Raw genomic sequence first — 288,358 nt, 5'->3', positions numbered from 1 at the left:
GCACTCAAATAGACTCTCACTGTAGTTACTAAGTAAACCAACAACAACAGCAAAGAGTAGGTAAGATGAACTGAATCCAGAAATGGGACAATTTAAGTTATTTCAGGCTGCAGTTATTTTAGAATACTTGAAATAATATTTTTCTGAATATCATAGAGTTTGCTCCTGTGTAAACATGCATGGAATTGCACACTACATTCTGCATTTCTGTTAAGTCTTTATGAGTAAACATGGTTGTACTAGAGTAGAGCACAGAGAACATAATTCCAAGGCTGTGATCTACACTGCAGAATTAATGCAGTTTGACACTCCTTTAACTGTCATGGCTCAATGCTATGGAATTCTGGGATGTGTAGTTTTGTGAGATATTTAACCTTCTCTGTCAGAGTAGAAACTAAAGACCCCAGGATTCCATAGGATGGAGCCATGACAGTTACAGTGGTGTCAGACTGCATTATTTCTGCAATGTGGCAGCAGCCCAAGTCTTCTTATAGGCCTCTTCTCATTTTATTGACACAAAACAGGAGCAGCTACAGTGCCCTCTAACACTTTCTCAGCCTTCAAGTAAACTATTGTCTCTTATCTCCGCTCATCTGTTAGGAGATTATCGCACTTCATTTTTCTGGGCACGTGGTGGGAATGGACTTGAACGGGTGAAAATGGTTGTTATTGTACAGCAAAATGCCATTGATGCCACCAGGAGACTACAAGCCGTCCCTCAGCTGCACTTAGCTCACCCATTTTGAAGTATGGAAGCTTTCCGTCCTTGCAAAATGGGTGGGCTAAGCATGGCTGGAGGGAGGGTGGCTTGTAGACTCCTGGTGGCATCAGCAGTGTTTTGCTGTGCGATAACACCCATTTTCATCCATTCAAGCCTGTTCCCAGCCTGTGCCCAGATGAAAAATTAACTGTGATAATCTCCTACTAAAATATATTATCATCAGAAGCTTGCAAGTCAGCAAGAAGTACGCCTGTTAGCTGTATGTGCTCCACAAGACAAATGTTCTCCATTGTTATCCAAAAGCAAAGCTCTTTCCTGAACCACAAAGCTAAAGGGCTTTCTGGCAATCCCATCACCATCACATCGTGTGACGACAGGGGAAAGACCCTTCTCAGAAGACTGTGGAATTCCCTCCACTCCTAGGTTCATTTAGACCCACCAACCCACCCCTTTCCAGTGGAAGATAGTGACTTTTTTTTATTTAGTCAGACTTTTGCTCTTAACCCATGTGGCAGAAGGGCTTTTAATGAGGCATGCTCTGCTTTTATCATTTGTTGTTGTTGTTTTTGTTGCATACTTTCAAGTCATTTGTGACTTACAGAGCCACTAAAGCAAACCTATTGGGGGCGGTTCTTGGCACGATTTGTCCAGAGCAAGTTTGCCATTGCCTTCCTCTGAGGTTGAGAAAGAACGACTTGTCCAAGGTCACCCAGTGGATTTCCATGGCTGCGCAGGGACTTGAACCCTAGTCTTCCAGTACCCTAGTTCAATGCTCAATGCCACACTAGCTCTCTTTTGCCCTTTTTATATGTGTATTAAATTGTTTCAACATTGTGCTTCTAAAATATTTTTTTATTTAATTGTTCTTTAAACTTTTCTATTAGTAAGATTTTATCTACATTTGTTTAGCCAGCATGGCCTATACAGTGCTACCTCGGGTTACGAAATTAATTCGTTCCGCGGCGCCGTTCGTAACCCGATACATTTCGCAACCCGAAAAGGCTTTCCGTTAGCGCTGGAAAGCCGCTAGCCGCGCTTCGCATTTAAATTTCGCGCCGAAATGAATTTCGTAACCCGAAAAATCTTTCGTTACCCGGAACAGTTTTTTCCAATCTAACTTTTTCGTACCCCGGAAATTTCGTAACGCGATCAATTCGTATCCCGGGGTACCACTGTATTTGGTTTGAGTGCTGCACTAGGACTATGGAAGACCTGTTTTTAAAATCCCAACTCAGACCTGGGAACCTGCTGGGTGACCTTGAGCAAGGTACACTTGTTGGCCAAACGCAAGGGTCCCAGAAGGCAAGCCACAATTAATATTCAATTAGGGAATTTTAGTAGCTCAACTGAAAGCAGTGAGAGGGCTTGGGCAACTGAGGAAGGGATTCACCCTGTGTATACTGCTTCCAGAAAATAGGACACCAGAGTGCAAGGTTCAAATCAGTTTTATTTATTAATCAGAAAGAAATCATTGCCCTCACAAACACTCTCTCTCACATACATATTTCAAGAACTAACAACATAAAAGGTGGTAGCAGATAGAGAATTAAAGGACAATACTATACTAATTCCAGAAGCAAAGCTCTAATCAAGGAGACATGATGAAGTGAAAGTGGCTCAGTAAACTGCCTGGAGATCGTGGCATGGCCAGCAAACCTAGGAGTCATGTGCAATACAGACAAAAAGGGTGTCTGACCTTTTGAGACCAAACAGACATGTTTATAATGCAAAACCTGTCCCAAGGCAGGATTAGAGTGGATCTTCCAGGAGAGAAGAATGGGAAAGGAAGTTGGCAATGATCAGACATCAATGCAAATGTCCCTGGACAAAGAAACATCACTCTCAGAGGAGGTACTCTTGGCTTTACTGTTTACTTGCAAATATGTTTTTCACTCTCAGTTGCTTCCATTGGTGAAAGTGTTATGCAGATTTCGATCTTGATCAATCTATCTGTCGCTATGTGCCTTTCAGCTTCCCCATGATGAGCATTTTGGATCTCAAAATATGGTCCCAAATCTCCTTATACGGCATGGCTGTTTCCTTGCCCTGAGACACATTTGCAACTAAAAGCCTCAAACAGGCCCTTTATATCAACTTAATATCAAAAAGGAGGCGAGGAGGTGAAAGGAGAATGGGTCTTGGGTAACACACTCTCTCAGCCTCATAGGGAAGCAAAAGCAAACCCTTTCTGAACAAATTTAAAGGAAACATCATTATAGGTCTACCTTAGGGTCACCATAGGTCAGAAAAGTTAAAAGCACACAGCACATACACATACTTTGTTTTAATTTGTTGCAAGCCATCTTAAGTCCTGTGCTGGGAGCAAGGTGGGAACTCAGTTAAATAATTAGTTAATGTCTGATGCCCTGGGTTGAATATGAAGAACTTACATAGCAACTCAATCCCTCCATGCCATGAACTTTCAAACTGATATTGCTTCTTCACCCAAGAGGAGAGCCATGTCCTTCTCTGTCCCAGTATAAAAGGTAGAGAAGGAAAAAAAAGAGAAATCTTGTGCTGCCCTTAATACAAATTGGTTTGTTTTAGAGGCAAATATGTGCTAGCCTGGAATATCAGTATGCAAAGGAATTTTGTAGCACCTTTAAGATTAGGGGGCTGCACATACAGCCCCAAAGGGGTAGCCTCCAGCCTAGTTGGATTGGGGGCGTGGCAACTTCATGTTGTGGCCCCGATCCAGCCTTTCCAGGGTGCAAAAAGGAGCCGCACAAAGTGGCTCCTTTTAGTGGCCAGGAAAGGCTGCAATAACCACGGTGGCATGGCTATGCAATGTTCCTTCGGCATTGCATAGTATGGACGCAGTGCTGGAGGAGTGCAGTGATGCTGCATGCTATGTGGAGTGACACGTGACATCACAGCACCCTGGGGGCGAAGTCGGAGTGTGCGTCATGAAGGTGCTATGCCCCAACTCCACCCCCATGTCGGCCCTAATTGCTGATCTGTATAGGACCTAACTGTGTGAAAGAATTTGTAGCATAAGCTTTTGTAGACTTGGGGGCTGTGCAAACAATCCCGAAGGGGTGGCCTCCTTCTGCTCCTTCTTTGGACAGAACAAGGCCGCAGCAACGTCATGTTGCAGCCCCAATTCAACCTTTCCAAGGTGTGAAAAGGAGCCATAGAAAGTGGCTCCTTTTAGTGGCCAGGAAAGGGTGCAATAGCTGCTGCGGCATGGCTATGCAGCGTTCCTTTGGCGCTGCATAGTATGGACGCAGCGCTGGAGGAGTGCAGTGATGCTGCACACTGTGTGGAGCAGTGTGCAGCATCACAGGACCCTGGGGGCGGAATCAGAGCATGCGTCGTGAGGACGCTATGCCCCAACTCCGTCCCCATGCCGGCACAATGTGCCAATCTGTATACAGATAAACTAGGTGAAAGAATTTGTAGACTTGGGTCTGTGCAAACCCATCTGCCCCTTCTTCAGCCAGATCAGGGCTGCTGCAACCACATGCCATGGCCTCGATCTGACCTTTCCAGGCTACAAAAAGGAGCCGCAAAAAGTGGTTCCTTTTTGTGCCCTGGAAAAAGCGTGATAGCCATGAGGAACACCATGACACCGCGCACCTTGTGGTGTGGCGCATGGTGTCACGGCACCCTGGGAGGAGCCAGAGCATGCGGTGTGGAGACGCTATGCCCTGACTCCACTCCCCAGCCAGCCTTTAAGACCAATGTGTACAGGCTCTTGGTCTACTTCCTCAGATGCCTGAGGAACTATTAGTATGCATCTGAGGAAGTAGACTAACTCTATGAAAACTTATGCTATAACATCTTTCACACAGTTAGTCTTAAAGATGCTACAAGATCCCTTTGCACGCTGGCTTGTTTTATGTGTGGCACACAGTGCGCTAAAGTGCCATGCTGGCACTGTACTAGGGTTAAGGGACCATGTGGGAACTGCATGGTCCCTAACCCTAGTATGACGCAGCGCCGTAACAATGCCGGTGCCCTGTGTATATGGGCGCCGTCATTGTGATATGATGGACGCATAGTGTCTGCACATCACACCATGTCTGCAATGTCATGAGTGTGCCATTGGCGCACTCGTGACGTCCGCCCTGTGGGGAAAAAAGAACCCACTTTTCACAGATTCTTTTTCCTCTGCAGGGAAGCCGCACAGTTTGGCGGCTGCAGTTTCCCTGCAGAGGAAAAACAGGCATCGGCAAGCCGCCCTTTTTGGGCGGTCTGTCCCGCACCTTAGTTGAATATTGTACTCCATCACTGCATCTGATGTCTTTGTGGTAGAAGCAAAAGCTTCACTCCAGTAGTCTTTACATGGCATGGATAATATAACAAAAACTCAATGAATTGATATTATGCAAAACAAGGAGGCAGAATTTCCCTCCCAGAATTTTACCACCTCTTATCCATCTGCCTGTTTATTTCATCTACAACAGGCTGCAAGAAAGGAATATACCTACTCCCACACCTGCCACTGATTTCTGAACTCTGAGGAATCCAGAGAAAGAGCAATAGCCTCACCCACATTAAATAAGATTCCACAAAATTGGTTGCCGCCAAGGTTCAGTTGCACATAATGGAACATTCATTAGACAAACAGGACAGTTGATCTGGCTTGTGCTAAGCTTAGAAAGAACCATAGAGCTATTACACATATGCTGTGTAATACCCATATGAACACTTCTCCTCTGAGAGCAGACAGATCTATGGCCTCTGACAATCTTGTAGCTAGCAGCTAGCAAGTAGAGTTCTCCATTCATTTTCTTTGCACTGTGAAAATGCAAGAAGACAAAGTCTGCCCCCTCAGAATTTACTCGGTCCCCTAAATGTCTCCCTCCTTCCAGTGCTGTCACTCTCATTCTTTGCTGGGATGTATCAACCTAATGTGGGTTGTTCCAGGTGATAAGCTCAGGGCAAGCATTCCTCTCAGCTCAGAGAAGGGGCAGCATTCTCTGCTTGCCAAAGACTAAATCAAGGGCACCATTCACATCCCTCTCCTGTCACACGTGACTGCCACCTCCATTGCCAGAACTCAATGTCAAACAGGACAAATAGCTGGCCAGGCACAATCCAGCTGTCACTGAGAGATAGGATTGCCACCCATCAGGATGTTTTTTAAAAGATAGCCTGACTAGTCTACTCTAATTCCCTTGCCTTTTGGAGCTGACTCTTAAAGGGGCAAATCCCCACAGCCCACATAAACGTGTCTTTGTTGGATTTTGTTTTGTTTTCAGCTAAAGTGCCTCCCCACCACCCAAAAACTCCAGTAGGCCCTGCTGTCTCAGGGCCTGCCTTTGGTGACTAATGTTGCCAGAGAGAAAACTGGAGAAGGCTTCTGGACCTTTAATAGTTGGTATAAGAGGGAATTTCAGCAGGTGTCATGGAGCTAAGTAGAAAGCAATACCTGCTGAAATTCCCTCTTCCTCACAACCATAAAAAGTACAGGAGGCATCTCTTGTTTTCACTCTGGCAAGTCTATTGGGGGCCTATCAAAAATCACAAGGCTTCACCACCTGCTTTCAACAGGAGAGTCCCTCCAGGCTCCATCTAGCTAACAGAAGTTAGTCTTTCAAGAGATGGCAACCCTTGATTCCTCTACCATTTTGTTTGTTTACCTGTTGGTAGGCTGGGCAGATTAGCTGACAGGGAATGTTGCTTTTCTTCTTTCACTCTCACAATGTTCCTTCCCAGATAGTTTGGCAACGCTGATCCTCAAGCTATACAGAAATATAAGGGAAAGTTATTTTAGGAATGTAAGTGATAATAATTTGGCCAAAGAAACACACTTGAGCAGCAGCCAAAAACTTTTGAGCAAGGACCAAAGACAAAAATGAGATGTTGGACTGGGTACCATTAAAACTGACTGCAGTTAATCCATTTCCCGTCCAGTGCAGACTAAGCTGGCCCAAGACATTTAGTCCTGCCTATTGAAAAGTACAAGAGGATGTTTCCCCTTTCCAGTGATGTCAGACAAAGCAAAGTGGCTGATGAATTTGACTGCCAGTAGGTCTTCCTTTGGGGCTTAGGACAGAACCCTTCACATGTATCCTCTGAAGAAGGTTCAACAGGATGTACCCCCATCTTGCAGAATATGTTCTCTTTTAATTTAGCAGCTGACAGTGCAAGCCAGGAGTTGCTTTCTTCCTTTTCTCAGTATTATGTTCAGATGCTTTCCACTGCTAGCTCTCTGCAATGCACAGAAAACTGCTCAGCATTTGCTGTCAATGAACCTTGTTTAGCTGGCATTTTGAACATGTCCAGTGATTGGGAGGATTGTTTTTCATGGATGACAACTCCCAGAATCCCCCAGTGAGTAGTCTGAAATAACATTTCCAAGCTCTGGATTTGTGTATTGAACCCACGCTGGTTTTTACAAGCTTGGTGTTATTAATGTGACAGGATTAGACCACTGAACCAAGAAGGGCCCCAAAACTGAATAGCAAATACTGTTTGCTGGACATGAGCATTTTGTATGTGGTGTGTGTGTGCCTCTGCGCACACACACCACAGTTTCAATATGAAGGGCAGTAGCTCAGTGGCAGAGAACAATGCAGAATATCTTGGGATCTTTGGCCTGGTACAGACTGCCGAAAAGAGACAGTCTGGGGCCAATTTTAGGGCTTGGGATTGTGGAGCAACCGCATGATCCCGAGCCCTAGTACATGGCAGCAGCACCATCATGGTGGCCTCTCATGACACAAGCACGGCACAGCATCCGGATATCGCAGCACCACACTTGTGTTATCGACACACGACAGTGCACCAATGGAGCAGTCATGGTGTCTGTCATGCGCAGCAAAAGTAATCCACTTTTAGCTACAGAGGGAGGCTGCACAGTTTGGCTACTGTGGCATCCCTCAGGAGGAAAAACGGGCACCTCCAGCCCACCCTTTTGGGGTGGTCTGTTGAGCCCCTCTGTTTAAAAGAATAGGGCAGCAGGCTGATGATGGAAAAAAACAAGTTTCTTTCCTAGAAAGCTACTGCAAATCAAAGTAGATGACACCGTACTAGATGGACAATAGACTGTCATGGCATAAGGCACAGGCTATTGTTTGTATGTAATGGTGAACAGCCCGGTATTGTGGTCCTTCCTGTTGATGACCTTCTTGTTGTTTCCTTGTTGAACCCCATGCCACACACCAGAAAGGAAAGAAGTTTGGAAAATGTAAAATTACTGCCAGTAACCCACTCCATTGTTTGCCCTCTTCCTCTTCCCCAGTCCTCGCCATTGGATGCTGGAGGATGAAGGAAGAGGAGCAGGTGCTGCCAGAGGAATCACTGCAGAACCTTAAATAGCCAAATAGCTAAAAGGGTATATACTGTAATCGTTTGCCCATGCTAGTAGGTTAATGGTGAGAAGCAGGAGTAAGATATTTGTGTAGAATAATGCATTCCCAGGATGATAGTGGCAAGTGGAAACAAACCATCACATGCCCCAGTCTGAAAGTAGTAGTATTGCGGGACTGTCTACAAATTGTATATGTTATCTGCCTTCAAGTCATTTCTGACATATGGCGAACCTAAGGCAAACCTGTCAGAGGGTTTTCTTGACAAGGTTTGTTCAGAGGAGGTTTGCCATTACCATCCTCTGAGACTGAGACACTGTGACTTGCCCAAGGTCACCCAGTGGATTTATGGCTTTATGTGGATTCAAACCCTGCTTTCCAGAGTCATAGTCCAGCACTCAAACCACTATGCCACACGGGCTCTCAGCCTACAGATTACCCTCCCTATAACTAACTAAAAGCTGAGATTCATGGGGAGAGACTGGTCCAGCCCAGTCTTCTTCCTCTTCCTGTATACGTATCTGTTTGAGAAACTATATATAGGTTTGTACTATGTGTACAATTGTGCTCAGTTTCTCTCTGGGGTATATATGCATAAGATACAAAGTCTCACATCTTTATTTCCTTCTTTCTTGTCTGTATTATGAGTGCATTATAGAGCCAAAGAGAATACAGTATATCTCTGTGTCTCAGGCTGCTGCCACATTTCACAATTAATAGTTTGACACCATTTTAACTGTCATGGCTCCATGCTATGGAATCACGGAATTTGTAGTTTGTTATGGCACCAGAGCTCTCCAACAGAGAAGACCAAATACCTCACAAAACTACAAATCCCAGAATTCAATAGAAATGAGCCTTGGCAGTTAAAGCAGTGTCAAACTGCATTAACTCTGGAGTGTAGATACAGTGTCTCTGTGTGTACAATTGTGTTTCTGTATACAAAATGAATAGTTTCTATATGATTAATCATACTGAATATATGTGATCTAATGTGTAGCAGCCTGTCTTTGAACTCACTTTCCCAGAGAATTGCATGGTGACATATAAATTATGAGTGCAGGACAGAAGAATAGTTGTTGGAATAGCAACAGCTCAGAAAAAGGAGGACATGAGAAGGTAAATATGTACAGTTTGTTCAAGATGGCCAGTTTCCTTCATTTTGCCTTAGGCGCCAACCGTTCAGGCAACAAAGCCATCAACCTGCTAGAAAATAATGATTAAGTGGGGTTTGGCCTGACAATAGCCCAGCTGGTTAAATATTTCCAGCAGCTCCAAGAACCACTGCAATGTTTAGCACCAAACACAAAACGGTTTGTAGCACTGGCTAGTTATGCAAACTCATGCCTCAAGTCCTTAGGGATCAATGAAATAATTTCTGGGCAGGTAACTTAATAGGTTTTCTTTTCTTTTTAATGGCAGCTTTTTTGTACATGCCAAAATTTAGCAGGAGAAGCAGGAAAGCAGTTTGTAATGTTTTGAGGACTGGGAGGGGGGGGGGGGAATTCTCCAAACACTGCTAAAAAGTAGGATGTTTCCAGCAGACATGGTGCCATTTTGGGAGTGGAAAGACTATTACAAATCAGATCACACACAGGTGATCAGAATGGTTGCTGGATTGTATAAAGAGGTCTGGTCAGTGCTACAGAGATCAGACCTACTTCCTACTTATTTTGTAGTCTTATAGAACTAGTCTCCTTCTGGACAGCACCCTACTTTTTCTAAATTTTGTCAAACAGAAACCTCCACAAAGTTTCTACACCCATTGTTGTTGTCGTTGTACACCTTCGATTAATTTCTGACTTCATGACAACACTGAAGCAAACCTATCATGGATTTTTCTTGGCAAGATTTGTTCAGAGATTAGCCATTGCCTTCTCCTGAGGGTGAGAGCATGTGACTTGTCCAATGTCACCCAGTGGGTCTCATGGCCCAGCAGGGGAATCAAACACTAGTCTCCAGTTGTAATCCAACACTCAAACCAATACACCACTCTGGCCCTCTTTCTACACCCATGGTTTAACAAAGGCCAGACCAATTGGAGGAATGCAGCGCTCTTAAATCCTAGTCAGTATATCCAGTGGTGAGGAATGCTGTGAGCTGCAGTCCAAAATCTGCAGGGCCACACTTTACCCACCCCTCTTCCAACCAGAGACCAACACCATTTGATATTCAGATACATATTGTACCCAGCATCTGGCATTCAGATGCTTATTGCTTTTGAACATGGAAGATCCACTTAGCTATCATGGCTTGTAGGAAGTGTTGTTCTGACTTACAACAACATCAAGGTGACTCTATCAAGGGGTTTTCTTGACAAGCAGGGATTTGAACCCTGCTTTCTCAGTCTTAGGTGAACACTCAAACCACTACACCCTGCTGGCTTTCTGTGGCTCAAATAGAAATTTGTAGAGCAAGGAAGGTGTGTTAGGAGTGGCACCCAAATATATCCTGCCTGCTTCCGCTCCTTTTCCAGCACCCCTTCCCTGCACAGTGGCAAATAGTGAGAAATGCCTTACTTGTCTGTAATGAGCAGACTTAAAAGAAAAAGATCAGGGCTGGAAAAATGAGTGGCAAGCCCTAATTGTCAGTTCACCCAGTTATCAGCAGTTTCACCTTCTTTTATCTTAGCATCTAGAAGCTATCATCACGTGTCTTCACATAAGCTGTTGTACAACCAGGACAACACAAGTCACTTCACAAATGGTCTCAGCATGTCTGATGTTAAGCAGTCTTATCAAGAGAAGCCTCGGGGCAGAGACCTAGCAAACCAAAAGGGACCCAAGAGAAATGCAGAACAGCATCAGGAATTTACCGGGAGGAATTTATGACTGTTACCAGCCTCTTAGGGAATGACTTCTTGACTTGGGAAATATCATTTCAGGCTTAGAGGTGTGGCTAGATTACCAAAACTTCATTTTGATTGTAGCGCAGAAAGGACCATTCCTATTATGTGAAGGAAGAAAACTTATCTCCAATCGATCTGTCCAAGGAAGCATGAGGCTCAGTAACTAAAGCTAATAAGGAAACCCTACATGCAGGTTTCCGCAAGCTAAGAGCTCCCTAGCCTATCTCAAGGAGAAAGAGAGGTCACAGAATTCCCACCAGCCAGACCAAGGCATTTCAGGTACTACATAATTCATTAGGCTTCAGTTTGCTAAGACTTCCATTTCCTGAATGGTAGAGAAACTGACAGGAAGGAAAAGATATCTGACCAAGATCTGCCCCACTGGCCCTTGTCATAACCTTTAGTGTCTACCTACCTACTTAAGGAAACATTCAGAAAACTTTGATGCTTTGGATGTCTTTTTAAAATAATGCCACGCTTCCTCAGAGACAATGATAATTTCACGTCTCCTGCTAAAATGCATTCAGCATAACAAACATTCTGGAGTGCACTATAAAGTATGTTTTTCAACATTTTTTTTCCAATTTGTGTAGTGTAAATATGCTCCAGCAAAACACGATATCAGTTTGATACCATTTTATCTGCCATGGCTAATCTTGTAAAATTCTGGGGTTGGTCATTTGATGATGTGGTTAGAAATCTATTCTAGAAACCTCTAGGATTGTAGTTCAGGGGAATGGATTAGAACTCTATAGAAGAGGAATCTAAGCACCCAACCATACTACAACTTCCAGGATCCCATAGGATGGAACCATAGCAATTAAACTGTGTAGTGTAGTTACATTCTTGGTTTTTATAAATCAGTGCTGTTTTCATATTTCCTGTCTATGAATGTGTATGTCTGGTTATTTTTAGGTGAACTATATAACACATTTCTGTTTGGGCTCACTTTGCAGGGCATGAATATCTGAGAATCATTTCAGTGCTGCCACAGAGGACACATTGTAGCTATTTTGGTGTTTTAGTTGTCACATCGTGGTTTATAGATTTTGCTGTTGTTGTGCATTTTAAGTATTTAGCTACCAGGATCTTTTTTGAGGAGAGACAGTACATAATGGTTACTTAAAACATAAATGTATTTGCATTAGAGTTGCAGGAAATGCAAATAAAAATAAAAATGCTTTTAGTGCCATGGTGAGACCTCTGAGATGAATGGCTCTTTCAGTCAAGTGACAAAATGCAGGTGATCCAGAAACATGGGAATAAGTGAAGATTTAATAAGAAGCAAACGAATGTCACTTTGTGTATATGTCCATTAATACCTAGAATCCTGGGATGCAGAAATTAAAAAACAAGCAACTGTACAGCCTGATGGAATCAATATTTATGCCCCAAGGAATAATTCCTGTCCACCTTAACATTTCAAGTCTTTTGTTGTAGTTGTGATTTGCTGTGCTAGAAACCCATGTGTCAGCCATGATGTCAGCGAGCCATCCAGTTCTGCTTGGGTTACCTGAACAGAAGGGGCAAGAGGGCACAAAGTTCATAGGACAGGCAAGAAACCAACATCCCAACCTTTAAGACTGATATGGTTGGGCAAACTTGGACTGCACAAGCCCACAAACCACCAAGATACCACGGATGGCAAAGACACAAAACTTGGTATTCTCAAATAGGTTGGATGACAATTCCCACCGTCCCTGGCCACTGGTTATGCTATATGGGAATTATGGGAAACATAGTCCAAAGCAGCTGCAAAACATCGCCTTACAAACCTGAAACATGGAAACCAAGTAGGCATTGGGAAAGGAGGTGGGTGGGCAAGAAAGATGCAGGACATAAGAAGCTGCCTTATATCAAGTCACACTACTAGTCTATCTAGCCTGGGATTGCTTACTTTGGCTGGCAGCAGCTCAGGCAGAGGGCTTTTACATCACCAACTGGTCCTTTTAGCTGGAGGTGGCAGGGATTGAATCTGAGATCTGCATGGAGAGCTTGTGTTCTCCCACAAAACCTTATTTGGTAGTTGAATGCGGTGTTACCACTTGCAACTTTCACCAATTAACTGATCTTTTAGCTGGAGGTGGCAGGGACTGAATATGAGATCTTTTGTATGGAAGGCTTGCGTTCTCCCACCAAATCTTATTTGGTAGTTGAATGTGGTGTTACAATTTACAACTTGCATGCTTCTTACCTTGCTGCCTTAAGGCAGGAAGTTGACTGGGATAGTTCTCCTTGATCTCTTCTAGCTTCTGGCTAGCATTATTTCTTCTGAGCTCAAGTGCCAGAAAATAAGCTCAGCTCAGCAGCACAGGTTGCACAGGAATCAGGGGAATGGTTTCTGCCATATCACCTGAGAAGAGTGGAATGGGATGGTAGGGGAGAAAAAAAGCTCATCCAAAAATTATAGTTACAGCTGGGATATTATTTCACACTGCAAGAAGGGCAACATTGTAGCCAATGGCTTACCTAACCAAGGTTTAACAAATAAATCAGGATCATGAACAGCAACATTGCTAATTTATACCATAGAGGCCAACCTGGCTGGAAACAAGATTGTAATATTCTATTCCTCGTCTTGAAAAGGATTCGTATTTTAAAGCAAAGGTTCTCAAATTTGAGGTCTTGGGACTGAATTCCCAGATCAACTATGTAAATAGCATAAACCAAGTGGATTAGTGAATTAGAAAATGGTCAAGAGGGGGAGACTGGGGGAAAAATGAACTTTTCGGAGGATCAGAATCGCTTTTGCAGCAAACAGAACAAAGCGTTTTGTGGTACCTCAATTTGTGATGGGATACGCTTTCACAGAAGTGGACTGTAGCTTTAAAAAGCTCATGAGATCATAGGTGGTGGTACAGAACCCTTATTGTCATCTTCTCATTCATCCCCCACTCTTCAACTTCAAACTCATTGAAGGAAATTGGAAAGCAAGAAATCCACAGCGACATTTAGGAAAAAATGGATTTAATTTGTCAGATAGCTCTGGGCTAAAAAAGCCACGTCCTAAGAGAACACGCTTCCTTCCCCCACCCCCACTTAAATAACACTTAGATTAAACACAGTCTCTTTCACTCTCGCTCTCTCACACACTTCTCCTTTTCTTCCTACCATTCACTCACAACCCTTATTTTAAAAAAAAACCAAAAAACAGAGAAAGATCATATCATACATCATTATCTGTATAAAGACTGTCTCACCCAAATGTTATGTGCACATACATACATACAGCAAAATCTAGAACTTCATTCTCAGCAAGGGTGGGCAGAAATCATAATTCAATGCAAGTCTTTATGACCTGCCATGGAGAGCATAAATTGGCCCTTCATATTCTGAGCACAAAGACACAGGGCAAACTCTACAGGTAGGAAATGGTCCTTCCCTCCCGTTGTAAATAGAGCCTGCTCAGATAGAGAGTTTAAGAGAAAAGGATGGCTCATCGGCCAAAGGCACTGAAGACACCAATCTCAGGGGCCTTGAGAGGACCATTGAAAAGGCATTGCTTGGAGTATGCAGTGCCTCCTCACTATTGTTATTCAAACTTTTTTCAGCTTGGGCCCTGCAACAGGAAAAAAACCACACTCTGGGGAGAAACACCACCTCTTTCCTCTCCAAAGCAAGGAGGATAAACAGTAGCACACTAGGATGCATATGCAGGATGCATAAAGACCATGCTCAGGACATAGCCCAGCAACTAGCACATAGAAGTGCTAGAAAATGTGATACCAGGGTGCCGCTAATGATAAAGAATCTGACTGACAGATCTACTGTGGCAGATATTTTGTGGGCCAGAGCCCCTTCATCAGATACAAAAGATGCCACCCTCAGTTGGCAGATGCATACATGGGTACAAGGCAGAGACTGGGGGATAAGGATTGTTTTTGTTATTACCAAGTGTGTTCAGAACTAGACAGTCCAGCAATGGATGACTGCATGTCACTTTACTATTCACAGTTCAAAAGATAGCAGATCCATTCAAAAGCAGAAAAGACTCAGAGTGGGTGTGACCTATTTCCAATGGGTAAGGAATAGACAAAGGCCACTAAACAGAGCTAGTAGCTTTCTGCACTGAGCTGACCATACTCAGTTGCTCTGGAGCCAAATTTTGAGAGAATCACATCTGCCAAAGAATCCCAATTCAGCTGCTTCACCTTTCAAAAGCGAAGCATGATAACATGGTGCACAGTTCTGCAATACACCTCGTCTCTTGCCCTGTCAGGGCCTCTGGCTTCATTCTACCTGTAATGGCATTACTCCCTCTCTTTCTCTTTACTCTCTCAACTTACATGCAGAGTTTAGGAGACTTACCTTTTGGAGTATAACTCCCAAAATACACACACACCCAGTTCACTGGCCAGAGGATTCTGGGAGCTGTAATCCAAAATGGAACGTTTCCTACATGCATAACCTGATGCTAATACTTCATGCACCTGACAAAGTAGATGTGACAGACAGAGGGGGGTGGGGACTGAAAAGGCTTCCTGTTGACCAGAAGCAGCTGTTCACCAAATAGCAAACATCATAGATCTCCCATAATTGCTAAACTGCATGGGAATTAGGGAATACCATTTGAATATTCAGGTACTATACATAATCTATTACTCCGTGCTTTACTCATCAGTTGTTGCCTCTTGGACGTTAATGGACAATATCAGATCAGACACCAGTAAACTGAAAATATAGAGCTGCATCTACACTACAGGAATAATGCAATTTGACACCACTTTAACTGGCATAGCTCAATGCTATGTAATTCTGGAATTTGTAGTTTTGTGAGATATGTAGCTTTTCCTGTTGGAGAGTTCTGGTACCATAACAAACAACAAATCCCAGAATTCCATACGATGGAGCTATGACAGTTAAAGCAGTGTCAAACTGCATTAATTATGCAGTGTGACTGCAGCCTAAGACCTCTGAGATGTTACCCAGAAAGTCAGTTCAAGCCACCCATACATCATCTTCTTCCAATAAGATTCAGAGTAATTATGAAGTCCAAGCATAAAAAGTCTGTATTGCTGCCTTAATTTGTGTTGTAGGATAAGCAGAGAAGACAAACAAAGAATCTGGGAGCAACATGTTATTGTGAAACTCCAGGGCTTGGTCCAAAGGCAGGAAGAAGACTATAGGAGAGCTGACCACAACTTAAGACTAGAGTCCCAGAAGTCTTTCTCTAAATGATAAGTCTCTTTTTCTGCAAGACCAGCATCCTTGTGGAACTCCATGTAACTTTCAGCTCTGAAGAACTTCTTTGTGAGATCTGGCAACAAGGTGGAAAAGAAGGTACTCCAAATTATCCACTGTGGTTTGGCTGTAACTTGTGCAAGATCATTACTTTACCAGAAAAGGCCTAATTTTGCAGCACAGGTGGGGGGAAGGAAGGTTGTAGGAGAAGGTGAAAAGCAAGAGTCACCATGGTCAATCAAAGGGTGTGGGGTTAAAAGAGGGGGCTCTAATGAACTGATTGGCTGTACTGGAGAGAGGGCACTAAAGAGAGCTTGATTGAAGCATCCAAGAAGAGTAGAAGTCTCACCATCAAGTATATACCAATAATCCCCCTCAATGGTGCATGTCAATGGAGTGATCCAAATTTTCTATAGCAGAAGTCAAACAGAGCACTTGGGTTACACATAAGAAAAGGAAGTCAAGCAAAGCACTTGGGTTAAGCATTATCTCAGCTTCCATGATGTCATCCCAAAGGCAAACTGAAACCGTGATGCTCTTTCACAAAGGCAGATTTTGCAATCCATCCTTGAAGAACTGGACCTGCTGACATCAAGGCTGAAGTTTCTACCATCTGCTCTTGCTGTATGGAGATGAAGCCTGAGGTAAAAGACAATATCAAGACATTTGGTTACTTACAGCAGGAAAGTTCTTTGCAGATCAACAAAGTAAAAGCAAGCGAGCATGAGAGCTTGTGAGATAGAGAGAGACGTTCTGTAGATCAGTTCCCTGTCTGCAGAGTGGATTTGAGCTCAGTAGGGCAGGAATGGACTGCACTAGTAGGCTGGGATCTGACTAACATTAGATCTCCAAGGGCTTCTGTCTTCCAGCAGTTTAAAAATTGCTAGTAAACTTGTGCATTAAAAAAAATTCTCTACAATGGTTCAATCTGTACTAATCACTTGCCTCTCAGCCTTGGTGTTGCCCACTGGTAAAATGTGAATCTTTTTTGGTTATCTTTGACCAGGTATGGTTCTGACATATAGTTTTACAGTTTGGTATTAAGAATCTCTGATCTGCAGTAATTCAGATGCAGGCTTATATCTGCAGGGGTATATGTACTAACTCCAGCTCCACCCACCACATGTTAGCATTTTGCATCTGGCTCCATTCCCCAGCCACCACGCATTCATCTCTAGCTGCTGGACCTGTGTTCTCATAAAAAGAGCATAAAAAGAGCCCTAAACCTGAAATCTTCCCACCATTGTAGCTGGGTACTAATACAGGTCAAGTCTCCCTTATCCAAAACACTTGAGACCAGAAGTGTTTTGGATTTTTGAATATTTGCATATACATAATGAGATATCTTGAAGATGAGACCCAAACTTAAACACAACCCTATTGTGATGTTTACACATGTACAGTCTGCCCTTCCCTTACACGGGGACAAAGGAAAAAACGCAGATGCCCAAGCCCCATTCAAATGAATGGGGCTTGTGCCCATGGAGGTGGGTGGCAGCACACAGGGCACACGCTGTGGGAGCACACACCATTGTTTCCTTCCGGCACGCGCCTCCCTCACTTCCATCGCGGCTTCCAGCGTATGCTGGAATGCGCGCTAAACACCCCCATGTATACCACAGGAGCACTGTATATATTTTATTCAGCCAAGCCTTTAAAACATAACATTTTTGAAGAACGCACTAGGAGGTGCTGCAATATATTAACAACTGTTTTTAAGAGCTTTTATCTTTTTCCAATTGCATGTTATTCTTTTATTGTGTGATTTGTTTTAATACTGTGATAATTTAATTCTATTTTAATGTTCTTTTTTATATGTTTTTAATTCTAGTATTCTTTTAAACTGTGAGCCTCTTTAAGACCCTATTTGGGGGGAAAGGAGGATATAATTAAATGATGACGATGATGATGATAAGGGCAGGGAAGGAGCTGCGAGTTTGAGTAGCAGTAGTTGGGACTAGTCTGAGATGAAATGCAGTTGCCTAGCACTCTACACACCTGTCCACCCTTTCCATCCTTCTGGGCCATTGCTTGCTTATTCTGTGAAATGTAGGCCTCCTCAGCACGCAGTGTGGAATTGGCACTGCCCATCACTTGGCTGTTAGCTGTGGCACGAGGGAGGATGACATCGTATGGGCCCTCAGACTGGAAGCAAAACAACAGCAATGAAAAATGAGCTAAACAGTTAGAACTGAAAATATAGTCAGTAAAGGAGACAAATGATTAGAGAGTTAAAAAAAAAACACCTAGCCAATGTATATCTCAAATACAAGGGATTTTTTTTTCAAAAGCCAAAATGTTGATCAGTCAGGAAAAAAACTTATTTAAAAAGACTTCCATTTTGGTGTCTAAAATATTTTCATCAAATTATGCCTAAATTCCTCAGTTTTAATATCTTTTCTACTATGCACAAATGTGAGTCTCATACAATAGATCTGAGGTGTGGACTGCATGGGAGAGAAAGGAACAGAGCAAGCATAAAGGAGACTGACACATTGCAAGGAGGAGGAGTTATCATTATTCTATTAACCATATATTTTGGTGCCTGAACAGAGTTACTCATAATCAGACAGAGGGCCCAAACAGATAGGCCAAAATAAAGCTGCTTCAGGTCACTTTGGAGGTATGCTGTTTATGCATGTGTCCTAAGAGGCCAAAAGCCTTGCCAAAGCCATGCTCCAGCCCTAAGAACTGGAGCGCAGCTTTGGCACAGTTTCTGGACTCCTAAGAAGCATGTGTCATTTAAACAGCATACCTTCAATGTGACCTGAAGCAGCTTTATTTTGGCCTGTCTGTTTGGGCCCAGAGAGCCATTTATTCCTTTACACTTGGGGCCTTTAGTGGAAGGGATGAACTCATTACATTTAGGTACATCTTAATTTCTACATTGTAAAATATCAAAACTTGAAAGAATAGCAGAAATACAGCAGGTGTTATGTTAAAGTTAACATATTGAGAAGTAATACATCGTTTAGAAGTCGTGACCATGCAGGCCAGAACTTAATATAGATATAAATAGTTCCATGTGTGTATATGTGCCTTGAAGTCACCTGTTAATTTATGGCAACCCCTTGAATTTCACAGAAAAAAAAATGCTTTTTCTTAAGCAAGGATTACTCAGAGGTGGTTCTGCCAGTTCCTTCTTCTGAAATATAGGCTATAGCACTTGGTATTCATTGATGATCTCCCATCCAACCAGGGCTGACCCTGCTTATCTTTGAAAATCAGACAGCATCTGGTATCTTTAGGATACTTAGTCCTAAAGAGCTGCTGGTCCCAAAAGGCAGGTGAGGGCTCCTCTAACTGATCACTTCTCCATGAAACAAGACAAAATTATATTAGAACACCTGTGAACAGGAAACTAGGTGTCAAAGAAATGAGCGATATATCATGTACGTTTATCAGTGAACTCAGAACTCTCTAAGTCAGAGGTTCTCAACCTGTGGGTTGTGACCCCTTTGGGGGTTGAACAACCCTTTCATAATCTGTAAACCAATTGCCCCAACAAGCTGGGTACTCATTTTGATGACCTATGAAAGGATGGAAGGCTGAGTGGACCTTGGATCCCTGCCTGGGATCGAACTCACAACCGTGTGGATGCAGTACTGGCATTTAACCACTGCAGCACCAGGGCTCCCTATGCATACTGTCCAAAGAGGGAGGTTTACCAAAATGAAAACTGGAGATGTATCCTGTAACTTTAGCAGTTGTATACTGGAGAGAATTTCAGCAGATGTTGCTTGTTATGAAGCCAGGTAACAAACAACACTTACTGAAATTCTCTCTTCTACACTGAAAGTGGAGGAGCCCTCTCCTGTTTTCACTCCAGTAACACTAGAGACAGTCTAGGGACCGGATTGGTTCCCAGACAGAAAGAAAGAAATCTACACTCAAAAGACCTGACATGAGACTGTAGATCTTCATCATCTGAATAATCATTGCCACTGTTGTGTCTTCCTGTATGGAAAGAACCAAGATTTAACCTTTCAGGCAAGCTTTCAATCCTCTGGCTAACAGAGAAGTTAAGGCCTCTACTGATGGATGGCTCAACGCCGCCCCTTTGAGGCCTGGATGGAGGCTGCGGCAACTAGACGTCGCAGCCTCCGGAAGCACCAAAAAGAACCCACTTCCCAGTAGGTTCTTTTTGCATCCCAGAAGGAGCGCCACAGGCATGATGATGCCGCTTCTGCAGAGCGCTGTTTGGGCACTGTGCCACCCATGTGTCATCAGGGCACGCCTGTGTGAAGAACAAGGTTTTGGAGCATGTGAACGCTCAGCCCTACCGCAGCCCTAACACACACGCAGGCCGGCATAAACTAACCGTCAAGCTTCTTAGTCTTCAGTTGGCTGGTACCCACTTCTCCAGCTAACAAAGCAAATCACTTGTCAGAAAATTATTTAGAAAGCCAGGTTTTAGTCAAGTTGGTTAAGAAAGGGCAGCAGCACCACACACTCACTTACAGGTCCTTTATGCATCAGAGCCATCTCTGTGGGTTGATACACACTCGTCAGTAGTTGCCCGTTGTATCCACTGTATGGGGACACAGGCTTTTTGGCTGAAAAGAGAGAAAAGCCACAGTATAATGACATTTTAAAGCAAGTCCTTGGGCACAGTTTGGAGACAAAGCTGGTATCTGAGATAGCACACATTAAGCTGCAGAATGAAAGAACTTCTGTCAAATGGCTTGTTACAGAGACAGAACAGTGGGTGTACAACTGTACAATGAAGCTACAACATGAAGCGAAAATCACATTTATTTCTTATCATGGCCTCTTGAAGCAGGTGTTCTCAAAGTGGCAACTGCTCAGGGAAAAATAAGCAAATAAGGCAAAAATTAATCTGAACACAACCTTTTTGAACAAGATTGCCCAACCTGGCCATTGGATCCCTCTGGACAGAAAGCTCTCAAAGACTTCTTGTTGGTCTTGAGCATTGGTTGAGCCACACAACACTTCTTAAATCTGGCTCATCTCTGACAGCTGCCTACAGTTCAGCTCATACAGACAGTTGGGGCTGTGCAGACTGCAGCTGCCTCCATTTTCCCCAGATCGGGGCCGCAGCAACCACACGCCGTGGCCCCGACCTGGCCTTTCCATGGCATGATAACCGCACTGCAGTGGCTTTAAGGAGCTCCTTTGGTGCTGTGCCATGTAAACGCAGTGCCAAAGGAGTGCTGTGACACTGCACGCCATGTGGAGTGGTATGCGGCATCATGCTGCCATGGGGGCAGAGTTGAGGTATGCATCGTATGGACGCCATGCCCCAACTCGTGCATGATGTTTCCATTTAAATTGGACATTATTGTTTTAACTATCTCACCAACTGTATCATTCCATTTGTCAATGCAAGATACAGCATAAGTAATGTAAATGCTTCAAATATTGTATTGTCTAGTGAACATCCAAGAACAAAATGTTTTTTTAAAGAAGGAAAGCAAACTTTTCACAGGTAGATATACTGATGATCACATGTGATAAAGGGATGAGGAATGGTGGGGATAGATGTGGCCCATAGAAATGCGAGGGACCCTAAGGTATACAAAGAAATCCTTCCCCATGAGCCCTTCCAAAAATGGTGAAGGCCAAAGTCTGGGCTTGTCTGCTTCAATCATGCTGCTGGCAAAGTTGGAAAGAGAAATCAATGTACCTGCAGGTGCAAGTCCACACAAATCCTTCCAGGAGTTGGATGTTGAGCTGATTTCCTTCAATGTGAGGCCTAAGGGCAGTCAGGTATGGGAAGGATGTTTTTAGAGAGACTGAAATCTCAGACATGTTTCCCCCAATACTTCATGCCTCAGGGTACACTTCTCCCAAGCAAACACATCAGGCTCAGAAAGCCTATTTAAAAGGTGAACTTTACAAATATAATACAATTTTAAAATAAAGGGGGGAAAGGGAAGAACATATGCAAGAAACATAAAAAAATGAAAAGCTGTAATATTTATAAAGATGTACATGAATACACCAAAGGAATGTGTGTGTACTCCTTCATGTTACATGTGCTGTTCAGTACATAATCATGCTTAGACAGATTTTTAAATTCATAGCAATGGTCCAAAACACACTGCAAAAATAATCCAGTCTGAGACAGCTTTAACTGCCCTGGCTCAATGGTAGGGAATTCTGTGAACGGTGGTTTTTTGAGGCATTCACCCTTCTCTGTCAGAGAGCTCTGGTGCCACAATAAACTTCAGTTCCCAGGAGTCCCTAGCCCAAAGCGTTCTCAAAGTGGATTATTTCTACAGTGTTTTGGACCAATATCTCCTGTTTGGACACTTGCAGGTCTGCCCCATGTATACTAACCCATTTCCTGATGCTTGAACAGCAGCCTGCCACTTTACACTTCAATATTTAACGTTCTCCTTTACACTGAAAAAAAGTGTAATTAAAAGCTTCACATGTTTTATTTTTGTTTGTTGTTTGCTGTTAAAGCATTAGGAGGAGAGATAATTGAAAAGCAAGCTAACATTAAATGACTGGATAAGAAACCATCATATATATGACCGGAATCCATTTCAGCTCTTTTTTAAAAAATATATACACACGAAGAAACTTTACTCTCTCATGGATAATTTTTATGACTGATTAAACTGTCAGATTTCCTCTCCATTATATATTACGCTTCGTTTCATATGCCACTAGGAGACAGCAAGGACCTTCACCTCTGATCACAGATAGCTCTACAAAGGAGAAGTGATTGCTATATTTCTTTCATGCTGCTTCTTACTGCTGGAAGCAAAGCAGAAAGCACCAGCTAATCAATGTATTCAAGTGAAGCAGACATCAGGAGCCTGCTGGGGCCTTTATTTTTTAAGCCAGCCATAAAACAAAGCCTTGTTTGTGGGCAACTACAGACAAAGTAGGTTTTAATGAGCAAGCTGTGCTCAGAGACCTTCCTTAAATCAGAGAGTCCTCCAGGGTTTATGGAACTCAAGAGGCAATGCTTCCTGTCACAAAATTCTAGCCAGCCATGTAGTCACACTCATGTGTTTTTAGCCACTCAGATTCCCTACAAAAAAAACTGTGAGTATATGGGTATATGAGAAATGGCAGCCATCTTAGTTAGTGTACTGTCATCTGCCTCAAACAAGTGGACTTTCACACTGCCAGTTTTTGCTTCTTTAACTGTGCTGTAATCCACTCTAGGCAACTCGGATGTATTCGTCACAGAAGGGTAACAAAAATAAAAATATTATTTTGGATTCCTGCAGCACTGCAATAGACATGCCTACACAAGTCCCCAGACGATTAAGATTTAAAAAACAAAAAGGAACAAGTTGGAGATTCTGTACCTGCTCCCTGGAGTAAAAGTAGACTGTGAACTTCTGCTGGGAACCCTAAAAATTGACATGAGATTCCCTCTCTCTTTTAGGACAAGATGGTACAAGATGGTTATAATATGACTGATGTACAGTGGACCCTTGTTATCTGCTGGAGTTTGGTTCCAAGATCCGCCGTGAATAACAAAATCTGTGTATGCTCAAGTCCCATTAAATACAATGGCATATCAAAATGGTGTCTCTTATGGAAGATGGAAAAATCAAGGCTTGATACTTGAAATTTATACTTTTTTGGAATATTTTCCAGCCGTGTATGCTTGAATCCGTACATAAAAAATCCATGGCGAGCCAACTGTATAAAAGATGCAGTTAAGACATTAACAGAGCAGGGAACATAGCTTGCCATGTAAGGCTTCAACGTTCAATATAATATAAAGTTGTGATTGCAAAAGATGAAGTAATGAACTAAAGGTAGCACTGCATGCAAAAGCTTTTTATGATGATGCTCAATGCCATAAGAATATGAACAACATGATATTTGTTATAGTACTATGTAACAATCCCATTGAGCACACTGTTATTTCCTTCCTAGGAAGGACTGCAGTTATACCTCTTTCAAAATCATACTTTCATTCATGGCAGCTTTGAAATGAAGCTGCAGAGCATTCTTACACTAGGATGGTATAAGGAATTGTGCCATACAAACTGATGGGTGAGATTTACACAGAGGAAAGAAAATCTGAAATTGCATTGTGAAACTATGCCAGAAAAAAAAAGATCCCACAGTCATCTTTATTTCACATGACTAGATCCCCAAGTTACCAAGCTATAAATGTTGATCATTCTCTGTTCAAAACTCCAGATAATATAGTCAAACCACAAAAGGTGGTCTGCTCATACAGCCAACTTTATGCCCACTTGTTCTGATACCTATCAAAAGGTCTTCTCAGGGATTTTAGTATTCACTTCTGAGAAACCATCCCTCTTGCCACTTCTCTTTCTCTGTTCTAAACATACTTATACTTTTCTTAACCCTTTGGAATTTCCCTTCCAAAAATGCCTTGATTTTTCCAACTTGCTTTCTCCATAATACCTGAATGGCATATTTCCAATTTCTATTCAGTCGTAAGCAACAAGTGCTCCCCAGTGTTGTTTCTTAGATAGAGAAAGCAAGCTGCTTCATTTTGACATTTAAAGTGAACTGTGAAGGCTTGTGAAACTTGAAGCAAAGTACCGAGGCCTGTTTGATGAGGAAGCAGAGAATGTCTAATCAGGTCCCTATATCCTTATGTTCTGAACTTCTGCATCCAGTACTACAGCACTCATAGCATATTGTTCAAAAGCAAGGTTTCTTACATATTCTCATGGGCTATCATTTAACCTAGGGTACAGCCTGTACAAACTTACTAGAGCCCAAGAGTGAACACAGAGGGACTTGCTTCTGAGTAAACGTGCATAGGGTTGAGTTGCCATTCTCCAGATTGTTTTTCATTTTCCTTTGCTTTAACAATATAAACGAGATTCCCATATTTGAGACTGTCTGTTTTTCTGGACCTTTAAAAGCAGGCAGCCATGGGGGAATAAAAGAAAAGCTTCACACAAAGCACATATACCCAGCGTATTCACCTCTTCAAAGGCACAGAAGGAGAGAAAATGTTAAAACCTGGAAAACCAACCCATCTACAAGACTGTCTCTGCGGAGGCATGCCTACAAGTACATATTCCTCTTCTAGATAATATGGGAAACTTACAATGGGCCAGTTTTACAATGACATTTAAAGGCATAAGCATGTTAGTCTGGAAAATCAGTATGCAAAGGGATCTTGTAGCAATTTTGAGACTAAGAGGCTGTGCAGACCACCCCTAAGGAGTGGCCAGCAACTGCCGCTGGCTGCGCCAGATTGGTACCGCAACAACTGCATGCTGCAGCCCTGATCTGGCCTTTCCAAATAGCAGCTCCTTTTTGCGCCCTGGAAAGGGTGATAGCTGCGGTGCCGCAGCTTTAAGGTGCTCCTTTTGCACTGTGTCATGTGGACGCAGAGCCAGAGAAGCACTTTGACACCATGTGGCGTGGCGCACAGTGTCATGTCAGGGCATGCATCATATGGATGCCATGCCATGACTCCACCCCCAGGCTGGCCTTATTGGCCAGTCTGCACAGCCCCTAACTGAAAGAAAGAAGCTGTAGCATGAGCTTTCATAGACTTCAATCTACTTCCTCAGATACATGCACCCAAGGAAGTATGCTCAAGTCAACTAAAGCTCATGCTACCAGTTTCTTTCTTCCATTTAGTCTCAAATGTGCTACAAGATCCCTTTGCACAATGACATTCATCGTGGGATTTATATGGAGTCTCTGGTCAACAGCAAACAGAGATAATATCAGTTGGAGAGTAAGCAGCACTGTGAATAGTGCAAGTAATGTCTCCTCCTTTCCCTAGGGAAAAACCTTCATTTTCTATACAGGCCCACATACCATACTTCATTTGGGTCTCATTTCCACTATGAAAAAAATCGCAACAGGAATTGAAGTAAATTACTTCAGTTCCCATTTGAAATTGATCCTGATCCTTATCAGATCAATTTCAAAGGGGAAAACGTGGGGCAAACAGAAATACCTTGACGTTTTCTGACACCACTTTCAAAGTGTTGTTTTTTGGGATGAATTGATCTATTCTAAAATAAATTGATTCATCCCAGGGGAAACCATAGGTGGATTTGCTTCCTCCACCAACCTTTTCCCCTCCTCCTCTTTCTCTCCTTCACTCCCTCTGCCGGCTGGCCTGCCTACCTGGCTGCTGGTGGCTTTGAGGGGCTTGACGGTGGCGGTGGCAGAGACTTTCAAGGCTCTGTGCTGGCCCTCTCCTCCTCCTCCTCCTCCTCCTCCTCCTCTTCCTCGGGATCCCAGCCGGATCCTTCTCTGCTGCCCGGCCTCCTTTCCCTACTCTGCCCTGGTAGGCCTACCTTAGGAGGAGGCCAGGTTGAAAGGAGAAAGCCAAGCCAGGAGGACGGGGGCCGGATCCTTCTCTGTTGCCCGCCACAGCTTGCCTCCGTCCTCCCTGTGGCAGTGGGTGGTAGCGGCTGCAGCAGTCGGGCTCATTGGACATGCCTCCGGCGTGCCTCTGTCCTCCAGGAGACGAGCCCCGACAGCCGCTGCCACTTCTGTCCTCCAGAGGGCTGCTCTGGAGGGCTGCTCCCGGGGCTGGCGGGCCCTCCGGCAGTGTTACTGCACTGCTGCCGCTTGCCCCATGCTGGCCAGCAGAGCAGCAGCACCGTCAGAAGGCCTTCCAGCCTCGGGAACAGTGGCGGCGGCACAGCAGCAGGCCAAGCAGGAATGAAGGGATAAAGGTAAGGAAGGAATGGGGATAGGTGGAAGGAAGCCCCGCCAGCACTGGGAAGCGGTAGCGGCTTTCCCCAGCAATGGGGGACCCAGGAGGAGGAGGAGGAAGGTGCGAGAAATTTTTTGAGGGGGGAATAGAATTGATCACAAAAGCACTCTATTGCAAAAGCCTTCCCTGGCACCTCCAGTGGGAACGACAAGTGTTCCCAACTACAAAAGCAGTTCTAAACAAGGTCCCTTTTCATAGTCTGAATGAGGGACCTTTTGGAATTGCTTTCCTTAGTGGAGCAGAGCAAGATTCCAATGCAGAGTTTTCCGCAAGTGGGAATGGGCCCTTGGAAGGGCTACAGAGACAGTCACAGAAAGATTCTGCATGAGCTACAATGGCAGATGTACGAATGAATCAAATTCAGAGTCCATTAATCGTATGTAATTTGGTCATTTCTAAAATTTATAAACCACCGTTCTGAACCCTCCAACATTTTACAAATGAAAACTGGGAAATATGTGGCCAAGCATCATCAAAGTGTGGTCAACACACCAAAAGTTATTAATCAGAAAGAACAGATAAGTTAAGAGATGTCTCACCACATTGCTTCGGCTGAACCTACTGGGAAGGGCAAAATTCCACCTCTACTCTTCTCACCACTGCTGAGCTAATTAAGAGGAAACTATATTTACACTTTGAACTACATTTGCAGCAGTTAAAGTAAGCTGAGGACAGTGGGCAGTAGAGAGAAAAACTAGACTATTTAAAAGTCAGATGAAAAATTGGAATGAAAGGATTAATCGAGACTGTCCCTGCAAAGCCGGGACAGTTGGAGGATAGGTTCTTTATCCACAAAGAATGCCAGAGCAGTTCATTTTATTTTAATTGTCGTTTCAGAAAGGATACTAACAATATTGTGGTACCACACTCTAAGACGGAAGAGCTGGACTACAACTCACATACTCCCCAGCTATTGTTCCTGCTGTCTGGTGAGCAATACATCTAAGAGCTTCAGGATGGGAAGTGATGCTCTAGAAGTAATACTAAGAATCTCCATGCATCTGAGGATGTAGACCAAAGGGCTGTGTACCCTCTCGGGGCGGAGTTGAGGCATGGCATTCATATGATGCAGGCCCCAGCTCCAACCCAAACCGGTGTGATGCCACATGCCGCACCACATGGCATGCAGCATCACAGCACTCCTATGGGGCTAGGTCCGCACGACGCAGTGCTGAAGGAGAGCCATAAAGGTGTGGTGCCACAAAAAGGAGTAGCTTTTGGCAGCTTTGTTTTGCACCTTGCAAAGGCCAGATCAGGGGTGCAGCATGCAGTTGCCGCAGCCCCGATCCAGTGCGGCTGAAGGCGGCTGCAGGCTGCTCCTTAGAGGCAGCCTGTACAGCCTCCAAGTCTACTAAAGCTTATGCTACAACTTCTTTCACACAGTTAGCCTTAAAGGTGCTACCAGATCCTTTTTTCCATAGGAGTAAGTTAGAGTCGCCAGAGCCTGGGCCCAAGTTTTCTTGGGTCATCTCCCTGCAGAAGACGCAGGTCCAGATTCTCCAGCTCAACTCTAGGCAAGAGAAAAGAACTAAATAGTGGATCAACACATTTACATAGTTAGCTTCCTTTTCCCCTCCTAGTTGTCGTAACTCCAGGGCTCACCGCCTGTTCTGCTCTGCACTAGACTGCTCTGGCTAGAAGCAAGTAGGCTACATTACACGTTCCTTATCCCTACTGCTTAAGTTAAATGAGAAGTAGCAATCCCCTCATGGCATCGTATTTTGGGAACAGCCCATTTGGCTAAGATTTCTATCTTCATTTCCAAAATGTAAATATGTTCTCTCTCTTTAATTTTGGAATTGCTCATTGAGGTCATATTCAGAGACCTTGTTTCTGTGTCTTCCAGCAAAAGCAATTAGGTTGGTGGGCAAAAAGGACAGTGTCTTTTTAATGGTGGCCGCATGCTTTTGTAACTGAACTGAAATATATTTGGCTCCTTTCAATTCAGGCCTTCAAGCAGACTCTAAAGTTGCATTTGTTTTGCTTTTTCTTAGTCACATATTGGTTACTGCAATTTTATGCTGGTTTTACATTGGCTGGATATATTTTTAACGTATCATTAACCTCAGTTTGTAACCTGAGTTGTTAATGTTATTGCTAAGTGTAATCACTAATTCTTTAATTACTGTCAGATTTTGTAGAGGTTTATGATCTGATATATTTATATAGACTTTTTTGGTTGGCTATTTTTTAAAATTACATTACTGTGCCAGCCAAGAACTCAAGATCTCTAGGTAGTTCATAAAATAGGAGCTAAAGATGTATTGTGATGTGAGATAGATATTGGAAGTTGCCATGAGAAAGCAGAGCCCTGAAATGTGGCCCAGTTAAATAAATAGGGTTTCAGCCCATTTCTATACATGTTTCCTCATAAAAAGGTTCCACTGAATTCAGTGCAACTTACTTCCATGTAAGTGTGCATACGACTGTAGTCATATGTCTTTATATTTCCATTCTGTGTACAGACTTTGAGTCAGACACCTTCTCTGCACAAAATTTACAACACTTGAATTCCAGGCCATTCAGCAGCTCAGATTTAGCAAAGCCGATCCAAATTTGCCAAGCAGCCAAGTTCCTACAAAGAGCTTTGCTTTGATCTCGCATTTCCAATTCTGAGTAAAGCTAATTAAATGAAGGTGAAACTGATCAGAACAGAGCCAAAGTCGGAAAATTCAGTTACAAAGGACAAATGTGTCTCATTATTCAGAGTAAAACACACAGCAGGTCTCTCTATGTCTAATATTAGACAGGTTTTTTCACTGCAAGGATGCCACAACAATATGAGATAGTGCCATTCATGTGCATACTACAGTACAGTATGTCTTCCCCCCTTCTCATGACTTGGGGCTGCTTTTCTTACTAGTTTATTGAGCCAGGGAACAGTGACGCAGGCAGGTAACAGGATTCAGCATTAGTGCATACCAGTGTTTCTCAAATGGTGGGGCAGGAACTGCAGGAGGACATGAAAGTTATTGGGGGGGAGACGAGATTTGGAGGCCCTGATACTCCCCCCCACCTTCCTCCTCTTCCCAAACTTTTTCTGTCCTGGAGGAGAAGAGAAAGGTGAGGAAGATGTTTGGAGTAGTCACTCCTGCCTGAGGGAGGATGGGGAGAGCAGGAAGCTCACTGGATTGTGGCCTCTTGGGGGGAAGGCATCCTGAGCCACCACTTCTTCTCTTCTTCTCTCACCCATCCCATCATTGTCCCAGTTCTCAGGATGAGATGCTACAGCCTTCACACATTCTTTCAAAGACTCTCAGTATCTCTCTTGGGGTGTGAATAACTTTCTGTCACACACTAATTCTTATACACATTCAGTAATGCACTTTTTTCTGACTCTCCCTCAGATATGTTCATTCACACATAATCTCCCATACAAATTCTCTCTCTCTCTCTCTCTCTCATGCACACGTGCACGCACACAGTCACACTCTTCATCTCTTTTTAACATATCTATCTATATATATATATACATATGTATATACACAAGAGCATGAATGTTTTTGTGTGACTGTGTGAGAGAAAGTAAATTAATATGTGTGTGAGTGAAAGAAAGAATGAAAGAGCATGACTGAGAGTGTGTACATACATGTAAGCACTGGCTTATGTGAGTGTGGCTATGTGAGAATCATATGTAAAATCAACATGTGTTGTAAAGTACTGAATTTATTTATTTATTTTTAATTCTAATGCGGATGGTGTTGTTTACTCATCCAAAGTTAAAATATACTTATCCAAAGTTAAAATGAATATACATGAATGTACAAATGAAAATACGCACACTAAACAAACAAACTATTTTTAGTCATATACTATGTCAAAGGGGGAGGGACAATGTCTGCATGTAGATGTAAAGGGGGTCATAAGGGTATAAAGTCTGAGAACGACTGGTGTATACCATAGTGTAGACAGTTGTTCCTGATTATTCCCAACTGCCTGAGCCGTATCCAGGATTTCTGGTTTACTTGTGGACTCTACAACACAATGCCAACCGTTTTTTAAATTGTTCATACACAAGATGGAAAAAGATTATGCTCCCCCCTCCATATGCAAAGCACAACTTAAAAAGACACCCCCATTCCCAATAGCATTGCTTCATATATAACAGTTTACCTGTAACACACACATGCATGAACCCCCATGAACAGCAGCCCCTCTAGAGCTAACAGCCAAAGCCTACCTGAAGAAGGTTCATCCATTGAGAAGGCCTTGTTTTCCACGAACATGCTCTGAGACTTTTGTTCCTTGAGAATCGTTTCATACCCCACTCCCCGGGTGGGGTAGACATCATCCTCATAGGCCTGCTCTGGCCCAGGCCTGATCACTTGAGAAATCTCAGGGATGATATAAAAGAAAACAAAAACACAGGCATTGGAAACAAGAGCAATCGCCAGTGTGGGGTCATCCCAAGCTGTGCCCCCTTCCTGTAGGTTGCCATAAACATACATAACAATCCACACTATCCAAATGGCCATGGAGAGTGAGGTGGTAAGGAGAATGAAAATTGCATGTTTCCTCCAGTGCTTGTAGCGGCCACACAAGACAGGCCAAGCAGCAACAAAGGCGGCAACTTGCAAGACCATAACGTAGATGAGAGCCATGACAAAGTCTTCATTGCTCACACTGCAGGGGTCCTTGGACTCATTGTCGCTCCTCACTACAGTGATAATGAGCCACTCAGCATTGATTATGACTTCCACCAAGACTAGGAGTAAAGCCATGCCAAAGGCAATCCATCCCCGTGGAGCATGATTTCGTCGGGAAAGGAAATTGAGGCTGACGGTATGGGCCACCAGACAAGAGAAGCATATTGCAAAAAGGACACCAAAAAGGAAGCGGCGTGAGGTGCATGTGGAAAAATCTTGCTTGACGACAAAGGCAAAGGTCAGGCAGAAGAGCCCAAAGGTGCCAAACAGAAAGAAGGCTTGAGTCCCTATCAAGCTTTTCTTCCGGTAGTCTTGGACAAAAGGCAGGCTGGCCACTAGGACAACGGTGAGGACAAAGCTGGTCACAACGCCAAAACTGGCCACTGCCTCCAACACAATGCCCCAAGCTATTGAGAGGTCACAGAGATTGTAGTAGATGGATTTCAAGTCCTTTCCACACCCTGGTGGTGGTGGTGGAGTCACCTGAGCCAAGCACACTTTGACAGGAAGGGCTAGGAGCCAAAGGCATGGCATTATTGTCCTGGGGGCAGCCACCATTGTTGGAAGGATGGGGAGTGTTCCTTCGTGCTTTTGGAAAGTACTAAACAAAATCAGAAAAGAGGAAAAAATGTTAGGATCCATAAAGCCAGAAATGACAAAGGTATAACTGCATTGCCTTATAACTATCACTTAACAAAGAATAATGCCACTGCTTTTGTCGTGCAATCATTTAGTCATTTTTTATGATTATGTGGGCATGGCTTTATTAAATGATTGTCCCATAATCCAAACCCTGGGCTCATGCTGCTTCATGCTCTGTTGCAGAGGCTGAAGTGACAACAAGGGAAACAAGAACTAAATGCACTCTAAATGAACTACAGGCCAGCAACCTGTAACATTCAGGGATATTTTAAAATGGCCAACAGTGCTTATTTTAGTTACTTTTGTAAAACAGGAAAGCATTCCTGTTACAGGAAAGCTGTATCTATAATGGTAACTAACCACAGGGTGGGGGTGGGGATTGGCTCTACAATTACCTTTTTTCAAAGGAACTAAAGAGGAACTTTCCATGCTTTGGTCTAGTGTGGAAGTGGCTGTGTGGCAGTTTCTTGCCATTCAAGAAAACAGAGCTCAGTAGGGTGAAGTGTGGTGAGGAAGAATATCCTACTAATCAGGCTTTCCACCCCAACCGCACTCGTGCTCTTAGGCATTTCCAAGATTGGCCATGGTTTCCCCAAGAGAGAATCTGTCACTACGCTGAGGTTGCTGGCTTTTGCCTGGCTGCCACTCAACACTTCTTGGTTCCCAGGCTCAGAGGATACCAGATGGCCTCCAAGCGAGGGGAACACTCTCACTCTCCCCCTCCATCTCTGTCTCACATGCCCTCCAAATCCGCTTGTTCTGAGGCCTGGATCAGGGGCTAGTCCCTGCTTCTAGGGATTGGGGTTTTAGACTTCAGCATGTGAGAGCTCATTTTTGTTTTCTGCTCCCACACACTTTATTTAGGAAGTCACCTCCCTCAACAAGCCATAAATGCAAGCTCTCACTCCTGAGCATGGATTGGATTACTTCTGCAAGTTTGGATTACCTATGCAACTACTGGCACTGGGGTACTTCAACTCCAAAACTCTGCAGTCCTCACATACCCGGAATGCAGCACATTCTGTGTTGTTATATGCATGTTCTCCAGTCCCAAGGAAAAGGCCAAGAAGAAGGCCTCCGTGGAGTTCAAACATTTCCCAAAAGAGCTTACTTGGCTGCTTCCCTTAAAATATTTCAGTCTTGTTTCCTTACCATTTCATTTGTTCTCTGAACTCTGCTGTCTTAGACTTAATATTTAACATCCTATTCATAGCAACCTTTCTACATACTAGTATAAGAATCTCAAACAGAAAACGCTGTAATGTTAAAGGACCAAAATGCATCAGTACCAGAATGTGACAGCTTTTCAAAGGGATATTACAGAAGCTCTTTTCACCTGTTTTGGAAAAGAATGCCAAAGTTGGGAAAGTTACTTTTTTGGCTGGGGGGATTCAGGGAGTTGCAGTCTAAAAAGGTAATTTCCCCAAGCTTGACTACTGTCAGCCCTTTCCACAAAGTCACTGTACACCTTGTCTACTAGACTATTTCCAAGTCATATACAGCTGGGCTAGTTATTATGGTATGGCATATTAGACTACCTGCTTGGAAATTGTTTTGTATCCCCTCAAAACTAAAGTGTTCTGGCTGGTGGAATATAAATGCATAAAGCTTTAGGGATGCTCAAGTGCTATCTTTTCAATAGAGATACAAGTCTAAATTGATCAGTTGCTCACTGTAGAAAGCTCACTAGTAGTTTCATTTATTTTTCACCTGGCTGGGTGTCAGCTCACATACCCCATTTCAGAACATATAGGCCAAGTAAAATTCTCCCCTGCACATATCAGCTGGATGGGGCATTTTCTTCATCCATGTGATTTTGCTCTCAATAATCTTACAGTTTAATAGAAAAACAACAAAACTCACAATTCATCTGTGAACACGGCAATTGCTTTTTAAAAAGTATTTGAAAACCAGGGGGGCACTGGCATCATGCATATGTCGATTAAAACATCTGACTCTATAACACATTTCAGAGTTCTGGAGAAAACGGCCCTATTCCAAGAGATGAATATTGTGTAGCTATGGGATTCACTCTTGGTTTATGTTAGCATAGGGTTGCCATAAGTCAGAACCTCCAAACCGAGACAAATGTAGGACAAATGTAGGGCCACATTTTCAAATGTAGGACATGTTTTTTTAAAATGGAGGACACATGAAAAATTTGATAATTTTTAAAAAATGTTACTATAAATGCATGTTTCTTCGGCTGCTCAAAATGGAGGACATTTTGGCATTATTCCTAGACAGATGGCAGAAATGTACTTCTCTTTCTGGCCAAATACCCCCCACCCCCGCCCAATTCTACAACTACAAGTCCCACTCCTAAGCAGGCATCGGATTTGAAAGACCACAGGCTCCCTCTTTTGCTACTGCAAACTACATTTCCCACTCCCAAGCCTTCTTAGCAATTCCCCCCTTCCTCCTTTTCCTTGCCCCCTCCAATCCCCCCAAAACCCCTCACCCCCTCTTTTTCCCCAGGTATGTCTCAACTTAGGGGGGATTTATGGGTCAGATCCCTTGCAAAGTCTTTTTTCTTTTGTAATGGGGGCAAAGCCTTGAGAAGCCCTGGACCCCTGAGAAGAAGAGGGGGGGGGCTTAGAGGTGGGGGTAAATAAGAGGGCTAGAGGCAGGGTTGCCATAAGTCAGAAAGGAGTTGGGCACACAACAACAACAATAACAACAGCAACAGCAGAGGAGGAAGGGGGAGTAGGAGAAAAAAGGGGAAGGAGAAAGAAGAAAAGGAGGAGAAAGAAGAAGAATAGGAACAAAGAGAAAAAGAAGATGAGGAGGGGGAAGAAAGGAAGAAAAAGGAGAGGAGGAAGAGCAGGGGAAGAAGAGGAGAAGAAAAAAACAGAATAACAAGAAGAGAAGGAGTGGAAAGAGAAAGAGAAAGAGAAAGAGAAAGAGAAAGAGGGGAAGAACAAAAAGCAGCTGGCCTGAGTGCAAAGCCCTCCCTGCTTGGAGTTGGAGCATGCCCAAATAAGGAAGCAGAGGGCTGGCTCCTTGAGGGCTGGCCAATAGGGGCAGGGCAGAGCAGCAGACCCCGCCCCCTGCTAGCTCCAGCCGCTGCTGCTGCTCCAGCCCTGCTGCTCAGCACTGTATGAAAGGGAGGCAGCAGCCCTGGGAGCCCTGAGTCAGGCAGCCACCCGGCAATGGGGGGAGGGTGGGGTGGGACACGCCCCCCAGGAGGCGGGAAAGTCCCGCCCACTGCCGTGAAATGGCAAGCCTATGTTAGCACAAACAGGCATAGATTGACCCAGAGTTACACTTCACTCTCAAAGGATCTAGTTTGACATTTGCTTTTGCTTTGTCCTTCCAAGAGATGAACACATCTCTTTTTATAGGAATGAGGGAAATGTAGCCCACAAGCCATATCTGGCCCCCAAGGCTATTTTTGAAGCCTACAAATACCCCAAGCACCCACATTTTTGCAGGATGGGGGTACAGTGGATGCCACAACCCTCAAAAAAGCCTTGGTGTGTCAATGAAGCTCTCATAGGCGGGATACAGACAGGCAAAAAGGGGTGTGTTCATGACGTCATGAAGGTATAGCCTTCAGATGGCCCTTACCTGAATGCCGCCATGAACACGCCGCCCGCACGCCCCAAGCGGGAAGAAGCGGCATTAAAAAGGTGCTGCTTTTCCCCGCTTCTTTTCTATATACTGCGCAGCTGCGCATCTCCGTCTATAAGCTGCTGCACCGGTACGCCAGAATTGTTACGCCGCTAATTTAAGTTGCCCATTTAAAAGCTCCGTGTCTGCTGCGTCGCATAATGAGTCGGGGTCCTGGAACATGCGCAGTTTGCACCGAGGCTCTAATTAGAGCGTCAGATGCCATGCAGATGTGGAAGCTGCAGCACAGCTGCACTCTATTTTAATGCTCGTAACCCTAACCCTAACCCTAATCCTAGAGCAACATGTACGCATGCGCTGCTAGAATTGGGGAAAGTTTGGAATTTAAAGTGAACCCCTACACACATTCCTGTGCCATTTTCACCTAACAATAAAAAACCCCTAAAACTGTAAATATTTACATATGTACAAGGGAGGTGATGGGGGATGGCAGGGGGACAGCGGTGGCAGCGGCGACAGCTGTGGCTGTGCATTGCAGATTCAGCAAGAGCGTGGGGACCAAAGGAGAGGAGGCATCCATGATGCTGGTGACACTACCAAAGTGCAAGCAGACAAGGATGCCAACACCAGCTGATCACCAGCTGGTAGGAGACCACCATTGTTCTTGGGCAGGGCGAGGGAAAAAGTTTAAAGGGGCCTGGGCGCTTTAAATGTGCACATAGGCTTTCTGCCGCCGGTGCTGAGCGCCGCAGCTGCGCAGCTGCGCATCCGCCAGCCGGCAAAAGAAAAAAAAAGCCCCGTTTTTGGCCGCCCGTGCAGAAGCTGCCTCTCTCTTTGCAGCGTCCTCCGAGGTGGCGGTTTGGAAACTCCGGGTCTGAAACGGCCCCAGGTGAGGCGTCTTCACTGCCCCCCATGTGGAAGCCCCATCTCCTGAGCCACGCCCCCGGGGCGGGCGGTCTGGAGGCTCCGTATTCAGCAGAATACACCTCCAAGACGTCTTCCCCTGCCCGTCTGTACCCCACCATAATATCCTCTCTAGAGGACAATTTTATCACCCTCCTAGTTGAAGAAAAGCTTTGAAGCTAGCTTGGAATATAAGGCAGTCTTACCCAACCTAGTGCCCACAAAATATGTTGGATTCCAACACTCACAGGTGATTAAGGATGCTGGGAGATATAGTCCAACACCTCTGAAGGCTGCCAAGTTGGGGAAGACAGCTTTAGGGCTCTCCACAGAATTACCAAGAAGCACACTGACCACAAAAACATCTGTGTGCAATGGTCCTCAGCCCACATTGAGGTATACACATACACATTATCTGGTTTAGTGCATGCATTGGGAGGTGGCATGTTTCTAGCCCCTCCTAATCTTGTGCTGAAAGTTATAACCCTGCCTGTGACCATCATGTCTCTTAGATGGAGCTAAACTAATCCAAGTTTGGTCAATGTCCAAACTCAGAAACCACTTGGAAACCCACGTAATATTCCCTGGAGTTCTACAGTGAAAATAGAAATGTACCAAATAAAAAATAGTTTGGTGAATTGCCCAGCTACTGCTGGCCCTTCTGTTCACAGATTGAGCACTTTCTGCCCTCCTCACGTGTACCAATAAACAGAATTGCATCAGCATGAACCAACGCTGCCTCCAACCATAGAAACCCCAGTGGGAGCTATTACAGAGAAGAAGCATTAGGGATTACTCATGTTAACATTACTGCTGACTCATTAGAAATGTACCCTAATGAAGTCTTTCAGACTATAGATGGTAAAACAGCTTAGCTTTCATCCTTTTCCCCTTAGTTCAACCCCAAGGCTGTTAGAAAAAGAAAGATTTGTTTAAGTTGGTTCTGAACTTCCAGGTCCTTATTTATACAGAGGTTCAAAACACAACTCAAGAAATAAATCAGCTTTAAATGGGGTAAGGGACATGTGAGCCACAGACTACATGTTGCCAACCTTGATTAGACAGCAATCGGGTTGCCATAAATCAACAGTTGACTTGAATGCACACACACACACGCAGAAATAAATTGTTGTTGCTGTGTGCCTTCAAGTCATTTCCAACTTATAGCAAGCCTATCATGGGGTTTTCTTGATCAGATTTGTTCAGACAAGATTTGCCGTGGTCTTGCCCTAAAGCTGAGAGTGTGTGACTCACCCAAGGTCACCCAGTGGGTTTCTTAGCTGAGCTGGAAATTAAAACTACTACGTCATGCTGGCTCCTACAGAAATAAATACAGAGCTGATATATTCAGAACGGTCCCTTGCCCCAAAGAGGTTTTTTTTATATATAGAGTGGGGGGGAAATAAAATGAAAGGACTTATGCAATCCACAATAATCTTTCAACTAACCCAAATCACACACCCACTAAGAGAGCAACCTGTCCAGAACAGCTTTGAATCGGGTATTTGCTTATCCTTGCAGTGATTCTGGATATTTGTTTTGGTTTAATCTAACCTGGCACAGTGTCTAGGGGTGCCAAGAGGCCAGCCCTAAAGCACACACTTTGCATGCAGAAAAGCTCAGCTCCAATTCCAGGGATTTCCAGTGGGAAAGAAAGAATGAGAAACATCCTGTGCTTGAGATCCTTTGCCAGCCAGACATGACAGCACTGAGTTAGGTGACTAAAAGAGTCTGACTCAGTGCCATAGGCGGTTTCACACACCTATGTTTTTCAGGAGCTTTATGCAAATAACATGTGTCATGGAGGAGGATATCTTGTAGGAGGGACACTCATGGAGGGCACCAAAACCAGATGCCCATGAGAAACTCCCACACTGATATATACTTTATATACTCATGTATAACTCTAGAAATTTTAATCAAAAAAGTGACCTCAAAAATCTGAGTCAACTTATCCATGGGTCAATGTAAGTATTGTATTTCAACCCTTCTTTATATAAAAAGGAACCATCCCCTAGTGAAAAGCAAGAGAGTAATCTGTCCTGGAAGCGCTGACTGCCCTCTGTTGTCTCATCAATCCAGCTTTTAATATGAGCACAAACAGTGATGCCTCCTGGAATTTTGTAAGTTCTTTGTGATTGTTTTCCTTTGCTTCATCCTTTACATCCTTTGTTACATGGCCCTAAATTTTACCCTCGACTTATACACAAATCATATCAAAATCTATAATTATGGCTCCAAAACCTGCCCTCAACTTATACATGAGGTCGACTTATAGTGAAGTATATATGGTAGTTTCTGTGACAGTTCACGAACTGTTTTTATGAGACATTTCTGTTTTATCTTCCCCATTCCTGTCCTGCTTATGCTGAGTGATATATATCACATATATTTCACACATCAAAGGCTTTGGTGGATCATTGCAATCACACACTTTAAGAGAACAAAACAAACATCCTACATAAACATCCAAGCCATGTTTTCTGCTGCCCTTTAGAAAAGGGGATCAGGAAAATGTAAGCAGGAAAACCATTGCATTGTTATAAACTCTAGGAGAACCCCCCCCCCCAAAAAAAAATTAGACTTCAGAGACCTGTCCTGTCCTGTCTGATTCACTCCTCTTCAGGAAGAAGGAAGCATTACTTAGGTAGTAGGAGGCTGTTACTGGAGCTGTCTCAAGAGATTTGGATGGCTTCAGCTTGAGAGTCTGGTGGGGGGAGGTTAAATTGCATAGAGGGAGGAGGAAGCAGTGAGCAACTATTTCTTTTGGCATGCCTGAAATACGAATGTCAGGGAATGGCTTAACAGCGCCTCTCAGATCCCAGCAACCTTTCTCAGCAGAGCTCCAAATTCTAATTCCAGGGCTACTTAGGAAACAGGGGCGGGGGGGGGGGATCCCATCCATGCCTGATTACTTACTTAGAAATGAGCACTACTGGGTTCAGCAGAGTCTACTCCCAAGTAAGTGTGCACAGCAGCATCTACCTATGAGTCCTCTTCCTATTGCAGGCCAGAGGTGAGCACAGAAATACAATGAGCCCTCCACATTTGCTGGGTTTAGGGGCACAGGACCTCCGTGAAAGTGGGAAAACCATGAATTAAAAAAACCTATTTTTTAAGAAGATGACCATGGAATTGCGCTGGAGGACCTACAAATGCCTGGAGAAGTGTTCTATCCAGAAATCTCTAGCTTCTTCAGTGTGACTTCTGCTGAATGTTGACCAAGTTTTTCTAGCATCAAGGTGGAAGAAGCAAATTCCTTCTTCTTTTTTTCACCCAGTTATCATAACGAAGTCAAGACTGAAACGAATCTAAAACTGCAAAACCGCACATTCTCACAGTCTGTCTGCCTTTCTTGGGTTAGGAAACTGTCTTGTTTCTTTGTTTGCACTAACGTATGAGGAATGCAGAAGCAGTTGTAAGGAGGGGGGAAGAGAACTACTCAACTAAAGCAGTGCATACCTCTGCCAATAGGCCAGCAGGACCAGGTGTGGGAGAACAGCAACCATAAGTCTACCATGTCCAGTGTTGAAAAATCACCTAGCTACAACAGGGGTTTATAGAGGTGAGGTTGTTGGAAGACACGAAAAGGCCTTTTACCACTGTTTGCCCCCCTCCCAAATTGTTTAACTTGGAAAATGATCATACCCGTTGCCAGCAGTTCAGAATCCCCATCTATCTAATGGTGTTCTATCTGCAGAGAAGGGGAAAGAAGATGAACATACTACAAGTCACCCAACAGGTGAACATCTGGCAACAATAAAGGAGTTGTTTCCCTTCCAGGAACCAGGATAAGAACTCAACCCAGGTAGGGTTGCCATAATTCTGGACCTCCAAACTGGGACAAATGTAGGACAAAAGTAGGACAAAATTTTCAAATGTAGGACACATTTTTAATAAAAAATGGAGGACACGCAAAAAAATTGATGATTTTTTAAAAAATGTTAATATAAATGCATGTTTCTTAGGCATGATCAAAATGGAGGACATTTTGGCATTGTTCCTAGACAGATGGCAGAAATGGACTTCCCTTTCTGGCTAACCTCCCCCCCCCCCATTCCAAACAGCATATTTGGGCATTGAAGAGGAGGAAGAGTGGAAAAGGCAGAGGAGGAGGAAGAGGAGAAGAAGAAGAGGAGGAGGAAGAAGGGGAGGAGGAGGAAGAAGGGGAAGAAGAGATGGAGAAGAAGAGGAGAGAAGAAGATGAAGAAGAGGAGGAAAAAGAGGAAGAAGGGGAGGAAGAAGGGGAGGAAGAGGAGGAGGAGGAGAAGAGATGGAGAAGAAGAGGAGGAGGAAGAAGATGAAGAAGAGGAGGAAAAGGAGGAAGAAGGAAGAGGAAGAAGGGGAGGAAGAAGGGGAGGAGGAGAAGAAGAGATGGAGAAGAAGAGGAGGAGAAAGAAGATGAAGAAGAGGAGGAAAGGGAGGAAGAAGGAAGAGGAAGAAGGGGAGGAAGAAGGGGAGGAAGAGGAGGAGGAGAAGAAGAGGAGGAGGAAGAAGATGAAGAAGAGGAAAAGGAGGAAGAAGGAAGAGGAAGAAGGGGAGGAAGAAGAGGAGGAGGAGGAGAGGAGGAAGAAGAAGAGGAGGAAAAAGATGAAGAAGAAGGGGAGGAAGAGGAGGAGGAAGAAGGGGAGGAAGAAAAGGAGGCAGAAGAAGAGGAGGAGGAGAAAGAGGAAAGGCTCTTTCCCCTGCCTGGCTGCCTCCGTCGCCAACGGAGGAAGCCAGGCAAGGGAATGGGGCCTCGCTGAAGCCAAGCCCCAAACCCCTGCCTGGCTGCCTCCGTCGCCGTTTTGCCCCCACCCCCGGGATTCCCCCCCCCCCAGAGACGGAGGCAGCCAGGCAGAGGTTTGGGGCTTGGCTTCAGCCGTCCTCCAAGCCCCAGTCAAGCCTGCAGGACTCGCTGGGGGGGGGAGTCCCGGGGGCGGGGCCAAACCGGGGGGGGCGGGACCGTGTGGACACGCCCCAAATCGGGAAAGTCCCGCCCCCAGGCGGGATATGGGAAGCCTAAACCCAGGAGTCTATTTCTCAGTGCCCAGGGTCACCAGATGCCCTAACCCCAAAAGAGGACAAGGCATCTCAAATGTAGATCATTCAAGAAAAATGGAGGGCATGACAAATAAAAGCTAAAAACACTCCTATAAGCTTCATAGTGATGCTCAAAATAGGGGACATTTTGGAATTCTTCCTGGACAGAAGCAAGAAATGTAGGACACATCCTGGGAAAGGAGGACGTCTGTTCACCCACTCAGTGCATTCTTATGACTTCACTCTACATTCACACTTTCTGGGGATCACACAACAGACCCAGTAATCCTTTCTCACAACACAATTGTAACACTATTATTCCTCTCAAACTGGCATGGCACCATCCTGTGGAATCTTGGGACTGGTAGTTTTGGGAGGGCCCTTCAGTCTTCTCAGTCAGAGAGCTTCTCCAGTGACTCTACAAAACCCAGTATCCCATGGGACTCGACCAGGGCAACTAAAATGGCACCGTGTGTGTGTGTCCACATGTGTCTTCATGTTGCCTGTTGACTTATGGCACCCCAATGGTTACCACTGGGTTTTCTTAGCCAAGGGAATGCTCAGAAGAGGTTTTGCCAGTTCCTTCCTCTCAAATACAGCCTACAGCACCTGGTACAGTGCTACTGAATGTGAAGTGTGAAAGACACTCAGATATATCCATTTATCTGTTGGATCACACTCGCACCACCACACTTGCAAGGTCTTGGTATGGCCCACGTAAGGTTATTCCATTTTATCTTTCCACAGCTGGCTCTGCTATTCAGCAGAATGAGGCAGCCACCACTGGCAACAGAGACCAAGGGTAAAATGGAAGTGAGAAAACAGAAGACGACCCGGTGTAGTTCTGAAGGGCCCAACAGCTGTAACACCCGCACTGCAGAATTAATCCAGGTTGACACCACTTTAACTGCCATGGTTCAGTACTATTGAGTTCTGGGGACTATAGTTCATTGCGGCACCAGAGCTGTCTGACAAAGAAGGCCAAATGTCTCACAAAACTACAGTTGACAAAATTCCACAGCATTGAGCTATGGCAGTTAAAGCTGCGTCAACCTAGATTATTTCTGCAGTGCGGATGCTGCCTCTGTCCCAGTGGTGATGTTGTAACAAGATTCTGATAACTAGATTACTTTAGCACATAGACTAGGAAGGGGCCACCATTTTATCTTTTAGCTCAGTAGAAAAAAATGGCTTGGGCCGGCCTTGGAACTTTGTAATAACTCTGACCAGCCAGAGAGCTCAGTGGTGGCATATATTTGGATCCAGTTGTTTTTCCATCCAAATTCAACATGATCCCACAATACATTCATAATCTACTGAAGTCTCAATCCCTGTTCCAGTGGTAAAGTTAACTGAACTTCAGACTGGATAATGCCCAGGCAGGGCAGGCAGAGACCAGCATACTTTTACTTTTCTATTCTACTGTCATTCCATTTCCATACTGGTTGCTCTTACTGGTTTCTCATGCTGGTTTACTATTTTCTCCCAGTATGCCTTATCACTACTACTGATTAGTTCCCACTATCCCACCTATTAGCACCAATTGGGCAGGTGGCAGGTCAGTTTAGCATGCATTTCTCAAATCCTCTATATTGTGTGCCAGTGTAGAGAGGCTGCTTCCTATTTTGCTTCATGAACTCCTAACCCAAAAATCACAGCGCCAATTCCTTCCCTTGTTTACTTACTGAACTCTAACACTGGGGACAGGGGCAATTTGCCCTTCTAAAAGATAATATTTCTTCCCTTCACTCATGTCCCAGGGTTGTTTATCTTCCCCTTGAAAGCCCCAAGTCCCCAAACCTCTTGAAGCCTCAACTGTCTTGCAAAGGTTTTTAATAGAAGAATCTGAAAGTCCAAACCCAGCACATGCCATTATGATTAATAATTTATTTACATCTTAGAGGATGCTATCAAATTCTACATGGCAGGCAGATTGGTAATATTGCAGGGTCCCAATTACAGTAAGCTGAACGTACACAAGTGTTGACTTATTAGGTTGCCATTGGTTCAATAAGTATATTTGAGCTGGGACCAGTCACTGGATTTTAGTTTAGAGGGCCTAAAGACCCTGAAATGGCCAGATCTTGGAAGCTAAGCATGGTCAGCCCTGGTGAGTAGTTGGATGAGAGATCACCAATGAATACTAGGTCCTATAGATTCTATTTCAGAGGAAGGAACTGGCCAAACCACCTCCAAGGATCCGTTGCCTAAGAAAACCCTGTGAAATTCATGGGGTCACCACAAATCACAGAGGACTTGAAGACACACACATTATTTAGTTTAAAAAGTGCTAGCCTTTGAGTTCAAGCAGAGGCTGGGGAAAATAAGAGAAATGGCAGGAGAGAGCTTGGGGAGGCTGCTTCTATTTGTGTTGGTCCCATTGGGTCCCACAGCCATTGCCTTTAACATGGGAAAGCCTCCCAAGGGGGCCAAGCAGAGAAGGGAGGCCACAAACTTTGGGGCCAACTATTGTTGCCCCAAGAGGGCCAAGCGTCAAATGTAGTGGCTTGAGCTATGACTCTGGAGACCAGAGTTCAAATCCCAGCTCAGCCCTGGAAACCCACTCTCTCAGCCTCAGAAGGCAGCCCTGGCAAACCCCCTTCTGGAGAAACTTCCCAAGGTTGCTGTTGTGTGCCTTCAAGCCTTAGGGCACCCCTGAGGGTTGCCTATCAAGGGGGCTTCCTTGGCCAGCTTGGTCCAGAGGGGGTTGCTGAGGCTGAGAGAGTGTGACCCCCCAGGGCCACCCACTGGGCGTCCAGGGATTGAAAGCCTGCTCCCTACAGAGCCTCCAACCAGGACCCCACCCTGAGCCCAAAAGGAGAGCAACTTCCAAGAGGGCCAAGGCAGTCCTCCCTCCCCACCCTGAGGGCTTTCTAGGGGGGATCAGAAACCTTGGGGGCCTCTCTTACCTGCTTCAGGGGGGCGGAGGGAGGGAGTTCCTTATGGCAGCAGCAGGAAGGCAGAGCGGTGCCACGCTGCTGGGGCCCAGGCTGAAGGGAATGGCTCTCTCCCGGGCAACACCTGGAGCCTCCCGCCCTTCCAGCAGCCAGATCCGAAAGTTGAGCCTCCGGGAGGCAAGGCAGTAAGGCAGGAAAGAGGCGGCGCTGGGGACGGAGGGGGAGAGGCTGAGCCTTGCCTGCCCTGCCCTCCTTGGGGCTCTCTGGGGAGCCTCGCCCTGGAGCATGCTTCTTCTGCCCCGGAGGCAGTGCTAAAGCTCCCGGCAGCAGGAGCCATGCTCAGGCAGCGCCCACCTTCTCCTGCACAACAAAACAAAAAAGGTCCTCCCTTTGGAGCAGCATGGGCTAGGCTTCTTTAGTCCTGCTCAAAATGGAGGACGATCAGGGCGGAGGGGGAATGGGGGTAACCCCAAGAAAAGCCAGGACACTCCCAGAAATGGCCATGCCTGCTTCAGAGCCATGCTCAGGATGGAGGACGTTCCAGGAGAAATGGAGGACGTGGCCCAAGCAAAGCTCAAGACCCTCCCCAGAAATGTCCAGGCAGGGCTTCTGAGTCCTACTCAGAATGGAGGACCTTTCGCCATCCCTCCCGGACAGGAGGCGAAAATGGAGGACGGGTCCAGAGAGGGGGGAGGGGCACGCCTTGGCATTTCTAGCAGAGTTTTGTCGTTTTGAGAACTGCCTTCCCTTGGGAGCATCAGCAAGGAGCATGCCTTGCCAGCCCTAGCAGTCTTTCTGCGCTTCCAGGGGGAAATGATGATCCACGTTTTTGTCCTTCATGTTTCCTTGGCTGTCCTCCATTTGGCAGGAGCCCCCTGGCCTTCGCGGGCGCCCAGCTGGCCTGCCTTTGGCCCAGGGCCACTCCGGACACATTTCTGCCTGGCTGCCCCCCCTCCTCCTCTGCCTCCTCCTCCGCAGGCGACGCCCCTTCCCTCTTCCTCCATTGCACTCAGGCGCCCAGGTGCAGCCAAGCTCCAACATCAGGCGGCGGCTGCTGCTGGAACCAGCTTTCTCCTTCTGCCTCCCCACTGAAGTGCTGGGCAGGCTAAGAAAACGCCTGAGCTGATGGCGAAGGCAGGCCAGGTGAGGCACACTCAGATGCTTTGCAGCAGCAGCAGCATCAAGAGAGGAATTCGCAGCATCGCCCCTAAACAAGGAGAGGGGCCCTATGCTCTCCTCTTCCAGCATGTGCCCAACATTTCTGCCTTCTGTCCAGTTCCAAAATGTTCTCCATTTTCAGCAGGACTAGAGCTGCATCCAGACTGCAGACATAATCCACTTTGAGACCGCTCTAACTGCCCAGGCTCAGTGCTAGGGAATCCTGGCAAAGGTAATTAAAGGTCTCACAAAACGATGGTTCCCAGAATCCCCTAGCATTGAGCCAGGGCAGTTAGAGCGGTCTCAAACTGGAAGATTTCTGCATTATGTTTTGCACCAATATCTCCCGTTTGGACACCTGCAGGTTTGCTCCATGGATACTAACCCATTTCCTGACGCTATACTGACTGGTGTGTTTTTAGTTGTTCTTTTGTCACGTCCTACATTTTACTTCACTGTCCTACGTTTTGCAGTGCCTTGTCCTCCTTTGCAGTCAGGGCACTGGGTTACCCTGAACAAGGACCGCTTGAAAACATATCCAGGTGTAGCTGTGTGTTAGCCATACAGCCAACGATAACTTCCAGAATAACATCTAGTATGATAGCATCCAAAATCCACAAATCAGAGATACCTTTATTGGGACAACCAAAAATGCATGATGCCAGCTTCCAAAGCTCCACTGGCTTCTTCATCAGTTTGTTGTTGTGTGCCTCCAAGTCATTTTTGCTTTATGGCAACCCTAAGGGGAACCTATCCTAGGGTTTTCTTGGCAAGTCTCTTCAGAAGGGGTTTGCCATTGCCATCCTCTGAGGCTGAGAGTGTGGGACTTGCCCAAGGTCGGATTTTATGCTCAATGGGGATTTGAAGCCTGGTCTCCAGAGTCGTAGTCCAGTACTCAAACCACTACACCACAATGGAAAGTAAAGATGTTAAAATCATACTGGAGAAATAAAAAATGAGAAATTTCCTTGATATTCTGAGGGGTCACTGCTCTGCAGAATTATAGAGCTATTATTCTATGGTTCTGTTTTATGAACTTCTGAGGTTTGCTGTTTGGTGAAGCACTGGAGCTCCCTGGCTGAAAATTCTAAATACATCTCCCTAAACTACAAGTCCCAATATTTTACAGGCTGAAACCATGGCCATTAAAGTAGAATAATAATACCATAATAACGTGAATACAAAAGATGAGCCACCAAAGACTGCTGATAAGTCACAAGCAAAAATCCCCATAAACTTAAGGACTCCTGTCCTCTTTATTAAAACCTGAGCTAAACCCTTGTTGAAGAGTGGGGCAGGAGGTAGGGAAGAAAATTGTATTTATCTATGGTTGGCTTTATCTTTTCACTGCCACCCAGGAGACATCTGTGACAAAACATTGGGGAAGGGGGTGCCAATCTCTTTCTGTGTCTGTACATCAAATCCTGTAAATCTGAAGGGTGTGGAGGGGGGAACCAGGCAACCCTTAACATGGCAATAGGATATGTAAGTAATTGGTTGTCTTTTTTAGAAAAAATCTAAGGGTACACCAACACTGTAGAGATAATGCAGTTTGATACCACTGTAAGTGCTGTAACTCCATCCTATGGATTTCTGGGATCTGTAGTTTTAAAAAGTCTTTAGCCTTCTCTGCAAAAGTGTGCTGGTGCCTCAAAAAACTATAAATCTCAAGAACCTGTATGATGGAGCCATGGCAGTTAAAATTGTATCAAACTGCATCATTTCTACAATGTAGATGCACCATTTACTGGGGAGGCTGGAGGGGCTATGAAAATATTGTTGAATGCTTGTGGGGAGGACTCACTAATCAGTGCTTCACATTGGTCCAAGAATGCTTCCAAACATGCATGACTATGTCTGTGGAGTCACCCTGCTTCATCCAAAGAGTTTTAAGCAAAGTGGGTACCCATACCCAGAGATCTTTGTCTTGTTTTCTCACCCTTGCGTCAATCTTTCTTCCTATCATAGAAATCCACTGAGGAGGAAAAAGACAGGGCAGTTGCACAATATCATTTGTTTGGTAGCATTGAAGGTTCTCCATTGGCAATCATCCTATGTCGCTTAGGTTGAGTTTTTGACAGACACGCACCCGAAGCTGTCTCAAAGTGCATAATAATCTGGCCCTCAATGTCTATGACTTCATCTAAAAAGAATCGAACAGACTCAAACCATACGCCTACCGAATCCACTACTCTATCCTCAGAGTGACCAACCAAGTATCTATGAGAAGCCCACAGGCAAGATACAAGTGCAGCTGCATCCTTCATTCACAATCCCTAGTAACTGATATTATTGCCTCTAATCCTGGAGCTAATATAGAGCCATCATGACTACTGATCATTGGTAACCTTTTCCTCCATGAATTTTCCTAACATCTCATTTTAAGCCATCACTACATTTTCTACTAGTGAATTCCACTTTTTAACTATGGATCTGTTTCAAATTTCCCACCATTCAAATCCTGTGGATGACCCTGAGTTCTAGGATCGCATACTTTCATACATTTATAACATGTCCCCTCTAACTTGCTTTTTTCTAAGCTGAACAAAGTTGAAACCTCCTCTTACAGAGAAGTTGATCCAACCCCTTTGGGTCATTTTGGTTGCCCAGCACCCTTTTAAAATCCTTTTATGTAACAATATCCTTTTTCTGGTGTAGTGATTAGAACTGTATATCTGATTCCAAATTTAGTGGCATTGTAGATTTCTATCAGGGTAGTATGTTATTGGCAGCTTTGTTTTCGGTTATTTTTCTAACTACTGTATACCTAACCTGGCATTTACCATAGCAGCATACACTGGGTCAAAATTTTAATCAAGATACTGCCTTCAGTCCGAACATCTGTCTTTTTGCTCAGTAATCACCAGCTGAGATTCTATCAATCTTTTATGAGAAGCTGGTTTAAAAAGAAAAAAAGGGGAAAAAAGGTCATCCCCAAATGCATCATTATGCTTACCAACATTAAATCTCATTTGCTATTTTAATGATGTTTTCCCTTATTAGGGAAATTATATTTCCAATATGTTTCTGTTCTAGCCTCCCTAAATAGGCTTTTTCAGGATACATGGATACCTTACAGCTCACCCCTAACTCAAGGTCATTTTCAAACAAGTTAAAAAGCAAAGGGTGCCAATACAGATCTTTGAGGGATATGACAGTTTACTTCATTTCATTGTACAGCTGATGGGTTAATTTTATTATGGGCTTTCTGTTCTTTAATCAGTTATCAATCCAGGACTTTTACCTCTTCTCTTAAGGCTACTAATTTTGCAGAGGAATCTTTGGTGAGGGACTTTAGCCAAAGACATTTGGAAGTCCAAGTAATCTTCTATCTCCTCTGTCCATATGTTTGTTGACTTTCTCTCAAAAACACTAAGACATTGATGAGATAGGATTCAGCAGGGCTTTCCCTTTTATATGCTGGATAATTTTATCTTTAATAATGCTTTCCACCCAGAACAGGCTAAACAGCCTGCAAGATGTTGTTATTGTTGCTGCTGTGTGCCTTCAAGTTGTTTCTGACTTATGGCAACCCTAAGGCAAAGCTATCATGGTGTTTTCTTGGAAAGATCTGTTCAGAGGAGGTTTGCCATTGCTGTCCCCTGAGGCTGAGTGCATGTGAGTTGCCCAGGGTCACCCAGTGGATTTCATGGCCCAGCAGTAATCAAACCCTGGTCTCCAGAATGGCAGACCAACACACAAAGCACACTGGCTCTCCCAGTAGTATCCCTCTAAGATACCTTTTCCAAAACTTAGTGTTATATTGTCTATTCTCCAGTCTTCTGGTATAAAAACTGATCATAAGGACATGCTACATATTTTTGTTAGAAAACCAAACATGTTGTCTGTGAGTTCAAGAAATGAAGGATAAATATAGTCTGGATCTGATTATTTGTTTTACAACGTAAGTGTTAAAACTTCATATCTTGGCATTATTTTTTGCTACTAGTTTACCTTTCAAAAAAGTATCAGTTCAAAGATTTCCTGGCCTTAAGACTGGTGGAAATGGTTCAAGAACTTTCCCTACTGTCTTCTTACATTCCTTTAGTATTCTTTAATTCCATTTTCATTCACTGTCATCACCTCTGAAAAACTATTTCCTAGCAGAATGCTCCTCCTCAATTAGCTTCAATGCCCCTTCAAGTATTACTTCCCTTTAGGGAGAGAAAACCTTTAAAAGCAGAGGAGAACTCTCTTTATGCATCTTCATTTGCCCCTAGCGGCTAGCAAACTTCTCTGAAACAGCCATCCTGACTTAAAGACGATAATTAGTGTAGAATTCAAAGACATAGCTGTGTTAATCTGGAAAATCAGTATGCAAAACGGATCTTGTAAAACCTTCCTCATGCACCTGAAGAAGTAGGCTCTAGCTGAGGAAAGCTCATGCTACCAATGTCTTTCTTTCAGTTAGTCTCAAAGGTGTTACAAGATCCCTTTGCATACCTTATATTAGATCAGGATGTAATTGTGAAGTTGGCTTTGTTCTCTGGTATGCAATAGTAAGCAATTAGATCAATGTTTCTCTGTGAAAAATTATATCATACATTGTGCTTCAGCTTCTGGGGGGAAGGGGTGTAGCTACACTTTACAGGAGAGCCAGCATGGTGTAATGGTTTGAGCCTAGGCCTATGATTTTGGAGATCAGAGTTTGAGTCCCTGTTCAGCCATGGAAACCCACTGGGTCACTTTGGGCGATTCATACTCTCTTAGCCCCAGAAAACCCCTTGATAGGTTCACCTTAGAGCAGCATTATCATATGTCAGAAACACAACCCTTTACATCACAAAGATGGAACGTCCTTCTACACACTTTGTTGGAACTACTACAGCATTGTACAAAGCACACAACTGATCAGGACTTGAACTTGCTTCTTGCTTCTTCTATCCATGAACCTGGTCCCCCAGTTAACCCTTATACTGTTTCTGTGGAAAGGTTGTGAATCATGATTGGCCCCTGTTGCATGTAGATGTATTTCCCCTAATGTATCTGAGAAGAAGAGTGACATCACAGATCCTTGTAAGCCAGAGACCGGTCTCAAAATATTTCAGGCGTAGGAATTATTCTGATGAAAAGCAATTAAGTTATACAAAACTAGATACTAGTGAAGATTGATAAACTATGTTGGATGCTTATTTGTAGCCATTTATTCACTCGATACTGTGATCATTACTACTGGCTCATGTATTTCAAATGAATAATTACGTGAACTGGATATCAAGCATGTCTATTTCTATGGTGCTCTTTTAGAAAGATATAATACATATTCATACACAGAGGCACACAGACACTAACATACATAGAAGCACACACACACACCTCTTTTTCTATGCAATTTCCTCTTAGTTTCTTCAAGCATGAGTTCTCTGTGCTTTAGTTCAGACTCCCAATGGGAACTTTTATTGAACTCTTGAGGATCCACAAAGCTCAGGAAAAATAGTGATAATCAAAGCTTCCAGTCCTGGTTTAACAGAATTAGCATCTTCATCATATGCTCAAAAGGCTTTGGTTTGTCTGACAAATATGGATGATAGTGAGTGAATAGATACACTGACAGGAGAATGTACATCTGGAAGAAAGCTATATATGCATGTCATCAGAATCCCTCAGCTTGGGAAATAAGACTTTCTTCTAATGAGGATGAACTTCAGCAAGCACTCAAAATCACAAATCACAATCTCCAAATCAAATTAGAAAAACTGTCACATTTAATTTAAATCAGCATTCTTAATTATTGTGCTTTCTGCGTGTATTTCTAGCTTTGCTGATATTATTCTTCCAATTTTGTACGTTCTAAGAGTTCTGCAAAGGTCTGATGACAGTAGAGGTGCAGACATGGCTTATTCCCTGCAGATGTATCCACACACACACACACACACACAGAGAGGATCTTGTGTAACTTGGTGCTCTTTTACTAGCTCCATCACTTTGGAATGCAATTATATACAGGCATACCTCAGTTAACAAGGCCCCTGACAAAGAAGCTCCTTTCTACAAAGTCTTTTTATGGCCACCCAGTCCCCCTTTTCCTTCTTGTTGTATATGGATTTTAGCAGTATCAGCATTGGGAAGGAGGGCTGGAGGAACACAGACTTTCCATGTTGGTTTGCAACAGTGTGCAGGATTCCACTTTAGCTGATCCTACTCTCTAAGATGTTTCTCATAAGGTTTGATTTCTAGACCTTTTATTGTCATGGTCTCAGTCTCCTTACTGTTGGAATCAGTGTATTGTAGTGGTGTGAGTGTTGGACTATGACTCTGGAGATCAAATTCTCCTGGACCATGGAAACCCACTGGGTAACCTTGAGCAAGTCACATTCTCTCAGCCCCCTCTGAACAAATCTTGCCAAGAAAACCTTGTGATAGGTTCAACCTAGTTGGAAATGATTTGAAGGCACATAACGACAACATCCTCCTGTAGACATGCTCCAGCTAGTCAATATCATTCTTGAACTGTAGTGCTCAGAACTTGAGGCACTATTCCAGGTGAGGTAGAACAGAGTGGTTCTATTGTTTCGCTCAATTTAAACACCATACTCTTATTGATCCAGCTTACCACTGCACTGGTCTTTTGGCTGCTGCATAACACTGTTGACTCATGGAAACAGATCTTATAGCACTTTTGAGACTGAGAGAAAGACTTGATCTACATCCTCAGGTGCATGAAATATTGGAGCCCATGTGACCTTTATAATGAGACTGAATGAATAGCCAAGTTTGGTGAGGAAGGGATAAGTCAGTTTTAACTGTGGTTGTTGAAGGACAAAAGGAGGAGGAAAAATGTTGCCCAATAACATCCAAAACAGTGATACCTTTATTGGGCTAACCAAAACGTATAAAATATATGTCACAAGCTTTCAAAATTACACTGGCTTCTTCATCAGGCAAAGGTGTTAAAAATAATACAGGAGGGGGAAAATTGACAGTGTTAGTCACAGGCCTGCATTTTGGCAATGGTGTTCTGAGTATGAAGGAATATCAATGTAGGCAGGCCACTTCTCCTTCTGGCCATAAGGTACTGGGAGACAAAGCATTTTAAAGTCCAAGAAATTAAAATTCCATTGTTGTTGTTGTTAACTGGCCTCAAGTTGACCTCAACTCATGGCAACCCTATGGATGAGATATCTCCAAAGACTTCCTGTCCGCCACCACTCTGCTCAGGTGCTGAAGCCCCAAGCCCATGGCCTCTCTGATTGAGTCTGGTATGCTGTCTTCCTCTCTTTCTACTGACCTCTACCTTTCCTAGCATTATTGTCTTTTCTAAAGATTCAAACCCTTTCATGATGGAGCAAAATTATGACAGCCTCACTTTAGTCATCCTGGCTAACAGCGTGGGCTTCTTCTGTTCTAGAACTTATTTTTTTGTCTTCTTGGCCATCCATTGCATCCTCAGCACTCTTTTCTAGCACCACATTTCAAATGAGTTGACTTTGTCTCTATGGCTTTCTTCTCTATCCACCTCTCACATCCGTACATAGTGATGAGGAATACAATGGCTTGGACGATTCTAACTTTAGGGTAGTATGTCTTTGCACTTTAGTGTCTTGTCTAGTTCTTTCATAGCTGCCCTTCCCATTCCTAATCTTCTTCTGATTTCTTGATTGCAGCCTCTGTTCTGATCAATGTTTGATCCAAGGTATAGGAACTCTTTGACTATTTCAATTTTTTTGTTGTCTGGGATGAATTCTCTTAGATCCTCCATGGTCATTGTTTTTGTTTTGTTTTGTTTGTTCAGCATTAATCTAATCTTTACACTTTCATCTTTGACGTTCTTCAGTATTTGCTCCAGGTTTCTGTTTGTTTCTGCTAGTAGTATTGTGTTTTTTGCATATCTTAGATTGTTAATGTCCCCCCCCCCATCTTCACTCCTCCTTCTTCAGAGCCTAAGTCTGCATGTTTTCTACATACAACCTGAATAGATAGAGTGATAATATGCAGGCTTAGTTGACTCCTTTGTCCATTAGTGTTTTCCATTAGCAAAACAAAAAGGTACTTCCTATGAAATCCAGGATGTCTCAATCTTTTGTGAGGCCACAAACCCTTTTACTAGGCAGTGTGTGTTATTTTACTTTGCTATATGGCAAACAGGCTACCCCCCCCCACATGTTTTCTGAATGTCACTGTTGACTCATACAAACAAAAATCCATCAGTGATACATTTAGTGGCCAACCGAAATGCACAATAAACTTGTTGCAAGGTTTGGAAGCCCCATGGACTTCTTCATCAGGCAAAATGTTACAAACCAAACGGGAGAGGAAGAAAAAAAACAGGGTACTTGGAGGACCACCTCTCCCCATACAGTCCGCCTCGCACTCTCAGATCGGGCGAAAAACATTTATTAAGAGTTCCTAAAGCAAGATATACTTCATCTCGGAGGGCATTTTCTATCTCAGCCCCACAGCTTTGGAACTCCCTGCCTGACGAGCTCTGCGTTGTCACCTCCCTAGATGTATTCAAGAGGAATTTGAAGACCTTCCTATTCCGCCAGGCTTTTCCCCATGTGCCTTAATGCTATCTGTTATCTCCCCTTGATGATGTATACTGATCAATCCAGCTATTTGTTATGGTTTTAATGTTTGTATGATAATTGGTTTTAGATGTTGTATAGTTTTTAATTGGTATGGGTGGGTGGTTTGCACATAGTGGGGGATATATGTTGTTTATAATTGTTGTTTGTTGTATTTTTTTTGTTGGAAACCGCTATGATCTACACAGGAATAGCGGTATATAAATAATAATAATAATAATAATAATTATTATTATTATTATTATTATTATTAATAGAGATGTTAGATTGCTTTCACTCCTGAGTAAAGATGATATGCTGGGGAGGATATCTTTTGCAAGCAGGCTCCTTCTACTTCTCTGACCATGCAGCAGCAATAGGGATATTAACAAAGTCCAGGAAATTTAAAGTCAATTTGCACCTCAACAGGAACCCCTCTATTGCAATCCAATATGTCTCCATTCCAGTGAGGTCACAGGCCTCTTTGTAGGCAGAGAACAATGGATTCCTCAAAAAGTCTCTATGTTTTTGAATCAGGAACATTTTGGTGGTGTAGAGGTAAAACATGTCAATTCAGTCCAAATACAAGGGGAAATGTTGTACCTTTGTTGAAGTTCCAGTCCACACGCTACTCTTCATGGTTCCCCTGTTGCAACTAAAATGCGTATCTCACAATACAGAAAACTGTTGATTGATGTTTATATTATGATCTAAGAAGAACAAGTAATAGAGAACACGTAAATACCCTGGCTTAAATACCCTAAAGCAGGGGTCGGCAACCCCCGGCCCATGGGCCGGATCCAGCCCGGCAAGGCGGCAAGACCAGCCCCAGCCTGGTCCTGCCGCTGATTGCTGCCGACACCAGGCAGCCACGGGCAGGGAAGGAAGGGAGGGCGGGGGTCATCCTCCTCCTTCCCAGCCTTCCCTTCCCGCGGCTGCCAGGCAGCCGCAAGGAGGGAAGGAAGGGGGAGGGGGAAGAGGAGGAGGAAGAGGAGGAGGAGGGAGGGAGGGAGGGAGGGAGAGGAGGAGGAGGGAGGAAGGAAGGAGGACAGAGGAGGAGGGAGGGAGGAAGGAGCAGGAGGAGGAGGAGGAAGAAGAAGAAGACTCTTTCTGAAGGTGAGACAGTGTGACTTTCCAAAGTGCATTTCTGTGTATTTTTGGTGCTTTTAATGCTAAAAGGTCTGCTTTAACAATGATAGTGATGATGATGATGATGGTGATGATGATGATGATGATATTGATATCAGCCAGCTTCTGAGGCCCAAATGTCCTCCATTTTGATCATGCCTATGAAACATGCATTTATATTAACATTTTTTAAAAAACATCAAATTTTTTTGCATGTCCTCCATTTAAAAAAATGTCCTACATTTGAAAATGTTGTCCTATATTTATTTATTTATTTGTTTGTTTGTTTGTTTGTTTGTCGGCTTCAGCCCCCCAGTTGTCTGAGGGACAGCAACCCGGTCCCTGGCTCAAAAAGGTTGCCTACCCCTGCCCTAAAGGCAACAGATCCGGTGTAATTTTGGAAGCAAGCAAGGTTAGCCCTGGTTAGTACTTGGATGGGAGACTGAAGACAAATACTACGTGCTGTAGGCAATATCTCAGAGGAAGGAATCAGCAAAACAAACTCTGAATATTCCTTGCCTAAGAAAATCCCATGAAATTCATGGGGTCACCATAAATCAACAGGCAACTTGAAGGCACACACACACCACAGCCATGTGTGCTTGCTACAACAGGCAAGATCAGCAGCAGTTGCAAAATGGAGATAATAAAGAAAGCAGGTGCTGGTGAAAAAAAGAAAAAATGAATACCCCTGGAGGTATTTCAGAAGAAGCTTTCACATAGTCTCTAGTAAATTCAAAATGTTTGTGGGTTTTAGTACTTAGGTAAGGTTGTTTTATTTCACATGTGCATTGTTTTGAATACAAAGACGCTTTACAGACCACCCAAAAAGGTCGGCCTGCTGGCGCCTCCGTTTCCGCCGCGGGGAAGCCTCAGCCTCCAAACGGCAAGGCTTCCCTATGGCCAAAAAAGAAGCCCCAAAAAGCGGCTTCTTTTGGTGGAGTGCTTATGATGCCACAAGGCGCCAATGGCGCACTTGCGGCATCATAAGTGAGCTGTGACGTGCGGACGCTAAATGTCCATGACGTCAAGATGGCGGCACCCATGTAGAATGGGTGCCGCCATTTTGTATGTGCTTGGCACGTACTAGGGCCTTTCTAACCCTAGTACGTGCTGAGCACGTACTTTTTGCCCATGCGGAACGTGCCCAAGTCTCCTAAAACATGTTCTTACTTTTTAAGGTGTAGGGATCTACAGTAACTCTGTTCTTTCCATGCTATTTCTGCTGGCGGTACCAAAGATTCTGTTAAAGAAATAATGTCCATGAACACATCTATTTTGTTGACCGAGGTACACCTGCATCTGCTGTAACTCACTTCCTGCACTCTGATATTAGTCTAAGCACCAGTCTAAGAAAGCACCATTTATTATCTGCACTCTTAATAACCCTAAAGATCAATCCCAAAGAAGTGTGTGACATGAAGTCTTCCTTTCAGAATATTAGAAACTAGATGGCTCAGCTTTTTTTTTTTAAATAACAACAACAGTAACACACAAGTATTACCTTGTGTAGACTTACTTGCTTACCTAAATCACACAGACCACTTTTTGCTGAGCATGCTTCTTATCCAACAATGCTCTTCTTGAAAGTGTAGCCAAAAGCCAATGAGCTGGGAGCTGGAAAAATGTCAGGTCAGCCAGGTCTGAACAGAAAGACATACAGGAAGGATTCTGCTAGAAAGAAGAAATGCTTTTATGTGCTGGCAGCCATGGAGGACTGGTATCTGATCACACATCACTATGGGCAGAAGCACCACTTTAAACATCCAAAGAACTCCTGATAGGTGTAGCATTCCAGAGAAGGGATTCTTAAATGGTGGGTTAAGAAGTGTGTGTCTTTATTTATGGGCTGATCTGCACATTGTTGGCTGAGGCTGCTGGGGAAAAAATCTATTTTATCTAAGGGTATAAAGTGCCAGCATGGTGTAGTGGTTTGAGCATTAGACAGTAACTCTGGAGACCAGAGTTCGAATCCCAGCTTTGTCATGTAAACCTACTGGGTAACCCTGGGCAAGTTACACTCTCTCAGCCTCAGAGGATGACAGTGACAAACCCTTTTTGAAGAAACTTGCCAAGAAAACCCCATGAGGGATGCTATAAATTGAAAATAACTCTGTATACTTAATCCTTCATAATGAAAGAGGAGGAACTAGTGTGGCATACAGGCTTGAGCATTGTATAACTCTGAAGACCAGGATTCAGATCACCACTCAGCCATGGAAACACACCAGGTGACCTTGAGCACGTCTCATTCTCTCAGCCTCGAGGTAGGCAAAGGCAAACCCCCTCTTGACAAATTTTGCCAAGAAAATCCTGTGATAGATTTGAAATGACTTGAAGGCACACAACAACAACAAATGGAAGTGGCTTGTTTGCATCACTGACAATTTTTTTTTAAATGCCATTGTGAATTGAATGTGTGCTAGCATCTCCATAGCCACTACCAACACAGGAGCCCTGCCAGAAAATAAAAGGCAGTAATTTGTACACATCATATACAGGAAGAGCAAAGATATACAATTGAGCACAAGAGCTAGAATTGAACAAGCTATTGTATTCCCTATTACCATGTATGGATGCGAGAGCTGGACAGTTAAAAAAGAAGATAGGAAGAAAATCAATGCATTTGAGATGTGGTGCTGGAAAAGCATGTTGAGGAACCCATGGACAGGCAAAAGGACAAACAAATGAGTCCTAGACCAGATCAAGCCAGAAATCTCTCTGGAAGCCAAGATGACAAAACTTCAGACACATCATGAGAAGGCATGACTCATTGGAAAAGACAATGATGCTAGAAAAAGTGGAGGGATGTAGAAAGAGAGGAAGGCTGCATGCTAGATGGATAGACTCTATTAAGGAGGTCTCAAGTATGTATTTACAGGAAGTAAGCAGAGCAGTGGAGGTTAGGGAGTCTTGGAGATGTCTCATCCATGTGGTCACCATGGGTCAAAATCCACTTGAGGGTGGTTAACAACAACAACTAATAACCATCCAAATGGGAGTTTTTGAAATCATCTATCAGCTTTGTTCAGGAGATGGGAAAGACAACTAGTTTTCTTAATAATTCCCAGTTCTGCCACCTTTCATGGTAATTTGTCTTTTGAAATGGCTGTTTACCATTTACAGCGCTTTATAAATAAAGGATGATAATAATAATAATAATAATAATAATAATAATAATAATAGCATCAGATGTGGAAAATCCAAGGAAGTTCAAGTTCTCTCCAATGTATCAATTCCTGTGCATTATTTGTAATTCTTACAGAAAATAATACCTATTTTCTTCCTAAATGGAGCAGAGTTTGGTTAAATTTCTTTCTGGATTATAACTCTCATAATCCCCCAACTGGCCATGTCACATAATGATATAAAGCACTTACTTCTAGTATCAGGAGGAGAAGGGCACAGTGGGAGCCTGTTCCCAACACAACACAACGCTTGCTAGGCTGACTATGCTCTCCTGTGTGTGCTCTCCATTTCTGCTTGCAGATGTCCTCAGAAGAGTGGTTAAGACAGAGTGGCCAATGTGGAATTCCCAAAGCCTGCTGTCCCACTTGCCATCAAAAATTTGTTCCCCCCCCCCCCCCTGTTTCTTCAAGTTGTTTCCAATTTATGGAGATCTTAAGGTAAACCTATCACAGGGTTTCCTTGGAAAGATTTGTTCAGATTGGTTTTGCTGTAGATGTTGTTTTCCAAAACTAGAATATATAAACAAAAATAGAAAATAGAAAACAGAAATATACTTCTAGCTACTTCATCATGCAGGTCCTGGAGTATCCCAGAAGCACAAAAGTTGGCTTCTGGATTCTTTCAGGCTGACAACTCCTGGGTTAAGGGCATGAGCTATGAGGAAAGAAGGTCCTATTTGAAATCTTAATCATGGACTCACAGGAAAGCCTAAGGCAAACTACCACCCTACACTTGTAAACAAGACATTACCTAGATGTGAGATTTACTGAAATAATGTTTGGTAAGCACGGGGATGGGAGTTAATATGGCACAGTGTTGGACTAGGACACTGGGAGACCAGGGTTAAAATCCCCTCTCCACTATGGAAACCCACTGGGTGACCTTAGGGAAGTTATATTCCCTTCACCTCAGAGGAAGGTGATGGCAAGCCCTCTCTGAATAAATCTTGTCAAGGAAAAAACACGTAAGTCAGAAAGGTCTTGAGGGCACGTAACAACAATCACTGGGTTGGAGGGTGGGACACTTTTCCTCAGAAATTTCATTTCCTCATAAATTCTTTCATCCACAGTACCTTCCACTACCTTCATACCCCAGTGCTTTCCTTTACATCAGGGGTGAGCAGAGTGCAGCTCTACAGATGTTGGACTGCAGTTCCTATCAGCACTAGCCAGCATAGCCAATAGTGAGGAATTCTAGGACAATCCAATAACCAGTCCAACAACCAGCAGCAATTGGTGGCTTTCATGTTTTTGGTGTGGTGAATCTGCTCCAGGTTCACTTTAAAGTTATTTGTGAACTTTGAAGGAGCTACCCAAGGTGCTGGACCTATTTGGGAGACAGGATTCACCAGCTTGTGGTTGAATGGTTTCAGCATTGGACTATGACTCTGGAGAGCAAGGTTTGAATCTCTACTTGGCCATGAAAACCCACTCGGTGACTTTGGGCAAGTCACACTCTCTCAGCCTCAGAGGGGGACAATGGCAAGCCCCCTCTGAAGAAACATGTCAAGAAAACCCTGTGATAGATTCACCTTAGGATTGTGATAAGTGAGCAATGACATGGAGGCAAACAGTTCTCTCTCACACACACACACCATTCACCACCTTGGATAGTTCATTTAATATTCAATCTAAATCAGAGAGCAGATACACTGTTGCAATTACATAGAAATAACATTTGGAGGGCCACCCCTACATTCATGGAGGAGTAGCAAATACAGATGCTCTTCATGATAAACCCAATAACTATTTCCCCAAGGAGGGTCCAAAAGTACAGATAGCTGGGCCAATTCATATCGCCAAACTACTTTCAGCAGTTACCTTATCCAGCAGGAACAGTTTTTTTCTAAACCAAGTGGCCATTCAAGACCAGGTCATCCCAAAATATACTAATGCTGGAAAAAACCCCTGTAATGCTTGGTGCTAGGCTGGTTGGAAACGATGATGATGATGATGATGATGATGATGATGATGATGATGATGATGATGATGGTTGTTGCTGCTTCTTATCTGTCTCTCTCCATGAATTGAGGTCGGGAACAACAACAGAGTAACTAATACACTACATCAGTTAAAAACACACATCAGTTTAAAAAACAAACAAGACACATACATAATAAAATATTCCAAATTTTAAAAAAATAATCATTTAAAATTTACCATTTAAAAAACATCTGGACAAGCCTAATGGAAGAGAATGGTCTTTAAAGCTGTTTTTAATCCAGACAGTATATTCAGCTGTCACATCTCTTTCAGCAGGTCATTCCACAGTCTAGGAGCGGCTGAAGAAAAAGTTATCTAGCAGACAATTGCAAACCTAGTCCTGGCTGACTGGAGCAAATGTCCCCTCTGAGGATGTGAGCGTACCAGGCGAATTGTATGGCAGGAGGCAATCCCATAGGTTTGCTGGATCCTTCGCTGGATCCAAACCAAGTAGGTCTTCAAGGGTAAATCATCTCTGCTAATCAAAAAGGCCCAGGACTTTGACCCTGGAAGCCTTGGTTCTACTTTGTCTTCTCCTCCTACCTTTCCTGCTGGACATAATATAATCAGCAGAAAAAATTATCTAATCTCCTGTCTATCTGCTATTTTGCCTTATACTGCATTTCTCCAATACAAGGCAGTCTGCTACAATACTGACTCCTGCTAGCTTTGAAGACTGCATGGCTTCAAAATGTTTTTATTTAAAAATGTAAGGTAGGCTTTCTTTTAAAATGCATTGCTGATGCAGCAAGTTAACAAAATGCATTTCACAACCTAAAGCAATCTAAAAATTTCCTGGAGTTGGGGAAGGGGCAGAGAGTGGACCTTTAGTGGGTCTTGCCACAGATAAGAACAGTGCATGTGAACTCGGAACACATAGGAGCTAATCATTTTGAGGGGGGCAGGGGAAGTACTGGACACTGCTATAGCCAAGTTGAAATTTCAGCCAGATCCTTCCCCTCTAGGTGCCTCATTCTCAAAATAGCAAAACTCATCTGAGTGGCTGACAGCAAGGGATAAGGCAGCTGACTTGAGAGACTGAGAGATCAGGGATCTAGTCCAAAGGGCAGCTATCGCTCATCTTGAGTTACTGGTGAAGCTAGATGCTGTCTGAAGGACAGACCAACATGACAGACACTAAAACAGGCTCACTTCTTCTTCCCAGGAATCTTGAGAACTTCTGTCGAATGCTTCTCATGCTTTCTGATTGGCAACTTTCCCCCTTATGTTCCAGTGCCATATTGGTGCCCATTGGCTACCACTGTTTCTTACTTTCCTGAAAACTCTCCATGGACCAATGGCTTGTGAACCAGTACTGGTCCATAGAGCAACACTTTGAGAAGCACTGTTGTAGTTCACAACAGTGGGGGGTATGAGGTGTTGTAGTCCAACAAGGTTCGGGAGGGGGGAGGAATTTCTCAACATGCCATCAAATGATAATAGCCATCATTTGGGGCAGGGACAGACCATTAAAATGAAATTAAAAAAACTATTTTCATAGGGTAGCTGGGGTCTTTGTCTTCCATATGGATGGTAATGAACAGCAGGATCCATTTCCTTCATTTCTGCGGTTAACCAAACGGACGGATATAACGATCTGCTGATGTCAGTAGGCTATTGCCTACAAAAGCTCCTGACCCAAGAGAATCAATTAAGGTAGCTTTGGACACATATTTCCAATGCTTGAAGCCACATTTTTCTATGCTTATAAGTCGAAAGATATTTCTGCTGAATTTAAAATGCCAGTAAAAGAGGTTTTTGTCTTACCCACTTTTGAGATTATGCTCATGCACAACAGGAGTATTTTCAGTAACCGCCTTGAGAGAGAGCCATTCAGAGGTATAGCTACAGGGGAGAGAGTAAAATAAGGGCGCTGCCCCCCTCAAGTAGGAATCCTGTCTCTTCACTGAAATTTCCCTTCAGTCCCCAATTTCTAATGGTGTAATAACTTAAAACATAAGATGAACATGTTGAAGTACAAAGACATAGTGTTAGTTTGGATCAGTATGCAAAAGGATCTTGTAGCACCTCTGAGACTAAGGCACGTTATAAACAGGCCTTTAATACGCCCTCATCACGTGCTAGGGGTTGGCCGAGGACCTAGTGTCCATACCGGCCTCACCCCAGCACGTGATGGGGGCATAAAGATGTGTATAGGGCACCGCCATCTTTACGTGCTGGACGTGTTGCGTCTGCACATGTTGCCCCGGAAATGACACCGCAAATGTGCCCCTTGCGCTTTGCGGCGCCTCTTCTGGGGCCTGAGAAGGAGCGTGATTTCCGCACTCCTTCTTGGCAGCGTCCAGGAGCCGTGCCGTTTAAAGGCTGCGGCTCCTGGATGGTGCAAGCGGCGGCAGCAGCACACCGCCGCAATCCGGCGGTCTGTACCGCACCTAATTGAAAGAAAGATGTTGGTTTAGAAATATATTTCAGGTGTCAAAAGAAAAGAAGTAGGCAATGTTACAAAGAGAAAACAAACACAGCAAATATAAGAGTTCCAGGTGTGGCCAATTTTTAACTCTTTGCAATGCTAGAAATCGAAGGCACTGAAGGAAAATTTCTTTTGAGGCAGCAGAAATCTTATTTGGGAGGCACGGGCTTAACATTGACCTGGCGTCCAGTAGCTATACCCCTGGATCCACTCAGAAGGATTCAGTGCAGAGGATGATGTGATGAAAATATGCTCCAGGATTCACTTTATGAAAAATTAATAAATCATTGACTTTTGCCTTGGAATAACATGTTGGTAATATGTATGTACGTGCACTGATATTTCCATAGGTCAAGATTCATCTCTGCTTCTAGTTTTCTAGAAATTACATATTGAATGGGGTGTGCAAGTATGTGTGCTGAAGGAAATGCATCTTGATGGTAGGACAAATGCTACGGCCCTACAAAATCTCCCATGTTGGAGCCAGTAGAAGAACACATCATATTGAATTTAATTTGCAAAAATATACTATAGTGTACTTATAGTTCCCCTAATTTTTCTGCGGCTGAAAGAAGAAAAACTCTCATTGCTCTTAAGTAGCTAAGTGACAGACTATTGCAAAGTAAATTAAGTGTAGAACAGCGTTTCCCAACCTGTGCTCCGTGGAGCCCTTAGGGCTCCACTAGTCAAAAAGGTTGGGAATCTGTGGTGTAGAAGGTACTTCAGCAATGCATTATGTGGAGAAATCAGGGAGAGACTCATGGAGCAAAAAGACTGGGGCATTAATTTTCAGTTACATGTTTCTCTTGAGGGGTTAAAACAGAGTTTGTAACACTTAATGGCCTCGTTGGATGAGGGATTTGCAGGGTTGTAGGACTGTGACTCTGAGAGCAGGATTTGATTCCCTACTCAGCCATGAAAACTCACTGGGTGGGCTTGGGTGAATCACATTCTCAGCCCCAGAAGCCCTCATGACAGGGTCGCCGTAAGTCAGAAATGACTTGAAGACACACAACAACAATAACAAAATAAAAAGTAAGCTTTACAAGCTGTTCACTAGAGGCATAGCACGACTCTGTTGCAATGTGTTTCCTTATATCTGCCTTCTTTGCCCAAGCTGGCCCATTCTACACTTTGCGCTAGAACACCTTCTGTGCTGAAGGTCTGCTGAAAGAAGTCTCCAACTAACTTGGCAGCAACTGAGTGTCCTTGAGCAACAACAACAGCCATGGGCTGCAGTTCCTGCCAGCAATAAATGCTGACCCATCAGAGAAGGCGACCAGGACACATGCTGTTTCCTTGAGATTATTTCTTTCCACAGCTCAGGTTTATTTACTAAGAGCCTGACCCTGGCTTGCACTTAATGCTTAACACATTGGCACTGGCCTGTAAATTCCAGGAGAGTTCCACAAATGCCATTACAGGCCTCCCACTATGGGCAAGAAGAGCAGCAAAAGGTCTCTGCATCCAGTTGGGCCCCCTCAGAATGGGAAAACATCTGAACGTAAACACACCCGATGCCCTTGCTTACAGTGCACAGATTAACCTATGAAAGGGCTATAAAACTGTTCTGTTCTGAATCAGGCTATGAGCCCTACTTCACTTCTTCTGAGTTGGAAAGAATCATTATCTGCAGCTAACTCTGTGTGAGAAGAATTGGGAACCTTTGCCCCTCAAGATGTTTTGGTCAAAAACTCCCATAATCCCTTGTCATGTGCACATGTCATTCAAGGATGGGGACTTTAAGGCCAAAAGATGCTCCATCCTCATTGCATAGTCTGTTCTAAATAGGAGCAACTGTCCAAGGCCTCAACTAGAAGGCTTTTGAACCTGCTATCAGACATTGTTCTAATATCACCTCAGATGTGATAAGAACTGGATGCAGACCTTTTTCATTGCTGTGAACTTTCATATATTGTACTAGAATCTCCTCCCCATTAGCTATGCTAGCTAGTTGCAGTCATTCCTGTAAGAAATCACTAGGGTTGACAGTTTAGAATCTCCCCAGGCCCTGATGTTTCCAGGCTAAAACATGAGACCTAGGGATGGATCCTTCTGATGTCAATAAGCCTTATGCAGTAACAACCAACACTGACGTTGCTCACAGATTGCCATCCACACACACATAGAAACAACATATTTACCTGTTTGGAAATTAAGACAGAATTCCTAGCTATGAAACTGTTACAAAATCAAGGTGAAATAAGGAGATCATTCGTTCTTTCTAACTTGGGGGAGACAAGATAAGGAAGATTTAAACTCGCCTCCTTGCTTTTAGTCAGAATGTGGATGCAGAGCAGAGTGGAGGGCGAGCCCTGATGCCACAGTGACTGTGAGAGAAAAAAGAGACTAAGAGGCTGTACAGACTGATGATAAACGCCGCCATCGGGGAGGAGTGTGGGGGGTGCGTGGTGACCACACGGCATGTGCCCTGACTCTGTCCCCATGCTGGCATGATGCCGCGCAGTGCACCGCATGGCAGGAGGCATCATGGTGCTCCCTTGGCGCTGTGTGTACATGCGCTGCACCAAAAAACCACAGCGCCAGCAGCTATAGTGCCCTTTTTGTGCCGTGGAAAGGCCAGATTGGGGTTGCACTGTGCAGCTGCCATGGCTTCAATCAGGCTAGGAAAGGGGCAGCAGCCCCCAAGTAAAAAGATAATCCATCTGGAAAGCCTTCAGAGGTTGCAGCAAGAAACCAATTAAACTTTGTAAATTGTATGAAGGTGCTGCTCTACTAGATGAGCTAGAGATTTTCACATAGCCCTTTCCTCTTTCCCAGAGCTGACCTATCCTCCCCCCCCCCCCAGAGATTTGCACACACATTTCTATCTTAGAGATGACACACAAAGAGTGTGTCTCAGGGGCAGGCCCTGAGAACTGGCAACCGTAAAGGTCACAGGGTATGACAGTGCCTTGGTAGTTCTCATATTCTGAAAGAACTTAACCAACATCTCAATTTTTATCAGATAAGCACAGGTAAGCCCTTTGTTGTTCAGAAAATCCAACCCAAGAGCAATGATTTATAACAGATTTCTCTAGGTAGTGGAATTGATTTAAAATAATTTTAAAATCCAACTGATCACATTTTCCAGGTCTTGGAAGAAATTTTAGTTGACTACCTAAAGTCCACCTTTCCCATCTCCACTCTGCTGTTATTGTTGTTAAGTGCATCAAGTGGACTTGACTCATGGCCACCCTGTGAATGAGAGACCTCCAAGTTGCCAGGGTATTAAGCCTAAGTGCCTGTGTTCCCCACCTGAAATGCTGCTACTGCTTTTAAGAAGCCCTGGTGATGCAGTAGTTAAATGTCTGTACTGCAATCACTCACTCAAAAACCATAAGGTTGCAAGTTCAATACCAGCGAAAGGGCTCAAGCTCGACTCAGGCTTTAATAGCAGGTTTTGTGTGACATTGTGTGAAATTGTTTTGCATAATTACGTGATTTTTCCAGGATATTCATGGAATATCATTTTGAAAGCATGATACAGTTTAAAAATACAATTTAAAAAACATGTTTTATGAGACAGTATAACAAATTGGTCAAGTGACTTTTTTCTGATAGACCACATAAGGCTTTTACAGCTGGGTGGCAAGAATAAATTCAGCAGGGAAAGTTTTCTACACAATTATGCTGCTTCTCACATGAAGCTGCTATACAGTTATAGTGATGGCTGATTCCCTCTGCAGCCACTCTCCATTCCCTCAGGATTATCACAGGACTTCATGGCTCTCCTGGTGTTGTGCTAGAGGGTTGTTTGGAATTCGTTTCTCCCTCCCCCCATGCTTTAAATAATATGTTAATGACCCATTTCCCACTATGATTCAATAACTAGTTTGAATGGGAATGTCTCATTCTGCTTCATTGTGAGAATGAATGAATAGTGGGCAGGGTCTGGGTATGATCTGGCTGTCCCTCCCTTGGGGATTCCCCAAGGAAATCTCTTGCAGGGACTCCAGAGTCCTCAGACTACTTCTGGTGCTTGAGTGAAGAGGACAAGACTTGCCAAGACAATAGCCATGTTTTCTGGTCTGTTTTCAATGTTTTACCCTCTTGAAACCCTTTTTTATTTTATTTTTTTGTAATTTTTTAATAGAAATGCTTTCCTGCGATAATACAATAATGGTGCAATCCTGATCTGTTAACCTTTTAAGTCCTTTTTCTTATGCCTTCACTGCCTAGCAATGTTTTCCAAATCAGTATTTCTCCTCTGCTTTCCTGTAATACCACACACCACAGTGTTACTACCACAGTGTTACTTGTTTCAAATAATATTCTAAAAATTATTATTAATGAAAAACATCTGAACACTGTGAAGTCCTACCACAATTATGACTTGATTTCAAAACTAATCATGACATAGGCAGTGGAGCAAACAAGGCAGTGCAAATGGTGTCATTGGTACTGAAAAAAGAAAACGGTGGAAATTATGATCTTTAAGCACAAATGTGGTGAGGGTGGGATACACAGTGTCAACATTCAGCTATCTTCATGAGTATGGGTGAAGTAGTTTTCAAACAGAGCAACAACTGTCTAGTGTGATAAAATAGATTAAACACAATAACCCTAAAAAGGATCAGGTATATAGTAGTATTTATACAGTAACTATAATTGTATAAGTGCACAAATATAAGACAAACTTTAGAACACTATAAATTGACCAGGTAATAGCATCATCAAATGGAACCTACAGTTTACCATGTGACTGTGTAATTATATGCATATGATCAATAATTCCACAATATTGACAGTTATCACACAACTAAACTGCATAAAGACCAGATAATAATATACACAAGACTCATATAGACAAAAATAAACAAGGATGATATAAAACCCAGATGGAATGATGAGATGTCTCTTCCTGAGATTTTAAGCAAGATGTGTTTAGCTGGTTGAGGTGTGTGGGTGCTGGGGTTTTCTCAGTGTGATAAATACACATGGCAATCTCAAGCCAAAAAAACCAGCCAAATTTCTGTTTGACCCACAGGTGGCAAAGGTATGGGAGCCCTGTTACAGAAGTAGTTGAGAGTGGTTTTTTTAAATGTAGTGGCTTCCTTTCTCTGGCATCATTCCTTGGATACCACCAAAAAATAAACAAATCACAATTCAGCATTCACTATTTTTTCTTACAGTTTCAGTCTTTTCATCCTTTCCTGCCAAGCCTCCTACAAAAGATCTCAGAAAGCTGATCAGGATTGGCCAAATGCCATGCAGTAAATTTAAGGATTGGAAGTCACACAGTTAATGGTAATATCCCAAGAATCCAAAAGCATGAATGCAACACTCTTTGCAAATTAAGTATTGCCAGGATGCTTGAGTTGGCTGCAAATAAATTGAACAATAGCTGTTCCACCAGTTCAAGTAAAGTGATCATATAGATACATCCTGAAAAAGGAAAGGAATTAGTCATTTTCCAACAGTGGGCATGTTTGCATGGAGAAAGGAACAGGCACAGTAAGGGAGCTTGAAAACAATTATGTTAAGGCAAGTCAGAAGGCCCAGCCTGCTACAGTTTTAGATAGTATAAATAAACCTTCCGAAATCTAGGTCTTGCAGGTGGGCTATACTACAGTTTTTGTTCTCGCCATCCAGCATGAAGATTGACCTTACTCAGTAGTCAGAGTGTAAGTTCGGGGAGGGGAAATTGGTAGCCTTCCAGATGTTGCTCAGCTGCATCTTGTCTCATCCTTCCTCCACAGCTATGCTGGCTAGGTCCAATGGGGATTGTAGTCCAGCACATCTGGAAGGCACTGGCTTGTGAAGAATGTTTTAAAAAACACCAAACCTACCTACCAGTTTTCCCCAAAGTTTTTTAGAGGTGTTTACCCTTTAAATATAGGGCAAGGACATATTTGTTTTTAAATTTTCACAATGGTTTATCTTTTACTGTCTTACTTTCAACAGGATGTTTCTTGGCTCTTGCAACCCAGCCAGGCACTGGCATCAATGGCTCCTGGCTCTCAAAGCTCTCTGTGGGAGAGGCTGTTGGAGGTGTCATGAGGCACATAAGAGGCTCTCTACCTAACCCTCTCATTGCTGCAATTGCATTTACCCCATGGCAAGAGGAGGAATGCTACCACCCACCCTGTTCTTCCTAGCCCTGGATAACAAAACTAAAGTAGGTAAACAAGTGGAAGCTATAACAGAGGGCTCTAGGATATCTCATTCCTCCTAACTAGAAAGCATACCTTCTAATACTTCACAGATTGGGACACATGTGGTTAAGCAACTTCAGAGTGTGGTCAAGATGTCAACGTTTATTAATGAGGAAGAACAGATAAGCTAGGAGTGGTTACAGCAATTTCCTTTGGCCTGAGCCTACTGGAAAGGGCAAGATTCTGCCCCTTTTCCTTCCCTCTTCTCCATGCAAACTATTTTTGAGCTGTGGTTTGGGTGCAAACTACTTTTGCACTTTGAACTTCTTTTGCATCAGTGGAAGTAAGCTGAGGACAAAAGGGGAAAGTGGGAGGAGGAAAGAGAAATAGAGGGTTAAATGGGATTGTCTGTGGCAAATTGAGACAGATGGAAGGTACGAGAAAGATTCTGTTCAGGATTCTTGACAACCATTAGTTATGTATTCCGCAAGGATATTATCAACTATAAGGAACTTAATCAAGGAAATTCACTACCCCAGAAGTGAGCAACTTGTGGTCTTCCAGATCTTATCAGACTGCAACTCCCATCAGTCCTAGCCTGCATGGCCAATGCTGAGGAGCAGTCTTTCAAACATATCAACAAGTTGCCCATCCTGGAGCTGCTTCTCCAATTTTTCTCCCCATTTCTCTTTCTCTGACATTCAATATTCTATAGCAACTGAGCATGCTCAATGCTCCTTGGACTGTTTTGGGTGGGGTGGTGGTGCATGCACACACACACCATACAGGCCAGTAAGTCTTGAGGATATGCCAACCATGCTGATACTTTGCTCTTCTTTCTCAGTGACTCCTTTTCTATCAGTGCTCACTAAGTTTGATTTTTAAAGGGACTAACACCCAGCAGCTGCCCTGGGTAACTCTTGGAAGTCAGGGCAGGGTGCCCCAGTTATAGTGCCTCAGAGAAGTAACTATTTTTTAGGATTGGAAACATCATGATCAATCACTGGGCAGGATGGTGACCTCCTCCTCCTTATAAAGAGACCACAGCACTTCTCTTTCCCCATACACATTATGCCATCATCCATATAAAAGGGCAGTGAAACCTACCCAGGAACAAGAAGATTTGTTTATTCCCTAATAAATCCTCTGCTTGGACAGGAACTTCTTTTATTAAAGGGCCTTCAGCAAGGAGGCGAGGAGATCATAACTATTCAAGTATGGCTCTTTGTACAGGGAAAGCTGACCTATTTACACAACCATGCATGGCTTCCTATCTACCCCGATCTCTATTATAGGAACTTTTCTCCAACTTTACCATATTTACTCTCTCAGTCCTTGAATGAGTTTGCGGTGTTAGTGTTAGCAAGCACTAGTTTCTCCTTGACTGCTAGCCATCAATCAACCTTGCTCCTGATTTTTTTTCACAAAAGGGCTTTGCCCTTGACACTGCAAGTATACAACAAGACAAAAACAGAAAGATCAGAAGTCCCATTTAGGGTCTCTTTCCTTTCCTTTCCAGCTCTCACAGCCAGCACTCCATTGGGAAGCAGAGTATCAACACAAAAACCATGCAGGCCCTCTCTTTCCATAAGTTCCCCAGGAGTAAAGAGAAACATGGTTTAATAGGGAATTAACAGTGGAAAGCCTGGTCTGGTTTGAAGGATTATTCAACCAGATTACAATAAGATTCTTAAATGGGGGAATTAAGCTTGGAAAGTGGGACAGACAATCCTGTTCTAACTGAACTGTCAAAGCACTTGCTTTGGGGTGTGGGGAGAAATGAAGGCAAGTAGACAGGCAGAATAGTTTTGAACAACTGCAAAACAGGGATTTTAAGAGTCTGAAGAGGCACCACACTTTGCTGTGTTTGGCATGCCTAAATTGTACAACCCACAGATTTGGGGGGGGGGGGAGGGGGATTAATATCAGTGGGCCAGGGAGGAGTTGAGGGCAGAGCTAATGCAACCTCTGTGTTTTTCGCTTAAGGTTGCATCTGATAAAGCCACCTCCTGCTAGGGTTGCCATTCCTCAGGACCTCCAAACCGGGAAAAATGTACGACAAAATTTTCAAATGTAGGACAAGTTTTTTGTGTGTCCTACCTTTGAATAGGAGCCTCGCTGAGGGGAGGCTTTCCTTCCTGGCCTGGGCCCCGGGCAGGCCCAAGCGGGGAGGGAATCCTCCCCTCAGGGAGGCTTTCCCTCCCGGCCTGGGCCCTGGGCCTCACCACGACAGCGGCGGGGGCGGGGCCCAAGCAGGGAGGGAATCCTCCCCTCAGGGAGGCTTTCCGGCCTGGGCCCTGGCCTCGCGGCGGGGGCGGAGCCCAAGTGGGGAGGGAATCCTCCCCTCAGCCCCGGGGCGGGGGCAATCCCAGGGGCGGGGGCAAACCGGGGCAGGACCATGCGGACCCGCCCTAAACCGGGAAAGTCCCGCCCCCAGGCGGGATATGGCAAGCCTACCTCCTGCCTTTGATGAAACCTCTCCCTGTTAAGAAAAAAATGTTCATGATACATGATAGTATATGGCATGTTAGCCTTTAAAATGCCACCTGATTTTGGAGGATGCAAATAACACCTTGTCATGAATGCTCCCATGATACCAAAACACAAAGGAGCAAATAAATGGCATATACAAGGGTAGATCTGTGTGAATTCAAGGGTACCCTTTTGTTTTGTTCCATGCTGAAACACGAACAAAGCTTTTCACATAAATATCCCTTGTAGTCCATCCCGTAGACCAGGATCTGGTTTGAACTGCCACTTCTAAGGATAAGAAGTCTTAGTCTCTTTAACTACAGCAACTACCATCATTCTCCACCATTGGCTATGCTGGCCAGGGCTCCTGGGAGTTGTAGTCCAATAATATTTGGAAGACCACATGTTCATCACCTCTGGGGTAGACCTGGGTGCTCCAAGCAGCCTTCTGTTTCCAGGTCTTTTGTCACTACAGTTGATCTGTGGCGGTGGTACAAAAACCAGCCACACATATAAACACGCAAGTGTCACCATCACATTTTCTATGCAGGCAGTGGCTTGTTTGCTGAACACAGTGGTAGAGATGGGGAGGGGGAGGCAGGATGTAAAAGCAAACAAAGACTCTAACAGATCAGCTTGCCTTTAACCAGTGATAGATTGCACAACAAGCACAAAGGCGGAAATTTACGAGGGTATTGGAAACGAAGCAGGCAACAGGTTCAAATAACAAATGGCATTGATGTTGCTACAAAAACACTTCCACAAAAGAACTCTAGCTATGTGCTGCTGGCCTTCTCAACGTCCCCATGGAAATGTGTTCCACAAGCAAAGATGCATTTATTTATAGCCTAGTTTCATCCAAAGGAAATACTAGGCATGTCACAAATGTTTAGGTTGGGCTGCATTTCAAGCCCTAATGATTTTAGAGGCAAAGATTTAAGCCTATTCTCTCCTGTGCAAACCAGCAGGACATCTAAAGTTGCTTAACTTTAGGCAGCTCATGCACTGCTTCTTACCTGGCCTGAGCCCAGAGACCCATGCCTAAATCAGGAAATGTCAGTGTTTGTACAGCTTTAGGTGCCATGCTGCTTAATACTAGATGTCTAGGGTAACAGTGGTGTGGAATATTCACTCTGCATATACTCAGAAACACTTTGCCCATAGCTAGGCTATATATATGTGTGTGTACGTGTGTGCACTTTCAGGTTGCCTGTTAATTTGTGGCAACCCCATGAATTTCACAGGGTTTTCTTAGGTAAGAAATACTGAGAGGTAGTATTGCCAGTTCCTTTTTCTGAAGTAGACCCTACTGTGTCTTGTATTCATTGGCACTCTCCTATCCAAGTACTAACCAGGGATGCCCTGCTGAGCTGTAGTTAACATTTATATTTGTTTTCATATAACCTTGGAAGGTGATTTAAATATTTACACAAGACCCTTTGTATTGGCAGGCTGGCCATCCATGGTTTTGAGTGCCCGCAGATCCTCATGCCTCATATTATTCAAGGGTGGCACATGCATACATGCACACTGATGTGTCTGTGTGCATGTCACTGCCATTAAATAAAATCGAGACAGCTGTCTGCATTTTTTGTCATCCAGGGGAGCAGAAATGAACCCCCACAGAAGAGAAGCGTCCACTGTTCATAGGCCAAAATGCATTGGGCTTGTATCAAAATAAAAAATGAAGGCTATCTACAGAGCTCTTGGGAACATCTCTCTCCCTTTTTTCTTTGGATTCCATTGCATGCTCTTCAGTATTTGTCTCTTCCGTAGTAAAAAAGAAAGAAACAAAGAAAAAAGCTCTTGAAAATACAAATGACATTAGCAGTGCAAGTCCTGTTTTTAAAAGCTGAGTCCAGAGGAGAGTACTGGCAGAAATTAAGGACTACTTAAGAACATCACCTGCCACAGATCATTATGACATATCTGTTTCAAGGCAGGAATAGGTATGAAACAGAAAATGTGTGTGCTACTAGCAGAGAGAGTTGCTTCTCCAAGGCCAGAAACCACAGTGGCAGCTGTCATGAGTGGGCACTTACTGAGGCCCAAATCTGAGTGACAAGGCAACAATAGCTATTCTTGAAGAGCAGGCATCTCCAGAGCACATAGTCAGTTCAAGCAGCTGGATAAGGGTGGGAGGGTGGCTTGTATCATATTCTATGCAAAGTGAGGCCCAAAACAACCCCAGATGCCAGAGACCAGCAACTGGCTTATCTAACATTTTTATTCTTCCCAAAGTAAATGAGCAACAGCAGCAAATGACTATACCACTTCAGGGGGCAGAGACAAAAATTTCCCATATATCAATAAATATATAAATAAAATAAACAGAACAGCATAGGCAGGTAGTGCCCAAGTGTAGGAAATGGATGCTAAAGGGGTCAGGGACAGATAAAGAGCCTTTGCCTGTAAATGTGCTTTCAAGTCACCTGTCCACTTATGGCGATCCCATGAATTTTATTGCAGCCTTTTAAATGGAACTGCCCAGAAACCAGATTTAGATTGCAGTCTTTACTAGAATGGAGCCTCAAGTGCCACTACTTAAAACTAGGCGTAAGTAAGGTGCTGTACAGACCAGTGCTTTGCGCCGGCCTGCACATGTACTAGCGTTGCCTCGGGGTGTCCTTTCCAGACGCCCCACAACCCTAGTACATTGTAATGGCGGCACCCTTTCTAGATGGGCACCGCCATTACGTCACAGCCACGCCGCCTCCAAATGGGGCGGCACGGACGTGACGTCTTGGCGCCGCTGAAGGACGCCTGTGGTGCCCTTTCAGCAGCGCCGGAAGGAGCTCCTAAATGGAGCTTCTTTGTTTGTGTCGCTGGCGCAGCCTCTACACAGCTGTGCCAGCAACACAAAGGAGAAAGGGGCATGAAGCCCCAAGGACACCCCTTTCCAGACCGCGGGGAAGCGGCCTTTTGCTGCTTCCCAGCAGTCTGGAAAAGCAGTGGATCGGGGCCTGAGGGCTGCCGCTGTGGCAGCTGAGGCCCAGATCCGTCAGGGAAAGGGGCAGGTGCAGGCCGCCCCAAAGGGGCGGTCTGTACACCGCCATTGTTACTTAATTTGAAAAGAATTATCCTACATGCTAAAATGTGACAGCTTCACCAAACACATTGAATATGTGCCTGGTTTTCAATTTGCCCTTTCATACAAAAGCACACAGTAGAACAGCCATCATAATTTAAATGTCACTTACTTTTTAAGTGTTGATTGAATAGCTGTATATTGTGCTAGCATGGTGCTTAGTAGAAAGACACCAAACCTCATTTTTCTGTCTATGCTATTTGTCATCTTCTTAGATGCCAACTATTCTTTTTTAAAAATAAAATATTACACCTATTTGAATTTAAATATATAGAATTTATTTTATCATATGACAATGATTCTTACAGTATTCAGTCATAGGTCAGCAATAAATCAATGCAAGGAAGGAGAGGAGAGGGATAAACAGGAACTGAATCTATAGGATACAGGTTGAGTCTCCGTTATCTGAAATGCTTGGGGCCATTAGTGTTTTGGATTTATTTATTTTTATTTTAGAATATTTGCACATTGTTGGTGTCATTACCAGCCTTGAAGTCAACCTCGATGCATGGAAAGAGACCTTTCCAAGACCTCTGTTCTCCACTATTTTCCTCAGGTCTTATAGCCTCAGGCCCATGGCCTCTCTGATTGAGTCCAACCATCTTGCATATGGTCTTCCTCTCTTTCTGCTGCCCCAATCTTTCCTAGCATTATTGTCTTTTCTAATGTTTCATGCCTTCTCATGATGTGACCAAAGTAAGACAGCCTCAATGTAGTCATCCTGACTTCCAAGGGTAGTTCAAACTTGATCTGTTCTAGATCTGTTCTGGCTTCTTCAGAACTCTTCCCCAGCACCACATCTCAAATGAGTTTATTTTGTTTCTGTCAGCTTTCTTCGCTCTCCAGCTTTCACATCTGTACATGGTGATGAGATGATCCTCACTTTAGTGCTCAGTTGTATATTTTTGGACTTTAGGATCTTGTGCAGTTTTTATAGCTGCCATTCCCAATCCCTAGCCTTCTTCTAATTCCTTGACTGCACCCTCTGTTCTGATCAATGTTTGATCAGAGGTATGGGAACTCTTTCACTATTTCAATTTTTGCATTGTCTAGGATGAATTCTGGTAGATCTTCCATGGTCATTATTTTTGTTTTTTTAATGTTCAACATTAAGACTACCTTGGCATTTTCCTGCTTTATCCAGGTCTTTGTTTCTGCTAGTAGAATTGTGTTGTGTACATATCTTAGGCGCGTTACAGACTGCCTAAAAGCGGTGGTCTGCCGGCGCTGCTGGTTGCTCCGTGCGGGAGCTGCAGCAGCCAAACCGCACGGAGCAAAAAAGAAGCCCCAAAATGATGCATCTTCCCACGGCGCGGTTATGACACCACGAGGCACCAATGGCACACTCGCAATGTCATAAGCGCCGCGCGACATGCGGACGCTATGCAGCCGGAACGTAATAATGGTGGCGCCTGTGTGTATAGGGCGCTGCCATTATTACGCCCCCGTCATGTGCTAGGGGTGAGGCCGGTGTGGACGCTAGGTCCCTGGCCAACCCCTAGCACGTGACGGGGGCGCCTCAAGAGCCCGTCTGTAACGGGCCCAAGTTTGTTAATTTTCTTTCCACCTATCTTTATTATTCCTGCCTCTGAGTTTAAGTGTTACCCAAAGAAAGGACTGGGAGGACCCCACCAAATATGACAGCATTACTTCAGATGTTGGGGAAATTAGCTTTGCAAGAGGCTGAATAACCTTTAGAACCACTTGCAACTGTTTATACAAGTAATAACTGAACATTCCAGGCTTGGGGTAAATTAAGAGGGTTTTATTTAGAAAAATGCAGAGTGCACACACACAATAGCAATTCACACAGGCAGTGCATTCAGAGCTAACTGGAATGGAAATATGGAAACTGCATAGCGGAGTTTGGTGGGTTTGCGGGAGGGATATTAATTACCTGTCTGGTGAGTAGATCACAGAAAGCTGGAGTGGCTCAGACTGGGAGTTCTGAGGATGGCACAGATGTATACATGGAGGGCAGCCTGGGACAACTGTATGCATACTGTGAGTGCACAGAGACTAGGCTTCTGAGACACTTATTTATACCTGAAATCTAGCCTCAATCAGTGGGCTATCTTGTTAGGACATACTCAGGAATTGACAATGGGATTCACGACTGGTTGATGGCTTTAAGTTTAGTGTGACAAAAACAGCGATTAGATCAGGATATCCTCAGGATGGAGGGATGGAGAATTGTACCTGGGAACACAACAGGGAAGAAGCAAGAAGGCTTGGCTTATTGTTTTGGGAGCAAGGACATCCTTTGTCTCAAGATGCAAATGGAAATACAGATGACTTGGGGAAGGAAGGAGCACCTAATACACCCACCTAGATTTGCTTGTCCTATTACCTGGATGTGCATATGCTTCAGGACATACTCCTTTTCTCCTGAGAACCTGACCTAGTTTTCCTTAAAGATCATTGATAGCTCAAGAACATTCTGTCCAGATATGAAATATGGGAACCCCAAAATACAGTGCAGAGCATACAGGGTGTGCTAACATAAGCCTGCTCTGTGTACAATGTTTTCTGCATACAGGTTGAATAGACATGGTGATAGTATGCAGCATTACCTGACCCCTTTTCTAATTGTAAACTATTTTGCTTCTCCATACTCTGTTCTGACAGCAGCCTCTTGATCTGAGTATAGGTTACACATGAGGACAATCAAATGTAGTGGCACTCCCTTTTTAGAGCATTCTATAGATTTTCATGGCTTATTCAGTCAAAAGCATTGCTGTAGTCAATAAAGCACATGCAGATTTTCTTTGGGAATTTCCTTGTGTGCTCCATTATGTTTGCAATGTGATTCCTAGTGCCTCTCCCTTTCCTGAAACCAGCTTGTACTCTGGGATTTCTCTGTCCATACATGGTAGGAGTCTTTACTGCAGAATTTTGAGCAGGACTTGGCTTGTATGGGAAATTAGTGCTATAGTCATGTAGTTGCTGCAATCTTTTACGTCTCCTATTTTGGGTTCACGAATGTATAGTCATTATTTCCAATCTGTGGGGCACTGCTTTGTTTTTGCTTTGTACAGTACAGAATGTATATAAATGATGAGGTATCTTGGAGATAGGACCCAAATTTAAATATGTAATTCATTTATGTTTCATATGTACCTTATACAGATAGCCAGAAGGTAATTTTATACACAATATTTTAAATAATTTTGTACATTAAACAAAGTTGGTATACACCAAACCATCAGAAAGCAAAGGTATCACTATCTCAGCTATCTATGAAAAAAGTTTTGATTTTTGGAGTATTTTTGATTTCAGAATTCTGGATAAGGGAGGCTCAACCTGTATAATGAATGCTCCTTGAAAAGGCTTAAGAGAAATACACAAAACCACAGTCTGGTAAGCCAGACTGGAAAAGAGCAAACAGAATGCTTCCATGGCCTGTACAAACAGAAAACAAACTGGAAAGCTAATAGCAATAGCAGCTTCGTTTATGTACCACTTCTTACCACAAGATTGGTACTCATTTTAGCAACCTCAGAAGGATGCCAGGCTGAATCAGGCTGGGATTGAACTCACAACCTTGTGGTTTGTGAGTAAGTGGCTGCAGTACAGGCATTTAACCACTGCCCCACCGGGGCTCCAGACTCAAACAAAGCACACTAGGAAAAGAGTTATCTTGAAAACACATCTCTTATAACTGCCTAGCCTTTTAGGGATATCTAAGACAATGGAAGAACAAAAAAGGAACACCTTCAAATGTTCAGGTTAAGGAAATACTGTGACATGCAATGCAGTAGAAAAAAAACATGATGAAGCTTAACATTGATGTGTATGCATAGAAAACCTTCTATAAAGAGTCAAGGAAGATTACTTCAATATATGACTACTCCAGCAAGATTGGTCTATACACACAGATGGAAAAATTCAACGCTGTCAGTTATGGAGAAACAGTTGTCGAAACTGACAGACTTAGCATAAATTGGCAAATCGTCTGGTTTGATCAGAGAAAGGTCATTAGTGACATTCCTTAAGGACTGGAAACTCCTTATAGACTTTTTTGTGGTGGGGGAAAATGACTTGGGCGCTTTACAGACCGCCCAAAAAGGGCGGTCTGCTGGCACCGCTGGTTGCTGCGTCCGGGAACTGCAGCAGACAAAGCGCGCGATTCCCGGACGCAACAAAAAAAGCTGCAAAATTCAGCTTCTTCTTGCAGCGCGGAAATGGCACCGCAAGTTGCCAATGGCACACTTGCAGCATTATTTCCATTGCATGACATGCGAATGCTAGGCCCCCGCAACGTCAAAATGGTGGCGCTCATGTAGAACGGGCGCCGCCATTTTGTACACGCCGAGCACGTACTAGGGTTAGGGTCGTCAGGAAAGGACGCCCCTTTCTAACCCTAGTACGTGCACGGCACGTACTTTCCACCCGTGTGGAACGGGCCTTGGTAACTTTTAGTTTTGATTATAAGAAAGAATAAACCATTGCCAGAAGAGTATATGCTGCAATTCGATAGACAGAGGTATGAATAACTATATGTATGTATAATCACCAAAAGGAAGAAGTCACTTTCTTTTTATCTTTTTTTCATTTTAAAATTTCTTTTCGTTTCTTCATTTCTGTAATTTTAATGTATTTAAAAATAATAATTTATGTTGTTGTAAGCCTTCAACTTTTTTCAATTTATGGCGACCCTGAGGCAAATTTATCATGGGGTTTTCTGGGGCTGAGAGGGTGTGACTTGGCCCAAGGTCACCCAGCATGTTTCCATGGCCAAGCTGGGAGTTGAACTCCGATCTCCAGAGTCTAGTCCTGTGCTCAAACCAGTACACCATGCGCTTTTAATATGCAAGGGTCCTTCTATGACAGGTGAGATTTGCTTAATCTATGGGGCAGAATGCATTGCTGAAAAATCCTGAAGTGAGTAACATGAATTGTCAGAAAGCACTTCTCCTGTAAACAAAACCCTGAAAATATTGCCCTACAGTCCCATGAGTGGACTGTTTGGAAAGTTCAGTGGTCAAAGTGTGAGTCTTTACAAAGCCAAAATAGCCCTCACTATAGAGAAGTATAAATAAAAACCTCACATTTTGCAGATGGAGAGCTACGCATGCTCAGTGACACAGAATGTTGCTGGAGGATGGGATGGAGAGAATGGCATGGAGTACCCTGCAAAAAGACATGGGCCCATTTCCCACTGGCTTATAATGTGGAATTATGGGTGCATCGTTCCCATTTGAGTGCACATTCGATCTGCATTGCTCCGATTTGTTCCCATTGGAATTCGGATCTGATTCCCATGTGACTGAATTACCCTGAAAAAACCCAAATCAGTGGTAGATAAACCAGTTTAATTTAACAGTACATTTTAAACGATTTTTCCTGTGCCTCCCGAGTCCAATTTGGGGCAAATGAATGGGAATGACAAGGGTGTCTGATTCAGGAACTTGGGGATGGGAGGAGCAGTGCTCAAGGGGCTGGCCTGAGGGTATCACCCACTCGTTCTCTTTCCTGCATTGCTGGTGCCATTTTCTCCTGTTCGCATAGTCTTTCCCCTGGTGGGGAAAGTAAATGCATTACACCCCCTGCAACCTCCCCCCTGCTCCACATTCATAGACTGATGTGTGAGGGAGCCATTGAACACCAATTTAAACTATTCTTTTTTCTTTTTCCCCCTCTGCCTGAGCGCCTGAGCAGCAGATGGGCTTTGCAGTACATAACTGCTTGATCGCCCCCCAGACAGCCCAGGGAGCAATGGGGCAGGCAAAGGGATTTGGGGTGAATAGAAGCACCTTCTCTCTTCTAGAGGGACTATGAGAAGACACAGAAGAGCCTGGGATGCAAAGGGATTTGAGGGGAATAGAGGTTCCCTTTTTCCTTTCCCGGAGGGGAAAAGCGCCTAAGCAGCTTATTGGCTGTGACGTCAAGCGCTTAGGTGCTTGATTGACAGCTGCTTTTAAAAAAAGAGGTTCCAGAAGGTCAATGGGAATGGGGAGCAAAAGAACTCGCTTCAAATTACCACAGGGAAAATACCAATGGGAATGAAAACAGGGGTAAAAAAAACCTGGGTCTGTTTGCACCCATTTTTAATGGGAGCGATGGTTCAGATTTGATTACGACTCAGATAAAAAATCCAAGTCAGAATCGCAGCGATATCCGCGCATTATATGCCCAGTGGGAATGGCCCCATGGTTGACTGGCAGGCATATCATAATAAGAGCAATGCTATAATGTTTTGTTGAGGTTCTGATCTCTTGGTTCAAAAGCTGGGTGCTTGTTAGAATCCTGGTGTATTCTACCAGATATATAGTGGTTGTGGATAATGGGGGCTAGGGTAGGCTTAGCTTGGCTTGTAGAGGGAAAGCTGGGTTGTAACTGTTAGCTCCAGGTGGTGCTTATCGGGTGGCCTTGAAGGCCTGGTTCTCAGAGGTTTGGAATGCAGTCTGTAGGTTGGGGAGATGAGCTATGGAGGGGGGAGTTGTGGTGGATGGGAAACAGGGAGGAATGGGAGGGCTTTTGTTAGCGCGGGCTTTTGCCTAGGGGAGGAATAGTTTGCCAAGGGGGATTTATGCATTGGTCGGTTGGGAGGGGTCAGTCTCAGCTAAGAAGCTGAGTGATGTGGAATTTCTGATTCTGGAACCATCAATAAAGTACTGTTGATTTATCAATTAAGCTGACTGGTTGATTGTCCAGGATTCTGGTCCCGCACTCTGACAGTGCTAAAGCGCCGAACCAAGAACACAAAAAGCCACAGTTGCAATTGTGGTCTAACCACTATAGATGTTTACTTTATACTTACGTTATATTACTTATTATCTTATATGAATGTTAATTAAAACATGGGATAATACGCACAAATATAAATACAGTGGGCCCTTGGTATCCGCTGGGGTTTAGTTCCAGGACCCTTCATGGATACCAAAATCCTTGGATGCTTATGTCTCATTAAATACAATAGAAAGTAAAATTGTGTTCCTTATATAAAATGGCAAAATCAAGATTTGCTTTTCAGAATTTATGTATTTTAAAAAATATTTTCAAGCTGTGGATGCTTGAATCCGTCGATAAGGAATTTATGGATAGGGAGGGCTGACCGTAGTATATTTCACACTGTTACCAAAGTCAGGTAGCAAATGCCCTTAAAACGAATTACTAATAAATTACAGGGATTACTAATTGACTAAAGTGATTATTGACTAACCAAAGGCTAGGAAGTTATCAAGAGCTGGCATGATTAGACAGAAGTGGGAACATATGGTTTAGTACACATCTGCCCCTATGTAGTGAGCCACCATGTCAGAATATTTTTTCAGACACTGAAAAGTTTCTGGTTATAAAGCAACTGACTGCTAGGATCTCCTCACTAGGGCAAGTTATAAATAAATAAATAAATAAAATAAAGTTATATTTTTTTAAGAGACTTAACTTGGACGATAGTGCTTACTGGATCTCTGACAGCTTGTCAATGACTGTCCATGATTCATTTCTGACTAATAATGATGATGACGACTTGCAATCCTTGTTGTATTAAAAAAATCTACCATGTGGGATCAACATTCCAAAAACACTTGAACACTATCTTTCCTGTACCCTCAGATGAACCACAGTACATAGCTGGCCTTTTTCTGCTAATGCTGGAGTCTTCATCCTTTTCTTGCCTGACTGAATTTTGTGAAATTGCCAGCACTTAGAGAATACTGATTTTAGCTGCTACTGAAAAATTCATGATCAGATTTCCCACCTTTATTCTGTGTGCAAATTTTTAACATAGTTACCACAATGACCACCACTTGGTTAACCAACAATTTTATATTATTATTGTTTTTAAATGATAATTATGCAGACAATGCTTGGCAAAGTGTGGTGAATAGGCCACATTTTACAGACCACCCAGGATTTTTATTTTTATTTTAAACTGGCATCATGGTTTGCCACCCTAGGGTGACATCTATAACTTCATTTAATTTTTACTCTAAAATATAATAACAATAATAATAATAATAATAATAATAATTTATTTTTATACCGCTATTCCAGTGATCACAGCGGTGTACATCAAAGAAGATACAGATATATCCCACTGAAAATATTAAGAGGGAAAAAGAACTGAATGTGCTGTATAGTCAGTGGGACAGTCAATATAACAATTTGATTCAATAGTCAGTATCTTATTAAAGTCAATTTAAGTATAGTTATGGTCCACATATATGTAAAATATAAACTGAATAATCAATCAATATGATGAGGAATTTAATTTGTGAATTAGTGGAGGAAATATAATGAATTCAATATTAAAAGAATACATCTATAATATTAGTTAATTTTAAATCTAATATACCGTATTTTCTGGTGTATAAGATGACTTTTTAACACTAAAAAATGGAGTTAAAAGTCGGTGGCCATCTTATACACCGGGTCAAGCCTGGCCACAGAGGCCACTAGAGAGCCTAGCGGCCTGGCGCATTCACCATTGTCCTTCTTACCTTCCAGGCCTCCCTGGTCCCTGGAAGCTGACGCACCCAGCCTGCTGCCGGCTTCCAGGCCTCCGGAGGCTCTTGGAAGCCGGCGCACGCGAGCCCAGCCTACTGCCGGCTTCCAGGCCTCCGGAGGCCCTTGGAAGCTGGCGCACGCGCGCCCAGCATGCTGCTGAAGAGGGGGTCGTCTTGTACAGTTAGTATAAGCCAAACCCTATATTTTCATTCCAAAAGTTGGGGGTCGTCTTATACACCCGGTCGTCTTGTACACCGGAAAATACGGTATGTGTAGCTAATTTGTATATCATGAAATAATATTATTGTTAAGCATACTACGTATACTATAGTAATAGCTGATTTGTGTACCATGCAATATCAAAGTCAAGAAAATGTATGCCACGGCATTTACAATTTCTATGTATAGTTGTAAAAGCAGGACAATGAAAAAAACTTGATCTTAGCCAAAAGGCCGAAAAGCGAATACACTTATTTGAAATGTGCTGGAGAAGAGTTCTGGGGATACCATGGACTGCTAGAAAGACAAATGAATGGGTCTTAGAGCAAATTATGTTTGAACTCTTATTATGACTAAACTGAGGCTATCATACTTTGGACATATTGTGAGACAATATGACTCAATGGAAAATGCAGTGATGCTGAGTAAAGTGCAAAGCAGTAGGAAACGAGGAGGATTGTACATCAGGTAGATTGATTTAGCCAAGAAAGCCATGGATTTAAGTTTACAAGACTATAGCAGGACAACTGATAATGGAGGTCTCATTCACAGGGTTCCCATAAATTGAAACTGACTTGATGGCGGACAATAGCTAATTTCCATGTATCTTTTACTTTTAACCATAAAGGACACAGAACTGTGTCCCAGTAGACCACAAGTTGAACATGAGTCAAGTGTGATGCGGCCAATGTGATTTTAGGCTGCATCAATAAAAGTATAGTGTCCAGATCAAGGGAAGTAATAGTGCCACTGTATTCTGCTTTGGTCAGGCCCCACCTGAAAAACAGTGTCCAATTCTGGGCACCACAGTTCAAAATGGATGTTGACAAGCTGGAGCGGGTCCAAAGGAGAGTGACTAAAATGGTGAAGGGTCTGGAAACCATGCTCGAGGAACGACTTAGGGAGCTTGGAGAAGAGATGGTTAAGAGGTGATATGATATTTGAAGGGATGTCATATTGAGAATGGAGCAAGCCTCTGCTGCACCAGAGAATAGGACCTGGAACAATGGATGCAAGCTCCCGGAAAAGAGAATCCACCTCAACATTAGGAGGAACTTCCTGACAATAAGAGCTGTTTGGCAGTGGAACAAAGTCCCTCAAAGTGTAGTTGAGTCTTTTGGAGGTCTTTAAACAGAGGCTAGATGGCCATCTGTTGGAGATGCTTTGACTGGGAGTTCCTGCATGGCTGGACTGGATGGCCCTTGTGGTTTCTTCCAACTCTATGATTCTGTCTTGCAGGTGAAAAATTAAACAAAACAGATTGATTGCATGAAGCCTTCCAAGGCTTCCTCAACTTTTGACTTAAACCCATTTAAGCTATCTCATACAGGCTGATACAAGATGAATTCTTGTCATGAATCAATCCCATGCCCAGGTACATGGCATCACCGATGGCAGGAATGCATACAATATATATGTTCTTATACATTGTGGTTGGGCCACTTCCCCTCTAGAAACTGCAGGACTGCAGTTTCCATTGACCCTAACTGATAGTGAGGGAGGTCACAGTCCAACAACAAAATCTGGAGGGCCAGAGACAGACCACCTATTTTATAATGTGAGCCAGTAAATAAGGACCAGTTCTACAAGTGTGGAGTTCTGGGGACACTCTTCATATCAGCAGTTCTTTATATTTGATTATTCCCTCCAAAGAGAATGAAAAGGCCAATGTCTACTGTGCCATTCCTGTAAGAAGGAAAAGCTGAGACAAAGGTTCAGTTTCCTGTAATTGCTGGCAACATGACAGATGTCTCTGCCTCAGAGAAGTTTAACTGAAAACCATTAGAGCCAATCTACACAAATGATGACACTGTGGCTGTACTGTCCTCAATTAAGAATGCTCGTAAGTGCACCTAGCTTCTGGAACGTAAAGCTGGCCTTTTCCTCTGGCATTACATAATTCCTATTGCACAATATAAGAGGTCCCAGGAGAAAGTTTTGTATATTTTTAATAGCACTGCATTCGTGTAGTTTCATGCATCTGGAATCGTCAGATCATTCCAGCTATTGTAATACCTTAATGGGCCCGAACAGAAAGGCTTTGGTTCATTTTGGAGATATGTTGTCTAAATGTTGTTTAAATAAGGACTGGAGCACAGCTTTGGCGCAGCTTCTGGCTTCTTAAGATGCGTGTGTCATTTAAACAGCAAACTTTCAAAGAGACCTGAAGCAGCTTTATTTTGGCCTGTCTGTTCGGGCCCAATGTTTGAGACTACAGTTTAATAAATTCAAACTATGCTATATGCTCTAAGAATATTGGTCCTTCAATACTTATATGCAAGAAACTGGAAAGAACAGAGGACCCCTACCACGGAAGAATGAATCATGAAAATTATGGACTTTTCAATATTAGATAAGATTACCAACCAACCAACTAAACAACAAATCAACTAAAATCTATGAGGAACAATGGAAAGAAGTAGCAAAATTATGGGTAAGTAAAATATAAAACTAATGTCAAATGGAAAAAAAGATAAAGAAATTGATATAATCACTCTGGTAAGAAGTGGAAGTTGATTTAGACTGGAAGATATAAATATAATTTGGGGGTTTCCAAGGAAATAAAAGTTGAAAGGGATCCTTTTTTGAAGTACTTAGGGACAGGTATAAGAATGATTATTTTCTTTAATGTTAGTTATGTAAAACAAATTATCAACTGAATTCGAATGTCATCAGGAAGTTGTAATGTAAAAAAAGAATGAAAGTATTAAGGAAGATTTGAAAAGAAGAAGGAAAGAAGAAAGAAGGAAAGAATGTTATATGAAAGATAGGCAATAGACTGTTATGTTTTGTGTTTTTAAAAATGTTTGTTACCTTTAAGTATGTCTGTTTTGTTATGGTTTCTATGTGTATGTAATAAAATATTTTTTTAAAAAAATACTGGAATGAATTAGTCTATTTTATTATGAACACATTCTTCAGAAATTATAACCTTTGGTAATTTTCCCATTAAAAAGACAGCCTCAATTGACTGACAGACTGACAATGTTTATATCCCTTCTCTAGGGAAACCCACAACAAAGAAAAATAAAACACAGCCATGAAAAAAGAGACATAAAAACAATCCCAAAATTTTAATACAATATTGAAATGACATTTAAAAGACTGAAAATACAGTGGGCCCTTCCTATTGATGGGCTTCCAATCTACAAATCTGACCACCCACGGATCACCACGCTCCATATTATTAAATGGTGGCAACATGAACACAGTGTGCACATTCATGTTGCCACCACTGAATAATATGGAAAGCAACTGTGTGAATTTCTTATCATTCATGGAGAGAGGACTATCAAAAAGCTATCAAAACAGGATAAAAATGGTACAATAAATGCACATTTTATTTGAAGGTGTTGATAAGGCCATACAGAAACCATTGTTGTTGTGTGCCTCCAAGTTGTTTTTGACATGGGCAACCATCAGGCTATAAATGCATCTAGCTTCTAGGATGTAAAACACAGATTTTCACAAGGTTTTTTGGGACTGAGAGTATGTGGCTCACTTAAGGTCACCCAGGTGATTTCCATGGCCGAGAAGGGAATCAAATCCTGGTCTCCAGATTCATAGTCCAATGCTCAAAGTACTACACCACACCAGCTCTCAGAGAAGCCTTTTAAGACTACATAAACTTTCTTTAGACAAGAGTTCTGTGCAATCAAAAATCTCCTAGTGAGTTTTACTAACACAGCCCACTCAAAAGCATCACCATAGTAATTTTCGATTTTCTTGTTCTTTGGAACAAACTGAGCATCCATTCTTGCACAGTGTCAGGGCAAAACACATTTTACAGTTGGAACCACTCCAAACATTGTGACACCATCTGACAGTTACTTTAAGAATACAATTCTAAACACATTTTCTAGGGGTTCGCTACCCACTGAACACTGCAAAACCTATTTCTGGCTAAACATGTAGAGGATTATGATGCAGTATTGCTTTCACCTATACACTTACTCTCTATTTGAGAGTTAAAAAACCTTTGACCTTCCATATGTTTTGGCCTAGAATTCCCATCAGCTGCCCCCCAAATAGTCAGTGCTAAGGGATTCTGGGAGATGTAGTCAAAAACATTTAGAGGACCAACTGTTTCCCATCACTGCTCTACTCTCCTTCAGTGAATCAAAAATCAATGAGGTATGCTTCCAACTAGGCATACTAAGTACACTGCTATTTGAAGGGGCTCGCCCATATGAACACAGCTGAACAAGAGAAATGCTTCTCTCTTTCTCATCTTTCCAGCAGCCTTATGGTACCTATGCTTTTTAAAAGCTGTGAGAAGCTAGTAAACAAAATTAACCAAGCCAGAGGTACCTGAAAGCAGAGATGGGTCAGATGAATACAGAGTAAGTGCCTCAAAAAAGAATATACCACGAAGTGAGAGAATACACTACTAGGGCTGCTACACAGTTAAAAGTTTAGCCTGGCTATAAATTTCAGAGCATCAATCACCCAGTTAGTAGCTACAACCCAATTCTACCTTAGGTTTGCCCAGAAGAAACAGAGAGAATACTCAGAAAGTGCTGCTCATGTCACACAGCATTAACATCAAGACCGAAAAGTCCTTGAAGCTAAGAAACGGCTAAGCATAAGATTCCCCTTGGCCTGTGCGTACATTCTGCCACCTACTGACCAATCCATGTGGAAACAGTTCAAAGACAGTGCCAAAATTATTCTCAACCACCTTTCCATTTACAGCCACATCCCACTCAACACCTATCTTAAAATGCCACTCCGACTAAAAGAAATTAAATTGCTCCCTTTTTAAAACAACTCTTGGCAGTAACTGGATGATTAAAATCTTTAAGAAACAAAGGTAAGATAAGGACAACCTCTGGGGCTTCAATATAGTGCAGCTGAGAGCATCCAAGATGTACACAGTTGTCTTATACACAGAAGGCCTAGCAATGTTGCTCCCTCATATTCTGTTAGGCACTGGCTGTCATTTACTTCTGTTCCCAACTGTGCCAGGATTTGGAAGAAGAAATTACCATTATTTTTTCATTTACAGCTTCATCAGTCCTATATACCAGCTTTGATTATTGCATCTCCAAAGCAGGAACATTGCTTCCTTCATTCCAACATGAACATTTTTTCCAAGGGAAGGCACATTCATGTAGCTGTATTCTGGGGGGACTCCCATCCCAACACAATTTCTGTCAGGTATAAAGGGAGGCCTCTCTATACCCTGCTTTGGAGTAGGACTCCATTTCCCTTCAATGAGGAGAGAACTCTCTTTGCAAACAGAATAGAAAGCAGTGCCAGGGGGAGAGGAGAAAACGTAGTTCATAACTGTTGTGGAAAAAAGAGAACTAACTGGAACTAAAAATGATTTATTGTGATTCCTCCATGGAGATTATCGCACTGCGTTCTGAGAACGTTCCGTATCATCACGTGATGAGAACGTTCCTGGAACGGATATTACCGCGTTAGCAAACTAGAACGTGATCAGAACGTGATCAGAACGGCATTTTACCGCACAGCGATTCCTTTTTCTTGAAACCGTTCCCAGAACGGTTTGCTATAGCGCATGCGTAGTAGATTTTGTGGGCTGTGTACTGATGACGTCGCCACTTGGTGGTTGTTTTGACCCGGAAGACGTCCAGTGACTTCCTTGTGGGGTGTAAAGATGGCGTCGGAGAAAGCATTTTTTGATCTTGTGAGCATGGTAGAGAAAGAAGAAGAGCGAAGAATGAGAAGAATGAGTCGCATTGCCAGATCGCTTGTCCTCATAGCGCGCCGGAGGGCTGCTCTGAGTAAGATTGTAGTTATGGCTGCCAGCGGCAATCTAGATATATCCAGTTGCCTGGCATGGATGGCGACCTGGCCTCGCATCCCACGTTGGTGGCAGCATCCCCGAGAGCAGACCAACTGGTGGAGTGACGAAGTCCTCCAGCGATGGGATAACGACATGTGGGTTTCTAACTTCCGCATGTCTAAAGAAACCCTTTTTGATCTGGCTAGCATCTTGAGACCAGAGCTGGAGCGTGGGGACTCTGTATTCCGGAGTCCCATCCCGGTGGAGAAGAGAGTGGCCCTGACTATTTGGTGGCTCTCAAGCCCTCTGATGTATAGAAAGGTGGCTTCCCGTTTTGAGGTTGGAACATCCACAGCTGCAGAAATCGCCATCGAGGTGTGCCTTGCTATGGAGAAGCTGCTGCTGAGGAAAACTATCCAGCTTGGAAACTACCACACGGTGTGTATCAATATTACTTTTAAACCTAAGACTTCTGGGTGCAAATGCATAAATGCATATCTAAAGATATATAGGTTTTGCTTATGTAATACCATTAAGATATGTTTACATTCTGCCTTTTCAATTACCTTTGCAATTATGGGGGTGGGTTAATGATCCTGGGCTTGGGGCATGGATTTAAAAGGTGCATCTCTGCTGCTGGCTTCTCTCTTATCCAGCTGTGCTGGGGGGGTGGTCCTAGGCTTGGAGCATGCACTTCGGAGGTGCATCTCTGCTGTTGGCCTCTCTCTTATCCAGCTGTGCTGTTGTGGTTTGCAATTCTGAAAAAATGTATCTTGATATATTTGTAAGAGTTGATATGTGAACAAGTAACATCTGGATTCCCCTTCAGTGTGTTCTAGGTATATAAACCATAATAATTTCTATCGTCCTTTTTAAGCTTTTGTCTCTTTGATCCCAGTTTCATATACCAAAAAAAAAAAAAAGTATCATCTGATATGAAATATGTTAACCCACTTTTTTGATATCCCAAATTTATTATACCTTTGCCTTTTTTCAGATTATGGCTGGATTTCAGAGACTCGGATTCCCACACTGCATAGGAGCTATTGATGGCACGCATATTTCTGTTTGCCCACCGCTGGGACGCAGAGAAGAATACATCAACCGCAAGCAGGGATTTTCAATTGTTCTGCAAGCAACTACAGATCACAGTGGGAGGTTTATTGACATAGAAGTAGGGAATTCTGAGAAATCTCATGACAGCCACATATTTTCAAATTCCGCTATCTGTCAAGTGATGGATGAAGGCTGTTTTGTGCCCAGAAATCCCACCCTGCATGTCAACGATGTAGCCATTCCACCACTGATTATAGGGGATGGTGCCTACCCAATCGGGAAATGGCTAATGACACCATATCGTGGACAATTAACACCTGACAAACTTGCTTATAACACCGCCCATTGCAGGGCAAGATGCGTGGTGGAGAGATCTTTTTCACGATTAAAATCTAGGTGGGGTTGTCTTTCTGGTAGACTAACTGTGAAAGAGGAAAATTTTATCTCTGTGGTTACAGCATGTGCCATCCTGCACAATATTTGTGAGACGAGGGGAGAAGTGCTTGATCCCGATGTCGAACCACCTGCGAAAATTGTCCTCCCCGCTTTCGCGAATAACATCGGAGGACACTCTACTAATCACAAAAAAGAGGGTCAAACTGTTAGATCCGCAGTAACTAGCATTATTTTGGGTCGGTAACACCAGAAACTGACATTATTTGATGTTTCATAACATCACCTGTTTTGGCAACAGCATTGATCTGATCAAAACGTTTTTTCTTGGTTTACCTTTGTATCTATCTATTACTGTTGATATACATGTGTTTGACAACGTGGCATGTACAACATGTAAATAACTTTGCCAGACGGCAATGTTGGATCACGGTTGTTTAGATTCTTTTTTCTTTGCAATCAGGTTCTGCTAGTGGTGTATATATTATTTTCAGGTATAAATACCCAACTGTGATAGATTTGTTTCATTGGTTACCCAAGTTTGGAAAGCAATTTTCTAGTGTTATACAATTGATCAATGGATGTTAAAAATATCATTTTTGGGAATATTGGGGAAAAAAGGTGTAATAATGGCTTGTTTCTATTACATTTATATTAATACATCATGGTTCCTACCATTGCAATGTTAAACTGTGAAGACATTAAGGATAATACCAAACTTGAAAACCAAAAGGAAGGCTGTTCTAGAAACCATTGCTGAATAATATTGCTATTGTTGTGGAAATGTTTAGGTATATTCAGGACGGTAGACCAATTTCTGAGAACACAGCTGTATTTTATCAACAATATATCTTAACATTTTAAAACACGATTAAATATCCTTTTTCTTTTGAAAAAATTCGGTCTGATGCCTTGTTTTCCATTATGTAAAGAAAGCATGCATCTATATAAACTGTATATACATTATGTGACAACATTTCCATATGCACATGGTGACATACAAACGTTTTTCTTAACATGAAAACCAAATTTTAATTTGGTTCAAGGCGAAATGGTTTAAGTCCCTCATTATCGGTCACAAAGGGCACGTAACAGGGTAAACATAGAATGCTGAAACATATCTGTGGTTTCAAAACAGAACCTTTTCCCTATATGTTTCCCTTATGGGGAAAATTTTTTTTTTTCTTGATCATCCTCCCAGTACAAGAACTACATGGTTTATTTTGTTTTGGTACAGGTGCAACTGCGCATTGCAAGAAGCTGTTCCTGCATTGTTCACACATTGCACGGTCCCAATACAGTCTTCATTTTCTGGGAGATCAGTGACTGCAACAACATTCTGAACATCCCTGTTTATGTTCTCTACTGTGTTGACATCATCTCTAATTTCACTACTAGGACTGACAGGACAACCATCAGGAGCATAAGCAGGAGGAAGTTCGTCAAAGAGTTCAGGGGAATTGTTCCCTTGACGGTTCCCACTAAAATATGATGTGGATGGTTGCTCCTGGAAATCTGTTAAGATAGCTGGGCCTGGTGTTGAGGGAGGATTATCACCCGGAGATGCCCTGAATGATGTGTGCGTAGTTCCTTGGGTGATAGTATCATGTTGCCCCATTGGAAGTGCACATTCATGATCTACTTTCCTCCGGTACAGTTCAGTCATGGTCTCCATGTACTGCAACATTCTCTGTCTGTCCTGTGCACTTCCCCTTACATCTTCCTTCATAATATTTAAAAGTTCTATTTCTGTCCTCCTACAGTCTTTCATGCTGTCGTGTACAATTTCCATGAACCGTTCCTGTGTTCTCCGGGTAAGTTGGGCCTCTCGACTTGCACTCTGCATTATAGTGCGCGCAATATGTTCTCCTCTTCTGGCGCAACAATTCCTGTTCCTGTTCAAACGCAGTCTTGTTCCAGGAGACATCAATACATTGGGTTGTTCGTCCTCTGGATCGTTACATACTGAAATTTAAAAATTTGTGAAAATAGATTAAGCCCACAGGAAGGAAATTTATTTCTTATGGTAGCATCATGTAAAGGGTTTTAGACAAGGAATTTTCTTAGAAAAGCAGATACTACCTACCATCGCTTCTACCGCTTGTATCATCCGTGCGTCTTTCCGAGTCACCCAATTGTTCTCCAGTCGCACCTTCAAAGTGGAGCATTAAACACCAACGTTATTTCTTTTGAACACATATACAGGTTCACTATATTTATGAAGAAAACAGAGATCCAGAAATTAACATAAATATATATATATGACTACCTGCTATTTGCGTAGGACCACTTTCCAAAATTGTGAAAGGTAGAGTAATTATTGTGTCATCGAGACAAGTGTCATCAGAATCTGAAAAATTCAAGGCGAAAAAAAGAGTTAAGCCTTTGTTATTTTAACAAAATAATGTTGTCATGCACATAGCAGAAATCTTCAGGCATTAGAGATGGGCTACTTGCCTTCATCACTCTCTTGTCTGCTAGTTGTTTCTTGGGTGCTTCCTTCGCCTGTGTTAGTCATGGAGGTGGATGCGGTTTCTTGGGTCACATTTGCGGTTGCCCCCTCCCTTTCAAAATTAAGACTTCGGGATAACCTATGTGGGGTGATGCTAACATCCCCATGAAAGATTTCCTCAAGTTCCCTATAAAAGGGACATGTAATAGGGTTACTTCCACTTCTCTGGTTATGTTTCACAACCTTTCTGTATTCAAATCTCATTTTTTTGGATTTGCTTCTGCATTCCTTGGCAGATCTGACATGGTTTTTCTTTGCCATTTCATCAGATACAACTTTAAATATATCCAAATTTCTGTAATTTTTTTTAAATTTGGTCTACAATTTCTGCTCTTTCCAGATTTCTAATAGGGCCATCACCTCATTGGCACTCCAGACCCTCCCCCTTGCTTGTGTGGAGGCACTGCTTTCGTTCTCTGCATGGCTATCCATGGCTTTCCTAATTACAGCAAATATAAAACAATACTGTTTGCAATTTAATTTTAGAGGTTGTGAAACAAACTTCTGCAGTAGCACTTAGCTGCTGCACTCCCAAACTCCCGGCTCTGCAGTACAAGCACTAGGGGGCGCAAGTCTATTTTTTGGCGCCAAGAATCCTTGCACATTGATGACGTTGCAAATCCCTCTTCCCGCTGGACATTTCGGAGTGGCCGAAGTTATTGGGAACCAGTGATGGCACGTAGTAAGGGTTCCAAATGGGTAAATAAGGAGATTGATCTGCTCCTGAGATTTGTTAGGGGAAGCGGAAAATTAAAGACGCTCATGAGGTCCCGTTCTATACCCGTTCTACCGGTACACAGAAAGCTAGCAATGCAATTAAACATGCATGGCTACAACAGCTCCGTGGAAGAGGTTTTCATACAGTTCAAAAAGACGCGTGATACATTTTTGGACAGTCTGAATAGTTTTGGGCCATCACCCCCCAAAGAAAAACAACCACCCTTTTTCTCCCTAATGAAAGAGCTGTGGCTTATGGCCGGGAACCATGGCTCCCAGGAAAAAAATCCCTCGGGTAAGTTTGTAGCTTTACAAGTAAAGGCTCCCTGTTGCATAGTATGCCATGGAATTCTTCCAGTGTTGTAGCCATAAGGAACAGTTGCTAAAGACAGTCACTATATCAATATCATATTAGGCTACTTCCTTTATCATCTTCCAAAAGAAAACAATACTAAAATGGACTACCAGCCCTGCCTGAGGTCACCGTACCTTTCCAACATAGCAAGGGATAGATGGGTGTACATATGGTGGATAAATATATTAGACAACAGCATTGCCACACTGTTTTCTTACTTTTTCTATCTGCAAAAAGAGGGAGAAATTTTAATGTCCAACATTTTTAGTAATATTATTGACCTGCAGTTTTCCTAGAGTATTCTTACTATGATCGAGGCACAATTTCTGATGTAGTTATCTCTTTAATTTTTTTATATGGATCAAAATGCAGATACTATTGATGAACCTTGCTCTAGTGGAATCAAATCGGGACCGTCGGGAATCCTTTTGGCAAGTGACATCTTGCCAGAACCCCAAAATCTTGGACCCAGCTATATATCAGAACTTCAAAAGTCAGGTGAATTTAAATAAATATGCATTGTCTTTTTCAAAATAGAGTGGTGGTCATATAAGGATTAAGGTTTATACTGTATTACTAACATACATCTATATACCAAATAACTCAATATCATGAAAACTGTACTTTCAAGACAGTTAATATTAAGAAATATACGAACATATGGTGTTAAACAGAGAATACATTGCAATAATCTGTCTTATTAAAAGCTTTTCGTATATATCTTTTGTCTGTACAGTGCAATCTTCCTTGAAAATCCAGGAAAATATCAACAGAAAAATTGTGAAAGTACTACTGAGAATGAATGGAAGATTAAAGAAAATCGAGAATATAATTTCATTGCATCTGAAAAAAACATCTACCACTTAAATGTATTCAGACATGTTATTATAACTCCATTGGTATTGAAAACATGTTTACAGGTTGGATACAGTACTTTGAGATACAGTTGACCATAGATCCCACATTTAAATTCAGATAAGATAAAGTTCCATACACGAATCGAAAAATAACAGTACAGTTTACCTGGGATCAACATAGTTAATTTTCGTGAACAGTACCTCAACTTAAAAATTCAGTACTGTCTTGTTTCAAACCTTGCCTATTTATATTTCTAATAAATTTTTCAAAGAATGTGAGAAAGATTTGTCACAATTTATTTGGAAAGGATGTAAACCTTTAAATTATTACAAGACGCAAAAGAAAGAGGAGGGTTAAATTTACTAAATTTAAAGTTATATTACGAAGCTTGCTGCCTACTATGGATCAAGGATTGGATTTTATTGGCTAACGAAACATTGTTAGATATAGAAGCTGATGGGCTAACCTATGGATGGCACGCTTATGTGATTTATGGGAAAGAAAAACAAAACAGATCTTTTGGTTTTCACTCTATTAGGGGTTCATTGATTAAGGTTTGGAACAGGTACAGGACCCGGGCTATACCAAAAATTCCGGACTGGACTTCACCTCAAGAAGCTTTTTACAGAAGGGAGATGTGCAAAGAGGGGGACTGGATAAGATATAGGGATATCACTGTTATAAAGAACTCCGAATTATCTTTAAAATCTAAGGATCAATTGACTGAGGAAGGCTGGAACATGAATTGGTTCACGTATAAGCAATTACAAGAGAAATTTAGAGCGGACAAGAAAGAAATTGGGTTTGCTCCACCCCAGGACAAGACGGAATTAATTCAATGTTTACTAGATAACACTACAAACATAATAGGGAAAACATATAAATTACTGTTAAGATGGGACCTGGAAGATGAAGTTGTAAAACAGCAAATGATAACCTGGGCTAATAATATTGGGCATCCTATAACTTTACATCAATGGGAGAAAACATGGAGGAATAATTTCAAATTTACGGTCTCTCAGAGTTTACGTGAAAATTTCTACAAAATGTTTTTTTGTTGGTATCTAACCCCAGCAAAATTGGCAAAAATGTCTAAGAATTCAAACAATAAATGCTGGAAATGTAAGACGGATATTGGGACTTTTTACCACTGTTGGTGGTCGTGCAAGTTTGCTAAAGAATATCGGAATTCCATCAATGACCAAATTAATTTGATTATGGGCAAAGTAATTAAACACAAACCAGAATGCTTCTTGTTAGGGATCTCTGAAGAGGAAATTAGAGGGAAGGAGGAAAAATTGTTGTTTTACTTGGTTGTGTTAGCAAGAATATGCTATGCTCAACATTGGAAAAACCAAACAATCCCCACAATAGATGAATGGATTTATAAAGTGTTGGAAGGAATAGAAATGGACAAACTAACTCAAATGTTGAAAGATCAATCTATAGATAAAAATGAAGAAGTTTGGGAAAGATTTTATAAATTTTTGAACTCAAATTGGGATATTTCTAATATAAACTATATTTGAATTTTAGGTAGTAATAAGATATCTGTTTGCAAATTTAGAAATTTAGATTTTTAGGAGACTAGACTCTATAAAATAATGTTATTACAGTTATTTAGGGTATAGGGATCTGGACTGTAATAATACTGTATTTTAAGAAAGGCATGTCAAACAATAATAGAACAAATACTGGTGAAAGGAAGTCATTTTTATTTATGTGTATGTATGTGAGTAAGTCTGTGTATGTTAATATAAATTTATAGTAAGTAAAGGAGAAGAAAAGAGAAGAGGAGGAAATCCAGGGAAAGAATTGAAGATAGAGATGAAGTAAGTGTAGAGTTAGAGTAGGTCGGGTTTGTGTAACTAGAATAGTTAAGGACGCGAAGGTAGGGACGTTAAGAAAGATTTAGAAAGGAAGTTGAGTGGAAGGTGGATAGGCAGTGGTAAGTTAAGTCTAAATGGGATTTCTTCTTGCAAACTGTGTAATTAATGTATTTATGTTATGTGTAATGTATACAACATTATTTGATTGTAACCATATGTTTTTATAATTAAAATTTATTAATAAAAAAAGAGAAAAAAATTCAGTACTGTAAGGCTTATATTATTTTCTTGTTTACAATCATGTCAACATGTACATGGTGAAGTACACTGACAATGTATAAAAATGAATCTTGATTTCTAGACTGCATGTCTGTACTGTTCAAATAAGGGCCATTAAGATGGCTATTATTTAGATATCCAACAACATGCATCGATGATAACGATTTTTTGGTTGTCCTTTTTTTTAAAGGGTATTTCTGATTTTTTGTTTAAACCTTTTTTTTGACTTGCATCCAAAGTTGAATATGTTACAAGTATGTTGTTCCAAGGGAACCAGACTTTATATTTAACAAGTATGATTCCCCAATTTCTGGGTAATCATTTGTTTGTTATTACAGATTGAGAAGATTGTTTTGTTGTATTGCGTCACAGTGTAATAAATGCAATTTATAAATAATAACTCGCATCTGTTACCATGCTTAACAGTAGTGTCTTTTACTTCTATATAAAAATACCTGTTCGGACTGCCAGAGTGATAATTTCTTGAATACCATGCCACCAAGTATAGGAAATACACACAGCCAAGAGCATCAAAGGTACATAGTTTGATAAAGATAGAGGTAACATAACAACCTTCATCCAGATATCAAATTCGCTTAGCTGTGAAAAGTTATCATTCCAAACATTCAAGGTAGATGGTGGTATGACATATTACCAGTAGGCCCCTGTAAAGGTAGCCCGCATCATACTGCTTCTGTTTGACAGTATATGTTTGACATATACTTTGTGACCAAGAAGCGTCTTCATTCAAACAATCCAAAATGCATGGTAGAGTGGCCATACATGTTATTCTATACATGCAAGTAGAAATGTTCTAAAAAAAAATTATCCCAATTAAAAAGAATGTAAATACATTGCTGTGTAAACTTTCAGCACTTCGCAAATGCTTAACAATAATAATAATAATAATAATAATAATAATATTCAGGCAGAGAGTATTGATATACATGGTTGCTTAATGATCCATCATCAATGGTAAGTTTTGAGTGGCAAATTGTGCAGTACTATAAACAAATTCTAATATTATTTAAATTCTGAATATGAAATAATTTCTCAAATGCATAACAGATTACAGATGAAAAAGAACATAATTCCTGAAATCCAGAAATGAACCCTTTTTTAACATGCTGGAGGGAGAACAGTTCTTTGATAATAATTTTACCAGCCAGCAATGAAAACCATGGTCAACATTAAACATAAACCCACTTCCTGAGATGTAATTTTGGCTTCATTAACACTCTTCTTTGGGCTGCTCATGCTTTTCAAAGAACAAGATCCATTTGCATATTACCCAGCATGCTGCCAATCCCCGGTACACCCTCTATGGATGTCTATAGTATGGGAAACTCCGCCTTGCATGCATTTCTACATGGCCCCCACCCTTTCTCCCAAAATGGAAGAGACCTTCAGGGGACACTGGGGAGGGAAGGGTTTTTTTTCTATTTCTTTTCTTTTACCAGAATGTGAGGCGGGGAAGTTCCCCGCCTCTTTTTTTGTGCAGGCCGCAGTATACCGTCATCCTTGTAGGTCACACAGTATGAGAACAGGGTCATATTGTCCAGCGCTCTTCTGGCTGCCCGGTGGGGCATCTCATGAGATGCTTCGCCGCAGCTCCAGAATACTGTCCGCTGAAACTGTAACTCATTTCATGACTGTGTCACCTGCAAGGATGACAACATAAAGCGTCATGTCGAGCTCCCATGACAGGAGCCATGACTGAGCAATTTGGCATCAAGAGCACCCTAGACCCCACACATTTACACTGTCCTTTGTGTCATGGCGAGTATCACCATTCCTTGCTCTATGACATCTCTTTCTATGGTCGATCCTCTACCATTGGTCCTGGTTCCAACAACCCGCTCCTTTTGCTGTTATGAGCTCGTTTTGTCCAAAATTTAAAGCTATTTTGCATATATTTCCCAGCATTCCAGCACCCCTCATCCATTATGGCCTCCATGGCTTCAATACCCAAAACCCGGCCATCCAATAGTCTCCTTGTCTCCGCACATGTGACCCTGAACAACCAATCCCCAGTCTAAATAAGCCCCTAAATGCCTCCCTTTCCTCTGTCAATCATCTGCAGGGGGAGGAGAAGCCCCAAAGCCGAGCTGGAAAAAGCCCAATCTGTCATAAGCACGCAGGGAGCCCAGCCCCAAATCCTCAGAGCCCGAAAGAGGTTTTAAAAAGACAAAAAACAGAGAAACCTTCAGGTCCCCCCCCCTCAGAATATTTTCCCCCTTTTCCTTGTGCAGCCCTTGGTCTCTCTGCATCTGCGGACCCCAGATGTCCTTTAAACCCCAGCCCCCTGTTATCATGGTGTATTGTGCGTACACACAACAGAGATGGGTCACTTACACAACTCCAGAGATAAATATGTCTAGACACATTGCAATATGCTGGCAACAGAAGTCACTCTGTGACAATTCCGGAGACACTTGTACCCTCGGCTTTTGCGACTCGGTAACAGTTTGCAAACATGCAACATGTGGTAGTTAGTGCTATGCATTATGTCTATGTAATGTCTCCATTTCTGCTTTTTTGTGCCCGTGCACAGAAAAAAAACTCACGTGTGTATGCAGAGAATAGGATAAAATCCTTTTGTCAAAGAGGGGGGCACGTCATACATGGGAGAGCAAAGAAAAAATTAGTACGCTCTAGGACTTTGGAGGACTAAAAGAGAAGGGCATTCTTTCAGCCAATCAGGCGACGGAGGAATGAGAGAACAGGTTTGGGAACGGATAAGAATACTGCACACACCTCTGTTGGAACGTTCTCATCACGTTTCAGCTCGCTGGGAACACATTCGATCTGTACCCTCCTGGAACACATGTGGAACACATTTAGAACGTTCTGAGAACCCGATTGGAACACATACGTGTGGTATACTCAAATGTGTTCCGTTCTCATCACGTGATGAGAACGTTCTCAGAACGCAGTGCGATAATCTCCCATGTCACCCACTTCTGCCCCAGAAGCAGTTCCACAAAGTGAAGAGTGCCTTCAAGGATCATTTTTGTTAAGCAGGAGATGGAGAGCTAAATAACAATAGTATCATTTTCCTATGTCTCTTTATCTCTGCTTTTGAAACTAGGAACAATACTCTCAAGAGGGGCACAGCAAAAGGAGACACAACCCAAAGAAATGCAACATTCTAACAGAGAACAGTTTCTCAACCAAGATATTTTCTAGCTGTTTTGGCCTAAAATTCCATCTGCCCTAGCCACCATAGCCCATAGTGAGAATTTGTTGCTCTGTGCCTTCAAGTCTTTCCCACCTTTGTTGCTTAGTGATGTGTGCCTTCAAGTCGTTTCCAATTTATGGAAACCCCAAGGCAAACCTATTACAGGAGTCTTTTAGCAAGTTTCTTCAGAGGAGTTTCCATTGTCATCCTCTTGAGACGGAGAATGTAACTTGCCCAATGTCTGGGGACTCTATCACTGGGTTTTCTTAACAAGATCTATTCAAAGGAGGTTTGCTATTGATATCTTCCAAGGCTGAAAGAGTATGACTGGCCCAAGGTCACCCAGTGGGTTTCCATGGCCTAGTGTGGATTTGAACATTGATCTCCCAGATTCCTAGTCCTAAACCAGTATACCATATTGGCTCTATATTGAGGGCTGTAAGAGCTGTAATCCAACTAGATAAGAGAGGTCACTTGAAAAGATCCTAAACTGTAAAGATATATCACTGAATAATAAAATTGAGATGGTCCATGCCTTCGTATTTCCAATTTCTATGTGTGAGTGTGAAAGCTGGCCAGTGAATAAAACTGTCAGGAAAAAAAAAACTAATTTGAGATGTAATGCTGTAATTCTGAGGATACTGTAGACTGCTAAAAAGACAAATAAATGGATCCTAGAACAAATCAGGTCTGAACTCTAACTAGAAGCCGGGTGACTAAACAGAGACTATTGTGCTTTGGCCATATCATGAGAAGACATAACTCACGAGAATATACAATAATGTGCAGGGCAGTAAGAGAAGAGGAAGACTGCATTCTAGATAGATACTCAATGAAGGAAGCCATGGCCCTGAGTTTGCAAGATCTGAGCAGGACTGTTGAGGACAGGGGCACTGGATTAGGAGGCCTCGAAATCATAGGGTTGCTATAAATCAAAGTCGACTTGAAGGCAGCGAACATAACAACAAATCCAAAAATAGCTAGCTAGGAGGCCACACAAATACTACCCCTGTTACTAAGTCATGGGTTTAGTCTTATAAGTATTGAAACAGATTCTGGGGGAGGGCAGAATAAACACATCATATCAATTTTTGGACTGCACATAGGAATGGTTATCTTCTACTGGGGGAGGGGAGATTGGGCAAAATGCAGTCCATGACCCCTACCAGGCTGTTTCTGGAGCCTCACAGCTCTTCCCATTCTTTTTGAAAATATGTTTTTTTAAAACTACAAAAATGAGTGACAGAATTGACTTTCAAAAAGAAGCTGAAGCCAGTACCCAGCTGCTGTTTCTATTGGAAAAATACGGGCCATGATCTGCTTTGTAGCAACTACCTGAGATACATACTTGGTCTTCTAAGGGCTCTTGATGCTACAGGCACTCTCATCTAACTTGTCCTCCATTTAAACATGCTGAAAATGGGAAATATTTTGTCATGCCTACTTGGCTGTTTTAGGCCGAGAAGACCTTCTGAAAGCCAGAAAATCTACTTGTTAAAAAGAAATACATTAAAAGTTTTAAAAACTTCGGTATGGCCCTCTGCACCCTCTCACTCCTGGCAGCTGCCACACAAAAAACAACAACAACTGTGTTCAATCTTCATACTGCTGTTACATTCTAAAGCTAGTTTGAGAAAGCTGCCTCACAGAGAATCCACTCCACTTTCATAAGTAATACATATAGTTCAATAAGCTATGTAGCTAACCATTGCATACAAAGTAGTCCACTCTGTTTGCCCAAGTGGCTGGGTACACTCAGCCAAAGAGGAACTACTGCAATCCACGGCAGTCTTTTCCTCTGTTCTATCTTTGTATCCAAGCAATTTGGTGTTCTCTGTCACAATGGAAGTGTTCCCACAACTCAGGCTGGCTTCTTTAGTTTGTCCATAGCAAGCTGGCTCTCAGCCACTAACTGTTGCTGCTGCTTGCGTTTCTTAATGTCACGATAGGCTTGTACAACCCGTTCTCGTTCCTCCTGCACAATCCTTTGGCGAGCTAGAGATGCTTTGGGGATAGATGCTTTACTATCAGATCCTAAGAGAGACATGAGCAGAAGCTGTCTCTGGCCAGCCTGGAAGACAAGACAGATTGGCTAAAAATTAGAGAAGCATGAAGAGGAAAAGATTATGGTTTCAACTATGATGGCAAACACAGGACCAACTTTAAGAACAGGGTCCTGACTATTCCGAATTTTGGCAGTGGTTAACACATTAAGGGTAACACCAATCAATGGTCTCTTCCTGTGGTTAGTTGCTAACCAAGCAAAACCTTTCCACATTAATGGCAAAGGCAGTTACCACTGGCAGAGTTTTAAGAAAATATAACTAGAATTTTGTAACCCAAACATACCTTGCTTTTACTCTTTCTGGGTTTTGCTGTAAGTGTTGGGGGCTGTAAAGCAACTTCTCCAAACTTTACTGAGTCTGAAAAGAATGAGAAGATACATAATGGAGGAGATGGAAACAGCTCTAAAGAAATCCATGTACAAATTGACTCTGGCCTGAAGTCTTAGAATCCATCACAGACTCTCCTTTACCATGGCATGATACGAGACAAACACAGTCTGAACCTGCAGATTAACTACTTTGCTAAGCAAAAAGAGGAGCAGAGTGTTGGCACTTTGCCATAGAAATTTTGACTAAGCTTCAGTTCAAATGCATCTGGTCTTACCGAAGAATTTTTCACAATGCAAGCACATAGTATTATAACTCCCCTTTTAGATGGGATCGTGTCACTTGGTAGAGTCCAGCAGTTTAAGAATAATATAATTGACTTAGAAAAGCCAGTACTCAGTTATAATTTCTGCTGGATAAATATGGGCCATTATTTGCTTGGCAGCAACTACTTAAGATACATTGATGGTCTACTAGGGTTCTTGATGCTACAGCCTCTCTCATCTAACTTGTACTCCATTTTAAGATGCTACACAGTGAATATGACTCCGCTCTTCCAACCTTACACAATCCTAATGATGTGCAATTATCTATTTCTACTCAATATGTTTTTGTTGGACTAGTCTCAATTTAAGACGGCAGTATTTCAAAAGCGATATAAAACTAGATTCTGTTTATGTGAACTGCTTTCTAAACAGAGTACAGTCCTCCCTCTGTTCACTTGATTTTCGAGCCCATGTCCCTTGCTTATGTGTGAGGGACGAACAGAGGGGAAAATAATGGGGCACATGCACACAAGCGCTCCTGCAGTCACACACTTATATTCAAGCCAATAGGGCTAGAATATAGGCAAAACTCAGTTTTCACAGGGGGTCTGGAACGGATCCCCCATGAAAAAGGAGGGGTGACTGTACACTGCAACCCCATCTGATGAGGGACAATCAGATAAATCTCATAATTTGTACTAAGATCCTGATATGCTGACCTGAAGGGAGCCATATGTGACAACAATTCTAAGAAATAACACAGGCTACCTGTTTGTGGTACTATATCCAATTCAAGGAGTTGGTTGTCGCTTTTTAAGTCCTAGAAAGCTTTGGCCCCAACTTATCTGAAGGAATGCCTTTTGCCATACCATCCTGCCTACGTAACATCCTGCCTATGTATTAAGAACTTCAGCAAAGACTTCAACTAAGATCAGTAGGAGAAATATGTTACAAATGTTAAGAATTGTAAAAGGAGAGGGCCTCCTCTGTTATGGCACCTTGAATTTGTAATATCCTCCCAAGGAAAATAAGACTCATGACAACTATGCTTTCTTTTTGACACCAAATTAAACATCTTTGCCCAGATATTTTAGAAAATGTGGGAATTATTAAAAGACTGGTAGACCTGTTTGTTTTCTTGTTCAACAGTTTTCTATTCCTCTGTAATTTTAATTGTTGTTTTCCGTACAGTGGTTCCTTACCTTATGCAGGGGATCCATTCCACCCCCCACTCCCACCCATGTAAGGCGAAAAGCGTGTATGCTCGAGCCCCATTCAATATAATAGGGCTTGTGCTTGCGGCAGAGCGCACCATTCATCCTTTTGTTGTGTGGCTTCAGCGTAAGATAAAAGCCACGTATAGTGCACCCGCGTATGGTGTGGGCACACTGTATTTGTATTTTTATAAAATTTATTCACAATATGATCTTGGGGATGAAGGATGGTTTATAAATTTTACACAGTATAATCTTATGTTATGTGCCTCTTCTGTAAGCAACTATGATTATATAGGGATCATTAGTTCTTCCAAAGCAGAAAGAAATGTACTGTATTATGTTTTGAAATAACTGTCACCCATAGCAAAGAAACACTTTCAAAACAATACTCAGGAGGAAACCTGGCAGGACACATCTACAAAAATTCTAAGATTTTAAAACGTACAGAAACATGAAACAAAGTTTTGTGTTGTTCTTCAAAAATTTTGCCCTCTACTGAAAAAAACAACAAGACCTACCTTTGAGTAATTCCTTTTCCAGCATTGCTGCCTTTTTCTCCTCTTTTTGTTTGCGGATTTTATCCATCTTCTTCCTCTGAAATCTAGAGAACCAGTTTTGTTGAACAAAGTTTATTAAAGTACACACAAGCATTTCAAGAGAGAGGTATAGGAATATTATTGCGATTCCCAAACAGAATGGAAAGAACACCCATACATCTATTTAACATGTTAGAGAGGACTCCATTCATGTTATAGAGTCAACCACTCAATGCAAATCCATGGTCACATGTTTGGGAATATGTTCCGTTGAACCCTGGGAATTACAGTTGGCTGATCTTGACAGGATCAAGCTTAAAATATCCATTCTAGGCAGAGGAAGGATATGCTACTTGTAAGGAAAAAAATAGACAGGGGCAGGTGTAATTACCATCATGCTTTTATCACCTCTTCTCTCTGCTGGAAGAAACCATTAGAGCCTTGTTCTCTCTCTCATATAGTATAATATAATATAATATAGTATAATATAATATAATATAATATAATATAATATAATATAATATAATATAAATACAGTGGTACCTCGGGATACGAAATACCCAGGTTACGAAATTTTCGGGATACGAAAAAATCCCATTGGAAAACATTGTTCCGGGTTAAGAAAGTTTTTTTGGGTTACGAAAAAACTTTTGGTGCTTTTCGGCGCGATTTCACACGGAATCGCGGCTTTTCCCCATTAGCGCCTATGGGAATTCGGCTTGCGAAAGCCTTTCGGGTTACGAAATTGACAGCGGAACGAATTAATTTCGTAACCCGGGGCACCACTGTAGTTTATTTTTATCCCACTTTTTGCCAAGCAATCAAAGTGGCGTACAACACACTAAAATACATCCATACACAGTACTCCCCCTTAAAACAAGATTAAACATTATAAGATTAAAACTAACATGCTAAAATCCGAATAATCCAAATAAAAACCATGGGCAGAGTTTGATAGATAGGAAGACTTATTTGTGGCCGAATATTTTATTCCAGGAAGAAATATCAAAAGTAACGTCAATGAATCTGAACATCCATATCCTTCCCAATGCTCATTAGCTCTCACTGAGTATTGTTGGTGGCCTACAGGTTCCTGTGGTACCATACTTCCTTGTTTGCACTACAGGAATAATGAAATTTACACGCTTTATAAATAAAGGTTAATAATAATAATAGTAATAAATCTGACACTGCTTTAACTTTCATGGCTCAATGCTATGGAATCCTAAGATTTGTAGTTTGGTGGAGCACCAGAGCTCACTGACAGAGTAGACTAAATATTTCATAAAACTGCAAATACCAGGGTTGCCATTGCAGTGAAAGTTGTGTCAAACTGCATTGTTTCTGCATGCAGCCCTTGTTTTCCATTTCCTTAGTCTTTCCTACTCATCTACCCATTCCAACTCACTGTCTCTCAGGGACTCTGCTGGTGTACTAACTATTCCACAGTCTTATATAAATCTCTTTTATAACACACACTCCTTGCCTATGGTGGTCTCAGAGGTGGTTTTGAGGATTCCAATGCTTTTAGCCTTGAGGAATTTTAAGAGCCATACCAAGGCTGCCTTATTTGAAATGGCTGGTTTTGTGACAATGCTAGGTGGGTGGAGGAGTGAGAAATCCATTATCATGAATTAAACATTTCCTGATCAAGTTTGATCTACTGGCTACAATTCACCTCTGTCAATTTTGGGGGCTTAAGCCTAGAGGCAAAGAGGTCAATATGGTTTCCCTTCTCTTGGGAGGTTTCTTGTAGTTCAAGCTGGTTATCTTGCAGATTCCCTGGTGAAATCTAGTAACTGTAATTTTCTCATTAATTACATTTAGCATTTGGGTCGTTATTTGAAGGACTGAATCTCCCTTTAAGAGCTCACCAGAGTACTGAGATCATCGGGAGAGGCCCTTCTCTCTGTCCCACCACCATCTCAGGCACGTTTGGTGGGAACAAGAGAGAGGGGCTTCTCAGTGGCTGCTTCCAAGCTTTGAAACTCCCTCCCTAGAGAGGCCAGGATGACTCCATCCCTGCTATCTTTTCGGCAGCAGATAAAGACATTCTTATGCTGTCAGCCCTTTTCTATTATTATTATTGGCAACAAAAGAATATTATAACATGTTGTTACACTTTAGATACCAAACATTATAATATATTTTTTACTTACAAAGGAAGCTGTCAGGCCTTTTCAAGCTGATAAGGGCTGGGATTTAAATGCTGTGTGTTTTAAATTTTAAGTTTTCTATTTTTGACATGTTACATTTTAATTCATAACTGTTTTAGCTTTTTAAATTGTTTAATTATTTTTTAAGTTTTGTGTTTATACATTGTACTGTTTTAAATTGTATTGTTTTTAAATTTGATGTTAGCCGCTTTGAGTCTCTATGTTGGGAGAAAGGCAGATATAATAAACTAAACTAAACTAAATTAAACTAAAATGAGAGAATCACCCAGGGTCATCAACAGCTCCGCTATGTTTCTACCCAATCTGCACTCACTGGCTAAAGTGATCACCTCAAGAGTCACCCTCTTAGACTATATACACTGCTTCCTAAGTCAAGTCCTACAAATAATCCGTCCTTAAACTTACTCTTTTTTCTTCTGAGACTTTTCTTGGGCCAGTTCTTCTCTCTCAGGCTCACGTTGCAGCTGGTTTTTGGTGAGGAACAACACATGCTGAGTTTCCCGCTCCATGCGGTTCACATAAGAAGCTTCTGCCTCCCTTTCATGCCTCCTGAATTTCGGCACAGGTATGTCACCTTCTGATATATCAGGCCTTTGTTTGTTCACTGAGACAAGAGCACAGACAATTATAGTCTCATTCTGTCAAGCAATATTCAGGAGGAGCGACAGAAAGACCTCTAACCACTCTCTACTCTTTAGCCTGGCTCTCTGGAAAACAAACATCCCTAGCTGAGCAAGCACAGTTGCCATCTGACAGTGGTCTAATACATTAAACAATTTCTGAGACCTGTGGCACACAATTGTATTATATACTTCCAGTCAAATTTTTCCAGGTCAACAATATCATTTTTAAAAAACATGATAAAAATCAAATGTAGGATTAAATTACATCTGGTTTTGTTAACTTCAGCTTGTTATTAGACATATTTTGTTATTATGAAGTCTCTTATAGAAAGCAAAAGTGATTCATAATGCAGTGGTCTGCACAGGAGAAGTATATTCTATACTATCACTATCTGACCATCCTTTGTACTCCTTCTCCAAGATAATTTTATTAAAGTGGACACTGCAAAAATTATGTGCATGTACGTATATGCATAAATATTACTATGGCAAAAGGATACTCTGTAATGCATATTGAAAAAAATGGCTAGAGATTATTTTTTACCTATTTTCATTTTCTTCTTGCTCTTGGGGTTCTTCAGTTCCTCACGACTCTTCATAATTTCCCGCAAGCGATATGGAATTTCTTGCTCGTCCAGGCATTTTGGTTTTGAGTTGATTTTCTTCATTTGGCTAAAAAAATTTTTTAAAAAAATCTGTAAAGGACCTACAAATTTTCACATCAGACATGCAAGTAGCACTAACAAGTAGCACACACATGTTGGTATCAGAAGTGTGCCCTGAATCTACAGTCAGCTCCAGTTAGAGGTTATGAGAGTTTCCCCAACCTGGTGCTTTCCAGGCTGGTTGAACTAGATTACAGTGATGGTGAACCTTTTACAGACCGAGTGCCCAAACTGCAACCCAAAACCCACTTATTATCACTAAATGCCACGTTCCTCTGGCTTTCTAGTAACAAACTCTGTTGAAGTCTGTGCTGGGGGTGACAGAGCATGTGCCCACAGAGAGGGCTCTGAACACCACCTTTGGCATGTGTGCCATGTCAGGGATGATGGGAGTTGTAGCTCTTCACCTCTGGCTCGAACTCACCACCTTGTTGCGCACCGACGCTGACCAGTTTTGGCCAGTGGTTAAAGCTTTGCTTCAAAAGCAGCAGAGTTACAGAGAATAGGCTGAAGACCCTGACAAACTCTCCAAGCCTTCTCACTCTTGCTTCCACAGAAGTCTTCCCACTTCTTCAGGATCCTGCTGGCTCTTGTATCTTCACCCAAGACACCAGACAACTCAGTAGTCTTATATAAAAGATCTACTTTATTCTACTATATACAGCTCCAAACTATCCAACACAACAATACTCCTCACTGCTACTATCCACTGCTACTACCCAACTACTACCCACAAAATACATTGGGATTCATAGTCATTAATATAGTCCTTGGATCATACCACCCACTCTTGTCAGTATCCACCCAGTGGGCGTGTACATCCATTCTCATTGGCTCTCTTGTTTCTATCCAGAATTGATGATTTCATTATCTCAGCCTTGACCACTTAACAATTCTCAGGTGTGTTCAATTAACCACTTTACATTTCTGTCCTTGGCATTCAGGACTTGTTAATTCCATTATCTTTTACACCTGTGTGGTTGCTACTTGCTACTGCTGAGTCACTCTGACTCTCACATACATGTTTTATTTCAATCACTGTATGTCCCATGTTGCTTTTTCCTTAACATGCCATAGGTTCGCCACCACTGAACTAGAAGTTCCATCATCCCCAGCAAGCATGGTTATGCTAACTGGCGATAAACCTGGACCTAGACCAATACACGTGGAAACTCATAGGCTGGGGAAGGAGAAGTTAAAAGCAGCTTGATGTTGTTATGCTGTGCCTTCAAATTGTTTCCAATTTATGGCAACCCCACAGCGAACCTAGGGTTTTTGTGATGGGATTTGTTCAGATGGGATTTGCCTTTGTCTTCCTCCGATGCTAAGAGAGTGTGACTGGGCCAAAGTAACTAATCCTAATCCTAGTCCTAATCCAACACTCAAATCATAACATCATGCTGGCTTCAATAGGGAAGCTAACCATTACTAGGTCAGCATGCAGATGACACTTTTCTTTTCTACTTTCATAACATGCTCTGTACTGGATTTTCAAGGGTTTCAGCACAAGGACAGAACAGCTGCTTAAAGCAGCAGACCCACATTAGTCTCAAGCACTAATACAGCCATTCCAACATTAAAGTGAAAATTATTTTATTCAACAGTTTTACAACACAGGCTGATGAAATGGGACTGAGAAATGATGGCTTGGCCCAAGACCATCCAACTGGTCTACAAATATGCCACTAAACTGAACCTGAGCCTAAACCAAGCTCTCAAAGCATAAAAACAAGGTCAGTAAAAAGGAGCATCTTCAGCCTCCTTCCCAGTGCAGCCAGCAAAACCAGGAATGCCAGAATATGCCTGGTCATCAGTCAACATGAATTGCTACATGGTCCCTGTTTCAGCCCGATTTAAATGCTTTTGCACTGATCTTTGCTCATGCACAGTTACTGTATACACTCATGTATAGGTCTAGAAAAACGGACTTGACCTATCCATGGGTCAATGTAGGTACTGTACTTTAACTCTCATTTAAAAAAGGAACCAAGTCCTGGTGAAAGGCAAGAGTGTCATCTGCTCTGGAATCACTGAAACGCCTCTATTTTCTTATCTAGTATGAGCACAAACAGTTATGCCTGCTGGAATTTTGTACGTCTTTGGCACTGTTTTCTTTTGCTTCATCCTTTATATCCTTTGTTAGATGCCCCTAAGTTTCACCCTCAATTTATCATATCAAAACCCATCATTCTGGTCGTAAAACTTGCCCTCAGCTTATATATGAGTTGACTTACACTCAAGTATATACAGTAATTGTAAATAGGCTGCCCTGCCAGACATTGATGGTTCTTGCCTATGTGAGACATTCACAACATGCAAAGAGAAATTGAAACTTTTCCCCAGCATGAAGGTGGTGTTGGACTATGACTCTAGAGATCAGGGTTTGAATCCCAGCTTGACCATGAAAACCACTGCCTGACCTTGGGCAAGTCACACTCTCTCAGCCTCAGGGGCAAGCAATGGCAAACCTCTGAACAAATCTTGCCAAGAAAACCTCACAATAGGTTTGCCTTACGATTGCAATCAATTAAAAATGAATTGAAGACACACAAAAACAACAAATTAGGGCCGGGGGGGGGGGGGGATAACATCCCTGTATGTTTCCCTAGGCTACCTTCTTGGGCTGGGATAAGGAGGAAAATGACCAGATTATTAATCCCAATGCTGTATTATGGAAAAGGGATATCCCACATCAGCAACCATTTATTTCTTACCTGCCTCTCCTCATGGACTGAGGTGGCAAATAATAACAAATAACAATTAACAACATCAGTTAAAACATGCAACAGTGTTAGAAGGATAAATAAGACATACACATTTTAAAGCAATCTACATCTAAAATTCAGTATCTTAATTCACAATGTAAAATTATCTGGGTCAGACTTAGACACTGGTCTTCAAAGCCTCCTCAGCCCTGGAATCTCTTTTGGCGGGTCATTATTTCACAGCCTGGGAGCGGCTGATCAGAGAGAGACAGCCTAGTCCTGGCTGAGTAAATTATATTACAGTACATGGAGTATATTGCATTTTAATTTATAACTGTTTTAATTGCTAAAATTGTTTAAATCTTTGTTTTTTAGTTTCATATTCATGTACTTAGCATTGTTTTTAAATTGCATTGTCTTATACTTGCTCACCGCCTTGAGTGCCTATATGGGGAGAAAGGTGGGCTATAAGGAAATATAATAACAATAGTAATAACAACAAATGTCCTCCAGTGTGCCAGGCGCATGCTATGGGAGCAGGCAATCCTGTGTAGTGAGCCTACTACGTTCAGTGTAGTATGGTCACGCCTGGTTGCCCCAGTAATCGCATCCCCTGTAGAAATGACCCAGCTGGAGGCCGCTTTAACTGCCCTGGCTCAGTGCTAGGGAATTCTGGGAACTGTAGTTCATCGTGGCACCAGAGCTCTCACAAAACTACAGTTCCCAGCACTCCCTAGCACTGAGCGGAGGCAGTTAACGCGGCCTCCAACTGGGATTATTTCTGCAGTGGGTTCTGGGCCACTGTTCCTTATGCCCTCGCCCTCCCTTCAGACACATGGAATGGGAAGAAGGGCGCGTCTACACTGTTTGGCCCCCACCTTTACTGCCATGGCTCCATCCTATGGAATCCTGGGATGTGAAGTTTTGTGAGGCACTAAACTAAAGCCCTTGTAAAACTACAGATCCCAAGGAGTGCCAGACTGCATTATCTCCACAGTGCGGATGCGCCCTGGGAAGAGCCATAGGCGGGGAACTCACCGCGACGGAGGCGCCCTTCGGACCCTTCCCTCCGCTTTCCCCATCTCTCCCCAAGACAGGCACCGTCCACGTGCTGGGACTCCACTTCCGGGTCACCGTCCAATCAGAGAAGAGCTTTTCTTTTCTCTTGCCCCGCTTCCTTGCTCAGGTTCCATATTGGGAGGTCTCACTCCTTTTCCCTCTTCGAAGGGTTCGCTTGGCCACGCCCCTTCCCGCGGCGATTGGACGGTGGAGGTGTCAGTGTAGGTTGGGAGGCGGGCGGTGCGCGCGCGCGTTCGGGGAGATAGTCGTGAGGTTGGCCTCTGCAGCCGAGATGTCGTTGCTGCTCTCGCGCGCGGTCTGGCGCGGCCGTTGGGGTCTCGGGGCGGGGCCTCCTCGGGGCGTGGCATCCGCCGGGCAGGTGAGCGTTTGGCAGTTTGAATTCAGCCAATGGGATTAAGCCTCAGACTGATGGGTGGGCGGGGCGTAGAGGAGGGGTCGCGCCTTCAAGGCCAGCCAAGTTGATCAGTTGTTCACCTTTCCTCAGAGGAGCGTTTGGTTCAAGCCAATCCTTAAACTATGGTTTAAGCTAACCATCTTTAAACCATGGTTTAAACTTGGTTTGAACCAAATGACTTTTGAACATTCTATTTTGGGTGAAACAGCGAGATATCAATCTAGTATTAAATAAATATTATATAATAAATAATAAATATTTTTAAAACTATATTTAAAATGCTCCTGGTTTTTAAAACTGATTATTTGTATTGTTGTTAACTGCCCTCAAGTGGCCCCAACTCAAGGTGACCCTGAGGACTAGAGAGCTCCACATCCCTCTGTCCGCCACTGCTTTGTTCGATAATAATAATAATAATAATAATATTTGTCTCCTGCTTCTCCAGAAAGACCGAAGCGGCCAACAATGAAACATCCATAAAATACATTAAGCATACATTAAATGCCTCATTGTTCATTGTCACAGGCTCCTGCCCCTGGCTTCCCTTATTGAGTCTAACCATCATTTAACATGAGTAATTTTATGTGATTTTATAATATATTTTAATTTTATGTGATTTTTATATATAGATATTTTGTTTGAATTTTATAATAATTTTAAAGGTTTTTATGTGTGACCCGCCTACGGTCCCTGCGGGGAGATAGGCAAGATATAAATGGAATAAATAAATGATAAATAAATGGGATATAAATGAAATAAATAAAAATAAATCTGGCATATGGCCTTCCTCTTTTTCTGCCGCCCTCCGCCTTTCACAGCATTATTGTCTTTTCCAGTTATTCACTTCTTCTCCAAGTAGGACAGCATCCATTTCATCATCTTGGCTTCAAGATAGAGATCAAGAGATTTGTTTGTCCTTTTGGCTGTCCATGGTATCCTCAGCACTCTTCTCCACCCACAGATCTCAAATGTGTTGCTTTTCTTCCTACCTGCTTTCTTCACTGTCCCTCTCTCACATCCATGCATGGTGATGGGGAATACAGTGTTTTGGACAATTCCTAAGTGCTCAGATGCATGGAGACTCAAGTCTACAAAAGCTCATGTTACCAGCTTCTCTCTTTCATTAGTCTGAAAGGTGCTACAGCATTCCTTTGCACATATTATTTTTTTTTAAATTGACTAATATCACTAGTTTCCAACCCTTTTACTGGGACATCAATGACTGTCTGAATTTCAACATTTTAACTTGAACAATGTGAAGTCGAAGGCTTTCATGAAGTTGTCAAAGTGTTTGTGGATTTCTCAGAAGATGCCAGCCATAGATGCTAGCGAAACATCAGGAATAAACTCTTCTAGAACATGGCCACATAGCCTGAAAAACCCACAAAAAACTATTAACTTGAACAGTTCATTGGCAGTTGTTCATTGTTAGACCAGCGTCAGTTGCTTCTTTTAAATTGTTTTATTTTACAGTCAAGAAATGCCATTCAGAAACAAATCCTTCTATTAACACAAGTTCAACCTAAACAACTTGCTTTAAAAAAGCACTTTTTAAAAGAATGATTATTATTTAAGCTAGTGACCATAACATCAGAACTGCATTTTGCTACTTGATTTTCTGATTTAGCCCAATATTGGTGTAGTCCTACACATTGATGCAAAACACAGAAACACAAACTAGTTTAAACCCCAAATCCAGGTTTAAACAAACAAACAAAGTCCTGTTTCGTTGTTGTTTTGTTTTGTTTTTTAAACTCCTCCCTCCCAACCCTGGAAGGAAGGCCCCCAGTCACCACCCATCTCCAAGAATGATGGTCAGAGCTTGGAAACTTTACCTTTCTGGGCTACATCCGTACTGCAGAAATAATCCAGGTTGACACTGTTTTAACTGCCATGTTGGTTCATAAGAAAAAAAAATACACCATCTATAATATATCTTTATAAGAACCAATCAAAAGTCAAATAATGTTTCTAGCATTCTTGGAACTAATTGAGTCCCATTTTCGGGGAAATGCAGGATATACATCAAGATGATCATGATGATTTTGTCCTTGTAGGTTTCAGCGCATGGTTTGTGTGTTTTATTTGGGTCTTACTCCAGGAGAAAGGTGGCATATAAAATAAATAAATACATAAAATTATGTACCATGCTACTTTAGACAATATAGAAGCAATAATACTGCTGATAATGATGCTTATACAGCATTAAGTTAATGTGTTGATGACATTGTCCATCCACCTCAGTTCAGACTGCTTTTAATCCTTCCTCACATAGGATGTTCTGCCATAATCAACTAATCCAGTTTCCTGCAACAAGATATAGTAATGGCCAGTAGTTTAATTGGTGTTTAAAGAGGACTAGCGTAAGCAAATTCATGGAGCATAAGGCCATCAGTGACTACTAGTCACAGTGGTTGTGCATTGCCTCTGTGCTTACCATTAGTATTATGATGAATACCAGTTCCTAAGCAACAAGACTGCCTTCCTGCCTGGCTGGCTTGTGTGGGAAAGAAGATGGTGGGCTAAGAATGTCCTCTCTGCAGTGGCCACTAGCCCTCATAGATGATGGAGCCATAAAGGGTTTCTTTGCACTATCACAAATTAAAGTGGATTCTAAATATACGAAATTCATTTTTTTTAAAAATGCCCATCTAAGATCCAAAACCCACTGCAGAAATAATCTAGTTTGAGAACGCTTTAACGGCCTTGGCTCAGTGCTAGGGAATACTGGGAATTGTAGTTTGTAGTGGCACCAGAGCTCTCTGACAGAGAAGGCTAAATGGCTCACAAAACTACAGTTCCCAGGATTCCCTAGCATTGAGCCCACAGCAGTCAAAGTGGTGTCAAACTAGATTATTTCTGCAGTGTGTTTTGGACCTAAAATGACCTAAAATTGTCTCTTTTAAATAATAAAACAAAGGGAGACACAGCAAGAGATATGTCATGATTTCACCAGGACCTGGTAGATTTTAGCTCTTGGAGAATATGGGGGAAATGACTTATTGACATTCACAGTTGCTTCCATGGCACAGACGGACCCAATGAAAGAACCTAAAGTCTGCTGAAACCAAGATCCTGGTCTTTTGAAATGGGTTTTTAAAACCTGCCTACATGTGATATGTGGCTGATGAGTTTTATCCGCTGGTATTTTGTATGGGGATGGGGAGCTTTTGACCCTCCAGATGTCTTCAGTACCATCTTCCAGAAGTTCAAGCTAGCATGGGAAACAGCATGGAATAGTGGGACTTCTAGAGAAACAAATCTTCTCTACCCCTGTTTTAGTCATCTTTGATAGCTTTATTATTGTATCACATTGTTTTTTTTTTGTTATTCTCATAAAAGTATTGTGTTGAAAGTTGCATTACAACTTTTGGGAATAAATGAAATCTGACAAGCCAGTTCCTGGACTGGTTTGACTTCTGGAGAGAGGAGATGAAATATAGCACTGGAATGTAATACTGTTTTTGTTCTTGCCAGGAGTGCTTTTATCTGTACAAGCATCCCCAGGATAGCAGTGCTACAGTGTCCTTGCTCCTGGACAGATCCTGTCACAAGAGGTTAGTGACCATGTGGCAGCTCCCTGCAATGCTTATCAACAGTGGACAACGTCATATCCATGCAGATGACAAGGATGATGTTTCCCAAAATGCTGCTTCCCCGATGGACAAAGAGTCTGACTCTCAAGAGGAGGCCGTTTCTCCAGAGGTTATGGAGGATCCTCTTTTGGCCATACCTTCAACACTCGCCCCTCCCACAAACTGTTGTATGAGTGGATGCCACAACTGTGTGTGGATTGCATATGCTGAAGAACTGCTGAAGTATTACAAAGATGGTGGAGATGAGGCATTAGCAGCTGTGGAGAAACACATAGAGGATGAGAATATAAAAATGTTCTTAAAGATGGAAATCAAATTCCGTATGAAGAAAGAGTGAAGAATTTTGGATTTGCAGTAAAGAAAGACTAAATATCTTTAGCTGGCATAATTACATACCTCACATAGTGGTCTCAGGCTGCAGTAGGCTCACAAGGAAAAGATATCTTAATTATTTATGGCAGAGAAGGAGAACCTTGAGTCCTCCAGATATTGCTGACTTCAGCCCTCAGAAGCACAGCCAATGGTAAGGGATGAGGGAAGATGGAGTGGGAACTTTTCACCCACCAGATATTTTGAACTACAGCTTCCACAATCTTTTATTATCAGTAGTGCTGGCTAGGTTTTCTGGGCACTGAGGTCCAAAATATTGGAAGGGCCAAAGATCTCCTACCTTTGATATGTTGTCATTCTGAAGGCGACAGTGTTGTTTTATTTATTAGTTCTAGAGTTCTGAAGCTTATTGCTGTAATGCACTGATGAGGGCCATAACATATACTTTTTATCCTACTGTGCTATTATTAACTGTACTGTTTTAAGGATTTTTTTTTTTGCCCTGAGGCATTTTGGTCTCATGGAAGGGGATAAGTTATTGCTAAGAAGTCCTGATTTGAGTGGAGAAATCAAAGTCAGGTCAGTTCTTCCAGAGCTGCATATTTATTAATTAAAATTATATCCTGACTTTTTTCAGGAGAATATGTAGTACTGTCAATGGCACTCCCAGGAGATTTCCTATCCAGGTACTGAACAGACCTAAGCCTGCTAAGCTTCAGGAAGATAGTTGTATCATGTGCCTTTGGACAACAACAAATTCAGTAGAGAAAGAGAAACATTCCTGTGCCAAAGTTCAGTGCATATCTATTTGGGCACAAGTCCATTTGAACTGTGCCAATCACTTCTGAGTAAACATGAAGAGATCACACTGTAGCTGAGTCAGTTACTTGGTCCTATTAGCCTAGAGCAGGCATGTGAGGGCCTTCTGGAAGTTGAGTTTCATGACTGAGCAGAGATCTGAATCTGAGTTTCCTACGTCTTAACTACTGTGCTAAGTGGCAAAAATGACAAATCTGTGCCCTGAAGAGCTTACAATCAAAGTGGTTCTATTTATATTTATAAACATCTGCATGTTATTTATAATAAAAATAAAAAATACCATACTTGTTTCTCATCACTGAATTTCCAGTAAGTCTTTAAAAAATAGCAATATTTCTATATTATAATGGGAAAAGCTAAGAAATGCAAAAGCTACTAGGCCTGAGAGTGGATTTAGAACACCAATAGGACCATCAATATGATATTTATATTGCACTTTGGACAGTTCAAAGCATTTAGCTCTTTGGACTGTTCAAACATGTATCATACATTGTTTCAGTAATGCTTAGTCTACATTATAATATAAACCAAGGATGGGATATAGAAATGAATGGCTTCCAGTGTTCTCTGCTTTCTCCCAGAGATGACTGGGAAAGCTGGAGGCAGATTATGTTCTTGCATCAAACGTGCTGGCAACATTTGTACAGGTGCCCCGTAGAACTGAAGGGCTTCTGCTAACTTCTGGGGGATAAAGAGAATTAGTACTAAATATGTACCCCTCTAGCCTGAAAGCAGAACTTGGGGCTGTTTCTTGTTTGTACTACAATTTACAGAATCCCTTAGCCAGCATGACCACTAGCTATGCTGGCTGGAGGATTCTGGAAGTTGTAGCTCAAAAAAAGCTAACCCTTTTCCCAGTGTGGCCCAAAAAAGGATCAGATGCCAAAAACCAAATGGATTGATGGATGGATGGGGAGGTCCTTTTAGTGCAACACAAGGAGAGCAGGATGGAGATCTTGTGGCAGAAATGCCAACTAACTGGGGAGGTGGGGGGATTGACTAGGCTGGTTTTTGCCTTTTAGCAGAGGGATAGGGAAAATGTAGCCTCCCAGATATTGCTGGATTATAGCTGGCAGCATTCCTAGTCAATTCAACTTTGGGAGTTTCAATTTAACATTATCTTTTCCATCCCTGCTTTAGCAGCAACGTGATCATCAGACATCAGCAGGTGAAATTTGTTACCAAAAACACAGAGGCATTCTCGCCTCCCTTTATCTGTCTCTGTCATGCTGCTGTTAAAATTACCACTTGAAAAGTTGGCAAGACTAGAGAGAAGAAATAATCTATTTGGCTGTAAATTAAAGGTTAAACTACCTTTTTTCTCCTCTTTAAAATTACTGGAACTGTTTCAAAGCTTGGTAGAGAACTTGTTTCAAAGCTTGGTACAAAACTTGTGCACAGTGTTGTATAGGTTGAGTTTCCCTTATCCAGAAATCTGAAAACCACAATATTTCAAAAACCAAAACCTTTTTCATGGGTGGCCGAGATAGTGACAGCTTTGTTTTCTGTTGGTTCAATGCAGAAAAATTATTAAATATTTAAAATATCATATAAAATTACTTTCAGGCCATATGTGTGTGAATAGGAAACATGAATGAATTTTAATATGCAAAGGAATCTTGTAGCAGCTTTGAGACTAAAAGAAAGAAGCTGGTAGCATGAACTTTAATGGACTTGACTCTACTTCCTTTGATGCATCTCTCAGACTAACACAGCTATGTCTTTTAATAAATGAATTTTGTGTATAAACTTGGGTCCCATCTCCAAGATATTTCATTATGTACATATATGCAAATACAAGTATTTCAAAATCCAAAAAAATAAAAAAAATCCAAAACACCTCTAGGCCTAAGCATTTTGAATAAGGGACACTCGATTTGTATTCCCTCTGAGCTCTTATAGAAATGCAAGTGATTATCCATATCCTTTGCTGCCTGCTAGAACAATAGATCCTTTTCTAACCCTTTGCTCTAAGCAATTCTGAGACACTCTAATTTCAGGTCACTTTAATGGAACTGCTGAATCTTCTATTAATTACAGCTATCAATATTTCAGCAAATAGGATTAAGCTATCCTAGTGATGTGTTGAATGTACCTAGGCTGATGACTTTGTGTATGGAAGAAATATTTAACATTTGCTTGTTGTTTTATCTGGTTCTATATAAAACTGGTGTACAAAATTTTGTCGATAGGGATGTTAAAAACAACTGAAAAAACTGAATAGCTGGTGATTAAAGGGAAGTGGTGTGTACTTCATCTCAAACCCTTCTGGGCTACCTCAAGAAGTCCAACTGCTGGCCATAACTTCCTACAGTTATCCCAACAGATCACTGCACATCTTTCTAGACATCTTTTTATTTAACAGACATGCACTGGCACTATATTTCTGTGCTGGGTGCTTCTCCCTTCTTTACACTGAGCCTTTCATATGTACAGCTGCTTTTGCTTTAATGTGAGCTGGGTACAGTGTAGACATAAATGTGTATACAGTAGAGTGAGGTTATAACAGTTTTAGAGTATTATATTGTAATAAGATTTTTTAAAAAAACCTGTGCTACTTAAAGCACTTACAGTTACAGGTGTATTATGATGTGAGCTTTCACAGACAAGTCTACTTCATCAGATTCAGGAAGTTTTATCCCAAGCTGTCATGCATACATGCACATGCTGATGGAAACTGTAAGCAATTAAGGCAAGCAGCCAAGAGAGTTAGTTTAAGGGTGACCACTCACAAGGTAGTATTGATAACATAAATATCCAGGCCTTGCTTAGCTAATTAATACTAATAACCTGATGCAGGACATGGATCATGTAATAAAAACCTGTTATCCCAATTCAGGCCACAGATGAATGAACAGAATTTCTCAATAAATTGTAATTCGTCAGTTTTCATGCTACAGTTGCTTTTTGAAGTTAATTTGTTCCAGAATGGGCGTTTTAAGGTCAGTAGCAGAGTATCTTTGGATGCTGAAATGTTCCTCTATTTTTGACTAACACGGCTACCCCTGTGGAAATTGTTGACCCAGGAGTATTCAGCCCTTCAAGCTACACAGGACTTCATAAGTCACACATAGTGATATTAAAAATAGCAGTTGTATTAGTCTCTTGCAGCATAAAAGCAAGTCAGTGAGAGGAAGCAGAGCAGGCGAAGGCATGTAGCAGTACCTTGAAGACTAATTGGTTTTTTAGCGTAAGCTTTAGTGGACATAAACCTACTTCCTCAGGCACTCTGTACTGCACACTTTGTACAGATCCACTCTGTACTATATCTGAAGAAGTGGTTTTATGTCCATGAAAGATCATGCTAAAATAAAAACCAGTTAGTGTTTAAAAGGCTACCTCATTCCTTTTCCCCTCCTTTCTTACTTTGTATAGCGATACAACACTGTGAAAATGAAACTTTCTATAGGTTCTAGAAACAACAGAGACAGATGTTTAACCTATTACAGTAATGTTGAAATGTTTTCCCCATATTTATACTCCAAAGCCCTTCACTGATCCTGGATACATAGATAATAAACAATCTACCTATCGTTGAAAATGACATTGGATTAAAAACAAGTCATAATCCTATTATGAAAAGCACAATAAATCTAGCAAGCCCTTTCTAGCTTTCAGAGCTTCTGCAAGTGACACTGGTCGTTAAGGGGTGCGACTGTTACATACGAGTGAACTACCTATATCTGGTAAGTAAAAATTTCCTTTAGTTTTTACTAGGTTTATCATTCATAGTTTTATTCCACAACTACTTAGATTTTACTCTCACCTGGGTCCATGTGGGGCTGTGTCCCCAAAAGGTTATAACTGGCTCCAGGAAGGCACTCATACGTGCAAAGGATCATGTGTTTTATATAAATGCTTGCTCAGCCATGTAAAGTCACCAGCTAGCTCTGGACCATCTCTCAGTGAACCTCTCTTATACAGCTGCTGTTAGGCTAGTTTAATTGAACCCAGTGGGCCTGCCAATTGAAAATACGTTTTAGCTTTGGGCTGCAAAAATTATATAGTTATTTATAGCCTGAGAAAAATTAAGACAGTAACTAAAACAATGACGTTAATGGATCCTGGAGCATAGAAGACCTGATTCATTTAAAAGAATCAGTAATGAGTTTAATTGAAGCACGTGTTTAACAGTATTTGTAATAGAGCTAAACCATGATTTTAAAAATGTCTTGTGTTTTTAAGTAACACAAAGCAAAGTTCTCAAAATGACAATTATGGGGAGAAAGCGATCTTTATTTCAATTGCCAGAAAGCCTGGGGTATCTTATTCCCTGGTCTGTGTGATTCAAGCTGAAGGGCTGAGCACTGCTGAGTCTGAGAACAATAGTTCTGACCTTTTCATAAAGGAAGATGCAGCAATGGCAAAATCTGATGAACAAAAAGGAAACCCTCAGTTCTTTCCAGTGTTAATCCTGTAAGCAAGGATACCTATTAGCAAAAGATTCCATAGAGGTGAAGAATATATGGAAGGGGAGGCTAATCAGATTAACCTATGTCTATGGATCAGAATGTGAAAATAAGAAATATGGTACTGGATCACATCAATAATCCATTTATTGGATCTCAGTGTGTTAGCTGGATCTCAGCCAGAAGCAGATGTAGTGTTTCCCAGTAGGCCCAATCTGCTGTGGGCAAGTCTCTACAAAAACAAATTCAGTTGTGTAGTTGCCCATTGAGGTTGCGTCCCCTGTGCCCATTTTGTCTATTTTGTGATGCATGCTACCCCCATTCCCTGTTTGTGCGCCAGAGTACAAATAGTTTACAGGCAAATTTTGTATGGAGTTGTTCTAAACAACATACCAGTAGTTCTTGCATCTCTGTGCATACTGTTTGTCTCATTCTCATTTCTAAATAATGAAAGCTGAAACTGAAAGGATCATGCGAATGTTGGTACGGTAGGAAAGGGTTTGCAAAAAGAGCCACACTTTAGGGGGGGAAACTAACACAACAAGGAAAACAACAACCACCACCAGATACCTTCTGGATGTAAAGTTGCTATCTTTGATTAAATCTGGAAATTATCTTCTATAATTTCATATAGAAGATTTGCCTTCTCTGAAACTGGAATATTCCTGTTTTGATCTCCTCTGATCATTGAAATATAGGATCAGAGTCCAGCAGATGCCACCTTTCCTCTGAGCCCTGTGCTCTGATTTTTTTCTGTCTTTCTCTCTCTTAGCCCCCCCCCCCCCCCAACAGATTAAAGAACAAGCAGGGTTTGCCAAGGAGACATTTCCTCATTGCAGCCATGAGCCTGGAGCCTCCCAAACCAGAGATCAAGTCAGCCACCAAAGTGACTGGAGGGCCCATCACCCCTAGGAAAGGACCTGCCAAATTCAAACAGAGGCAAATTCGGCAGTTCAAGAGCAAGCCACCAAAGAAGGGCATCCAAGGGTGAGAGATGAAAAGCTCCTTAAGAAGAGTGTTTTGATTCCACCTTCCTCTGGAACCAGCTATACGTCTCTTTATCCATCACTGCTACAGCCAAATCCCTGCCAGTCCAGCAGCTTCTTTCATGGAAACCTTTCAGGCCCAGAGCTCTATATGCAATGAGCAGCTTTAGAGGACCTGCAAGGCTCCCTCCCATCATTCTCCTGTTGTGAGAATGGGGCTGTGTGGTCATCTTTTGCCCCCATACAAGCCTCTTCCCTGCTATCTACACCTGGGGTATGAAGATATGAAGCAGGGACAAATCTTGTTTAGTAAGGTTATCTGATGAATGGACAGAGGTGCTGCTGGGGTGGTGAATCCGCTCTGTGATTTAGTTCAAATTCTAAAGGAGCTATTCAATGTTGTTGTTGGATATTATCACATATTATCACATAGGAGAAAAAAAGAATGCTCTCGTCATTATAGCATAATTTTCACACAACATCATGCTCATCCTGTAGCTGTCCCATGAATAACCTGTTATGGTCTCATAACTATTCATTCACAGGGAAACCCCATTAATGGTTTGTCAGTAGTACAAATGAAGCACTATTGCAAAGGTGCGGAAAGTAATAATCACTATCGAGGATCGCTATCAGCAATTTTTCCCCAGCTTTAGCACAGGCAAATTGTTCTCATTACTACGATTGTTTTCGGAGTAGATTTCTTTCTTATTTTCAGGTATAATGCACTCTTTTATTTGAACTGGATATATATTATGTTCTTAAATATGGAAATTTTATTTTGTTGTGTTTGGGATGGAACCACATTTTTCAGACATGCGCAGTAGCACGATAAATATGCATGCGCAAAACATCCAATCGCAATCTATTAATGCAGTAAAGCGATCAACTTTTATATGAGGAACGTTCCTGCACTTTTCTTTTGTTTTTATTTAGTTATAGCGTTGATTGTGCAACTATGCTGAACTATAGATCACTATAGCTCTATGCTTCCATTATCTTCCAATAGCACAACTGTAGTGGAATTGGCCCTGGTGTGATATTTCCATAGTGTACCTTCAGGTCATTTCCAGCTTATGACAACTCTAAGGTGAACATATTATGGATTTTTCTTGGCACGTTTCCCCAGAGGAGGTTTGCCATTACCATCCTCTGAGCCTGAGAAGTGTGGCTTGCCTAAGGTCACCCAGTGGGTTTCTATGGCCTAGCAAGGGATTTGAAGCCTGCTTTCAAGAGTCATTGTCCAGCACTCAAACCACTACACCATGGGTGCTGAACTCTTATCCTCCAAATAATTAATGAATCATACTGGCATTTTTTTCCTGTAATAACCTGGAAACAAATCAATATTTACATAAATCAATAGCATCAATAATTAAATCAGGTTGCTTAAATTTTGAAGCAAGATTCAGTAAGGAATTAATCAAGGGGTGGTCACCTGGTTTCCCCTTGGTTTGCTTTTGGATTAGCTCTCTGAGGATTATCATTTTTGAACTCTAATTTTGGTAGGCTTGTGGTATTAAAACACTCATAAAAACCCTACCAGCTACTTTCTGAGAAGAAAAGTGCAACTAATAATCATAATCATAATCACAATCAATTATTATTCCCACCTTTTCCCCAAAATTGGGATTTATGGTGGCTTATAATTTAAAACAAGAACAAAACAGAGAAAAGCATACAAAAATGAACATTACAATGGAATTAAACTATTCGCAATATTAAAACAATTTAAACATAAAAATGAAAAGGATTAAAAAGATAAAAAGGAATTAAAAGTACTTCAGTTCAAAACAATACCAGCATCCTCTTGAAAGCATTTAAAAAACTTCTCACATGAAATTTAAATAAAGCTTAGTATTTTATTTCTATATTTGCATATCTTTATATAAATTAGCATATGCAAATTTTATGGCGGTCCATTTTCTACGATATTGAACTCTGGATTTTTTTTGTTTTCACAAAGCTACTGAACTCACTTGACAGCTGTCTACCTGTCCCCCAATAACAGAACTCTTCTTCCAGGAGAAAAATAGAAAAAGGTGATCAAGTTTGCAGATACAACAAAGAGAACAATTTCTTAGGAGTTAGTCTACTATGTAAAGCAGCTGGTTGGAACGTTTACTCATGACATCAGTCTGTGGGCAGGGATGGGAAGGATCTGTCCTGCTGCTTCTAACAGATTTCCTGGATGAAAAAAAGGGCTTCTTTACACTTAGCAATTTGGATCCTTTCACAGGAGTGAATCTACTGCTATCTCAAAAAGTCAATAGAATCATAGACTTGTGGCTCTAATATAAGGGCTGGAAAAGTTAACTTGGCCAGATACGCTAATCCAGCCTCGTGAGTTTCTGCTCCCATGTATAATATTAACTTCCAACAGTGATTGTCTTGAGACATAGTAGGCCCTTCAGTGAAGCAACAAAAATTCCCCTTGAACCACCTACATGAGTCTCTATCAGAGGTTTTATTTCTCCTGGCTAGTGATGATCCCAAGTCAAGTGATGAAAATCTAGAAATTTAATAGAATACACATTCTCATTCTCTCTCCCATTCTCTCACTCTGCAGATTTGGTGATGACATCCCTGGCATGGAAGGCTTGGGGACAGGTATGAAAGATTGTATTTTTTTTTCTTTATTCAAGTATTTATATCCCACACTGTGTCCAAGGATGTCAGTGTGGGTTTATGAATTTCAAGCAGTTTAAATCAGTAAGAATACAGTTATCTCTTGGTATCTGTGGACTTGCCATCTGTGGTTTCAGGCTGCCACTGGGGACAACAGGGGCTGTCCTTAATGGTGGCACGTCCACGTGCACACACCACCATTGAAGTCCTGTTGTTCCTAATGGTGGCACGGCCACATGCATGTGCCACAATTGGGGACAATGGAGCTCAAGCATCTGCAGATTTTGGTATCCATGGGGAGTCCAGAATGTATCCCTGCGGATACCAAGAGCCGACTGTAATCTAAAAGACTAAATTTCAGAGACATGGTTGTGTTAGTCTGGAATATCAGTATGCAAAAGGATCTTATTGAGCAAAAGAAGACATAGTCTACTTCCTCAAATGTAAAGACTAAAAGCATATATTAAACCATTTAACACTAAAACCAAACAATGTAAAATCAGTTCAAACAATTTAAAATAATTTAAATTGTTTTAACTGATCTCTGAACACATGTACACATATGGATAAAATCAATTAGGTCCCAAAGGTTCTAATAAAAAGCCATGTTTTGATTATTACGATCCATCTATCTAGTACATGTGTGATCTGCCATGACAAGCCTCAGCAAGAGCAAGTTCCTTGCAACTTTCCTCTTTCAGCACTGCCAAATCTGAATTCCATCATCTTAGCTTGGGTCCTTGTCAAGTGTAATTCCTTCTCACATGTAGCACTGTGTGAAACAGGAGTCAGGGACTAAACCAAAAAGCTGGCACTCCAGTGTGCATGCTTCCTCAGTATAGCTTAGGCATTTGCATGAAGTAAAAATGATGCTACTTTTTAAAATGTTATGCTAATTCTTCACAAAATTGAAAGAACGCCCAGGATATTCTTTTTTCATGGTTGAATGACAACCTTCAATACATGTAAATACAAAAGAGAATCTTTGTTCTCAGGCTCTTTGAGTGACATGTAAATGGCTGACCTTCTACCTCAGCCTGTCTTGTTTCCCAAATGGCCTTGTTTGATTAACTGTAGGTTGTTTCTTGGCCTTCAGCTTTCTGAACAGCCATGTCAAACTACGATTCTTTCCACTGTTTGGTAGTCTCTTTCTCTCTAACACATATGAAGTGGTTACTCAGAATTGGTTCTATTTATGATTATAATACCCTGTAATTGCTCACTGTACCAATTGTCAGAATAGGCTTTGAGGCTGAGTCCAGCTCAGCAGTGTGATGACTTTTAGCAATAAGCATCTATGAGGTACTTTGATGCTAGTCTCTCTCTCTCTTTCAGATATCACTGTGATCTGTCCATGGGAAGCCTTCAGCCACCTGGAGCTCCATGAACTTGCACAATATGGTATCATCTAATTACAGAGAGGCCATAAATGGGGCTGCACATATAGATATATGCTTACTCTTCAGCAGGTTTTGCAAACCTGCAAAATAATCCTCCCAATAGTAATCAGCTCAACTCCAAGAAATTGCTAAAATTAAAAGAAAGTCCAAATAAACAAGGAGTAGGTTTGATTTTACACTGTATTTCCTGTAATCAACTCCTCTTCTGCTTTCAGTAAAAGTTTTCAAAAAGACACCTGTAAGACTGAGTCTTTTTGCATGTACAATGGTTCCATCATTTTACTGTGTCTGTCTCTTTGTTCTTATCTATGACCTGAGCAATAAAAGGTATAAAACATGATTTCAAACAATGGGTGATTTCAAACAAAGAAAGCTATTCTTAAAATTCCTTAAGCTAAAGCAGAGAAATATGAGGGCAAGGAGTGAAGGTTTGAGACTAGGTCTAAAATCAATTCTTGTAGTAGCAACAAGGTGACTTTAGATTCAGAGGATGATAAGATAGGAATGATGAAGTGGAAAGCAGTAAGGTTGAAAATATGAAGATATCCCTCCTACATGGATAGAAAATAAGTAGTTTTCTATAGAAAGGCTGTGGCATAGCCATGGGAATTTTCATGAATAGATTTTCATAGGAGTTAAGTGGGCACATGTGGACTGGATGATTTCTTGGGATTTCAGCCATCCCTGAAGACTTACCAAAAAACACCACAAATATAATTTAAATTGAAGAGAAACTGACAGCACAATTCCATACATGTTTGCTCTATAGGAATTCCCACTGGATTCCACTGGCCTTATTTCAAGTAATTTAGTGCAGAATTGCAATCTGAATTCCTCCTTGTTGCTCAGATATGTCAATGTGAATTGAAATCCACTGAGCAATATCTGTTCATTTCCAACATTTTTTTGATTCTCCAGTACATGAGAAAACTCAAAAGGTGAAGCAGTGTGTTTCTGTACACAGAGTTCACACTCTCCACAAAATTTGTCCTCTTTCATATCTTCCTTGATTGTTAGGCTTAGGCCATGTTCCCACTGTGATTTAAAGCAAATTGCTGATCGAGTTATATGAATGTCGTTCCCATTTGAAACTGGTTCTGAAAAAAATTGCTCTTTCCTGACACTAGTTTTTTGGCAGTTCTTTTTTTAAAAAAATTGACTCTAAAGTGTGTTCAACAAATGGGAACGACAGATCTGAATCGCATCATTCTGGAGGGGAGGGACTAATGGCAGAGGGGTGTTCATCATCCCTCCTCAGTTTTTGGTAGATCCACCATTGCCCCCCCACTAGGGATGCCATATCCCGACTGGGGGCGGGACTTTCCCTTTTTTTGCCCCCTGGGAGGGTCCTGTCCCGTTTTTGCCCCTCCCCTGGGTTTGCCCTGGGTTGAGTTGGTCCCTGCTGCTGCCGTTGTGGCTACCCCCGCAGCAGCAGCAGCTATTGCTGCCGACTGCCAGTCTGCCACCAACGTGGCCACTCTTGCAGCCGCTCCTGCTGTGGCCTTTGCAGTCCTCCGGTGCTTCCATTTTGCGCCCTGGGCTGCCCTGTGCGCTCTTGTGTGGGCACGCGCAGGGCTGAGTAGGAGCTCCTGCTCTTCAGGCTGGCTGGCCAATGGCTGGACAGCCCGCCCCTGCTGCAGGAGCCTGTGAAAGCTAGCAGGGGGCAGGGCTGTTCCAGCTCCACTCTCCCATTGGCCAGCCAGCCTCCAGAGGAGGAGCTTCTCTTCCTCCCCGCGCGGGCCCAAGGCTGAGCAGCATGGAGAGGGCTTTACCGGCAAGGTGCTTCCTCTTCTTTTTTCGCCCCCTTTCTCTTGTTCTTTCTTTTCCCCCTCCTCCTATTCTTTTTCTTCTCCTCTTCCTCTTTCCCCTCCTCTTTTTATCTTTTTCCCTATTCTTCTTCTTTTCTCCTCCTTTCCTTCTTTCTCCTTCCTTTCTTTTTTCTCCTCCTCCCCCCTTCCGCCTCTGCTGCTGCTGCTGTTGTTGTGTGTGCCCAACTCCCTCCTTGGCCAGGCCTGCATTTCCCAACAAGAGGGAAGCCAGGGCTCGTAGGGGCCATTGGGGGGGGGGCTGAGAGGGAGGCACCAGGCAAAAGGGAGCCCAGGAGGGAGGAAGGTACGGGAGTGGCACCATCACGCTGTATCCACACTGGAGAAATAACCCAGTTTGGCTGGCAATGCTTTAACTCTTTTCTGACTCAAGGCTGTGGAATTCTGGGAGCTGGAGTGTGCTGTGGGGACCAGAATTCAAGGCCTTTATCACTTTTAACAGTGATAGTGGTGATGATGAAGATGGTGATATTGATATTAGCCAGCTTCTGAGGCATGCACTCACTGTTTGTTCATAAGCCTCTGAAATATGCAAGAGGCAATGTTAAATAAAGCCATGTTCAATGCCCAAATGTGTGTCCTGTGTGTTTTGGAATGGAGGGGGGTGGTTTGGGCAGAAAGAGAAGTACATTGTTAGGGATGATGGGAGTTGCAGCTCTTCTCCTGGCTTCCACTCTCACCCCCTGGTTAGCGGAAGAACAATCAGCTCTGAGAATTGGCTGAAGATGTCTTCTAATCTTCTCTGGAATCTGCTGGTTCTTGTTCTGCTCTCAAGACACCAGTCAACACAGTAGTCTTCTTTAAAGATCTACTTTTATTCTAATATATACACTATGCACAAAACAATTCACTACTCACAAAACCCACACTACTATACTCCTCAATACCCACAAAAAAGTATTGCCATACATTGTTGCTTATATAGACATTTGTCTCTCTATTCATTATACAGTTGCCACCTCCTGGGCGTGTACATACATTATGATTGACATACAATACTTGGCTCAATCTTTACCTCACATTGCATCATACATTACTGTCCACTCAATGACTTTCAGGTGATATCAATTTGCACCTTTTCACTTTGTCCTTGCCACATATGTCCTTGGCTTTTAGGACCTTCTAATTACATTATATGCAACACCTATGTGACATTTCAATTGCTTTTGCTGTGTCATGTTACTTTCAAATACATCCATATACATATTATATTTCTTGTGACTATATATCCCATGTGGCTTTTTCCTGACATACATTTCTGCCATCTTTCTAGGAATAATGCCAAAATGTCCTCCATTTTGATCATGCCTAAGAAACATGCATTTATATTAACATATTTTTAAAAATCATCACATTTTTTCACGTGTCCTCCATTTTAAAAAAGTGTGTCCTACATTTGAAAATGTTGTCCTACATTTATCCTGGTTTGGAGGTCCTGAGTTATGGCAACCTTACCCCCCACCCATCTCAGCTCTGCCTTTGTGCTTGTGGTGTGACCTATGGGCGCATGATTTTAAAAAAAAAATTGACAGAAGATTTGATTAATTGATTTTGCAACTACTTGCAATTACTCAGGTGGCAATCCAGGCAGTCAGCAGCTCAGTAAGGCAAGTAGTTGCAAAACCAATGAATTGAATCTTCTATCAATTTTTAAAAAGAATATATAGTTCCTAAGCTGGGCTGCTGCTTACATCACCGATGACACGCAGATGATTGACATGCATTTTGAAGTGGCGCAAACTAGTGGGGATGACAATCATGCTAAAAAAGAAGCGATTACCAAGGGATAATGAAAAGATCTGCTTTCATAGTGGGTACAATGGACCTTTTGGAATCGATTCACTGACACAGAGCTAAGGCAAATCACAAACTGGTTTAAATGTAAGTGGGAATGGGGCCTTAGATTGGAATAATCCAACACAGCTGCTGCTGCCCTTTCTTATGCTGCCTCTGCCTCCTTTTGCACTGGTCCATCTCTTCTGAGCCAATGTAGACACAATGGCCTGTTACAGACAGCCAAAATAAAGCTGCTTCGAGTCACAGTGGAGGTATGGTTTTCAATGATGCATGCGTCCTAAGAGTCCAGAAGTCGCACCAAAGCCACGGTCCAGTCTGGAGCTTGGCTTTGGTGCGACTTCTGGACTCTTAGGACACATGCATCATTGAAACACCATACCTCCACTGTGACTCGAAGCAGCTTTATTTTGGCTGTCTGTAACAGGCCAATGAGACAATATAGAGTCTAGACTGAGTCCCAAAGAGAAAGTTTATTTAGAGGCTCTCAGAGCAGTTTACAGATTGCTAATTTGACAGTTCCCTGCCCTCAGGTTTACAATCTAAAAATACATGACACAAAAGAAGGGAATGGCAGTGGGGAAGGGGACACTAGCAGGGGAGATAGATTGCCTCCTCCCCATCTTGTTTTTGTGCTATGATAGCAACAGTAGAAAGTGTCATAATATCATTTTCCTTTCAATGCAAAATGCTGCCTAAGCAATTTGCTCCCAAACAGCCAGTGCTAGATGTTAGAGTAGGATGCAGCCATTTACTGGAATGTCTTAAGAAATACAGGGCAGCAGTTTTTATTCCTGACAAGATGCAGGTACTGTCACTACGTAGCATACCATAGAAAGGGGGACTGTCAGCCAAGAGCTATTGATTGAGTATCCAGCATATGAAAGAAGCAGAGTACATTGCTATAATGTATAATTAATGAAAAGCAAGAAGCCATCATTGGAGCAAGTAGAGTGGCATATGGGAATAACTCACCCCTCACACCAAGTGCTAGAAAAGAAGTTCTCATTCTCAAAAGGCTCAACTTTTAAAGGTAAAAGAATAGTTGTTGTGTGAAATCTACAAAATAAAAATAAGTTATTGCTGGAAATGAATGAAGCATATGATGAGAAAAGGAAAGTATGCCTAGAGAAGGCAAGTGAGCATATGGGAAATTACTGGTATGTCTGCACTCTGAATGTCTACATGCCAGTGCAAGTTAAAAAAAGTCTGCTTTAACATGAAAATATAAAACATACAGTAGATCCAAAACACACTGCAGAAATAATCCAGTTTGAGTCTGCTTTAAGTGCCCTGATTCAATGTTAGGGAATTCTGGAAACTATAGTTGTGTGACACATTCAGCCTTCTCTGTCAGAATCCCTGGATTAGGACGCAGCCCCTCTAGAGGGAATCTGATGGAAATTGAATTCTCAAGGGTATATAGTGTATAGAAAATCCAAATGTGCAGGCCTGATTCTCCTCCCCACATTGCTAGGAGAACTGTTCAACCAGGTTACTAACAGGAGAAAATTTACTCCTTCAGTCCATTCCTAGCCTTTAGATATTTTCCCAGATTCAGATGAATGCAAAAGTATCAAAGGTCCAAAGCACACTGCAGAAATAATCCAGTTTGAGTTTGCTTTAAGTGCCCTGGCTCAATGCTAGGGAATTCTGGGAACTATAGTTTTGTGAGACATTCAGCCTTCTCTGTCAGATAGCTCTGGTGCCACAATAGACTAAAGTTCTCAGGATTCCCTAGCACTGAGCCAGGGCCATTAAAGCAGTTTCAAACTGGATTATTTCTGCAGTGTGTTTTGGACCACAGTAAAAGGCATTTGCAATGATCCACTGTAACAGATAGGTTTGTATCACAGGCTGAAAGGCAAGCAGAGAGGGAAACCAGTGGGATTCCCTTGGGGGAGTAGTTTCATAATTCTTGCTGCCATATGGGCCTTGGGAAGGTGGGGGAGGGAGGCTGGTGAAATACACTTTATCTAGCCCCACTTTTCTTGAAGCCATGTTTAGGTGTGAATTTGTTCCTATGCCCAGATCAGAAATTGGCTTTCAAAAAAGATTATGGAAAAGCAGTTTGTAGGGGAGCTGCCTGCATGTAGAGGTTTCTCCCAGCAATGAAGGCCAAGTCTTCTGTTCTTCAATACCTTCCCCATCTTTGTGGCCATACCCACAAAGGGACAGTGCATTGAATGGAAATGTAGCATTGATGGAAGAGAAAATGGCAGGAAGGAGGGAGCAGGATGAATTCCAGCCAGAGACTGTGAGAAGTATAAGAAAGGGCACAAACAAGAGAAATTAAAGTGTAAAGGTGTTCTCAGTCCTTCATATCCTACTCTCTGAAATTAAAAAGTGAATGATGACAGGAGTCTTGCAGTATTCTGGATTTGCAGTCCTCAAAGGATCAGGAATAAAATCTCCTTTGTGTCTGGTAAGAGGAGAACCAATATGCTCCCTCCCTCCCACTGTCATCATGGGTTTTAGCAAAGGTAATGCCTGCCAGAAGCTTAGTGGCCAGTAATAAGCTTCCTACTTCAATCAGAATCAGAAACACAAAATAGAATGCAATTGCTCTTGCATGATTATTAAACCATCTGCTCAGCTGGGGAACACAGCCTCCAAGATAGATGGTGCTCTGAGCCACAAACTCCTCCAGGACCAGGGCGCCAAAGCCACACTGGGAATTTGGGATGGTGCCATTTTCCCGTGGATCCAGGCAACAGGAAGCTGGAACACCGCAGGCTTGCACACCTGGAGAGCTGCAGTTAAAATACCTGAAAATTAATAAATGAAAATGATCATTTCGTTTGTTAGGGCAACATCGAGCTCCTGTCTCTCTGCTAAGGTTCCTGCAGCATCCACATGTTTCTTGACAAACACATCCATAGGACACCTAGAGAGAGAATGGTATCCCAACTAGTAAGGCTACTTTGTCCAAGGATCTCCTGATTTGATAAGGATCTGGGAATACAAAATGAAAAAAAAACCATGCATGACCTGTAAGCCCAATGATTATACATAGGCAAGGCATGATGGGATGAAGTTCAAAGTCTGGAGGACTATACCTTCTACATCACTAACGCCATCGAGCCCGGCCTCGATTAAGAAAAAGAGCCCTCCCTCCAGTTCATCTGCCTTGGTCCAGGCCTCAGAGAGAAGAATGCTGGACCTGATCCCCCCCTCACCATTCCCTTCTCCTTTTCTGTCCTGTCTTTTTAGATTGTAAGCCTGAGGGCAGGGAACCGTCTATTATCCCCTCTGTTGTAAGCCGCTCGGATTCCCGGTGATTGGGCGGCATATAGATAAATCCTATTATTATTATTATTATTATTATTATTATTATTATTATTATTATGTGACAGTCATTGCATAGTCAGCTACAACAGTGCCCACAAGGACTCAGGATCATAGAAATTACTGAACATGGGACCTGAGGGGAAGCAGGTGCAAACTTAAACCTCAGGCTGAAGGAAGGAAGTGAACAGCTAAACCAGCAAGACAGTCTCTTACCCAAATGTCCCAGAGCAGTCAATGTGGTGTTTTCCAGCTCAATAGTTTAAGCAACAAAGGGGCAATGCTCCTGGGGATGACTAAACACTGTCTTGCTCCCAAGTTCACAAGAACCAGGTCTATATGGCACCAGAGTCTTCACAATATACAGGAGTGAACTGAATCCTATCTCTTCCTTGGAAGCTGAAGGCAACAGGGCTACAAGGGAAGATAGCCATCTGTACTAGCTACTTGTTATGGGGATGCAGTGATGGAGGCATAATGAAGTTATATTTCAAAAGTAATATAATAAGGAAGAGGGAACTTAAATCACTGGTGTAACATGAAAGGAACCAGAAACTGTTACTCATTAAACCAGTGAATTTCCCTCTTCCTCATTATATTACTTTTGAAATGTAACTTCATTACGCCTCCATCACTGCATCCCCATCACAAGTAGCTAGTACAGACGATGTTCCCTTGTAACCCTGTTGCTTCCAGTTTGTAATCCTTTACAAGTAGCCGTGTTACCTGTAAAGGGTTACAAGCTGGAAGCAAATGGGAATCGATCTTAAATCTAGAGAAGTGTTTGCAAATGGGCCCTTTACAAGTAATCCTAGGGCTCAACAGACCACCCCGAAAGGGCGGGCTGCAGCCGCCCATTTTTGCAACTGAGGGAGCCCACAGCAACCAAACCCTGCAGGTTCCCTCCGCACCAAAAAGAACCTACTAAAAACAGGTTCTTCTTGGTGTGCATGGCCGCCGCCATAGTGCACCATTGGCACACTGTTGCGCATCAATGACACAAGCACAGCAGCACAATGTGCAGATGCTGCACCACACTTGCATCATCATGGTGGCCCCCATGTGGATGGGAGGCCGCCATGATGGCGCCACACCACGCGCTAGGGCTCAGGAGCATACAGATATTCCACACTCCCGAGCCCTAATTTTGGTCCCAGGCCGCTGCAAACCAGCAGTCTGTGCCAGGCCCTGTTACTTATAAAGGGCCTGTTTGCAAACACTTCTATAGATTTATGTCACTCAACTAACAGTTATGTTTTTTCCCTCAAAAAAAAGGAACAGAACAGCACAAGTACTCTAATGAGCTGCTTTTAAACAATGTAACAAGTAACAGCAACATATTATTTTCCAAACACTACAACAGTAGTGGTAATTAATTACTTTTACAAAGCAGCTTTCCACATTGTGCTGTTCCATGCTGCTGAACAGGCAATTGCTACTGTTCTAACTGATTGTGCCAATTATCTATGAGCGTGCTTATGCAGTACCTGCTAAAAGCTGCTAAATTTGTTGATGAAATTTGATTATTCATATAAAATAAGTTAGAAATTATCTAAGACTCCTTTCAAATAAAATCAGGAATACACCATTATGAAGAACAGGTAGCAACATCTAAGAGCAGACATCATACAAAAGGTTCTCCTTAGAGCTGGAACTATTTGCACACTTCAGGGCTAATCCAGAGAAAATTGCTTATGCTTAAATTATTCACAGCTAATTTGCCCCATGAATGTGAGAGTAATTAGCAGTTTCTGGACTGGGTTTTTTTTTCCTAATAAAATTCTCACTTTAAATGAAATCAGCTAGGTTTTAATTAATCTAAAATTAGAGTGAGTAAGTAGACTGACACAGATTTGTAGTACCAGATGAAGCTCAAAGAAATATGAACACACCAGTGAACAAAGATAGGCATTAATCTCACCACATTTGCCTCCTGGTCTTTATCAGATTAACTGTAGGTATCCCTGCAAGAGATTTGAAGAGTTTCTAACCTCCTTTTTGGGCAGGGTTCTGGAGCATGTGATGGCCTCCCAACTCCAGGAGTTCTTGTATAGAATGGATTATCTAGATCCTTTTGCATCTGGCTTCAAGTCTGACTCTGGGACTAAAACAAGTTTGGTCACCTTGGTGGATGACCTATGTAAGGAACTGGACAGGAGAATTGTGTTCTTGTTGGTTTGGCTGGACCTTTCAGAGGTTTTCCCAATACTATCAACCATGGTATCCTTAAGTTCTGTACCAGTTTGGAACAACTTGGAGGCACAGTTGTTCCAGTCCTACTTGGAGAGGAGAAGTCAGAAGGTGACATTGGGAGATTTCTGTTCTATCCCCAAAGCTGTTCATCTGTCAACACCCCCAGGGCTCAGTTTTGTCCCCACATGCTATTTGGCATCTATGTGAAATCACTAGGAGATGTTATCTGTAGTTTTGGAGTTCAGTGTCACCCTTATGCTGATGACATCCAACTCTCTCTCTTTCTTACCTAACATTAAGGATGCTTTTTCTATATTAAACCAGTGTCTGTTGTCAGTAATGCACTGGATGAGAGCAAACAAATTGAAACTTACCATATATACCGACCAACGTGGGTTGGTGGATGACAGATCCAGACCTTATGCTTTCGGGCCAACCCTCTACAATTATTGGCTTGCTGTATTTAATAAAGTTGTGGTCTTTTCTGCCAGTTTGTTGTCTGGTGTGTTTGTCCACCCTCCCTTATCTTCCACAGCAAATGGGACTGCTCGACTTAACTGGACCGGTCCAGTTGCTGGGTCCAGAGGCAGGGTGGCTCCCTCCTGCACTGTGCCCAATGCAGTGGCGCAAAGCAGTGGCAGTGCGGTGCTTCGGCCAGCCAGGAGTTAACTCCTCGGTCACATGGGAGTAAAAGCGCCAGAGCATCATACCATGGCTGGCTGGGCCACATTCTGTGGACTACAACTCCCAGAAGCACCTGGGAGAGAAAGTGACCCATGATTGGTGGCCTGCGGGGGTCTGCAATGCCGGGATGGACCAGGAGGTGGGCCGCCCATGCTTCCTGGCTGCTGACTGGCTGGCCGGCCTTTATCAGCCTGCTAGCACCATTTTTGTTTGCCAGCTCCCACCCTTCCCTCCCTCGCAGGGTTTGTGCTTCACTTTCACAACTTTCTGAGGGCAGCAGCATAGGTTTTGGAGCTGTTGGGCATGGTTTCCAGTGCTGCGGAGCACTGGATCGGGAGTCCCATGGGACCCGGGGGTGCTGAGGGGTAGCGATGTCGCTAATGCAGGGGCGGCATAGAGACAGCGTTCCCTGGTGACAAGGGGCGAAGATGCACAGATGCGCATAACTGGCTCCCAAGGTGGCTGGGCACTTTAAACTGGTTCCCCCTCTGTCATCTCGAGGCCTGGCTGTGACCAGGCATTTTGGTTCATCGACCAACGCGGGTTGGTGGATGACAGATCCAGACCTTATGCTTTCGGGCCAACCCTCTACAATCATTGGCTTGCTGTATTTAATAAAGTTGTGGCCTTTTCTGCCAATTCATTGTCTGGTGTGTTTGTCCACCCATATGTTTGGCCTTTGGGGGCCAAACTTATGGAGTTTGATATGACCCATGGATAAGTTGAGGGTAAAACTTAGGGGCATATAACAAAGGAGCCAAAGGATGAAGCAAAGGAAAACAATGCCAAAGAATTTACAAAATTCTAGCAGACATAACTGTGCTCACAGTAAAGGCTGGATGGATGAGAGAGCAGAGGGGAGTTAGTGCTTCCAGAACAAATTACTATCTTGCCTTTCACCAGGGGATGTTTTTCTTTCTTTCTTTCTTTCTTTCTTTTTCTTTCTTTCTTTCTAAAAGTACAGTACTTACATTGACCCGTGGATAGATCAGTTTACTTTTTGGGGTCAATTCTTTAACTAAAATGTTTAGACTTATACATGACTATATACAGTAATTCAGATAAGACAGAGGTGCTCCTAGTTAGTTGTAAGGAAGGTCGGGGAATAGGGACTCAGTCTATATTTGATGGGATTACACTCTCCCTGAAATCTCAGGTTAGCAATTTGGCTGTACTCCTGTACTCTAATCTGAGTCTGGATGTCCAGGTTTTGGCAGTGGTCAAGAGCGTATTTGCACAGTTAAAACTAGTGTATCATTCCTTGAGATGTCAGATCTGGCCAGGACAACACATGCCTTGATGACATCCTATTTACTGTAATGCATGCTAAGTGGGGCTGCCTTTGAAAACTGTTTGAAAATTTCAGCAGCTCCGAAATGCTGCAGCTAGACTACTTATTGGAGCTGGTTATGGGGAACGTATAACCCCCTCCTCCAAAACAGCTTCTCTGGCTATCAGCCTGTTTCTTGTAGAATTCAAAGTTCTGGCTATGACATTTAAAGCCCAAAATGACAAGTCCAGAATATCTAAAAGCCCATATCTCCTTAGATATGCCTGACCAAGTTTTAAGTTCTTCATGGAAAGGCTTTCTCTTCATCCCATCACCATCAGAGGTAAGTTTGGTGAGGACATGGTCAAGAGCCTTCTCAGAAGCTGTTCCCAGGTTGTAGAATTTCCTCCTATGGGAGGTTTCATTGGCCCCACCTGTCCTTCCCTTTTGCTGGTAGGCAAAGACCTTATTCAGACAGGCCTTTGCCTTATAATTTATGTAATAGAAAAGGGGCTTGGTGGGCTTGTGTTTTTATCTTTTTAATTGCTTTTTAATTTTTAAATTATGTCTCATGTTTTTATATTGTTTGACTCTTCTGTTTTTAGCTGAACTAACACTTAATTGGGTTATTAAACTTTTGCATGAGTAATGTGTTTTTTAAATCCTGTAGGCCACCTTGCATCCTGTTCAGAAAAAGGCAGAATATAAATCAAACAAATAATTAGGCCAGTGAATTAGTTCTGCAGGCCCTAGCCATGCTACCGAGAGAGTATCAGCAGAAGATTAATCCTGATATGAAACAAAAGTTTAAGCAACCCAATCATATCTATAGTTCTTTGAACACAAGTTTCAATATGGTGTATTCTCTAACAAGCTGCAGAATGTTTGAACACACATTGCTGCCACAGAACAGTAAAGCAGTAGGTCAAGTGAAGATGGGGTAGAAATATAAGGTGGAGAAGCTATTGGGAAGCAGGTTGAACTCTTTCTCTCCCTGCCAGTTTTTCTTTTGCAACTCTTCACCCAGCTCCTTTTTTCTCCTAGACAATCTGAGAGACCCAACACCAGCCCAGATTAAGGATAAACAGCTTGGGTCAAAGCATGTGTGTAAGAGGGAAGGTGGGGAAGACAGACAGAGAAAGGTTAGGGAGCTGAAAAATGAAATTAAACTTCAGAGCCTTCTGTTGCTTGCTTCCTCTCTGCTGAAAGCCTTAACCATGATTGTCCATAAGCTTTACTGTTAAGTGTATACAGATTTGCTTCTATAATTGTCCATTTATATGGAATAATAATTTATCTGATTAAATATTATTCAGCCTGGCAGCACTTTCACATTGAATCTGTAATACAAATGAATATGTCCTAGTTTTAGAAAACCAGACAGAAAGCTTTTCTGAGATGAAGGGGCCATGAAGAGCCAGAGAGGAAGAATATGTCTGCGGAGCTGGGCTGTACTGTGCCAAATTGATAAGAACCTACTCCCAGCATTTCAGATTTGAAAACACCTTCATCCCAGAAATACTTATCATGACATTCCTGTAGTATTAGTGCTCTCCCACTCTTCCTAGCTATTGAAACAATAAGACAGGAGGTATACTCCAAGTAGATTTCTACTCACAGATTTGTTTTCCAGTCTAGGTAGGACTCCACTCCACAGCACTGTAAGCCTGACTGAATTTCATCCATAATGAACTGGAGGTCTGGGTCATCTTGGTATCGTAGCACTGCCACCATGAGGGAATTTTGCAAGGAGGCCTTGATTTGGTTTCTTAGGGAAAAGAGTGTCATTCCACCAATGGTTTCCAGGATTACAAACATGATGATTCCTCCAGAAAAAAACTTCAAAAAGCAGGTGTTCTCAAAGAGGGCTCCTGTACAACCCAGTAGAGACATAGTGCTCACTGCTAGGCCCACTAATACAAAAAAGAGCATTGGGTCACTGCCCAAATGAGTTATCCGTTCACTTGCCAAGGACTCTTTGTCTGAAAGACCCCAGAGCCCTATAGCCAAAATGAGCAGTCCTGTAATGGAGAAAGCCAGGTTCCAAACAAGGGTAAAGTATTTAACACAACGAGTAAGTGAATCCAGGTGATGATGGGAAGAATGATGCAGACACCACTGTCCTTTCTGTTTTCTACTACAGCCAGCTTCTTCTCTACTGGGATTTGGAGGAGAGCCTTGTGCATCCAGATTGTCTGCCTGATCAACAAAGGAAGGAACCAGAAAATGTAGAATGCATGTCAGAGAGAGGGAACACAATTAAAAGGGATGCAGAGCTGATTTTTTTTCTTCCCATGCCATATTCTGATATATGCCTTAAATCTCATGAATGTAGGGGACAAAACAACAGAGAAGAGCAGAGAAGAATTTAAAAAAATCAGGAATATTCTAACATTATGGCTGGATTAACATAAATTCAGTGGTAATTCATTCCATTTAAATAAGATAGAGACAAATGCATGAGTGTGTGCACATATAGTGGTGATACATATGATAATCTATGGGAAACACAGGTCTCTCTGTTATAGGTGAAAACTGTAAAATGAAGGGAGAAAGCGATCTGTAGCCTTGGCAGCCTAGAAGGGTGTAGCATTATGAAACGGTAACCTCACAAAAGAGAGAAAAGTGGTGAAGGAATGCTTCTTTAAACCATAGCACAATTCCACATGCAGTAATTTGGGAGTCACTCCCATTGAACTTAAAGGGGCTTACTTTTGACTGTACAGATATAGGGCCATATTGCCAGTACCGTGTGTCTGAGTCAAATGGATGGGGAGGTGGGGAAGCAGAGAAAGCCCAGTGCTTAGATGCAACCAACCAACTGCCCCAGCTCAGATGGGAGTACTTAGATGGTTACTCTAGGCTGAGCTCCAACGAAGACTTTTACTATTGAATAGATTTACATGGGAGGTACATAAACTGAGAAGGAATCATATGGCTTTTCAGAAAAATGTTTAATTGGAAGATTTTTCTTTGCTTTAGATCAACTGATATGAGTTAGCTATTCATTTTTATGCAGCATGTTTATTTAAGAATTATGGATATTGGGCAGATGAAAAATCAATCAATAAACTCTTTTTAATAATAATAATAAGCTTTATTTGTATACCACTTTTTTGACATATCAATGTTAGTAATTAGGAAGTGCTATGCTAATAATTTAGATGATTTCCAAGAATAGCCACTTGAACAAAACTGTAAGATAATTATAAGTTTGATTTTATGTTTATTATGTTCATTCCAGCTGGCCAGTTCAATTTCATTCAGAAAATATTCCACCCTACATCACTGTTGAGAGGCTGTGGGCCAGAGGTAAAATTACAGGAGATAGTAATAGACTGGAGAACATATATGTGATCATCTTAAAAGTAATAAGAAGCCATTTAAAGTATTCAAGGAAAGGCTGATGTGAGAAAAGTTGAATGCTTGTGCAAAGGGATCAAGGCAGATCAAAAGAATATAAGTGAGGAGAAAGATCCTCAGAGACTAAATTCTAATCATTAAATGAGAAAAATGTCAAACTACCAATCTTATTACATCAAGTTGTTCCCTTAAAAAAGAAGAAGAAGACATAGCCTGATAATGTAAGAGATTTCATGAGCTGAGAGGCTAATACCTAGTCCTTCAAAGACAGGGCTGGGCAAAGTGTGACTCTTCAGATACTGATGAATTACAACTCCTATCAGCCCTAGCCAACACAACCAAGGGTAAAAAAAATTGCAGTTCAGGTGATCTTGGGCAAGTCCTCAGGGGAAGGCAATGGCAAACCTCCTCTGAACAAATCTTGCCAAGAAAACACCATGATAGGGTCGCCTTATGGGCCCCATAAGTCAGAAACCTTGAAGGCACACAACAACAAACAACAACATCTGGAGATGCACATTTTGCCCACCTCTATCCTAAGCACCTCAATTTGGAGGAAAGTACCATTATATTTAGTGGGACCTACTTTATTTCCAAGTTAGTGTCTTTGCGATTAATTATTAATAATGAGATTCTCTACTCACCAAACAGACTAGAAAGCAATATTATATACAAAGAAGAAAGCCACAAGATCTTCAAAGAGAAAACCCATTTTTTTCAAAAGCCAGGAACAACAACAACAACAGCAACAACAACAACAAAACACACTGCAAATCCTTGTAATTACCTTTGGTAGCAAAGCTCTTGTTTCATTGTCTCCTTTTTTGTTGCTCTGAAAAGACAGTGCCTGCAAGAAAGTCCTGGAAAATGTAATAAGTTTCTTTGCCATATTTCCCAGGCTATAGTGTGGTTAATTTGAAATAATTTTGCACTGCTCTGTGCCAAATAAGAAAAGAACAACTAGACGTCATATGCCATACAAGGGAGGGAAACTTTAAAGCAAAGCCCCACAGTCATACTCATATCATGTGAGAAATCACATTTTGGGGCTTAAAGAGACTGACTCCTGCTTGCTGTGAATGTATTTAAGTGTAACCATTTACATGTAATTTGTTCAGGCTGTATATTCACAGTGATGCTATATAACTGATTGCAATTCATAGCTGTACACTCAAGCATATACTTAAGGACTATTTCTGCTTTAAGGCCTTGAAAGACAGCTAATTTAACCAGATTAAAATTTGATTTACCTCACCTTGCCCATTCACTGTGTCATTATTTGGTCAGACTCCTACTGTGGGGCCTGCGAAACATTATAAGGGTATTTTACAGAATATTGAACTTCTGTTCTATAGTTCAGCAGTGACTTTGGGCTTGTTTTGTTGTCTTGGATTTATTGAATTTATGAAAGACATTCTGACCGAGAAATAGAATAAAAATGCTACAGGCAAGGGCTGTAGAATAGAAAATAGAAGAAATAGAATACAAATGCAACAGGCAAGGGCTGAATTCTAATCTGGAGACAGAGGTCCAGATTCACTGAACTGTGAATTTGCTTAGTCTTGATTCCCCATCTGTAAAACATACTGACTTATACCGTCACTATGATAAGCATTGAGTAAAACATTCCTCACCATGAAGCCTTACACACACAATAACTACATTATCGGTTGAATATTGGAATAGGTCTCTACAAGGATATCACCAGTAAGCAAGATAATCTTCCAAACTCCCCCACTCTTCCCTGCAGGATTGCAAAATTCAGGAGATTGTGAGGCAATGGAGGCCATACATTCTGATTGGTTAGTTACCATTGCTGTGCCAATGTTAAGTATTAGTGATAGCTTCTTGGACACTTAACAGAGTTCAAAAAGCCTCTGCAGCAATGCCAAAGAGCGTACCTCCATTTCTAAAGGTAACTCATCAACTTCTTGCCATACAAACCTAAAATAATGAGATTATGAACCACATTTACTCAGCTACTGAAATCAGTCAGCTATGATTTTGGATGAAGTAATTATCCACTCAGAGGTATCTCTAACAAATACTGAAGTTAATTAGGCTTCAATGTTAGAGAATTCACACCAGATCCTATTGACCTTCAGTGTTAAAAATTTGGGGAATGCAAGAAAAAAATCAGGGGGTTGGGAACAGAATTTTTATTTCTGAAGGCACTGTCCTAATTTTGCCCCTGTGGCTTCACTAGGGTTGGTGTCACTTGACCCCCTCCTATACCATACCATACAGAATCCTTGGGAATTTTTTTGTTGTAGTAATGGTACTCATAAATCGTAATTCTCTTAGGTAAAGGTATTCCCCATTGATAAGGTTGTCAAGTCGTATCCGACCATGGGGTGTGTGTGTGTGTGTGCTCATATCCATTACTAAGCCGAAGAGCCAGTGTTGTCATAGACTACTCTGTGATCATGTCGCCAGTATGACTGCACAGAATGCTGCTTACCTTCCCACCGGAGTGGTACTTATGTATCTACTTTGAAAGAATACAAGATAAAAGAAAAAACATACATAGTTAAAACTTACATAAAAAGAAATTTCTATAAAATAACATACATAGTTAAAATTTACATAAAAAGAAATCTCTATAAAATTTAAAATATTTGGCTCTGCTTACACCGTTCTTGTAATTTGCACAACAATCTTTCTGGGGTCCTTTTCTTCTTTTTGCTTCCATAGAATAGCTGCTTTCACTGCAAACAAGGAAACCCTAAGAGTTATAAAATGCTCTACTTGCATTTGCATGCTTTCAAACTGCCAGGTTGGCAGAAGCTGGGGCTAGTGATGGGAGCTCACCCCATTATGCGGCACTCGGGCCTCAAACTGCCAACCGGCCGATCTTACAGTCAAAAGAGTCAGCATCTTAACCACTTGAGCCACCACATATATCGCCAAATGTAATGGCAATAGTGGTGATATAAACAACTAGAAAAATTAAAATGATACCGTTAAATTACAATATCATACGCACAGCCTAAACGTATTTACATGTACATAGTTTCATGTGGTTAAAGTGCAAATTTGGTAAGATGTGATGTTTTAAATTTCTTTTAAAAGAGAATAATTTTTATTGTTTTTAATTAAAATTTTAAAAAAATTATTAAAAAAAACACCAGGGCTTCTCCTTTCTCCTTCCATTGACCTTTGCACCACTCACACCATCTCTTCCGATAAAGTCCGGTGTTTTAAAAGGATACAGATAACCGCATAGACAGTTTCTGCCAAAATCCTTGTGATGTTTAGGGTGTCACCTGGTGTGGTCCGTATCCCCTGCACCCCCTTAGTGATGCCTCTACCCTAAAACACCCCATTTCCACCCAATGTAATACTCCGTTTCTCAAAATAGTGCATTATCCACAAATGGGGCATTTGTAGTTTCCATTTTTGCAGCCAGCACTTTGCTCCCAGTGTGTAGCTGAGAGAAGAAGCATGGGGTAATTATTTATATCTCACCGTTCGCCTCCCTCCAATCCTGTTCTTGGCATGACAGCTGCAAACAAACTGTACCAGGTAGCTGAGTATAATGAGTATATATAGAGTATAAAGAGTGTCCAATAAAGATGTTAGATTCTGAACAAGCACTAAAGGTGAGAGAAGATCTACTGGTGTAATATACAGCAACACTTTCACTTTACTAAAATAGCAAGTTCACTAATAACCCAAACATCAAATAATTTTGCCAGGGCTAGTTATATATTCTTTCCCCAAAACTGAAAAAAAGTATCTAGAAAACAAAGTGAAATAGAAAGAGATGTTTGGATTAAATTGTTGTTGTTGTTTCTTACCTGCCTCCCCCCATGGATTGAGGTGGGGAAAAACAACAATTAACAGACACACATTTAGTCTATTGAAATGAATAAGATACAGATGACTATTTTAAATCTTATTAATGCCAGGAAACCAAGGTTTTCATCACTACTGGGTGAGTTTGGACACGTTGGGCTGCATCTTCACTGCAGAAATAGTGCAGATTGACAGGGCTTTAATTGCCATGGCCCAGTGCTATGGAAATCTGGGTTTGTATACTGTGAGTCCTGCTAAATTTTAGAAGGGTATTTTACAGTACTGTATATTATGAGATATTTAGCCTGCTCTGTCAGAAACATCTGGTGCCACATCAAACTACAAATCCCAGGATTCCAGAGTGGAGTCATGACAGTTAAAGTGGTATCAAACTGCATTAATTCTGCAGTGTGACAGCACACTCAGCCCTAGAGAAAACCCATGACAAACCACTTCTGAATAAATCCAGCCAAAAAAACTCTTGGATCAGGTCTCCATAAGTTGAAGTTGACCTGAAGACTCCTAACAGCAACACATTTTTAAAAGGTCTGTTCTAAGTATGGCCAAGTCTGGTGGTAACCCACTATTTTATAGCAAACGTTTCTCTATGAGCAATACTCTTTGCCTTTTCTGAGAAGACTGAGGCAAAGAAGGTGTTGAGTAATTCTGCCTTTTCTCTGTCCCCTGTTAACATTTTGCCATCCTCTCGACGCAGTGGCCCTACCATTTCCTTCTTCTTCCTTTTGCTGCGGACATATCCAAAAAAGCCCTTTTTATTATTTTTAACCTCTCTAGCAAGCCTGAGTTCATTCTGCGCTTTAGCTTTTCTGACTTTACCCCTACACATGCCTGCTATTTCTTTGAATTCCTTTTTCGTGATTTCCCCCTTTTTCCATTTCTTATACATGTTCCGTTTCAAACTTAGCTCGGTTGAAAGTTCCTTAGTCATCCATCCTGGTTTCTTGAGACACCTCCCGTTTTTCTTTCTCACTGGAACTGTTTTGTGGTGAATATATTACAGTGGACCCTTGTTATCCGCTGGGGTTTGGTTCCAAGATCCCCCGCACCGTGTATAACAAAATCCATGGATGCTTAAGTCCCATTAAATATAATGACAGAGCAAAATGGTGTCCCTTATAAAAAAATGGAAAAACAAGGTTTGATATTGAAATGTATACTTTTCTTGAACATTTTCAAACTGTGGATGATTGAATCCATGTATAAAAAAATATGTGTATAAGAAGGGCTGACTGTTTGCATAACATCTGTAGTTGGCAGCCAGAGCTTTCCCAGACTTCAGCCTGCTGCCTCAGATGTGTATAATATAATATAATATAATATAATATAATATAATATAATATACGTGAGCTGCATGTGAGGAAGCAGAGTGAAGGCCAGGGGAGCCCATGCTGCCTGTGCCAGCCTCTTTCCCTCAGTGAGTGATGAGTCAGTCTGAAAGGGGCTACAAGGAGATCTCTGTATTGTACTGATGCCACGGACTAACAGGGCTACTATGTCTTTGAATTATGTTGCTGGTGTTGTTGTTGTTGTGAGTGTTGTTGTGAGTGTTTCCCTCCCCCTCGCCGCCCGGGGCCTGCACAGACCCCACTCTCTGTTGAGGCGGGGCGGGGCGGAGGGAGGGAGGCGCCCTGTTCTTCTCGGGCGGACCGTTTCTCTCCGGAACCTTGTTGCCTGGGCTGGCGTTGCCGGGCGGGAGCGGTGACGCGGCAGTCTTCTTGGCGGCAGAGAAGGAAGCAGGGAAGGGAAGGAAGGAAGGAAGGGAGGCGGCGCGAGCGGAGCCGGGGCAGGAGCGGCGATGGCGGAGACCATTGTGAGTGGGGCTGCCAGGGAGCGAGGGGCCTCGGGGGCAAACAGGGGCGCCCTTCCTCTCCCTTCCCTTCCCTCCCCACTTCCTTCTCTTCTCTTCTGTGTCTCCTCTTTGTCACGGGATCCAGCCACACTGAAGAAATAATCCGCCTTGGCACCGCTTCTTAAAGCACCATGTCTCCATGCTGTGGAATTCTGGGAAGGGCAGGTGGCTGTATATTGCATATCATATATAGTATTACTATATTATACTCATCTGAGGAAGAAGGCTCAATCTCAGATTGTATTATATATCGTATATGATTTGATATTATGTTATATTCATGCGAGGAAGTGGGCTCAGATTATAGTATATACGTTATATACATCTGAGAAAGGAGGCTCAGATGATGCATCTCAGATTACATGATGTATGTACAACAAACTGCCCTTCCTTCTTGTTCACATGGCAGTTAAACCGCTGCCAACACGGATTATACCTTCAGTGTGGACACAGCCAGAGAGTCCAGACCGGCTTCCTCCTCCTCCAACAACAACAGCAGCCATGCTCCCTCTTGGGTCTTCTTCCCCCAAAATGGGGCTGGCAGGTCTTATAATATTAACATTCATAATAATAATAATAATAATAATAATAATAATTCCTACCCGTCTCTCCTCACAGCTCGAGGCGGGTTACAACATAGTTCAAACACAATCTGTGTGTGTGTGTGTGTGTGTTGTGTGCCTTCGAGTCTTAAGGCCACCCTTGGCAAGATTTCCTCAAAGGGGTTTTGCCATTGCCTTTCCCTGAGGAGGCTGAGAGAGCGTGGCTTGGAGAAGGTCACCCACTGGGCTTCCATGGCTGGGAATGGAGCCCTGGTATCCAGAGTCACACTGAGTGCCTTCAAGCCATTTCTGACTCATGGCCATCCTGTCCTGTTCTCTGTTTTTTTTACTTTTGGCAATGTTTGTTCAGAGGAGGTCTGCCATTGCCTTTCCCTGAGGAGGCTGAGAGAGTGTGACCTACCCAGGGTCTCCCAGTGGGTTTCATGGCTGAGCTGGGAATTGAACCCTGGTCTCTAGAAATGCTCAGACCACTGCGACTCTTATCAGGGTTTATTTCTCTTTGAATTCTTTCCTCAGGTTTTGTGAAGGAGGGAAGCGATGGCTGAGAAATACAAAGACCCAGCCTCTAGGGCAGTAGTCCCCAAACTGCACCCTTTAAGGGGTTTTGGACTTCAGCTCCCAGAATCCCAGGCTGTTGGCCAACCTGACTGAGGCTTCTGGGAGCTGAAGTCCAAAATCTCTTAAAGGGCACGGTTTGGGGATCGCTAGTCTGGGGAATCAGTCTGTAAAGGGATCTTGCAGCACTTTTGGGACTCCTTTTGCTAGTCTCAAAGGTGCTACAAGATCCCCTGTGGATACTCATCTTCAAGTCACCAAATGTCTCCCAACCTTTTTCTTTCGGTAGGGAGGGGTTCCTACTAAAGACTGTGCACCCACCTCCCCTAAAACTTTAAAATACCGCTCTCCCTTTCCACTTTCCCCAGAGAGAATGGGGAATCCTGTCTCTACCCAAAAGACAGGAGAAAGGTTTTTTAAACTGGGTTACTACACTTCCCAGAACTCTTCAGGGCAGAACCATGACTCAAACTAATGTAAAACTGATAAGAACCTGTAACAGCCCTGGCTCTGCTTAACTAGTTTTAGGGTTATCTGCCTTTTATCTGGGGACAGGAATAGTGTTTTAGACTAGACTCATATAAGCACATTGCTTTTATTTATTTATTTCATTTAGATGCTGTATTTCTGCTGGAATGCAACCCGAGGCAGCTCTCAAAAGAATCAAAATAATACGATTAAAATATCACATTAAAAGGACATGTTATCAATAATAGATAATAATTAAAAAGCATTAGAAATTAGAAATAAAATACCTTGCCCTCCCATAAAAATTCCCTGCAAACAGTTACTTATTAAAAGTCTGTTTGAACAGAAAGGTCTTTGCCTGCCAGCGAAAGGAGAGCGGAGAGGGGGCCAGCCTAGCCTCTTGTGGAAGGGATTTTATGGAGGACTTTATATTTACCAGCCGCCAACTACTGTATGATGGACAAATTTGAAATCTGGTTGTTCAGTTCGGTTATTAATTGGATATTACAGTTCTGTAACAGCACTTGGTTCTCCACCCCATCCCAAAATATTTTTAATTAACATTCTTTTTCTCTACTTCATGAAGATTGTCTTGCTAGGACTTTTGATTGCTTGTCCATAATCCACGTGTATGTGGTCCAAAACACACTGCAGAAACAAACCAGTCTGAGACTGCTTTAACTGCCCTGGCTCAATGCTAGGGAATCCTGGGAATTGTAGTTTATTGTGGCACCAGAGCTCTCTGACAGAGAAGGCTGAATGTCTCACAAAACTACAGATTCCAGAATTACCGGGCATTGAGCCAGGGCAGTTAAAGCCGTCTCGAACTGGATTATTTCTGCAGTGTGTTTTGGACCTATGGGTAGGAATAAGTGTAATAAATTCAGTGTGCAGATTTAGTGATGTTGGTTTCAGTGGAAAGTCAACTCATTGCCTTATGAAATTCAGTGTAGTGTAATAGACTGTTTTTGATTTCAAAGCTTTAGAGACCTTCGAATTGAAAGTATCCTGATAGGTTGACCACAATGCCAGAGAATTGTTCTGATGATAAACCTGTTTTAAAAGGTTTATTTATTTTAGCTCCCGCTCTAGAAAGTAGTGGGAGTAACTACTCCCACAGCTGAGTAACAGAAACTTCAAATAGGTTACTGTGCTTTGTACTAAAGTGATTTATATGAAGAAACTTGGTGAGGTTTACTTTATGTGAAAAATTCCTCCCTAGCCTATATGAGAAGGGTAAGCCAAGGTGCTTGTTGATATTATTAAGGAAGCTTATTGATATGATTAATGTCCAGTGTTAATTGTTTAAAGTATTTGGGAAAGAACTATTTTAGCATTATGACACATGTAAAGAATTCCAAAGAATTTCAAAAAAGAATCAGCATGTGTTTCATAGGCTGCAGCAAAGCATTTGATTGTAAAGATCATGAAAAGCTATGGAATGCAATCAAAGACATGGGGCTGCCACTACATCTGATAGGCCTGTTGAAGAATCTGTATCAAGGGCAAGGGGCCACCGTCAGAACAGAATTGAAGGAAACAGAGTGGTTCCCAGTAGGCAAAGGGGTCAGGCATCCTATCTCCCTACTTGTTTAACTTATATGCTGAAAACATCATAAGAAAAGTGGAATTAGAATCAGTAAAAGTAGGAGTTAAGATAGGAGAAAGCAGCATTAACAACCTAAAATATGCAGACAACACCATATTATTAGCAGAAGACTTTCAGGAATTGAAACAGTTAATAAGAATGGTCAAAGATGAAAGTGCAAAGGACATGTCTGATGCCAAACATAAAGAAAACAAAAATAATGACTACAGAAGAAATACACAAATTCAATCTAGACAACAAGGAAATTGAATTATTATTTATTATTATTATTAACCTTTATTTATAAAGCGCTGTAAATTTACACAATGCTGTACATACAATCTTTTTAATTGGACGGTTCTCTGCCCTCAGGCTTACAATCTAAAAAGACACGACACAAAAGGAGAAGGGAGTGGTGGAGGGGAAGGGGCCTTTCTAGTAGGATAATACATATAAAATACATAGCAGTACAGGAAATGATTCAATAAAGCAGACAACAAAGAAACATCAAATAGCAAGTGACAGTTATGCAATGCCTGGGAACGCTTCTCTGAACAGGATGGTCTTCAGCTCCGTTTTGAAGCTGGTTAAAGAAGTGATGGCCCTTGCTCGCGGGGGAAGAATGTTCCAGGAGTGAGGGGCAGCAAGTGAAAAGGGGCGAATCCGGGATGGGGCAGAGGAAATCCTGGGCTGGGACAGCAGACCTTGACTACCAGAACGGAGGGCCCGAGTGGGAAGGTGAGGAGAAAGAAGGTCTGATAAGTAAGGAGGGGCCAGTCCATGGAGGGCTTTAAATGTCGACAGCAGGAGCTTATACTGAATACAGAAAGGGAGGGGGAGCCAGTGAAGGGATGCCAACACAGGAGAGATGTGGTCAGAGCGGTGGGTGGAAGTGATAATGCGTGCAGCTGAATGCTGGACAGAGATTAAAGGACGGAGGTGAGAAAGAGGAAGCCCAGCCAGGAGGACGTTACAGTAATCAAGTTGTGAGATCACTAGGGCATGGACCAGGATCTTGGCAGTAGAGGCGGAGAGATATGGTTGGATTTTGGCAATATTGTACAAGAAGAATCTACAAGCCTTGGCTTTGGTCTGGATCTGAGAAGAATCAAAGATAAAACCAAGACTGCGGGCTTGCTGGACTGGTTGAATAGAAATGTCCACAGAGACAGAAAAGGAGAGTTGAAGGGTGGGCTTAGGAGGAAAGACAAGAAGCTCCGTCTTGGGCATGTTGAGCTTCAAACGCCGATGGTGCATCCACTGCGAGACAGCTGTGAGACAAGATGAAACTTGCTGTTCAAGCCTTGGAGAAAGGTCAAGGGTGGAAAGATACAACTGGGTGTCATCGGCATACAGATGGTAGGAAAAACCAAAAGAGCTAATGAGTTTTCCTAAGGACAGTGTGTAGAGAGAAAACAGAAGGGGACCCAGAACAGAGCCCTGGGGAACTCCAACAGATAAGGGAACAGGAGAAGAAGTCTGACCACCTGCAACCACTGCAGAAGATCTGCCAGACAAGTAAGATCTAAACCAGTCGAGAACAGAGTCTGAGAACCCAAGGTCAGAGAGTATGTCAATTAGGAGACAGTGATCAACAGTGTCAAAGGCTGCAGACAAATCGAGAAGGATGAGAACAGAGTAAAGGCCATTAGCCTTGGCCTGTAAAAGGTCATTGGAGATCTTAGTGAGAGCTGTCTCTGTGGAATGCCTTGGGCGGAAACCAGACTGAAAGGGATCAAGAATGGAGTTGGCTTCAAGAAACTCAAGACAGCGAGAATAAACAACCCGTTCCAAAACTTTAGAAAGAAAGGGAAGAAGAGAAATCGGACAATAGCTAGACAGAGAGGAGGGGTCAAGAGAAGGTTTTTTCAGAATTGGGGAAATGAGAGCATGTTTGAAGTCCGATGGGAAGGAGCCTGTAGAGAGAGAGAGAGCTTGAAGATATGGAGAAGAGAGGGCAGAAGAGAAGGAACTATAGAGATTAGAAGACGAGTAGGAATTGGGTCAAGATAACAAGTTGCAGGTTTGGAAGAGTTCAGAAGTGTAGCAAGTTCATCCAAGGAAGCAGGAGGAAACAGAAAATTTGTTAGGCGAGGGCAATAGAAGATTATGAGCAGAAGAAGAATCAGGAGGGACTATCTCAGAGTGAATAGTGGTAATCTTTGAGATGAAATAATTAGCAAAGTCATTAGGAGAGAATGATGAAGAGACAGGAGGAGAGGGAGGTTTAAGCAAAGAGTTGAAGGTGGAGAACAGACGCTTGAAATACTTAAAGAATTCACATATCTAGGATCAAACATTGACCAAAATGGAGACTGCAGTCAGGAAATAAGAGGAAGACTAGGAATGGGAAGGGCAGCTATGAAAGGACTGGAAAAGATCCTGAAGAGCAAAGACATACAACTGAGCACTAAATTCAGAATCGTTCAGGCCATTGTATTCCCAATTACCATGTACAGATATGAGAGCTGGACAGTGAAGGAAGCAGACAGAAAGAAAATAAACTCATTTGAAATGTGGTGTTGGCGAAGAGTACCTAGGATAGCATGAATAGCCAAGAAGACAAAGAAATGGGTCCTTGAACAGATCAGACCAGGGCTCTCCTTGGAAGCAAAGATGATCAGGCTGAGACTATCATACTTTGGCCACATAATGAGAAAGCATGGATCCCTAGAAAAAACAATAATGCTAGGAAAGGTAGAGGGTAGAAGAAAGAGAGGAAGACCACATACCAGGGGGGTTATGGGCAAGGACTGCAGGATCTGGGCAAGGCAGTGGAAGATAGGGGTTCCTGGAGATGTCTCATCCACAGGGTCACCATGAGTCTGAACTGAAGCTGCCTTTCTAATAGGCCAGACTATGGCTGCATCCACACTGCAGATGTTATCCAGGTTGACACCACTTTAACTACCAAGGCTCAAGGCTGTTCTGTCCTTCTCTGTCAGAGAACTCTGGTGCCACAACAAACTATGTTTCCCAGAATTCCATAGCATTGACTCATGGCAGTTAAAGTGGTGTCAACCTGGATTATTTTTGCAGTGTTGATGCAGCCTGTGTGATTTATGTCTTGGTTCTTTGTCTAACCATTACAGTCTACTGTGACTTACAGTAGGTTTCCAGAATGTTAGACTTTAGATTTGCAGAGGCCTTTTGGTTACCCTGCTGCCTGACCCCTTTTAAATTTAGGATGCCATAGATTGAATTTGAGTCCTTTTGTGGGCTTAACACTGAGCTACTGCCCCAACCCAATTTACTGGAGATTTTGAAGACTATCTAAATGTGATATATGGGAATATTCACTAACTGGCTTCTAAAGTTTAAATTCTATATAGTGGAGAGGATACATCCCTTTGTGAAGCCTCTGTAGTGCATACAGGATCATACCACATAGTTGTGAACATACAGTTGGGAGAAACCACAGGAGGCCAATAGACAGAGTGAGGGAATACAGAGCTGGTGTACTGGTTATAGAATAATTTAGAGAGTTTGGCGGGTTACAGACCGCCGCTTTGCGGTTGTCTGCTGCCGCCGCCGCTTGGTCCACACGGGAGCCGTAGCACCCACACCGCGCGGCTCCCGCGTGGACCAAAGAAGAAGCTCCAAAATGGAGCTTCTTCTTGCGGCGCCTCTGTGACGTCGCGAGGCGCCAGGGGCGCATTCGCGACGTCACAGACGCCACGACACGTTCGGACGCACAGCGTCCGATACGTAAAGATGGCGCCGGCCGTGTGGAACGGCCGGCGCCATATTGTACGGACAGAGTCCATACTAGAGCCAGGGGCGTCTAGAAGAGATGCCCCTTTTTTAAAATGGGACGTCCTGCGGACGTCCCAAGTGGCAGTTTGTAACCCGCCTGAGTCTTAAATCTTTGAAGTGCACACATACATGTACACACACACACTTCTTTGTTTTGATATGTTATGTATTTCTGGTTTTATTCTGCTCTAGATTTTGTGTTCACACTGTACTTCTTTATCTTTTTTCTTGCAAATCACACTGAACATTAGTATGTGGAAAGAACTGTTGTTATATCATTGGTACCCCAAGTATTTCTGAGTCTGTTTTTGTCAATAGTCTGAACGCGTGCAGTCAGGTGTGTGAAGTATGGGTAATACTGGGCAGCACGAGTTTTAGTCACATTTCTGCTTAAAATGACAGGTATTAAATGGTTGCCAGCATCTAATCTTTGTCACAGTTTTGCCTAGATGTTTCTATGGGGACAAATTGATAATGTTAGTAATCTATATCAATAGAGAGGTAGGGAGTTGTTTGCCCACTTTTGGCATGCAATCATAGCCTTCAGTTTCAGAAACTAGGTTATGTATGCTGTGGCTTAAATGTAGTTCTAGTTAAACCTGTTTCTTGTACAGTTCAATCAGCGATTTTACTAATTACCGTGTAGAATTTTAGCATATTTCTCTTAACCTGCTTTAAAAGGTAGATTATTAATGTCTGCATGGTGCTAATGTCTAGTTCTCCTTGATAAGACAGTTTATTTTTAAAGATTAGTCAATATATTAATTAGTGGTGGTTGTTGTGTGCCGTCATGTCATTTCTGTAATTGTAAGATTTGTTCCAAGGGAGTTTTCCATTGCCTTCCCCTGAAACCAAGAGAGTGTGACTTACCCAAGGTCACCCAGTGGGTTTCCATGGCAGAGCAGGGATTGACACTCTGGTCTGTAAGTGCCCTAGTCCAACACTCAAACTACTACATCATGCTGACTCATTTATTTACTAGGACTGTGCAGTAACTATAGTTCTCTTGGATATAAATAAAATAATAATAATTTTATCCTCTAAGTACAATTTTACAAAAGAGATTGACAGATTAATAAATCTTTGTGAAATGTTCCTCTTTAGTTGCTTCTCTCCAGATAAGTAGAGAGCCAGTGTGGTATGGTGGTTTGAGCGTTGGACTCTGGAGATCAGGGTTTCAATCTCAGCTTGGCCATGTAAATCCACTGGGTGACCCTGAGCAAGTCACACTCTCTCAGCCTCAGAGGATGACAATGGCAAACCCCCTCTAAAAAAAACCTGTCAATAAAACCCTGTGATAGGTTTACCTTAGGCTCACCAAGTCAGAAACAACATGAAAGCACACAACAACAACCCCTATCCAGAAAACTGGGTGCTTTTGCTGATTGTGAAAGTTTCAACACATGTTACAAGATTCTAGCTTATAGGTCACATCTAATTTGGCAGATTTCCTGGATGGTTTCTGTGCTTTAGGGCATCTTCTGAGGCAACTGCCAACTATCAGCCCATCCACGTCTGGATATCTCAGCTTCTCAGTTTTCCTTTCAGTCCTTTTTTTGACCTGTGTGTGAGCATTGTAAAAGTGTCTGTTTTTTAAAAGACTCTTTGCCCACTCTAGTCACTTTCTGTTTGTAACCATGACAGAGACTGTATGACATAGAATGTCCAGTTCAAAGATGGTTCTTCAAATGGAAAAGAACAGACCTCTTACATAAGACTTTAACATTCACAGGGCTTGTTGCTAGAGATAATGGTATGGCTTGGTCATAGGATTAGTCATTCAGTTTCCACTGTAGGGTGAAATACAGTGGGGAGTTACATGGATACGGCACTTTGGGGTATTGTAAGAGGAAAACATTCAGCTTTGTTGCTGATTCTGCAGTCAAGTGCTATGCATATTTATTCTGAAAGAAGTTCTTATGAGTTAAGTGAGGTTTACTCTCAGCTAAGAGTGAATAGGATTGCTTTTTATTCCTGTTATTTTTTGGAGAGATGGTAATAGCAGGGACTGGGAAATAATTTTAATTTTATAATTAAATACTTTACAGTAAATATTTCCAATATGTGTGTATAGGCAATAAATTAATGAGATTAAACTTTATTTCTTGGCAGTGGGCTAAATCCAGTTGATTGTCCTAACTGGAATAGACTCATTGGCCTGTTACAGACTGCCAAAATAAAGCTGCTTCGGGTCTCTTTGGAGGTATGCTATTTTAATGATGCATGCATCCTAAGAATCCGGAAGCTGCACCAAAGCTGCACTCCAGTGCTTAGGAATGGTGTGTGGCTTTGGCACGACCTCTGGACCCATGCATCATTTAAATAGCATACCTCCAAAGAGACCCGAAGCAGCTTTATTTTGGCAGTCTGTAACAGGCCATTGAATCAGTGGGATTTATATAAGTGTTGACTTAACAAGTCCCAGTGATTCATTGAGTCTACTCTAGTTGAAACTAACAAGTTGATTTAAGCGTAGTAAATTTCATAAAGAGCACAGCTGGGATAGTGTGCCCTGATACTTTTTTTGTCCGGTTTCTGTGAAAGGTCCATCACATTTAATTCATGTTATTAAACTTGGCACTCACTAATCTGTAGAACTTCTTTAAGGTAAAGTTCACTATCTTTGTAGCTTAGAAAATGTTCTACAGTTTTATTCCAGACACAGGCAAAATAAAGAACAATATTGACACACATCTATCTTTAAAGCACTGTGTGCTAGTCCTCTTCATTCATGTGCTTAGAATTTCTCTATATCCTCCCACCAAATTAATGCAGTTTGTTTTCACCTTTCATAATTCCACCTGACATGACAGAATGCAGTGTAGTAAAAATGAACATAGCAACAAAGAGCAACATTCTGTTGTGGTTTACTTGGTTATACAGTACAGCTTACCACACTGAGGAAGAAAAGAAAACTTAGGGCAGTTCTTGTACACATTGTTAACCAAATCTCTTCCCTTGTGAAATCTAGGCAGTATTTTTATTAATATATCCTATAGTAGTTTTTTGCTTGGTTCTCCCCACCATGCCAGTGTGGTTGTGTGTTGCAACTTGTGAGTGGAAAATGTTTTCATACATCCAAAAATCCAGGACAAGTTAGCCATTGATTCAGGGCCCAGCTCACCTTCCAGTACTGTTTTCCAGAGTAAAGGAATAATGGAATTTTCTCAATTATTTTATATATCACGTAATTTGTATGACTTAGGCTGCTGCCACACTGCAGAAGTAAAGCAGTTTGACACCACTTTAATTTTTATGGCTCAGTGTTATGGAATTCCGGGATTTATAGTTTGGTGGGGCACTAGAACACTCCGACAGGCAAAGCTATATATTTCACAAAACTACAAACCACAAATTCCACAACATTGAGCCATGGCAGTTAAAGTGATGTCAGACTGCATTAATTCTACACTGAAGATTAGACCTTAGTTTATTGAAGATAGAAGTTGATTTTCCACTAAAATGAGAGGTGTTAGCTGTCCGGTGGGTTGCCATAATTGTCCACTATTACCAGGGACAACATGTAGGACAAATTTGATACCAAACTGTAGGACAACTGCAGGACAATTCAGCCCAAAATGTAGGACATTTAAGGTCCTCCCTTTTTCTTAAATGTCCTACATTTTGGGCTGAGTTTTGTCCTGCAGTTGTCCTACAGTTTGGTCTCAGATTTGTTCCACATTTTGTCCCTGGTAATAGTGGACAATTATGGCAACCCGTTAGTGATGTAAACTGGAGTACATTTTATACTGTCTAAATAAATAAGCCTGTGTGTAATTCTTCCAATTTGTGATTTTAAAATTCAACAGGTCAAAGGTCATTCAGCAAAATGTTCTTGCAAATTGCCTCAGTATTGTATGTATTATGTATGGTATTTTAAAAATAAAAATGTAAAATAGACTATAATTGGCTGCTAATACTGTTTTTCTTCTTATCACTTCTGTGCTTTAGAATGTCTATTTTTAAACTGACATTCTAGTTTTAGAGATTACAAACAGAGGTGTTATACTGGTTTGTTTCATGCATTCCATTGCAAATACTCCGTATTCAGTCTTTTTTGCTTCAGAAGTCAAAGCTGTTAGGCAATGGCAGTTTCTGTTGTCTGACTTTCTCCAAAAATCATTAAAATTCTCAATAGATAATCCGTGTCCAGTCGCCAGAGGGAGTGAAACGTATCACAGCAACAAAACGGGAGACTGCAGCAACATTTCTGAAAAAGGTATTCTGGCTTGGCATATTCTTTGGTGTGGTGTTGGTCACTGCCATTCGCTACACCTGCTCGCTACGATTTGCTTGGATTTACACAGAAGCTTTCTGTGATGATGGTTTAACATAATTGGAAAGGAGTGGTGATGGCTCTACAAATCAGCGTGCATTAGTCAGCATGCTAATCTCTCAAAAATTAAATTTATTTATTTATTTATTTATTGTTATAAACCCACATTTGACATCTTTATTCAAGCCTCACACTAACTCTTCCTAACATGCTATAGGTGCTGTTTCTATCAGAGTTATTTTAAACTTTTGGTGGTGATCGGTAAGACATGATGGTTCAATACAGCATGGCACCTACAAACTGTATAGAAAATGTGGTATACTTTCCATGCTGATTGGTTTTAACAGTCTAGTAGGTTGTTAAGGTTAGTTATAATCCAAAACAATGATTGTAGTGGAAAATTACTAGGTTCATACATCTACTTCTTTCTTAGTTTAGGTGCCATTCAAACCAGCTATCCTTATATGACCTCAGGTTTCCGTCCTAAACATATATACTAGGAACTGAGTCATACTAAATTCAGTGAAACTTGCATCTCAGTGAGTATTAATTAGGCTGGATCTATTACTGTGTGTATTATGCACTTAAAAAAACCTATAGTCACATGCAACATAAAAAACAAAATGTGATATTTCAGTTTTTAAATTACTAAAATAAAATTAACACTTAATTTAAATTTTATTAAACTGGCAAAAACTGCAGTTAGAGGCATGGCCTAATACTAGTAGAATGAAACAAATATAGAACTCACATACTGTCATAATCTGCAGTAGCTTGCATCAGAATTCTAATGTTAGCCTTCCAGTTAATTAGCAACCATAAATGAATATGCCAGCTTGCCACTGGCAACTCCTTTTTGTTGCTCCAGTGAGTACAAAGAATTTGAGAGGGTGTCAACCTTTACCCCATACCTAGGAATGTGTGAAATCTCTTTGTCATGCTGCATTGGGGCACAAGAGAATGGCAGGGACTTATACTGATTCTATATTCAGCCTCAGAGATAATTAGAAATTCATGGGACATCTTGTTTTTTCTGAGTATTTGAAGCTTGTTACTTTGGGAATAAGTGTTGATCACTCTCCTTAACTATGAACAGACACTGATGCCCACCCCGCACAGTTGTGCATCGTCTTATATTTGGCATACTTTCAGGAGATCCTATTCACCCCGTCTGGGAGGGTGCAGGGACGTTGTGAGAACAAATTATGGCTGAGAAGCAAGGCCATCCAAGAGTTACTGTTATCTGGTCCAAAACACACTGCACACTGCAAAACACACTACTTTGAGACCACTTTAACTGCCCTGGCTCAGTGCTAGGGAATCCTGGGAATTGTAGTTTTGTGAGACATTTAGCCTTTTCTATCAGAGGACTCTGGTGCCACACCAAAATACAATTCCCAGGATTCCCTAGCACTGAGCTAGGGAAATGAAAGCAGTCTCAAACTGGATTCTTTATGCAGTGTATTTTGGACCTCTGTCAATATTTTATGAGAATCTGTATTGAGCGCAAATTCCATGAAGTCATGGTGTCTTTGCTCATACAAAGCTTCATTGTCAACTAAATAAAGTTCTGATGGACATTATGTGTATTTTGAGTGTTTCAAAATAAAGTAATTTGCTGTCTCAGTGCATATATTACTAAACAGCTGCTGTTATTCTCACCTGCTTTTAGTGATCAAGGTAGTGGGTTGAGATTTTAGTGACTATTTCCTCTTGCTCCCTTCTGTACTTGATATTCTTTTTAGCTATGAATTTGTTTAACCATTTAAAGCAATTGGATTGTGGTATTGCATGCTTCTTCCTTGTGGAGTGTGAATGGTTTAACCATTAACATTGGAGCTAACATTAACATTAATTGCAAGTCTAATTTAGGATTGCTCCTTAATTTGTAAGATTAACCCATTTAATATATGGTTCCTTTATGAATATTGTTGTCTTGTAGATTGTTTGAACATGCATTTCTGAACCTGTGGTTTTCACTTTATTAATCTTCATGAATACCTGTGGCACAAATTTCATACAGTATTTTTGTATATGGCTGTCATTTAATATAGTCTCTCATTTTTCTGCAGTGCAAGCGTTAGATAGTATCTTATTTCTTCTTTTTTCCTAGGTTGCAAAAGAATTTGGTTTCAGAAATAATGGATTTTCTGTATACATCAATAGAAACAGGACTGGTGAGATCACATCATCTCCCAATAAATCCCTCAATTTGCTAAAAATAAAGTAAGTAGTCAGCAAAAGACCGCTGTTGGATTAAAGCAGGTTTGGCTTCGGTTTAGAAGGTCTACATAAGATTTCAGTACAGTGTCTGATAACTGAGAAGAAATGGCTGCTGCAGTGTTCTTTCTGTAGTGTCCTTTCTTATTTAAGCTTACGGGTAGTGGAAGTAGTTTAGTTTGTAATATGACAGAAATTTGAACTACTACTTATTAATCTGTTATTTTAGTTTACAGTTTGTTTATATGCATTTTTATTGGCTACAACTATTTTTTCAACCCATTCCCTGTGTGTTGTATTGTTGTAAGCTAACTTGTTGAGCAATTAGTAACTCCAAAATTGTTTGGAAATCAGCTTCTATTAGTGTATGTTGGTCATGAAAGGAAAGGACTAATCAGAAGAGAACTGTCAGTGACAAGGAATAAAGGGAATTCTATTTGATGAGATTATTTAGTACTAATTTTTGTAACATTCAGTTACACATGTAAGCATCTCCAGGCTTGCCTCAAAACTATACTGTCTGTCACCCTGGAGGGTGACATCTAGTGCTTAGGTTCAAGCTACAGGGGTGTATATCTAGAGTACCAGTGCTTCTACTGTTTCATAACTATTTTATTGATTGAATGCCAGTGTCTTAAAATGTATTTTATTATACGTTTACCTTTTGTATGCTGATTTGGAAACCATCAGAAAAGCAGGATAAGAATAACTGCCCACAATTAATTATTATTATCTAATGTAGACATTTATTTATTAATTAATTAAATGAATGAGCCATACTTTAATATAAGTTCCCAGACTTTTTAAAAAAATAACATGACATTCAGCAAGAGGAAAAAACAGAAATGGCAGTGCCTATAGAACAGGCAGCAGCAGTCAGTTGTTATCCAAAATGCCTGGAAGGATTAATGCTTCATGTGATGCAGAAAAGGCCATTGGAGTGGGTAGTAGGCAAGCTTCTAGGATGGGTTTTCCAAAATTAAGGTGACATGTCAGTCAATAATAGTGTGACCTCAGATGGTATCAGTTAGAGCAAGGCCTCAGATTAGTGTAAAGTTTGTGCAGACTCATGTAACAAGGGGTGGTCCTTCAAGTATCCAATCTTCAAGCTGTTGAGGATGTTTCTAGTAATGAACAGCATTTTAACTTGTGCTTAGGAATGTGTTGGCAAATAATATAGCCATCTAAGAAATGGTGTCTCTATTAATACCTGTCAGCTGCATTTTGTGCCATTTTTGAGAAGCCTCTAGAAGCGCGCGCGCACACACACACACACACACACACACCCAGAGTGCATTATAATAGTCCTGTCTAAAGCATGCAGACGGAGGAATCACTATGGCCTCCCTGTGTCTGTGCAGAACAGGGTGCAGCTGATGCACCATGCTCATTTGGCAAAATGCACAGATGTACCGTATTTTCCGGCGTATAAGATGACTTTTTAACCCTCTAAAATTGTGTCAAAATTCAGGGGTCGTCTTATACACCAGCTTCCTCTTACCTTCCAGGCCTCCAGAGGCTTCTTGAAGCCGGCACACGCGCACAGCCAGCTGCTGGCTTCCAGGCCTCCGGAGGCCCCTTGAAGCCAGCACACGCGCGCAGCCAGCTGCCGGCTTCCAAGCCTCTGGAGGCTCTTTGAAGCCGGCACGTGTGGGTGCCAGGCCCCTTTAACTCGGCCTATAGTAGGCCAGGACGCTGCCTGCATGTGAGGCAGGTTTTGCAGGCCTCAGCAGAGGCCTGGGGAACGGGCACACATAGCCGATTTTTAATTTTATTTGGTATGAAGAGGGAGTTGTCTTATACGGTAAGTATATCCCAAACTATATTTTAACTTCAAAAGTTGGGGGTCGTCTTATACGCCCAGTTGTCTTATACACCAGAAGATATGGTACTCTGGTGGCCACTTGGTCTTTCAGGGTCAACCCTAGATTACCAGTTTAGTTCTTTGCAGTGTCTGGGAATACACACACTATATTCCTGATGAGATTAGTCTACTATCAATGGTACCTCTATCTTGTTAGCAGGATAACTACTTATATATTTCTATTGATTTATTTAGTATATATCCTGCCTTTCTCCCACTATAGGGACTCAAGGTGGCTAAACAACAAATTTAAAACCATACAAAAACATTTTAAAGTATATATATATAATGTTTAAAAAACCATTACATGATTTATAAAGTTAAAATATTAAAGTACTAATATATATTTAAAAACTATGCATCTCAATGGCACAGCATTTAAAAGCCCAACTCTTGTCAGTATGAAAAAGCCTGACAGCCTCCGGATATCATGAGCATACTGGTGACACCTGATTCCAAAACTCTGGATAACCTCTGCCAGTGGTTTTATGTAGATGATAAATAGCTTTGGGGCCAAGACTGAACTCTAAGGTGCGTTATAGACGGGCCTTTAATACGTCGCCGTCACGTGCTAGGGGTTGGCCGAGGACCTAGCACGTGACGAGGGTGTAAAGATGGCGGCACCCTATACACACGGGCACCGCCATCTTTACGTGCTGGATGTGTTGCGTCCGCACATGTCGCCCCAGAAATGACGCCGCAAATGTGCCCCTTGCGCTTTGCAGCGCCTCTTCCGGGGCCTCAGAAGGAGCGCGATTTCCGTGCTCCTCGGCAGCGTCTGGGAGCCGCGCCGTTTAAAGGTTGCGGCTCCTGGATGGTGTAAATGGCGGTGGCAGCAGGCCGCCGCAATCCGGCAGTCTGTAACGCGCCTAAGGGACCCCACAGGCCAATGACCAAGAAGTCGAGCAGGATTCCCCCAGCACCACCCAAGCAAGAACAGAGCCATTGTAGTATAGTACCTCTGAGCTCCATCCCAGAGAGGTGACTCAGAAGTATACAGTGGTCGAAAGCCTCTGAGGGGTCCAGCAGAACCAACAGGGAGACACTCCCTCTGTCTAGTATTCTGCATGGATTATCCATCAAGTTGACCAAAGCTGTCTCTGTCCCATAACCAGCTCTGAAACCAAACTGAAATGGATCTAGATAATCTGTCTCATCCAGGAATCCCTGGAGAATCCACGACACCCTGTAGTACCTTGCCCCCAAATGGAAAGTTGGAGACTGGCCTATAATTATCTCATATAGTTGGATCCAAGAAAGGTTTTTCCAAACAAGGTATTTTGGAAGAAAGACCACAACCTCCTTCAGGTGTGTTGGGACCCTGCCTTGTTGTAAAGAGGCATTAATCACTTCCCTTATCCACTCAGCAAATCCTATTCTGGTCTGTTTAATTAGTCAGGAAGGGCAAGGTTCTTGTACACATATGGTAGTTCTCATCTCTAAGGATTTTTAGATTTCATAATTGATCATAATGCACTTAGCTTGAACTTGACACCTTTGAAATCTCTGGATCATGCAGGAAGACTGAAAGAGGTCTTAGTATTTTTCCAAGCAAATAGCTGATAAGGGGAGGAAGCAGAAAGGAGAGTTATAATCTCAGATTACATATCAGCTAGGCACACTATAACATCTATTTTGCTTCCCTCCTGTCTGATCCTTCAGTATGTTTTTCAGTATGAAGAATGAGCTGTCTTTAAAGTTCTTGGCTTTGACTTTGGGTTCAGTGTCTTATTTGCAATGATTTCCATAACTTTGGGAGACTGTAAACCTCTTTAGATTTGATTTACAATACCATTTCTATTCTTCAAAGTGTGTGTTATGGGTCTGAAATTCCTGTAGTTCACAAAGCACATACATTGAACATAGTTTTCTACTTTGTGAGTTAGTGACTTTCCATCAAAGATGTATTTACCCAGAGATTAATTACTGAAACACACTACAGTTCTCCCCAAACATGGAACTCTAGCTGCAAGTTCTGCAGGACTTTAACTGTGATGAAATAAGAAAATATGCAGGCATTTCAGTAGTAATTCACAATTATGAAGTAATAGTGAAAATGGACAGAGCAATGATTAATTGTCAAAGAATGACTGAAAGAAACAAAAATATTCACTTGTCTCTGAAAAGCCCACAGGGAGGAAGCATTTTCATCTTCCCTTAGATGGGAATTCTCTTTAGCGACAAGCAGCCAGTTGTCTTCTGTGTCAGCCCTACGGTGTTACTACTGTGAGAAGAAAAGGTAGCCTTGATGGAATAGGTTAGTCATCACCTTCCTGGTGAATCACCCTTCTATCTGCTGGGCTTGGCAGCCTGTCAATAATTGTGGGAGAGGATTAGAAAGAAAAGATGTCATTTAGTACTATAGTCTGGGAACAGTTCAATTTTAAGTGTTTATACTCTTTCTATTATGATGAGTGGAGAGATAGGAGTGCCTTAATATGTAACACAGGATAGAAGTTCAGTGATACTGCTAAGTTGGCTCATTTTGGAAAAAGTGTTTTCTCAGAGAAATGTAGCTTGAAATAAAGCACTATGAAATAAAAGCAAATAAAGAACAAATATTTTGTTCTGCTCATTGAAACTGCAGATCTTAATTTCAGCATCAGATTCTTGCATTTTTAAACTTGGATCTAGAAATTCCTTGAACCTTACTGGTAGAAGGATGTGTGGATTTCATTGCTTTCCTCCTACACAGTCTTGCAAAACCACCCTGGAAGATTGGGGAATCTTCCAGAACAGTGAGGGTGATAGCACAGGGTACCTGCAGAAGAAAAGTGTATCAGCAAAAAATGTCCCCTTCTGTTTTTCTTTATCAGGAGCCTCAGTCCATTTTCATGCTGTATTATGAGACAAGAAAGGACACTCTGGATAATGTGAAGTAATACTGTTGTAGAGTTGCCAGTTGTACAAACTGTTCCTGGATCATCTAACTATTCCTGAATTAAATACTTGAGATGTTTAGATGTGGTTATATCTTATGAAAATGATGTTCATTCTGTAACAGTTCTGTCATATTCATGTCTATTCCTCTAGGCACGGAGATATGCTGTTTCTCTTTCCCTCATGTCCACCTGGTTCTTCTTCTGAGAACATGGATGTCTCAGGTTCTCAAGGAGTGCGCCAAATAGGTGTTCCCCAGGTGGTGGAAGATGAAATTGACCAGTACCTAATAAAACAAGATGGGAAAATTTACAGAAACAGAGACCAGCAACTGTAAATATGCTTTCTATCCAGCATTTGAAAATTGTTCCATAAGGATTATCACAAGTCTCCCTGTTCTCTTATGTGTATGCCCCTTCCCTTTATTTCTCACCTCTAAATAAGGTAGAAACCTAGATTATTTTAATTCTTGGTGATTCATCTTTCAACACCCAGTCCTTTGCTCAGTCAAGGGGTAAATGAATAATAGAAGGAGATGGTAATAAGATATATCTGGGCATGCTTCATGGGTCAAGGTGCCTTGGTAACGGGTGGAATTGGAGAAGGTTTTTTTTTTCTTTTAAAGGGGAGAATTGTTTAATTGACTTCCAGGGCATATAGTGAACAAAATGCTAGGGATCTCCCTAGAAAGCCCAACTTCTTAATTTGAACAGTGTTCTTATAGAGTTTCCACCTTTGTTTCTGTACAGTCCAAGATGTAAAACAGTGATTAAAAACAGAGAGGCTATATGACTGGGGACTAATAAATACAGAGTCATATGCTCAGTAATCCAGATGCCCCTGGCATTCTTGTCACTAAAACAAACACAAAAACTTGGCTTGAGAGGATTTGTAAACCTAATCCTTCAAAAAATAACAACGTACAAACACCTTGTCCTTCTTCCACCAGAATGTTAACAGCCACTCCTATCTCTCTTATTGAAGGATCAACTTTGGCAGTTATGTGGTCTCCATCCATTTATAGCTTTGCAAAATAAAGTAGTAACTTGAAAAATATTAGCCAGTGTCAATAGCTTGAAGTATGTCTGCTACTCAACATGTTAGTCATCCTATTTGTTTCCATTTAGTATCTTAACAGCAGAGCCTTGAAGTCAGTACATAAAAACGTTGATTCTAGTTCATATGTTTTTCAACTATCTGACTTTGACTTCTTCATACAGTGTGGTGTACTGGTTTGAGCATTGGATTGTGACTCTGGCGACCAGGGTTCAAATCCCTGCTTGAGCGTAAAAACCCACTGAGTGACCTTGGACAATTTACACTCTCAGCCTCAGAGGATGGCAATGGCAAACCCCTTCTGAAGAAATCATATGATAGGTTCATGTATCAAAAATGACTGAGGCACACAGCGACAAAGTATTAATTAATAAATTTATTGTAGAAAAATCATAGTACAAGACAATTCATCACCACCTCATGATTCATCAGGTTTGGATTGACAGAATATAAAATATTTATTTGTTTTCTGAACCAGAAAGAGTTCCACAATTCCTGTGAAAGTAAATTTGCAATGAGCCAGGCATTTAATATAAGTTTTTATCTTGAAGTCAGAGTTGGTACATTTGTTCTAACTTCGCAGGCCTGCTTATCAGTGGTGTAGCTGACCTGGACTTTTCATTGGTTGACTTGAAGTCAGAAACATCTGGAGCACCAAAGCCTGAGAAGGACAGCTCTAGATGTAGCAAGCATAAATAGCTGCAGAAACATGTAAGGAGGAATATAATAAAAGAATTTATTTATAGCCCACCCAATCACAAAGAATCCGGGTGGGTTACAACAGTAAAGAAAATACATATAACAGCAAATAACAGTAATAAAAATAAAAATGAAAAGTGCATAAGAATTAACATAGCAAATCAGTAAAATACAAAATTAATCTCCAAAATACATAGCAAATAACAATAACAATAAAAATAACAGCAATTCACAATAGCAATAAATAGCAAAAAGAATACATAGCAAATAACAACAATAACAAAAATAACAATAAAAATGCATATCAATTAACATAGCAAATCAATAAAGTACAAAATTAATCCCCTTCTCAATCCCCATCCCAATCTTAAAATAAAAGAATGTTAAGCAATACATACTCTTAAATAGTACGATCCAAACCCACAAGAAAAAAAGGGAGGAGGAAGAGCTGGTGCCGAGGTAATGCTCTCCATTCCAGACACCCCTAAATGTTCACCAAAGCCCAGGTGGAAAAGGGCACAAAAGACAGCCTCTCAGCCCGGTGTTCATCAGTGGGTGGTGAAGGAAGGGAAGGGAGTGCAGTTTAAGACGTATTGCCACTTGACCCTCCATAGCCCAAGTCCAGCAGCCGAGGCAAGGCTGTGGCCCAGGTGGAAGGAGGACGAGGAAATAGCCTCTCAGCCTAGCGTTTGCTGGCAGGTGGTATAACGCAATATGTCTTCGTGTAGGCAAATGAATGTGTCTTTGTGTAGGCAAACTTTCAGTTAGTCCAGAGCAACAGAGTAAATCAAGTCTGTACAGATAGTAAGTGGAGCTGTTTATTCATAATTTGAGCATCATCACTGTTCTCCATGATGGTGGAGACAGGTGTGGTATGCAGTGGGATCTCTGAGAATCCATGGCTGTGGAGGGCCTGGGGCTTTGGGGGCTTGGGCAGTAGTGGAGGGAGACCCACTAAATTACAAAATGTCTATAATGTCTGTTGCTAAACCATAGGATAGCCACGTTTTCTATAAATACTAACATTAATATGATTTAGGCAAAGCAAAGCAGAGCATACTCCTGGAGACAGAACCTTCTGGGCCTTAGTAGTAGACCCCAGTTATAACAGCTGTTTCATAGCAGAGGTGGTAGCTGTCAGAGGTTGAGTGGCTGCCTTGGTCACATGTCCCCAGGAAGCCTTGGAGGTTGTATACCTGCCTGCCACAGCCATGACATTTTTGGGGTGGATTTTTCCCTGCCCTGCTTATGATTTGATCACATTTTTGGCCTGTTCTGAGGCATTTTAGCTTGAGTGCCTATTTTCCTAATGAGACATAACCTGGACATCAACTTTGGCCCCTTAATGTTGAGGAAAGGGGTTCTCCTGGTTCTAAAAGAGCCCCACCCCTCATCTACAAATGCCAGAATTGCATACCACATTCGATACTGTGGGGGGGATTATTATGGTGGTCCTGGGGCCCCAGAAATAGGTCTAGGGGCTGCACTTTCCCCACCATGGTCTATAGAAAAAGGAGCATTTTGCCTGGGCACAATGCCATGTCTCAGCTGCTGTTTCCCTGCAGCTACTAATGCCTGTGTGCCTGCCTGGTGTCTTCTTTGGAAAAGTCAGTCGATCCTGAGCTAGATGAGAATTGTTTGTGCATGAATGGATTTTCACCAGTAAAAAGGCTGAGAAATAATGTACAGATTGACTGAAATACTGATGGGTTTCTGTAATCCAAATTGTTTTTGTAGGGCCAGTTACCCAAGATTCCACATGTTCATTTTTTGGAGTGCAATAGGACAAGTGGGCTTGCTGGTAGTCTTCATGCTTTTTTTAAAGAGTGGTTTCAAATGTTCCTATACGCAAGCCACAGAAGATAATACAGTACAACTCAATAATGTAAAGGCTTTCTGAATTTATGTAGGGCCAGTGGAAGGGGCAGTGGTGTTACTAGCGGTGCACACCAGGTGATACCCAGTTGGGTGCTCCCCCCGCACACATTCTCCCCTCCCAATTCTGTCCTTTCCTTTTCGTCATCAGGAAAAGGATGGGAGCAGCACAAGGGGAGGGTGTGTGCACTGTGCTGAAAGCCCTGCCCCCTGCACGGGGTGACACGTTGTGCGGGGATGCCACTGGAAAGGAGTTGTACTAAAGAAGATGTGGAAGTCAAATCCAGAGAATGAAGCAGTATGATTCCAGCACCTTTGCCTTGATTTTCCCTTACAAATTTTTTCATCGGTTCTTACCATTTTTTAAAAAATTGAAATAGCTGCATATCTGCAGAAAAGTTGCAAGTTTCTGTATCTTTTAAGCTGAGATTCTAGCTCAGAGTTATTCTTGATAGCAGCATCTTTCCTTGCAGGAAGCTGTAAAGTAGTTGTCTCATGGGGTTTAGTGAAAACATCATAGTATTGGCATGTGTTGGGGAAGAGGCATTGTGATCATCTGATGGCCACTGGCTTACTTCAATAATTAGTTCTGGGAGTGAACTTCCTATTAGTAATAACTCCCCTGTGAGTCTGATTTAAATATTTTAAATACATGATTCATTTTAAAAAGGCAATAGCTCTTTGCTACTTTTTATGACTTTCCATGCACAGGAATCAGTGTCTCAGTAAAGATAAGAGAAGTGGAAACCTTTCAATAGTGAAGTAATTTCAAGATTTTTCAAAATAACAGTTCAGTGATAAAATTTGTGCTTATGAAACCATCAAAGACAAAAAAAAATGTTAGAGTTACATCTACTACACATGTATTCTGACAGAATAAAGGTATTATACTCTCACCAAGAAGAATAATGCACTGACATTTATGAAGGAAGGAACCAGTAGCCGGGGGTAATTATTCTAAGAAGGCTGCTACAAATGAGTGTTGAGAAAATGAAGCCTTATGTATTCCTTACATCTGATACAGATGAGTGCCACATTGGCCCTTTCCTACAAAAGTAACCAACACGTGTGTACACACACACACACACACACATACACACATATAGATATACATACACATATATATTAAAGTGGATTACTTCAGCATTCTGTATAGTTGAGAGTTTCAGATATCTATGGGTCAGTTTAAAGGTAGTCATTGGCACAGTGATTTAACTAACAATTGTAAGCTTATTAATGCCTGAACCATTTTACCCCAAAATACCTTATTTTCTGGATAATATAATAGGTTATATTTTCAGTTTGTAAATTAATTAGGACTGTAAAATTCCATAGAACTGAGTATTTTATATTTCTGCTACTGAATGTGGCTGCTAACTCCTGTTTCTCTTCACACAGTTGTCGACATGGCCCATTGGGTAAATGTGTGCACTGTGTACCATTAGAGGTAAGGACTCAAACTAAAGTACTATGGTAACATTTTACTTAGTAAAAAATTTCCTACGTATACGGTTGCTTCTATGACAGCTGTTGAGAGGACATTGGTGAAGTATTAATGCATCTTGTCTATGCTGATAATGGTAAAAGAAGCTAAACAAGTCCCTTGGATATATCTGTCTGGACAGGACCGGGATTTATCAGGCTTCTGATATCTGTTTTTTCCAGTAATGGATTTAATAAGATATACTGCTAAAGGTTCTGACAAACATATATGCATTTTGTGTCTCCCACTTGCATTGTGAATCTTCTCCCCACCCACCCCCTCCACTCCCTTTCAAAGCTGTGTCTCAAAAACACTTACTGTTATGTTCTTATATTCTGTTTTGATCTTTGTGCAGTAAGGGTCTTCTGGTATTCTTCTTAGTTCTGCACAGATTCTTCAGATAACTGTGCCAGAGTTCTCTAGCTATCTTTGATCAGTTATCCTTTAGCTCTGCTGGTAGAAGAAGAAGGAGAAAAAATATTATACCCATGAGGCAGGTTGGATTTCTGTAACCATTTTAAGCAAGGCTAAAACTCCATACTGTGTGAGGGGGTTGGGAGAAAGCGCCCTGCTATTACTGTCAAGTAATAACTGCTGTGGACGAAGAGCACAAAGCTTCCTAATTGTTTCCACATTGAATGCCAACAGAGGCTTCAGACTAAAACATCCATTTGTTCAGTGATCAATGTATTATCAAGCAGGTGTCTGACCTGGTTTTCCTTTGTGTATGTGGGTTTTTGGCAGCCTTTTGATGAGGATTATTTAAACCATCTGGAGCCTCCTGTGAAGCATATGTCATTCCATGCCTACATCAGGAAACTGACCGGAGGCGCAGACAAGTAAGAAATTTGCACCATTTCTGCAGGGGAATCTCATTATAGATGATAAAATAAAATGTGAAAAATTAGAAGGTTGTTTATGGTACAGGACAAATTTGCTTCAAACCAGTGATGTGATACTAATGTTAAAGCCTGTGTAGCAGATAGGTGTAAAGATTGAGAACTTATCTATCTCCCTTGTTGGTAGATCTTGACTACATTTTCTCCCAGCCTAGGCCACAGATGGATGCAGTGGGAAAGCTGGAGGTATTTTTATTTCAGCCCAAGATTTGTTATATTGTTAGTATATTGCAAAGTCTCAATCCTCTCCTTTATCATAATCTTTCACCCTTGTTTATTAGAGAATACCAAACATTATCCTATTCACATATACATTGCTTGTTCTGACAGCAAAGACTTTGTGCACACACAAATGTGTGAAATACAGATGCCATGCTGCATATCTTATAGTCTTTACACTGTGAAAAAAGCAACATTAAAAACTATAGCAGATAGTGTTAGTCTTCTTCACATTAACTACAGCTTCAGCATAGCTTAGTCCAGGTTAACCATCTGCTGCATTTCTGGCAGTTCTTCTACCATCCACTTAAATGGTAGAAGAGACAGGTTGGCCTCTGGACTCCCTGCTTATTTTATTTCAGGTGGGTCAAGTTGTCTGTGGTGTTACTAGAGTCCCAAGACTGATGAAATATTCTGGCACACACTGTTCAGTGTAGGAACTTGTAATTTGAAGAAATGTCCAACAATTTAGTATGCTTCATTTTTCTGTGTAGAGGGAAGTTTGTTGCCCTTGAAAACATTAGCTGCAAGATTAAATCTGGATGTGAGGGACACCCTCCGTGGCCTGAAGGCATTTGTACCAAGTGCCAGCCAAGTGCCATCACACTCAACAGGCAGGTAAGATCAGCACGAGCTGCTAAGAGAAACTTGCTGTTCAGGACAGCAGAGACATTCCTAATGTCTGCAGTTTGGTTTTGGAAAGGAAGAGCCAGTTTCATTTTGACAGTGTTTTCCTTTTGGCAATTGCTTAGTAAGCAAGTGTTGGTTAGCTTGTATATAGGCAGACAGGAAAATATCCTTGTCTAGCATTTACAAGTGAAATTGGAGAACTTTGGGCATGACGTAGGAGAGCAAATTTTAGTGGATTTAGTGGATTTAAGAACCACCTCAGGATTTCAGTAAACCAATCATAAAGGAGTGTGGGATTATAAAGAAGAATAAAGTCTTAGTAAAAAGGGATTTGGGATTGTATTTTCCGAAATTAAGACATACTGACTATATTACGCCATTTTCAGTCAGCTACCATTATTCCTTAGTTAGGTTCACCCACATCACAATAAGCCAAGATTTGTGTTAACTTTGGTTTGTTGCTTAAGGCATAAAATGATAATATGGCCCATGGCTTATTTTCCCCATTTCAGACCCCATACAGACAGGCCAAAATAAAGCTGCTTCAGGTCACTTTGGAGGTATACTGTTTAAATGATGCATGCATCCTAAGAGTCTGGAAGCGACACCAAAGCCACGACCCAGTCCTAAGGACTGGAGCGCGGCTTTGGCACAGCTTCTGGACTCTTAGGACACATGCATCATTTAAACAGCATACCTTCAAAGTAACCCGAAGCAGCTTTATTTTGGCAGTCTGTATGTGGCCTCAGTTTTCTTTTTTCCCTTTCGTCAATTTCTTCTTTAGGGTGACAGATTGGAAAGTAAAATCAGGGACAAGCAACAGTTATGGATTCAGATATTGTGGCGAGTTACAGTTAGGTGTGCAAGATCACAACTAGCCATATTTTCCAATTGTGGTTTGTGACGGACTAATAAAATATGGTTTGCACATTGCAATAAGCCACATTTCCATAACAGGCATATGCAAACCTGGTAGACCATAGTTGGTCTTGACTACAATAGATGGAAACAGGTCAACTTCTTAGTAAAGTCTATGGCTATGGTTTCTTTCCTTAACCCAGAGGTGGCCAACTGAAGAAAATGTAAAGACCATCTTTTGCTCCTGTGACAGGCCAGAACACTTTAACATTGTCTTTTCAAAAAAGTAACTCATAGTTCTTTCCTGAAGGGTTGGGCTTGTTTTTATCTCCCTAATATTGGGCTAGTTTAAGAGTTTGGGTGTGTTTTTAAGTAATTTATTTATGGCAATATACCAATGGTGGATGAATTTTCTCTCCCAAATTTTTAGGAAGGTGTGAAGTCTTTAAAGGATCTGATAGGGTTCTGGGTTCCTGCAGAAAGCCCCTGTGGGACCATATGCAGGCCATAAGCTGTCAATTCTCCATCCCTAGCTTAAGTCATAGTTCACACTAACTTCATTTCAGATCTTTGCATAGCAATAAACCACTATTAATTGCAAGTGGATGAAAAGTTTATGATTTGCTCCCCCCGCCACATCAGAAGGGAATAGAGAGTACACAAATCTGAGGCAAATCCCTACAGACCCCCCTCTCCTAGATATCCAATTAACTCCTTCTTCCTTTTCCTATTATTATTTTGTTTTAATCCCACCTCCCCCTTATAATTCTCGTCTAGATTGGGACTTTATGTTGGCAGTTTCTTTCTTTGACAAACAGTGGGAATTTTAGTCAGACAGAACCTAGACAGAGAAAGAAAAGGGGTCGAGGGAAGGAATCCTTTCTTTGAAGTAGATCAGTGGTTTTAGACGTCAAACCCAATGTGCTTTGGTTTGTACTCAGGTGTATAGTCAAGTTCCTTGTCTTTTAGTCTCATTAGTTTGCCTTTGTTTGCAAAAGTAGTAGTAAATGTTGTGATTTGCCACCTCCCACAACAGCCATTTCATGAAGGTCTTCATGACATATTCTGAAAATGGGTGGTGATCTCTGCTGTAAAAGATAAATGGATGATAAAAGGCTATGAGGCACCATTAAGCTATAAGATAACGAGCTAATATCTATGCAGCTGATACGTGATATTTTACTATAAGTCGGGAATTGTGCAGCCCTCTAAGTGGTGCTAAATTAGAAATTCCAGTATGCCTCATCATTGATTATCCTGGCCAGGGCTGCTAAGAGTCGTAGTTCACCAGCATACAGAGAGCTATACAATTCCCACCCCTGCTCTGTAGATTCTGCTGTTGCTGATCCTAACCAGGGCCCTAGTCTGATACTATATTATGTTTCCCCCTCCCCCCAAATGACAGAAATACAGACATGTGGATAACATCATGTTTGAGAACCATACCATTGCAGATCGTTTCTTGGACTTCTGGAGAAAAACAGGAAACCAGCATTTTGGATACTTGTATGGGAGGTATACAGAACACAAAGACATCCCTTTGGGTATCCGAGCTGAGGTTGCTGCCATCTACGAACCCCCACAGGTAACATAGCCTCCATTCTAAAATATCTTAGCTTGCTTGTCTTAGAAAGGATGGAAACAGAAAATACTATTTGTGAGGATATTGAGCTTCTTTGTAGGAAAATGAATGTTTCCATTCAAAAAATGTAGTACTAATTCAAAGGTCCAGCATTACAACCTGCCATATGACACTAATTTTATTTGAATATATTTCAGAAAAGACTTTTCCACACATAAACCAGTTACTCCCACTGAAAGCTCAACAATTAAATTAATTTAGATGACATTGATATCAATAGTCTTCGAAGAGAGGGATATTCAATCCTTATTTAGGGTTGCTGCAAATTAAAAGATGGTAAAATGATGTACAGGTGGTTTGCACTTCTTTATTTTGTGTTTATTATAAAATTACAAATGATAGAATCGTGCTCATCTCTATGAGATTGATGGTATAAAATACCATTTTGCAAGTCACACAGGGAACATGAAAATAATCCAGTACAGTACTGTGTGTATTTTCTGTCTTGTAATGCCTGGTGCACTTGTCAGTTATTACTTTACTCAGCCTCTCAGTCTTGAAAGTGCTGAAATCAGGGATGGAAGTGAGGCATTACTTAGGCTTGTTACAGACTGCCAAAATAAAGCTGCTTCGGGTCTCTTTGGAGATATGCTATTTAAATGATGCATGGGTCCTAAGAGTCCGGAGGCCACGCCAAAGCCACACTCCATTCCTAAGCACTGGAGTGCAGCTTTGGTGCAGCTTCCGGATTCTTAGGATGCATGCATCATTTAAACAGCATACCTCCAAACAGACCCGAAGCAGCTTTATTTTGGCAGTCTGTAACAGGCCTTAGTTTTAGAGCCTGAATACTGCATTTTATGAATACTGTATATACTTGACTATAAATCAAGAAATTTATGCTAAAAATTGACCCTAAAATCCTTGGGCTGATGTATATATGGGTCAATACAGTAATGTTGCTGAAAGAAGTACCACCCCACTCCCAGCCTTGGCAGTGATCTCTGAAAGAGTTGCCCAGGCAGGGTACGTTTTGCATGTGTATAAAAGAGATGCATCCCTTTTCCACTGGATTTTAAAAGCTTCTCTCCTCCTCCTCCTCTCCCTTGATCACTGCCCCATGGAGTACCCCACTTTCCCACACTTCCCTTCCTTTCTCCATGTGATTTTAAAAGCTTCCCTCCTCTTCCTCCTCACCCTGGAGCTTTTCCCCACAGAGCACCCCACTTTCCCCCACTTCCCTTCTCCACGGCATTTTAAAAGCTTCCTTCCTCCTCCTCTCAATGGCTCTCTGCCCCCCAAAAACACCCCACTTCCTTTTCCTTTTCCATGGGAGATTAAAAGCTTTTTTCCTCCTTCTTTTCCTTTCCCTAGATCTCTGCCCCATGGAGCATCCCACTTCCCTTCCCTTCACTATGGGATTTTAAAAGTTTCTCTCCTCCTCATCTTCTTCCTGGATCTCTGCCCCACGGAGCACCCCACTTCCCTTCCCTTCTCAATGACATGCTAAATCCTTCTAGCACCAGGGAAATAGTGTTAGGTGTTTGGGAGAGGTCCAGAGACAGAGAAGGAGGGAGGGAAGTGGTGTTTTCCTTTTATTTTATCCTTTTTATCCTTCGTTACTGACCCTAAGTTCTACCCTCGACTTATCCACGGGTTATATAAAAATCCATGATTTAGGCCCTAAAACCTTCCCTCAACTTATACATGAGGTTGACTTGTACATGATGATATACAGTACTCAAAAGGCTGTGCTTATGGGAACATTTTCCAGTGATTTCTTGAAGTGATAATGTTCATTCAAGGAAATGATTTTATCTTAAAACTGCTTTTTACAATTTAATACCCTAAGTCTCAATGATAAGAGAACCCTTATGTAAGTGGGAACCTGTAAGGAATTGCAGGGGATTTTTGTTATTTCTCAGAGTGAGCTTGGTTTTCTCCAGCATCTAAAACAGTAGGGGACAGAATTTGGGAACAGGAAAGAATCCTATTCCTGCCCTGCAAGCCCCCTTCTTCCATGATTGTTTGTTACTCACTGTGTTACATCCTGTAATAATAGGTATCATTTGGCTATCTCCTTTCCCAGTGTGCTAAATCTGTTTGTGACGATCACCCTGTAGCCTGCAAGAAGTATCCATGCTTGTGACTTCAGGGAGCAGTTGGAAATATTTCAATTCCTATGGATTTTCTTTTGTGTAAAGAAAAAAAAACCCTTCCTAGCCCAACCTCTTCGCCTCCAAATTAGTACCTATAGTGTCTTAAACTCAACACATTGCAAATATAACATAGTAGGTAAGGGTGAATCTGTGAGTTAGGAAGTTCCTGGTTCAAAACCTCCTGAGCCATAAACTCGCAGTGTCCAAAGGAAATCATGGTGTTTGAGCCTTTGCACGCACCATGTTGTAGTGAGGGTACTTGTCTTCTTTACAAAGTTAGAAAGCTGCCTTCTTTCGTTAAAGTTGGATAAACAGGTGTGTTACAGTCCACTGCTTAGAAAATGTAAAGTACATGGAATACTCAGTGTATACTGTGTAGAAATGCCAAGTATGGTGGAAAGCAAAGGACATGTGAGATTTTTCGCAGAACTCTGATTTGCTACCCAGTGCATTTGCAATGGGGGGGGGATCAGTTCTCTGTCAAGTATGTACATAAAAAAGATGGGTGGAGGGAAATTCGGGAGTCTTGTGGAACCTTTAAGACCAACCAATTTATTTCAGTTTAAGATTTCATGAGCTACAACCTAATTCTTCAGATCCATGGCATGCAGCCTCCGTAGACGAACATTTATACATACATGATGCTGGTGGGGATGTGAAATGTAACACAAATATAAAATGAGCTTGTCTCCCGCTTACATCCTTGTTACATGCCATTAACAACCACCACTAAGACCTGTCACTATGCCAACACATTTTGCATTTCTGTTTCCCTCTGTCTCTCACTCTCTTTCTCTCTCTCAGAGCACACATACACACAAATACAGAATGTGTATAAATATTGGTCTGCTGAGGCCACAATCTGTTCATCTAAAGTGGGCTGAAGGCCATGAAAGCTTAGGCTGAAATAAATTAGACTGAAAAGATGCCACAAGACTCCTAGTTTTCCTTCTTCCCATCTTTTTATGTTGAAACATAAAAAGATGGGAAGAAGGAAACTAGGAGTGGGGTTATCTCTTTGAAAACTACATAATAAATAATTCATAACACCTGCTTGTCACTTCTTTTTTATCCATAGAGAACACCTAAACTACTGTGTAAATGTGGTATTTCTGGGAAGTATGATATCAAAAGGTGTGGTTATAGTGGATTAGAATGTTTTTGAAACTGTAAAACTACATCAGATCACTAGATGGCACTAATCACTGAGTCCTGTATCTATATGAATCCTGTATCATGCTATATGACCAACACGGCAACCCCTGAATGATTTTTTGAGTCCTGTATGTGTGAGAGAAAAGATTACTGTGAAGGAAAGTTACAACTCTAGCTTTTGTAGTAATTGTTGCATAGAAACTATTGATAGAAATTGTATACAAATTTATAGATTTATCGACAGAAGTAGAAAAGCACATAGAGGTCTCTTAACTTGGGTTCTTAGCTAAACCCATTGCTTGTAGTTGCCATGAGCCACACTTTTCCTCCAGCCCTGTGGCAAGCATAGAAGTCAAAGGAAGGATTTTTGCTGCTGTTCTACAGAACATTCAAGTAGCATTTTGCTGCTGTTCCTGCCACTGCCTCGTGCTAAAAGTCCAATGAAAAGAGAAATAAACTACCTTTCTCTTTATAGTGACTATATAAAGAAAGAAGAGGGGTTTTCTCCTGGAAGTTTGGAGAAAGCATCAGCTGTATGTCAGTGCTCTTGCCTCCTATGAGAACAGATAGGAAGGAAGAGAAACTAAGAAACTATTCTTCCCACCCCAACGACTTTCTATGGAAAAAGAAAGTGTTATTCCTTTCTTTTGGGGATTTTGCTAGGGGCAACAATGAAGTAAAAGCTTAATTTCTGAATTTGCATTTTGTTGATTGGCAAGGGATTTGTTTCCAAATATTGGGGTTTTGTGGACAGCACCAGCAGTACTTTGCGGCTGTCTCCTGCAAAAACTGAACAGGAAGGAATGTAGAAGACCTATTCTTTATTTTGAAGTGAATAAATGATGCATGTTTTTTCAGGAAGCAGCACTCCTAGTTTTTGGTTTTTGCAAAAGTCGAAATTGCAAGTGGGTGCCCTCACTTTTCTCCATAGAGAATGAAGGAGTGAAGTCAAGTAAGTTCCCCACAAAAAGGAGTTTTGGTAGAAGCATAGGCATGTGTGCCAGAGGAGGAAAGCATAGCCACTAGTATGTAGGCAGGGAGATTTACACAACTCCAGATTGGACAGTCTCTTGTAATTCAGGATGTAATGCATCACATTTAACTTAATTGCATTTGCTTTGGCTATCTCTAAATTTGAAAGCTACAAGTAATAAGGAGTTGTAACAAACTTAGCAGCCTCTTTAATGTATGATCATTCTTGTTGATAAAAGTATTTCTCATTTGAGCTTACTTCCCAGTAATTTAAAACATGCAGCATTTTTCATTATAGTGTTAACAGAATGACAAGTAGCAGCCAACGGTATTAAAATCTGGGCCATTTTTAGAGCATTTAATTAGTGTATCATAGTGCCTCTAAATTCTGAAAAAGACAACCTGTTGCCCCATGATCCATTTGGTAGTCTCTCTCTCTTGTTTATTCAAAACCATTTCAACACAAAGTGACCTTGGAAGTACTGATGGGGAGCTCCTACTGAAATGTATTGGAGAGACTCCTGCAGCTTTGCACTGCGTGTTCAGCTGTTGGTTGGCTGCCCCTCATGTATATATATATAAAATATATGTATTTTGGGTGACTTGAGACACAAGGAGTAATATTTCATTGTAATAGACTGCTCAGTGGCAAAATTCATGAGTTTCTGTTAAGTTGCAAAGCAAACTTACATCAGCTTCCTTAAGCTCTCTGCACACCATGAAGCTAAGTGTTGAGGTGTTTGATGTCTTTCCAGCTCATGTGTTTTTATATTGCATCATAGTGTTGCGTATAGAAATAACCATGCAGCAAGGACTATAGGATTTGACCTTCAGTTTCCAGACTGCTTCTGCAGTCCAAGACAAATGGGTAATGCCTACAGTTGCCCTTTAGACTTGAAATTGGCAAATACCATGACACTGCAACCTAAGAATTAAAAAGAAAAGTATTATGTTTTGGAATTTTTAAAGTGATATTTCTGTGATTGGCATGAGATGTTGTATTCCTTGGCATCCTTGCAAGCCTTCTACATCTATGCTGGTTTAACAAATATAAATGGCAGTAATGTTTTGCGGTCAATGAAACTCAGAAGTTCTTGATCCGACTCAATCAATTATAGACCTTGGGTGGCATGACACCCCATTTAGTGCATGTTGTCCCAATGAGATAGCTAAAGATGAAAGATATGCCATTGTAAAAATACGTGAAACATTGTCATTCACAAGTCAACTCAAAACATTTTCTATGAAGAAGAAAACATTAGATGGAGCATTAGGTAAGAGGCCTGGTGTATATTCTAGATGAATGAGGTGGTGGAGTTTAAAAGCACTAGAATGGATGGTGTCACTTCAAAATGCAAGTTAAGCATAAGGTTTTTGAAATGTTCCCTGAATGGGGAAAAAAGCAGAAAGCTACTGCAACAAGAAGTCAGTTGGCCTTTCTCCCCTAGCCTTAAACTTAGGTTTGGGAGTAAGTTTACTTTATTTCTTTTACTTTATTGGATACACAGGTGTGCAAACCAGCTTCTCCCAATATGCCACCTGAAGTGTTGCACCTTATCTTATTCTGCTGCATGAACAGATGAAGTTTTAAGTTTTATGATCATAAGTAATCCTTTTCTGCTTAAACTTTTACCTCTCAAAGTATATTTGGTGTATGTCCTACGTGAATGCTTTAGATCAGTGATGGTGAACCTTTTACAGACCGAGTGCCCAAACTGCAACCCATACCCCACTTATTTATTGCAAAGTGCCACGTTCCTTTTGCTTTCTAGTAAGAAACTCTGGCAAACTCTGTGATAGGGTGACAGCATGTGTGCCCACAGAGAGGTCTCTGAGTGCCACCTCTGGCACGCGTGCCATAGGTTTGCCATCACTGCTTTAGATTAATTTCTGAACCTTTCCCCCTATTTCATGGTCTCACGTATTGGAAAATTTATCCTTCATGATTGCTAGAATTTGATAATGTTTGTGGCTGATTCTTTTGTGACATGTAAAAGTAAATTATTATTATTGTGTTGTTAAATGTTCCAATCAGTAGTCTATTAATAAGTGTAAGTATTTATAACAATAAATATACAGAAGGAGGAGAAATATAATTAAAATCATGACCAAAACCTAGTTTTTAAGAAAATGATGCATTTCCTCAATAGATTGTATACAAGTATTGGGAAGAAAACAGGTGACAGATACATATATTATAGAAAATACACTTCTGATTTCAGTCACATAAGAAGGAAGGTAAGGAAGAATGTGAGAGATATGAGTTAAGAAAAAGAGGGTGAAGAATAAGAAAGCAGTACATTGTAATCAAAAAGGCAAAATGTTGGGAATTAAATCATTTAACTTTGCTACAGATCAATATTCAATTGTCATAAAATTATTCTTAGGTACTGGTTTTATATTACATGGAGTAAATGTATTGTCCAAACTATGATGTCAAAGTTAACATTGCTAATGTCTTGAGACCATACATGTTTATCACGTACCAATCAGCAAACAAAAAGGAGACAAGCTCCACGTGTTCTAAAATGATCAACTTTTTATTCAATGTTTAAAAACCCCAACGCATTTTGGCCACACTAGGCCTTCCTCAGTGGCCATCAGAAGAAATCACTGTAGTTGCAAACACTCTCAAGAACACAGGACCATAGAGATAAAGGTTATAGAGATGTGGTCCTATGTTTTGGAGAGTGTTTACAACTCCAGTGATTTCTTTTGAAGGCCCCTGAGGAAGGCCTAGTGTGGCCGAAACATGCTGGGCTTTTCAAACTAAATAAACAGTTGACCATCTTAGAGCACATTGAGCTTGTCTCCTCTTTGTTTGATGCTTGACTACATGCTTTCAGTTCCTCTTCTATCAAGTACCAAATGGGTTCAATATAAAAATACTTAATTTCTGCATTGCATTAGATCTTAACCTGTAGTGGCCCGACCATCATAAAACACATATTTCCGATGGTCTTAGGAACTGAGACATTTTATGGTTAGGGGTCACCACAACACGAGAAACTCTATTAAAGGGTCGCAGCATTAAGAAGGTTGAGAACCACTGCATTAGAGGATTTCAGCATCAATAACAAAGCATTAGCTTCTTCACTGTAACAGATTATTCCAGTTGGAAATGATAACACTTTGTTGGTTCTAAATAAATAGAAAGTAGAATATCAAATAGCTGCCTTCTGGAGTCGTATATATAACGAGTGAATCAGAGAGACCAGCTTGTCAGTTCTCATTCTTCTGACATTGTCCATTATTTAATTGCTGAAAATGAAACATTTTGTTTTCCCGGAATTGTAAATATTCACTCCTATTTGTAAACTAGTCCTGTAATGTTTTTCTCTTCTTTTCAGATTGGTACACAAAACAGCCTGGAGCTCCTGGAAGACTCAAAGGCAGAGATTGTGGATGAGATTGCTGCCAAGCTTGGCCTGAGAAAGGTATCGCAACAGGTTCTGGCCAGCATATTCTGTGAATATTCTGTGCTGGAAGGAATGTTACTGAGCACCATTGTTATCAGTCATGCTTGCTAAACTAGAATTGGTCAAAATTAGGGATACAGTGTGTTGGAAGCAAATAATAGTAGATTTGGGACACTAGGCTGGATTGTAGTTTTGTGCAGCCTTTTCCCATCATGTTGCCCGCTCTTGAACCAATATGGAACTGGATGTTAAGCCAGCCTATATTGCTGTTGCCTTAAAAGTTGGTACCCTCAAAATGTATAATCAGCAATTAGGAAGGTTACTCTAAATACCAGACTTAGAAGAATAGAAGAAGCAAAACTTACTTGCTAGCAGCATGCTCCCATCCCTACCCCAGTGCTTATATATAACAGCTGTTCAGGGTTTTCTTCTTTGATTTATCTTATTTATATTGCTCTTACATGCTGAGGATTCCAGTTCCTGTATGTGTGTGTGGTTGTGTGTATGTGCTTTTCATAGCATGTCTGAAAAGACTTAGACTGCATCCGCACTACAGAAATAATTCAGTTTGACACCACTTTAACTGCTATAGTATGCTGGGAATTGTAGTTTTGTGAGACTTTTAGCCTCCTCTGTCAGAAAGCTCTGGTGCCACAACAAATGACTGTTCCCAGAATTCCATAGTATGGATCCATGGCAATTAAAGTTGTGTCAAATCAGATTATTTCTGCAGTGTAGATGCAGCCTAAATTTGTTGTATTCATCTCTATCCAGACCAAACTGCTGCTGCAGTTAAAACATAGTGATTTGGTCAATGGGGCAAAGAAAATATAGATGTGTTTACATTCACAGATCTTTTGGAATTCTACGATCAGCTCAACAGGCACCAGCTTTATCAACTGTTTCTTAGGAGAACAAGTGTAACAGGAATCTTAGCTAAAAATGTTAAACACTAGCTCAGATGTGCTGCTTTGTTATGTTAAGGCCAGGGGTAGGCAAGGCCAGGGGTAGGCAACATCATCTGGCAGCCACTTTTGTCCTCATGGGGTGCATGTTGAGTTTTTGTGTGCACAAACGTTGGCTCTTTCTTCAACCCCTCTTTCTCCTTTCCTTAAATAGGTGAAAGCTTCTTGTATGACAGCTAGCAGGGGCAGCAGTGAAGTCAAGGTGCTCAACCCTGAATCTTCCTCCCTTTCCTCTATCCCTGCTGTGTGCCACCAACAGCTTAAGAATGCTTCATGCCGCTGTTAGCAACCAGCTCCTTCTTGAATGCTTACTCTGAAAACTCACATTACCAGGCATTTCAGAAAGAGCTAGCTGTTGGCCGTGGCACAAGCTGTCTTCAGTTGTCAGTGATATGGGGATGGAGGAGGAGAAAGTTGGAAGACAAAGGAGAGCCAGCAATGAATGGCTACCCCTGCCACACTTCTGAACTCTTACACTAGCACCTCCTTACTGCTGGAGCTGAAGGGGCAGTGAATCAGTGGGAGTACTGAGCAGCATCTGTCCCTATTTGCTCCTGCTGAGTATTAAAGGAGCTGTAGTTGTGATGAGCAGGATCATGGCGGTCTCAGTGCTTCTTGCCATTGATTTTGGGTTTGGAATTGTAGGAGAGCTTGGAGCTTGAGAGAGAAGTAATCAAGGATTTACTGGCAAGCAGCTAACATAGCTTGTTACCAACTTTCAGTTTTCTGTGATGATTATTTCTTAGGTTGTGTAGCTAGGGAGACTTGGGCCTGTTACAGACTGCCAAAATAAAGCTGCTTCGGGTCTCTTTGGAGGTATGCTGTTTAAATGATGCATGCATCCTAAGAATCCGGAAGCTGCACCAAAGCTGCACTCCAGTGTTTAGGAATGGAGTGTGGTTTTGGCGCGACCTCCGGACTCTTAGGACCCATGCATCATTTAAATAGCATACCTCCAAAGAGACCCGAAGCAGCATTATTTTGGCAGTCTGTAACAGGCCTTGGGTTCTACAGAAAAGCAGCTGGGATTTGTACATGACCCATGAGCTGCAGATTCATCGCCCCCATGTTTGCAGTAAATCAGATCTTGCAAACTGTCAGTAATTTAATAGGTACATTAATTCTGGCACTATATTAAGGCAGATACCTCCCCCCCAAATATTCACACTTTATTTTCTTTTATGAAGCTATTGCTTCTTTTGCCAAAATAAAAGAATGAAATCAATTGCCCACCCCACTGTCTGCAGTTTGAATATTCTCAAGCATCATGTCAATTGACTGCATAGGCAGAAAATTCATCAGTAGATATATATATATATATATATATATATAGAGAGAGAGAGAGAGAGAGAGAGAGAGAGAGAGAGAGAGATGACTTCATGCATTTTGTCTGAATCTAGTCTTCTGCTAAAGCTATTCTGTTACATAAATGGCCACTAGCCTTTTTTGATCTGCAAAGCACACCTGATTTAGATCATAATGTTTTCTGCAAGTATAACAGAAATATTCCCTGGACAAGTACAGAGTGTTTGAAGGTTGAGCTATATATAGAGGAATATCTGAATATGCATTACATTTCATAAAGTATTCTGAAAAACTATTTCAGCATGATCAAATGGGTTTCAGGAAAGAAGACATTTGAGCAGTAAAATGTTCCCGTTTAGATTGACTAGCACAGAAATATGAAATCTTGAGCATATTTTTGTGAATTGTTTCTGATTCTGCAGTGAGAACACAGAAAACTGTCTTCTTGTTGGCAATGAGGATGGGGGAGGTTGTTGTCTCCAAATCTTTCCATGAGGGGATGTAAAGCAGAAGATCTCGCCAGTTAGCATTGCAAATGTGTAAACTGTATTCAAATTTCTCCCCAACTTGGGGAGTCGTTTTCTTTGGGCTGCTATTGATTAGTCTTTTTCAGAGATGTATCTAGCCAAGAACATTTTGTACATGTGGAGGAAGGGCGCCTTTAAAAATATATGTATCAGAAAAGTGATAACAAGCATTGTGTTTAGGTTGGCTGGATATTCACAGATCTGGTCTCAGAGGACACACGAAAGGGCACTGTCCGGTACAGCCGGAACAAGGTGAGAATCAAGTGTTTTTTAGTCCTTGTCTTCTTCTGTTTCTTGCTATTTTTAATTAGTCATGTATGCAAGCTGTGCCTAGCAGATGTGTCTACAGAAAGCAGTGTGAGAACAGCCTTGCTGTTCAGGATGAGTATCGTTTGTTATAACTCCCACAATTCATGGTTCTGGGGGGAAAGTAGGGGAGACTGATATGTTTGTCATGGAATTGTGGGTGGAAGGTGGAAGAGAGGCTTGCATTCTGTCTAGCTGCTTAGATAATTGGTAAAGCTGCACTATAAAGTTTTGCCATCTTTTCCTTTTTCCTTAAATAAGGTTTCCCTGATACTTGTTTGGTTGGTTTTAAAAGCATCCAGCTGGGTGAATGCCCTAATATCTCCTTGTAATGTTTTGGTGTCCAGATACATTTGGAAGTGCTTCTCCATTCCTTTTTTAATCTGTCAGCTGAAGCCCAGTCCTACAGTGATAGGATCAGAAAGTGGGCTCTTACAGTGAAGTTGATAGTGATGTCTCCCAACTAGACACTACTCTTTGTAGCAAAACATCATAGACTATTTTTTGTTCACTCACTTCTGAGAGAAATTCAGGCATTCTAAAACCACCTGTGTTCTACTGGTGAAGTGCATCCCACTGCATTCTTCATTTTATACAAGAAGCACACATGGCTGAAATTAACCTTTTCTGGGAAAATCGTTGATTTTATTCGCCTTCAGCCTTAGTTTTGCCACCTACCAGATTTTATATTTACCAGATGTGATCAGGCAGGCAGCATGAAGATCTTAGACCATATGTGGCATCCAGGATACTTTTCTCTCCAGCTTGTGGACTCTTACTGGTTTCCTGGCAATCTAAGCTTCCATGAATTTTAAACAGTAAATTTTCGGGTGTCCTGGCCTTGGAATGACCATAAACCTTTTCTCTAAAGCTTCAACAACAGAAGCCAAATAAATGATTTATTCCTCCTTTTAAATATCTCATTTCTGATTTTGTTTTTTCTGGTATGCTAGGAATTATTTGTTAAAACCAAAACTTTAAACAAACACATTACTTACTGTATACACATGTGAAGAAGCATTCAACCCCCCTTAATATGATGTTTTTATTCTTCCACTAGGAAAAATGTATTTGTAGAAATCATAAGGCTTCAGTGGGCACTAATGGGTGGTGAAATGAGCAACTCAGAGACAGAAGAATCATATAATGCACTGTGTCATGATTTTCCATCATGGCAATCTGTGCAGGACTTGAAATCCCTGGTCCATGCATCATCTTAAGAATATATTGTGGGAATCATGTAGTGGATCAACTCTTACCAGTGTTGTTTCCCCACCTTCTTTAGGATACATATTTCCTAAGTGCAGAAGAGTGCATCACAGCTGGACATTTTCAGAATCAGCAGCCGAACATATGCCGCCTGTCTCCAGATGGTCATTTTGGATCCAAATTTGTCACTGTTGTGGCTACAGGTAAATATACATACACATTGCAGCCTGATTTTGATTGCCTGAAGGGAATTTTCCTCCCCTAAGGGTAATGCTGAAAATATGTTTCAGCGGTTGAAAGTGCTTGTATATTGCTCTTCACCCTATATTCTAAAATATTCCTTCATAATTTTGCTGTCTTGCTAACAAAACACCAAGGCACACTTAATTTGGTGAATAGTATGCCTGATTAAGATCAAGAAATGAAGCAAGTGACCGACTTTCCCTTTTTGATGGAACAAAGAGGCTGCCTTACTCTGAGCTATGAAAATACAATTGAAGATTATTAGGGCATTCAAATTGAACATAGAAATTAGCCTGTTTCAGCAGTGATGATGGTAGTCCTTAGATGCTGTTACTGTTGTGCGCACGCAAGCACACACACACATAGATAAGAGTAATTCTGGAAGTCCTTGTTTTCACTTTATGCACCAATTAACAGAGGCTGTTGAAAATGGGACACCTGAAATATTATTGGAACCATCATGTTTAGTGCTCCGTGAAATATCAGTTAATTGACAGTCATCCCTAATGCATAATGAATAGAACCAAGTCTGGTGTTGACTTTAATTTGGAAACTCACTAATAATTTAAAAATTGTATAGCTTTGTGTAAAAGTATGTCAGTACGCCTTTTGTGTATTCTTTGTGTGTGATTGCGGGGGAAATTACACCATTGGTCTCATGTCTAATACCTCTTCTGCTAAATGTTTTTTAACTTTAAAATGTCCCTCCCATAGAATATTTAATATATAGTAGTATTAAGTGAGATTATTACATAAAACAAAGACCATGTGTAATGTAGCCCAACCACTCCTAATCATACTAGAAACTATATGAAATTAATTTCCTGCAAACTGGTTCATCATTGCTGGTACAGCATCAGTGGCCATACATTGTAGCTGATGCACAGGCCTTATGGTGGGAAAAGGCACAAGTGATTATGCCTTGATACATTTTTTCTGTGTTTTTTTTCTAATCAAATTGTTTTGAGGAAATTTTAAAAAATTAAAAATCTAGGATGTAAAAAAATAATAAAACTCTCAGAATTAGGATGAACCTAAATTATTCTAGATTTCTACCTAGTTGTGGGCATGAATGTGGTGAAGAGGGAAGAGAGAAATTCTGGTTGATAACCCTGTCCTTAGTGCTACAGGCCCAGGGTCTATACCACAATACAGTGGTACCTCGGGATACGAATTACCCAGGTTACGAAATTTTCAGGATACGAAAAAAATTAATTTAAAAAAACTGTTTCGGGTTAAGAAAGTTTTTTCGGGTTACGAAAAAACTTTTGGTGCTTTTCGGCGCGATTTCGCACCAAAAAGCGGCTTTTCCCCATTAGCGCCTATGGGGATTCGGCTTGCGAAAGCCTTTCGGGTTACGAAATTGACAGCGGAACGAATTAATTTCGTAACCCGAGGCACCACTGTATAAAAAACTTAACGAAGCAGTCTCTCAGCCATACTTAAGTGCTCTGAGAATAGTACAAACCTGAGAAACCATCTTTAAAACGTTACAGGAGAGTGAAGGTGGACTTTACATTATATCCAGTGATGTGTGTGACTTTTTTTTTAAAAAAACCCTCTGTCTGAATAAATCTTTTGGAATTTAGTGTATTATTTACCCTTCAAAGCCTTTTAGCCAAACAGTAGTCTGCTGTATCTAAACTAGAAGCTCTTCTCTTGATCCCTAATCAAGTGATCTGATTACTTTTTACAGTCAATGACATCTCATCATTGTGGTTGCAAGTACATTGCAGTATGTGTTCATCTATCTTCTCCTCTCTTTATCATTCACTTGTAGAGATTTTTCTATTCCAGCTGTATAGTTTTTCTTTGTGGTTTCTGTGCCTCAAACAAACAGGTTTTGCTCCTACACAGAGATCACAACCGGAAAATCATGTAACCACTAGTTAGCCTGTTTTAAAGTGAAATCGTAACCCACAGGTGGTATAGGATTAAAATCTAGGGTAGTTTTTAGAGATCTTCCAAAATAAATTCATAACAAATTTTCTTGGACTTCATCTTGCCACATCCTTCACCCCTCTTAGGCAGATGCCAGCCATTGTTTGCCATAACTGAGCTGCTGTACTACTCATACTGGTTGAACAGAATGAATGGAACCCACATTGCAATGCAACCCTGACTTGAGTAGCTCAGTTTTGGAAGCTTACTACAGCACTATCAAAATCTGGCAATGGAGATCATGCTAGCTTCCAGATACCTTAGGAACTGGATATTTGATTGGGTTGCAAAGATAGGAGAGTTACTAACTGTTCTTGTTTCTTCTCTTCTTTCATTAAGATAAAAAGAATTATTATAGGGGAAATTATTTTCAAACATTAGTTCCTTATCAGATTCACAGGGCTTTCACTGAACTAATATTTTACTCAGTTTTGCCTTTGCCTGTTTTTAGGGGAGATAACTGTATTGCCAATTAAAATACTTTTACAACTTTGGTCAGCTGAGGATTGTAAGCATTGCATGGAATTGTCATTTTATACAAAACTAAGGCAGAAATCCCCCTTGTTAATCACTACTTACTATTTTAGTCATCTCGGGATATTTTAGTGGAATTTTTGAGTGCTTGTCAACCCTATGTTACATTGTAGCTCTTTTTGCTAAACAGTGAAGAAATTAACATAGCTGTTTTGTCACGAATAATGTCTAACTTAACCTAGTTGTGATTCTGTTGTGATGGCCTGTTAAATACAAGTAAATTACTGCATAAATATTTAAAGCCAGTAAAGAGGGTGCTTTTTTTCCAGGGGGTCCAGATAACCAAGTCCACTTTGAGGGCTATCAGGTATCCAACCAGTGCATGGCTCTAGTACGTGATGAATGCTTGTTGCCGTGCCGTGATGTTCCTGAACTTGGCTATGCAAAGGAATCAAGCAGTGAACAATATGTGCCTGACGTGTTCTATAAGGCAAGTATTGATAACTTTCATTTCCATTGGCATATGGTTACTGTTGACCTACTCTGAAAATAACACAGATTGCCTTATACTTTTCCTCGTGGGAATGATATCACGGTTGCAAACAGTGGGCTAGCATTTCCCCAATTCTTGAAGACTAAAGTTCTCTTCTTCCCTCTGATGGGTGAGCAAGGGCCTAGCTGTCAAAGTAACAGGTGTTCTAGCTTTTTAATGTTCACTCTCTGGTTTAAAATACTTTAGCCTTCTGTCTTTGCATGGGATTTATACTTTTTGATGTCCTTCCACTCTAGCTTTGTAGATAATTTCTCAGGCCTTAATTTAACAATGGAAATGGAAGAGGAGGAAGATTCACTGTCATCCATTACCACATTGGGCTGGCTACATCTGAAGAGCTGCATGAGTTAGGATTTCTCATCATAAATGTAGCTCTGCTGAGATGCTGTTTTTCCTATTACCTCTTGTCAGATCCATTTGAACCTGGAACTGAGTGGTTGTTAGAGGGGCATTGTAATAAGCTGTGTGTCTGAAATTATAACATTCATACTTAACACATAGTCTACAAAAGTAGTTCAGCAATACATATGGAAATACAGTGCGCCCTTACTTTATGTGGGGGATCCGTTCTGAACTCCCCTGCATAAAGCAAATACCATCTATGCTCGAGCTGCATTCTCCCTGCGCGGCTTTCAGCGTATTCTGAAACCTGCGTAAAGCGCGCCCACATATGATGCTGGCGCATTGTACATATTTGCAGTACTGACGTGTCTGAACTTATTTCTCTGTTTCCTGAAGGTACTGGTACTCTCCAATCCCTGTTCAGCTTCATTGTAAAATATGTTGTGTGCTACTTTGTGTCTCCTAACCAGCACTCTGAATTATCTGTATCCTTGTGTTTGACAGTGGCTGCCACCCCTCAATTTACTTTTAATCCCTATTTGATGTTTGTGTTTACATTTAGGTGGTATGCTCACTGAAGCAAAATGATACAACTCATAGCTGCAGGTTTCTTGACAGCCAATGAGAATAGATTTTGTTGTGAGGAATATGCTCATCAGACACCTGGTGAGCAACATCAGTTACTGCACAGTGCAAAGTAACAAAATGGAATATATGCTTCAGGACAGAGGGTGAGGGGTGTGCAGTCATAGTGGAGAAGGTGAAAGAGCTGTGAGTAGTAAACTATAAGAGAAGGATCAATAGATCTAGAAGATTAGACACCAGTGGGGATATAGATAATTCCCTTTCCTGTTGCTGCAAGCAATAACTATGGAAATTATGTCTCATTGTGAATATTTCCAACTTATCTGCCTTGTATGTTGTGGTTCAAAGAGTAGGAAATACGACATTTTTCCTTTACTTTTGTTTGTGTGCACTTCTTGAGCTACATAAGTTTGAAAAAACCTGAAATTCAATGGCAAAAATTTACTCTATTTTCTTTAATTATGTTTCTTTTTCTGTTAACACAAATCTCCCCAGTTTTTCAACATTTGAGCAGCTGTAATTAGTTATGTATGGCTGGCACTGATATGCAAAATATTCTTTATCATAAAGCAGAAGTAGCATCATTTTGCAACAGGAATTGCTTCATGAACTGTTTGGCCTATATACTAATTTGAGTTTGCTGTTTCCTCCTTTCTATTTACAGTATTTAGTTACAGGAAATCATTGTAAACAAATGTTCATTAGTACCTGATAAATGTGAAAGATAATGTTTTGTTGATGCATTGTGTCAATTGTAAATCGCCACTCTGAGTGGTACTTTACATTTAAATAACTTGACACTCTCTGAACCCAACTCCCTCCAAATTTTCCCAAAAATGGCTGAAAAGTCTGCATATTGAAATGGAAGTAGACTTCTGGTGACTTTGAAGTGTTCTTTTAGTTTGATTGTCAACTGAAAATGAGGTGGTGCAGCCCACTGTGGGTTTGCAAAGATGAAAATTACCCCCTACACCTACTGCAGTTGGTCACTCCTATGGAGCTGCTCTGGTAAAGCCCTCCTGGAATACTAACCAGTTTAACAACATCAAATCTCACTATCCAAATATTGCCTTGTTTCTTTTATCTGTTTATTGCTAACCTTTCCACATTCAGATCCTGTCATTTACAATAGGGAAGTGCTACTTTTGTGACCTCATGACAGTTGTGTTGAGATAGTGATAGTGGGCACTTTCTTACAGCATGCATCTAAACTAGTGGTCCCCAAACTGTGCCCTTTACGAGATTTTGGACTTAAGTTCCCAGAAGCCTCAGCCATGTTGGCCAGTAGTGTGGGATTCTGGGAGCTGAAAAAAATGAAGTCCAAAATACCTTAAAGAGCACTGTTTGGGGACCAATGATCTAAACTGTAGAATTAATACAGTTTGACACTATTTTAAGTGCTGTAGCTCTATCCTATGGAATCCTTTGATTTATAATTCTACAAGATCTTTAGCCTTCTATGTCAGAGTGCTGGTGCCTCACAGGATTTTGTAGAATGGAGCCATGGCAGTTAAAATGCTATCAAACTACATTATTTCTACAGTATAGATGCACCCACAGAGACCAGACACAAGGGAGTTACACTACTTAACAGAAAATAGGAGAAGTTGGTTCAATACACTGATTTCCTGATAGGAAGGTAATGATAAAATAGAAACAAAGAAAGATAGTTTTTCCTTTCTGAATGGAGGGTGTAACAATCTTTCTTTGTTTCTATTTTATCCTTACCTTCATATCAGGAAAACAGTGTATTGAATCAACTGTACTTGCAGATGGAGGTACATATGTTGGTTCAGGTTAGAGATAAGAGAGATTCTGTCATATAGTGTTTGCTGTTAACATGCACATAGCGGGAAGAAACTAATGAGCTACTTAGGTTACGTTATATACTGGGCTAAAAGGATTTAAAATTTGGTCACTTGGTAGCTGTCTACTACAAATCAGCACAGCTACTCTTCTGAAAAATAAGGGAAGATCTGCATGGGGGAGCTTTGTAAAGTAGTTCACTGGTAGTTCTCATATGAAAAAGCTTTTAGAAATTTGTTGGATATGCCTCAAGAAACCAATGTTTGTGTAATGTGGAGTGCATTTATCTAGTTTAAATAGAGCAGAAGCTATTGAGCCCCTCTGTTGTCTAGCTGGGCAGGAGAACAGATGCTCTTTAAACTCCTGCAGTCAGAGAGAAGGTGATGTATGTAAAATGAGAGACATTCGAAGCAGTGCCCATACAAAGCCTGCTCCATTGCATAAGGTTTGTGGCCTTGGTATGCTGTTTCTTACTTTTGGAAAACAGTTTCTGAATTAGTATTGCTCCACAAATAGAAAACCATATCGAAATCAAAGCCACACAGCTGGGAAGAATTGTTGAGATTATTGCTGGCTGCAGGGGCCTCAGTGAGTGGAGAGGTGCTTTAAAGGGAAAATAACAGACCTCTTTTCTCTCAAGCCACCACTGTGTGGTGTGCATCAGTATGTGTTTGTGGGACTGGGCTGGAGGTTGTGGCACCCATGACAGCATGTTTCAGGCATTGCCGGTTCTTGTGAGAACAAGTATGATTCACTTGAGTCTAAAATATCACAAAAACAGGAAAACCAACCAGGTTTGCTCCAGTTTAAGAAACCAGGCATTTTCCCCAGGCCTCTGGCAATGCAAGTCCTTTATGTCTTTACCATACTCTTTATCTTGGCCCCTTTAAAGACCATGTCAGCATTGGCAGCAAGGCTGTTGACTTCATCTGGATTTTCAAATCCAGCTTGTATAAATGACTGGGGGCTTTAGGGTGAAAATTAAAATTATAGAACAGGATGAAAACACTATGTTATAAACAGATGTTTATGCCATACCCAACTCAAGGGGGGAAGCCCCTCCTCCAGGAAAGTTTCTGGAATAGAAGAGGTCCAACTTGCTGTCTTAAGACTGCATTAATATCAGTGTCCTGCTGCCAGCACTGTCTACACAACTCCTAAGACACTTTCCCACTCTATAGCTCTGTTTGGTCAAGCATTTATTACTTTATCACTACTATGAACAATAATACTAGGCCAGCATTTAAATCAGAAAAACAGTGTCTTCATTTTCAAAAATGTAGAAAGCTTGAGTATGCAAGGTTCCATCAGAAGACTTCCTTTCTCTTGCATTCTGACTTTACATCACATTTAGGCTACACAGACCTAATATGCCAGACATTTCTTGCCTTTGGGTTGATTTTTAATTCTCTATCAAATATCCATCAATGGCTGAAAGTACAGTCAGTCCTCCATATCCATGAATTCTGTATCCATGGATCCCACCAGTCACAGTTTGTGACTGGTGGGATCCATGGATACAGAATTCATGGATATTTTTCAAAAACAAATCCAAGCAGCAAACCTTGATTTTACCATTTTATATAAGGACATCGTTTTATTACACATTATATATAATGATACTTCAGCATCCATGGATTTTGGGGCCCATGGGAGGCCTGAAACCAAACCCTGATGGATTCCAATGGCGCACTGTGGAAGTTTTGTAAGGAGGTGGGAAAAGAAGTGTGACAAGCAAGTGTGCTCAGTCCACATTTAGCATAGCAGTAAATTGTCTTTGAATTTTATTTGCCTTTTCCAAAAATACATTGGCATTAGTTATCATAATATAATCAGGTGAAGTCATTGGTAGCTATGAATATTGAACATTCTTAAAGCATGGCATATGTGTCAATCTGTAATTTGTGTGTATGGTGAACGTTTCCCCATTTTATTTATTTATTTATTTATTTATTTGTGGTTCTGGGTGCTAAAACACTTCCCCTTCTTCCTGAAGTAGTATTCAGCTAGTCTGCCAAGTTTGACTTTCCATTATCTAGCTGTCATCTTATTTGGCACCCCTGTGAGTCTCAGGCTGTGGTGCACTCTTGAAGTTGGTTTCAGCACCACAGGAATCCAGCTCTAGGCTTATTTCATGGATGTCTCAACATTCCATCAAACGCAGAATGCCAAAAAAAAAAAAAAACCCCTCACAAAAAGGGATCTGAATTTTATGGATCCTTTGAAGCATTCAAAGTAGCTGAGGTTTAATGCCTTTGCAGGACTGTGTTCCCTTGTTGACTTTAGAAAAACACCTGTGATCTTAGCATGAATGCAAAAATGTCATCTTTTGCAGTAAGTTATGCTTTTATTGATGCTGTAATGCCTAGGCAATTGCTTGGGGCTGGTAAAAGACGAAAGACACCTGATGACACTTGTATTACAAAAGGACCTTTGGTCCCTATTTCATTTTTTAAAATCCAAAATCTGGATAAGGTTCTTGCATTTGGGTTACTGCTTCAGTCTCCTGTGGTATGCTGGTCTGAATAATTGAAAGCTGCTGGATTTTTGTTTTAGTACAAAGCCTGGTATTTAAGATGTCATCCTAGCAAGATGTTCCAGTGGCAGTAATGGAGGGCCTGTCACTTAATTAAGAGCTACTTAGGATTGCTGTCCTTTTCTAAGACAATACTCCTGTAGATTTATAAGTTACAACCACTTGGTATATTAAAACCCTTTTATGCCATCTGGAATAAAGTGAGAAATCTGATATTTTGTTGATGTTTGTGATTCTTGTCCTAGGGACTTGGACATGAGGTACCACATATAGAGCTGCATTGCAAGAATAATTCGTGGTGCTCTGGGTTCCTGTGGTCCAGCACAAGCTACAGAAATTGTCCATCCCCTTTTCTCCTTGCCCCCCAACAGCTATTAGAAAGCAGCATGCGGCTTTTTCTGCTAAGCCACTATTGGATCCAGTTTTTTAAAAGCATCTTTTTTGGAAGTTCTCACCAACTTTCAATGCCCATTTTGCCTTTTGGTTTATAAAGAAACCTTTCTACATGCAGCCTGCTTTTTGTTCTATATTGTTACAAATAATTGTCTGGTCCCAGTGTAAACCCTTTATAGTCTTTTGTTACTGTCCTTTGTTCCTCAGTTTTCAATTCTGCTTTAAAGAAGAAAGAGGAAATCCACCTAGTAGCTGACCATGGGCTAAGTTAGTGTGAGAATGGAGCTATTCTATTCTCTACATTTATTTTTAGTTCGCACATCTCTCTCGCAATAGAATCACCCTGCTGACTGATCTTCCGTTTGTTATTCCACATACCTATCCATTTTTTCCTATAGTGTAATTAAGCTTTATTTATATATAGCACTGTAAATTTACACAGCGCTGTACATACAATTAAAATAGATAAAATAAACCTGCCTATGGTGTACATTCTACAAAAATAATTACATATAATTCTATAGTGCTACTATCTAGTTCTGTATTTCCTACCAGCACTAGCCAGTTGCATTATAATTTGGATCAGGAAAAGGATTTCATCCACCCCAAAAGTTTCCATGTTGTTGTGTCATGACATTATAGACAAGATTGTAGTTTCCAGATAGGGATGGATGATACTATGTTGCCTTTCCATGAGTTGAGAATTGACACGTCTCTTGTACCAAGTTGAAAATTATTACAGAGGGGCATAGGTTGATAAAATGTCCTCCAAATTAATTTTTGGTGCACAGATTAAATAGTAAAATTTCAAATGTAGTTTCAAATAGAGGTGGATCTTTTATTCAATACCTTCTGTGGCAGTTCACTGAAAGAAACATTTTCTGGCATATTGGGCATGTGTAAAAGGAAATCTGCTTCTTTCCTTGCATGTACTCTACATGGTCAGATTATGTTAACATTTATTTGAGAGCTAGATATTGTGGCTTACAACTAATTCCAGGGCTTCTTTGATCCTGGGCTGCTGATTCTTGACTTGTCAAGCTAATTGCCACAGTTCTTACCTGGGGCATAAAGTACTGGGTGCCTATTTACTAATTGTTGTTTAGGGGTGTGTGTGTGTGTTGATCTGTTTTGTTTTGGTTTTTTATTATTTAATCTCATTTTCACATTTGTATCTTGTGGATTTTTAATGATATAAACCGCTTTGAGTCCCAACTGGGGGAAAAGTGGGGGGAAATAGAAATAATAGTAATATAGTAATAATAATCCAGATATAAAATGGAATAATCATATTAGTCAACCCAAATATAAAAAGGTCTGTTAACAACTATTAGCTGTGTTAGCTGAATGGCATCTCTAATTACTAGATGCCTGAGGGTCAAACAGATAGCTACACCACTATCATGTGCTGCTCAGGAGCTGTTGAAGGCATTTGGAAATTGTGACAGGAATGCTGAGCAAGATGAACATTGGTCTTATTCAATAAGGCAGGACATTTTCAGCTTGTAACATCAGATCACATCCAAGCACATTCCTTTTAATCTCTGAATTTTAATTACTTAGTTGTGTAAAGTTTTATCCACCAAGAGTTTGTTTCCAGATAATGCTCTTCTTTTTCTGCCCTCACCTAACAATATTTGTAAGTGCATTGGTCTTAATGCAAGAGTTTGCCAGGGGCTTTAGTTACAGATGCATCCTGGATGTTCAGAGATTTCTTGTCTTGACTTGTTGGGAGTAGGAGGTTTTCCTGTAACTGCTGTCTGATGCTGTCATGTATTACTTTTTTCAGATATGCTAATGACCACATATTGTCAGTCTTTATACTAGATTGACTTCTTCTGCATATGTAGTTTGACTCCGATTAAAGAATCATAAGCATAGTCCGTTCAAAGGAATTCATAAATTTGCACACTACAGATTCCGCAAAGGTTTTTTTAAAAGCAAGGTTGTTCCTTTGCCTGTGTGTTATGATAAATTGAAGCAGCAGATGTGAGGTTTATGATAGTGCTGAGCTAAATATTGAGTGAAAACATCTCTAGCTCTCCATCCAGCTCCTACTACCCTTCTATTTCTTGCTTGTTTTCCAAAGCTGGAAGATGGTTTAAAATGCAGAAATGTTCTATCAGCTTATTGTTGCCAATAAATGCAGAATTTTTACAAAGCTCTTACACATCTCCCCCTCCCCCATTAAAGGATGTGCTTATGACTGTAAGAACTGAATGCCTGCTTCTTTCTGTCCCACAAACAATGCAAGGATGGATTTCAAGTAAGGGGAAATTCCACCACCATCACCACTCAACATTACTGGTGCTGTTTCTGACAGCAGAGTTGCCTCTCTCTTCAAACTGAGAGTATATCAAGACCAGCACTGAGCATATTGCATTTTGTTTTGTCCCTTCCATTCCCCTAAATCAGTATTTGAATGTTCCCATCCACAGGCAATTCATTGTACTAGAACTGTGAGTTATGATTTATTAACATAGGTTTGAATCATAGAGTTGGAAGAGACCACAAGGGCCATCCAGCCCAACCCCCCTGCCGTGTAGGAACTCTCAGTCAAAGCATACCCAACAGATGGCCATCCAGCCTCTGCTTAAAGACCTCCAAGGAGGGAGACTCCACCTCTTTTCAAGAGAGTGTGTTCCACTGTCGAAAAGCCCTTACTGTCAGGAATTTCCTCCTAATGTTTAGGTGGAATCTCTTTTCCTGCAGCTTGCGTCCATTGTTCCAGGTCCTGTTCCCTGGAGCAGCAGAAAACAAGCTTGTTCCCTCCTCAATGTGATATTTCAAGTTTTTAAACAGGGCTATCATATCACCTCTTAACCTTCTCTTCTCCAGACTAAACATCTCCAGCTCCCTAAGTTGTTGCTCATAGGGCATGGTTTTCAGACCTTCACCATTTTAGTCACCCTCCTTTGGACACGCTCCCGTTTCTCAAAATCCTTTTTGAATTGTGGTGCTCAGATCTGGACACAGTATTCCAGATGGGGCCTGACCAAAGCAGAATAAGGTGGTACTATTACTTCCCTTGATTTAGACACTATACTTCTGTTGATGCAGCCCAAAATTGCATTGGCCTTTTTAGCTGCCCTCTCGATCACCTTGCCCAGAAATGTTAGAGACTGGCCTATTTCTTACCAGGGGTTCAAGGAAGGGTTTTTTCAATAGTGGCTTGACCACCACTTGTTTCAAGTTAGCTGGAAATTTTCCCTTCCTGAAGGATGCATTAATTATAGATTGAAGTAATTATTTTACTGCATCACCTCCCTGGGTGGCCAGCCATGAGGGGCAAGGACCAAGAGGGCAGGTTGTCTTCCTTATGCTACCAAGAAGCTTGTCCATTTCATCAGTATTCACAAACTCAAAGTGATCTAATTTAATATTGTCCACAGAGTTGCTGGACGCCTCTTATTGTTTCCTCAATAAAGATGGCATCCAAGTCAGATCTTATCTGAGAGATTTTATCTGCGAAAAAGTCATTGAATCTGTCACAGCAGGCTTTTATTGGTTCCAATAAAGGGTTCAGGGTGAGAGGCACTTGAGTTAAATCTTTAGCTACCCTGAATATCTCCGCTGGATGAGACTTTGCAGATGCAATATGTGCAGCAAAGAAAGATTTCTTCGTTGTATCTATTGCCATTCCATACGAGTCCAAAAAGTCTTAGGTAAAAGTTGAGTCTTCCGCCAGTGGTGTTCTAGTCATTGTGCAGCCTGCTTTATTTTCCAAAGATCTTCCGTATACCATAATTTAGGATTTGAAGCAGTCTGGAAAATACGCGATAATGTCTACAGCCTTGGTGAGGTCGGTGTTTCAGGTATTTAATGGGACTTGAGCACCCACTGATTTTGTTATCCATGGAGGATTCTGGAACCAAACCCCAGAGGATACTAAGGGCCCACTGTAGATCATTCTGGGACTAACTGTTGAAGGATGGTATAAAAATATCTTTATTAGTGACATAGAATAATGAATGTGAATGGGCAGCAAAGTGGTAAAAGAAAGGCCTTTTTTCCACATGAACTATGCATACATTTCAGTGCCCTCTTATATATAGGGTGGATGGATAAGACATAAGGAGCAAGTAAGGATGAATCCAAAGGCACACCTAGCACTGCACCACCTACCTGTTCAGAAGTCTGCTACAGATCATGTGGAGTTCTGTGCCAGTTTGGGTTTGCCAAGGACTCCCATCCAAAGGTTACATTTCCTGTACCTGTTCAAATTGTTTTTTTGATGGCATAATCACTTCCTGCATGTTTTAGAGCTAGAAGTGGCTCTGTTTTCAGAATAAACTATGTTTTCAAGAATATGTTACTTGCACACCATGTTTTCGACTTCTCTACATTCAGTGTGTTTGCCTATTTCTTTTGCTGCTTAAAAATTGTCTAGGTCCTATGTGCTTAACTCTGTGCTTTTCTTTGCATTGAGCCACTGTTGGTCAGCAAAGCATGTCATATTCTGTGGTGCTGAGAATTCAGAATTACAGTAACTTGGTCAGGGAGACTCCTTTTACATAGGGTAGTGCATCTGTGATTAACAAAGGCATACACCACACTTACTGCCAATTCAGCAATGAACACACTAGTAGTCTCCAAACCTTCAAAAATGTATTTACTTAATAAAATGAGAAGGGGTGGTTCACTGAGACTTTTCTTGAAGAGCTGAATTTACAGATACTGCTTTGTGGTATGAAGACAGAAGCTTTTGTTGGATAAGAATGAAATAAGCAAGTATATTTCAGATTTCAGTAACCTGACTTTAAAAAAAAAAAAAACACTTAATGTGGAAACCCCTAGAGGGAAAGATGAAAGTGAACAGGTGCTGGGGGAAAATGTGTCTGCATATTAGAACCTAATTGGATTTGAAGATGAGTTCCAGATGGGCTAATTATACGGGTGGTATGGCAAGTTGTTTCTTGCATGGACAAGTCTGCAAGTTGGTTTCATTGGGTTTTATTTTGCTTTTTGCAGTTTTGTCAAGATTAAGGAAATGTCTGCACAATAGCAGCCTGTGAGAGGCTGGTTGGGTGCTGTAGTGCATATCCAGAAATATGGAAAGTACCCCTAGAAAGGCAGCTATCTTTTTTTCCCTGATGACATTGTGCCTAATGAAGAGGATCAGTATGGAATAAAATCCTGTAGAGGACTGCAGAATTGTCTGTGCTTTGTAAATGCAAGTTTCCCTGAGTAAGCACTATGAAGACATACACATAAAAAGAAATGGGCTTTTAACATACTAAATTACCTCAGAACAACTATTTCCTTCACTGTTCTCTCCTGCTGGAATTCAGAAAATCTAAAGACCAAGCCTCATAGTCTGTTGCTGTAGGCACCAGTATACCAAGCAAGTCTTGTTAAAGAAATGAGAAGTATCTGTAAGACTTGCTTTATAATCATTTCATTTAGAGAATGTTGGGGTGGGCTTGCCAGCTTAGCACATTTTGGGCAGGTGTCTGATTTGATGTACCATGGATTTTCCTGAAGCAGGAGAGTGATGACAAGATATTCAACTTCACGTTGACAAGATATTGCTTGTTCCCAGTCATTCATTCATTTGTATGGTAATTTCTTGCAAAATCTCAGGATGACATAATAGTAATCTTACAGTCAAACTGCAGTAGTAAAACTATGGTGTGCTCATAGTTTTTGGTCCGGATGCTATGGCAAAATAGCCCTCGAATTTGATGGTGTGCAGTACTCTGTTTTGAAGATGGTGAAATTCCATTACAGACCACCAAACCTCATTCATTAAGGATAAAAAGCAAACTTTGGTGAATTTGGGAAAATGCTGTTGTATTATCCCTAAATTAGAGGTATGCCCGCCTTCTCTTTGCTTGTTTGACAACCATAGGCTATTGGAATGCCAAAGTAGGAAAGAGAGAAGAATCAAAGACAATAGGGGGGTTTGGGCCAGGTTCTAGAAATGAAGCAGGAAAGTGACTGATAGAGTTCAGTGAGGCCAACTCTTGTTTGTTTCAACATCTTAGAACCAAGTTGGTGCCCTTCTTCTTTATTCAGCCTCAAGAAAGCATGCTTATACCTGGGATCACATTTGAGCAATCCAAACTTTAAATTGACCACATCCCAGATGGATGTACTCAATTAGAGAGATCACAGGCCTGAGCCTATAGGACCTGAGCAGAGCAGTGGAGGACAGGGGTTCTTGAAGAAATCTCATCCACAGGGTCGACTCAAGTTCAGGTAACAACCACCACCACCTCGTTCAACAAAGTTGTTACTTCTGATAGGTTTTCATTAGGATTTCCATGAAAAAGAGATAAGCTGCAGCACCAGTGAATATTAAGGGCCAAACAGAAGAATGTGAACATGTAGCCTTCCAGACTAATCATGACTGAATCACTTGACAACATTCTGGAGTGCTGATTAGCAGAACTCATCCGAAATGTTCATCTGATGACTTCCCTTCCTTATTCCCTGACTTGCAGTGCAGGGTGAGAGGATATGTGTGTGCGCACACCCATGAGCTCACCCTCTTCTTGCAGTAAATCAAATCTGCACACTGCCAGGAGTGTCTAAGTACTTGTCCTTGGGATGTGCCTCATAGCCACATTTGCTTTTGAAAGCTTAGTGAACGTAAACTCTTATGTAAGGCCTCTTCATTGGAAATTACAAATCTATAATTTATATAGGTCTGAGTGAGTGATTTATATCCTGTTAAGTGGTGATTTAGTTGGAAAATACAACCCTGACTTGCAGAATCTTTAATGAAAAATGTCTGTTCTTACGAATTTATTTCTGAAGCAATGTTTAAACTCAGTGTGTTTGACATAAATCAGGTCTAATTGTCATATTGTGATTAATGAACATATGTTAGCCATTTCCCCCCATAACTGAACTTGTGCTCATTTCATCTAGCAAAGTGAAACAAGTTTAGACTTGGCAGAATCTATTTTTCCTGGTCTCTGTTTTAAGAAAAGAGTGATAAGAGTTCTTGGGGTTTTCTCTTTTTGACATTGAAGACCCAAAGGAAAATGATTCCCAACTAAATACTTACACTTTTGAGGTTCTGCAAGGGCAGTGTGTCAAAGAGACTGTTGTCCTGCTATGTTTTTTCAGATACAAAAGCAACATAAGGGCATGTGGGGTTGGCAGAGGTTATTTTTTGCCTTTTCTTTCATTTGTGACCTTGAATTAAATGCTTAGTCTCTGCCTTATGAAGGTTGCAGTAATCCTGTTATGCCTCTTGTGGAACTAACAATTATCATGCAGGGGGTGTGACATCTGTATAATTGTGACTAGCATCCACCACTACTGAAAAATGGTAGATCTTTTTCTTTCTGTTGGGCTGGGAAGAACTAAAGCTCTAGCCAAGTTGGAGTGGGAAGAGACATTTTCGTATTGGAACCCTACAGAGAACCTTCCTTCACTGAGGTTTAGGAGCTTCTTGTGCTTTAAGTGTGTGATAACTTTCATGTCTTCCCTTTTGGGTTTGTGAAGATACAGGAAAGTCCTGTCTGCCATGAGTCCAATTAATTCAGACAATTAAACCCTCTTCTATAATCTGCAAAGCAGACTTGCCAACCTAATGCCCTCTGAAATGGTTGGCCCACAACTTCTATCATCCCCAGCCAGCCAGATGTGGTCCAATACATCCAGAGAGCCTCAGTTTGGAGCATTAAGGAAGAAGTGAAGTGCCCAGTGATCACCGATTGTCAGCATGCACCTCTATCACTCCATACACACAAACATACTCCAGACTAACGACTAGTATCAGGGTTGAATTAGAAGAAAGTGCTGGATTAATGGTTTGTGAGTTTAAAAGGCAAACAAGAATTCAACTGTCTTCACCCACATTGTCCTCATGTTAAACACCAGTCCCACTTGGGCTTTCTGCATGTGAATGGGATAAATACATGAATAATAGACATCACATCTGTTTTGGCCCTAAAATAATCTTTTTTAGCTATGAATCATGCAGTCCACATTCACATATTGGAGTATTTCATGGGAAAGGTATCATTTGCGGGGTGTGGGAGGCTTCCTGTGTCCTCTAACAGATGTGATTGATAGTGTAATCAAATATTTGGATGGTGTGATGCAAAGAGCCCTTCAAGGCCAGTTTGTGGATGTGAATCAGCAATTTCCCATGTTCCTCCAAACTGTCCCTGCCTGTTATGTAGGAGGTTGTGAAAATTATCACTGGAATTCCAGAAATAGCTGTATGCTCTTTCAGTTGATTCTGATAATTCTCTATGCTGTCTTGTACACAGAAGGTATTGATTGGAAAGTGTGGGGGGGGGGACCCTGCACATTTTTTTCCATGTATACAGCCTACTGTAAAGACATCCATATCTGAGCAACCCATTGTCTAAAGCTTATGTTAGCCACTGTCAGAGATGGTTTGCTGTGCTGAATGAGCCATCTGTGTTACTCCATATGGAGATCAAATTAATTATAATGGCCTGCCATCCTCCCTTCTTCTTCTTTTTTCCTCTTTATAGTAGTCAAAACTACTTATTACAGATAATGTTCTTTCATATTACTACAACTTTCCACAGACATGTTGACTGCATAGATGAGCTGAATTCTGTTTTGAGTTGACTGTTTTTATGTAACCCCATGTTCTATTTGAGATGTGTTTAAAGCACATGTTTGGGATCACTTCATGGTTAAGATGTGTGTGTGTGTGTCTTAAGTAATGCTGACTGTGTGCTTTCTTGCTTAAGAATATATGTCCTTCACTAGGTCAGAAAGGTTTTTGAGTGCAAGAATCCTATTAACAAGCTGGCACGAAATAATTCACTAGAAATTGACCCACAGCCCAACTGGAAGCTTGTGGTTTAACTGTTGCCTGTCCTGATTTATTGATGTTTCTACATGCAATATTTTGTCTAACCAGTTTACTTCTGCTCATTACAGGATATAGACAAATTTGGCAATGAGATCACTCAGCTAGCTCGTCCCCTTCCTGTTGAGTACCTTATTATAAATGTAAGTATCTATTATGCTTAATGCTATACAGGGAAAGTACCAATGGGCAAAATTCATCCTAGTGCTGAGCTTCGAATTTCTATTTTTTAATCCCCTTCCCTTTCTCCTAATTAGAAAAGTAAACATTAGCAAACATTGCTTGTTGGTTGTAGTTTTCTTTTGGGCCACTAGCAATGAGAAAACTCAGGAAAGCATTTTTGTTTTCTTTGTTAGAGCTTCTCAGAACATCTCACTGCTGTTATGGAAAGACATTTATTCATTAGATACATATAAAATTGCCACACAGAGAGGCTGGTGACTGCATTACTAGGCGCTTGTTAGAAAGTGTATATTATAACTTTGAGAGGAGTGATTAAGCAGCTTGGTACTTACAGGGACTGAATCAGATGTGACTTGACTGCTTATGGCATCTTCATTGCCTTCATAGACCCTTCAGCTTAAGCCACTGACAACCTCTGTAAAATGACTACAGTGTTAATGTTTAATGTTCACTTTAACATTAAAATTAAGGAAGAGGGACATTTTATAGGATGAAAAAATTGCCATACAGAGAAGTATGATGGTGGCAGTAAAATTTGAGCTGAACCCAAAGAGGATTGTCATAGCAGTCTCTAATGGCGGTGTCAGGTTTTCACTTGTTCCTCCTCCTCCTCCATGTATTTATGTTGCTGCTCAGAATTGAATTTGGGTTGTAGGCATTTGTTGTCTGATTCATGGGGTGAGATATTGCCTGTTGCAATAACGGTGGCCATTGTGTTGAGCCTGCAGATTTTCTACTCCAATTGACAGCCCAGAAACACATGTATTACCAGAGAAGAAAAAGCATCTGTTTTTGGACTACCTGGGGTATAATTAAGATGAAAACAGATTGACAAAGCATGCACTTAGGAGGCGTCTGAAAAGAGATAAAACTGAATTTCTGAAACCTTTCTTCACAATTCTTCTGCTTTTTAAATTTTTTCTCTTATAATTTGAGCTATTTCTGCAGCTTTGGTGTTAGTTACAAATTATACTGAACCCTGTTTGAAAAGCCATTTGTTAGTCAGGTTATCTCGTCCATAGACTCCTCAAGCATGCTCTTTTTTGTTGTTGGGAATCCTAGCCACCTCATATTAGCACAATTTACAAGCCACTCCAGAGGAAGGTGTCTTTGTCTTACAGTCGTCACCTTTGTTAAAATGGGGAAAGGACAATGCAAGTTTGAACTCCTGAAGGATTCATCTTGGCCCTTGTGACAGTGTCTGTATCAGATGGCAAGCCTACTCTTGGCCAATTCATGTAGGTCTTCAGGTTCCCAAATAAGCCTTGCAGTTTGAACTGAGATTCCTTGTTGTGATCTGTTTGTTCAGCCATACATGGTGAAGTATCTCATTGGGAAAAGGGGCAAGTAAGGGTTAGACAGAATGTGTGTAAATCTAAAAAGCTCTGAGAAGCTTCACTTCATAGTTTTTCCTTCTGACCTTCACAGATGGGTCTCTGAATGTTTAGATGATGGTGGTTAACTGAGACCTTCACCTACCATTCATCTGGCTTTTGCCTTATTTTTTGCAGTTCTTGAGTTATGCCAATTGTCATCCATATCCTTTTTTCCTTTTTTTTTAAAGATTACTACTACGTTCCCTAAAGATCCAGTTTATACATTTTCTATTTCTCAAAATCCATTCCCTATTGAGAACCGTGATGTGCTGGGGGAGACTCAGGTAAGTGTGAATAATAGTTGGTAGGTGAGAGGGCTCTGTACAATTGCACTGAGTTATATTTTAATATTTGGAGTTCATCAAGCATGGACAAAAATTGGGTTTCATATGCTAGATAGTAATCTCTCTTTGGTTCGTGTGCTAAATTTGTGTGTGGGAAGAGCAGTTCTGGGAGGACAAATTGCATATAATCATGTATCTCTTGCTGTGAGGTGTGTGCATCAGAATTTAAAACAAAGATTGCACTGATGTCTGTAAGAGAAACACTTTTATCTTGTAAGCACTGGCATACTTCTTGGTTTCTTTAAAGAGAGATGTTAAATTTTATGTCCCAACAATATTTCTTACCAAGTTACATACACATTTGTATGTTTTGTCTGTATAATTGCTTAGTGCTGCTTGAAGAAAAGAACATGTGCAGTACACAATGGAAGCGGAAACCGTGTTTAGAAGAGACAGAGGGAATCTGGCTTGTCTTTTCTGTTCTTGCTTCTTCAGCTTGCGCTCATATGTCTTCTGACAAATTGCTGGTGTAAAACACTTCAGACTAGCTTGACTTTTCACTCTAGTTTCCCTGGCAACTCCTGGCAGGCAGAAAAGTCCATAGAAACAGGCTTGGGATGTCTTTAAATCATTGGTCAGAAATTAGGTGCAAATGATAAGTGATAGATCTGAGTAGAACTGTTATTGTGAACCTTTTAGGGCTTGTCCTGTTCTGGCACTGATATTAAAGAGAGTGAGGCAACTGCTCTCAAGTGCCAGATGCTTATGGTTAGAGAAATGAGATGAAGTGTTGGAGGACATAGCTCTCTGTCCCTCATGGCCTGCCCTGTGCTCCCTAATCTAGCCTGTTGCTCACAAGTGTCACGGAGAATACCATCCTGTAAGATTCAGCTTCAGCCTGCTCGGCTTTTACATCCCAATACTATTAGACTTCTGGTGTCCTTGCAATATTCTCTCATGAGGCTGACAACAGTTGCTTCCTGACTTTAGAAAGTGTCCCATTAAATCTTCATTTTCCAGAATAAACCAGGGACATCAGGAAGATACAGATGGGCAAATGGTGCTACATGTATTTGCAAATAGCAAAGACTGTTGGGATTTGATTAATGTGAGTGTACTAGACATTTTAAGAAATCATACAAATACTGAAATATTTGTCCCCTTCACAAACTTTACAGGACTTTCATAGTCTGGCTACATATTTGTCCCAGAACACCTCCTCTGTGTTCCTTGACATCATCTCTGATTTCCATCTGCTCCTCTTCTTGGTCACCAATGAAGTGATGCCTTTACGGGTATGTAATGAGAAGGAATTTATTCTGAAACCTCACATGAGAACTTTCAGAGGAAGGTGCTAAACATCTCTGGCCTCTGGGATATCTTGCATGCTTTTTTTTTTTTTTTTTTGGGGGGGGGGCTAACCTTCTGTTAATTTGGCAAAGTCTTTTCCCAGACATCAGAGTTTGTCCTTTCTTTTGAATTGCTTCTTCAAAGTTAGTATCAAAGATACTTAATAGACATGAGGTTTGGCAGTTTCAGTTCACCTTTTGTATCACTTGGAATGGTAAGCTAGTAATGTTTGTGCATCAATACATTCTCAGACTAGATGAAGTCAACTTGGATGCTGCATCGACAACTGGAAATATTTTTAAATCCTCTGAATCAGAATTTCCTGTTGTAAATGATCACAACATCAGTTGCCCAGTCTCATCGAGACCAGCAACTTCCTGTGTTTGCTTCTCACCTCACGCCTACGCCCCCTTTTACTGGCTCAGCAGCCAGAGCAAAATTGCACATGAGGCTCTGATTATACATCTGGATTTTTCCCCTCCATTAAAAAAAAGGTACATGCCAAAAGGGAAAAAAAACTAAACAACAATCAAGCCATGTGTTTTCCAGAAGGTTCAAGAATTGTAAACATTAGCCATGTGTAGAACAGCTGGGCTGCCAGTGGACAACTGGAGATCAGGACCAATCAGATTTATTACACGTTATCCTGATTGTCTAGTGATGTGCTTTACATACAGAATCATGATACTTATAGTGTGAATAAAAATACGAAGTCAGCAGAAAAAAAAGATAAACTTCTCTGTGTCATTGTATTTGGTTTCTTGATGTCAGCTTACAGTTTCTCTGTTGGGGTGAATTATTAGTGATGGATATTATACACACACTATATATACCTGCACTCCAACTTATTTTGGTGTAGACAGTGTAGATTTCCATCTGGAAACTCACTGGGTGATCTTAGGCAAACCAGATTCTCTCATTCTCACAGGAATAGCAAACAAACCTCATCTGAACAAATCTCACCAAGAAAACCCTGTGATAAGTTTGCCTTAGGGTTTCCATAAGTTGGAAATGACTAGAAGGAACACAACAACAACAACAACAACAACAACAACAACAACAATAGCCCTGCATGTGTGCACATGTGTGCATGCACAGAGCTCATAACTTATGTCTAGCACCCTCTTTTGTTTGTAACACAAGATGCTCCTTTCATCAGCCATTTTAGAGCAGGCATGCAATTTTCCATTTGCAGGTGGCAGTTAACAGTTGCCACTCTAAATGAGTGAATCTGCAATTGTGCCTTGCCTTGCCATCTGTCTTTTGCCACTTATACAGTCACTCTCGAAGCTATCCAGGGTATTGTCTGGAAAAGCTAATTCTGACTGTTCTTTTCCTCATAATACAGCTCTGTGCCATATTGTCTGTGTGCATACTCTTTTGGCAGTCACCCTTCAAGGCAGGGGGGATCAATGTTCATGCAGCCACCATAGTGCTGAAGAATGTTTCAGGGTTCAAAACTGCTAGGTGACATTATTTTGGATGGGGTGTGGCTCATCTTGCTTGTGAATGTCTCTGACCCTTTACATTTAGAGCGATATACAGCATGCCAGGGAGGTCACTATACTGTTGTTAGGATCCTGAAAGTCAAGTCTGTCATTCATTGCTTTCAATCCTGACCTTCAAAAGGCTGAGGGAGGGAAATGGAGAGTAGATTTTCGTTAGTGAATTGTAAATTAATTATTTGCAGGACTATATAAGTATGTTAAATAACAAATCATTTTACTAAATACTTAAATTAGTAAAGAATGAGAGGTGGTAGCAGCTCCTGAGTTGGATTCTTTTGGAATATAGCTGACTGCCTCACACATTAAATGAAACTAGCTGTTATACAATCTGTCTTCTCTTACAGGATAGCATCAGCTTGTTACTAGATGCAGTAAGGACTCGAAATGAGGAGCTTGCACAGACTTGGAAAAAATCAGAACAATGGGCCACCATCGAACAGCTTTGCAGTATGTCTTAGGCATTTCTCATTTACTAACTGAGATTAAGACACCTCATTGGAGAACTTTGGCTTATCTCTGCATGAGGCTGGAGTTTGGGTTTGAAACTTCCTTAGTCACCTGTGGAATAGTTCAATATGTCAGAAGGAAATTGAATGTTATTCTGTTAATAGCAGCCTGCCAGGCCAAAGAGAGAAAAAGTTTGTGAAATACTGCTGACAAAAGTCTACCACCTGTACAGGAATAACAAAGTGAAATTTAGCACAGGGAAGAATATGTTTTCACAATGTGATGCAATCAGGGAAAATTGTGCAATTAGACAAGGCAGCAGGGAGAATGGGGGAATGTTTGTGATGCATAGCCAGGTTCTTCCTTAACTATAGATAGCTTCCATTTTCAATAATGCTTCCAAAAGAATTTTCCTGCTTGTTGGGGTTCTTCTGACCTTCCCCTGATGGCATTGTCTTGTCTTTTCAGGCACAGTTGGTATTCAGTTGCCAGGACTCCAAGAATATGGTGCCATCGGTGGCTCAGCACATGCAGCAACCTCTTCCATGTGGGCCTGTCAGCACTGCACCTTCATGAACCAGCCAGGCACAGATCACTGCGAGATGTGTAGCCTCCCACGTAGCTAGGCCCCATTTGGCTTGGCATTCAGGGCGGCCATTACAGACCAACTGGCAAAAATACAGAGGCAAACCCTTAAGCCAGGCAGGACTGTTCTTCCTCCTGGGATAATGCACCATGAGGGGTGGGGCAGAATGGGCAAGTGGGGTGGTGACCCATATTGCAGGCCCTCAGTGCCATTCAGAGGGTGGTAGCTTGCATTTGGGACTGGATATTCCAGTGAGAGAAGATGACACAGCCCTTCTGTCCAGTGCTGCTGCCTTGCCTTTTCTTTGCTCTCAGTATTGTAGAAAGCCAGAGGTCATGTTTCCCTTGAGCTGCAGTCACACGTGTGGCTCATCAGCTCTATGGGCACATGGCAGAGTGGCCATGCCCCCTGTTAGCTTGCATGCCACAAGCTTTCCCCAGCCTTAAGTCAGTCAGTGAGGCTAGGCAGCAGTGTTGAAGGGATGACTTGGTCCCCGAGGGCTAGCTTGCCTAATATTGTTCTCTTGACATGCTTTGCATTTAGCCCCAGAATCACTGGGTCAGTGGTGCCTGAGTCACTGCAGTCCACCCTGTAACTATAGCTTCCAGATTGAGTGACCTGCAATGACAGAACATGCTGTGGCTTTAGAGCCAGAGGCTAAGCCCCAAAACACCTTGACGCTAAAAGGAAAAGAGAGCATTATGCTTAACTTGGAAGGGGTATCTGTGGTTGCCTGTTGACCCATTTCTTGTCCAGCTCAGCCATAATGACAAGAGCTCTATCAGCTGCTGTTCCCTAGTGCTTCTTATCTAGCAGGTGTGGAACAGAAAGGAACATTATCACCCAGATCAGATAATGACAATGGCTATCTGGTCTGAAAGCAGACACCAGATTTGACCAAAATCATCTGGGCTGTGTCATGGTTAGGCAGGCAACAGTTCACAAGCAGTTATTTGCCCCAGGTCTCCACATGCCATCTTCCCTTTACATTGAAACTAATTCCTGGTATCTGTAACTGTTGGCAGGTAGAGCTTGGACATACCTTCCACATGCCTATTAATGTTCTGACTATGATCTCAGCAGGGCAAAGTTAAACGGGGTATTTTTATTATTATTATTTGGCATCTTGGAGCTTTGTCTTATTCTGCCATGATCCAGGTGCAATGTAGCCAAAGCACCAGAAATTTTCTTGCCTCAAGAACACCAAACTTGCTGACTGTTCATGTAACCAAAACTTAGCAGTGCCCTCAAGTTCCTTATTTTTTTGGTAGTAGAGTTCCTTAATTTCTAGCTGTAAGGAGATATGTTTTCATGATCCAGAAGTTCTCATTATCTCTGCCAGCAGTGAAAGTGCACATATGGCTCCTCTTGCAGCAAGTATTTCTGCACAACAAAACTGTTCTCTCCTAGTCAAATCCATCAACTTTATTACAGAGAGACCAAGACATGTTTGACATCTATTTGGTTATGTGGACAGAAGGCATTCTGTTTAGACCTTCCCAAGTTTTGTCTTTTTAGATGCTCATCACCACAGCATAATGTGCCTCCACCCCAGCTCCCTGTTCTCATTATGGGTGTGTAAGCCTGGCTCCCAGACAACTGCCATGAGGGATGTGATCTTTATCTTCCATGGCAAAAGTATCTTGGGTTTAGTTGGTCAAGTGTTTGAAAGCACTTCCATTTGGTTCTAATTATGGTTGACAGGACATGTGACATGGGTTTGCATTTTGACTAGATTTCTTGAGCTCACTGGGCTGTAGCTGCTCTTGCTATTCCTCTTCGTTCTATGGGTTGCAGAGGTGTGTGTTTGGTTTGGACTGGAGTTAACTGAATAACAGCCCTGAAAATAAAAGTCTATTAAAGCATCTGAAAATGACAGTTTCCTCAGCCTTTTATTTCCCTGCCTGACCCTTTGTGTCTGCTACTTTTTCAGCCATTTGGAGTTTGTGCAAGATTCAGATTACATATTTTTCCGCATACAAAACTTCAGGTGTCCATCAGGGCAGCTTTCTCAACAATTGAGCCTTTTCACTTTAAACCCTAGTGCTCATGCTTGACCTCTAAAATGCTTCCTATGTTTCTGGGTTGATATAAGAGGTAGCAAACTGTGGCATTTCAAGCAGCATTTCCATCTAAGGATGGTGGACTTTTGTCTAAAGAAAGATCTAATAATCTTAGGCAAAGTTTTGGTATCCAGTCCCCTTAGGTCAGACGAGGAATACAACTTTTGCTTACATGTTTATGTGAATTGTTGCTTGAGAGCTCAAGATGGGAATGGTGTGTGACTCCCTGAAGACAGTTTGCAAGCCTAAAAATTTATATTGCCCATGCAGCAAAGTGGCAGCGAACCACTATCAGTTGCAAAAAGAATTACATTTCCTTGTGCACATACCCCTGAGGCTTACAATATTCAACTTACTGAATTTTCAGTCAGTATAGGAACTTTGTCAGTTTATTCTTAACTGACACCCTAGTCATCAGCAATATAGTAAAGAATGCACCCTTTTCCTGGCCACTTGGAGCTTACATAAAGTCTCCTTAAATGTTATCCCTCTCCTTCCCCCATTTCTTCACCTCTTAGGCCAATTGGAATAAGTCTAATGACAGAAACAAATACATAAGTCCTTTGCCTTTCAACAGATTGTTATGTATTACAGACCACAGAGAGTGAGGAGTAGCAGAGTTCCTGGGTGTTCTCCTTCAGGTAGATCTTTCATTTCTTTTTAGGAGGGTGGGATTTGGGTCAACCAATAAGAGCAGAAGTGTGGCTAGATCTGAACCCAAAGGATCGCAGGGCTTTGGCCCTATTTCTGAGAGTTGTTGCCAAGAAGCTTCCAAATGGTAAGAGCTGTGTGACAGTGAAATAAGCTAGTGAAACCATCTTTTCAGCCTCATAATATGGTTCTGACACATGGTAGATTAAAGAAATTAGAATGAAATTACCTAATTTTATCTGTTCAGGGAGACTTAACATACATAGTGGCAGCTAACAGTGAATTAATTTCCAAGTAAATTGCTTCTTGGAGTGAGGGGGGAGGGCATGGAACATGATATTGCCAGGTGTCAATGGTAAGTGTATGTACTTCCACCAAGTTACATGCAAAACCATATGTCCACCCCTCAAATGCCTATGAAGAATTGTGCCAACAATATGGATTGCTTCAATATAAACTCAAGTGGCCCTTATGTTATCTTGGGCTGATTGGGCTGTTTCTTGGAATTTTATTCTTGAGTACCTTATCATGCCTGCTTGGTATAGTTGGGTTTGTGTGTACTTGCTGCAGCAGCCTATGCTTTTATCAAAGCCAGCTGCTGCTCCATTGTAAAGAAGGAGTGAAAATGTTGGATTGGAGCTTGGAAGATTCGTGTTCTAGTCCCCCATGAATCTGCTTGAAAGCCACAGTGACCAGAGCCAGTCACACACCCTCAGCCTTGACAATCTCAAAGTTATGAGATTCATGTGCAGAGAAGGAGAGCCATGGATGCTGCCTTTGGCTCATTGGAAGAAAGGGTAGATATAAATGTAAATAGAAAGAAGCAGGGGCAAGCCTACAACTAAAACTTTCCATATGTTTTCCGGGATTATAGTACTTAGCTTCTGTGCAGCAGACTGAACTCTGGAAAAGAAAGTGGTACCAACTAGCATTTGGCATTTGCGTTAGTGTGTTTGGAATTGCAAAGGCTGTTGCAAGGAGTAAAGTATACTTCACACCACTCTGCTGCTTGGGAGGAGTGTTGGTATTTCAGTAGATAAACAGTAGGCCCACCTTAATACTGGCCACATTGATTCTGCTTATCCTTGGTCTGTTTGGACTTATTTGGATTGGTGATAGGGGAGATATGTGGCCCAGTGTGGCTTGTACTGTGTCCAGTAGTTATCACTTGAAAAACCCACCAACAAGACAGTTAGTCTGCATGGTATTATTTCCTACCCCCTTTCCCTTGAATAAATTTCACATTCTTCCATCTAACAACAAGCATATTCTGGGCAGATTTTAAGTATTTTATGTAAACAGTGACCAGATGCTAGTTGTGCATCCAAGCTGGATTGCCAAACACTTGAATCTCAGAACTCCCTTACATACTAAACACATCTTAAAGGGGCAGAAGAGAGTTTTTTATTTCCTTATTTCTCCAAGTTCCTGTGTCCTGAATTGTACTTTTGAGTTTTCTGGGAGGTGCCCTGCTGTCCTGCAGGCATCCTCCCTTCCCTTTGAGGGAAATAAGCCACAGCTTGGAGGCATCTCCGTCAGCCAAGCAGATCTGTTTGCAATTAGAGGGCTGCTGTGTGGCTTGGCAGCATTCCAGGACAGCTTGTTATAAGGCAAAGAAGAGCGGCAGATCTTGGCCAGAGAGAGGAGAAAAGCGGAGACTTGAAAGAGCCACCGCTGCAGCTTGCCACCCCAGGATCTCCTCTCAGCAGGTAGGAAAGGGGTTTTCCTCCACATCATTTTGTGGCTATTTTTTTCTTTGCAGGTCTTAAACATAGTTTTGAGCATTGACAGCTGTGGAGCAACCTTCCTCAAAAACCTCCAGCTATGCTGGACTACTGTGCCCATTACCCACACCTAGCACAAGCCGTGGTTTGCAGAATAAGGATTGTCACCCAGTACATCTGGATGGCATCAAGTTGAGAGTGGCCACTAGAGCTATACTGGAAGAGCTTTCACTTTCTCCAAAGGTGGTGCAGTATTTGTGCAGCACAACCAACTGAATGTAGGACTAGGGCTTCTGGAGACCAGGGGCTCAGCCATGGAAACCTTCTGGGTAACATTGCACAAGTCACAGTCTCTCAGCCTCAAAGAAAGACAGTGGCAAGCGTCTTCTGAATAAATCCTGCCAAGAAAATCCTATGATGCAGTCACCATAAGTTGGAGTCAACTTGAAGGCGCACTACAACAGACCATTTACTATTGGTTTTTTTTTTCTTTTTTGGGAAAATATTATTCTTGGACAGGGAGGGATGTTTTCTTTGGCTTCTTGCTGTGTCTCTGAACTCCCATTTTCTCCTACTGTGGCTCTGATGTCTTGAAAGGAGATAACTAGCAGACATGGCCAGCACTACCATTAGGTAAAGTGAGGTGACCACCTGCAATGGTGGGGCGAGAGCAGGAAGGAACTGCAAAACACTGGAGGAAAAGCTTGCACATGCCAATTGGTCTGTCTTACACCACTCTTTGAGGCAGCTGGCTGCCCTTCCAGGGTGGTGAAAGTTGCTGCAGACCAACTGACCTCTGCTTGATTTTTGGTCTTTTAATTGCAACAAGCAAGCAAGAACTGGTTATGGCCCTTGTCTACTGCTTCCACTTAGGCTTAGCACTTAGCTGGCTAACCAACTGCATGGCTGTGCTTTACCACCACCACCACAACCAACATTTCCTCTAAATCATGTTGCAAGCTTTAATACTGTTCATGTTGATGTGTGGATCCAATTCAAGGTAGTAATAAAACCCAGAGTCCAGATTATCACATTGCTTGGTCAGACTATTGTGACACATTTCCAGCCTGCTAGGATTTATCAAGTGGATTTATGGTTGTGTCATGGGTGCAGAGCCAAAGCCTCCTGCCTCTTTCTTTTGGGATGAGGAGCTTCTGACAGCTGGAAGGACATCCTTTGTGTGTGTATGGTGTCTCATGGAGGTGGGGAGAGAATAGTGCTATTTTGAGGTACTCTTAGGGTTGAGGTAAAACTCATCCGATTCATTTTTACTCCTCTTGTTGCTCCACAAGGGCCACCATGAGGCAGATCCTCTCCCTCTTGCTTTTTGTGACTGTCAGCTGTGCTGCCAAACCAAAACGGCAACAGGCAACTTCTGAATGGGACTACAGATCAGAAGGTAATGTGTTACTAATTGCTGTGCCCTCAGCACCACAGGAACGTGATGCGTTATTATTTCTTAAAATGTGCAAATGTGTATTCAGAAATGTTACTTTTTGGACTACAAAATGGAGAGGCTGGGATTTGTAGTTTAAAAAAACAGCAACACCTTGCCCCAGCTCCAGCCTGAGTGTATATTAGGCTTGCAGCTGGCCAGGTTTGACCATGCTTGCTAAAGACACCTTGATTTTGCAAAAGGTAACACCCAAGCTTAGGGTGAATGGGTTCTGGCTGTTTATTAGACATTAGGTAGATTAATCTATGTTTGCTTTCACCTATGAAAGTAAAAGGCCACTTTTCACAATGATTGCTGAGAAATAAGTTACACCCTACAACTTAGTATTTATGTGTACACATATGAACACAGACACATCAAACCTCTTTTTTCAAATGCACCATCCTCCAGAATTTCAGTTCTTTTGGACACTCTTGAATCCACTTATAACTTTGTTCCAAGCCTCAAAGACATGTCACCATAGATATAGCTGCAGAGTATCAGGCCTCCCAAAGAAACCATCCTAAATTTGAATGCTCCAAGAATGGCAGCCCTGTGTATTTCCTACTCTGGAAAATGCAATCTTCTAATCAAATATAGCAACACCTCCATTATTAATGGGGCTTTACTTTCTCAGTGCATGCATTTGATATTATAATACTGTAATTTTGTTCCCAATAAGCTTCTTATTACCCTGAATCCATGTGAAAACAGTGGCATACAAAGTTTTAAAATGCTGATTATAAACCTAATTTGTTTTTATTTAATTTGTTTTAGGGTGACTTTCACAAATCCTGTCCACAATGAACCCATATGAAATGGGTGGGACATAAAGTTTAAATCTGCTTTATTTTTATGAATTTTTATTAAATCTTTCTTAAGTCTGTTTTTTTCTTTGCAGTAAGCCTGGCTAATAGTTTTTAAAGTTCTAATTACAGTTAATTGTTGAAAGTGTCTTCTTTAATAAGTATAGTTCTGTAGTTGGGAGAAAGTTGTGTTGTCTTTGATGTGATTACTTCAGTATTGTCAGATACTCCCATTAAGCTCATTCCTCTATTTTTCAGCTGAAAAGGTCAACATGAAGGGATGCGCCAATCTCACTCTTGTCCTGGACAACTGGAAATTTGCTATCATGACTCAGTTCAAGAATCTTCTCCTATTTGATCACCAGACTGTACTGCCTGACTATGGAAGGTAAGCAACGTGGCAAGGCAAAGCATGGATCTCTGCTAAATCTATAGCAGATGATCTGCATGACTTGAGACTTGCCAGCCATGCATCACAGCCTGGCAGGGGTTCAATAAACAACCAGGGTTTACTGTCAATCTGAGAAGTACATACCTAACTTTAGTAGGGTCAGAGACCAGTCTCTACAGTTATCAAACAAGTCTGAAATAGGTACAAATTACAAGACCAGGAGAATTCCAAGGTGTGTGCACACAGTAAGAGAAACATAACTGTCTTAATAAGTAACCTGTTAGAATCTAGAATGTTGTGGAGCAACAAGAGGAGGAAAACAGAATCTACCGATATTGATAAAATTACTAAGAAGGTTTGACAGATTCTTAGTAGAACATGCTAAAATAATAACATTTTGCCATCTTAAAAATAATGATGGAGTCTAATTTAATGATGGAGTCTAAAAGAAGAGTAGAATAAAAATGATCAAATCTGGGTGGGAAATCGCTTACAATCAGGGTAAATTTTGGGTTTATTTGAGTAACTAATCTGGGATTTTCTATTTGCTGTTTTCCTTTTAACAGTTTATGATTGTAATGGGTTTTATTTTATTTTTTCATTTAATTACAAGTTTAACTTTTCTATGTCATACATTTTCAGCTATGTTTGCTTTATCTGTTGTAAGCAGCTTGGGACCCAAACTGGGAAAAAATGGGATAACAAGTCCTCCTACTAGTTTCTACCACTACCACCTTTTGGATAGCTGGCTCGGGACTGTTGTTGCTGCATGCCTTCAAGTTGTTTCTGGCTTATGGCAACCCTAAAGTGAATCTATCAAAAGGTTTTCTTGGCAAGATTTGTTCAGAGTAGGGCTTTCTATGACTTTCCTCTGAGCCCGAGAGAGTGTGACTCGATTAAGGCCACTCAGTGGGTTTCTATGGCCAAATGGGGATTTGAACCCAGCATCGTAGTCTAGTATTCAAACCACTACATCACACTGGCTCTCTGTTTAAGTATGCTATATTTAAATTGTAACCAGCATAACCAAGAACAATGATAGGAGCTACAATCCAACATCTGGAGGGTCACGTTCCCCATTCCTGGTCTAGAATACTCCCTGTGGAGCTTGCCAATATGGGAAGATGCTGGCTGTGCTTGAGTTCTGAACTTTGCCATACTACTTCTCCCTTCAGCATTCTGGTTTGAAGTAAAGGTGCTTCTACAGTGGGCCCTTGATTCCTCTAGGGTTTGGTTCCAGGATGCTCCACAGATATTATTATTATTAAGCTTTATTTATATAGCGCTGTCAATAAAATAAATTAAAATCTGTGGATGCTCAAGTCACATCATATAAAATGGTGTAGTAAAATGGTGATTCTTATATCAGTGGTAAACTCAAGATTTGCTTTTTGGATTATACTGTGTGTACACACACACACACACACATACTGTATATACAAAAAGCAAATTGAGCAAATTGAACTGGGGTTGGCTGAATCTGTGGATACAGAGGGCTGATGAAGCTCTACTATTAGCAAAAGACAAGAAAATTTTGTCTCCTTCCTTCCTTCTCTCTTTTCTTCTCCTAGAATTAAGCCCCTTTCTGATGCCCTTGATGACCTGTACAAGGAATTCAATGCCCTGAAGGAACGTCTTGGAGAACTGACCACACGCTTTGAAGGAGTGGAGTCCTTTGTGGATGAAATGAACAAAGGCCAAAGCCAATCTGCTAAGGCTCCCATCAGGGTTACCCAGCCAGAGGCAGAAAAAGCAGTTGTCCCTTTGCCAGCCAAGCGGCGGAGGGTCCTGGTCCGAAACGGGAGAAAGCCTACGGAGCCTATGACAGATGGAACACAATAGAGACTGTTCCAGAGATTTCCCTGGTTGGTCCCAGAGTATTGAGGACTTTCCAGTTTTTAGAAGCTGAATGCATCTGTCTGTCTGTCTGTCCTTATCTTTTCCTCTAAAACTCTATTCCTGAAGGAGGTTACAGCATAAAAGATCTAGATATGAAGAACACATAGGAGCCCTTTTTGGCTAGTGGGCCTGGAGTCACAATTTCCCTATGCTCTAATGTGGCAAAGATACAATCCAGGGATGAGGGCAAGCTAGCAGCTTAGTTCCAGCAAGAAGGCATTATACAGGGATCATTTTGAGTCTCAGAAAGGGCTGTCCCTTAAAATACTTGTGCATAGCTCAGCCTTATTGTGAAGATGCAAACCTGCTCCCAAACTGTCAAACTAGCAGGCGCATGGCCCACCTCATAATCTCCATAATAACACTATCTAGTGGGTCCCAAAAATATTATGTTCTTTGTTTTGCAGATTTCCACAATAGCAATGAACTCTATGTGGAGGTAGTATTTGTACTCCCAGACATGGACTGGAATTAACATCTACACATGAATCTGTCCCTTGCAGTTGTAGGCTATTTTTGATAATCTACATATTCCATCAGAGGAAGTGGAAAAGCCATTGATCTTCAACAGGCAGAAATCTCATGTAGGATGCTAGTGCATAGTTTCTTATCTTTTAAGATGCTATGTGTAGGAATTCATTTAAGCACTGATGTAAACAGACTCTATCAATACTTAATGTACCTGATGAATAGCCACAACTGTTTTCCCTTTATGCTTGTGGAGGCAAATGGAGGCAGTCAATAAACAATAAGTGAACTGTGCCTGTGGGTATTACAAAGGAAAGCAGTTAATGCTGAACACAGAATCCTAATTTATCCTATGTGCATGGGCAGACATGCATGTGTACATATGTATGCATGTTAGAATATAGAAAATTCAGTCTCTTTGTCTTCTCTAACAAAACTAAGAGATATTCTGGCTTTTTATTTATCTAGGTTTATTAATGCCAAACATAATAATACATCAAACTGCTCAGAGAAGATGCATGCAAAAAAATGTGTGTACACTATATTCTGGGGCAGCAAATCTGAGGGCAGAGGATCTGAAAATCTCAGACACTGTTTGCCTAAATGGCACTTTGACTGGAAACTTAAGTCATTTCTTAAAAGTGACTTGAGTGAGGTAGTTGACTCCCCTGACTGCTATTTGTTAACGAGTCAGCCTTAGTTTATGGAACGTTAATTTTAAAAAAATCCTTCCCTTCCATCCAGTGTCTTAAGAAAGTAATAAGGGGTGAGTTGCAAACAGAATCTTCATCTCTCCCTCCTCTGCTTATTTTGCCAGCCAAAGGCCTTTCTTGGAAATGGGGAATGTCAGGCCAAACTGCCACATAGCCAAATATCATGGATAATTTTGAGCCAGAGTATGAGTAATGGAGTTTTATATAATATTCCCCATTCCGCTGCCTGCCAGGCATTCCTCTTTATGATACTATGCATAGCTGTTAGGCCTCTTGTGCTCTATAGAGGGAGAATGAGAATATGTATTTCTGTTTTCATTAAGCCCATTAGGTTTTCACACATAGGGTATTTCTTTCAGGAGCAAGGATGTAGCACTGTGGCCAACACACTCAAGTCACAAAATGATACAATTTCATGCATCTTTACTTAAAAGATAATAATGTTCTGTTTAGTAGAGCTTACTTCCAAGTATGTGTTTTAAAATCTCAGTATTAGCCATTTTCTGAGCTGTCTGATGTTAGTTCAAATGACAGGCTCATCCTTGGCAGAATCAGCTTGAGTGGAAGATCATAGCTGAACTACTAATTTGGAAGTGACTCTGGTTTCAACAGAAAAGGGTTCTTACATAGCAGTTATCCTGGAGTATATTATCCATGAAGTTCCTGCTAAACTCAACTTCGTAGCTACTGACTTTACTGAAGAACCTTCAGGGGAATTCTGTTAGCCAGGGAAAAGTATACTGGTAGGTTGAAACCGCAGATGAAACTGTGGCCTGTTACAGACAGCCAAAATAAAGCTGCTTCAAGTCACAGTGGAGGTATGGTGTTTCAATGATGCATGCGTCCTAAGAGTCCAGAAGCCACACCAAAGCCATGCTCCAGTCCTTAGTGCTGGAGCGTGGCTTTGGTGCGAGTTCTGGACTCTTAGGACGCATGCATCATTGAAACACCATACCTCTACTGTGACTCGAAGCAGCTTTATTTTGGCTGTCTGTAACAGGCCTATAATATTTAGCTCTTGCTGTGAAGATAAGTTTCCAGAGTGGTTTATAGATTGCTAATTTGATGGTTCCCTGCCCTCAGGCTTACAATCTAAAAAGACATGACACGAAAGGAGAAGAAATGGCAGTCGGAAAGGGGATCAAGTCCAGCAGATACTGCCAGTTCTCTCCCTCCAAGGCCAGACACATATATTATAATAATAATAATAATAATAATAATAATAATAATGTTTATTTATATACCGCTTTTCCAAATTAGATCAAAGCGGTGTACAACAGGAAGTACAATACAAAGTAAAAAAACAAACAAACATAACAGGCCTCTCTCCCCCTCAAGATGGTGGTCGGAAGAGGGCTCTTAGTCTTTTAGGCCAGGCCTCTCTCCCCCTCAAGATGGTGGTCGGAAGAGGGCTCTTAGTCTTTCAGGCCAGGCCTCTTTCTCCCCAAGATGGTGGCTGAAGGGAGGGCTTCTCTTCTTACAGGCAGGCAGTTGGAGCTCGCCTGCCTCTCTCCCCCCAAGATGGTGGCTGAAGGGAGGGCTTCTCTTCTTACAGGCAGGCAGTTGGAGCTCGCCTGCCTCTCTCCCCCCAAGATGGTGGCTGAAGGGAGGGCTTCTCTTCTTACAGGCAGGCAGTTGGAGCTCGCCTGCCTCTCTCCCCCCAAGATGGTGGCTGAAGGGAGGGCTTCTCTTCTTACAGGCAGGCAGTTGGAGCTAGCCTGCCTCTCTCCCCCCAAGATGGTGGCTGAAGGGAGGGCTTCTCTTCTTACAGGCAGGCAGTTGGAGCTAGCCTGCCTCTCTCCCCCCAAGATGGTGGCTGAAGGGAGGGCTTCTCTTCTTACAGGCAGGCAGTTGGAGCTAGCCTGCCTCTCTCCCCCCAAGATGGTGGCTGAAGGGAGGGCTTCTCTTCTTACAGGCAGGCAGTTGGAGCTAGCCTGCCTCTCTCCCCCCAAGATGGTGGCTGAAGGGAGGGCTTCTCTTCTTACAGGCAGGCAGTTGGAGCTAGCCTGCCTCTCTCCCCCCAAGATGGTGGCTGAAGGGATTTGCAGAGATCCTTTTGGTATATAGTACAAGAACATTCGGCATTGCTATCCCTGTATCTAACATTAAGAAAATGCTTTTCCCACTCTTTTTAGCTGTGTGTTACACAGAAAGGGCAATTCAGTGTTCTGATGTCATTTTGCTGATGATTCTACAGTTAGCTACTGCATATTTGCAATTTGCATCAAAACGATTTACAAGAATAGCCTTTACACAAGCGTATTAATACTGCCAAATGAGCAAAGTTTGTCAAAATTAAGCAAAGCTTCTGATAGAGTTGTCCCTATAAGTACTTCTTGTCTTTATTTCAGTCTAACACTGCAAAACCTAGTTTATATCATAGCCTGAAGGACAAATCTATCCACAGCAGCACAAAGTTCATCTTTGTTATGTAGTGCCTATATATCTAGAAGTCTCTTATTTATGCAGATAACAGCTGCAGTTTATGGGCTTTCCAAAAAGGATTGGCAGAATCTGAGAATGGTTCAGTTGTTCTTCATATATTTTACCCCGTGTGTGTATGTATGTGTAGATGCGTAGCTTTTCACCAGGACATACATTTGATTACTCCTTTTATCTTTGATAACCTCCCTTACACCAAGCTCCCTTGACTTCTGCAGTTCTACTGAACAAAACACTCCAGTCTACAAAATAGGCAAATTCATCACTAAAGTATCCATGTTCTGCACTGTTGCTGTACAGTTTTATGGAGAACTGGAGAGAGGTTTTGCTTTGTTCTCTAGCAGCCACTTTAATGGCAAGCTGAAAAGGAAATACTGGGATTTGAGAAAAACGGATGGACAGTTGGGTGGGGGACAAATGATACTGATTTCAGCGAGTACGTCTGCGCCACTACAAGGATAACTCAGCCTCTTGGTTATAAGCAAATCCTTTGGACTCAGTGATGTTTGTCTTTGCTCATTCTTTCTACAGCATAGTACTTCTCAAAGATAGCACCCTCCCACTGCAAGCAGTGATGCCATCTACTGGCCCTATAAGCATGGTAACTCGTTTTTCCCCTTTCACACAAAGAATCCATGACAGCTGCTGTACAACGTACATACAGTACTATTCTTAACTACTACATTTGGAACCTGCCTGCTGCAGTCTTGGAAACCGGCAGTTCTGCCTTAATGATTTTTAAGCCATTGTCACTGACTGAAGCTCTGCAGCTAGAAAGGTCTATCTAGCTTGACAACGAGCCAGATGCCTCTGGGAAGCCCCCAAGGAAGCACTGACACTCTGCTGTTAATCTGCCTGTCCCTAGAAGCTGAGATTCAGTGGTAAACCGGCCCTTGCACTCGTCTCCCCACAAAATTTCCATCTACTTCAAGCTATCCTCAAGAGATGTGTGTAAGCTAAGACTCAGCCAGCCACAGAAGGACAAACCATTTCCTCTCCATCCTAGTAATAATTGCTAGGTGGGATGTGTATGCTGCACACCTACCCATGCAATCTTCCTTTTGGGACTGAATTTATCCATTAAAACTGTAGTTATGACAGCATGGTGTGGTGCTTTGAATGTTGGAGTAGGGCTGCTGCCATATTGCTGAATTAATGCTTAACTGTCATGGTTCCATCCTATGGAATCCTGGGGTTTGGAATCTGTTGTGGTCCCAGAGCTCTCTGACAGAGAAGGCTAGATGTCTAAGAGAACTACAAATCCCAGAATTCCATAGCACTGACCCATGGTAGTTAAAGTAGTGACAAACTGCATTAATTCTGCAGTCTAGGTGCAACCTAGGACACTGGGAAATCAGCATCCAAATCCCTGCTTGACTATGGGTGACCTTGGGCAAGTCACACACTCTCAGCCTCACAGGAAGGCAAAGGCAAACCTCCATCTGAACAAATCTTGCAAAGAAATGTCCATGTAGGTTTGCCATAAGTCAGAAATGACTTGAAGGCACACAAACAATACATGACACCTAGTCAATATTTTGGACTTCCATTCCTTTCCTTTTTTTTAACCACAATGCAAGCTCCTGGAGAACTCAAAGGTCTTTCAGAATTTTAGTTGGTCCTAATAAAGAAATTGTCCGAGTGTGAGATTTGGAGTTTGTTTTGGGATTTTTATTCTGTACACAATGAGACTCCATGAAGCCATCACATCAACAAAAAACATTGGCACCAGCCTCTCATGCACTACCTTGCTATTTCCCTTCTACACACTGATCCCCCAGTTTCTTCTCTTTTAGCCCCTGCCTAACCTATCTCCAAAACACAGGCAGTGTAGCATCAAGGAACTTTTAAAGTAATGTATGTCCACACAATCCTTGTTTTTGGGCACGCAATAGAGACAAATAGATGCATACAAGGGAACTATGTGATTCCAATCCATTTCAGTGCCTTCTGCAAGTTGCTGCAAACCAAACATAAAAACAATCCTAAATATATCCTTTGCAAGCCCCAGCAGTAGTTGTTGTTTTTAAAACAATTTTTTCTAAGCTTTGGTCAGACATTTAGGGGTTTATCTTCTTTTACATCTAAGTGTTTGGGGATGGGCAAAATAATAAAAATTGCTAGGATACTGATGTGCATAAATGCATTTGCAGCTCTGTACTGACTATCTCTTTTTAAAAAGCAAAGCATTTTCAACACCATCTGAATACCAAGACTGTATGCAGTGGGGAAGCTTCTACTCGTGAATCTTGCATACTGGAGAACAGGCAATTTCTTTAAAAATGCCCTGCGACAGGGGCCAGTTAGCCCAGCCTCATCACTCTGGACTGGGGGGACTATGGTCCAAAGTACACTGCAGAAATAATCCAGTTTGAGACTGCTCATGCCAGGGAATTCTGGGATCTGTTGCTTTGTGAGACATTTAGCCTTCCCTGTCAGGAGAGCTCTGGTGCCACAAGAACCTACAATAAACTACAATTCCCAGGATTCTTTAGCACCGAGGCCAGTGGTCTCAGACTGGATTATTTCTGCAGCGTGTTTTGGACCTATATTTCTGACACCTTTCCTAACTGGGCTGTCTAAAGGTGCGTCTGCAATTACAGTACACTCTTTTCATGGGAACTGGTCAGCTCTTATTGACGATGTTGCCACTGCTTCACATTTGCCCAGACCATCATCAGAAATTGATTTGCGGAGATATTTTCTGCTTGAACCCAGTCCTGTTGCAAAAGGCTGTCTCAGTGAACTTCTGTGTTCATCCTCATCTTACGTTGTCACCTGGATAATTAGACTAATGGAATTTCCCATTAAGCGTCCCTTATACTTCCCTAAGCGTCCCTAACATTTTGTTGTCGTTATTGATTTACTGTTCTTTGTGGAACTGAAATAAATAAAGGGTAAAATAAAAGAAGAAATAATAGTTTGACACCACTTTAACTGCCATGGCGCTATCCTACAGAGTCCTGCGATTAGATTTGTGAGGCACCAATACAGAGCTTTGACAGAGAAGGCTAACAACCCTGTAACACTACAGCCCCCAGGATTGCCTAGGATGGGGCTTGCTGTTGTAACTGCCCTCGGTTGGACGTGACCCATGGCGACCCAGTGGATGAGACTTCTTCTAGGCCCCCTCATCCTCCACTGCTCTGCTCAGGCCTCGCAGGCTCAGGCCCATGGCCTCCCTGATGAAGTCCATCCGTCTGATGAGTAGCCTTTCTTTCTGCTTCCTTTGATCTTTCTTAGCATCATTGCCTTTTCTAATGAGTCATGCCAGCTCATGATGAGGCCAAAGTATGACAGCCTCAATGCAGCAGCCATCCCGGCCTCCAGGAAGAGTTCAGGCTCGATCTGTTCAGGGACCCATTTGTTTGTCTTTTTTGGTTCTCCATAGCACTCTTCTCCAGCACCACATTTCAAATGAATCCCTTTTCTTTCTGTCTGATTCTTCTACTGTCCAGCCCTGGCATCCATTACATGGTAACAGGGAATACAGTGGCTTGGATGGTCCTCCCTTTAGGGTTCAGGCGTGTATCTTTACACTTTAGGATCCTGTACCGTTCTCTCACAGCTGCCCTTCCCAATCCTAGCCTCCTCCTGATTCCTTGCCCGTTCTGATCAATGTTTGAGCCAAGGCATGGGGACTCGGTTTCAATTTTCTTGCCTAGCACGAAGTCCTGTGGCTCTCCAAAGGTCATTCTTTTTTCTTCTTAACATTCAGCATTAAGGTAGGCCATGGCTGCCATAGTCTACAAAGCACATGCTGACTTCCTTCTGGTGGTGTGCTCCATTATATCCATCCTAGGTTTGCAATGTAACCCTAAGTCCCTCTTCCTTTCCTGATCCTAATGGAATTGCCCCCTGCCCTGAGCCCGATGGGACACTGGTCGTTCTTGACTTTGTGTTCTTTGCGGGACTGAAATAACAGCCTTTTAAAGAAGAAACAATGCACTTTGATGCCGCTTTAACTGCCGTGCAAGTGCATCTCCTTAGAGCTAGAAACCACTCAGGAGCGGTGTCAAACCGCGTCAATTCTAGTGTAGACAGAACAGAGGCGAGGCCCTCATCCCTTGAAACGCCTGAGCCAGGCTCCCTCCCTTCTCTCTCTGCGCCAAGACACACATATCATATGCAGAGCCCTCGCCGCCATCCCAACCTCCGTCTCCATAGCAACCGTTGCCATGGAGCAACCTTCCCCCACAGCGCCCTCTGCTTTACGGCACGTGTCGTAAACCGAGCAGGTGGAGAGAGACAGAGAGAGAGAGCCGTAAAGTGAGGGCGGGAACGAGCAACGGGGAGGGAGGAAGAGAGGGAGGCGGGGCCAGGTTGAGGCCCCGCCCCTTTCTGGAGCGAGAGTGGCTGGTGTGGTGGTGGCTCTAGTCCCCTCACAGACCCGAGAAGGGAGGCAGAGCGAGAGGAGGCAGCGCTGTGTCGGGAGTGGCTCCTCCTCGTGGCCGGGGCTCCTCCTCCTCCTCCTCCTCCTCGGGCCCCCCTTTTGTGTCCCTCGCCCAGGCTGCCCCAGGCATGGCCCAGGTGGGGCACCGGGTGGACTACCTGGCGGGCTTCTGCTGCCCGGTCGGGGGGCTGGCGGCGGGGAAGCCGCGCGTCCTCTGCCACGGCAGCCAGATCTACCTCTCCAACGGCACCGAGTACGTCTACGTCTACGACCAGGAGGGGCGCCTCATGAAGGCAAGTAGCGCCAGCGCCAGCGCCAGCGCCAGGGAGGCGGCGGCGGCGGCGGGGGGAGAGGGACACTCCTCTGCTGCTGCTGCTGCTGCTGCTGGGAAGGGGGCCAGGGGCTGCCTGTCGGGGAATGGCCCCAGGAGACCCAGCACCCCGGTCATGTCATAATACTACCACCACCACTACTACTAATTATAATATAATACTAATAATAAAATAAAAATAATAGAATAATAGAATAATAATATAATATACTAATAATACAATGTTAATATAATAAAAATAATATAATATAATAATAATGTAATATACTACTAATAAAATAAAAATAATATAATAATAGACTATTAAAATAATAATAATATAACTATATAATATATATAATATTAGTATGTTATTGTATTATATATATTATATTGTTATATTATTATTATTTCATTATTTTATTAGTATATTACATTATTATTATATTATTATATTATTTTTATTAATATTGTATTAGTAGTATATTACATTACTAATTATTAGTATATTAATATACTAGTAATAAATATTAAAATAAAAATAATACAATGATATACTAATATTATAATAAATAATATAATATACTAATAATATTATACTAACAATATAATTATAACACACTAATAATATACTATACTATAATATAATTATTATAATATGATATAATAATAATATAGTATAATAGAATAATAATAATAATAATAATAATATGATTTATTTATATCCTGCCTTTCCCCGAAGGAATCAAGGCAGGTTACAAGAAAGAAACGATAAAACACAGTATGTATAAAATATACATTAAAATACTGCCCAAATCCTAACCCTCCCTCCCTCCCACCCTCATCCCAATTATAGAAATGAATTACTATATAAAATAAAATTACACTATGAATAAGAAAAGAAAAAGAAAACCAATGATAATAATGATGACAACAATATAACAATAGTAATAATAAAACTTTATTTACATCCCATTTTTCTGTTGCTAAACAATCAAAGTGGCTTAGATCTAAATACCAGTGTCCAATACACAATATAGCTGCCCCTCCGTATCCACAGTTTTTTTTATCCACAGATTCAAGCGCCCACAGCTTGAAAATATTCCCCAAAATATATAAATTCCAAAAAGTAAACCCAGATTTTTGCCATTTTTTGTAAGTGACACCATTTTACTGTGCCATTGTATATAATGGGACTTGAGCATCCACAGATTTTGTTATCCACGGAGGATCCTGGAACAAAATGGCAGTGGATACCAAGGACCCACTACATTGTACAGACAATATCCCCGTATCCCCCCTCCCCTAAATAGAATTAAACATAGTACAATTAAAATTAGTCCTATTAAAAACAAATAATAAACATGGTAATAAAAACAATAATCAAAATGGTACCCAAGGAGAAGGGGAGAGGGAGCACCCCTGATCACAAAGGACACACTCTCACACACTGTTTTTTGAAAGGAATCAGCAGCAAACTCTAAAGCTCTAACTGACCCCATCAGGAACCCAAAATGTCTCTCCTACACTTGTAGGCTGCATCAGTTAATGTGCACTTAGGCTTCTGCAAGGAAGGTGAAAGGGAGCCTCTCCCAACCCCCCCTGTTTTTTTAACCCCATCAGGTACCCAAGATGGCTCTCCCCCACCCTTGTATGATGCATTAGTTAGTGTGCAGCTGGGCTTGGCCAAGGAAGGTGAGAGGGTGCAGCTCTGATTCCAACCCTACCATTGCTTTTTTTTTGGGGGGGGGGGGAGGAATGAGATGCAAACTCTGAGGCTCTAACCGCATCAATTACCCAATTACACTTGTAGGCTGCATTAGTTAGTGTGCAATTAGGTTTGCCCAAGGAAGGGAGTGAGGCCTCTCCCAACCTGCTTTTTTAACCCAATCAGGTATCCAAGATGTCTTTCCCATCGTTGTACAGTGCATCAATTAATGTGCAATTAGGTTTCCCAATGAAGGTGAGAGGGAGCATCTCTGATTCCAGCCCCATCACTGGTTGTTATTTAAATCAGAAGCAAGCTCTGAAGCTCTAACCCCGTCAGATACCCAAGATGTCTCTTGCACACTTGGGTATCTGCATTATGTAATGTACAATTAGGTTTGCCCAAGAAAGGTGAGAGGGAGCACCTCTGATTCCAACCCTGCCACTGCTTTTTTTTTTTTAATTGGGAAGCAAACTCAGAAGCTCAAACCCCATCAGGTACGCAAGATGTTTCTTGCACACTTGTAGGCTGCATTAATTAATGTGTAGTTAGGCTTGGTCAAGGAAAGTGAGAGGGAGCCTCTCTGATTCCAACCCCACCACTGCTTTTTTTAAAAAAGCAAAAGGAAATGTGATGCTGTGACCCCATTAAGTACCCAAGATGGCTCTCCCACACTTGTAGGCTGCATTTAATTAATGCGCTGTCAGGCTTGGTCAAGGATGGCGAAAAGGAGCCTCTCCCAACCCCCTGCTTTTTTAAAAAAAAAAAATCAGAAGCAAACTCTGAAGCTTTAATCCCATTGGGTACCCAGGATATCTTTCACACACTTGTACGCTGTGTTAATTAATGTGCAGTTAGGTTTGCCTTTTCTTCCATACATGTATTTGCTCCCTTGATTTAAAATCACCCATCAGTGTGAAAAAAAAAACCCTTTCAAAAAGACTGAAGTTGTGACAGGGGTATAAGGTTTTTGAAGTGCTGGGTTGGAGAGAAGTCATCTGGGCAAGGAGGAACTGTATTGGAGATGTGCCTTTACTCTCTCAGTAGTTCAGTTTCACAGCAGCCTTCCTGTAATCGGTTTTGTTCATCACAGCATTTGATACGGCAGTAGCTAGTGGAATGCTTTTATGGATGAGCTAAATGATTTTACGCATAAGGCAGACATCAGATTGCGTGCATGCTCTCTTCGTTCACTTTTCCACTTTTAGTGTTAATCCCCCCCATACTTCTTAAATTATATAAACTATCAGAAATGTGCATGTCCCAATGAATGTCTTTTTGATATAACTTTGATTATCTGTTTTCAGCAGATGTGTTCAGAGGAATATCTATGGAGAAACAATAGACATTTGATTTTAGCAGGGATGGTAGAGCCGCAAACTCTGCATTTGCAGTGGCTAAACCATACAAAGGGGAATTTGACTTAGTGTTCTACTAATCATAGAAGGTAGCAGGAGATTTCCTGTGAGCACTGGGCTCTATATATTCTTTCCAGACTCAGGGTTATGACCAGCCTCTTTTGTTCTTGCATATGTCAGTCTTGTATTTAATCACTTTTCTAGTTGCCAGTGGCAAATAGAAGGTGGAAGTTAAATTCCTCTGAGCAGGGAAGGGCACAACAAGAAATAATTTTGGGCTTTATTCTACAGAGAATATTTTAGCATAAAAATCTCTGGGTTTTGAATGTTTGTCTTCTGAGAAATTGATAGGCAGGGCTACCCAATGTGAGGACCTGATATTAGCCATTTGAACCCTTAATTAAATGTTATACTGGCTTCTATACATAGTTTTACTATAGCACCATTTTGTAGCAGTTTGGTTGTCTGTGTTTCACAATCAACTGGTACGCTGATTCCAGTTCTTGCCATTTTTCTGAAAGGGTTTAGGGATTTTGCTTTTTTGACATCTCACTTCTGTCAATTATAAATATGCCTCTGCTTTCTTGAGTAGTCCTGTAAAAGGCTTTGGAACTGTTAAATAAAGGGTGCTTTTCTTGCTTTGTTCATTCTTTGTGTTGATGAACAATGAAGTCTTTTTTCATATGGACTGCATATGATTTTCATGGCAAACCTTAGCATTATGTTAAATGTATCCCTTTAAATTTATACCCTTGATTGTCTCTAAGGAACCTTTTATGGTAATATCTGGCTCAGTCGCCTACTGTTTTTTCAAGCAGAGAATTAGGTCACAAATGGGTGAACATTTTTTTTAAAAAAAATACATATTACTGGTCCTTCAGATCAAATGTAATGCTAAAAATCTAGGTTTTGCTGGCTTTCTCATGCTGAAAGCATGCTCATTTCTCAGCCCCTGAGTTGCTAACAGACATGTTTGCTGCTGCCTATTCTGAAACAGCCTCATCTTGGATAAAAGATGTCACTTGTTCTTCCACACAGTACAGCAGCAGTGACAATTGCTTAGAGGGTAAAAATGAAGAACTGCCTGTAAACTATTGGGTAATATAAATATTGCTGACTGCAATGCATTCTTTTCAGGGAGAAGAGCAGAAGTTGTATATCCTCAGTCAGAGAGAGGGAAAATAAGACCCAGCTGATTTATGAGACTAGAGCTTGCTTTAAATCAAAGTGTGTACAGACATAATGGCTGCTGACTACATGCCACTGGGTATATGAAATGATACCCACAGGATGTTTTGTGTGACTAGGTACAAAATGGGCAAGAGGTAACAAACACTGCTTTGGAACTTGCCTCTTTCCCCACGTGTGGCTATAGCATTTCAAGGTGAGAAAAAGGTACTCTCAAGGTAATCTTCCCATTTAGGATACCAGGTGATAATATATGTAAGCTGGGTCACTAGATCTAGATTTTTACTGGCATTGCAATCTATTCTTCTGTTAGTCATGTAACACAGAGAAATTAAGGTGAAGCTTCTCCCATTTTTACACTATGAAAAGTTTCAGTCACAGCATTAATGGCACAAAAGCAGCCTGGGGTGTATGTGTGTAATAAAAGTGCAAGCAATTTTCACAAGAAAAAAGGGTGATAGAAGACTAAATTGATGATTTGCCCTTTTAAATTCCTTTGGAGTGAGGGCAATTTATTTTAAGAATGGTCCAGGCCTGTTTGCTTCAGAACGTCAACCATCAGTTCTAGCTTTGTGCTTGTACACCTGGCCTTCTGTATTCTATACAGAATATGTCTGTTTAAAAGGAGGAGAGGAACATGGGAAGTTGCCTTAGACTGAGTCAGATTATTGGTGCATCTAGCCCTAGCTCCCCAGGGTTTCAGCAGGATTCTTTCCCAGTCCTGCCTGGAGATCCCTGTTGTTCTCTGGCTGCTTCTCATCCAAGTTTAACCAGCCCTGACCCTGCTAAGCTTACAGAAGTAGACTACAGTGGGTGTGTTCACAGTGGTGCATTTCAGTGTCCTCCTTCCCTTACATTTTCTAAGATCTCCACTCTTTTCCCATTGTCTGTTTCATTTCCAGGCTGTCTACCGATTTCCTGATCAAGTTTGGCACGTGGAACTCTTGCCCCTCCATCAGCAGCTATATATTCTGTGTGCTGGAGTGGGTATTTACTGTGTGTCCTTGGACTACCCAAGCAGGTGAGAGATAGGGCTGACCTAATTTGATATTTCAAACTGTATCTGCCATCAGGTAGAGGGAGTAGTTTGAGTATGAAGGCCGGGTCAGCCTATTAGTTTATGTAGCTTTGTATCCAGGATCTCCCACAAGAGCTTCCCCTCCTCTCCAGGGTTCAGACCTTATCTGGAGGTGAACCTGGGATCTTATGCATGCCAAACATGTGCGCTACCACTTTGTAAGTATATTGTGAATGATGAGCACGTGTAGTGGTTTTGAACATTGGACTGGGACACTGGGAGACCAGGGTTTGAATCCCAGCTCAACCATGGAAACGCACTGGGCGACCTTAGGGAAGTCATACTGTCTAAGCCTCATAGAAGGGCCATGGCAACTCCCTTTCTGAAGAAACTGGCCAAGAAAAACCCATGATAGGATTGCTTTAGGATAGTCATAAGTCAGAAAAGACTTGAAGGCACACAACACCAAGCACACCATGAAAGGTAGATGGGACAGCCTGGATAGTAGGTTTTCTATATTGGTAAGCTAATGATATTTTGCCCCGCCCACCACACACTCTGGCCTTATTTTCCAGAATGCCCCATGCAGTTTTTAATTGTTTGTAGCATGTTCATAGAGAGGCAAATCTGATGAGGACTGCAGCACTGAGTGGTTTGGGGTTTATTCTTCCCTGCCCTTACCGTACTATTTCACCAGTTCAAATTGCTTGACCACTATGTGGCAAAACACCTTGCTCCTTAGCACCATAGCAGTTGTGTGTGTCCATGCTGGAGCTGTTGTTATCTGGAAAATTATACAAGTGGGTAAAGTGTTAAAGCCCCTGCCCTAGCCCACAGCCTAAATCTTTCCTTCTTGCCCTCTGCCCACTCAGTTCCTGTTTGTGAATCACTTGTGTTGTCTCAAAGTTGGCCCTCCACTGCTCTTGTTTTCCCATTCCCAAGCTCTTTTTAGAAATGCATGTGAATCTTTAAGGCAGCAGAAGTGTTAAGCTTTGGAACCACCCTTTAGAGCAGCAGCTTTCCTTCACTTTATCCAGCTGGCTGCTCCTGAATTCAACTCTGTGAAGCGAATGCTAAACATTCTGATTTTTTTTACTTCATTTCTGAGCATTACCCTGTGGCTACTCTGAGAGCTTTTTCTTGTTTGCTTTGAAGGTTAGCGAAGCGAACGGATGGGGAGGAAAATGACTGCTACTCCAGCATTCTCCCCATGGGCTCCAGTGCCTGCACCTTTCCTGATGCCACGCTTTGCACCTTCACACTGCTCAGTGACGTCCTCGTCACCCTCTCCCAAGTCCAAGGGAAGTGGTGCATGAATCTCCATGAGCTCCCGGGCCCTGAGGACCAGGAGAACTTGCCACGCCAACCCATCAGCCATGTGGACATCACCACCAGCACCAGTAGTGATGGAGACATGTCCTTAGCTCACTTTCTTCCAGTCTTGTGTTGTGCATCCTCTCCAGATGCCAGTGACCACAAAGAGGGCCTTCGGCACTCAGGAGGCTTTGTGCTGGAGGAGCCTCTCTTTAGCCTCCTCTTTGGTGTAGATGCTGCCATGCTGGATTCTCCCATGATTCTCTGTGGCTTCCCAGATGGGCAACTGTGTTCTGTGCCCTTGAAGGCCTTGAGGTCTGACAACTGCAGTCATGAAAACTCCCCTGTCAAGATCCTTCATCATTTGGAAGAGCCAGTTGTCTTCATTGGGGCTTTGAGGACAGACCGGAAGTCCCCAGATGTAGAAGAGCTGCCAGCCTATGGAGACTTGGGCTGTGATTGTGTTGTGGCCTTGGGTCACTATGGGAAAATGGTGGCCATCAAGGCAGCTTCAGGTGAAGAAGTCAAGGTCCCTGAGCTCCGAGAGTATTACTTGCAGGGGCCTGTTCTGTGTGCAGCATGCAGCGGGGGGAGCCGCATGTACTACAGCACCCATTCTGACATCTATGCTGTTGATCTGGACAGCAACACCCCTGAGGCTGAGAAAGTAGAGGACTCACCAGGAACCCTTCCGTCAGTTTTGTCTCCTGCCAGCTTGAGTATCTGCAGTGTGGTGGCACTTTCCTTATCTTCCCGGGAGTCAGAAGGTAAAAAAATGTAGTCTGAAAATTACTCTGTGGGAGAGATAACTTGGACATTGGGTTGTTGGGTGCATCTATGAATGCAGCCCTCAAAATTGCCACTGGACAGGAAAAAACTGATGAGCTATGAGGGAGACTTGCTGTGGCCACCATGTGCCTTTGCCAGGTTCTGGTTCTAGTCTTATCTGCTTTTTTTAAAAAAACAAACAAAACCATGCCCATATTGGTTTATGGTGTGGTTACACACAGAAACAATACAGACCCTGTTTGCTTCAAAAACAGGACAAGCAGTGCTGAAGGCTCATCTGCTGCAGACTACTTCTCCTAGGCCAAATCTGGCCCTGAGAGAGGTCCCATCAGCTCCTCAGTTATTAGTGCAGAGGCAGAAAAAGGGTATGATTGTTCAACATATGAGAGATTTCAAAACTGTTCACAAAGAGGAGAAAACCAAGATAAAAAGCTATGTAAATGCCTAAAATGCCTTAGCACTGAGGCCTGACACACTGCTGAAAGGAGACCATTCCACAGCATGGCTGGTACTATAGAAAAGGCTTGTTCCACTGCTATAGGCCACAGGAAAATGATACAGGCCTCCCATTTCAAGCAAAGATTGATTCGCATATGTAGTTCATCTAAATGAATCATTTGTGGTCTCTAAATGAGGGGTGGTTAATTAATAATAATAATAATAATGTATTTATATTCCGCTTTTTCACAGGGAATGTGTGGCCTTGCATATGTTGTTGGACTGCAGCTCCCGTCAGCCTTCGCCAGCAATGAGAGATGAAGGGAGTTGTAGTGCAGCAACATCCGGGGGGCACTGTTCTCCATCCTTGGTCTTGATGCAGGGAATACATGCACCTCCAGACATTTTGGATCCAGTTATGATTATTCACTTATCCTTCCTTCCATCTCATCTTGGAGTGCCTCCTTGTGCCAGGTTCTTGGCTATTTTCTCTTGAGAATACAAAGTAGAGGGGAACTCACAAGACAGTTTTGTTATATGATCTTGCTTGCTAGGAAATGCCTTGCATGTAAATGTGAAACAAGCAAAAGGCTCAGGGTAGAGCAGTTCCTACAGAAGTCATGTACTCTGTTGGTGGAACATCTTTTAATACTTGAAAAGTAACCTATTTTGTGAGCCGAACATCTTTTAGTGCCTCAGAAAAGGGGGGGGGGGATGACAGTATGTGGAAGGGGGACCGCAGCTTTCTTGTGGCCAGTTCCTGCTCCTGCTCTGATTCATGTTGCTCTTCTCAGGTGAGTCGGAACTTCTGGCTTTATCTGCTAAAGGCCGCCTCATGACCTGTGGCTTGTGCAGTCCAGATGATACACAGCCTGTCAAAATGAATCCAGATAAAGCAGGACAAAGGATCAAAGAACTGCTGTCTGGAATTGGCCATGTCTCAGAGAGGTAATATCAATTTGTTGTTGACTGTGTACGTATTTGTGTGTGTGTGTGTGTGTGTGTGTGTGTGTGTATACATGTGTGTGTGTGTGTGTGTGTGTGTGCATTTGTTCATGCAGAAATGTTACACACTCATGCATTAACAAGTGCCAAACTGCTGAATTGAGATGCTCAGTTTTGCTTAAACCTGCCTAGATTATCCTGCCTGACCGAGGGAAATGGGACTTAGAGATCAGATGGCAGTATTACTGCTAAAACTCTTCCTATCAGTTTGTTAGCTCTGTTGCCAGTTCTGAAGAGGGACATGCCTTAGCAAGAATGATTAGGAAACTATTCTTGAATATATATGTATTTCTTTTCCACTGGACGTGTTATGGTATATTGATTTGACTGTGGAGATTTTTGCATAGCAAAAAGTTAAGGCAGCTATGATGTCAGCAGCTATGTCCTTGGATGTGCAGGTTGAAGGGAGACAAGAGGTGGGAGCCTGGGGAAGTTGGCTGTTCAATGTTCCAGTGATGGTGAACCTTTTACAGACGGAGTGCCCAAACTGCAACCCAGACCCCACTTATTTATTGCAAAGTGCCACGTCCCTTTGGCTTTCTAGTAAGAAACTCTGGCAAACTGTGCTAGGGCGACAGCATGTGTGCCCACAGAGAGGGCTCTGAGTGCCTCCTCTGGCACGTGTGCCATAGGTTCGCCATCACTGGAAGCCTTTGTGGAGTTAGTTCCATTGGCCTGATGCTGCTTTTCATCTCTTTGCTTTCATATTCAAGCCAGATTTTGACCATTTTAGTTGTGAAAAATTAGAATCAGCACAATCCAATATTTTCTCTTTTGGTCTCTGCAGAGTGTCATCCTTAAAGAAGGCTGTGGACCAGAAGAACCAAGCATTGACATGCCTGAATCAGGTGATGAGTGTGAGTGCAGCTTTGCTGTCGAGCCAGAATGGTCAAAAGCCTATCACTTGTACCATTACTGCCCACTGGAGCCACATCCTGGTTCAGGACACCTTGGCAGTTTCCTGTATCTTGGAGAACCTGAGCGAGTGCAGCTTGGAGCGAGGCTGGACCTTCTGTGTCCAGCTGTTTGCCAGTTCCTGTGACTTTGATGAAGGCTCCTCAGATTCTGCTACTACTTATACCTTCCCCATAGATCAGCTCCTTCCTGGAAACAAGACGGAGGTGACCCTCCCACTGGGCCCTGCAGAAGGCTCTAAGATAGAGCTACCTTTCATAGTCTCCTGTTCCCTCTACTACAGCCTACAGGAAATCCTGGGCACTGTCTCGGAGTCCACTGAGCTGCTGGATGACCTGTTTTCTGATGATTCTCCAGGCCTTTGTCCAGACAGAGAAGGCATCTGTCTGCCCTTGAAGGAAGTCACCGTTGACCTCCTGCAGTGCCTTCGCTTGGAAAGTGGCAGCAGTACATCTGATGGGACCCTGCCTGCAGCTGCCATATCACTGCCTGGGGACCCACTCCACACCTTTCTGAAATTGTCCCAGATGCAGTCTGACCTTGAGAGCATTGAAGGGAATGATGAGCTAGTTCCAAGAGCACTGAACACTCTGGGAGAAGGTTACTTGGCTCCCTCGGTGGCTTCAATCAAAGTGTCCTCTGAGCTGCTGAGAACTGCCCTGAAGGACTTCTGTGCAGGTGTGGGATTCAGACAAATGCAGGTGTTCTGGGTGCTTTTCCTATGTGAGAGGTTAGCAATGTGTCCCCCTAGGCTGTTTTTGCAGCCCTCAGTCCCTCCAGACATTCCCATAGTGCCCTTTTTCAGAACGGCCTCTCTGGAAGCCTCCAGGAGCAGCAACTCACCTTTTAAATATGTAGCAGGAGGTTCCAGCACTGTTTAATATCACAAAATACTAATTTTTCAAAACCAGGATTGAACTTTTTTTGGCAGTCAGTACAGTCCTTGGAGGGTCTCTTTGCATCAAATGTCCCTCTGGATCTATTATAGTGGCCCACCCGTTTTAGTATTTACAGGCTGTCCCTTCACTGGCAGTTTCCAGATGAAATTTACAGATCTTGGAAAAATTGTTTTTGAAGACAACAAATCCAGTTGGGGGAGTTCTGAGAGTTGTAGTTCTAAAGCTCTGGCTGTTCTGAAGCTGTTGGAGGGTGGTGATAGAAGGGGAGAAGGGGAGAAGTTCACTTGGCAACTGGTGAGGTTAACCCATTCTTGGGAAGCCTCAATCTGAGGCCAGTTCAGCTGGCTGGCATTTTGTATTTGTTTCATCACACTTACATCCTGCCCTTCCTCTAAAGAGCTTCATACATATCTTTCCCTGTGGTGTCTGCCCTGCCCCTTGTTCCCACTTACTTTCCTGGGCCAGACTTGCTTTGCATCAGTATTAGATTTATGTGAAGTACTTTCTGAGTGGTCTTTCTTCCATTCACTGATGAAAATGCAAGCTACCCAAGTCAGTCTTTGCTTCTGCACTGTCTTTGGGCCAGAGTTGAAGCGACATGCAAGTGGCTTCAGATGGATTTTAATAAACTCATGACCATCTCTTTCCCAGCATCACCCCTGTGAACCTTTTCTGGAGAGAAAATAGTGGATTTATACTCACATGCCTCATTCCTTTGGATGTTTCTGCAAGATCCTGCTTGATCCTGTCTGAACCTTTTTTTAAAAAAAATGTATTTCCAGGCTACAGATGGGTGGCATGTGGCCACTGCTTTGCCTGGAAAAAAATAGTTGGTAGAATTCCAGGTGAATAATTGATATGAATTAAGGCCTTGTGCAGGACGTCTCCAGAGTAATGGGAAACCATTTCCTTCACTGATCCCAGAACTGGGATTGAAATAGGATTCTTCTTCTATCCATCAGCACTTGGTCTTGAAAGGCCCCAAAGAGCTATTCTAAGCATAGGAAAATGGCTAATGGAAGGGCCTGGGATTGAAATTCTCCAGTAATACCTTTTTTAAAAAAATCATTTTTAACATTGTTAACAAAATTCATGCAGAATCTTTTCAGGGACCATAAGAAGTTAGAAGAGGGTGTCCTGGATGCCTATTTTTACTGCTCACCAGCACTTTCAATTCTCAAATGCTATAGCAGAGGAGACTTGTCTAAAGGTGCTCAGTGATGAATGATTTATTAATTAAAAAAACCCAGTGCTTTTCAGCCTGTGTGTGCTCTCAAAGACATTCTTCAGGGACTATTTGCAATTTACCTTCAGAAATTTCTGGAGCTGAAACATTTACTGGACAAAAAGAAAAATGAAGAAAGGCCTTTCAGGGTATATACAGGCTGTAATACATTGCACTTTTTATTAATAAATCATTCATCACTGAGCATCTTGTGATGTGACATCTGTTTTATGCTAATTGCATTGTGATCTCCCCAGTTTTTGTTTCCTCTCAAACACTATAGCAAGACAAGGGAAGCTTTCCAGCCAAAGTAGCAGCAGCATCTGAAAGGGAATTTCCTGGAGAGACAGGATGTCCCACCTACTTCGGACCCCTAGACAAGGGGCTCCACCATAGTAATGTGGCATCTCCACCACTACATGTCAGTGTTCAGAACCTTCCAACTCTCTGGCCAGGGGCTTCCAAGCTCTGGAGCATTCTGTACCAGACTAGTTCTTACATTCAGTCAGGATGTCAGACTTCCATCAAAGCAGGCTTGTGCCTTCACTGTGGCCATATTTTGCTTGAGAATGTGGTCAGTGCCCTCCCGGTCTGTTTGGAGAGTAAAGGCCAATCCACCAACCCCAGTAGCCCCAATCATTATGTCTCCCTCTCTTTTGTTGTTGTTGCTCAGATGTGTCGCTGTGCTGTGCTGTGCTGCGGTGGCTGCTGGCAGAGAACGTTGAGGCGGATTCCCTTCGGAGTCAGGAAAGAGCAGAAGTGCGAGGGCTGGCCCCGGATGGAGGCGAAGTGCAGCTGAACATCCGAGAGGCAAGGCATGAGTTGCAGAAGGGGCCTGTAGAAAGGTGCAGGTGGGGTCTTGCAGCCAGAATCTTGAGTGGGCTTGATTCAGCTTTACAAGATCCACTTGGCAAGTCCTGTCCTGTCTTGCCCTGCCTATGGAGTTAGCCTCTTGACTCGGGCTGCTGGAGTCAATGTGCAAATGTAGTACTGCTTCTTATCTCATAAGATCTGTGAGTATGTCCCCAGTCCTCCTTATTTTCTCTGGAGTCTGGGGCTTGTTGCTACTCCTGATTAAAGTAAACTCACTGAATCAACAGCTGAATTATGAGTCAACACACATGTAAATCCCATTGAGTCAATAGGTTTAATCCAGGTTGGACTAACAGTAGGATTCAGGATTATGTATCTTTACAGCTGGACAAGAGAGATGTTCTAAAATATCTGAGTCAGAGGAGCAGAGTCTTCTCTTTGACCACCCTGCAATTGATTGAAGACATTTCCTTCTCGTGGGTCTTATGCAAGAGTTGGAGGATTGAGCTGGCGGGTCAGGGATTGTCCCATAGTTTTGTGCAGCACATCCACAATATTGCATGTCCTGTTCTCTGGTTTCTTTGACTTGGGAAATAACTGTTGCATGTGCAGACTAGAAGACCATAGTGGGCACAAAAATCTTGCTGGTTGGGAAACTCCACATGGACTGATTCCAATCTGTAGGTGTGGGTCCCCATCCCCAGTGTTAGAAGGAAATAAAAATCCCTAGCTGGCCATGTCTGTTAAATGTAACAATAATGGGGAGACTGCCAGGGGCAGTGTCTTAAGTTTCTGGCTCCAAACCTCTTTCATGGCTGCCATTCTTTCTTGGCAGCTTGACTAAGAAATGATGGATTAAATTGAGTTTAGCCACAGGACCTTTTATTGTCTTAGAAGCCATATTGACTCTCCAGTGTATCAAAAGGATCTATGCCATTTCCCTGGGGGCAAATTATACAAAAGCACATATTTGAGATAGCTGTGTTGTCCATGCAACAAAGTACAACAAAATCCAAAATCCACATTTCGGATACATTTATTAGGCCAACCATAATGCACAAAATACATCAGGCAAGTTTTTGAAGTTTCACTGGCTTCTTCATCTTCATCATGCAAGGATATTAAGAAGAAAAGTGATAATGTTAGAATCATAGACCTTTGTTTTGTCTCAGACGTTACCTGTTATCAGTTAAGATTGGAGGGATTTTGATGCATGCAGAGGCCACTCCCTTTCTTGGCTTTGTAGAGACTGGGAACAAAGGGCAATAAAACACAGGCAGTAAAATTTCAAATCCATTAGCAGCAGCAAAGTAACTTCCAATGAGATCCAGGCAGTCTTTGTTCCATGTGAAGTTAACTGCCCCCTTTTTTTTGCCTTTGGGTTGGTCCAGTAAAGATACTGTATCACTGTTTTGTGGATTTTGGACAAAAGCACATGTTACACAAGAGCTTTCAGACTGGCTGCTCCTGTTACTCACCTCCTGGTTCTAGCTTTGGTCAATCTTCCTTGCTTTGGACTTTGGAGGTAGGCCCACTGGTGCCATTTGGCTATAAGAGTGAGGTAACTGGCTGGCTTTTTTGTTTATCAGCATTGCTGCTTTTCCGTTCATTCTTCTGTGCAAAGGAGAGGCCAGTCAAGGTGGAGTTGCTGAGCTCTAGCTGCTCCCCACCCTTAAATCCTCTTGGAGCAGCAAACGGTGGGTGTTAATTGCTAGCTGCTTCTTTTGCCTTGGCTGGTTAACTTTACAGAGAGAAGATCGATTGAGCATGGCGGCAACTAGATTCCTCTGGCTATGCGCAAGAGAGTGTTAATAATGCCAGTGTGATTAGTGGCCACTAATTCTGTTCCCACTAAACCTCCTAGATTAAGTTTGTGCGGGGAGGACACATCTCATTGGGACATGGACAAGAAGCCACCCCATTTCAGCAAAATGCAAGGGCTGTTGTCCTAGTGTGTAAGCCAGTCTACTCTGGAATACCAATTCACATTTTAAGTACAATGTATTTAGTAAGTTTTGGCAGAACCCTGTAAATTAAGGGAAGATAGAAATAGAAAATTTCTAAATATATTAATTAAGTATACTAATCTGGACTCTCTTTAGGATTTGTGAAGTTTCTAGGAGAGAAGGAACACTACATCTGGGACATCAGGGATTGTCACGGTTGGGGAGGGAGAAGAGATGTTTCTGAGTGTGGTTGCATTTTTGTACATGTCCAGAAGGCTTGCTACTGGTTGTTCAAGCTTCCACTACCTTATCTGGGGCCAGGAGGGAGCTTTACATGATTACTTTATTTCATTTATTACATTTTTACCCAACTTTTCATTTAAAAATAGCTAACAAACATAATTAAAGTCAAATTATTACCATTCTACTTTTACATCTATTAAGTGTCTTTTTAAAAAAAATGTTGCAAGGTGTCTTACTGTAATTTTAAAATAATATAGATGTAAACAAAAAACCCTCAATCATCAATTATATAAAATTAAACCTTCACCAAGGATAACAAAATCAAAGCAATAATGAATTGGCATAATCTGTTGTTGTTATTATTATTATTATTAACCTTTATTTATGAAGCGCTGTAAATTTACACAGCGCTGTACATACAATCTTAGACGGTTCCCTGCCCTCGGGCTTACAATCTAAAAAGACATGACACAAAAGGAGAAGGGAGTGGTGGAGGGAAAGAGTAAGAGGTCCAGCAGTTCCTCTCTACCTCCGAGGCCTGGACCAAGGCAGATGGACTGGAGGGAGGGCTTGGCTTCATAATGGATGGTTAATCTTCTTCCAGGGAAAATACATACTCTCAAGTAGGATAATACATATACATAGCAATACAGGAAATGGTTCGATAAACAGGCACCAAAAGAACATCAAACAGTAAGCGACAATTATGCAATGCCTGGGAAGGCTTCTCTGAACAGGATGGTCTTCAACTCCGTTTTGAAGATGGTTAAAGAAGTGATGGCTCTTGCTTGCGGGGGAAGAAGGTTCCAGGAGTGAGGGGCAGCGAGTGAAAAGGGGTGAATCCAGGATGGGGCAGAGGAAATCCTGGGCTGAGACAGCAGACCTTGACTACCAGAACGGTGGGCCCGAGTGGGAAGGTGAGGAGAAAGAAGGTCTGATAAGTAAGGAGGGGCCAGTCCATGGAGGGCTTTAAATGTCAACAGCAGGAGCTTATACTGAATGTGGAAAGGGAGGGGGAGCCAGTGAAGGGATGCCAACACAGGAGAGATATGGTCACAGCAGTGGGCTGATGTGATAATGCGTGCAGCTGAATGCTGGCCAGAGATTAAAGGATGGAGGTGAGAAAGAGGAAGCCCAGCCAGGAGGACGTTACAGTAATCAAGTCGTGAGATCACTAGGGCATGGACCAGAATCTTGGCAGTAGAGGCGGAGAGATATGGTCGGATTTTGGCAATATTGTACAAGAAGAATCTACAAGCCTTGGCTGTGGTCTGGATCTGAGAAGAATCAAAGATAAAACCAAGACTGCGGGCTTGCTGGACTGGTTGAACAGAAATGTTGTCCACAGAGATAGAAAAAGAGTGTGGAAGGGCAGACTTAGGAGGAAAGACAAGAAGCTCCATCTTGGACATGTTGAGCTTCAAACGCCGATGGCGCATCCACTGCGAGTCAGCTGTGAGACAAGACGAAACTTGCTGTTCAAGCCTTGGAGAAAGGTCAGGGGTGGAAAGATATAACTGGGTGTCATCGGCATACAGATGGTAGGAAAAACCAAAAGAGCTAATGAGTTTTCCTAAGGACAGTGTGTAGAGAGAAAACAGAAGGGGACCCAGAACAGAGACCTGGGGAACTCCAACAGATGAGGGAACAGGAGATGAAGTCTGACCTCCTGCAACTACTGCAAAAGCTGCCATGTTGATTTCAATTTATTTGGCAACCCTATAAATGAGAGATCTTCAAGAGTAATTAAAACCTTACCCTATTTAGGTCTTGCAAATTCAGGACTGTGCCTTCCTTGATCGAATTAATACACATATAATGTGTTTTCCCTCTTTTCCTATTGTCTTCCATTTACCAAGTATTATCTTTTTTTCCAGGCTGCATCTGCACTGCAGAAATAATCCAATTTGACACCATTTTAACAGCCATGGCTCAAAGCTACAGAATTCTGGGATTTGTAGTTTGTTGTGGCATCAGAGTTCTGACAGAGAAGGCTAAATATCTCACAAAAATGTAACTCCCAGAATTCCATAGCATTGAGCTTTGGCAGTTAAAGTGGTGTCAAACTGGATTATTTCTGAAGTATGGATGCAGACCCAGTTAATCATGTAATCACATGATATGTCCAAAGTACAACTTCAATTTAGTCATTTTCGCTTCTATGGATTGTTCAGGCTTGATTTAAGACTGTTTGTCTTTTTATCAGTCCATAGTATCCAGAGAACTCTTCTCAATTACCACATTTCAAATCAGTTGATTTTCTCCCTGTCAGAGTTCTTTACTGTCCAGCTTTCACAATCACACTTTAAAAAAAATACTATGGCCTGAATGACTCTGACTTTGGAACTTAATGCTATGTCTTAACAATTGAGGATTCTATCTGTTTCCTTCACAGCTTCCTTTTCAAGTCTTAGTCTTCTGATTTCTTGACAACAGTCTCCATTTTGATTGACTGAGCCAAGACACTATTTCTGTGTCTTTGTTGCACACTTTAAGGTTAGGTAAATCATCTGTGGCCATTATTTTTGTTTTCTTACTATTAAACAGTAACCCTGCTTTTGCACTTTCTTTCTTAACTTTCATTGGCATAATACTAGTACTTAAATTAGCCAATCACATCTCTAAACAAGTCTGCTTCTTGACTCCCTTGCTCAAGCTGTTCAGCATTCTAAAAGTTGCACCAATGTTATGCTGCTAATATACCATCTGAACATTAAAGTTTAGATTATGTACAGCAACTTTATAATACCTTTGATGTCTGAGTTGGTGTATTATCTGTATTGGTTAGTTCCAGGTCCTCCCATCCATTTAAAAAAAAAGGAAGTTGGGATGCGTCAGGTTTCTTGTGCTGTTCTAAGCTTTGTGGTATGTATTTTTTTTTTTTCTGGCTAATAGAAGAGACAGTGACTATGCACTGGGATACTTCTTCATGGGGAAGATCCAGTGGACTTTTTCACTGTTAAGAAGACAAAAGTGCTTAGGGCAGTAGGCTGGGAAACACAAGGACAACAATGCTGTTCTCACCTTTGTCTTTATCTGGGTGAAGGCAATAAACCGTTTCCTTGCTCCAAATTCATATATATATATATATATATATATATATATATATGTATTTTCCCCCTACAGAGTTTTGAGTATGGTGTTGCAGAGCATTGTGGGAGGTACTGTGAGAAGAATATTTTAGAGCAAAAAAACAGGAACACTATTGGTTTACTTTTGTATGTTTTTGTATTTAACCTGCAATTTGACCAGTGATTGAAATTTGAAGTCATTTTTTATAATTTTAAGCATTGAGAATTGTTCTAGGATAAAATGATTAAAACCTAAATAAAAACAATTTGTAACCTCTCTGAAATAATATATATCTATTTTAAAAACTCCTATGAGTTCTGTATTACATATTTTCTAAAGCCTAAATGCTGTGTGACAAATGATTAAGTCTCACAATCAGTCTGGGATGGTAAATCGCAGTTCAGCCATAAACACACTTGGTGTCTTGGTTGCAACACCAGCTTCACTTTACCTGTAGAATGTAAAAAAGTAAAAGTAAAATAAAAGTAAACTAAATGATATGCTTTTTAAAACGATGATGATTGAGACACTTCCTTTTTAATGTTCACCATTCAGCAGACGTTATGGCAATTATGCTATGTCTTGTTGTTTTACCCCAGGTGGCTGTCAGTGACATGAACTCAGCAGGCCCCATCCAAGCTGTTGAGATTGTCATCCAGAGCTCCCCGCTGGCCAACATGTGCCAGCTGCACCATGCCGTGGTCAGGCGGATTCAGGTATGTGAGATTCTTGAGAGGAGTGGCTGGTGGGGTACGAGGAGGAAAGAACACTATATGTCTATCCAACAGCTTGTAGAAACTTGTATCACATCGGAAAACCTGTATATATTGATGACCATTCAAAGAACTACAGTTACAGTTAAACAACCTGTCCATCTCTCTCCTAATACTAGAATCTGGGGTCCAGTGAAGCTGAGTGGTGGTAAAATCAGGACAGGCAAGGGGAAGCACTACACAGCAGATAGTTATGCTATGGAAAATGCCACTACAAGATGTTGTGATGGTCACCAACCAGCTTTAAAAGGGAATGGGACAAACACATGGAAGATGAAGCTAGCAATAGATGCTAGTCATGATGATGACATCCTCCCTTCAGTAGCCTGTGCCTCTCAATACCAGCTTTTGGGGAGCATGAGTGGAGGGTGCCATTGTCCTCATGCTTTGCTTAGATACATAGATACATAGCTGATAATTGTTGGGAAAGAAAATTAGATCATAGGTGGCATTGGGCCTGATCTAGTAACACTGTGGAATAGGAGACGTGCAGCACCTCCCTTTAACCCCATCCTCTGCAAATTGGGATTAATACATGAAGTGTACCCTTAGTCCCTTACTGTGTTGGGTACTTTCAGGACACTTACCCTTGCCCTGCCCCCCAAAACCTACTTCTATCCATCCTTTTTGGAAGCAGAGTTGAACATAACTTTGCTTTTCATGCCAAAAAGCAGTTCTGGTCTGAGGTCTCAAAGGAATTGGTCTGCAATGAAAAGAACAAGCAAGAAGTGGGTGACTTTTTGCTTCTCTTTCTCTCTGTGTATCTTCACTACCACAGGTTTGCTGCCTTCACTATCTATGAATATAGATGTTTCCTTGCACTTTTCTTTCTAACAGTGCAGGACAATACATATTTTTCTCCTCCCGAAGTTTAGAAGGGCTCTAACTCTGGCACGTTTCAATGTGTTGCCCACGGCCATGTGGGAAGGTAGATTTAAAAAAACACCTTTTGAAATCCGTTTTTGCCCATGTGGCTCGGGCACTGTTGAAACCAATGAGCATGTTTTCCTTTATTGTCAATTCTATAGAGACATTCGTCACCAACTGATTAGCCCACTGCTGAGTAAATTCCCAGGCAAAACTGACTCCTTATTTACGCATCCTATTGGACAACAATGATTCTACAGTATCCCTTAAGGTGGCTAAATTCTGTTATATTGTTTGTAAACTGCGCCCTCAACTGTCAAATGGTCATTTTATTACCATGTAGAAAGAACTGTTTGATACTGTACATGTACAGTCTACCATCAGTTTATATTTTAATTTGTTATTGTTATATTGATATGTTGCTTGTATGATTTTGTTTTTATACTGGTCAATGACCGAATAAATTTTATTACACATTACATATTTTTCTGATTACATATTTATTTTCTTATTGACCCAGGAGATCCCCTTAAGGGAAAAGGGGAAAATGGAGATACTCTGTACTGTTTGGATCCTATGTGGAAAGTGCAGATGTTATGATTAGATGACTAAGAGCCAGATTTTATTCATACATTAATTTATATTCTGTCTTTATTCTTTATCTCTGTATTCTTGTGTTCCCAAGGCACCTCATTTGTTGTTGTTGTTCTGTGCCTTCAAATCATTTCTGATTTATGGTAACCCTAAGGTGAACCTGTCACAGGGTTTTCTTGGCAGGTGTCTTTAGAGGGGGTTTGCCATTGCCATTTTCTGAGGCTGAGAGACTGTGACTTGCCAAGGTCACCCAGCAGGATTCAAATCCTGCTCTCCAGAGTCATATTCTAATGCTCAAAACACTACACCACACTGGCTCTCAATGCATCTCATGGTATAAGCTAAAACAAAATATAGTTAAATGATGGGTGATTCAAAAGTCATAGAACAATTAGACAAACAATTGAATTAAAATATTAAAACAGTTTAAAAGACAGTTAAAAATAGTAAATAATGATAAAACTACAATTAAAAGACCTTCTGAAACAGGCAGTTAACAGGCAAAGGCCCAGATAAACAAAAAAGATTTCCAAGTTAACAAGTCTTGACTTGGCTTTAAATGAGTTGATGTTTCATTGTGTTTTATTTTACATAGGCTCTGGTTTTGGAGCAAGCAGCCCAGGAGTCTTCTCCCCCAGATATCCGTGTGCAGTACCTCCACCAGATCCAAGCCAACCATGAGGTAAGCAGTGTTTCTGCCCTGGAGCAACTCGGGTTCTTTCCATGTGTTGCATGAACAGATACTTGTCATGTATTTGTGCCTGGACTGTTTCAGGGAGAATGTGTGTGTATGTAGGAGGTGGAACAGGGTAACAGGAGGAAACAGGATAAAGTGGTTGCAACCACAATCCCTTGCACTTGGGCTGAGCCCTGGGGTTGCATCTGCACAGAGCAGGTTTTTTTGCATTTCCCACCTGCCTTGAGAGACCCCTCAGCTCTGTAAAGCCAGCCTACACCACCTTTGTGCTGGAATCTGGGTTGACAGAGTAAATGACAGGGAATGGATTTATGGCTTGTTCTGTAATTGCTGGGCTGAGACAGGCAGTTGGGCTGACCCAATCTGGCAGCGGTTGTGTTCATTCTGTTTACGCTTTCCATAACTTGATTAGTAACCCCTTTCCCTCTCCTCTCCCCCCGCCTTCTTTCAGCCTAGGGCTTACAGCACACATTTATATAATGGATTCCATATGATTCAGGAGCTGGAAATATAACCCTTTTGGGTGCTAAGGTTTTCACTTAAGGGCTCCCTTTTGGTTTTCCCCTCTTTCCATCCCTATCCACCCCCATTCAGCAGCAAGGAAAAGTGCCTTCCATTTTCTGCATTAATGTATGTCAGTGCTTTGGTGCTTGCATAATTTGCCAGCACTGGGGTGGGTTGGGATGGCAAAGACTGGGTGGGATAGGGCAAATCTCAAAGCCTAGGGATTTGGACCATAAATGTGGAGGAAGAAACCAAGAGCACTGTGTTACCTAGAAAGGAATCCTGCCTTATTTGGCTTTGGGCCAGCTTAATGGAATAGACCTCAGCACCCTCTGACACCACTCCTCTCTTCCAGATGCTGCTAAAGGAGGCCCAGTCTCTTCGTGACCAACTGTGCTTAGGGAACAATTCAGATGCTACGGTGGAGAAGCTCCTGCATGTTTATCGGCAGCTGCGCAACCCCAGCCTCATTGTCTTGTGAGCGCCAAGCTGTGGTTGGTTACCTGTCTTCAGGACTGGTCTTGGATGATTTCACTGCCATTTCTGCTCAGTGCCAGTGCAGGATGAAGGGGAACAGCTGGCTGTACACCTTGTGAACTGACTGAGGGCTGGTGTAGAGGCATAGCCAGGAGGAGGAAGAGGAGGAGAAATTCCAGCTGGGCAAGCCTGGGGTCCAAATGGGTTGGTTCCAAAGGCTGAAAGCTCTTGGGCTCAGCCTTTCCATTTGTCCTCTGTTTTCTCCAGCCACCCCCCACTTCTCACCTTTTAAAGTGGTCATTTCTTTTCTGCCAGGGTCCTGAATTCCTGTCCATTCTTGGCAGGTTTGATTGGTGCATTGTGGCAGTCTCACACACAGGCAAAGAGTTTGATCAGATGGCCTGTGTACAAAGCGTGTGTCAAGCATTTGTATGTACATGTGTGTTGCTTGGGTGGCCAACAAGGTGCTGTAATGGCTGTGGGTGGTGTGTTGTGGATCACGCTTGACGTTGCTAGTTTAGCTTCTTTTGCTTTTGGTGGTGGTCGCTTTGCTGTGGCAGGCCAGAGTCTGGTGAATTGTATGTGGGAAGGGAAGGGGGCAGGTTCTGCTGGAAATATAATCACTTCTTATTCTTTCCAGACAGCAACATCAAAAAAAGGGCTATGCCTTTAGCTGTGTCATATTTTTGGAAACACTGTGGAAAAAAAACCCTCAAATGTCATACAGTACACACTAAGTAACACAGAGGTGCTCTTAGTATGGTACCCCTTTTTCTAATGGGGCGCTTTGCTCCTTTTTCCAGTATTTGTCCTTTCTATATAAACAATGTACTTGTCTGTTTCCATGGTGGAGACTAATACACAGTTGTGTTTTTTGTTTCATTTTGTTTCTCCCCTCCCTTTGTGTGGGTGTTTTACTAATTTCCTTCTCAAAAGGACACAAATCTATCAATCCCAGTATTTTGTCAAACCTTCACCTGCCATGAGAGGCTGCCTTTGCCATGCAGTCTGTCAGCATCTCCTTTCTTTCTCTGTCTACCAGCAGGTCCTTGGGAGCTTGGGGGCCTTGGCTGCAGCCTCCCCACTGAGCTAATGCTGCCGCGTCCACTTTAAAAGCTGCCTGCTCCTGATGAATAATTGAAAAGCCATTCAGTGCACTTGCTGGCCAGCACTAAAGGCCATTAGGAAATGCTCCAACACTCAGGGGTGAAAGATGGGCGCACTCTCCTGTTGTCCGATCTGGAATAATTGATGTTGTGTTTGCCCTCTGACCTCCAGTAGACTCTTCACCTTGAGCCTCAGAGAGGCTGTTTGCAGGCAGATGGGAGCTGCTTTCCATCCCACGCCCTCCTCCACTGCCGCCACCCCCCTTGAAGCCACTACTAGGTCAGCCTGCAAATGGAAGTCAGGGGATGGAAAGAAAGCAGCCATGGCACTAAAAGATGAGTGTTTCTCCTTTGCCTTCTGCAGACCTTCCTTTTGAATCTTGCAGAACAATGGCAGTAGCAACAGCAGCCCACCCATAACCTTTTTTTCTTCTCCAGTCAAAGTTGGGGTGATGGGATGCCCCCACTACTTTTCTTTCCAAGAACGTTTCCCTCAGGTTTCCTCAGTACTGCTCAGCCCCCTTATATAGGGGCTACGCAAGAACCACGCCAGCTTCCACAAAAGTATGGCACTTAGAATTGGCTGCTGAAAGGGAGGGTGGAGTAAGGGGCCTCTGTGTGTGTGTGTGTGTGTGTGTGTGTGTGTGTGTGTGTGTATGTGCATTCATGCATGTGCTCACACTCTTCAGTGCTTGCGAGCACTGAACCATAAGGACGGAGAGCTCCTGCCTCTTCAGTTTCTCCGTTTTCTTTCTCCCTTCTCTTAATATATATGGACACCAGCAGGGGCGGGAAAGGAGCTGTCCCTACAGAAAGGTCCCAAAGTGTCATTGTCTTCCCCTCTGCCTGCTGTGAACCAAGGTGGCCAGGCTGTGTTGCTGGGTGGAGTGGGAAGGAAGGAGGGTGGGTGGGTGACCACAACATTCCCTCCTGTGTGGGTTTGGGAAGGTTAAGGTTTAGGCGGTTGCCGCTGGTTGGTGTCGGTTGCGATTACCCACTCCAGTGCGCCCACAGCTTGCCTGTCTCCCCCTCCTGCTCAGTGAGTCTTGAATGGAGGAACTGACAGATCTGGGTCTTTGGGTTTCCTCAGCCACCCTGCAGGACTAACCTAATTGGATTCCAGCCAACCGCCAGTCAGTTGTGAGCACATACAGAGAGCCGAAGCCCAACGGGTTCTGTGATTGGTGGGAGCTGGCTCCACCAGGAGCAAGAAAAGCCCTTTTTCTGATATGCTTCTTCCCTACTCAGAGGAGGTGGATTCACACTGTGGAGAGGACTCTTTCCAGAGCTGGAGAGAAATAAAGTTGGGAGATTGAATGTAGCAAGCAGCTATTGGGATTCCTTACTAGACCCCTAATCACTCCTAGCCCAAAATGGAGGGCATGGTATTCAAAGGCTGCTCCCTACCTGGCCCGTTCTGCCCAAAGAATGCAGGTTTCCAGCCGAGAGGAACCGGCTCTCCAGCAGAGTTTGGACGTGCTAATTTTGGGGACTGCCAGTAGCAGTGCTGGTTAGGATGTTCTGGAAGTTGTAGGTTTTGTTATTGTTTAAAAGTAACTTTCCAAGCCTCTGCACTGGAATCAGAATCCCAAGTGTCCCACTCAGTATGTCACTGTTTCTCTTTGCTTTCATGGAATTTCTCTTTAAGCTGATTATTAATGAGTTGCCTGAATGCTTCTGCCTGCCATGGCAACTGCTACCAAATTGAGCCTTGGTCCTCTGTTGCTCTGGTCCACCATCAGCACCAATACAGTATTTCATATCATGAAGAATTAGGCCAGCGAGAGCACCTGCTTATCACAAGCAGCAGCAGCAGTACCTTACCTTGCTCAAAATTTTACAAGGATGGAAGGAGCAATTGTCTGTAAACCGCTGTGCTGGGAATTCTGCTGCAATCTTTGGGTGGAGACAGCTTGGATTTTTGTACTATCCTGTTGGTGCCAGTAGGGGTCATCATAGCACCAAAATGATTTTCTCTTTCTCGTGTGTGTGTGTGTGTGTGTGTGTGTGTGTGTGTGTGTGTGCGTGCGTGCGTGTGTGTGTGTACATGTGTGCATGCACACACACGGTGTGAGTTGTCCTTGCAAGCAGCAGGTACAGTTGAACTGTTATGATTCCAGGTTGGTTTGCAGGCTCAATGCTAGGAAAGGCCAATTTGGGCTGTAGTGGCTTTACAGTGAGCCTCATCACATTTTTCTCATAATTACAATAGGATGTGTTTCTTATATTTAATCACTGGATTTGATAACCTGGTGGTGGATCTTTCTTCCAGCTGAAATGTGAAGCTGCTTCAGCCATTTGTGTTATTTCCTCATTTCCTACCACATGCTGAACCCAATAGCACCTTTGTGTACTTGTACCTCTTCAGCATTCTGTATCCCAGGATCGAAATTGTGTGGCCCTCCAGAGGTTGTTGGACTGCTGTCCTCAGCAGCCCTAGCCAGCATAGCCAGTGGCGAGGAGTGCTGGGCTATGTAGTTCAAAACCACCTGGAGGGTTGCATTATTTCCATATCTGCTCTATCCCTTCTTCCCAACAGTATCAGGAAATGAACTCTGCTGCTAGAGTTCAGAACGTGCTATATTTAAAAAACCCAATAGCTAATCCTCTCTAGAACTTATTTTCAACATAGTTTACAGATGTATCCTGGCTTCTGTAGGGATATTTTCAAGTCTCTGTTAAAAGGAACCATGTGATAGAGTTGTCATTGTCTACAGTACTTGTGTCCCCCCTCCCTTTTTTTTTCCCCCTTTCTTTCTATGGTCCAGCAGACTCAGTGCCAGTCCTTGACCATGTGGACTACAGGAATTTACAAATGTAATATGGACAAATCTGCCACAGGTTCTAGTGGTTCAAAATCCTGCTTAAACCCAAACTGTGGGGCAACAGGAAAAAAGTGACTCTATGTGTGTATGCATGTATGTATGGACAGTGGATCGTGCTGGCTTTCATATTAGCCTGTGTGGCTTTCACAGTCATCCAGAGACAGGCTGAGCTGATGATTGTTTGCACCAAAGTTCTAAGTAGGCTTATGTTTTGTAAAGCCCAGTTCGTTCAAACTGAGGCTCTGTCCTTAAGAATGCAGCCTTTGCTTTATGGATGCTGTGGTGAGGCATGATAGAACTACAAAACTTGGGGTTTTGTGCCGTGGCCAGAGTCTCCTTTTTGTAGCTCTTCCTTGCAGAGTCTTTGAATAATTGAAACAACCCACTGCATTTAAATAAATGTGTCCATTCGGGTTTCCCTGGGTGCATCTAGTTGTTCAAAGGCATTGGGCAGCTATGCAGATTTTCCTCTTTCCCCCAACCTTAATTGACTGTTTTGTTGCTGAGAATGCACCAGAGCTGGGAGAGGGCTGGAACAGTGTTGGTCCTGCTTTAGGCAGGCTGAGATAGCTGCATCAGGTAACAGATGGGAGGGAGCAAGAGAGTGGAGAATAAAGTAGTGTGTGCTATAGGATCTGCCTTGTGCCCAGTGTAGCTCTCAGTGGGGTAGCATCTTGTGACAGAAGATGGGATGATGCTGGTCCCGACAGTCCCAATTGGGTTTCTGTATGTAGAATTAGGGAGGGCATCATTTGCCTCAAGAGTCAAGCAGCAAAATGGTTTGCTTCACCACTGATCTGGGCCTCCTTCCCCCACCCCCCCACCCCACATTTTATGTTTGAGACAGAACAAAAAGCATCTGCTGCTCCTGGTGCCCCTGGGATATTGCACCTACCTGCTTTCTTGGAGCATGGGTTAGAAATGTTTTGAAGTTGTGGGTTTTAAAAGATATGAAAATACAGTAGTCCTTATGAAAAAGTGTGGTTTCTCTACTGTTGGCTCTGATTGGACTAGAAGCAGATTGCTTCCATTTCAGGAATTCTGTGGGCCTCTGAAACTGTCCATACTGAATCAGCACTATGGTATTATCACCAGGAAACTGGAGGATGCTTACTGTGCAAACAAGCATAGCCTTTGCACTGCTTTCCTTCCTAGTGCACCAACTCTCACAGGAGGATGAAATGGGTGCACAAAATGTGGATATAAAAGCAGTGCGTTGTCCATTGTAATATTGATGCTGCTAGACCCAGTAGTGGGGAACTTGTGGCCCAAGAAACCTTGTGCAACAGTGCCCATCAGTCTGCAAGCTGACACAGGCAATCCTGGTGCATGATGTGCATTACAGTCCAGTCTCTGAAGGGCCCTACCCTTGCCACAGTAAGCAAGACAGGTGGCAAAATCCACAATATTAAATTCCATAGAAATTTAGGTGAAAATGGTATAGCTACCAATACAGGAAGAGCCTCACGTGGCTGCTAAAGGAGAATCCCATCCTTGAAACTGCCTTTTCTGGTCAAGGGTTTTATGTCCTGGGTAGGAGGGAGGGGGGTTGCTGGCAATGTGCTCCAAACTGCCCTTAGAGGGAGCTGTTGCTGCTTTTTGCTGCTCTGGCAGGATGAATAATTAAGAGCTGCTTGCTGTAGCACAGTTCTTCCCCTTGGTGGGATCTATGGTTTGGCAAACAGGAGAACATTTAGAGAAGGCAAAAGCTCTTATGTTTAATAGCACAGGGAGGCAGTGGTCTCTTAATGATTGTCACAAATCCTCCCCCCTAACTCATATGTACCAGCTGTGACTTCTGGAATCTGAAGGCATCTGGGCTCCCTTTCCCCCTGACCATATAATTTCACAATATTCCCTCCCCTCAAGAGATAATTTGCCAGATCCCAACCCTTGTTTACTCAGATGTAAGTGCCACTTGGATCCCCCAGAAATGTGTCCCTCTTTTTGATAAGAGTCTGTTTGCATACTACTAGTTTTGCATACTTCAGTATAAAGTTGTTCTTCCTACTAGGATTCTTCTGCATGGGGAAAAGGGGTGGTTTGCTCAGGGTTGCTGGTCTTGGTGACTAATGCCCTGTTGGTACAGGCACTATTTTCTCCTTATATGGTCCTGCCTTGAGCTTGTTCCATTTCCTTTTCTTGCTAAGAACTCCCCCAGAGCTGTCTTTATATGGGTTGGGGCTGATGGCAACAGAGATTACCATTTCTGAGTCCAAAATCCCATAAAGTGCAGTTGTCTCAAGAGGATGTGCTCAGGCATGTTCATTCATGGTGTGTGTGTACATGCCTTCAAGTTGCCTGTCTACTTATGGTGACCCCATGAATTTCATCTGGGTTTTTTTCCCTTTGGCAAGGAATACTCAGAGATGGTTTTGCTACTTCCTTTCTTTGAAAGGTAGTCAACAGCACCTGGTGTTCATTGGCAGTCTGCTATCTAAGTACTAACCAAGGCTGGCCCTGCTTAGCTTCCAAGATCAGACAAGATCTGGTGCCTTCATTGTATTGACTTTGGTCATTCACACACAGCATTTATGATCAGTCATTCATTCACTAGTGCTCCTATATGCTGTGCGTATGTTCTTCCAGGTATTGTGAGACTCCAGCTTCCATCAGCCCCACCCAGTATCCTCAATACTCAGGAGTTAGAGTCATTGGAGTTTATCACACTGGGGCTGATTTCAACATTAAAGAGAGATTAAAGCTCATTTAAAGCATCTTGCAAATGAAGCAGAAATAGCAAGTAATTGCATGAATGATTATCACATGCAATTGCACAAATAAAGTGATATCACAAATGCATTGTTGCTGAAATCCTGAAAGTAAAAATATGTGCATTAATGCTTCTTTGTGACCACTTTAATGGAGGGTTTTGTGCGACATCGTGTGAAATTGTTGCATGTAATTATGCAGTTTTTCTGGGATATTCATGGGATAAACTCTTGATCTCCTTCGTGTGATAAATTCCATAACCTAACAATGTCTGAACAATCACTCATCCTTCACTCCTGCTTTTAAAGTTTTGCTGGCAGAGTGGCTATAGTAGGGGCTTAAGTCTGTCGATGGACTAGACCAGGGGTAGGCAACCATTTTGAGCCGGGGGCCGGGTTGCTGTCCCTCAGACAACTGGGGGGCTGAAGCCAAAAAATAAATAATTAAATGATTTTTTAAAAAAAAAAAAATTAAATAAATAAATAAACCGGGACAAATGTAGGACAACATTTTCAAATGGTGGACACTTTTTTTAAAAAAGTGGAGGACACGCAAAAAAATTTGCTGATTTTTAAAAAAATGTTAATATAAATGCATGTTTCTGAGGCGTCTATAGACAATTGCTCCCCTTGCCCCTGCGCGCGAGAGGCCAAAGGCCCTGGCGGCAATCAGCGGCAGGACCGGGCTGGGGCCGGTCCCAAGGCCTCGCCGGGCCGCATCCAGCCCGCGGGCCGCAGGTTGCCTACCTCTGGACTAGACTTAGGTGTAGCTGTGGGGTAAGGCATAATGAAGGCATTGCTCCCAAATAGTCTCCAATAAAATTTTCTGAAGACCTCAACATCTGAGGAAGTAGACTGAAGTCTACAAAAGCTCATGCTGCCAATTTGAAGTTGAAGGCTTTCATGGCTGGCATCCATGGTTTTTTGTGGGGTTTTTGGGCTGTGTGGCCATGTTCTAGAAGAGTTTCTTCCTGAAGCTTCATCAGTATCTGTGGCTGGCATCTTCAGAGATGATTGGAATCTTCATGCTGCCAATTTCTTTCTTTCAGTTAGTCTCAAGGGTCCTACAAGATCTCTCTACATACTAACTCTACCAATTTAGTTAAATTACTTTTTAAAAACTTATGTGCCTCACCATCACCCCCCCCCCGAAAAAAACACCCCAATTTTAGGGTATTCTATACAAAAATAAATATTCAGTACAGTAAGAAACCTCTATCCATGATTCACCCAAGTATTCTAGTTTATGGACACTGTGACAACTATAGCACTTATGTGTAGAGTACAGATGTGATCCAGGTATGTGAATAATTTCACAGACTACCTCAGCATGCAGTTTTGCTCAGATCTCTTTTTTAAAAAAAGAGACTGAAGAAGCGATAACTAGTCTGGTGCTTGGATGCTCATAAAGCTGAGGTGGAGGATGGCAAAGATCTGTGATACTGTTACCCCTGTATTTATTGAGCACTAATCTATCCAATCATTTATCTTTGGAAGCTGTAGGTTCTCCCAGTCCACCCTAGGAGTCTGTGTCTATATCTTTTCTTTTTAATGATAATCATAGTCACAGCCATATTAAATAATTAATACATTAAATTTAAACGCTGAGGACCACCGCTCTTCTTATCCCTAGAAAGGAGTCCTGCCTCCAAGGAATTCCATGATATGTTGTACCTTTGGTACTATATTGGGGCTAGAACCATTTTAATACCATGAATAAAATCCATAAGGGCGGTGACTTCTAGAAAACAGACTGTGCACAGTGTGTAGAAATTTTAAAAAATGGTCAAAATTTCATAGGGCTTGGCTTGTTCAAGCCTATCATCCTGGAACAAAGGTTTCTCACATTCCATTACTCTGAGAGGAGGATCAGGCAGCAGTAATATGCCCTCCTATATTTCAGAAGATGAAAACAAGGACATGTGTGGCCAAAACACATCAGAGTGTGTCTATGATGGCAAAATGTTAATGAGGAAGAATACACACACCAGAAGAGGCTACAGTAGTTCGCTTTTGTTCGAACTGACTGGGAAGGGCAGGTTTCTTCCTCACTCCATTTTTCTCTCCTTTGCTGAGCCAACTGAGTACAAACTACTTTTGCACTTTGAATTCGGTTGAAGCAAGCAGTTGAAGTTAGCAAAGAACAAAGGGAAATGGGAGGAGGAAAGAGAAACTGGGACATTTTAAAAGTAACTGAAAAAGTGGAACAGTGTCAGATTACTTGGGACTATCCTTGCCAAACTGTGACAGTTGGATGGTATGCAATCAGGGAAACTGTCTATACCAGTGAGGTATGGAGGGAGCACCTTCTATCTACAACAGATGGATCAGGAAACTCCATTAAGGCAGCTTCCTTTCTCATTTTTAGATTATTTGTAGAAGGGATATAGACTGTGCTGGGTAGTGTGCTGATGACTGAGTGCAGTCATAGAATAGAGGCTGTGTTTGAAGGCCAAAGAGGCTTAATTCTTGTGAAAAGAGTTTGGAAGGCTGCAAAAATTTTGGGACTTCTGATGAAAGCCTTGGCAGTCCCAGGTAGGGCTTCCCTATCCATACCCCAATTTTCATATGAAAACCTTGGCCAAAGCTTGGGAAGATGGCCATGCTGGTTAAAGGATGGCTATGTGGGTAGAGGGGTTCTGGGAGCTTTTGTCAAGAAAAAAACAAACTAAAGGCTTCTTTCTTTCCAATTTCTAAACCTCTGTTAAAGCCTTCAACCCATATGAAGTTTTCTTCCCCCACCAACTTCATTTTAGTCCAAGCAGTTCTTTGTGATTGGACCACTCCATGGAAGTTATTCCTTCCTGACTGGATGGATTCCTGAACAGGACCCACCTTCCAGTGCCATATGTGGCCTTCATTCACCCAGAAAGGGAGAGAGAAAGCTGCCTTTGCAGCTCAGCCCCATGGAAAGACAAAACACAAAAGAACCTGGCCTACAATTTCTATGTCAGAGCCTTATGTGAGGGAATTACTGGAACTACAGCTCTTGGTAAGAGAGCACCACATTAAAAAAACATCATGTGCATGCCACATAAGCTGTAGCCCCAGACTGAAGGATACTGGCAGAGCAGAGAATATGTTGGAGAGATAGTTCTGGCTTTACTGTTCTCCAGGTTTAAGGCTGCTGGGGAGGTTGGGGCAAGACTACATGAGACTCTGGTCACTTTGTGTACAGTGGGGAATGGAGGTTCCTTTCAGCATCCTTAATCTTTGCCTTTTGCACCTTTAGAATACAGAAATGGTTTCTTTTCTATCCTGCAAACAGAATTTCTGCAGTTAGATTTCATATCAGTCCTGAAGAAAACCACTGAAATAGGTAGAGAATGAAACACATTGGGCTTTTTCCAAAATGAAACAGCCATCCATTTTGCACTTGGAGACAGATCTTTTTTCCCTGTGGATTCTATTGGGTGCTCTCCAGTTTGTGTCCCTTCTTTTTTTGCAGTTTTAGTCAGGCTCTGAATCCTCCAGGCTACAGCGCAAGTTGAATTCCCACCCTGACAACACTTCCTGGAACCTGTAAATGTCCTACTCCCCCCTGCCTCCCTTGTCTGAGGTGCAGAGCAGATGACACCTATGTGTCACAGCAAATTATCAGGAGCTTCAACAGCATCAAGGGGGAAACGGGCAGCTTCGTAACACATGACACTTCCAGGAGGTGGGGCAGGTGGTGGGGGCGAGCAGAGAAGCAAGACGTAGGCATATTGTGTTGGCTCTGACATGGGGTTTCTAATGCTTTAATCCTAAATTACCCCCCTCCCAGGAGGTTTATTTGGGAGCGGCTTCTAAAAGAGAGATGACTATAAGGATCAGGACAAGAAGGAACACCCCTCCTTTGTGGAAGGTGCTGGGAATATTACAAACATTGCTGGAGTCCACGTGGGGAGCCACTATGTGTCCCCTCCTACTCCACCTCTGTGTCCACCCTGAGCTGGCTTGACCCCCATGGATGGGGCCCTAGAGCATTTCTAAGGTGCTACATGGCAGGCAGGGGTTCAGCAGTGCTCAGTATTCCCAGAGGGTGGCCCGATGCAAGGTGTCAGCATCAGCACGGAGAGTTCCAGCTTGGTCTCCTCGGAGGTATTTGCCGTTCTTCCCTTTGATGGCCACGCGGCTGCACTCACGGAACTCAAGGAAGAAATCCTCAGACATCTCACCATCGCTGCACACGGTGCCATTGCTGGCCACGTACCAGAACTTGCCACCAAGGCCTAGGAGGACCCAAGAGACAGGAGTTAGTGGGGAGGCATATAAATTTACACAGCAAAATGATGTAGGCTTCCCTCCCCTTCTCGCCTTTGCTTAGAAATTTCTTTGACATTTCCAGTCACAATGAGGAATGTACAGAAATGAGTAGGCTAGACCTTCAGTCTCACTAAAATGAAGGATGGAAATCAGGGATAGATATTTCTGGCAGGACTGGAGCTCAATTTTTCAGGGTGGGTGAATTGGTGTCTCCAGCTATATTAAACTATAGAGACTAAGGAATAAAACCTTGTTTGGACATTGCCTTGGGTCCCTCATAAATAAACCATATGTATGGCTTCCCCACCCATGGCTGGCTCTGGGAGGATGAGCAAAATGAGGGCTTCCCACTCCAATTAAGAATTCCATCCACTGAAGTTTTAAGTTACTGCAATAATAGAAATTTGGGGACAGAACATTTAATGGGACGGGCACAGCATTCTTATTGGTAAGGTTAATACCTTCTTGCACACACATCCCCCCATAGCTACACCCTTGCTCCCTTTACTGCGAACAAACACTGTCAAGATCATGGAGCAAAACTGATGGATGACACCATCTTAGAGACGAAACAGCTCACATAAGGAAAGGAAAGCAAACGCGCACACACACCAATTAAAATACAATGTGATTTCACTGACAGGTACAGTGCTTACTACATTGCCTACTTTATAGATGACAATCCTCTATTTTAACAGTTCTATAGTCTCATCCCAAGGTAAGATCAAGAACTACCAAAAAGGAGAGGAGGCAGAATCACCGAAGATGTCTTTCAATAGTCAACTCCCAAACCACAGAATGAACCGGCATGTTGGCTGGCTGCATATGATCTTCACTACTATGATGAGCATGTTGTATTTCTGTTAACATTCTAATAATTGTTTCCAAGTCACCAGAAACAGATGGCATACCAATATAACTGCTTCAAGTTACAGAGACAGAATGTACTCTAGTTCTAACTAAAATCTGCAATAAATATGAAACCAAAAGAATGGCCCACAGATTGGAAACGCTCAAGATACATTCTAGTCCCCAAGAAGGGGAAGACAAGGGATTGCAGTAACCACAGGTCCATTACATTAATTTACCACACAAGCAAAGTGATGCTCAAAATTCTACAACAACTTCTACCATATGGAGCAAAAAAGGCAGGTATCCAAGATGGATTCAGTAAAGGAAGAAGAGGCACTAGGGATCATATTGCAAGCATATGTTGGATAATGGAGTGCACAAAAGAATTTAAGAAGAAAACCAGTGCTTTATAGATTATAGCAAAACCTTTCTGTAGCACATGAATAACTGGATTGCTTTTAAAGAAATGAGTGCGCCACAACATTTTACAGTCCGTCCTCACCTTACGCGGGGGATCCATTCCGATCCCTCCGCGTAAGGCGAATTCCGCCTATGCTCGAGCCCCATTGGAAACAATGGGGCTTGTGCACGGCGGTGCGGCGGTGCGGCGGTGCGGGCGCCCATTCAATTGAATGGGACGCACCGCCCCTTCTGCCCCGCGCGCGCCCCGCGGCTTGAGCGCGTATGCTCAAGGCTGCGTATGGCGCGCCCGCGTATGGCGTGGGCACACTGTATTATCCTAATGTGTAACGTGTACTCTGGATAAGGGGCCACAATTGGAATAGAATATAGAGCATGGAATGTTTTCCAATTAGCAAGGAGATTAGGAAAGGCTGCATTCTATCACACTATCTATTTAACTTCTAAAGTAGGATTAGTCTTAGAGGAAGAAAATGTGAAAATTGGAGGAAGGAAAATCAACAGATAAGACACGTAGATGATACCATACTACTAGCAGAGAATAGCAAAGACTTGGAATAAATGCTAAAAAAAGTCAAGGAAGAAAGTGTAAAGACAGGTTTATTGCTGAACATTATGAAAACAAAAATAATGACCAGAGATGATTTATGTAATTTTAAAGTAGAAGATGAAAACTTTGAACTAGTTCAAGATTTTCCATCCCTTGGCTCAATCATTAATCAGAATAGAAACTGCAGTCGAGAAATCAGAAGAAGAATAGGACTTGGAAGGGTGGCTATGAAAGAACTAGACAGGATTCTGAAGTATAAAGATACATTATTGAACAATAAAGTTAGGATGGTCCATGCCATTGTATTTCCCACTTCTATGTGTGGTTGTGAAAACTGGCTAATGAAGAAAGTTATTAGAAAGAAAATAAACTCATCTGAAATGTGATGCTGGAGAAGAGTTCTATGGATACTGTGGACTGCTTAAAAGAGCAATTAATGGGTCCTAGAGCAAATCATTTATGAACTCTTCCTAGAAGCCAAGATGACTAAACAGACTGTCGTACTTTGGACATATCGTGAGAAGCCATGACTTACTAGACAAGACAATGCTTCCTAAAAGTAAGAAAAAATGAAGACTGCATTCCAGGTGGATTGTCTCACTCAAGGAAGCCATGGCCCTGAGTCTGCAAGACCTGAGTAGGGCGTTGATGATAGAGTGATTTGGAGGTCTCTCATTCAATGGGTCATTATAAGTATATGTTGGAAACAACAAATTGTTTCGAAAACTAATTAATGTGTGTATTTTATGCAAATGTGTACTTTCTTTTGGCCTATTTTTTGGGTGCATGGAGAGACATGACTCCATCTTATGTTCACATATACTGCCACCAAGGTCCAGTCCACATGTACAAAGAACAGCATGGTAGCTTCCTGAAATTATGAGTCCCAGATGGAAAGACAATTTTGAGGCTCCTCAGATGGTTTGGATACTTTACATAATTTGAAGGACACAAAACTGTAAGCCTACATAAAGAGTTTTTCGTAATTTTCACGTATGGTACAGTAACTAAAACATATTAGACACTTTAGTAAGGTTGCATGTCAAGTGTGCAGTCAAAGCTTCTCAGAGTATGAAGAACAGTAAATAGTGATGTGGAGGGACAACTTCTAAGAGCTGGAAATCTTCCTATTAGGAAGTTTGATAACGCTGTCTGCCACCCTGCTCTGGCTTCCTTACTTAAGATGAAACCCTTGAAATACTGGGGCAGGAGGTGGAGATTTTAACTTGCAACAATATATTGTTGTGAGTTATCCCTGTTACAATGCAGTGTAGTTTGGGTTGGTTTGGGCTTGTATGGCCAATTAAAGTCCTTATCTTTACAAAAGATCTGATTCTAGGATGGAAAAACTACAAGAACTAATTTATTGTTATGATCAACACAGCTGCCTGCATTTGTGGATTTCTCTTGGGGATGTGGCGGTAGACAAGTCTTTGCATTTCAGAATTTACCAGTTCACTGCTAACAGTAAACTATAGAATATATTGGGTGTGGAAGTGAAGTAGGGAGCTGTGTCAGAAGTTGCCAGGCACTGACAATGGAGTCAGGGAGAGTAAAGGGGTGGCAGCAGCTGTGCTAAACTACATCTCTGACCTCTATGGAGGGTGTCTCTGTGTTCACAGCTGGCAAATGTATGTGCTTTCAGCATTCCTTCAGCATATGGTCCCAAATTACTCCACAATGTGATGAATGTCAGCAAATTTCCCACTTCACCCCCCCCCACCACCATTTCCCTTTTTGCTGCCAACTACCTTTGATCTGATAACCACCATCGTTGAAGATGATATGAAAGACATCATAGACAGAACGGTTGGCATCCAACAAGTTGGAGTTGCGATGGTAGCACACGAAGCCATGGGTCCCACGAAGAACAAGGATGGGCCGGTTGATCAGTTTGAGAACAAATTCCTCACCCTCCCCTGCATTCAGAGAAGCACTAGTCAGTGAGATGTGGGGCTAAGATTGCCTGGGAGGGGGAAGAGCTGCAAAATATGTGGTTGTGAATACTGTAAATTTGGATTAGAGTACAGGGTGACTCCCCCAGCCTCATACAGACATCCAGGAGCTATCCTTTTGCAGCCCTCAAACTGGCATGCCTGTATTTGCATTTCATTGGGAGAGATGAGGAAGACCAGGCTTTTCAGTTCTTTCAGTGGGGCACTGGCTCTGGCAATCTGCCTATCATTCTTCAGTTTAAGGGCTGCAGCCTGTAAATGCCATCCTTTGGCAACTGAAGTTTAGGATTATTCCTAATTTTGAAATTGGATTGCTATTGCCTTAGCAGTGCTTTCATCCATTAGCTCTAATATGCTTTGGTGTACTGAAATTTGCAGAGACTGAAATCACAGAAACAGAGAAGGTGTGTTTGGACTGCAGTTCCCATCAGTCTGAGCCACCACAGCCAATGGGGAGGGATGATGGGAGCTACAGACCAACAACACCTGAAGGAGCACAAGATGCCTGCTCCAGTTTCCAGCTAAACCTAACCAGAAAGTCCTTTCTGCCCTTGGACTCTTTCCAGGGACACAAGGAAGCCATCCAGCATTAGGTGGCACTAAGTAGGTATGTCAGCTTCATCAGGCCTGGGTGGTTGTTCTGGGAGCTGATTTCAATCATCTGTTCTCCTCACCTTCAGAGCATGTTGGAGGAGATCCCAATAACTGTGTCTTTTAGAACTATGTCTATCAGGATTATCTTAGTTCAAATAAATATCTATCTATCTATCTATCTATCTATCTATCTATCTATCTATCTATCTATCTAGCTTTGCATGGCATTGCTCCCTTCCCTGTTTCTGTGATTTCACTCTGTGTTAGCCTGTACTTTCACAATCAATTTATCTGGCAAATTGGTGTTGTATGCAAATTTCATCCGTTTTCCATAGAACTTCCCCCTCCCCCCATCCAATAGCTCTTCTGGGTCCTGTTCCATGTCGGCATAGCCTCTCCACTTCTCTCCCCGCTACTGATACTCCAACTATGAAGCTACACAGCTTCACCTATACTTGTCAGGTCCCTCAGGCTTGGTGGCACTTCACAGTCTTCTCCATTCTATGCAGCTATCAAAGGCAGGAGTGGGGAATGTTTGGATATTACTGGGCTGTGACTTTCACCAGTACTAGCCATGTTAAGACAATGGTGAGGGATGGTGAATTTGTAAACCAGAAACATCTGGATGGCAAGACTCTGTCTCTGGTGTGCATGGCTTGGCCTTTTCTGGTTCTTGTAGCCACCATTTTCAATAAGAAATTATTAGCAAACCAATGAAGCTGAGGAACCTTACTTTGGATGGTGCTTTACAATATGATAGGGATACTGGTCACCTGGTAGATGTTGAACTCTAGTTCCTATTAGCCCTGGTCAGCATGGCCAGTGATGAAGTATGTATAGATCCAGCAAAATCTGAAGGGATGCAGGTTCCTCACCTCTGCTTTATAACAACACACACAGGCCATGCTTCTTGCTGTGTCAGACCTGAGCTCCTGGAATGGAGGCAGCAGAGAGACTTAACCTGAGCTTCCAGTTGTGAGACTCACCCACTGCATCACTGATGGCAGCCAGTTGTCCATTCTTCTTGGTGCAGATATATTTGCCATTGCCAGCTTTGAGGGCTATGCGGCGGCCACACCACTCAATGTCAAACATGGTGTTGGCAGATCTAGAGGATGCAGATAGCAGTGAATATGTAACTACCAAAGTTGCTAAATTCTTTGCAGCTGCTATTATTTGTCGTAAAAACTTTCTAAAACAGATGCAGTAAATTACTATAACTTCTTCCGAAGATACTTTGATAGTAGATGGTCAATTATCTTTGTTATACTCATATATTTAGTATACTGTTAAATCCATTTAGGTGCATGACTCTGGATTTTATCCTTGACATTTATATGTACATATGTATTCATATGATATGCTAGAATATGTTGTTTCCAATGGATGCAACGCAATGTAATTTTGGTAAACTTTTTATTATTTTGTGCTGGCCGTGTGTCGTAATAATAAATTATTTATTATAGAGGATGAAGGGATGGGGGTTAAGTGGGAGAAGTGAAAAAGGAAAAGAGTTGACTCTCTCAACCCCAAATATTGCTCGTGATTCTATCACAAGTACAGTGGTTACAATCCTGCACACAGTGACATAGTAGTCAATAGTACTGAGATTAATGCAACTTCTTTCTGAATAAACCTGAATCACATAGCGCAGCAAGGGAGGGGCAATATCTCTGAAGCTTTGTCACATTCTGTTGAATTTTATCCAGTCCAGATTTCTGTTAGTCCAGATTAATTCATATTAAGAGCAAGGGATATCCCTGAGCCTCATCTGATCAGAAAACTCAATCCAACCCCCTTCCCTTTTTTGGTGGCAGTATTTATCCAAATACTGAAGCGTATTTGGATAAAATAACTTTTCAGTGGCATCAGTTAAACAATTTCCCTTTGCTTTATTCTAATCCGCATTTGTCCCCCTTTAACCTCCAGCCTATGATTCATGTTTTTCTGCATTATAGTGTATTTACGTACTTCCAGACTTCCTGTTAAAAAAAATTAAGCATTGCCATATACTGAATGCAAAGTGAGGGCACAATGAGATGTATGATAGAACTGTGGCAGGATCACCCATGTTTTCAAATAATGTAGGCTCACCTGTAGTTTAAACAACTATGCAGGAAGGATAGAATGAACCAAATTGAGGTCATGATGGTAGGGTGGGGATTTTAACCGTTTTCCCTTGAGTTGTTTTCTTTGATCTAAATTGTTTCCTTGAAGCTGCATTTTGCCCTGCTGAGGAAAACATTCATGCACCTGTATGGATTCCTGTGTGTTTTCCTCCATGAGACAAATAGTAACTTCTGTTAGGGACTTCCTTGTACTTCAGCCTCCTTCTCTACCCCAATCTCTGTCACACAGTCACACACACACAGCTCTGGAAGCTGCTTTTAACTTCTAAAAATCCTATAAGGAATCAATTTATTGTTCTCCCACTGTCTCAAGATGCATTTGTATTTTTTTTAAATAGAAGCCATCTATCTGATATACAAACTAATGTCAAATAATTTGAGTAGGTCACCCATTAGACCTCTTTGCTTATGTGAGCATGTCAAAATGCCTGGTTTCAGAAAAGAGTATGTTTTCTGCTGCTGCATGAGCAGGGCACATACTCTTTGACTGGGACAATCACTGCACCGGAATTGCTTTCTCTTTCATTGTGCTTCTTAAATTATCTGATGCTGGGGACTGGCAACTTTTTTCCCAGTGTACCAGGAAGTGGCAGCAGATTTGAGCCCATTGACTCCGGTTGTTCCTTTCTTTCCTGGAAGCTCCAGGGATGGACAGCTGATGTGTCATTGATGGGTACCAGACCATGAACCACCAGTTTCAGTAGTGCTTATCTGTAACCTTATACTTCAGCTTAAATACTCTTCCATTGTACATACACTTTCCCCTGGGACTCACCACTGCTACCAGGGGATCTTCTGAAAACATGGGATAAATACCAAAACAAGAGCTGCGCTGAGTGGCCTGAATTATTCAAATTAAAATAACCATGCCATGGCCCTAGCTTCTTGGAGATATATGAAAAAAATGTATATATCTAGCAACACCAGCAAATTGCATTCCCCCTTTCCTTGAAGACAGACAAAAAGAAATACTTTCCCCCACAGTGCACAAACTAGGAAATGGCTGTCAGAAGATGCAAAGACAGCCATGGATTTACATGGCTTTATAAAGGATTAGGCCTGTTCCTAGCGGAGGATTATTGATGGTTACTCCCTCTGCTGTCTCTCTGTTACCTCCAGTATCAATGGAAATACTCACTACCAGCAGCTGGGAAGCAATGGTGCCATTGCAATCATGCCCTGCTTGCCAGCCTCACAGGGGCATCTGACTTCTGGGACCAGGATGGACTTCATAAGCCAGGGGTGGGCAAAACACACACACACACCCTATGCAATCCACAATGCTGTTTCAGGGCCCTCTGGGGGGGGGATGTCCTTTTGGGGGGGGGGGGGTTTGAAAAAAATCAAAAGCTTTTTAAAAACAGTTTATTTGCCCCTAAATGCCCCTTCAGGGATGTGGGGGCATGTTCACCACATTTTGGTGCGTCTAAAAAAAATTTTTTTTAGAGAAAATCTGGAAGTAAATCAGGAGTGTCTTCTGGTCACTTTCTATATTGAAAAAGGCCTCTCCTGGGTCTAAAATGGGGGGGGGGGAATAAAATAAGTGAAAATGCCTTTCACGGTCCCTAGAGTGCATGGGAGGATGTTTTTGTGGTGGGAAATGCACCCCCAAGTTCTCCTAGGGGCTAATGCAGCCTCCTAACTTCCCACAGTAGCCCACCCCTGGCATAAGCCTTGCGTCTAGCAGGGCTGTTCTTGTGTGTTCATAATAGAACCTTTGTCTTCCACCATGACATCTAGGAAAAGCTGTATTTTGTCTTTTGAAGTGCTGAATACTTTTGTTGTTGCGCCTTCAAATTGTTTCCAAGTTATGGCAACCCTACAGTGAACCTAACGTGGGGTTTTCTTGGTAAGTTTTGGACAGAAGGGGTTTGTTCTGGCCTTCCTCTGAAGCTGAGAGAGTGTGATTTGCCCAAGGCCACCCAGTTTCTATGACTGAGCAGGGATTGAAATCCTGGTCTCCAGAATTGTGCAGCACTCAAACCAATACACTACACTGGTTCACTGACTACCTTTGGGCCTGCCAAAGAAACAAGGTGGTCATAGTTCAACTTACACTTCAGTAGCTATGGCTTGAATCCCCCCATGTGATACCAAAGTCCAGTAGTTGCCTGTGTTGGAATGGAAGATACACTTCTTGGTTTCTTTGTCAATCTGCATCTGGAAGGTTTCATGGTGTGTCTCTTCATCCTGATTGGCTGAGACGTTGACACCTAGAAGGAAGGACATCCTTTCATATCACTTAGATTTGCCACCACATACCCTTCCTTCATCATTGTTAAGCCTCTGAGAGCAGATGTCAAGATCTGTAAGAAGAATACTTCAAACACATGGAAGAGGTCAAGAACAACTATACAGTGGGGAAGACTGTAGACATGATTTTTAACAATGATAGAAATCTCTAAAACTTGTGCATAAAAATAATATTAAATAATGAGACACAGAGGAAAATGCTCATGCAATATTGTTCTTTTGCTCTCACCCTAACAGTAAGCAATTGCATGAATGCCTTAAAAATAATAAATTGAATAAATAGCAGGTTCAGGGCCACCAAGCCACAGTGTGAGGCAAAGAGTTAAACCCCTCTTCTCTGCCAAGGACCGCACATTTTGGCATTGCTATTAAGTAAAACCAGGTGAATGATGTCATGTTTGTTATGCCCTCCCAAAGTTTCAAAAACGTGTCCATCAGATGCTGCATCCCCATTGCCTTAGAATGCTTCTATCCATCGCGTCACATGCTTACTAGAGCTAAAGATATTACACACAGATTGCTTGGCTTTATCTCATTCATCCAAAGCCCAAAGTAGTGACGTGAGTCATTCTCATCCCCCTATGAAGGGTGAGATAAGACATAGTGCTTCTCTCCAAGCCACCTGATTGTCTAGGATTGTAGTTTTTAATCAAGGTCCAACAAAATGTAACAATATTCTATGTGATAGCCATATTAGTCCATTGTAGCAAAGCAACCAAAATTCTTGGAGCATGTTGAAAGCTGAATTATTTATTAAAGCAAAGATTTCATGGATTACTAGCCACTTCCTCAGATGAATGGAATATAATCTAAGATTATACCCCATGTATTTGAGGCAGTGGTTCGTAATCCACAAAAACTCATAAATCTGTCCATTTTAAACATGCCACAAAATTCTTTCTTGCTGTGTACTAATAGCAACTTCTGCATGCTGATCCTCATTAAACCAAAATGGCACTTCCCAGGTACAAGAGAGATGTAAACCACTTGGGCAGGACCCTAGGGATTGCAGAAGTTTCTCTTTTAAAAAGCTCCCTCCAAGAATGAGGATTAAGCATGATCACTGCATACCCTCTAACCAGAGGCGTTCCTTCACTGGGTGTCACCTTGTGTGTGGGGCGGGGCTTGTGGGGGGCACATGCCTTCCCTCTCACCCATGCACCATTTTACTCATGAGTGTGTGGCTGGAAGAGAGGGTGCCCTGAGCGCTGGTTTACTCCACAGTAAAATGATGTGTGGGAGGAAGGGAAGGTTCCAGCTTCTTCTGAAATGTTCAACAATCTCCTTACTCCTCCTACTTTTAGTCCTAGTTTATTTCAGAGCTGCAAACTGAGTTTAAAGTGCAAAACTAGCTTGCATTCCATTAACACAGAAGGAGAAAGAGGGGAGGGAGAGGACGAATTTTGCCCTTCCCTGTAGGTTCAGGCAAAAGCAAATTGCTACTGCCTTTCCTAGCTTGTATGCTTTTCCTCATTAACCGCTTTTGCCTTGGAGAGTGTGTCACTGGCTACACTGGATGCAGAATGTGTGTTGGGGTGGGTGGAATGGAAAAGGTTTTCCTGGGAAAGGGAACTGCTGGCTCCTGAACAGGACTCTACTTACTGACATTTTGTGGCACCGCCAGGTTGCCATAATTGTCCACTATTACCAGGGACAAAGTGTAGGACAAATTCAAGACCAAACTGTAGGACAACTGCAGGACAAAAGTCAGCCCAAAATGTAGGACATTTAAGGTCCTCCCTTTTTCTTAAATATCCTACATTTTGGGCTGACTTTTGTCCTGCAGTTGTCCTACAGTTTGGTCTCGAATTTGTTCCACATTTTGTCCCTGGTAATAGTGGACAATTATTGTTCCATCTTTTAGGGAACACTTAACAGACGTTCTTCTTCATTACAGTGTTGCAGGCCCCATACAGACAGGCCAAAATAAAGCTGCTTCAGGTTAGTTTGGAGGTATGCTGCTTAAACGATGCATTTGTCCTAAGATTCCAGAACCTGTGCCAAAGTCACACTCCAATCCTAAGGACTGAAGCATGGTTTTTGTACGGCTTCCGGACTCTTAGGACACAAGCATCATTTAAACAGCATACAACCAAACTGGCCTGTCTGTTCTCACCTTTAAATATTGCATCCTCACATTTAGATGAGAAGGAGCCATGCTTATCAAATGTCCACATGTTTCATCTGTCTAGCCTTAGCGGCATGGAAAGAAGCCAAGAGTGGGCCATTTCTAACGTGAACAAATCCCCAAGAGCTCTTTTGTTCATTTAATGGAGGATGTGGTAGTAGGAGCTTTCCCACTGGTTTTATTGCTCCCATCCATGCCCCCAGCAACCACCCATTCTGTGGGGTGAGATTAGGACCCCCTATGCAAGCAATGCCTCTCACCCTGATCAAAATCCTTTGGCCAATCAAATTTCCAATCAGGAACTCAGGTAGCACAATATCTTGGGCTGGCTGTGGAGGAGACATGGCTAACAATTGTGTTCCCACTCTTCAGGCTCCCTAAATGCATGGAAGAAGGACAGGGTTGAACATCTGTTTGTTCCCAAAGTATTTCGAAGTAAAAGTGACTCTCATGAGTCAACAAAGAGCTGTTCACAGAGGATACTTCTCCAATAGGCATGAGCAGAGAGGGGAACATCAGCTCCCCCTCTTCCCACAAAATTCACCCATTCTCTGGCTCTACTGTAGTAGCCATACTACATACCATGCAAAAGGAGAGTCTAGGGGCATAGAGTGGTTTGCAGATGCAGCTGGTTATCCTTTGTTCCCATTCATCAAGTGGGCTAGGCTGGAATGAGAATTCCTTCCCCCTTCCATTTATACCTTCTCTGCATGGATATATTACATATGAAGTTCAGCTTGGTAATCTTCACAGGCCTAGAAGAACCCACTTTTCCTGGCTATTTTGAGGGACATCAGATTGGCTCTACATCTGGATTCCTGCTTGATTGGAAGCCATTTGGTCAGCTTTATCCCCAGGCCTGGACATTCCTTTGGCAACCACAGGCAGCCAATACCAGGCAATGAGTCAAACTGCTCCACTCTTCTCTGTTGGATTCTGGCTTCCTCAGCTGTGCATGTTGTCTATACCAGTGCTTCTCAGATTCTCTGATATGTTGCTGTTTTTGTTGTGTACCTTCAAGTTGTTTCTGATTTACAGAGACCCTAAGGCTGTGATGGTGAACCTATGGCACGTGTGCCAGAGGTGGCACTCAGAGCCCTCTCTGTGGGCACACATGCTGTCTCCCTAGCACAGAGTTTGCCAGAGTTTCTTACTAGAAAGCAAGAGGGATGTGGCACTTTGCAATAAATAAGTGGGGTCTGGGTTGCAGTTTGGGCACTTGGTCTGTAAAAGGTTCACCATCACTGCCCTAAGGCAAATCCATCATGGGGTTTTCTTGGCAAGATTTTCCTTTGCCTTCCTCTGAGGCTGAGAGAGTGTGACTTGCCCAAGGTCACCGAGCAAGGAAATTGAACTCTGTTCTCCAGAGTCCTATTCCTAGTCTAACACTCAAACCACTACACCACAGTGGCTCTGATAGGAGGAACTGGCAAATATTTGCCCTGACATTTCCCAGGACCAGCATCATATTTCATAGAATCATAGAGTTGAAAGAGGCCACAAGGGCCATCCAGTCCAACCCCATGCCATGCAGGAAATCTCAATCAAAGCATACCCGACAGATGGCCATCAAGCCTCTGTTTAAAGACTTCTGGTGGGGGGGGGGGAAGAGGGGAAACACAGAGAATTGTAAAGGAAACCATGAATCTCTGTTTTTATGTATTTCTGTTATATACTTTTGAATGTATAATGTATATATGATAATAAAGATAATAATAATAATAATAATAATAATAATAATAATAATAATAATACCTCCAAGGAGGGAGACTCCACCACTCTCTGAGGGAGTGTGTTCCACTGCTGGACAGCTCTTACTATCAGGAAGTTCCTCCTAATGTTGAGCTTTTCCTGGAGCTTGCATCCACTGTTCCGGGTCCTGCTCTCTGGAGCAGCAGAAAACAAGCCTGCTCTCTCCTCAATATGACATCTCTTCAAATATTTAAACAGGGCTATTATATCACCAGTTTCCTAAGTTGTTCCTCATAAAACTTTGGGGCTTTACAGATGTGTGGTGAGGGCTGAGCATCCGGACACTTCGAGCCCTCACCATGCCACCCAAGCACCATCTTGGTACACACCCATCTATGGCGCTGCGCACAAGGGGTGTCGTCATGGTGCACGAGTGCGCCTATGGCACCCTTCTGGGACACAAAAAGAACCCATCCAAAAGCGGGTTCTTTGGGTCCCTCTGGAGGCCACGGTATATGGTTGTTGCAGCCTCCTTCTGGGGAAAAAATGGGCTGTATTTAGCCGCCCATCTGTACAGCCCTAAAATTTCCAGACCCTTCACCATTTTAGTCACCCTCCTTTGGACACACTCCAATTTTTCAACATCTTTTTTAAACTGTGGTGCCCAGAACTGGATGCAGTATTCCTGGTGGGGCCTGACCAAAGCAGAAAAGAGTGGCACTATTACTCCCCTTGATCTAGACCAGGGGTCGGCAACCTACGGCCCGCGGGCCAGATCCGGCCCGGTGAGGCCTTGGGACCGGCCCCAGCCCGGTCCTGCCACCGATTGCCGTCCCCACCGCAGCTTCCGCGCCGCTCTGGGCGCCATTTTTAGTTCGGCCCCCCCCAGTTGTCTGAGGGACAGCAACCCGGCCCCCGGCTCAAAAAGGTTGCCTACACCTGATCTAGACACTAGAACCTTGTTAAAGGCGTTACTGAAATCAAGATATATTATATCCACCGCATTCCCTTCATCTACCAAGCTGGTAATTTTATTTTAAAAAAGAGATCAGATTTGTCTGGCATGACTTCTTTCTCTGAAACACATGTTGACTTTTTGTGATTATGGCATTGCTTTCTAGATGTTCACAGACTCTCTGTTTAATAATCTGCTCTAGAATCTTTCCTGGTATAGATGTCAGACTAACTGGATGATAATTGTTTGGATCCTCTTTCTTCCCTTTTTGAAGATGGGGACAATGTTTGCCCTCTTCCAGTCTGCTGGGACTTCTCTTCTCCAGGAGTTCTCAAAGATTATTGCCAATGGCTCCGATATTACATTTGCCAGTTCCTTTAATATTCCTGGATGTAGTTCATCAGGTCCTGGAGACTTATATTCATTTTGATTAACAAGATTTTCCTGTACTATATCTTTGCTTATTCTGTGCTGAATTTCCCCTATTCTGTCCGCTGCTCCATTATCCTCAGGTTGAGCACCCTTTGCCTTTTCGGAGAAGACTGAGGCAAAGAAGGTGTAGTAATTCTGCCTTTTCACTGTCCTCTGTTACCATTTTGCCATCTTCTCTGCGCAGTGACCCTACCATTTCCTTCTTTTTCCTTTTGAGGCGAACATACCCCAAAAGCCTTTTTTATTGTTTGTAATCACTCTAGGAGCCTGAGTTCATTTTGTGCTTTAGCTTTTCTGACTCTACCCCTACGCGTGCTCACTATTTGTTTGAATTCCTCTTTGGTGATTTCCCCCATTTTCCATTTCTTATACATGTTCTGTTTAAAACTTAGCTCAGTTGAAAGTTCAGACAAGGAAACTGTTACATGGATTTGAGCCAACTGGGTACAACAGTTGCTTTCTTTCCTGGAATGCACCATGGGTCAGCAGCCAATGGCTCAGAGACCAGCTGCAGTTCATGGACCACCACTTTGAGAAACCGTGGTCCAGGGGTAGGCAACCTTTTTGACCCGGGGGCCGGGTTGCTGTCCTTCAGACAAGTCGGGGGGCCGAAGCAAAAAAAAAAAAACCAAACTAAATATTTTTTTTAAAAAATTAAATAAATAAATAAACCGGGACAAGTGTAGGACAAAAATTTAAAATGGAGGACACTTTTATAATAAAAAAAATGGAGGACACGCAAAAAAATCTGCTGATTTTTTAAAAAAATGTTAATATAAATGCATGTTTCTGAGCCTTCTATAGACAATTGCCCCCCTTGCTCCCCCTTGCTCCCCCTTGCCCCCACTTGCTCCTCCTTGCCCCCACTTGCTCCCCCTTGCTCGCCGCTTGCCCCGCGCCAGAGGCCCCGCGCGCCTGCGCCAGAGGCCAAAGGCCCCGGTGGCAATCTGCGGCTCTGGCCGCTGAGGCCCTGATCTGATGGGGAACGGAGCGGGTGAAGGCCACCGCTTTTCGGCGGTCTGTAACGCACCTATCTTTATACCCACTTGGGCTTTATTGATACTACTTCCACCATTTGGCATTCAAGCCACCAAAACTGACTGGAGCCTATAAATTAAATTTGATTTTACTCCATTCCATTCCCACCTTCACTTTCTGGATGAAACTACATGTGATACAGAACATCCATAACTGGATGTCTCAGTATTTTAGCTTTTAATTAAAGAGGCTTTGAGTGACTCCAATTTTTATCAGCGCAACAGTGGTGGGATGTGTATACAGTATTTAACACTTTACCACTTGCCAGTTTGCATCTAATTGTCTCCCAAACCTGTCGTTAGCTCTGTAGGACATATAGTTGCACAATAAACAGAGTGTATGATCAAAAACATAAGTTTCCTCTGGATGCTTCAAAGTAAAAGCAAAATATCACAAGACTTGCTTGTAGATTTCCTGCATCTTGTGTCATTTCACCTACGCATTATATGTGCATGAACACAGACAAACTCTGCAACAGTAGGACCCTCCAGAAACAGGTGTGTGTGCATGTGTGTACACATGCACACACACATATATGTACATGCATGTATACGTATGTGCCATGTCCCCCTTGCTCCTTGCTGATTGAACTGTAGCATTACAGTAAAAGGCTGGCTTGTCTGTTGATGCCTATTCTTCACCTTACCCAGGTGGAAATTTCAATTGCCTCAGATCAGAGCTTCAGCAGCTTTTCATCATCAACAAAGAAAGCAATCAAAGCTCTACCTCAAGAAATAGGTCTTGCTTTCAGCTTGCCCATGACTTCCTTTGTTCTCCTGTCAAATATAAGACCCAGTTTAAACATAATACAGCTTAAACAGGCATGTAAAAGGAACATGCCTGTTCAACATGGCATATCTGGGTATCCTCTTTACACAAAACGGCCCTCATCACACTGGTGATGGTTTAAATGTTTTCAATAGCTGCTAATACATTATGGGACTTCCCTTTCAAGGGGTGCCCATCTCATTCTCATTTTCCCCCCTCATGTTCTCTTGAGGAAGGCATTTATGATATAAACTGCTATTTTATTAAAGTGACACATTCTGACATTTTCTCACATTGTTTTAGTGTTAGACTGTAAAGTATGAGTTAAACCAGCAGAGAGCCAGGTGTGACTTGCAGGCTGCATGTGGCCCACCAGACCAAACTCTGCAGTCCTCCAAGCCTCTGGATCCCCCTGAAAGTAGAGAGACCCCCGATACTTTAAACCGCTAATAATGCTTGCCACATCTTGCCAAGGACAAACCTCAACTTATATCAGCAAACAAATGTGCAAATGCTCCCACTTCCTCCTTCTATCTTCTTCACTCACACCAATAGTTTATAATTTCATCCTTCACTTGAAAACACCCCCACCTCCTCCTCCTTCCATTCCCCCTCACTCACTCCAGTCTTGGCTTAAAATCTCATCCTTCACTTGCAAATGCTCCCACCCTATCCTTCTATCACCCTCACTCCAGCCCCAGCTTAAAATGAATTACTATATAAATGGCTATTCATTATTATTTTTAATTTAAAATTCAAAAAATATGCCCTTCTCATTACTTTTAGGTGCCTGAATGCAGCCCCTGGCCCAACCGCAGTTGCAAAGTCCTGATTTAAATGTTTTAGCTTTGCTGTTAGCTGCCATGAGTAATTTGAAAGAAAGGGATGACAAAAAATCTTGGCAGAGGAGAGGGCAGAAGGGTTCCCCAAGTGTCCCCCAATGGGAATCAGCCATCACACTAAAAATGCATTTGGAGGGTATCTGCACTACAGAATTATGTCAGTTTGATATTACATTGGCTGTCATGGTGCCACCCTACAAAAACATAAGAATTATAGTTTGGAGAGGTACTTAGAATTCTCTGCTACAGAACTCTAGTGCACTACCTTAAGAACTCTTTAGTAGCAAATTTCAAGTACCACACCAAATTACAAATCCAAGGATTCTGTAAGATGGCAGCATAGCTGCTACAGTGATATCGATCTGCTGTAACTATGGAGTATAGATGTACTCTGTGTCAAGCCGACCTTTTTTTGAAAGAGCAGGCTTCCAATGCCACATGGAAAATTCCTCAGGTTTGCCTGTTATTTAATCAGTCCTACATTACCCAGTATATAAATTCTGTGTGATTCAGATTTGCCATGAGTTACTTTGTTTGAGCTACACAATGGGCTCCACAATAGCTAGTGTTGCCTATTATAATTTTATAAATATACAGTCTATGAAGACTGAAGGTTACCCTAGTATTTGCTATCTGAAGCAACTGCTTCATATGGGCCTGTTACAGACAGCCAAAATAAAGCTGCTTCGAGTCACAGTGGAGGTATGGTGTTTCAATGATGCATGCGTCCTAAGAGTCCAGAAGCCACACCAAAGCCACGCTCCAGTCCTTAGGGCTGGAGCGTGGCTTTGGCACGACTTCTGGACTATTAGGACGCATACATCATTGAAACACCATACCTCCACTGTGACTCGAAGCAGCTTTATTTTGGCTGTCTGTAACAGGCCAACGTTCCATCCTGGTAAGGCTGGCTAGGTTCACCTGAAAAGCTGCCTTTATTTTCCACCAGATTCCATATAATCAGGCCTTAGTAGGCAAGCCAAATTTCTTAAATGTACCTGAGTTCATCCTCCCTTCACACAAACTAGTTTAATTGGATTCTTCTGTTGCCTATAATCAGAACAGACCACACACACTTTGTGGAGGTGGATCCATCTGAATCCACGCAGCTGCCAGGTTGCAGTTTAGAAGGGAGCTGGATAATCCTCCAGATGGAAAGGATGTGACCTTCCCTACTATACCCCTGAAATTATCCCCATATCACAGTCCTCATCAGTCTCATACTAGACCCTTCCTTTAGCACTGATCTGTGGGCCTTGCCTTCCCTCATTGCTCTGTTACCAGAAAATCCTCAAACAATTGCTTTAATTGGCCTCATTAATCTGATTGCTGTTGTTTCCATCTGGCTGACACACAAGCCTCCTATTAATAACTCGCCAGCTCCTAAGTGGCTTGGAACAGGCAAAGAAGTCCTGCCCAGCGCTGTCTTCCTGGCTGTTGCTCACTGCCAACAAAAGGAGGCTCTTGCCAATGTGCTGGCATCTCTGGTATCCCACAAGCCCAGCAGCTGCGACTGAGAGACCTGGAAAGACTGAGGCTAGGATTAATATCTGTTGGGCCAGGTGGGCTGACATAATATTATGTGGACAAGATAATAATGACTCTAGCAGAAGAGCTGGGCTTCCTGACCTCTTAACAACATTTGATCTCTTTTCTCCTGCTCACCGGCTAGCTGGGTTTCACCAGCACAAAATAGGGTACCATTAAATTTAAGAAGCGATCCAGGGTTAACATGAATTAATTTGTCTGAGGTATATCAGGGTATGTGTGCATCCACAACTGCCGGTGGCTAAGGTGGGTTTCACCAACATCACATAAGCAGTGACTGAATTTACAAAGTGAGATGGCCATATTGAAAGGGACAAAGGGATTTTTAGGAGTAATGACTGAGCAGCACTGGCCCTAACATTATGCAGTGTGAACTAGTCATCCCAGGCAGCAGATGATGGATGATTTAGAAGGATCAATGGCAGCAGCTCTCAGTGCTTAGGCTATTTGATATAGGGGACTGGCAGAATTTTTCCTCAAATGGGCCAGGCACTTGAACCATATTTGTGTCTATTGATTACAACTGCTTCTCTCTTTTCTGGAAACTTGCTGTGAACCAGCAACCAGTAGCTTATGGCCCAGCACCAGCCTTCATGTTGGAAAATTTCAGTTTTCTCTCTCACTCCTTCTGTTGCTGTTAGAACAACCAAGGATAGGACAGAATTTCCTGCCTGTGAAATCCTTCTTCCTGCCTCCCTCTTCCCTTGCTCTTCCTATCCTGAAATGCATGGACATAAATACCTTTTGGGTATCCAAGTAACTTGACCACATGACCTGGGAAACATCACATAAAGTTATATAAAGACCCCCTTCTTCATCTTACTCTTCTCCATTATTTTCCTTTTCCAATCTCTTCCTTATCTTTACCTCTCTATCAACAAGATGGCCAGCTTAAGACTGAATCTCTTTCTTCATCTAATCTTTTTCAATTGCTAGTTAAGATGTTGATTTTCTATATGTGTATGTATATGTAAAAGTCATTAGTACGCTTTTAAAAGTTTGTAACCTGAAACTGCCCACCTTGTTTATATTTTGAATTAAATTCGGTTCAATGGGAAGTAATGTCAGTTTGAGGTGTGCTTTATCTATTTTAAAAATGCTGATTCCTATTTCAGCTCTAGTATTTCCCACCTAAATAAAGGCAAACATCCTGGAAAACTTTTAACTTCTAACCCCAGAGACCACTACTTTGAATAGCACTGGTTTAGCTGTTTCCCTCTTTTGGAGAACGGAGCTGTTTTTCCACATACAGCTTGCTCTGTGCCCCCCTAAGCTATCCTGCTGTCCTCAAGAAAAGCAGAAAATGCTATCTCGCCCTCATCACTGACATAAGATTCAACTACCAGTTACATCCTTATGTGGCATACAGGTCATGGATGCAACTGATTACAAGGAAGTTACTTTTAATTATTTCTTTTTTCATTTATTTCCATTTTCAACAACTAAAGCATAATTAAGTTACATTATAAAGCTACAAAGGTCATGAATTCTTCTGCAGTGGGATTTTTTGTTACTTTTATAGTTACAAGGGTGTGGACTCAATATATGTTTGAGGACAAATGCTAGCTAGAGTTACTAAACTGAGAACTGGAGAGAGCTGACAACTGAAGAGGGAATTTCAGCAGCACACACTGAACAAATCTTGTCAAGAAAACCCTGTAATAGGTTCACCTTACGTTTTCGCCATACGTTTTCCATAAGTCAGACATGACTTGAACGCACACAACAGCAACAAATGCTTGTTATCTGGTTATGCCACAAGCAACATCATCTGGAATTCCTTCTTTTACACAACCATTAAAGGCACAGAAGCCCTCTTCAGTTTTCAGCTGGGTAACCCTGCACCCAGTTCAAGTGCTGCCTCAACAAATCTAGTCAAGAAAAGCCCATAATAGGTTCACCTTAGGGTTGCCTATTATTGTGTGACTTGAAGACACACAATTGCAACAACTGCTTTTTATCTGGTTGTGTGACAAGCAACACTTATTGGGATTCCTTCTTTTACACAACCATTAAAGGTACAGGAGCCCTCTCCAGTTTTCAGTTGGGTAACCCCAAACTGGTTCAAGTGCTGCCTCACACTGCTCCTGTGTGCTCTGTTGTGGGTGCTGAAGTGACAACAAGTTGGATGGTAGGATGTTTTGTATCATAAGACTAAAGGCTTGCAGCATTCAAATGTTTTTTTTAAAAAAACAAAGATATTATTTTAGTTATTTTTTGAGAAACTAGAATTTAAAAAGTTAAACTGTTGCTGCTTTTTAAAACCTATAATTGCAAATAACTCCTTTTTTTGGTCTAGGAACTATAATGTTGACAAAGACTCCTGAATTTTAAAATTAAAAAATTTCAGGTCCACGTTCTTGAAATAGCATGACACTTTTATGATACATAATAGATCTTTAAAACATAGATGTCATTATTTAAAGTTTCCTTCTAGTTATCTTATGTTCTTCGCATGGAGGAAACGAAGTTTCACTACATGCACAATCCAGACCAGGGGTAGGCAACCTGCGGCCTGCGGGCCGGATGCGGCCCAGCAAGGCCTTGGGACCGGCCCCAGCCCGGTCCTGCCGCCGATTGCCACCGGAGCCTTTGGCCTCTCGCATGAGGGCGTGGGGCCTTTGGCCTATCAGAAGGAGGCGGGCAAGGGGGGGCAAGTGGCGGGCAAGGGGGGGCAAGTGGCAGGCAAGGGGGGCAATTGTCTATAGAAGCCTCTGAAACATGCATTTATATTAACATTTTTTTAAAAGTCAGCAAATTTTTTTGCGTGTCCTCCATTTTTTAAAAGTGTCCTCCATCTGAAAATTTTGTCCTACATTTGTCCCGGTTTATTTATTTAATTAATTTTTTTTTGAAAAATTATTTAATTATTTATTTTTTGGCATCGGCCCCCCAGTTGTCTGAAGGACAGCAATCTGGCCCCCGGCTCAAAAAGGTTGCCTACCCCTGATCCAGACTGTGAATGTAGTAAAAAAAAAAAGCACTACCTATGTAAGGAGAAAGTATCTGCAGATTTAGAGGAACTCTATGGTTTTCAGAAGTACTCACCTAAAAAAGTTTTAAAACTCCATAAGGAACAAGGAACTGGGGAGAAAAAAGTCAATAGCCATGGGATGATGAGGTGCAGAGGCAGGAAGCAGATAACCACCATCTACTGTCTGTGATGATTTTTTTGAATGCCTCCTAAACTAGTGTCCATCACCACTCCTTGTGATAGTAAACTTGGCCAGGCAACTGGTGCATTTAAGACTAGCAGGGAATCTGCTAGTTTCACAGAGACCAACAATTGTTTGGGGTACTGGGGAGGCCAGTGTGGTGTAGTCGTTTGAGTGTAGGACTATGACTCTGGAGATCAGGGTTCAATTCCCCACTTAGGCATGGAAGTCCACTGACTGACCTTGAGCAAGCCACACACTCTCAGCCCCAGAAAATCCCATGATAGGTTTGCTTTAGGGTTACCATAAATCAGAAACAACTTGAAGGTGCACAACTGGGGAAGTACAGTACCCCCAGTTTGAGATCTTTCTTTTTAAAATCTTCATAGTCAGCCTCACCTTTTCCTAATGAGATGTCTTCCCCATGTGTTACACTGCAATCCACATACTGCCTTGGTAGAATGAGAATTCCAGTCCAAATAATCTGGAGGGGATATTGGTAGAGGAGGTATCAAAGATTCCCCAGATTTAAAGGTACTATAATCTCTAAAATCCACAACAGTGATACCTTTATTGGACCAACCAAAAATTCACAAAATACATTATGCAAGCTTTCGAAGCTCCTCTGGCTTCTTCATCAGGCAAAGGTGTTGAAAATCATACAGGAGATTTTTTTTAAACGACTATGTTAGTCACAGGCTTGCATTTTATCAAGGTGGGTTGGTTGGTGTGTTGTTCTGTGTTGAGATAGTGTGGAGGGATATCTATGCAAGCAGGTCCCTCCTTCTTTGGCCGTGTGGCACTGATGCAGAGGTGGTACTGACTGATTTCCCCCCAGGACCGATTTGCTAGTGACCCCATGGCTTTCTTGTCTTTCCTGCAGCACTTCATAAGCATAATCTCAGTAATCCTTCTGACAGTTTGTAAAACATCTGAGCAGTGTTCTTATCCACAGATAACAGATACAAGGGAGGTGAATTTGGTTCTGAGAGAACAGTGACTTGCTCGAGGCTGTCCACAGGTTTTCTGGGCAATAAACCAAGATTTTTAGATTTTCTAGCCCATGGCCTTGATTGCTACTCTCTGGTGCTTCTGCAGGCACCTCCGGTGTGAGATGGCCCTTGCCTGAGGGCCCTACTCTGTCTGTGCGACAGTGGAATCTGGATGATGTGAATCAGCCTGGAGCAGCAAATTTCACTTGTTTCTTAGCGGGTTATCTGCCTTTGGAAAGGAAACCAAACTGTGTGTGATGATTTTCAAGAGTATTCATGCCCTTTAAATCTAAGGAGACTTTCTTTGCCCTGAAATTGCCATGGAGTACTACAATGATGGTGAAGACTAGAGTGGCACCATTAGCCCACAGCAGTGTGGCATTTCTGGTTGCCATCTGTCACTTACTCAGTTTCTGATTAGTTTTGTTTTGGATTACCAATTCCATTATTGTTGTCAGTGGTTTTACCGGTTGAGGCTGATGGAAGTTATAATCCCAAAGATGTGGAGGGCATCAGGTTGGGAAAGGCTATGTTAATGAATCACTAGGTTGTAACTGGAAGGTGGGTTGAGGCAGTTTAGCAAAAACTCTGCACAGTTGGAGCACCTCCTGGACAAACTTTGCTGGAGACTGCAGGGAGGTATCCAATCTCCAGTGGGAAAATCGCTGTCTGCATAATTTCATTTGCATGTGGCAATTTATTTGTGTACATCTGCATTTGAAAAGAGAGCCAATGTGGTGTAGTGGTTTAAGCATTGGACTATGACTCTGGGGAGCAGAATTTGATTTCCTGCTCAGTCATGAAAATCCATTATGTGACCTTGGGCAAGTCACACACTTTCAGACTCAGAAGATGTCAAAGGCATCCCCTTGCCCCAGAAACCTGCCAAGCAAACCCTGTGATAGGTTCATTTTAAGATTGCCATAAGTTGGAAATGACTTGAAGGCACACAGTACACATTTCAAAACAGCTGGTTGGCTGTTTTTTCTTAAAATAATAAGAGCAATTTGTACAGAACTGATGACAGCTGACTGCTTGAAATAACTGGCATCTTTGTTGGCTCATCTGATTCTCAGAAACTCCATTGAAATAGTGAAAAAGGCTATCTACAGATAGCCAACGTAAAGAAACATAAACACACACACACACACACACACACACACACACATATTGAGATACATAAATCTACCAGGCTACGAAAGTCTTATCACATTGTGCAGAATCTAAATCTCTAGAATCATTTCCTTTCCAGAAACCTATGATCTCTGTTTGTTTTTCCTTTGCTTTTAAAAGCAAAGTTTTATTCCTCATGACCTTTATGCTTCCACAAGTGAAAATATAAAACATATGGACAGTGTCTGCTGTAGTTTTGGAAGCCAGATTTGGAAATCAGATTAGGGCTTGGACTCTATGGTAATGAAATGGTGGGACAAACACAATGCATATGCTTATGTCCCTGATTCCTTGTCTTTCTATATTTTTACACATCTTGATCTTTCGACAGTAAAATAAACAAATATAATATGTAATAATAATAAATAAAACACTTATAATAATCAAAATGTACCTACACCAAACACACTTGGCCAATGAAAAAACAAGTCCAGTCTGCTTCTGCATTTTTAACAGAGCTTTAAAAGTGCTGCTGTTAAAAAAAACCAACACCAGACAGGGGCTGCTTCAGATGTTGGCAACCCTGCATGTCTGTGATACCAATGCAGAATTGAGGCTTTTAGTACAAAGTCTTAGTTCTTTTCACAGTGGACAAAATATTACAAAAGAAATGGGCTACCCTCATCATCCCATGGAGCTTAGACTCTGAAAACAGCATTAAAAAGAATAATAGCTTATATTTAGTTGACTGTTCTCTGGAGGGAAGGAGTGTGAATGTTCCTGTCTGAGCAGGTTCAAATCATTTTCATAGTTCTTTTTTGTGTGGCTGAGGATTTTCAGTATTTCATAACATTTCGAGGTTGAGTTTTCAACTTTTGGGTGTATTTTCTATGTTAGGCAATGGAGATCTCCATATATTTTAAATCTCCATATATTTATTTGAATTGTTATATTCAAATAACACTTGTCCTCTCCCCTCCCTACCTCCTGCTTTCTGCTCCATATAATGCTATGTAATGTGGAGGTTAGGAAAACAAACACCACAAGAAAAAAGGCACATGCTTCTATACAGAAACAGTTCAAATAAGCAATTCAAAGCAGGGATATAGGGGATTTGTTATCACCCTTCAGTTCAATCAGCCATTAAATAATGGTGAAAGACTGGTTCCCCTCCCTTTTCTAAAAGCATATTTGAAGGAGAGATTGAGTGGCAGCTCCAACTCAATGTGTATTTGCATTGAGATGGGCTGCCATTTTTTCTTCTTGCTTTTACTCCTGTGTCTTTTGAAGACAGCATCTTAATACCAGAAATGAATAGAACTGGTAAGGAACTAGTTACAAGTCAGTAGTTATTTGTAATTCAGTTCCTGTTTCCAACAATAAAGATATAACTGTGTTATTTTATGACTGTAACATATAAAAACCACTCCTTCCATGCTGTGACTGGTAACTTTTTATTTTTACATTTATCAGGAGTAAGGACTCACTACATGGTGGAAAAGGAATATTATATGGTTCAAATGCTGGCTCATGATGCTGCCATATGCTGTGTTGTGGCTATGAAGAAATGAATATGGGGAGCCCCATTTTGTACCCTAGGCCAGCAGGTTGCAGCATTCAGACTAGTGGAGTGTGGTTTGTGTAACTTTTAAAAATCCATTTACAGTACTTACTTTAAATACATGGAAAGTAACAAATTAGCTTATAAATGTAACTAACTATTTGTATAGAAACTGACCGCCTCAAAAATTATAACTAATTGTAACTAGCTACTTTTGAACTTTGGCACTATAATGGTGGCTGATTACTTTTTAAAAGCAAATTTCCAAGCCCTGGAACAGAAGCTGATGCACAGATTCCAGACACAGAGCTCCTAGCACTAATAGCAACAACAACAGTAAAAGGGGAGAGGGGCAGTGGCTGGTGACTTGTGCATGCACAACCACCCTTATGGAAGCAGCTAGACATTTTTGTCTGATATGGAAGATACATCTTGATTTCAAAGTTGCAGAAGCAGACTTGTCTATATAGTGGCATGGAGCACATGCAGATGTGCTTGGGATGCATATGTAGGTATGACACAAGAGAGCACATGCACTTTTGGATGTGTGTTCTGATGCACAAATAGGTTAGTACTGAAGTTGTCATTCAACACAAGGACTGCATAAAACAATAAATGTGTAACTCCACATGTAAATATTTACGCTATGCAATCCTGATGTAGGATCTCCACCACTGCGTGCCTCTCTCATCTTTTCCTCCTTGTTGGTGTAGCTAGGCAGATTATATTTAATCAGATTGTCATCATGTTTTCCACCAGCAAATCAATATGAAACTTCTTTGCAAAATGTTGCTTAGCACATTACCAATATCGTCTTTCTTTTTAAAAAAATGGCCAAAAAAGTCTGGAAAAGGAATGGATTTGATTAGATGGCACAAAGGATAAAACAAGGACCACACTGTTGCTTCTCAGTGGTGCAAAAGGGACAACTAAATATATGACAATGCTCTGGAACCATTGAAAACAACCAGTGAAAAGTGAAAGATGGATGCCTGAGCTGGCTGTTAAAGATGAGCATTCTCTCCCTCTGAATGCCATTGTTTAATGACACAGAAGGAAGTTAAATGTAATGGCCAAATCAGCGGTCTATGTGCCGCCAGAGTGCACTCTTGCAAATCCCATTTATTTTAGCAGGATTTGTGCAGAAGAAGTTCACCATGAAATGGGGTGGGGTGGAAAAGTCAGGGTTTGCTTGTTTGTTTGCTTTCCTTGTGGATCATTCTGTTGTGTGCATATGAAGAAACAAAGGCTGGCTAACAAGTGTGTGACTTTTTAGAGAGCCACCAGATTTACTGTACAATATTAATAAAATGAAAGGCGAGTGAGTTCTATATTTTACACTATTTCTCATCCCTGAAACATCAGAAAAGGGATTCTGCTGGCTGTCCCTGTGTCCTAATTTGTGGCAAAAGGTGCCTCTGATTCTGTAAATCTCCCAGGACTAGAACTGATTGTCCTGTGAACTAGAGGCCCCTTCACTTTGACGCAAAGCCATAAAGGGTACTGCAGAACTATGAACCTCTGACTCCCCCCTCTCATTACACAATCAGAGCAAATACTCTCCACTGTGCTGGTCTTTGGCTCTGAGACCCTGCATCCCTCTCCCAGCCACATCTTTTGTTAATTCTCCACCTGTACCACAGCCCTTGCCCTCTGCTAGAAACAGTAATCTGCTCTGACAGTAAGTTGATAGGAGCCAACAAGAAGCTGAATGGTACACTTCATGAAATAAGCTGCATTCCTCCCTCCCTGACCCTCTCTGGAGGTGCCCATGAGAGACAGCTGCAGACAGGATCTCAAAACCCAAATGCAAAATTGATTGAGAGAGGAAGGGGGTGGGGGACTGAGAATGATAATTACTACCATCTCTTCTTCTGGCTTCTTATATGCATTCAGTCAGCCAGCCACAGTTAAGTGCCTGCCTCTTTCCATTCCAGAAGGCAGGCAAACAACTAGACGTGTGTATTGTAGTGATTGAGACAGGAGGGCAGAGAAATATTCCCTGCCTATTAATGAAGAGTAATATGGATTTACCTTGCCGGATGGAGACATATCTGCCATTGGAGGCCATGAAAACTACTTGTGGGTGGCTCTCTTCCAGATCAAAGAGTTCATCTTTGCCTGGCTTGGAGCTCCTGCCAGATTTTAGAGTGCCAGTAGGTCCCATTGGTGCCAGGTACTTCCCATCACAATCCTTGAAGGCCAGCTTGCCTGCCTTGAATTCCAAGGTGTAGCCTGCACGGGAATCGGGCTCCTTGACCAGGGTACCATCATTACGCAGGTAGCGGTTGTCACAGGTTCTCAAGCAGTACTTCTTGTTCTGGAAGGTAAGTGTGATGAGTGAGTCCACCCCCCAGGGGATGTTGCTGTCGGTGGAGATCTCATCCTCTTGGGCACTGAGGTGTGCATATCTTCTCCTGCTAACGCTCAGAAGATTTGCTTGGGGGTGGATGGCCAAGTGTACAGCCCAGAGCTCAACTTCAGTGATGGTTTGGGCAAAGCAGGACAACCTGTCTTCAGAGCCTCCAAAGAAACGCTTGTATGGTTCTGACTGGAGAGCCCAGCGCCCATCTGACTGAGTGACAATTACAAAACGCCCATCACTTCCAGGCTTCTCAGCCTCGCAGGAAACTTTGCCGTCCTTGTCGGCAGATAAGTACCTACCTAGGTGGCTCTTCAAGAAGACCACAGAGCTGTCTCCATCCTGCTCCAGGGTCCATATTTGCTTCCTTTTCAGGCTAGGTGCTGAAGCGTTCACCTTGTAGCCAAAGCTCTCTGCTGTCAGGTACCGGTTATCTGAATTGATTAAACCAAACTGGATCTTCAAGACCTGGTGGATCCCATTTGTTGGCATCTTCTGTCCGGAAAGCAAATAGCCCTAAGGACAAGGTCAAAAGTCTTGGTTTTTCCCTGTCCTTCCTAGGGTACAAAACCGTGTGCGTACATACGCCCAGCCTCACAATCGAGAGATCTGGATTAGCACAAACGATCCTTACACCTCAGTCAAAGCCACCGTGACGTGCAAGTGCCCCAGTTCCTGGTCTCTTGGCACCAGCTCTTACCTTCCTTTAATCTGTTGCTGCTGCTGCTGCAGCCCATAAAGCCAATCTCGTTTGGCTGTCTCTTCCCCCCTGCTGGCAGCACTGCTGCCTCCTGCATGGCTCAGAGTGACCATCTCCTCCTCCTCCTCACCTTCTCCACCATAGTGGGGGCAGAACACTCAGGAAAATGTTCATGCTTAGGCGACCTGCAGTCTTGCTTAATTAGCACAGCTAGGATTACAAAGCTTTCAGTGAGCTGCCCGCCTTCTGTAACCAATAGTGGGGCTTCTGCATAAGCCACAAAGAACGGAGGTTTGACAGGCTACACAATAGCCTTTTGATAAGGCCCTATTCTTCAGCCTCCCCTTGTTAGCTGTGCTCCATGCTGTATCTATGTCTCCTTTTCCCCTGGCAGCCTCACTCAACCTCCTCCTCTTGGTGCTTGACAGATTCCCAAATTCCTCCATATCCCCAATGCTTAAGGAGGAAAATCTGCCTGGGAACCCTATCTGGCACTTTCTACTTCTTATTCTCCTGGTGGAGAATTTAGTCCTCTTTACACCTGGGTAATATTACAGGGCTCTCTGAGACCGTGCGTGGTAGGTCACCTCTGAGCAGAATACCTCCTCCATTCAGCCTCTAATCTCCTTAACAATTAGCTGGTCATTTCTATTAGTGTAAATCTTTGATCCTCCTTTGGCCCCCTTTGCCTCCATCTGTCCTGCAGCCCCAAATCCACAGCTCTATTAAAAAGGATAATTGCCTGGTCCCTCAAAGCCAATGAAATGGCCAGGCTAAGAATCGAACCAAGGCAGGCCAACAGGGAACTGTAGACAACTATTGATTGCAGTTGCCACTGCTTGAATAGATGCTTCCTGAAGAAATGGAGATGGATTCAAACACAGTAACTTGGAATCAGTTGAAAAACAAATTAGGATATGAACAAGTGGAGGCCACACCAAATAGGCTGGGTCTTCTCTCTTTCCCTGGAGACAGAAACAAGGCTTCTCCTAGCATGATTTCACAAGAGATATTTTTAAGATCTCTATCTGAGCACCGTTAAGCCCCAGAGGCTAACG

The 288,358-nt window shown here is 42.0% G+C and overlaps 10 protein-coding genes across 18 annotated transcripts; 5 read left to right on the top strand and 5 right to left on the bottom strand.

Moving 5' to 3' along the window:
* Positions 1-13,778: 13,778 nt before the first annotated feature.
* LOC149322339 (G protein-coupled receptor family C group 5 member C-like) lies at positions 13,779-44,495 on the bottom strand. Of its 3 annotated transcripts, XM_089539912.1 has the most exons (6): positions 44,374-44,495; positions 40,091-40,136; positions 30,859-31,925; positions 20,471-20,565; positions 18,008-18,154; positions 13,779-16,648 (listed from the first exon to the last, which is right to left on the bottom strand). In XM_089539912.1, exons 3-6 carry the CDS (start codon positions 31,880-31,882, stop codon positions 16,616-16,618), a joined length of 1,299 nt encoding a protein of 432 aa, XP_089396038.1. In that variant the 5' UTR covers positions 31,883-31,925; positions 40,091-40,136; positions 44,374-44,495; the 3' UTR covers positions 13,779-16,615. The 3 variants fall into 3 exon arrangements, with proteins under 3 accessions (XP_089396038.1, XP_089396031.1, XP_089396048.1); XM_089539905.1 differs by lacking the exon at positions 40,091-40,136; XM_089539922.1 differs by lacking the exons at positions 40,091-40,136; positions 44,374-44,495 and adding an exon at positions 39,905-39,934.
* Positions 44,496-91,177: 46,682 nt separating this feature from the next.
* On the bottom strand, positions 91,178-94,411 carry LOC149322338 (uncharacterized). Its single transcript, XM_089508048.1, has 4 exons — positions 92,746-94,411; positions 92,558-92,638; positions 92,375-92,440; positions 91,178-92,253 (listed from the first exon to the last, which is right to left on the bottom strand). The coding sequence occupies exons 1-4, from the start codon at positions 93,059-93,061 to the stop codon at positions 91,478-91,480; spliced, it is 1,239 nt and encodes a 412-aa protein (XP_089364174.1). The 5' UTR covers positions 93,062-94,411; the 3' UTR covers positions 91,178-91,477.
* Positions 94,412-98,507: 4,096 nt separating this feature from the next.
* CCDC137 (coiled-coil domain containing 137) lies at positions 98,508-111,936 on the bottom strand. Of its 2 annotated transcripts, none has more exons than XM_089539856.1 (6): positions 111,640-111,936; positions 107,776-107,903; positions 107,014-107,212; positions 104,414-104,496; positions 102,369-102,442; positions 98,508-102,090 (listed from the first exon to the last, which is right to left on the bottom strand). In XM_089539856.1, the coding sequence occupies exons 1-6, from the start codon at positions 111,681-111,683 to the stop codon at positions 101,881-101,883; spliced, it is 738 nt and encodes a 245-aa protein (XP_089395982.1). In that variant the 5' UTR covers positions 111,684-111,936; the 3' UTR covers positions 98,508-101,880. The 2 variants fall into 2 exon arrangements, with proteins under 2 accessions (XP_089395982.1, XP_089395990.1); XM_089539864.1 differs by lacking the exon at positions 111,640-111,936 and adding an exon at positions 111,480-111,549.
* Positions 111,833-117,076, top strand: OXLD1 (oxidoreductase like domain containing 1). The gene is made up of 2 exons (XM_089539877.1): positions 111,833-112,039; positions 115,553-117,076. The coding sequence occupies exons 1-2, from the start codon at positions 111,953-111,955 to the stop codon at positions 116,006-116,008; spliced, it is 543 nt and encodes a 180-aa protein (XP_089396003.1). The 5' UTR covers positions 111,833-111,952; the 3' UTR covers positions 116,009-117,076.
* A 4,857-nt stretch (positions 117,077-121,933) lies between these two features.
* On the top strand, positions 121,934-126,521 carry LOC149322335 (rod cGMP 3',5'-cyclic phosphodiesterase subunit gamma-like). Its single transcript, XM_089539890.1, has 3 exons — positions 121,934-122,216; positions 124,785-124,825; positions 126,179-126,521. Exons 1-3 carry the CDS (start codon positions 122,071-122,073, stop codon positions 126,253-126,255), a joined length of 264 nt encoding a protein of 87 aa, XP_089396016.1. The 5' UTR covers positions 121,934-122,070; the 3' UTR covers positions 126,256-126,521.
* A 5,134-nt stretch (positions 126,522-131,655) lies between these two features.
* On the bottom strand, positions 131,656-143,211 carry TSPAN10 (tetraspanin 10). Its single transcript, XM_089508037.1, has 3 exons — positions 141,449-143,211; positions 138,917-139,497; positions 131,656-132,631 (listed from the first exon to the last, which is right to left on the bottom strand). The coding sequence occupies exons 1-3, from the start codon at positions 141,548-141,550 to the stop codon at positions 132,262-132,264; spliced, it is 1,053 nt and encodes a 350-aa protein (XP_089364163.1). The 5' UTR covers positions 141,551-143,211; the 3' UTR covers positions 131,656-132,261.
* Positions 143,212-146,154: 2,943 nt separating this feature from the next.
* On the top strand, positions 146,155-211,106 carry NPLOC4 (NPL4 homolog, ubiquitin recognition factor). The gene is made up of 17 exons (XM_089539813.1): positions 146,155-146,290; positions 157,398-157,478; positions 159,649-159,761; positions 164,653-164,832; positions 169,528-169,576; positions 170,357-170,451; positions 171,225-171,348; positions 173,624-173,803; positions 181,437-181,523; positions 184,483-184,554; positions 185,894-186,020; positions 188,805-188,965; positions 203,571-203,642; positions 205,247-205,342; positions 206,521-206,637; positions 208,545-208,647; positions 209,116-211,106. Exons 1-17 carry the CDS (start codon positions 146,276-146,278, stop codon positions 209,271-209,273), a joined length of 1,830 nt encoding a protein of 609 aa, XP_089395939.1. The 5' UTR covers positions 146,155-146,275; the 3' UTR covers positions 209,274-211,106.
* Positions 211,107-211,176: 70 nt separating this feature from the next.
* LOC149322332 (uncharacterized) lies at positions 211,177-218,964 on the top strand. 3 transcript variants are annotated; one of them, XM_089539845.1, is made up of 4 exons: positions 211,177-211,937; positions 214,964-215,070; positions 216,171-216,300; positions 217,875-218,964. In XM_089539845.1, the coding sequence occupies exons 2-4, from the start codon at positions 214,971-214,973 to the stop codon at positions 218,143-218,145; spliced, it is 501 nt and encodes a 166-aa protein (XP_089395971.1). In that variant the 5' UTR covers positions 211,177-211,937; positions 214,964-214,970; the 3' UTR covers positions 218,146-218,964. The 3 variants fall into 3 exon arrangements, with proteins under 3 accessions (XP_089395971.1, XP_089395961.1, XP_089395951.1); XM_089539835.1 differs by lacking the exon at positions 211,177-211,937 and adding an exon at positions 211,951-213,656; XM_089539825.1 differs by lacking the exon at positions 211,177-211,937 and adding an exon at positions 213,675-214,304.
* A 1,125-nt stretch (positions 218,965-220,089) lies between these two features.
* On the top strand, positions 220,090-249,253 carry FAAP100 (FA core complex associated protein 100). 3 transcript variants are annotated; one of them, XM_089539799.1, is made up of 9 exons: positions 220,090-220,126; positions 231,685-231,803; positions 232,956-233,881; positions 235,136-235,289; positions 236,134-236,939; positions 239,059-239,195; positions 245,059-245,175; positions 247,289-247,375; positions 248,250-249,253. In XM_089539799.1, exons 3-9 carry the CDS (start codon positions 233,011-233,013, stop codon positions 248,373-248,375), a joined length of 2,298 nt encoding a protein of 765 aa, XP_089395925.1. In that variant the 5' UTR covers positions 220,090-220,126; positions 231,685-231,803; positions 232,956-233,010; the 3' UTR covers positions 248,376-249,253. The 3 variants fall into 3 exon arrangements, 2 of the variants coding, with proteins under 2 accessions (XP_089395925.1, XP_089395913.1); XR_016282452.1 differs by lacking the exons at positions 220,090-220,126; positions 248,250-249,253 and adding exons at positions 226,199-226,511; positions 246,261-246,370 and having other exon boundaries at positions 247,289-247,373; XM_089539787.1 differs by lacking the exon at positions 220,090-220,126 and adding an exon at positions 226,200-226,511.
* A 7,010-nt stretch (positions 249,254-256,263) lies between these two features.
* On the bottom strand, positions 256,264-287,266 carry FSCN2 (fascin actin-bundling protein 2, retinal). 2 transcript variants are annotated; one of them, XM_089539766.1, is made up of 5 exons: positions 286,273-287,266; positions 267,818-267,974; positions 264,619-264,740; positions 262,835-263,002; positions 256,264-259,227 (listed from the first exon to the last, which is right to left on the bottom strand). In XM_089539766.1, the coding sequence occupies exons 1-5, from the start codon at positions 287,090-287,092 to the stop codon at positions 259,022-259,024; spliced, it is 1,473 nt and encodes a 490-aa protein (XP_089395892.1). In that variant the 5' UTR covers positions 287,093-287,266; the 3' UTR covers positions 256,264-259,021. The 2 variants fall into 2 exon arrangements, with proteins under 2 accessions (XP_089395892.1, XP_089395900.1); XM_089539774.1 differs by lacking the exon at positions 262,835-263,002.
* Positions 287,267-288,358: the final 1,092 nt, after the last annotated feature.

This window comes from Sceloporus occidentalis, unplaced genomic scaffold (genome assembly GCF_023333645.1).
Source record: "Sceloporus occidentalis isolate IW3139 unplaced genomic scaffold, rSceOcc1.0.p SCAF_1, whole genome shotgun sequence".
Lineage (NCBI taxonomy): Eukaryota > Metazoa > Chordata > Lepidosauria > Squamata > Phrynosomatidae > Sceloporus > Sceloporus occidentalis.
Note: the sequence above shows the minus strand (reverse complement) of the source record. Positions and strands in the feature narration are given on the sequence as shown.

Excerpts from the sequence above, each read along its gene's own strand:
- OXLD1 (XM_089539877.1), top strand. The coding sequence starts at position 111,953 with ATGTCGTTGCTGCTCTCGCGCGCGGTCTGGCGCGGCCGTTGGGGTCTC. Across the intron at positions 112,040-115,552 it reads GCGTGGCATCCGCCGGGCAG|GAGTGCTTTTATCTGTACAA; the intron begins GTGAGCGTTTGG and ends TGTTCTTGCCAG.
- TSPAN10 (XM_089508037.1), bottom strand. The coding sequence starts at position 141,550 with ATGGCAAAGAAACTTATTACATTTTCCAGGACTTTCTTGCAGGCACTG. Across the intron at positions 139,498-141,448 it reads CAAGAGCTTTGCTACCAAAG|GCAGACAATCTGGATGCACA; the intron begins GTAATTACAAGG and ends TTTGTTGATCAG. Across the intron at positions 132,632-138,916 it reads CTAGACTGGAAAACAAATCT|GTATTTTAACTGCAGCTCTC; the intron begins GTGAGTAGAAAT and ends ATTAATTTTCAG.
- LOC149322339 (XM_089539912.1), bottom strand. The coding sequence starts at position 31,882 with ATGGTGGCTGCCCCCAGGACAATAATGCCATGCCTTTGGCTCCTAGCC. Across the intron at positions 18,155-20,470 it reads CTCTGATGCATAAAGGACCT|TCTGAGGGCCCATACGATGT; the intron begins GTAAGTGAGTGT and ends TTTTGCTTCCAG. Across the intron at positions 16,649-18,007 it reads AGGATGGAAAGGGTGGACAG|GCTTCATCTCCATACAGCAA; the intron begins GTGTGTAGAGTG and ends CTTTTACCTCAG.
- FAAP100 (XM_089539787.1), top strand. The coding sequence starts at position 226,347 with ATGGCCCAGGTGGGGCACCGGGTGGACTACCTGGCGGGCTTCTGCTGC. Across the intron at positions 231,804-232,955 it reads TCCTTGGACTACCCAAGCAG|GTTAGCGAAGCGAACGGATG; the intron begins GTGAGAGATAGG and ends TTTGCTTTGAAG. Across the intron at positions 245,176-247,288 it reads CCGTGGTCAGGCGGATTCAG|GCTCTGGTTTTGGAGCAAGC; the intron begins GTATGTGAGATT and ends TATTTTACATAG.
- FSCN2 (XM_089539766.1), bottom strand. The coding sequence starts at position 287,092 with ATGCCAACAAATGGGATCCACCAGGTCTTGAAGATCCAGTTTGGTTTA. Across the intron at positions 267,975-286,272 it reads ATATGTCTCCATCCGGCAAG|GTGTCAACGTCTCAGCCAAT; the intron begins GTAAATCCATAT and ends CCTTCCTTCTAG. Across the intron at positions 263,003-264,618 it reads TGCCATCAGTGATGCAGTGG|GGGAGGGTGAGGAATTTGTT; the intron begins GTGAGTCTCACA and ends CTCTGAATGCAG.
- NPLOC4 (XM_089539813.1), top strand. Across the intron at positions 186,021-188,804 it reads TGTCACTGTTGTGGCTACAG|GGGGTCCAGATAACCAAGTC; the intron begins GTAAATATACAT and ends CTTTTTTTCCAG. Across the intron at positions 188,966-203,570 it reads TGCCTGACGTGTTCTATAAG|GATATAGACAAATTTGGCAA; the intron begins GCAAGTATTGAT and ends TGCTCATTACAG.
- LOC149322338 (XM_089508048.1), bottom strand. The coding sequence starts at position 93,061 with ATGGCAAAGAAAAACCATGTCAGATCTGCCAAGGAATGCAGAAGCAAA. Across the intron at positions 92,441-92,557 it reads TGGTCCTACGCAAATAGCAG|GTGCGACTGGAGAACAATTG; the intron begins GTAGTCATATAT and ends TCCACTTTGAAG. Across the intron at positions 92,254-92,374 it reads TACAAGCGGTAGAAGCGATG|TATGTAACGATCCAGAGGAC; the intron begins GTAGGTAGTATC and ends TTTAAATTTCAG.
- LOC149322332 (XM_089539825.1), top strand. The coding sequence starts at position 214,285 with ATGGCCAGCACTACCATTAG. Across the intron at positions 214,305-214,963 it reads ATGGCCAGCACTACCATTAG|GGCCACCATGAGGCAGATCC; the intron begins GTAAAGTGAGGT and ends TTGCTCCACAAG. Across the intron at positions 216,301-217,874 it reads GTACTGCCTGACTATGGAAG|AATTAAGCCCCTTTCTGATG; the intron begins GTAAGCAACGTG and ends TTCTTCTCCTAG.
- CCDC137 (XM_089539856.1), bottom strand. The coding sequence starts at position 111,683 with ATGGGGAAAGCGGAGGGAAGGGTCCGAAGGGCGCCTCCGTCGCG. Across the intron at positions 107,904-111,639 it reads CGAAGGGCGCCTCCGTCGCG|CCAAATGAAGAAAATCAACT; the intron begins GTGAGTTCCCCG and ends AAATTTTTTTAG. Across the intron at positions 102,443-104,413 it reads GGAAAAGGAATTACTCAAAG|ACTCAGTAAAGTTTGGAGAA; the intron begins GTAGGTCTTGTT and ends CATTCTTTTCAG.
- LOC149322335 (XM_089539890.1), top strand. The coding sequence starts at position 122,071 with ATGAGCCTGGAGCCTCCCAAACCAGAGATCAAGTCAGCCACCAAAGTG. Across the intron at positions 122,217-124,784 it reads CCAAAGAAGGGCATCCAAGG|ATTTGGTGATGACATCCCTG; the intron begins GTGAGAGATGAA and ends CTCACTCTGCAG. Across the intron at positions 124,826-126,178 it reads CATGGAAGGCTTGGGGACAG|ATATCACTGTGATCTGTCCA; the intron begins GTATGAAAGATT and ends TCTCTCTTTCAG.